The sequence below is a fragment of the Heloderma suspectum genome, chromosome 7, assembly GCF_057233095.1.
Source record: "Heloderma suspectum isolate Gila_16-S chromosome 7, 16-S_ref, whole genome shotgun sequence".
Taxonomy (NCBI): Eukaryota; Metazoa; Chordata; class Lepidosauria; order Squamata; family Helodermatidae; genus Heloderma; species Heloderma suspectum.
In genome coordinates, this window is record NC_139464.1 from 75,203,537 (window position 1) to 75,465,721 (window position 262,185).

At 42.8% G+C, this 262,185-nt stretch overlaps 2 protein-coding genes and 2 long non-coding RNA genes across 8 annotated transcripts; 3 read left to right on the plus strand and 1 right to left on the minus strand.

Moving 5' to 3' along the window:
- Window positions 1–19,731: 19,731 nt before the first annotated feature.
- Window positions 19,732–122,260, minus strand: LOC146339962 (uncharacterized). 2 transcript variants are annotated; one of them, XR_014784417.1, is made up of 5 exons: window positions 122,015–122,260; window positions 53,197–53,365; window positions 47,833–47,877; window positions 25,824–25,979; window positions 19,732–22,278 (listed from the first exon to the last, which is right to left on the minus strand). It is a non-coding gene; the product is annotated as an uncharacterized LOC146339962 (long non-coding RNA). The 2 variants fall into 2 exon arrangements; XR_014784418.1 differs by lacking the exon at window positions 122,015–122,260 and adding an exon at window positions 63,714–65,562.
- Window positions 34,513–44,012, plus strand: LOC146339963 (uncharacterized). Its single transcript, XR_014784419.1, has 4 exons — window positions 34,513–34,708; window positions 38,370–38,505; window positions 40,678–40,969; window positions 41,042–44,012. It is a non-coding gene; the product is annotated as an uncharacterized LOC146339963 (long non-coding RNA).
- SLC38A2 (solute carrier family 38 member 2) lies at window positions 107,843–141,794 on the plus strand. 3 transcript variants are annotated; one of them, XM_084810662.1, is made up of 16 exons: window positions 107,843–107,885; window positions 123,630–123,862; window positions 124,184–124,265; window positions 124,395–124,510; window positions 128,979–129,052; window positions 129,151–129,243; window positions 129,438–129,519; window positions 131,168–131,250; window positions 131,791–131,849; window positions 131,996–132,166; window positions 133,261–133,340; window positions 133,446–133,546; window positions 134,784–134,908; window positions 135,591–135,735; window positions 135,840–135,937; window positions 137,354–141,794. In XM_084810662.1, exons 1-16 carry the CDS (start codon window positions 107,862–107,864, stop codon window positions 137,450–137,452), a joined length of 1,665 nt encoding a protein of 554 aa, XP_084666788.1. In that variant the 5' UTR covers window positions 107,843–107,861; the 3' UTR covers window positions 137,453–141,794. The 3 variants fall into 3 exon arrangements, with proteins under 3 accessions (XP_084666788.1, XP_084666790.1, XP_084666789.1); XM_084810664.1 differs by lacking the exon at window positions 107,843–107,885 and adding an exon at window positions 110,371–111,459; XM_084810663.1 differs by lacking the exon at window positions 107,843–107,885 and adding an exon at window positions 122,328–122,692.
- Window positions 141,795–172,465: 30,671 nt separating this feature from the next.
- On the plus strand, window positions 172,466–231,426 carry SLC38A1 (solute carrier family 38 member 1). Of its 2 annotated transcripts, none has more exons than XM_084810640.1 (16): window positions 172,466–172,857; window positions 187,407–187,600; window positions 194,289–194,364; window positions 195,188–195,303; window positions 206,772–206,845; window positions 208,361–208,453; window positions 209,944–210,025; window positions 212,216–212,298; window positions 213,967–214,025; window positions 214,117–214,233; window positions 216,294–216,373; window positions 220,188–220,288; window positions 222,154–222,272; window positions 223,624–223,765; window positions 223,867–223,964; window positions 224,961–231,426. In XM_084810640.1, exons 2-16 carry the CDS (start codon window positions 187,482–187,484, stop codon window positions 225,060–225,062), a joined length of 1,461 nt encoding a protein of 486 aa, XP_084666766.1. In that variant the 5' UTR covers window positions 172,466–172,857; window positions 187,407–187,481; the 3' UTR covers window positions 225,063–231,426. The 2 variants fall into 2 exon arrangements, with proteins under 2 accessions (XP_084666766.1, XP_084666765.1); XM_084810639.1 differs by having other exon boundaries at window positions 172,468–172,857; window positions 194,289–194,382; window positions 224,961–227,429.
- The last annotated feature ends 30,759 nt before the right edge of the window (window positions 231,427–262,185 follow it).

Consider the following 262,185-nt stretch of genomic DNA (forward strand, 5'->3'; position numbering starts at 1 on the left):
TTGAGGGAGCGTGTTCCACAGCATAGGAGTGACACAAGAGAAAGCCTGTTCATGTGTACATGACAAGTGGGCCTCTGCGGGTAAGGGTGCCATCAAGAGGGCCTGTCCTGTAGATCTTGATAACCGGGCAGGTTCATAATAAGGCAAGTGGTCCCTTGGATACCAGGTCTTAATAATTTAAACAGTTCCTTAGACATAGTAACAGGCTGGTGCTTTACATCTACATTTGGAGAGGCTTGTTGTTGTTCGCTCGTTCAGTCATGTCCAACTCTTCGTGACCCCATGGACCATAGCACGCCAGGCCTTCCTGTCCTGCGCTCTCTCCCGGAGCATGCTCAAGTCCATATTCATTGCATCGGTGATGCTATCTAGCCATCTATCTAGCTATCTAGCCATTGGAGAGGCTACACCTATAGAAAGCCTTTCTGTGTTCTTTCAGTGCATTTCTGTATTGTAAGCCTCCTATTAATGCAACAATTGCCCTTTGTCCTGGTTCTAGCAGTGCAATACTATGCATATTTAGTTGGCAGTAACGCCCATCATGTTCAGTGGGATATACTCCCATGTAAGGATGCCTAAGATTTCACCATTAGGCATATAAGGTGTTATAAGGTGATATTATTATATGTATGCATTTCATAATTAATGTGCTTTAGGCAATCCTATGCATGTTTAGACAGAAAAAAAGGCCTACAACTCCCAGCATGTCCCAGCCAGCCATGCTGGATGGGGCATGCTGGGAATTGTAGGCCTTTTTTCCCATCTAAACGTGCATAGGATCGCGACCTTACTCTTGCATTAAAAACAATGAAGTTTGGATTTGCTGGTTATGGGGGTGAGGTGGGGGGTAATCAGGTATTGGGGATGCTTCCAGACACATAGCTCCAAGAACTACCACTTCGAAAGGCAATGTGCAGGTATTCAATCTTTCGCTCCTTAATGGATTTTCTGTGGTAAGAAAGAAGATACAAGAAGCAGTGGGAAAAGACAGGAGGGTTACAAATGTTAGACAATGTTACCTGGATCCCCCATATGGCTCAGGTAGAGTGCACAATAAAAACATCTTCTGGAAGCACCCTGGATTAGGAACAAGGAATGAACTGTGACACATCGCAAAATGGAAAATATTTTATCTCTTGAACCCATCCTCTTCCTACTTTCTAAGCTCTCTGAAACTACTGACACATTTTTCATGTTTACTGCATAATTGTGAAGGCATTTGAATGTGCGGGCACTAATAAGCATCTTTGCACCCTATCCTCAGTTCTGAGTTTTGCATCTTCAAATAGACAGGACAGAGTTTCCTGTGAACTTGTAATAGCAAGTGATATTCTTGCCAGTGCCTGAGAGATAATAATCTCATGGCTAGGGTTTCTTCAGGTAACTAGGCTATTGCAGTACATTTTCCCAAAAACTCTTTGAAAGCTGATCTCCCTATAAATTTTATGTTTTACACATGCTATCCTTTCATCAATAAATCCCTTTCCACACCAACAGTCTAGTTAGAGACTGAAATAACTGAATCACAAATTAGCGAGGGGTTTATATTGCCAAGAAATTAACGAAGAGTGTCTCTATCAGAACTAAATTAGTTTCGTCAATGGAACAATTTGTCACAAAGCTGTTGAAAATATGGGAAGATTTCCAGTTTTCTGTTGCACTCTCTAAATACTACACATACCATTTATACAATATGTGACAAGAGTTCCCAAAGAAAATTCATGTTTGTAATTTTAAGAACATATCTGGCATGAGTATTCCATTAATTGAGAAAGATCCCTTTGCTAACGAATATAATTCTTTTGGGGCTGCAAGAACCTTGCCACATTTGGCCAAGAGGAATGATTTGGCTGTTCAAAAAGGCATCTCATACTTTGCAGGGAATTGTGTGCATGAATATCCAAGGACAAGGTCTGGCCCAGACAAAATGTTGTCAGATGAAAACATTATCCTGTTATAAAGATTTCATAGGCCAGCTGAGGACAGTTAAATATCCCAAGTCTTTAACTGCTGCACATTGTTAATAAATTCATGAAGAGGAAAGGAATATTATGTCTGAGCTGTATGTAAAATAAGATATCCTTTCTAAGAGAGTTACACACTAGATTAGAAATATAACATGAAGGGGAACCTGCAACACAACGTTGCAATATATCCTCACTAGGAGAGCCATGGCCAAAAAACAGAAAATGTATCATCTCAAAAGAGGATAACAGACTTGCATAAAATTTGCATATGCTAATTTATATGTATAAGTGCAAATTTAGAAATAATACTTACTTCAGTAAGGTCCATTAGGTTGGCAGACTTAAGAGACACGGCCTTTTCTGTGGTGGCCCCATGAGAGAACTCTGGCTCCCTTGTTTATTACTTTTAAACAGGCTCCAAATACCTGCTTGTTTACAGTCCTTTTAACTGCTTTTATCTGAGGTTGTTCCATGCTTTTAAACTGTAACTTTAAGGGAGCAATCCTATCTGGATCGACGGTCACCTCTGACCCCAGGGGCCTATCCGGTACAGGGCGGGAGGAGTGGTGAGGAGCGGATCTCCTCCTCATTCCCCCCCCCTGCCCTGCTTTCGTGGCTAGACAGCCAGTTTCAGCTGTCTAGCCATGGGACCTCGGAGCGCAGGAAGCAGTGCCCAGACGACACATAGGATGTGTTGTACCAGCATTTCCGACCTCCCCACCCTGGCCTGCCCCCAGGAACGCCCCGTTTTCACCACTCCACACTACTCTTCCAAGTGCAGAGCACAGGGCCAATCCGCACTGCCTATGAGGCAGTGTGGGAGGGGGTAGGGGTTGGTTCCCAGAAACCATCCTATCCTTTGTCCGCCTAGCCACTGACTACTGGCCATAGAAATGCGCCCTAAGCTGTAGCTAATATTTTACCTGCTGGCCTTTTGATTGAATTATTTGATTTATTCTTATTTCTCACTTGTTTTATTATGACGTTTTATTTTGTGAACTGCATTGATAAGACTGTATAGCCATGAAAGGTGTTTGGCAAATAAATAAATAAAATACAGAACATCTCACTATAGAGGGGAAGACTGTGATCAGGTATCCTATGTATTTATTTATTTATTTATTAAATTTATTAATCGCCCATCTGGCTTGTCACCCAGCCACTCTGGGTGATGTACAACATATAACAAAACAGTTTAAAACAATAAAATTCTACAATAAAAACATTTTCTAAAATACCCTAACCCACCCCAAATGCCTGCCTGAACAACAACGTTTTTAATGCACGACGGAAGCTCATTAAAGAGGGGGCATGGCGGAGTTCCCTAGGGAGGGAGTTCCACAGAGTGGGGGACACCAGAGAAAAGGCCCTCTGCCTCGTCCCCACCAATCTAGCTGTCCTGGCTGATGGGACAGAGAGAAGGCCATCCGAGGCTGATCTTGTTGAGCAGCCTGTCTGGTGTTGCTGGAGGCCCTCCTTAAGATAGGCTGGGCCGGAACCATATAGGGTTTTAAAGGTCAAAACCAACACCTTGAATTTGGCCCGGAAAACAACTGGTAACCAGTGCAACTCCTTCAGCACTGGAGTGATGTGATTTCGCCGGCGGCTACCTTTAATCAGGTGAGCCGCCGCATTCTGTACCAGCTGCAGCTTCCGAACCGTCTTCAAGGGTAACCCTACGTAGAGCGCATTACAGTAGTCTAAACGAGAGGAGACCAGGGCACGTACTACCGATGGGAGCAGATGGTCGGGAAGGAAGGGGCGCAGCCGCCGTATCAGATGGAGTTGATACAGCGCTGTCCGGCTCACAGCTGACACCTGAGCCTCCATGGACAGCTGGGAGTCCAAAATGACCCCCAGGCTGCGGACCTGGTCTTTCCAGGGTAGCCGTACCCCATTCAACACCAGGTCAACATCCCCCAGCCTCCTCTTGTCTCCCACCAAAAGTACCTCGGTCTTGTCAGGGTTCAGCTTCAGCTTATTTCTCCCCATCCAGCCACTCACCGTCTCCACACATTTGGACAGGGATTCTACGGCCAACCTTGGTGAAGATTTGAATGAGAGGTAGAGCTGCATGTCATCCGCATACTGATGACACCGCACCGTAAACCTCCTGATGATAGCCCCCAGCGGCTTCACATAGATGTTAAATAGCATCGGGGAGAGGATGGAACCCTGTGGCACCCCACAAGTGAGTGGCCACGGGTCTGAAACCTCCTCTCCCAGTGCTACCCTCTGGTACCTGCCGGAGAGGAAAGACCGGAATCACCACAATACGGTGTCTCCAATGCCCAACCCCTCCAGGTGGTCCAGGAGGATACCGTGGTCAATGGTATCAAAAGCCACTGAGAGGTCAAGGAGAACAAGGAAGGAGAACATTCACCCCTCTCCAGAGCCCTCCTCATATCATCCACCAAGGCGACCAAGGCTGTTTCTGTCCCATGCCCAAGCCTGAAGCCCGACTGAAATGGGTTTAGATAATCGGTTTCTTCCAAGTGTGCCTTCAACTGCATCGCCACCACCTGCTCAATCACCTTGCCCAAAAATAGCAGATTTGAGACTGGGCGAAAGTTGTTCAGAACTTGGGGATCCATGGGGGGCTTCTTTAAGAGTGGTCTTATCACTGCCTCCTTGAGGGCTGATGGCATCACTCCCTCCTCAAGGGAGGCATTCACCACCGCCCTGATCCCCTCACCCAGTCTCTCTCTGCAGCCCCTAATGAGCCAAGATGGGCAAGGATCAAGTAAGCAGGTGGTCAGCCTTACAGATGAAAGCACCTTGTCCACTTCATCAGAAGGAAGAATCTGGAACCAATCCTACAAAACCGGTTGCACATGCTCAATCAGTCTGCTATGCATATGCTAATTGTTGTTGGACAGCTTCAAAGCCCTGGCTCTTCTTTTGAGCCCCCTGCTCCCATTTATCTTTTAAATAGATTTGGACTGAATGGTCGTTCAAATGGAGGATGCTTTCAAATAGAGGGCTGTCCTCTGATCCCATCAGGCTATACTTGACGTTGGGATTTTTTGCCCCAACATGCATCACTTTACACTTGGTTACATTGAACCGCATTTGCCATTTGGATGCCCATTCTCCCAGCTTGGAGCTCCTCACAATCCTTTTTTGTTTTGACTACCCTGAATAATTTGGTGTCATCTGCAGACTTGGCCAGTTCACTGCTCTCTCCTAATTCCAGATCATGTATGAACAGGTTGAAAAGCATTGGTCCTAGTACAGATCTCTGTGGGACCCCACTATTTACTTCCCTCCATTGGGAGAATTTACCATTTATTCCTACTCTCTGCTTTCTGTTCTTTAACCAGTTACTGATCCATAAGAGGACATGTCCTCTTATTCCATGACTGTTAAGTTTGCTCAGGAGTCTTTGGTGAGGGAGTTTATCAAAAGCCTTTTGGAAGTCCATGTAAACAATGTCTACCGGATCAACCCTGTCTACATGTTTATTGACACTCTCAAAGAACTCTAAAAGGTTAGTGAGACAGGACTTACCTCTGCGGAAGCCATGTTGCTTCTTTTTCAGCAAGGCTTGTCCTTCTAGATGCTTACTAATTTTCTCTTTAATAATGCCTTTAACCAATTTACCTGGATCAGACGTTAAGCTAAGTGGCCTGTAATTTCCCAGATCACCCTGGACCCCTTTTTGAAAATTGGTGTTACATTGGCCATCTTCCAGTCCTCTAGTATAGAGGCTAATCTTAGGGACATGTTGCATATTTTGGATAGAAGATCAGCAATTTCATATTTGAGTTCTTTGAGAACTCTAGGATGAATACCACGTGGGCCCGGTGATTTGTTTGTATTCAATTCATCTTTTGCCCCCACTATTTGCCTCAGTTCCTCAGACTCAGTTCCTGAAAACAACTGTTCAGGCACAGATATCTGCCCTATATCTTCTGCAGTGAAGACGGATGAGAAGAATTCATTCAGCTTCTCTGCAATCTCCTTGTTCTCCTTCAGTACTCCTTTAACTCCATTGTCATCCAATGGTCCAACTGCCTTCCTAGCTAGTTTCTGCTTCTGATATATTTAAAGAATTTTTTATTGTTGCCCTTGATATTATTAGCGATATGCTCTTCAAAATGCTTTTTTGCATCCCTTCTTGTGTGCTTGCATCGCCTTTGTGCAAGCTTGTGCTCCTTTTTGTTTTCCTCACTTGGGCAAGACTTCCCTTTTCTGAAGGAAGCTCTTTAATAGCACCCTTAACACTGCTCATTAGCCATGCCGGTGACCTCTTGGACTTGGTGCTGCCTTTCCTAACCTGTGGTATACATTTTAGCTGGGCTTATATTATTGTGGTTTTGAGTAATCTCCCAGCCTTCTGAAGGGATTTAATCCTCTTGACTCCCCCTTTTAGCTTCCTTTTCACCAGTTCCCTCATTTTAGAGAAGCTTCCTCTTTTGAAGTCAAATGTGACTGTGTTGGACTTGCTGGGCAATTTTCCACTGAAATATATATTAAATCTGACAGTACTGTGATCACTGTTTCCAGCTGGTTCAACAACATTTACATCTCATACTAGGTCCACTTAGGATTAAATCCAAGGTCACCTCCCCTCTGGTCGGTTCCATGACCAAGTGTTCTAGGGCACAATTGTTTAGAGTATTGAGAAATTTAACTTCTTTGTTGTGGCTGGAACATGCATTTATCCAATCAATGTGGGGGTAACTGAAGTCGCCCATTATTACAACACTTCCTTGTTTGGAGGCCTCCCTGATTTCATTTTCCATCTCAAGGTCACTCTGAGCATTTCGGAGTGACCTTAGCATGTTCCTAGCACTGAATTGTTTTGGAGCCTGGTATTGTCACCCACAGTGCTTCTGTGGAAGAGCCTACTCAGTTTAGGTGTTCTAGTCCACTCAACACTATGCCCTCTTTGACGTACAGGGCAACACCTCCCTCAGTACACCCTTCCCTGTCCTTCTGATAGACCGTATCCTTCTGATAGACTGACTGTATCCTTCTCATAGACTGTATCCTTCAGTCAGATAGACTGTATCCTATAGACCCTTCCCTGTCCTTCTGATAGACTGTATCCCACTGGTTCTCTCTGCTCCACCAGGTTTCTGTAATGCCCACTATATCCAGGTTTTCCTTTAAAATCAAGCACTCCAACTCTCTCATTTGGCTCTGAGGCTTCTAGCATTTGCATTCAAACACCTGTACACAGTGTCCCTCCACAGATGATGCCTCTGGCATGTGCATCTTTTGCTATGGGATGTTGGCCCCTTTGATTGGTTATTATGTTCTACCATGTACTCCTGGCCTATTTCCTGCCCTTCTACACTTGAGCAATCAAAAACATTCTCATCTTCACCCAAAGTGGATGCTTCCCAGCTCCTGTTGGCTTTCCCCCAGGATTTAGTTTAAAAGTTGCTCGGCAACACTTTTTTTGTTTAGCGCCAGCAGTTTGGTTCCATTTTGGTTCAAGTGGATTCTGTCCCTCCTGTACAGGCCCGGCTTGTCCCAAAATATTCCCCAGTGCCTAACAAATCTGAACCCCTCCTCCCAGCACCACTGTCTTGTCCATGCATTGAGACTCCTCAGGTTCACCTGTCTAGCTGGCCATGCACATGGAACAGGTAGCATTTCTGAGAAAGCCACCTTGGTGGTCCTGGATTTCAACCTCCTACCAAGCAACCTAAATTTGGCTTCCAGGACCTCATGACTACATTTCCCCACATAATTGGTACCAACATGGACCATGACCACTGACTCCACCCCAGCACTATCTACTAGGCTATCTAGATGGCACATGATATCTGCAACCTTCGCACCAAGCAGGCAGTTCACCAAGCAGTCTACACGCCCATCACAAACCCAGCAGTCTATGTGTCTAATGATCGAATATCCCACTGCCACAAGCCCCCCTCCCCTCAGAGGCACATCCTCAGTGCGAGAGGATATTTGCTTGTTTTCTGAGGAATAGCTCCCTTCTAAGAAATCATTTCCCTCTTCCTCAGAATGACACCCTTCTTCCCCGAGACCTGCATTCTCTGTGACAACAGAGGAGCTGTCCCGCCTGGGAGTGGGACACCACTAATAGGTCCCTGAAGGTCTTGTCCACCAACCTCTCTGCCTCTCTTAGCTTCTCCAGGTCAGCAACCTTGGCCTCCAGGGAACAAACTTGTTCCCTGAAAGCCAGGAGCTCATTACACCGAGAACACACCCAAGACTTCTGTCCAGCAGATAGACAGTTGAACATGTGGCACTCATTGTAATACAATGGATAGCCCCCACCCCCTGCTGAACCTCTATCTTCATAAATGGTTTTTTATTTAGGTGCATTTTCCCTGGAAAACTTAGTTGTTTACTCTGAGAAGGTAGGGAAATTCTTTATAGTTATTTATTTAGCATTACTTATTGTGAGTATGGAATAGGGAGAAAAGAGTTGACTGCCCCGGCTTCCTCGCTCTGTTGCTAAACTCACACAGTTGCTTAACTCGGTTGTTTGCTAATGCTGTTTCTGAGACTCCTCGAGCTCAGACAGCTGGCTCCCTCACAAGCATGCTTCCTTATATAGATAGGCCCAACTACTGCTGCAGTGAATCTGATTGGAGGGCCTCGTTTGAAAACTAAGGGAGGCTGTGTGTGAGCTCCTGATCAATACTGGCATTCAGTGGCTGGGAATGTTGGTCAGTTAGCCCCTCAGGGCATGGTGATTCCTATTTAGGAAGGAGAACTATTAACAGTAGTGAATGGGAGACCTATTGAGGAAAAATCCTCTATTCAATGGGTTGTTGGAGGGTGCATCAGACAAAGAATAGGTGATTTGGGAAGGCTGTGGTTTGCAAGGTCTGGATCCTTTTTCTGTGTCATTTTTAAAACTTAAATGATATGCTGAACCCTTAAATTTGCTCTTTTTGGTGAACTGCTCTTTAAGGCCTAAAGCCTGAGCCTAAACTGAGCCCAATCTAAAGCTAGCCTGTACTTTTTCCTGCTTTAAGCAGACTCTTATTTCCCCTTTCTAAGCTTGGGGTTAGTTTAAAATATGCATCTGAGGTTCTTTTTCAACCACTCAGTGGTCTTTGTTACTACAAGGCCTATAAGTTCTTGCTGGATTCCCCCCTTATATTTAGCTCTCTCTTGTAAGTTTGTATGGGGTTAACCCTCTGGGATTTAGCTGTGCCCTTGTTTTGGCTTCAGCTGCTATTTATCAATTTTAAATTGTTACCTGAGTACTTTAATAGATAATTACCTAATTTCACTTACCTTTCCCTTGCACAGTCGCTTAACTCACTTATTTGCTGACACTTTGTCACTGCAGCTGAGACGCTTCGTCACTGGGACTCCATTTGCTCAGAGAGCTCGGGTCCCCATTGGGAAGACCCACACCTGCTGTTTGCATGGGAGGAAAACTCTCATTAGCTGGCTTTTTTAAAAGCCTGCACATTATGGATAAGTGTAAATGTGATATCTAGGTTGGCCCACTGTCTCCTGACATCTGGTTCCTTAAGATCCTTCCCACCCACCCACCTGCTTCTCTCTCTCTCTCTCTCTCTCTCTCCCCTCAGGGCTTTTCTACATGAGGCATTTATCATGCACTTGTCATTCCCTATTCACGGTTGTTTACAGGTTCTTTCATGATGTCATGACCTTCCAATTGTGCTTCTGTGTCTAAAGAGCACTTTCAGCAAACATTTTAGAGCAGGCAAAATGTGGCATTTGATTATGAAAGGGAAAGAAAGCATGACTTCCTCTTTTGTATTTGCACTATTCCACTATACCATAGTGCCACCTAGAGGTTATGTAACAGAAAAGCAGGAAAGGAAACACTCCTCATGTAGTACTTGGATCTCAGTTCTGTTACAAAACTGAAAGAAGATACAGCAGATTAACAGCAGATTAACGGCTTTATGTAGAAAAGCTCTCAATTGCCACCAACATTCTGTAAGTCTATAAGGACACAGGTCCCATCAGGCCATTTGACTTTTTGTTTTAAATGTATTTTTCATATATATATATATATATATACACACACACACACACACACACACACACACACATACACACTTCTAAGGAGTTCCCAGGTATGTAGAAACCATTGCCTTTTTATTCTTTGGTCGTCTTTTTTCAGTTCCAAACAGATAGGCACTTGAATCCCTGAAGTTATCATTAGAGCAGGGGAGGGCCCTCAAGATGTTTTGGCCTGCAACTCCCATCAGCCCTAGCCAGCATAGCCAATGGTGAGGGATCATGGAAGTTGTAGGTCAAAACATCTGGAGATCCACAAGTTGCTGACCCCTGTATTATAGGGAATGATTCCCTCACAAGAGGCAGCAAAGGAATGTAGGAGTTTCATTAGACCAAGGCTGACATTTTCCATAAAAGAAAAAGCTTACTTTTACTGGGCATCAAAAAGGGTTATCAATGCAGTCCTGTCTAGTTTATAAATTCCACATTCTACGATATCCCATCCACTCACCCCTACCAGTGGGCCTCTTTTGATGGTTAAACTGGCATAAATCCAAACAGCACAGGTCAGGCTCTGTCATCTGGCAAATCCAGTGATCTGATGCTTGTTTCATGACATGCGAAAATACTGTAAAGTCTCACTCCTATCCAGTTTCATAACCTTGAGAGTTCACCTCTCGCCATGTGACTGTGTTGTTTCCTTAAGGAGTGTCATTATTAAAGGCTTTTTTGGAACAGTACTGTCACAAGACAAGAGTCCTGCCAGTCATTACTATCAGTGAATTCTATTTTCCCGGAAAACAGTTGGAAAAGCTTAAATGTCATTTTAATATCATTTATCTTAAGGCGTCTTATTTTTCTTTATTTTGGAATATGGAAAGCCGTGTGCTTGATATACACCAACCCAGTTTAAAACAACAGAGCTTTGTTTAAATGTCTTTTAAATTAATGTTTACACTCCAGATATATGAAGACATTCCTTTTGGTACATCCAATAGATATTTCATTTCATGATTCATCTCATGAATGTTTAAAATTACATCAAGTGAGAGGCAGAGCAAGGCACAAAAATATAAAGCTGGAACATTTTAGAAAATATCACATTCCAGGTGCTGAGCTTCCCCAATTGATGAAGTGGCTCCCCCCTGCTACCTTTAATTTCCTCTTTCTTTAACAGCAAATTTTATCTCCTAGAACCAGGCTAAAAAAAACCTTAAATTCCATTTGTATGCAGTATTTTTTTTTCCTGGCCTTGCATTTCTAGGCTAAATGAACTCTTTTCCCACCCACAAAACCTGGATTTTCCCTTAGACTCATGTGCCCTATCCCAGCAATTAGCTGCAGAGGCATTCATTGTTTATATCTGCCAGGAGGACCAAATGGTTCCCCTATGCTGATGAGGATTAGTATTACTGACAGCTCTTGGGTGAGGTGAGATTCCTTGTCTAAAGGTGGTGAGGGGGCTTAACTGTCACCTACATGCAGAGCCAGCCCAAAACATTCTGCTTCCTGAGGCAGGCAGCAAATGGTGTCCTTCACCCACAAGTCAAGGTTCATTGTGCCCAAGGACAGCCAAGTTATTTTAGCATCTGAGGAAGAGAATTCCACGTGCCCCCAACAACAACAACTGTTATCATTGTAACAATACAATAATAATAAATCAATAACAATTTGCTGCCCTTTCATGGGACCCCCAAATCAGTTGCCTGAGGTGGACACCTCACTCTGCCTATTGATAGGGTCAGTCCTGATCCATTGTGAGTCTCTTTACCTCATTGCCCTCAGGACTGAACACTTCTCAGAAGATGGAGAAACCCTAAAATATGGACCTACATTTATAGCAGTAGAGAGTGCCCGAGGGGAGGGTGTAACCTAATCGGACACTTTAGACACAAAATAGACATTTTCAAGATATGTTGTGCCTATGTTTTGTTTTTTATTCCCTAAAATGTAGTATTTTACTGACATTTCTCTTCCTATTATCCTTAATAGCAATATAGGCAGTCCTTATATTTAAGAAATAATATATTTTATCACAAATGCATAAAGTTACTTCATGTATTATTTTATCTGTTATGCTGGATAAGGTTAATACATTTAAGATGAACACTATACCTCGAATTATTTATGTTATACGTGAGACCCCCATACTTACACCTTTTCTTTTCACCGCCAGACACATCCACCACTGAGTGTCCTTTCGGCTTTGACCCAGCCGCTTCACTCTTTCTGGCGCTACTTGGAAATTCCCTCTACTCTTCCCCAGTAGTATATTGGACACCTTCCAACTTGAGGGGCTCATCTTCCGGTGTCATATCTTTTAGCTTTGTGATACGTTCCATGGGGTTTTCTTGGCAAGAATATTGGAGTGGGTTGCCATTTCCTTGTCCAGTGGACTACATTTTGTCAGAACTCTCCGCCATGATCTGTCCATCTGGGGTGGCCCTGCACAGCATAGCTTATGGCTTCACTGAGTTACGCAAGCCCCTTCGCCACAACAAGGCAGTGATCCATGAAGGGGACAAATTCTTATTATCAATGAATAAATATGATACATGTGATCTACAGCAGGAATGGAACAGGGAATTGGAATGTCCTATTTTGTCTAATCAATGGGACCACCATTTTGGCATCTGTATTGGATATCTCTATGGATCTTTGGTTATACCTTATTCAGCAAAAACTTTTGTTTCACACCTACTTAATGCCACAACGTCTCTTTAACAAAGGTTTGTCAAACTCAGCTAACTGTTGGAGGTGTAATGCAGTTAATGCTTGCTTTATTCATATGTTTTGGATATGCCCAATAGTTTCCTCCTTTTGGGAGGAAGTTATTATACGGATAAATTTTGTATTGGAAAGCTCTTTAATATTTACTGATGGAAATGTACTCTTAAATTACTTACCTGCTTTTTGGAATGTAACTTATGATCAGCGTAAATGGATTCTTCACATCCTTTCAGTTGCTAAAAGACTGATACTACAATACTGGAAGGATAAAATCTCACCGTCTATAATGCAGTCGACTGAAGACTTAACAATGTTAGCAACATTTCAAAGAGTGGTATATAGGTGTAACTTGCAAATGGACTTATACTTGGATATCTGGTCTGTTTTACTGAAGTTTACGTGTAACCTATTCTTTCTCTCTCTCTTTTCTCCCTAGAATATTGTAATATTTGGAACTGAGGATATTAGAATATGTTGTTATATTTTAAAGGGGGGTGTTTTGCTTTGTTTTGTTAAAACTTACAATTAAAATTGATTTAAAAAAAGATCTGTTACATACCTATTCCATATACATGCCATGGAAGCACATGGTTAACTGCATTATTTGTCTGAATATTTGTGCTGTTCAATAAAGACACAGTGATTAATTAACTGGTTGGCTTGGATAATTTTATTAGTAAAAGAACAGTGGATATTAATTATCAGATAACCTGTCTGACTTGAAGGAAGCCTGCACTGAAAAAGGATTTAGAGAGAAAGACACACTGTCTTCTCATTCACACCATTCTTTGTTAGGACTAGACAAGCGATGGTTGTGTTGCTATGTGTGTAACATTTGCCGATAGAAGTGAGTTTAAGAAGAATTTAGATATTAACTGTGCATGTCTACTCTGTGCATATCCACTCAAAAGTAAGCTCCACTGACTTCAGTGGGGAAGTGGTTACTCCAAAGTAACATATCAATTTGTGTGCGAAGTAATCAATGGCAACCTTTGGTCACAGAAACAGTCTTACCACCAAAGCTATTTGTTAATATTATACATGAATAGCCTACATCACAATAGTTATGACCATAGCTAAGAACTGTTGTAGTGATAGCTTATGTAAACAACTGGTTAGATATATTTTTAAAATATGGCAAACTGTATATACATAAATAAACAGGAATTAAGAACATTGATGTACCATGGGCTCACAAACATATAACAAAAACGGTTGAACGTAACATGACTTGAGTGAATGTTAACCACACGTTCTTCCATTCACCCCACCTAATTTCCCACCAGGTATGTTACATTACCTATAGATTCTCGGCCTAATAATATGTTGTTAGATGAGATACAACCCTCCAAACCAATATTTGGCCTAAGGTATTAAGTCTCTTGAGACTAAGGAAGTTCAAGACATAGGTCTCTGTCTCATTCAGGCATCTTCAACAATGATAATATTTCATGCTTGTTTAACTTTGGAATTCCTCAAAGCTCTATATTTAGTGCTTACCATGTAGTCATAGAATCATAGAATCATAGAACAGTAGGGTTAGAAGGGGCCTACAAGGCCATCGAGTCCAACCCCCTGCTCAATGCAGGAATCCAAGTCAGAGCATCCCTGACAGATGGCTGTCCAGCCTCGTCTTGAACGCCTCCAGTGTGGGAGAGCCCATCACCTCCCTAGGTAATTGGTTCCATTGCCGTATTGCTCTTATAGCAGGATGTTTTTCTTGATGTTCAGCCAGAATCTGGCTTCCTGTAACTTGAGCCCATTATTCCGTGTCCTGCACTCTGGGATGATCAAGAAGAGATCCTGGCCTTCCTCTATGTGGCAACCTTTCAAGTACTTGAAGAGCGCTATCATATCTCCCCTCAGTCTTCTCTTCTCAAGGCTCAACATGCCCAGTTCTTTCAGTCTCTTTTCATAGGGCTTTGTTTCCAGTCCCCTGATCATCTTTGTTGCCCTCCTCTGAACCCTCTCAAGTTTGTCTGCATCCTTCTTCAAATGTGGTGCCGAGAACTGGACACAGTACTCCAGATGAGGCCTAACCAGTGCTGAGTAGAGGGGAACTAGTACTTCCCGGGATTTGGAAGGTATGCTTCTATTAATACAGCCCAAAATAGCATTTGCCTTTTTTGCAGCCACATCACATTGTTGGCTCATATTCAGCTTGTGATCAACAACAAGTCCTAGTCTTGAAAAATCCATGGCTCCTGCGAGTCTCACTCCAGTTAAGCTAACTATTAAGACCTTCTTATCCTAGACCAACATAGTGCCAGCAATTGTGCAGTATGCGTTATACATAAAGGCTTCTGGAAATCTGGAATTGGCATTGTAATAAAATGAACAGATTTAGGTCCAAATGACTTTGCCTGTAAATGTTAAGCTGTTATTTTAAACCAAGCTGGTTGATTTGGCCAAAAGAAAGAAAAGAAATGAGAAAAAACTCCAGACATAATCTAGTGAGATTCACTGTGCAATATCCATTGAAATGAATGGGAGCTACACAAGCTCTCTTGCACAGGCCATTTCAATAGGGCTTTCAAAGAACATCTTTCCACTGAATTGTGCCTGATGTTTTAAGTTAAAATAGAAAGAAAAGAATCTTGACCTCAAAATGTCAAACTACAACAAACGTTTCAAATGTGAAGTTTTATTTATGAGAGAAAGCATTGGCTTTTATTTTAAATCTCCAATGAATACGCGAATGACCTATCTATAATTATTGGTCAGTTTCATTCTTGATCGTGTTCCAGTTTTTAGAAGCAATGTCAAAATGGATAGTTTCACAAGATTGCTGTTAAATGCTATCGCATGACATGTTGGCTTAAATGTGCATGATAAGAGGATTTCTTGAAGGAAAAAATAATAAATTAGTACAATGACCTGAATAACAACATGAGCCTTTATAAGACCTTAAAAGCTCTAAGGTAATAGCTTTTATAATCTAAAAAAACTGAACTATATGCAGGCAAAGATCCAGTAATAGTACTTAGATTTAGCTTCAGAATAGGATTAACTGTTATGCTGTCATATATTGGACTTTGTGCTATATGAAGCCCATATGTACACTGCATATGTGATGGAATGTGGGATATGTTCATGCTTACAGCTATTTGTGTGATTCACTGATTTATGCATTCCTTCTGATTTCCATTTTTTTTAATTGTATTGCAAATCAAGCTTATGCAGATATGAATAATACACATACACCCTGCATCACACATAACACTATACATGCAACGATATGGCATGATGGCAAAGATTATCTTGTTCTTTTGCTTGTGTTTTAACTAGGCAGCCTTGTCTTTTTTCAACCATGCACCTACGTCCATGAGTTACAAGACTCTGGGGAAAAAGATATACAGGAGCTATCGGAACAGTCAACAAAAAGATTAACTACCACTGACTTTCATTGTGTCGGCTACCAACTGCCACATACTATAGTATTAGTTTCTGTTCTTGTCTAAAAGGATATCTTCCAAAGAAGAGCACTGGTGGCTGCTATCATGAGAAAAGTAATCATGAGATGGGCTCTAGCAGACAACTAGAGGCGTAAAGACAGTGTGGATGATAATCAAGATAGGCAAATCAGACAAGAATAAGAAAGGACTCAGATGCTGAGTAAAAGCAGAAATATTTAATATAGTTCGATGCATTTCAAAGGAAAGACTCCTTGTTTAGGAGCTTACAAGGAAAATGCAGAAATTCCAAAAGTAAGAAGCCTGTCTGCCTTCCCTATATAACTTTAAAAATCCATTCAAGAAAACCAACCAAGCAAAGCTTTCTTTCTCTCTACACTTACAAAGAATCTCTGCAACCTTCCAGTGATGATAAGACCAGCCTTCCCCAACCTGGGTGCCTCCAGATACTACAATATGATGGGAGTTGTAGTCCAAAACATCTGGCGGGATCCAAGTTGAATCAGGCTGACACAGACCCACATAAGCCTTGTACTCCTTAACCTCCTCAGAACCTCACTGATTCAAGAAAACAATATTTGAAAGGGCCTCTTTTCCCTCAGTCACACTTTGCCCATATTTTCGCCCTCAGGTCTGAGCCAGGCACTTTGGCTTATATTGCACTCAGCTTTTAAGACAACTTTCCTCCAATTAAAGTTGAGATCTTAGTCCAAAAGTAGTGGCTCGTTGCCGAGGCAAGTCTGGATTTGGCAGCTAGGTTCTTCTAAAGTCTGAGAGTCCTGGGTAGATTTTCATGTTGAAGTGCAGTTCTTCTCTGAATTCTCCTCTGTGAGGTTTGAAGTAAACCATTCTCTTCTTTAAATATTTGATATTTAACAACAGAACTTTACAAGTGTTTATATTTTATTTTTTACTGTGACATGCAATAGCATTTCATTTTTGGCAATATAATCTTATTTAGAATGTTGACTGTATTTGATGGGTGACATGCCTTAGCGGTTTGTATCTAGAATTAAAGGATCATTGATAAGCAGTGATATTAATATTTGTCAATATTTGAAAGATGACATGTAACATGTATTTGTCACATGTATTAGCCATGTGACAGTATTTCAGTTTCAACATGGTCAACTTTTTTCAGTCTTATTTTATCTTTACTATGATTCAGGGATGAGGCAGCCTTCAGGGTCAAGAATTAGAGATGATAGCAGTCCATTCTAAAAGAGGATGTTCCTTCAGCTCTGTTTTTACACTGTTAGAAACATAAAGTCATATATTTTCCCCATTTAAATTCTGTTGCTGAAAAAGCAGAAGTAGATCAGTTCAATGAGGATCTGCAGCACCTACTGGATAGTACACCCCAAAAAATGTTATTTTCATTACAGGAGACTGGAATGCTAAGGTGGGTAGTCAAACGACACCTGAAATTACAGGCATGCATGGTCTGGGAGAACAAAATGAAGTGGGACATAGGCTGATAGAATTTTGCCAAGACAACTCACTGTGCATAACAAACACTCTCTTCCAACAACCTAAGAGACGACTTTATACATGGACTTCACCAGACGGTCGACACCGAAATCAGATTGACTACATCCTTTGTAGCCAGAGGTGGTGGACATCTGTGCAGTCGGTAAAAACAAGACCTGGAGCTGATTGTAGTTCAGATCACGAACTTCTTATTGCACAATTTAGAATCAGACTAAAGAGAATAGGGAAGACCCACAGATCAGTTAGATATGAGCTCACTGATATTCCTAATGCATATGCAGTGGAGGTGCAGAATAGATTTAAGGGACTACATTTAGTAGATAGGGTCCCAGAAGAACTATGGACAGAAGTTTGCAACATTGTTCAGGAGGCAGCAACAAAAAACATCCCAAAGAAAAAGAAAACCAAGAAGGCAAGATGGCTGTCTGCTGAGACACTGGAAGCAGCCCAAGAAAGGAAAGCAAAAGGCAACAGTGATAGGGGGAGATATGCCCAATTAAATGCAAAATTCCAGAGGTTAGCCAGAAGAGATAAGGAATTATTTTTCAACAAGCAATGCGCGGAAGTGGAAGAAGATAATAGAATAGGAAGGACAAGAGACCTCTTCCAGAAAATTAGAAACATCGGAGGTAAATTCCAGGCAAAAATGGGTATGATCAAAAACAAAGATGGCCAGGACCTAACAGAAGCAGAAGAGATCAAGAAAAGGTGGCAAGAATATATGGAAGATCTATATAGGAAGGATAATAATATCGGGGATAGATTTGACGGTGTGGTCAGTGAGCTAGAGCCAGACATCCTGAAGAGTGAGGTGGAATAGGCCTTAAGAAGCATTGCTAATAACAAGGCAGCAGGAGATGATGGTATCCCAGCTGAACTGTTTAAAATCTTGCAAGATGATGCTGTCAAGGTGATGCATGCCATATGCCAGCAAATTTGGAAAACACAAGAATGGCCAACAGATTGGAAAAAATCAACTTATATCCCCATACCAAAAAAGGGAAGCACCAAAGAATGTTCAAACTATCAAACAGTGGCACTTATTTCACATGCCAGTAAGGTAATGCTCAAGATCTTGCAAGGTAGACTCCAGCAATTCATGGAACGAGAATTGCCAGATGTACAAGCTGGGTTTAGAAAAGGCAGAGGAACTAGAGACCAAATTGCCAATATCCGCTGGATAATGGAGAAAGCCAGGGAGTTTCAGAAAAACATCTATTTCTGTTTTATTGACTATTCTAAAGCCTTTGACTGTGTGGATCATAACAAATTGTGGCAAGTTCTTGGTGGTATGGGGATACCAAGTCATCTTGTCTGCCTCCTGAGGAATTTGTATAACGACCAAGTAGCAACCGTAAGAACAAACCATGGAACAACGGACTGGTTTAAGATTGGGGAAGGAGTACAGCAGGGTTGTATACTCTCACCCTACCTATTCAACCTGTATGCAGAACACATCATGCGACGTGCTGGGCTTGATGAAGCCAAGGCTGGAGTTAAAATCGCTGGAAGAAACATTAACAATCTCAGATATGCAGATGATACCACTTTGATGGCTGAAAGCGAGGAGGAGCTGAGGAACCTCATGACAAGGGTGAAAGAAGAAAGTGCAAAAGCTGGGTTGCAGTTAAACCTCAAAAAAACCAAGATTATGGCAACCAGCTTGATTGATAACTGGCAAATAGAGGGAGAAAACATGGAGGCAGTGACAGACTTTGTCTTTCTACGCGCAAAGATTACTGCAGACGCTGACTGCAGCCAGGAAATCAGAAGACGTTTACTTCTTGGGAGGACAGCAATGACAAATCTTGATAAAATAGTGAAGAGCACAGACATCACACTGACAACAAAGGTCCGCATAGTTAAAGCAATGGTATTCCCCGTAGTAACCTATGGCTGCGAGAGCTGGACCATAAGGAAGGCTGAGCGAAGGAAGATAGATGCTTTTGAACTGTGGTGCTGGAGGAAAATTCTGAGAGTGCCTTGGACTGCAAGAAGATCAAACCAGTCCATACTCCAGGAAATAAAGCCAGACTGCTCACTTGAGGGAATGATATTAAAGGCAAAACTGAAGTACTTTGGCCACATAATGAGAAGACAGGATACCCTGGAGAAGGTGCTGATGCTAGGGAAAGTGGAAGGCAAAAGGAAGAGGGGCCGACCAAGGGCAAGATGGATGGATGATATTCTGGAGGTGACAGACTCAACCTTGGGGGAGCTGGGGGTGGCAACGGCCGACAGGAAGCTCTGGCGTGGGCTGGTCCATGAAGTCACGAAGAGTCGGAAGCGACTGAACGAATAAACAACAAATAAGACTCATATACATTCAGCAAAATTGTTCTTTTAATAACCCAGACACAATCCAGCTACATTTAAACTGGTGAACTTCCATTCAGCTGTCTTAGGTACAAGTACACTGAGAGATTTGCAGATAGCAGCATCAGAAAATGGCCTCCTTCATTACAATGATAAAAATTATATTTTAGCCTGTGGCTAAGTGCTATAAACAGGCTTCAGCATGCTGGAAATTAACAATTATGGTGCAATATAGTCAAGTGACATTTATAGGTTGCTCTGAGCTTTTTATTCCCTATCATATTTAAAATAAACAATCCAGGATTTAATTTCCACTCCTGGCACAAAGAAAGCAATATTCGGATAAAATGCAAATTCAGATAGCTATTTTCTTTTGTGTACTAAAAGTAAATCAAAATTAGTTAGATGATAGATAGATGATAGGAGACAGACAGAGAGAGAGACAGAGAGAGAGACAGAGAGAGAGATTTTAGGGAATAGTTCTCAAAAGCAAAGCAGGACAGCCATCCTCTTAGCTTTTACATTTATACAAAATGGGGTTACAGGAGAATAGGAGTTATGGAAGAGCACAATCACCCAGAGGGCTATGCTCCAGTCAGGAGCTTTGTTAAGAGGAGGATGCAAAAACTTTCTGAACCTTTCTACATGAAGCTTTTATTGTGCGCTCATGATTCCTCACTCATGGTCTTTTGCAGGTCCTTTACACAACATCCTCCTCCTCCAGAGCCTCTCCCGTCCTTTGCAACCATTATCAGGGAGGGTTTCTAAGGAGGACAGTCTGGTATTTTTCTGAATGGTGTTGTAGAAGCCTTATGTATTTGTGCAATTCCACTATACCATAGCACCACCTAGTGGTTGTGTAATGGAACATATAGAAAGGCAGAGAAAGAAAACCCCTGGGGGGAAAAACACATGTAAAGGAACCAATCTAAATCTCGCAAAGGATCTGGAAGCAGAAGCTGCAGTAAAAGTGTAGGTTAAGAACCTCATGTAAAAAAGGCCTCAGTGCTGGGTCAAAACTAATAGTCCATGTAGCTTAGCACTCTGCTTCTGGCATTGGCCAGTTAGATCCCCCCCCCCCCGCTCCAAAGATGGAGCTATTACTTGCCTGTTCTTTGTCCATAATGGCTGGACAAAGTTACGCTGCCTCTGAACACGGAGATTGCACAACTGGCTATCATGTTTAATGGCCACAGGTGACATTGATTCCCCACCCCTACCCCCAGGCCAGAAGTAGATTTACAGCAAACACAGGCAGATGGCAGTGGCGGCTGCTGCTAACTACAGTTCTGAGTCCCCTCTCCCCTGGAAATTACTAATCATACAAAATGCATGACATGATATCATCATGCCTTGGTGTTATTGCCACCAACAGCAGTCAGTGAAGTGGAATGAGGGTGAGGAAATGCAGTCACCTTGTTACATGACTTGTATGGCTAAGCAGACATTATGGGGAGAGAGAGGAGGAACAGGGGCCTTGAAGCGGTCTGTGCTAGTGGCCGTGACCACAGTCTGGAGCAATTAATTCCACATGTGGAGACGTATGTTCTTCTATTTGTCTTAAAGCAGCTACCAATCACCTTTTCAGGACAACTCTATGGTCTTGTATTTTATGAGAAAATAGCACTGCTTCCCCCTCCCCTTTCAATTTTCTTCACATCACACATGATTTTATAAACCATCACATCCCCCCACCCCATCACCTATCAAACCATTTTTGAGAACAAAAGCTCTTGCTGAAGACAGCAAATGTGTGAAGATTAAATACATTAATTTTCACATTGTATTCCAATACTGGCTACAAACAGAGGTGTAATCAGAGACAGGCACTCAAGGCCAGAAACTGTCTGTGGTATCCTTAGCTGCTGTACTTCACACTTTGTTCCCAATGCTGAGCTAAACATAAACCCGTCTGGTAGCAGCTGTACTACCGCTGGTGGAAGGAACTTCATATTTGCTAATAATCACTAAGACCAAGATAAAACATGCTTTTTTGGAAGACTGAATATCGGTCTGATCAGTACCAACAGCCAATCTCAGCTCCATGGCATCTCCCCCCAGCTGAGAGATACGAGCAACTGGAAACGTGCATTTTCCATGTATACACATTACAGTTTCATAGGCACTCATAAAATCCTGTGCATGTGCCCATAAAAATGTAATTGTGAACAAGGCCTCAATATTACTAACACTTTACAGTGTTATGTGGGCCCTGATGATATGCATACATACAGAGGCATTCACCTTTATTGTCCTGGCCAAAGAAACCATGGAAGTCAAACGCAGGCCCTTAAAACATAGCCTTCTTCCTTTCATTGTAGTTAGAATTGGCCAGATATGATTAGGCCAGTAGCAGCTCTTCTAGTTCAATGTCATTATAGTGATAATGCTCCAAACTCCTGCAGGGAGTGCAGTCTGTACATGTAGTGCTGAAACAAAGGAGAAAATATAAGGCAATGGGAAAGAAAGGCAATGTGCAGCTAGATAGTCCCTTCCAGAAATATAGGGAAGTTACATTGGGATGGATTATTTAGACAATTTTTCAGAGAACAAAGGCACAAGTGGAATCCTAAATTCCTAATAGATGCCACTGGAAATGTTATGTGGATATTATATTTTGACATTTTTTCCCATACTTTCCCCCCCTTCCTGTGTTCACAGACGCATTCATCTTCTCAGTCCTCATGCATGCAAATGATCTCAAAAACAACCATACGTCAGGGAAAAAAACAGGCATTACTTTAAATCCATAGCTAGCAGCTATACCCCCCCTTTTTTTAGACTAGGAGCATGGGGTCTTCTAAGATCCAGATTGGGGGCCCTGCACCTACCCTAGAGTAAAAAATAAAAAGGGCATAGCTGCTAGATATAGATTTAAACTAATTTCTGTTTTGGACCCCAGTGACTGTAGGATAAACAGACCATTTAGCCCTGGGGTGGCCAACTTGCGTGATGAGTGCCTGTTCTCCTGCCTGCCGCTCCTGTGTTAGGACAGAGGTGGGAACCTCAGGCCTTTGGTCCCAATACAGCCTTCCTGGGGTCCCAATCTGGCCCTTAAGGGTTCCCCAAATGGCCACCACTCCTCCCACTGGCCCCACCCCCTTTCCCTCCAGTACTGATCATTTGGTGACATCCTGGCCTTTGTGCAGTCCCCCCCCCCCCGCACCATTCTACAAGACTGAAGTGCTCTCCTAAGGCTTAGTTACTGGCAGTAAGAACTTTAAACTACAATATGCTGGCTTCTTCTTTTTCTTTTCTTTTTTGTATTTTTGGCCCCACCCCCTTTGCTTCCCCCCCCCCAATGCAGTTCCCATGAGCTTCATCAAAACTGAATTCATCCCTCAGGGTGAAAGAGTTTCCCCACCCCTGTGTTAGGATATCACCTTCATCTAGACACAGGGACTACATAGATACCATATGAGGCCCATACAACTGTGGCACTTTCTCATCCTTTGGACTTGACTTGTGGCATGCTTGCCAGAATAGTTGGCCATAACTGGTTATGCCCTTCTGATTTTGTGGTAATTGTGCTCACATTTACTAGCAAGCTATGAGTTATTCTTTTAGACATTTATTACAGGAGCACAGGAGAGCCCCTTTAGTTAAGGTGAGTCACCCAAAAAAGTTTCCACCATTATAAGCCTCACAATTCTACTGCTTATAAAGATGACACCTGTCGAGCGAATAACTTGAAACTTGGTAACCATGATCTACTTGATGAGCACTACTCAGCGGTTCACAATATTAAAATACAATATTAAAAACACAGCATTAAAACACAGCATTAAAAACACTTCCAACAATAGTAAAAAAAAAAAAATCAGGGAAAACAGTAAAATGGAGCAGTATAATTAATTTACTTACATCCCAGAGAAAGCTTGGGTGAACAAGTGTGTTTTCAGGAGGCTTTTGAAACATGTCACATTTTCTGCCTCTACATTATGGAAAAATCCCACAGCCTTACCAAGGCTTTCTGCTTTCCCCGGGGCAATTAGGATGGGGCTCCTTTAGACATCAAACATGATGTGGAATTGAGAATGCCCTTTCTCAGCAGCTTTACAGGGCTTTTTATATTTTCAATGAAACAGCGCCATCTAGTGGCTGAATTATATCCCGCTTTTTTAAAAATTCCAGCTTATCTCCAATCTTTTTGAAAGTAGGGTAAATGAGGAAAAGTGCAGAAGATGTCCTGGAGATTGACAACATCGTGCAAAGGACCCGCAAACTTCCATGAGTGGCCAATCACGAGTGTACAATAAATCGCTCATGTAGAGACACTTCCAGACTATACGTGGGAATGGTTTTCATATGGTGGGTGCCACTTCAGAGAAGGCCCGCTATCTGGGTATTTCACAGCAACATTCCATTAATTTTGGAATGACCAGCAAGGCCTCCTCTGCTTATCTTAAAGGTTGCCTGGGTATATATAAAGATATATTTGGTGGGAAAAGGACATGCAAGGATCTTACACTAGGGGTACATATATTCACACATTACACTGAGCATGTGTTCACTTTCTATGTATGCTCATTAAGATAGTTATGAGAATCTATGTAAATCTACATAGGGGATTTATTCTGGTTCTTCTGTGCCTCACACACCATCATGGCAGATGACATAACCCCCACTCTGCATCCACCGTGCATCTTTCTGCCCGAAAAGCCGCTTCTTTGCAAAGTTGTTTTGCGCCATATTTTCCTGTCGCGATGGCCTCAGTGACATTTGGGAGCCTGGGTGACCTCAACTGCCTTCAGCATGGGCTGGGAGGAGCAGTGCTGATAGGCGGAATTGAAACATGTATCTTGAAAGGCAGGACACGAGGAGAGGTGTTGGTTAAACATGTCTACTTGGAAGTAACTCATTCTCTTCCATTGTGCTCCATTGAGCATGGGAGTGAAGAGAGGGGTGGGGAGGAAGTCTCTGCTTATTCTCTGCCCCGCACCTACACGGTTGATGATGTTCAGTTCTACTTGTAGGACTCCGCCCACCCAGCCGCCAGCTAATGTGCTTTCAGGTTCTGTTTGCCTTGTGAAAGCGGGTTTTAAAATATATATATATATATATATATATATATATATATATATATACACACACACACACATACCGCGTTACTGGCTACGTTCGCTGTGGGAGGAGCAAACCTGATTTCATGAAAATCTAAATGGAATCACCCCAGAAAGTGTCTCTGTGTAGATGGGGCCTAGCTCTATTAAATCATTGTCATTGTGTGTAAGCTCTACATATGAGGAAGGGAAGTGGGGATGAGTTCACTAGCTCCTCCCTTGCCATTCTCATCTCTTTCTACATGTGGAGGGCAACTGTCTGCAGAGGACAGCCTATCTGTGGAAGTTCTCCCCTTCATGCACCCATACAGCAAAGATTCCCCATGTTGTCCTGGTCCTGTATTGCCTTACGAAGCATCTAGCCTTGCTTCTAGAAGAGAGCTCTCTCTCACTGTTTAACCCACCCTGCCAGCTACTGACATAAGCATAAGAAAAAAAGGGATGGGTCAATTCACTGGAGGATTCCCATAGCAAAACAGTAAGGCTCAGATGCTTCATAAGGCAATACAGGACCAGGACAACATGGGGCATCCATGTGGGTACATGGGGGCATATTGTAAACAAGCACAATTTGTGACATTGCACAGCATCATCACAGGTCACAGGGCAGTTAAGGTATCAACTTTAGCTTCCAGTGTCCTGGCTTTGCAGAGCTTGAGCCAGCACGAGATAGCCTTAACTCTTGTCTTAAATTTGCAGGGTTTTTTATTACTAGTAGTAAGTGGTGATTATGTCCAACTGTTACACGGCAAAGATCCATAAGTAAGCAGAAAGAGGTTTCCTGAGAAACATATTTATGTGGTCTGATCCAAGATTATCCACTTCATTAAAAAGGTTTTCCTCTACTGCATGGAAATGTTATTAAAGTCATCTCTGAACCACCTGTTCCTTTTAAAATGAAAATTACTCACCTCTATTTTTATCACCTGACTACAACACCACACTGCAGCTGACTGTACTCTGCTAAGCTTCCCAGTTCTTGCCAAAGATACAGATGGTGATGTTGTGATTCAAATGTCCTTTTAAATTCAGCAAGGTTGAGTTAGGACTATTAAATGATGGCAGCTCTGAGAAAACAGGAGGAAACATATTAAAGACTAAGATGTTAATAGGTATGTTAGAGGGATTATGACTTTAAATTCTTTACATCATTTTGTAATCGGTTTGATATGCAGAACATTGTATCTAATGCAAAACCACTACATTAACCTTCATTAATGTGTCAGTTACAACATACTAGGCATTATTTCTTATGCATAACAAAAGCTCATCCAAAATCTGTAGACTTGCTGTTATTCCGCTGCAGCCCATGGGATAGGTTGTATATTTAACAGTACAGGATTTCAGCCTAAATTTAAATTGCAAATCTAAGTTTAAAAGCAATGTTGCAATATGCCTTCACCTACACAGATTGGTCTTAAGGGCTGGGTTTCTGCTGTTGTTACATAAATGCATACAATCTCGCATTACTTTTTTTTTTTGGATACAAAATGACTCCCATGAATCACTCCCACAGTATAGATGAGTCATATACACAAGGGATTCCTGGATAGACCTTCAAGCAAATCAGAACCTGAGAAAGTCATATGATAGCCATAGGATGCTGTCTTGACAAGCAAGATGATTTTATGGTGTCTTTGATCTTGTGGGATAATTATGAGATGGAAATTTATAACCGTGCAACTAAAACTTTTGTTTCTCAGATGCCAGCCTCAACACAGTTACCAGGACTGGTAACAATTACCATCAAGAGTAGGCATTCTAAGCATCTGCTGAAGACCTTGCCCCATTTGGTGGCCTGCTGAAAATCCCTGGAGCCTCCTGTTCCTGCTGCCTGCTCACCTGCCCTCTCCAAGTGAGAAAGCACTGTAAGAGGAATGAGGAGGAGCTGTAACTTCCACGTTCTTTAGCAGATAGTGTTGGTTAGGCCCAAAGGAGAGGCAGGCAACAACAGTGCGGAGGCAGAGGAGGCGGCTCTACTCAGGGAGGAGGCCATCTTACTAAAGGAACCTACCAGGGCCAGCCCAAGGCATTTTGCTGCCTGAGGCAAATAGCACCCTCCCACCCATGCCAGTTAACATCATAATACCATGACCAGCGAAGTTATTTGGGCACCTGAGGCAGAAAATCCCACAAGTGCCTCCCCACCCCTTGTTGTTGTTGTTCAGTCGTTCAGTCGTGTCCGACTCTTCGTGACCCCATGGACCATAGCACACCAGGCCTTCCTGTCCTGCGCTCTCTCCCGGAGCGTGCTCAAGTTCATATTCATTGCATCGGTGATGCTATCTAGCCATCTCATCCTCTGCCGTCCCCTTCTCCTTTTGCCTTCAGTCTTTCCCAGCATCAGGGTCCTTTCCAGGGAGTTTTCTCTTCGCATTAGGTGGCCAAAATATTGGAGCTTCAGCTTCATTATCTGTCCTTCCAATGAGCACTCAGGGTTGATTTACTTTAGGATGGACTGATTTGACCTCCTTGCAGTCCAGGGGACTCGTAGGAGTCTTCTCCAGCACCACAGTTCGAAAGCATCAATTCTTCGGCGCTCAGCCTTCCTTATAGTCCAGCTCTCACATCCATACATTACTACTGGGAAAACCATAGCTTTGATTAGACGGACCTTTGTCGGCAAGGTGATGTCTCTGCTTCTTACTATGCTGTCTAGGTTGGCCATAGCTTTCCTCCCAAAGAGCAAGCGTCTTTTAATTTCATGGCTACAGTCACCGTCTGTGGTGATCTTGGAGCCCAAGAAAGTAAAATCTGTCACTGCTTCCATTTCTTCCCCTTCTATATGCCAGGAAGTGATGGGGCCAGATGCCATGATCTTAGTTTTTTTAATGTTGAGTTTCAAACCAGCTTTTGCACTCTCCTCTTTCACCCTCAACAAGAGGCTCTTTAGATCCTCTTCGCTTTCTGCCATTAGGGTGGTATCGTCTGCATATCGGAGGTTGTTGATAATTCTCCCAGCAATCTTAATTCCGACCTGTGATTCATCCAACCCGGCATTTCTCATGATGTACTCTGCATATAAATTAAATAAGCAGGGTGACAATATGCAGCCTTGTCATACTCCTTTCCCAATTTTGAACCACTCGGTTGTTCCATGTCTGGTTCTTACTGTTGCTTCTTGACCCTCGTACAGGTTTCTCAGGAGACAGGTAAGGTGGTCTGGTACTCCCATCACTTTAAGAATTTGCCACAGTTTGTTGTGATCCACACAATCAAAGGCTTTAGCGTAGTCAATGAAGCAGAAATAGACGTTTTTCTGGAATTCTCTTGCTTTCTCCATGATGCAGCGAATGTTGGCGATTTGATCTCTAGTTCCTCTGCCTCTTCTAAACCCAGCTTGTACTTCCGGTAGTTCTCGGTTCGCATACTGCTGAAGCCTAGCTTGTAGGATTTTGAGCATCACCTTGCTGGCATGTGAAATGAGCGCAATGGTGCGGTAGTTTGAACACTCTTTGGCGTTGCCCTTCTTTGGAATTGGAATGTAAACTGACCTTTTCCAGTCTTGTGGCCGCTGTTGAGTGTTCCAGATTTGTTGGCATATTGAATGCCGCACTTTAACAGCATCATCTTTTAGGATTTTAAATAGCTCGGCTGGAATACTATCATCTCCGCTAGCTTTATTGTTACTAATGCTTCCTAAGGCCCACTTGACTTCACTCTCTAGGATGTCCGGCTCAAGTTCAGTGACCGCACTATCATGGCTATCAGGGACATTCAGATCTTTCCTGTATAGTTCTTCTGTGTATTCTTGCCACCTCTTCTTAATCTCATCTGCTTCTGTTAGGTCCCTGCCTTCTTTGTCCTTTATCATGCCCATCTTTGCACAAAACGTTCCCTTGAGATCTCCGATTTTCTTGAAGAGATCTCTAGTCTTTCCCATTCTGTTGTTTTCCTCGATTTCTTTGCATTGTTCACTTAAGAAGGCCTTCTTGTCTCTCCTTGCTATTCTCTGGAACTCTGCATTCAGTTGGGTATATCTTCCCCTTTCTCCCTTGCTTTTCACTTCCCTTCTTTCATGAGCTGCTTGTAAAGCCTCATCAGACAGCCACTTGGCTTTCTTGCATTTCTTTTTCTTTGGGATGGATTTCGTTGCTGCCTCCTGAACAATGTTACGGACCTCCGTCCATAGTTCCTCAGGCACTCTGTCTATCAGGTCTAATCCCTGAAATCTATTCCTCACCTCCACTGTATATTCATCAGGGATATGATTTAGATCATACCTGACTGGTTTAGTGGTTTTCCCTACATTCTTCAATTTAAGCCGAAATTTTGCAAGAAGCAGCTCATGATCTGAGCCACAGTCAGCTCCAGGTCTTGTTTTTACTGACTGTATGGAGCTTCTCCATCTTTGGCTGCAAAGGACATAATCAATCTGATTTCGATATTGACCATCTGGTGATGTCCATGTGTAGAGTCGCCTCTTGTGCTGTTGGAAAAGAGTGTTTGCTATGATCAGCATGTTCTCTTGGCAAAACTCTATTAGCTTTTGTCCTGCTTCATTTTGTACACCAAGGCCATGCCTGCCTGTTATCCCGGTGATTTCTTGACTTCCTACTTTAGCATTCCAATCCCCTATGATGAAGAGGACGTCTTTTTTTGGTGTTAGTTCTAGAAGGTGTTGTAGGTCTTCATAGAACTGATCAACCTCAGCTTCTTCGGCCTCAGTGGTTGGGGCAAAGACTTGAATTACTGTGATGTTGAATGGTTTGCCTTGGATTCATACTGAGATCATTCTATCATTTTTAAGATTGTACCCCAGTACTGCTTTTCCCACCCTTTTGTTGACTATGAGTGCTACTCCATTTCTTCTAAGGGATTCTTGCCCACAATAGTAGATATGATGGTCACCTGAATTAAATTCGCCCATGCCTGTCCATTTTAGTTCGCTGATTCCCAAGATGTCGATGTTCAATCTTGCCATCTCATGTTTGACCACCTCCAGCTTACCTTGATTCATTGATCTGACATTCCAGATTCCTAAACAATATTGTTCTTTACAGCATCGGATTTTCTTTTCACCACCAGACACATCCACAGCTGAGTGTCCTTTCGGCTTTGGCCCAGCCGCTTCACTCTTTCTGGCGCTACTTGGAAATACCCTCTGCTCTTCCCCAGTAGCATATTGGACACCTTCCGACCTGAGGGGCTCATCTTCCGGCGTCATATCTTTTAGCCTTGTGATACGTTCCATGGGGTTTTCTTGGCAAGAATACCGGAGTGGGTTGCCATTTCCTTCTCCAGTGGACCACATTTTGTCAGAACTCTCTGCCATGACCTGTCCGTCTTGGGTGGCCCTGCACGGCATAGCTTATGGCTTCACTGAGTTACGCAAGCCCCTTCGCCACAACAAGGCAGTGATCCATGAAGGGGTCCCCACCCCTACCTGGTTGTAAAATACAGTGGGGTGGATCCAAACTTAATCATACTTAGAGAAGACCCATTGAAATCAATGGAACTTAAGTTAGGACTGGATCCAACCCAATAATAACACATTAATAACATATCATTAATCTTCTGCCTCTTCATGACACAAAAATTCTGCTGTCTGAGGTGGTCACTCTCCCTAATGGTAGGGCCAACTCGAGGTTCTACAAAACCTGAAACCAGCACTGACAATTGCCACATTTAATTGACATAATTTATTAGTGATTTGTGCCAGTGCTTGAAGAACTCACCCTGGACACAGTGAAAAGAAAAATTCAGTGAAAAGAATGGCAAATTAGCACATTTGTTCAGCTGAAGAAATTGGTCTTGTAGTAGCGGGAATGCATCCTAGAGCAAACACTGCACTATGAGGGAAATGTCTGTGCCCGTTGGCCACAATCTATCAGGATCATCTCATACCTATGCTTCACTGAAACAAAGGGGCATTGTGTGATTCATGGCTGTGTTGGCTGGAACTCCAGCACAACTTGGTCCTCTGCAATTGCCATTCATTTCAATGCATCTTGAAGAGAAAAATACATGGCAACAGTTGTGCCCATTCTCTGGGGTCAATTGGTACTTCATTGCCTAGTACTAAAAATACAGTTTGGTTCTTTTGGAAAGAAGAACTATGAATGGAGGGAAAAGGCATGGATATGTACAAATATCAATGGCTTGGATCCAGACTTAGTCATGCTTGGAGTAGACCCACTAAAATCAGTGGGACACAAGTTAGTAGGTCTATTCTAAGACTGGATTCAACCCAATTAATTTTGCCTCAAAATAGCCATAAGGAAGTAAACAGTTCCTATATCCTGCCCAGATTACTCTGTGAAACTACTAAGCAAGGCACACAGAGGTTAAATTCCTGACCGGCAACACAGGAAACCTACAACAGAACCAGGAATTGACTCATTTCCCTGATACTTTAGCACAACACTTGGTGTTTTTTCCCCCTCTGCCCTCTGTTGTTTCATTTCAGAAATCTACAACATCAACAGCCAGTAATGTAATGTCTAGGCATCTTAAACAATGCATGACCAAGGGATTTCCATAATTTCTGTAACATCTTCTGCCAGAAATGAACCTTCCCATATCTCATATCAGATGAGAAAAACAATGGCCTACTTTCAAGCAGTGAAAGTTCTTCATGGTACATCCCTTCATGGATCACTGCCTTGTTGTGGTGAAGGGGCTTGCGTAACTCAGTGAAGCCATAAGCTATGCCGTGCAGGGCCACCCAAGACGGACAGGTCATGGTGGAGAGTTCTGACAAAATGTGGTCCACTGGAGAAGGAAATGGCAACCCACTCCAGTATTCTTGCCAGGAAAACCCCATGGAACGTATCACAAGGCTAAAAGAGATGACGCCGGAAGATGAGCCCCTCAGGTCAGAGGGTGTCCAATATACTACTGGGGAAGAGCAGAGGGTATTTCCAAGTAGCGCCAGAAAGAGTGAAGTGGCTGGGCCAAAGCCAAAAGGACACTCAGCTGTGGATGTGTCTAGTGGTGAAAAGAAAGTCCGATGCTGTAAAGAACAATATCGTTTAGGAACCTGGAATGTCAGATCAATGAATCAAGGTAAGCTGGAGGTGGTCAAACATGAGATGGCAAGATTGAACATCGACATCTTGGGAATCAGCGAACTAAAATGGACAAGCATGGGCGAATTTAATTCAGGTGACCATTATATCTACTACTGTGGGCAAGAATCCCTTAGAAGAAATGGAGTAGCACTCATAGTCAACAAAAGGGTGGGAAAAGCAGTACTGGGGTACAATCTCAAAAACGATAGAATGATCTCAGTACGAATCCAAGGCAAACCATTCAACATCACAGTAATTCAAGTCTATGCCCCAACCACTGATGTCGAAGAAGCTGAGGTTGATCAGTTCTATGAAGACCTACAACACCTTCTAGAACTAACACCAAAAAAAGATGTCCTCTTCATCATAGGGGATTGGAATGCTAAAGTAGGAAGTCAAGAAATCACCGGGATAACAGGCAAGCATGGCCTTGGTGTACAAAATGAAGCAGGACAAAGGCTAATCGAGTTTTGCCAAGAGAACATGCTGATCATAGCAAACACTCTTTTCCAACAGCACAAGAGGCGACTCTACACATGGACATCACCAGATGGTCAATATCGAAATCAGATTGATTATGTCCTTTGCAGCCAAAGATGGAGAAGCTCTATACAGTCAGTAAAAACAAGACCTGGAGCTGACTGTGGCTCAGATCATGAGCTGCTTCTTGCAAAATTTTGGCTGAAATTGAAGAATGTAGGGAAAACCACTAAACCATTCAGGTATGACCTAAATCATAGCCCTTATGAATATACAGTGGAGGTGAGGAATAGATTTAAGGGATTAGACCTGATAGACAGAGTGCCTGAGGAACTATGGACAGAGGTCCGTAATACTGTTCAGGAGGCAGCAACTCAATCCATCCCAAAGAAAAAGAAATGCAAGAAAGCAAAGTGGCTGTCTGATGAGGCTTTACAAGTAGCTGAGGAAAGAAGGGAAGTGAAAAGCTAGGGAGAAAGGGGAAGATATATCCAACTGAATGCAGAGTTCCAGAGAATAGCAAGGAGAGACAAGAAGGCCTTCTTAAATGAACAATGCAAAGAAATGGAGGAAAACAATAGAATGGGAACGACTAGAGTTCTCTTCAAGAAAATCGGAGATCTCAAGGGAACGTTATGTGCAAAGACGGGCATGATAAAGGACAAAGAAGGCAGGGACCTAACAGAAGCAGATGAGATTAAGAAGAGGTGGAAAGAATACACAGAAGAACTATACAGGAAAGATCTGAATGTCCCTGATAGCCATGATAGTGTGGTCACTGAACTTGAGCCGGACATCCTCGAGAGTGGGCCTTAGGAAACATTACTAACAAAAAAGCTAGCGGAGATGACAGTATTCCAGCTGAGCTATTTAAAATCCTAAAAGATGATGCTGTTAAAGCGCTGCACTCAATATGCCAACAAATTTGGAACACTCAACAGTGGCCACAAGACTGGAAAAGGTCAGTTTACATCCCAATTCCAAAGAAGGGCAACGCCAAAGAGTGTTCAAACTACTGTACAATTGCACTCATTTCACATGCCAGCAAGGTGATGCTCAAAATCCTACAAGCTAGGCTTCAGCAGCATGTGAAACGAGAACTACCAGAAGTATAAGCTAGGTTTCGAAGAGGCAGAGGAACTAGAGATCAAATCGCCAACTTTCGCTGGATCATGGAGAAAGCAAGAGAATTCCAGAAAAACGTCTATTTCTGCTTCATTGACTACGCTAAAGCCTTTGATTGTGTGGATCACAACAAACTGTGGCAAATTGTTAAAGAGATGGGAGTACGAGACCACCTTACCTGTCTCCTGAGAAACCTGTACGAGGGTCAAGAAGCAACAGTAAGAACCGGACATGGAACAACCGATTGGTTCAAAATTGGGAAAAGAGTACGACAGGGCTGCATATTGTCGCCCTGCTTATTTAACTTATATGCAGAGTACATCATGAGAAACGCCGCGTTGGATGAATCACAGGTCGGAATTAAGATTGCCGGGAGAATTATCAACAACCTCAGATACGCACACGATACCACCCTAATGGCAGAAAGCGAAGAGGATCTAAAGAGCCTCTTGTTGAGGGTGAAAGTGGAGAGTGCAAAACCCGGTTTGAAACTCAACATTAAAAAAACTCAGATCATGGTATCTGGCCCCATCACTTCCTGGCATATAGAAGGGGAAGAAATGGAAGCAGTGACAGATTTTACTTTCTTGGGCTCCAAGATCACTGCAGACAGTGACTGTAGCCATGAAATTAAAAGATGCTTGCTCCTGGGGAGGAAAGTTATGGCAAACCTAGACAGCATAGTAAGAAGCAGAGACATCACCTTGCCGACAAAGGTTCGTATAATCAAAGCTATGGTTTTCCCAGTAGCAACGTATGGCTCTGAGAGCTGGACTATAAGGAAGGCTGAGCATCGAAGAATTGATGCTTTCAAACTGTGGTGCTGGACTGCAATCCCCTGGACTGCAAGGAGGTCAAATCAGTCCATCCTAAAGGAAATCAACCCTGACTGCTCATTGGAAGGACAGATACTGAAGCTGAAGTTCAAATATTTTGGCCACGTAATGCGAAGAGAAAACTCTCTGGAAAAGACCCTGATGCTGGGAAAGACTGACGGCAAAAGGAGAAGGGGATGGCAGAGGATGAGATGGCTAGATAGCATCACCGATGCAATGAATATGAACTTGACCACACTCCGGGAGAGAGCGGAGGACAGGAAGGCCTGGCGTGCTATGGTCCACGGGGTCACGAAGAGTCGGACACGACTTAATGACTGAACAACAACAACTTTCAAGCAGGTGAATAACTCCCAATCCTTCCCTAAAAGAAGCAAGTGAAGAACCATGTGGGCTTCATAGAATCAAGGAGATGCAAGGGGCATCTCTATCTCAGGATTGTCAGTAATTGGGACAGGAGAGGAGACAACAGCAACATACTGATGAAATGGGCAGGAAACCGCCATTTTGGAATTAGTCTCTGGTAAATGTTGTAATAAGAGTACAAGTACACCTGAGCAAGGCTAGTAAGAGTATCTGTTGGCTCCAGAATAAACAAGCCCCCCAAACTATGAAACTGACCACCAGGATGTCCATGAGTCCTACTTTCAGATGATAGCCCTCTAATTCAGGGTGGGCAGAAGGTAGATCTGGATCGCTGGGTGATTTGCAGTAAGTCAGAAGGGATTTCTGACTCCCAATTATTTATCAATGGCTGCAGCAAAATATCTTCCTCCCTACATCATAAATTATAGTGCTGAAATGAAGAAAACTTAGGGTAAGTAGGAGTACATTTTTGTGTGAAAGTACTGTGAGCTCCATTCAGTTCTGGTACTCAAAACAAGTTCCTGGCCTTAGAATTCCTTAATTCTAAGTGTATATCTTTTGCTTCAGTCTTTCAGTGGATCTCAGGGTTCTAACAAAAAACAAAGTAGATCCTACAAACTTCAGGTCTGTCCACCCCTGCTGTCAGTGGACAGTGCTCTATTTGAAGGTCTCCTCTATTAGAAGAGCCATTGGGTCCAAGCCCTGTTTAAAGATAAGGAACCATAAGAAGGGAGAGCTGGGCACTTGAAGTTGCCCATCAGCAGTTAGCAGCTGGACAGCAAATGAGAGGCACATAGGTCCCCAGGTCACAGTCCTCCCCATGATAGTGAGATGAATTGTATTTCTATATAAATTATAGTCATTATTTCAAAATTTGCATCTATACATATAAATTAGCATACACAAATTTAAATACAATGCAATACAATTTAAACAAGCATATGCAAATCTGATCCTTCCTTTATCCTCTTTTTGGGTGATGAGTAAGCGGCCAGCCTACTGACCCAACTTGCTCTCAGCATCTATCCTGAATCTGATCTGCTCCTTAGACCAAGGTACCTACCTATCCTTGATTCAGAGCTCCTGCTCCTGCCAAGCAGTTGGCCTGAAGATAGGTATCAAATATGCCTCCTTCCAGACTTCCAGGTTCTTATGCAAATACCTACACACAACCCCCTGGTCAAGAACCTGTTTGTACTGTCTGTTCCTAAAAGGTTCTGCACTGGACTATACATAATATATTGATACGTGTGTGTGTGTGTGTGTGTGTGTGTGTGTGTGGTTTTTCATTATTTTTTCCCTAACACCAAATACAGTCAAGAGATATCATTTTAAATTAAAACGCTTTGTCCTCAAGAACATTCACTGGGACTCAAAAATCCCCAGTTTCATTTCCTGGATCCTAAGGGGGATCTTTCTCTGTCCTTCTTACTGAGAAAAAACACTGATCTCTGCCTAATCAAATATACGCAATACTGCCAGGTAAAAGTCTTTTTTTCTTGTTTAGCATGGGCAAGCTTATGTCAGCTTTGATGTCATCATACTTTGGTGCTTGTGGCAACTCTGGAAAACTCTCATATCTATGTAGACTTTATTCATCCAGTAACCATTAACTCTGGATTGGCAATGTGCTGTTTACCTTGGCCAGGTAAATATCAGAGACAGGAAAGTAAATCAATTAAAACAAGATCTTCGACAAACAGATTACCAAATAGTGCAGTGAAGGTAAATGGAGCTATAAAACTCATAGAATTATCAGAATATGATGCCCCTGATCACCCAGTTCAATCTTTCTTCCTAATTACTCATCATTCATACATGTTATAGCATGCCATAAACTGAATGTAGGAGGTCTTGAGATGCATAAAATTGGAAGTGGTTATAGAACAAAGATTACAGTAAGCAGCTTGTATCCAGATGCCTCAAGCAGGTAAAGCCAGACCATTACAGTGGGAAAAAGTCTTGGCAGACTGTTCAAAGGATTGTCTGCAATAACATTGCCTAGATTTCTCCAGACGTTGTCCTGCTGTTTCACCAGAACTGCCCTAATATCATTCATATGAAAATGTAAAATCAAAATTCACACTAAAGTAACTCCATTCAGTGGGGAAAAGGCTGAGTTATGCTACCCATATGAATTTTGAAAATGGTGCATTTTGCATATGGCTGCTTATCACGTCCTCTCTTAATAAAGTGGGCGTCTCGTGTGCAAATGTGCTGAGTGCCAACCCTGAAAGATGGCCTGGAGTGAGTTCCTAAATATCAGGGGGACCAGACATTTAATGGAAATGCAACAATGCAGTTTAAGGACCATGAGGAGAATACTTGGTCATGGAGAATATGTACCTTTGGGCATGCATCCTCCTGGCCCAAGTCCTCCTCCCCACAGCAAACCTATTACAGCCCTCTACTCAAGCAGGACACTTCCCATCTCTAGGATAAGGGCTACAGCAACTGTTCCAGGAGCCAACCCCACTGAGCCAGGCACTCCAGTCCAAGTAAAGAAATCTAAACAAAGCTTCTATGCATGTATCACTTGCTAAATCAGGAACTGTGGAGTGAGATGACTGCACATTTGGAACTATGGGCATACATCAGATGTGCATTTATATGTGTCCATCTGTGCTGTGTTACTTTCAACAGAATGCACATTCAGATGCACATGGACCCCAATGAAAGCAATGCAGATTTATTTTTGTGCTTGTTTATTATTAGAAATATGTATATTCCGCCTTTCCAGCAAAATATTGCTCAAGGCAGCTATCAGTGAAAAGAAATATCATCAAAATGCAAACTAAAACAGCATCTATTCTGTACTTGGATGCACATCCAGTTTATATCCACAGTTCCTAATGCACTCAATTATGTCTGCAGAAGATTGCTTCTGTCCGCAGATCTCCTTAGTCAAAGAACATGTGGAAGCATAGATATGAGAGAGGGAGAGTAGAGAAAAATCTCCTCCTCTTCCATTTCCCCCACCCCGCCCGCCCTCCATTTTCATTTCAGTGTTGCTTTGAGGAATTGTGGGAAATTTAAATGGCAGCTAGCCCTTGACACCCAGCACAACTCTGAGCACCGGACCAGGAAAAACATTGGATGTGAGGTGCTGACAGTAGCCCTGGGCATTGCTCCTTGATGCCCAGATGGTGGACAGGAGCACCTTGTATCAGTTTAGTGCAAGGTGCTGGTGCAAGGGTGGCCATGTAGCCTAGAGGACAGTCCTCTTTTTGAAGGTGTCTTCTATCTGAAGGGCTGCCCAGTCCAAGTCTGGTTGAAAGACAAAGAACTCTAAGAAGGGGGAGCAGGTCCCTTGAAGTTGCCCTATCCCAGCAACTGATACATTTAGCCAGGCTGAGGGAGAGAGCTTCTCAGTGGTCACACTCAGATTGTAGAACTCCCTGTCTAGGGAATCCCACCCCCTCCTTGATGGTTTTTCACCCTTCCAGTGAAGACCCTTTTTTTTTTTATCCTGGCAAGCATTTAATTTTCCAAGCTGCTAATGCTTTCTTACATTGCTGTAAAACTGTATTTACTTTTTTAACCTACTCTGTCTGTTTCCACTTTAAAATCTATTTTAAACATGTTTATTGCTTTATTGTCTGATTTGTTTTATAATTATTGTTTCATTGTTCTTTAGTCTGATGTAAGCCACCTCAAGACATAAAGCCTGGGATATACATCACTTAAAGAAATGAATTTCTGTTCTTCCACACAATAACTCAAGGAGTCAGCTTCACCCTGTACTTCTATATCTTTTGTGTTGGTATACAAACGTAAGCACCTGGGTACTTTTCCACTACAGTTGTTTTACCAATTGTAACCAGAAACCCTGAGTTACTTGATAGCCACATTCCTTTGAGATGACTACGAAAGCACCACACTGGAGGAGCTGAAACCGTTCACACACCACACTGAGGGTATTGTTTCCTGGACTGTGTTAAAACAATGCAGCAAACACTGCAGTGTGGCCAGAGTCTTGAGAACAATGAATGTTTAAATTGCCCATCAACTCTAGCTCCCCACTGTTGCCTTATTTTTTGTTGCCTTTTCTCTCTTTTTTCAACATTGAGACCATTACATCTAGGTATGTGCAATTAAAAAAAACCTTTGGAAAGGCCAACAGTGTGATCTTATATAAATCTAGTTGGACTAAGTATGTATAAGATTGCAGACTAATTCATAGAAATGAGAACTTATCTCAGAAATGTTCTGTACTATTAGAAGTATTAGACAGATACATTTGCCCTTTCCACACACAAACGTACTATTAAATTCTAGCATTATTGATTATCATTACTACTTTCAAAGTCTTTTATAGCATGTCTCTTGACCATATTCCCAACCTGTCAATAACCATCAGCTGAGAGTAGCATACACAAACACCATTGGTAGTTTATTATGGATTTGAACTCAGCTCTTCTATCTGATGGATCAGTAAGTTTTAGCTTAATTCAAGAGAGAAAATAAATCAATCCTGAGAGTCAAAAATCAAATAATATTTTATTATTTATTAACATTTACATACCACTTCATTTGCTAAAAAGGCAACAAGGCAAAAATCACAGTGCAAAATTCAGCGGTCAGGTACAGAGGGACATAGCCATGTGGGGAAAGGTTAGCATGGACTGTACTGTACACTGAGTGAGCTGGTAGTCACCTTGGCTGATCATCTTGCTATCTTGGCTGCACTTTGCAGCTGCAGAAAATATTAAAATGAGGGCCCAGCATAGCATAATGGTTAGAGCAGCTTTCCCCAACCTCACACCCTACAACTCCCATCATCCCCAGCCATGCCTATCCTGGCAGGGGATTATGGGGCTGGCAGTCCAACCCATCTCAAGGAAGCCAGGTTGGGGAAGGCAGCATTAGAATGCTGAAGTAGGACTGGGTAGACCCAGCAAATTTTCACTCAGCCATGGATCTTGCTGCACGAACCTTCCTGGCCTAACTTACCCCAGAGGGTACCAAGGATAAAGGGGGTGGGTGGAGAACCATGTAACCTGATCTGAGCTCCTTGGAAGAAGGGTAGGATGTAAATGAAATAAATCATAATTTTAAAGACATGTCAGCATGTCAAATAGTAAAACTCTGGGTTTTGATTTTAGTTTAAAATTTGGTCCTGACTTTCAAAATTTGCTTAAATTAAAATCTGAAAGCTTAAGGCTATTTTCTCCCAAGACAGTAAAATAGACTAAGCCTCTCTTGTACTAGCTGAGTATTATTCCTGAGAGGCCAAATGCAGAAAAGAGTGTGAATGTTGTCTATTCACACCAGTGCATTTGAAAATGCCCTTAGACTTGTTGAGCAATTTCTTGGTTAGATTATTATTGTCAGCAGTTTAAACAAACTTTCCAGATTAGTTCTTTGACTTCCTGTTCCCCCTAGCCATATTTGGCCTGTCTAGACACCTTCAACAAAAGGAATTGAACTTAGATTTTTATTAGTTCTGAAAAAGTAACAACAGTGACACTGCCTATAATGCCTACTCTTTGCACTCTTTCCCTGAAGATATAGGGAAAGTGTATATGGCAATTTAAGAAGTAACTTGCCTCATATATGTAACTTCCTCATACATGGCACCTTCAACCTGAAAGTGCCCCAGCTCCCATGTCAAAATAGATGATTGAGTCCTCTCAGTTTCTGGAATGAGATTTGTGCCTTTCACTTGCAACAACCTCATGTTCATGACCACCAATGGAAATTGCAGAGGATTTGGGGTTAAAATTGTTTTGGGTCTGTAGTATCATCAGTTAGTGGCCCTGAGCAGAGGTCTGCCTTTCAGAGGGGCTCCCTGTTCCCAAAGTTGCCTTTTTTTCAAATTCCCTCCCAACTGTATTTCCGAAAAGATTTCGAAGTGGTTCAAAAAGAAAAGCGGGGGGCAGAAGTTCATGACCGAAGTGCATGAACCCTCCATCTCTTTCTCATTCCCCTCTTCTCTCTTGCAGGTCACTTTGGAAGGAGAAATCTTAGCCTGCCCAGACCCACTCAACCTTGCCCTCGAGCAAATCCTAACTGTTCTCTTACTGAAAGTGCTGGCACAGTCAGGGAGGAGAGGTATGAAAGAACCAGAGATAGGATGAGAAAGAGAGAGAGAGAGAGAGAGAGAGAAGGAGGGAGAAGAGAGAGGGAGAGATGGCACAAGAGAGAGAGGGTAGTGTTCACAAAAGAAAGAAAAAAGGGGACATGTATAAGAGAGAGCCGATGTAGCACAGTGGCTAAGGGCACGATCCTATGGATGTTTAGACAGAAAGAAGTCCTTCAACTCCCAGCATGCCCCAGCCAGCATGGCTGGCTGGGGCATGCTGGGAGTTGTAGGACTTTAAAAAAAAAAACACACAACTAAATATCCATAGGATTGTGCCCTAAGAAACTGAACTATGAGTCAGGAAGTCCTCAGTTCATATCTTGCCTCTGCCACTAGATGGCCTTAGGCAAGCCACTCTCTCTTAGCCTCAGGGCTCCCATCTGTAATATGGGGGATAATAACACTGATGTTGCAGGGTTGTTGCAATGATTGCAACTAGATAATGCATGTGAAGTACTTTAAGTACTTGAAAGCACTATGCAAATGTTAAGTATGATCACTACTATTACTACACTACTACTGCTGCTATTACTACTACTGGGCAGAGACAGGCAGGACAGAAAGTGGGGGCAAAGAAAGGAACAGATCGCATCACGAGCATGCATAGGCAGTGGGGAACAGCATGATTCTCCTGAGGTGCTGCTGCTCTTGTTGTTTCTTAAGTGCCTGAAACACAAGACACTGTACAATATGTAACATAAGATTAACATTTGACCAAGACAGACATTGAAATAAACACATGACATAGAGGAAGGAAAAGTGGGTGAGGAAAGAAAATGGAGGAAGGGCTACTAAGTTAAAAATCTCTTCAAATTACAGTAGGCCTAGGAAAACATGTGTCTTGAGAGATTTCTGGATCACCCAATACTTTCTTGCTGGTCATGGGTAAAGCCCCTGCCCATATGCATGTTCTATGCCTGCCCAGTAACACTTGCATTCACTCACTCTGCACGCTAGTACATTTGAATGCAACTTTCGCATGCCAGCATTGAACGCTTTCACGGGTAAGAGCTTTACCCACTGCCCACTTCCTGCACAAATCAGGCCCAAGCTGACGGCATGGTGTGTTTGTGAGTGTTGTGCGCAGAAGAAATGACTGGCCACAATGTTGACAACAGGCCTCTCTGTTCATGAGACTGAGACAAGGTTAAAAAGAAGGCGACATTCCCCTGAGCCAGCACCACGGGGAGAAAAGGATTGCGCTCCTTGGTTTGTCTGCTGCAGGAATTCTGCCAAGCAGCCGCCGCTGCCACCCATGGCTCCTTTCATTGGGCCAGAGGTAAAGGAGCACACTTTGTCACAGCTCTAAATAGCAGCACTGTCTGTGTGCCCCTAGATGGCACTTGGTGTGAGCCACAGCTTCTGTGTTTCTTGGCTCAGAAGCTGAGTGGATGTCATAAGGCAGCATGCCTTGTCCATGAAGGGCCCTCATGCACACCAGTCCCTCCCTCTTCCTTATTCCTCGGAGGGCCATGGCATGCTCTCGCTTCCCTTGTTTGTATTTATCCAGGGGAAAGGGCACACGTCCAGGCTCTGTCTTACAGGGAAATTGCTGCTGACACAGAAAAGGTGGTTTTAAAGGCAGCGGAAGTGGCTGATCTGAAAGTCAAATACATGTTTTAAAACAATGTATGCTCTCCAGACAGGGAGGGGGAATCTACTCAGAACTAGCTGGGCTGATCTTGTAGTCATCCTGTGATTTCACATCATGTGCACAGAATTAATTATACCCCTATGTTCTGCATTAAGTTATCTGGGGAAATGAACAGCTGCTAATGCAGATTCGTCGCCGCAATTGCTGAGGGCCTCTTCTTATGCTGCTGGATCGATGTGGTTGCCTCTACGTCCTGTGCTCTTCTAGGAACGGAAGTTCATTCAGATCACATAAGAGGAGCCAATGGCGTGATCGCTTCCCATGCTCACATTGTCCTACTTAGGAGTTGGATGATGTAATATGCTGTTGTCTCCTCTCACATTATCTCAATGTTTCTTATATTACTGGAGCAGTAACAGCCCTATCCTCTTTTACAGAGGGCCATCCTCTATTTGAGGATATCTCCTGTTTGAAAGGCTGTCCTGTCCAATTCCAGTTTAAAGATAAAGTACCTAAAAATTGTTGCCCATCTCAAGAGTTAGAAACTGGACAGTAGACTGAGCAGGCAGGCACACTGGTCTCCCTGTCACAGGCTTCTGCACCTATGATGAGATTTACTATATTTCTATTTCAATTATAACGCTCCTTTCTAAATGTCCATCTAGACATATAAATAATCATATGAAATGTTATGCAAATTGCATAAAGAGGGCTGTAACATCTGCCTGTTTTATTAAGCATTTTTTCCATTGTTAAATGTAACCCAGGTAAGATGGGGTTAATAATATGCCAGAGATAGAGTGAAAGGTGGGAAAGGCCTGAGTGTGTGTGAGGATTCTAAGGTCATATAGGGATCGTGGGGGCAACATCTAGTTAGTGGGGCTTGTGTATAGGATTTTAGAAGGGGTAGAGTAGGTAGGGAAGTTAGGACCAAGCATTAATGAATAATAATAACATACAACTTCCATGTTTTAAATAAATCTTTGTGTTTTAAAAATCCAAATTCCCACATGTTATTTGATTTTATGCTACTTTCATTATATCTGTATCCTTGTTACTTCTCCTGAGGTGGGTTGAGAGAACCAGTTGAGCGTACTGAGTTTCTCTGAAACCCAGAGAAGGTAAAACGGCTGAAGCTTGTGGGTCAGTGGGTACAGCTGTCCCAAAGTGAAAGCAGGCATTCCTGAAGGATTCTCAGTTTCAGAGGTGGAGGCTGGGGAAAAGGTGGAACCTCGGGCAGGAACATCACAACGACACCTTTTTGTGATGCATTTCCTCTCATTCGGTGATTCATAAGTGGCCACCCTAGTCCTGTGATCATTAATTGGATCTAACACAATTGATATGTTAGAACAATTGAACCACCATTTCATCTAGTTATGCGCTGAAGTCAGTGCAGCTTTAAGTCTTGTGGTAGGCAAGGTGGTCTCAGTGGCTCCTCCTGCCTTGGTGTGCCCTGCCGCTCCTCCTCACTGTTGTTGCTGCCCACTTCCCTGCCTCTCCCTCTGGGCCCATAGGGTACCACTTCTCAGAGGGAGAGGACAAGACGCATGCTGGTTACTGCTCCTTCTCCTCATTAAATTGGCCGCTTACGTATCGTCAAAAAAGAAAAGAGGAAATCCATCCGCCCAAAAAGTAGTCAAAAGTTATGGATTTGCATATGCTGATGTCTATGTACAGATGCACATGTAGAAAGAATGACTATAATTTAAACTGAAATACAGTACATCTCACCATCGTGGGGAAGATGGTGGCCAGGTGACCCATGTGCCTTGCTCAGTCTGCTGTCCAGGTGCTAACTGTGGATGGGCAATTTCAAGGCTCCTGCTTTCCCTTCTTATGGTTCTTCATACTTAAACTGGTCTTGGAGGACTGGACAGCCATTTAAATAGAGGACTGTCCTCTATGCCACCTTACTCCTAATTCCTTTCACTGCTTGCTTGCTTGGAGAGGGCAGGTGAAGAGGCAACAACAGCAAGTTCAAGACATGGGAGCAGCAGGAACAGGAGGTTCCACAGATTGCCAGTGGGGCCCCTACTAAGACATGGGCCTCAGCAGAAGCCCAGCAATCCTGGGCCCCAATGCCAGCCTTATTTAAAATGATGAGAACCACTTTCTGATCACTTTGACTGTAAGTACTGTAGAGTAGCTAAGGGTACAATCCTGCACAAATTTAGACAGAAAAAAAGTCCAATAACTCCCAGCATCCTGCAGCCATCATGGGGCATAGCTGGCTGGAGCATGCTGAGAATTATAGGACTTTTTTCTGTCCAAACATCTACTCTCAATTATATTAAGGGAAAACTAACCTCCACAATGTACCCTGAGTGCATGTATCCTGTGTCTGAATTTCTGCCCACTCTTCTGCCTGCCTACATAGTACACATAGTTTATATTTAATTCTTTTGACCCACTCATTATCTCCCGTGTGCTTCTAGAACAGCCATCTCAAAGGAATTAAGTAATGGTGAACTCAAGGGCCTGATAGCCATAGTTAAAAATAGTGGGCAATTGCTGTGGGTGTCAAAATGTGTTCTTTCAGCCCCATCATGTTCTTGTTAGTCTTCCCAGGAACTGAACCTTGCTGAACTATTTCAAGTTGTGGTGTGAAAACAATAACTTCAGAGGAATGCACGAACCTTGGAGTACAGCCATTGATCATGGGTATTTTCAAGAAGAACCAATTCATGCAATTGCAAATTAGGCTTGATTTTTTAATCCATGTGGGAGCTTTTAAAAATTGTCTGCCTGGACTGAATGTGCAATGTGGAAGGTGGATGTGCCTTACTCTCCTGAAAACAGCTAGGCTGTCTGCTTTACACTGTCATACAAATGTCTTTATTGTAAAGCATGAAGTGTAAAAAGCACTACAAACATAAATGCTATTTTTGAGAAGTGGGTTCACCTCCCCCCACCCCAATTAGGAATGTTGCTCATAAAAAGGATACATGGCTTCCTCCTTCAGTGGAGGAAAACCACTGGTCAAAATGTCCTCATCAATTCTGCATTGATTTTATGTACATGAAAACTTCCTCTACAAAAAAAGTATATATGAATTCAGTGCTTGAATTATAGGATGAAAGGTAGAGGGGCTTTGATGAAATTCCTCTCAGCTCTCCCCCACCTCTGCTCCCCAGTTTTAGCTAAATCATGCCCACTCTACAGATATGGAAAAACAGCAAGGGAAGCATCACAAAAGGTAAGGGAGCCAGGGCCCATATGCCCTCCTCCTGTAATTCAAGTACTGTATCAATATTGAGCCAGTCTTACTATTAGGCAGAATGAGGTGGCCTCCTCAGGCAGGAAATGCTGGGGGTGGGGGGAGCAGCAGTGAGGTATTGGTTTGGAGGAGAAAGCTGTTGAGTGCTACAGGGCCTACCCTGGATTCACACCTAAGCGAGCCCTGCTGCTCTCAAGTGCACCATTATGGAAGTAAAAGTCAACTACCAGTCTGATCAGCTTCCATACATGGAATGCAGGAGCAGGGTGCTGGACACCATCTTGTCCTTTGGCTCAAGCAGCGAAATGTTCTGGGCTGGCCTTGTGTTAGATTCTTTAAAAAATATATTGTTTTTTGCTCATTGTTTTTTTTTAAATGTTTGATACTTTGCAAAATCGAAACATTTGTATGCCAGAGAGGGAATGTAGGCTGCCTAACATCTTACAGGACACTACAAGTATCTCTATATGTTGATCTACATACAGGCAATACACTGGTCCCTACATGATCAGCATTTGGGTGAAGCAGCACCATTCCAAACAAGAACATCTCAAGGACACCATAAATGCTTCCATGTGGCAACATTGTGTACAGGAGGGCATAATGTTTTCATTATGGTTACTGCAAGTTTCTCAACACCAGCACCGCATGGCCCTGTCAAGATTTTTGCAAATTCCAGAAGTTAACCATGTTAGCCTGTTGCAGCAAAACGAACAAAGTCACGTGGCACCTTCAAACTGAATAGATTTATTGGAGCACAGAATGCATGAACTGTTTCTCCTGAGGATACTACTTCATGCATCTGATAAAGTAGGCTCCAGTGCACAAACATTTATGACACAATAAATCTGTTACAGCCCCATCCTATGCATGATGTAAGCCTCCCTTATTGTTTAATGGGGCTTGCTTCCTGGCAAACTAATGGGAATGTTTTCCAAATAAAAATGCATAAGGTTATGCTGTTAGTCCTTCGGGAGCAACAAAACATTTTGGGGGGTGGGGGGGAGGTATCAAATATGGAATTGCATAACCGTCAGTTATCAAATAATGTTAAATACTAAATACCAGTGCTGTGCCAAAAATTTATCCCATATATTTTTTGGCCATTCTCATTCAATTTGATAGAAGAGAAATTGCTTCTGAAAAGAAATTAAATGGTGAAGAAATTTTTGAGAATTTCTCATGGGTTGGGTTTGGGTTTCTTGGACTTATCTTACTTAGGTGGCTGAGGAGTGAGCACAAGTATCCTGTTTTTCATTGTACAATCATCTCTCTGGCCGCTTGTAGCCTCTTCATCTTCTTACACTTCAATGAAAGCCCAGGTTAAGGCACCATGAGATAATTCCTCCCAGAGGGCTTTTTCAGATCAGGATGTGCAGGCAGCCTGGGAGGCTAGCTGTGATTGGGTAAGCTCAAAAATACCACAAAAATACATGATAAAACATCTTGAATGAGGCAGAACAATGGAATCCTCTTTCATGGGGGAAGAAAACTTTCAGAAAATTGGAGGACAGATTTTGGAAGAGCACTAGCTCCACCTCATCCCTGGAGCTAGACACAACACTGCCCCCACCTGCATTGCACTGGATGCAAGCTGGGGGCCAGCCTGCCAAGACAGTTGCTGCTGCAGCACAAAACCCCCCAAAACGCTTACCAAAAAAGACAGAAGCTGTGCTACAAGCCCTGCCAATGGTGAACCCTACCTGGGAAGAATGGTTGAGAATTTCTCCTCCCACTGAAGAAATGCAGTGAAATTGTCTCCCAAATTTCTCTGCCCACAAGTAAGGTGGAGAATTTCAAGAGGCCATTTGCACACAGCTGTACTAAATACCAATGCTCACCAACTACCAAGTACGTTCAATTAAAACATATTATTGTATGCTAACTATTAAATAATATCAGGTATGGCATACCATTACTGATACCAAATACTGTCATAGATCAAATATTAAAATAAAGAACATCAAATATCTAATATCTAGCTGGGCTGGTGAACCTCAACTCATGGGCTGCACTTCGGCCTAATTTCATGCAGCCTTCAGCATTATCTGGCTCTCCAGAGGCTGTGGGCCCATTCTAGCTCTTCAGACCACTCCTCTGAGAATTGCTTCCTCTCCTACTTTGTGTGGATGTCTGTATGTGAGACAGAGCATGAGAGAAAGAGGAAGGTATTTATTTCTTTGTTATACATATTTACATACCGCTTTCCATGACGGTATCAAAGAGGTGAATCTACTTCATTGCCACTAAAATATAACAACAGAACACAACAATAAATAATTAGCAATTAGCAATAAAACCACACACTCTACTGTGTGTTAGAATTAGAGAAGGGATGGGGTGATCTGGCTCCACCCACCATTTTGGGATCTGGCTCCACCCACTATCAGCTGCAGCCCCCAATTGACTTTTCCCATAGTTCAATGGCCTTTCATCAGAAATAGACTCCACATCCTTACAACAGAGATATGGCACATATTCTGGTGAGTATTCAACATTCCAATCCACAAAGGAGAATTCTGAGGAGAATTGCTGGGAGCAAATTTGTTTCTCTTCACTTCCTAAGGTGTGTGGTCCCTAATCCTGGTTCTCAACTTTGCCTTGGTTCTCTGAATAGCTTCAGAGAGTCAGTGCAGACAGTGGGGCACTTGCATAATGTGCTCCCAATGCACATTCCTGTCAGGAAGCACATTTCAGCTGCTGCTTCCAAACCGTCACCAATGGAAGCATTATGCACAATTCAGTTTAATAGTCTAGCCTTGAGGCAGGAGTGTAAGAAGTAGGTCTCCATCTTAAAGGGCGTCCTACAAAAACCAGACAGAAATGAATGGTAGTGATACAGTCCTAGATATTACTGGATGGAACCCTCCTTAGCTAACAGTGAGAAAGAAAACGGTAGTTGAGGGGGGAAAGGTCAGCAACAACAACAAAAAAGAAATCCAAGGAAAATCTACAAGATTTACTTGCCATTAATCAAAATGACATTAGGCAGATAGATGTGTATATATTGAAAGCTCTTTTTTCCAGACAAAGATTGCAGATTATTATTACTTTTATCTTCAGTAGTTCAGTAATCTTTGTCTGCTGCAGAATGTGGATTACTAATTTATTAATTTAAAATGTAGCCATCCTATAACAAGCTACAGTTGTACTTTCCAACAATTATGTTTGTAATGTTCTCTCTTGTATACATTTTTATTTTTGCTTTGTTTTTTTTATAACTGACCTGCATGAAATAATGATACTGCTCTTTGAAACGGGCATTCTCTAAGAATATCCCACATTTTTGAAGCTATCCTCTCTTCCCCATTGCTTTCTCATAGTTTAATCTCTCATATCTCCCTTCTGCCTTGCTTCACAGACTCAACAGTTCAGCCTCATTTATTCAGGAAGTGGGACATGCAAAAACCTCTTAGAGAGCAATCCTATGGTCCCTGGAGAGCATCCCAGGGAACATAGGATTCTTCGGAGTCCCCCTCTGATGCCATAGACACTACTGTGACCTCGGAAGGGGGACTCTACAGTCCAATCCCTCGCCAGCCCCTTACAGATGCCACAGAAAGAAATGCACCTGCTGCGTTATGCGGTCACAAAAGCAGCATCAGAGGATCTTGGTCTAAAAGGGGGTGTTGCGGAGGATGGGGAGGGGAAAAGAGGGGGGAAGCCAGATTATTAAGAATCCTTTGGCCTCTCCAGCCCAGCCCTGCCCTTGCCAGCGCACCTCCACTAGACAGGCTCAGAGGTCCATCTAGAAGAAAAACACACACAAAGGAGGATGGGGAGGTGAAAACCGTTCCTGTTGCCCTGCTGTCCAACAAGGGTGCAACACATGGGATTGCACTCTTAGACTGCAATCCTATACACTCTTACCTGGGAGTAAGTCCCACTGAACTCAGTGGGACTTACTTCTGAGTAGAGATGTATAGGATTGCACTATTACCCATGAAAGCTTTCCACATGGATCTTATCACTAAATGCACTTACCATGTGTGCTGGCCCATGCAGGTGCAACGTTAATATGTCTGAATGGGCAATTAATAGCTGCGGTGCAAATGTTAACATGCAAACAGCGCAGCACCCCTGGCAAGTGCATTTTTAAAATGACCACACATATGTGAAAAGCTGACATGAGCATGGCCCACGACTTGAAGAAATCAGGCTTTTAGAGAGCAAACATGATTATAGTACAATATTAATTCAATTACAGTTCATTGAAAACATACCAAAATGTTAAATAAGCACAAGACATACCAATAGGTCAGTGAACTATATCCCTTAGCAACAATATAAACACTGTGCTGGCATTCAACAGCTGCTTACAACTACAGGCAGCATGCAAGCACCCTCCGCAGCCCCCACCTAAGCAGGCACTGCGCTCTTGTGCAGCTGAGGCAACCCCTGCCTCCACTTCTGCCTCTTGTGGATTTCGGGCAAGGATGGGAATTCCTTTGCTGTTCTGATTGCCCCCATGTTGGTGGCCCACAATTCCTACAACTGAACCACATCACTAGCCACTGCAGACAATGAGTGCAATCCACCTGATGCATTGTCTCCTTTCATTTCCACCCAGCCTTGTTTCTGCAAATCGACAGGCATAAAGGTACAAGAGAGAAAAGGCCTGGTCAGATATTACTATTCCAGAAAGAATGCAATAAATTAAAAAAAACAGGTTTAGTGTTTTAGACATGTGGAATCTTGCCTTAGTTGGATACACTGGATACCCTGTCTGTACTCTGTGTCCTGTACAGCCTGTCTGTACCCTGTAGCCTTATTTGGGTATTCAGAAAAATCACCTACCTGATCATGCAAGTGGAGAATGGGGCCACACACACATCTGATACTGTGTGCATTATGGAGCCCCTGCCCCCAGGCATTAACACGTATGGTGAAAACTCTCTAGAAAAGAGACCTACATGTGTATTGTCCGGGTGCCTGCCCGGACCTTAAGATCATCCTCAGCGGCCCTTCTCCGTGAGCCCCTGCCAAAGGAAGTGAGGCAGGTGGCTACTAGGAGGAGGGCTTTTTCTGCTGTGGCACCCCGGCTCTGGAATGAGCTCCCTAGTGAGGTTCGCCTGGTGCCTACATTGTATTCCTTTCGGCGCCAGGTGAAGACCTTTTTATTTTCCCAGGCATTTTACATTTTAGCTTTCTAAATTTTTATCTTTGTTGTTTTAAATCTGTATTTTAAACTCTTGCACTGCTGCTAGGTTTTATTGTGGTTGTTTTGTTATATTGTGGTTTTAATGTTCTATATATTTTAAATTGTTTTATTGTGTGTTGTTTGGTTTTAATTTTTGTGAACCGCCCAGAGAGCTTCGGCTATTGGGCGGTATAGAAATGAAATAAATAAATAATAAATAAATAAAATATTAGTCACTAACATTGCGTTGTCAGGAATTAGATCAGGCTATCCATCCACAAAGGGATAATGTACCCTTATGCTTAAGCTATGATGAAGTGGCAGAACAGAGATGCGAACAACAGCCTAGATCAGCCTTCCTCAAATGGTTGCCCTCCAGATATCTTAGGTTACAACTCCCATAATCCCCAGTCCATTCAACAAATGGCCATGCAGGCTGAGGATGCTGGGAAGTGTAGTCAAACACACCTGGAGAGCAACAGATTGGGAAAGTCTGGTCTAACTAAAGACCTTTGGCCTCTCCAGCCCAGCCCTGCCCTTGCCAGCGCACCTCCACTAGACAGGCTCAGAGGTCCATCTAGAAGAAAAACACACAAAGGAGGATAGAGAGGTGAAAACCGTTCCTGTTGCCCTGCTGTCCAACAAGGGTGCAACACATGGGATTGCACTCTTAGACTGCAATCCTATACACTCTTACCTGGTAGTAAATCCCACTGAACTCAGTGGGACTTACTTCTGAGTAAAGATGTATAGGATTGCACTATTACCCATGAAAGCTTTCCACATGGATCTTATCACTAAATGCACTTACCATGTGTGCTGGCCCATGCAGGTGCAACGTTAATATGTCTGAATGGGCAAATTTGGGAGTGTATCCACCCAGAGTAAGAGCAAGCAGAAGATCTGGAGTATGAAGCCAGAAGCAGGCCTGGAGGCAGCAGCTTCTGGGATTCCAGTGCCACAAAAGGGTTTACTGGCACCTGCTCCAGGTTCCTCACACTGGGCAGCTGGTTCTGTGAGCAAATTCAAAAGGGTGGCTTATAGCCACCCGCTGGTGTTACCAGTTAAGCTTGCAGTTGGGGTCCCACTGACACAGGAGGGGAGTTCACCAGACAGCACTTTACCGAGGGGCCCCGCAGACCTGGAGCCAGTCTTGGTCAGAAGCAATACCAGACTCCACAATCAGATATTACGAACAAGATAGCAAATAAAGGCCAAGCAGAGAGTGTGTGTGTGTGTCTTAAAGCATTAAAGCAGTCTTCCCCAACCTGGTGCCCTCCAGATGTGTTGAACTACAATTCCCATCATCCCTGGCCAGCATGGCCTAGAGGGCACCAGGCTGGGGAAGGCTGTCTTTCAGGCTGGGGAAGGCTGTCTTTCAGGCTGACCTCTTGATACATATTTTCTGTTGTAAACAATATTACCATTTTTAATATCTTGTTTACCACTTCCAAGTATGTTTTTGTTCTGGCCACTTCTCTCTACGAAGAGGCTGCAGTCCTAGGCAGAGTTCAATGCCCCTAAACCCACTGACCTGAATGGATTTAGGGCATTTCTACACCAGCTTAAAATCCTGCATTTAAAACGTGGCTTTCTGCTTCTGTTTTAAATGCAGGATCACAACTGACTCCCTTTACATGTGCTTCCTTTCACACCCCCACCCCTTCTCCCCATATCTGAGTTTTCCATTATCTTTCATTGATCTTGCTCCTCTCCTGGAGGAAACTGAAGCGGAACACGGGAGTAATTTGATAGTTCATTATCTAAGATCTATTTAAAAATGGAACAAAGGGCATTTAGTGCAGGAGGGTCATAGCAGGGTCACGGCATCATGTAAAGAGCCCGCAAACTTCCGTGAAGGAACAATCTCAATCACAGGATAAAAGCTCCATGTGATAAAGCCCTTAGAAAGACCAGTTGCAGATGGGAGAGACTCCACCTGTTCCTTGCTCACACAAAGGGTCATAAGATAATAGGCAAGAGCAGAGCTTCTTAAAGCAAATCATATGGCAAGACTTGAACTTCTCTGCAAGTCTATAGGGGTGGGCAAGTGGGCTGAATTGGACCGGGGCACAGGATTCTGTTGATGTTATAATGAAACATCAAAAACAGTATAATCTTTCCAAACTGGAGCAATTCTGAAAGCAGGATAAGTGAGGCAAACTTTGCCAAATGTCACATGCAAATAAGTCAAGATAAAAATTTTTCAAACAGCTCTGAACAATAAAGATGCAAACCTACTGTTCAGCCCAAAGGGATAGCGTCTGAAGGTCAGGGTTATCTAGCAGAAGCACATCATGGGCAGTAGCCATTGTCTCCACCAAGCTATGGCGCCAAACAAGCCTAAACGTGTTGTTTTCATTTGCATCTTATACAATGATCCAAAGAAGCAATGTGTAGGAAAGAACTACACACACAACAATACCTTCAGTTGGTGCTTCTGCTACAGCCATTCCAGCTTTGCAAGTAGGGAAGCCACAGTTCAGATGTCTCTTCGGCAATGAGAATATGAAATAACAAATGAAGCTCGAACTATGATGCTGGTCTCGCCCATATATGCTATTTGGGGAAATGCCAGTGGAAAGCCTTGCATTCTGGAGAGAAAAAAAGAAATCTAAAGATAAAAACAACAGCAGGGACTGTAGCTCAGTGGTAGAGCACATACTTTGTATGTGAAAGGTCCCAAATTTAGTCCACGACAACTCCAGTTAAAAGAATCTGGTAGTAGGCCACATTCACATGAACCCAGAGAACCATTGCCAGTCACAGGATACAATCATGGGTTAGAGGAACAAATATAAGGCATCTTCTTTTGTTAACATGTTGCAGCAGCCTTGCCCAACCTGGTGCTGGCTGGGGGATTCTGGGAGTTGTAGTCCAACCCACCTGGAGGGCACCAGGTTCGGGAAGGCTGTGATGGATGAATACGGCTCCATTTTCCCCTTACAGCTCTTTGCTTTATCATTTGTTACTATGCGTAACAAGTGAGTCATGCGCTGCTGTGTACACTTTCCATACTTGGCAGCGTAGTTGTTAAGTAAGTTTGGCATGCTATGTCATGCGGTGACGTTCTTATGCTGAGTGTATTTTAACTGTGCACTGTACCAGAGCAAAATGAGTGACAGCCTGAGGCCTCGTTCCATTCCCTATGACATTGTGTGACTGCTTAATCCTCTTTTTAAAAAAATATTACTACTACGTCTAATCCAGTAGGGAACTATTGTTTTCTGATGATTAAAAAAAACAAAACCTTCCTCCACCTACACGTGAGGAAATTAATCAAACATTTCCTAGCTGCCTCACTTTTCCTTGTACTAACTAAGGTAACATCTTGTTAAGGCAGTTTTAAAAACTCCAGCCTTGGAGATCAAACAATAATCCCCCTCACTCAACCTTACAATTGTCAAGGAGCATGGATAACATGTGAACACTGCAAACATGTGAACACCTGCTCAAATGCCCATCGAGTTCAGCTGCTTTCTACAAAATAGTAAAAATGGGTTGAATTCAGACTTAGGGCGCAATCCTATCTAGATAGGCGGCCACTTCCGAACTCGGAGGCAACTGCCTATCCAAAGCAGGGCAGAAGAAATATGGAGGAGATCGTTCCCTCTGTGCTTCTCCTGCCCTGCTTTTTCTGCTAGACAGCCGATTGTGGCTGTCTAGCTGAAGGAGCACTGAGCGGGGAAAAGAGGCTGCTGTACAACACAATGGATGTGTCCTACAGACAGCTACAATCTCCCCGCCCCAGAACGCCCCCAGCCACACCCCTTTCTGGCCCCTCCGCGCTCCTCTTGAGAGCATGGAGGACAGGGCTGTTCCGTGTTGCCTCCAAGGCAACGTGGAAGTGGGGGGAGGTCGGTTCCCGGAAAACAGCATATCCTATGGCCATTTAGCTGCTGTCTAGCAGCCATAAGATTGCTCCCTCCATCACACTTAGAGTACACCCACTGGAATCAATGGGATTTAAGTTAGTCTTGACTAATTTATGTCCTATTGATTTCAATGGGTCTGCTCGAACTAGGACTAAGTCTGGATTCAACCCAATATTTCCACAGTGGGAGAAAAATTCCTCTGGATTCTGATTCACAGAAACTAGGCAAGAGACTTTAAGACTAAAATTAAGCTTCAAGGAAAGCAGCAGTGGTTCCCCTCAACTCCCCATATATCCACTTTAGACTCTTGTGCTGCAATCCTGTGCACACTAATTTAGGATTAAGCCCCACTAAATGCATCGGGACTTGCTTCTGTGTAAACGTGCACAAGACAGCACTGTTAGAATCATAACGACGCTACTCCAATGGCTCAATATACAGAAAATGCTATGCAGTTTGAGGATATCTGATACACTTGATAAGGTGACTGTTTTCACCCTGTGTGTATAGTATACATGAGCATTGCAATCCAATGACCCAGTGCAGACTCAGAGAGCAAACACTGGCATCTGCATTCAGTGCAGTGGAGGGGAAAGGAATGCACACATAGAACTGCCACTTCCACTGAAATTAATGGAGAAGCCCATATGCGTAAGCGCTGTCTGAGGATAAAATGAAACATGGGACTCTAGATAATGGCTAACACCTTTTAAGCAGGGGCATCATTGATACGTGGCCTACCTGGGCACGGGGCATGGATCTTTTGAGCTGTGTCCCAGATCTTTTGAGCTGTCCTAATTGCCTTTTTTTTTTTTTTTACATTTTCCCATTGACTTGCATTAGAAAACAGAAACAGCAATAATTTTTTTAGTTTGGATTATTTATTTATTTATTAAATTTATTAATCGCCTATCTGGCTGGTCACCCAACCACTCTGGGCGATGTACAGCATATAATAAAACAGTTTAAACAATAAAATTCTACAACAAAAACGTTTTCTAAAATACCCTAACCTACCCCAAATGCCTGCCGTGCATTAAAAACAACCATGTTTTTAATGCACGGCAGAAGCTCATTAAGGAGGGGGCATGGCGGAGTTCCCTAGGGAGGGAGTTCCACAGAGTGGGGGCCACCACAGAAAAGGCCCTCTCCCTCGTCCCCACCAGTCTAGCTGTCCTGGCTGATGGGACAGAGAGAAGGCCATCCGAGGCTGATCTTGTTAAGCGGCCTGTCTGGTGTTGCTGGAGGCGCTCCTTAAGATAGGCTGGGCCGGAACCATAGATGGTTTTAAAGGTCAAAACCAACACCTTGAATTTGGCCCGGAAAACAACTGGTAACCAGTGCAACTCCTTCAGCACTGGAGTGATGTGATCTCGTCAGCGGCTGCCTTTAATCAGGCGAGCCGCCACGTTCTGTACCAGCTGCAGCTTCTGAACCGTCTTCAAGGGTAACCCCATGTAGAGCACATTACAGTAGTCTAAACGAGAGGAGACCAGGGCATGTACTACCGAGGGGAGCAGATGGTCGGGAAGGAAGGGGCGCAGCCGCCATATCAGATGGAGTTGATACAGCGCTGTCCGGCTCACAGCTGACACCTGAGCCTCCATGGACAGCTGGGAATCCAAAATGACCCCCAGGCTGTGGACCTGGTCTTTCAAGGGTAGCCGTACCCCATTCAACACCAGGTCAACATCTCCCAACCTCCTCTTGTCTCCCACCAAAAGTACCTCGGTCTTGTCAGGGTTCAGCTTCAGTTTATTCCTCCCCATCCAGCCACTCACCGTCTCCAGACATTTGGACAGGGATTCTACAGCCAACCTTGGTGAAGATTTGAACGAGAGGTAGAGCTGTGCGTCATCCGCATATTGATGACACCGCACCCCAAATCTTCTGATGATAGCCCCCAGCGGCTTCACATAGATGTTAAATAGCATCGGGGAGAGGATGGAACCCTGTGGCACCCCACAAGTGAGTGGCCACGGGTCCAAAACCTCCTCTCCCAGTGCTACCCTCTGGAGAGGAGGGACCAGAACCACCACAATACAGTGTCTCCAATGCCCAACCCCTCCAGGCAGTCGAGGAGGATACCATGGTCAATGGTATCAAAAGCCGCTGAAAGGTCGAGGAGAACAAGGAAGGAGCATTCACCCCTATCCAGAGCCCTCCTCATATCATCCACCAAGGGATGATAAATAAATGAAATTTGGAGACTGGATAGCCCCCATAGAGCTGATTGAACCTGCCCAATTTCAGGCAGTTAGGTCCAGTGGCTTTTGTGCTAGCCACATGTACAATTTGCTTTTTTCAAGAATATCTGTCAAAGTAGAAAGCTATAATTTTTTTGTGCTTCTATGTAAGTTCATGGAATTTGGGGACCTAGCAGCCCCTATGGAGCTGACTGAACCCACCAAATTTCAGACAGTTAGATCCAGTGGCTTTTGTGCTAGCCATGCATAAAGTTTCCTTTTCTCAAAGACTAAAACAAAAAGTAAAAACTGTCAAGCCACACAGGGGATTAGATATCCTAATCAGAAGGTGTTTAAAGTGACCATTAGGATATCACAATCCCTAATCTCTGGTGTAGATTTTTTGTTTTGTTTGTTTGTTTGGTTGGTTGGTTGGTTGGTTTGGGGGGGGTTGACATGCAAAAAACCTCTCTCCCCCTACTTTTCTGCTCTTACATGCCCAGTGTTGGGAGCCTGCTTGCAATGAAATTTTGAAGAGGGAGAAGAAAGGGAAGAAAGAGCTCCATGTGAAATACTGGTATTTCACACAGCATCTGATTTTACTACCCCAAACTGGAACCTTTGACTTCTGCAGAAGTTTAGTAGCTTCAGTACAGCAAAGGATCCAATCAGCCTCCACACACTTCTTTCTCCCCCTTCACTTTAATTTCTCCTAAATAGCTGTAGGACTCAAATTATTCCAAAAGGAGGGTTAGGACTATGTGGCGTCATGATTGAGAAACTGCTGGGGCTTTTAAATCGGTTCTACAGTTTTTAAAAAACTAGAAAAAGCCCTCAGCCACCTCATCTCATAAAGGTAATTTAAGTACATGCAATTATTACAAACCCTCCACAGCCTCCTAAATTCCTCTGAATACTACTCTGAAAGGAGCCACTTGGCTTAGAGAAGTCTCTCTACCCACCCCCTGTGAATTTCCAATTACCTTCTTCCCTCCCCTATCCTGTTCTTTCTTTCTCTTCTTTATTCCACCCAGAGCATAACTTGGGAAATTCTTAAAGAGAATTTTCTTCAGTGGCAAGAGAAGTTCTGGACTGTATTTGACTTTATATAAACAGATGAGAGGGTTGGTTTTTCTCCTCCTCACTCAAGCCTTTGAGAAAAGTGGGTTCACATGGTTGCAGAGAAACAAATCTGGGGCGATTTTGTTTGTCAGTTGCCATTATCCAGCAATAGGAAGGGCTGTAGCTCGGTGGTAGAGCACATGCTTGGTATGCAGAAGGTCCAAGGTTCGATCCCCAGCATCTCCAGGTAGGGCTAGGAAAGAAGTCTGCCTGAAACTTTGGAGAGCTGCTACTGCCAGTCAGTGTCAACAATACTGCGCTAGATGGACCCAGGGTCTGACTCAGTACAAGGCAGCTTCCTATATTCCTATGAACAGAAAGCTTTAATAAAAATAGGAGGTTTTGATTTGTTTTTTAAGTGAAGGGGAGAAAAATACTGCTCATTTATACAAGCCTATGTATGCCTACTTAGAAGCCCCATTATGTTTAATGGGGTTACCCTCAGGAATGTGTGCATAGGATTCTAGCACAAGTTACTTTTGCAGGGAGGTTGCACCTTGATGTTCTGCATGTTTACTCAGAAATAAGTCCTGAGTTGTGAGCATGGTACTGCAGGCTTAATACAGTGCCTACCCAATTAGATCTAATGAATTGACTACCCTTTCAGCTCAGTCCTATGCGCGCTTTGTCATTTGTGTGTGTGTTTTTTTCATTTTGCATGAACTCTAGCTTCAGCGGTGAGGGAAAGGCACTTAGTACATGCTCAGAGTTTCTCCATAACTTCGCCCTAGTTTTGAAAACAGACTCATTGGCTGAATCCTGGTGAAGTCTTGGTACAAATGAAGTTTTGGGGAGGAAGATACATTGAGAGTTTGTGCATAACAAGGAGGAGGTAGAGGAGAGTTGCACAAAACAAGGCATCTGTTTTTATGAAGAGTTGCTGGAGGATGGTAGGATGAGGAGGGATGGTTGCATGGAGAGGAATAGAATTGGTAGGGGGAGAATGTAAGTGCTTAGTGGAAAACCATTCTGCATATGCTCAGAGGCACTCTATATTTAAGAACATAAGAAGAGCCATGCTGCATCAGACCAAGGTCCATCTAGTCCAGCATTCTGTTCACATAGTGGCCAACCAGATGCCCATGGGAAACCCACAAGCAGAACATGAGTGCAATAGCACCTTGCCACCCATGTTCCCCTGCTGCTACTATTGGTGAAATGTAAATAAATTCTAGTAATTCTAAATTTGCATGCATGTATATCTTTCAGAAACTTTGCAGGTTTCTTGCCTGGGGGACACCTCTAATGACCTGTGCATTTTCATACAAATTTACCCAAAAACTATTGGGGAAGGGGTGAAGGGAAAGGAAAGCAAATCACTCCCCAAATGGGAGAACTTCCCTACCACATGAACTGCTACACCTATCCTTCTGAAACTTTGCTGGTTTCTTACTTGGGGACAACTCTAGGCTGTCTGTAATTTTCAGAACAATGGTCCACAAGGAAAATAAGGAGATAAGTATGTCCTCTTTTGGAGACCTCAAAATGTCAAGGTCACCCTTGCACAAAAACCCTTGTGGCTATCATTCTGAAATTTGGAGACATGATCTCCTCTGATGGGGCAATGAATCCTGAAATGTTTATCCAATCTTTCCAAGGAATAAAAATGTTATTGGCAGTTCCCTTTAAAAGAAAATCAAAATATAAACCCGCGCCTATTTTTCTGACATTGGGCAGGCGTAATCCCGTTCTTAGCGGGCTACTATGCCTGAAATTATCATCCAGTTCTGACCAAGAGAAAAAAGTTAGGTTTTTTTTTTTCCTAATTTCCCATGATAGTCAACAGGAAGCTTAGGGTTCAATCCTATCTGGATAGGCGGCCACCTCCAAACTCAGAGGTGACTGCCTATCCAAAGCGAGGCAGGAGAAGCACGGGGGGCAGGATCATTCCCTCTGCGCCTCTCCTGCCCTGCTTTTTCTGCTAGACAGCTGCTTTTTGCTGTCTAGCCGTGGGGAGGCCGAGTGGGAGAGGAGGCTGCTGTACATAGGATGTGTCATGCAGGCAGATCTGTTCTCCCCGCCCCGGAACGCCCCCAGCCCTGCCTCTTTTCGGCCCGTCTGCACTCCTTTTCCAAGCATGGAGGCCGGGGTTTCTCCACGCTGCCTCCAGAGCAGCACGGACATGGGGGAGGTTGGTTCCCGGAAAACAGCATATCCTATGGCCGTCTAGCCGCTGTCTAGAGGCCATAGGATTGCTCCCTCCAAGACTCATTTTTCCAAACCTTGACTCAGGTTTGGTGCTAAGCTGAAGTGGTCCAACTACAAATTGGCCCGAGCAGAAACTGGATGTTTTCCAAAACGCTGAATCAGAGTCTGAGTTGAAGCGGAGTGGGGGTCAGTGCACACTTCTTATGTATGTATGTATGTAATCTATACACACACACAAGCACACCACATGCGCACGCACACACACACACATATATATATGTTAGAGGTGCACCTAGACTCAGATATTTTATATATATATATATATATATATATATATATATATATGTGTGTGTGTGTGTGTGTATATATGTATGTATTTGTACTATGGGCCTGTGCCCCAGATCTTTTAAGAACCTAGCAACATCCCTGTTTTTAAGGATTCAGCTCTGCGTGTGGGTATGTGTGTATAAGGTCAAATCCTTTTGTGCACCATCACAAAAAGGACTGAATAGAACTAGAAAAATTATAGAGAAGGACAGGAAGCTATGGGTATGGGGTATAAGATAACTTCCATATCAAAAGTTACTAAAAGTGCAATCCTACACATGTTAGACAGAAAAAAGTCCTACAAGTGCCAGCATTCCCCAGCCAGCCATGCTGGGAATTGTCGGACTTCCTTCTGTCTAAAAAAAGCCATGCATAGGATTGTGTCCTAAATACATTTAATTCATTCAATGGGATTTGTGGGTAGATTGTCTCCTTAGGCTACAGTCCTAAACACACTTACTAGGCACACTGAACATGGAGGCACATATGTTCTGAGTAAACATATTGAGGATTGTGCTGGTACTTAGAGAATGAGCCTTAATTAGGAACATATTCATTCATGTTAGAAATAAGAAAACATCAGCATGCTTCTGTTTTCCCTTTAGCTGTCTGATGCTAAAAGGTTTTTGAGATGTTACAGTAATGACATGTGTAATGTAGCATTTCCAGTTGTCAGAGGTTTATGAGTTGTGTGTTATATCTGATCTATATTTTAAGCTCAATGGTCTTTGAATTATGTATTGTCAGGGTCTCAAATTTCTTTTGAAATGTTTGTAGTCAGCTTGAAAATATGAACTTGGGAGGAGCTGCAACAGTTTCCACACCATAAGCATATGTGATATTTTCATAGGCCTTCAAAAAGAAACACTGCAATATTTCATCAAGTTCATATCCTAGATTTGTTCTAAACCAGTAGAGGTGGGCAGCACAATCTTAAGTGGCATTGGCTGGGAGCAATGAGGTCTCATCCACAGCCCTGCTGGCTCACACTGGCTCAGACAGAATGTGGGGAGAGGTTTTCTTTCCTCCTTCCCCCTGCACAGTGGAGCCTAGTGGCTCCAATTATGGTGGGCCTGTGCCTCTATTCTGGGTTTTAGTCAAAACCACCCAACACTCTAAATGAGCTATCCAAGGTGCTGGACCTTATCCCCAAAAGGGATCACCACCTTGGATAGCTCCTTTAGAATTCTGACTGGTTCTGACTGAACCCCAAAATGGAATCACAGCCCCACCAAAATCGGAGCCACCAGCCTTCACACCTGCAGAATGGGATTATTCCCGCCTCCTGCTGGTTACAATGAGAAGGATTTTTTTCCCTGTGCCAGCTATAGGCTGACATAGGCGAGAGGTCCAGATCAGGATCAGAGCAGCTTTGGATCCAGAGGATCCCCTGGGGCACCTCGTTTGCTACCACCAGCAGAACCACCAGAGGTAGCTTCCCACCCACAGAGCTTTCTGCAGCCACAGCAGAAGCTTCTGCCAGAACAGAACCAGCAGCAGCAGCAGCACCAGGGGAACCTCTCTCTGCCATCTCCACCAGATCCTAGCCCCAATCAGCATCAGGAAGGGATAGGATTGCACACCTAGTAATCCTCAATAATCGTCAGGAAAAAAATGTTTCTGCCTTTTTTATTTCATTTTAAAAAAGCAGGGCAAATAGGAGATGCAAGTTTGTTTGTTTTTAAGAAGACTAAATTTGAATACATTAGATTATCCACTCATCAAGTCCTTTGGGGGCACTTAAAAAACTATTTTGGTCTGTCTATCTTCTTTATTTAGCCAAATGGAAACAGTATCTAATTTCAGCTTTTTAAAGGGGGGACATATTTCTGGCTATGCTAACACAAGGCAAATTACATGTCTTTTTTTAAAAGATGATAATAATGATAAAGGTCTTTACATTCTGATAGGAATGATGTAACTCTTAATTTATACAACAGGACTATCTTGTCTTGTATATATAAAGCCCAGTGAATTCCACTAAGATAATGTCATTAACCACCAGTATAAATAGTCTGGGTTGTATGTTGTAATATGATAATGTGAAAGCCCAAAGGAAATCATTCCCAGGCTACATCAGAAAAGCTACTAAATCAACAACTGAGACAGACAATAACAGAGTGAATTAAGTGAGCTGAGCTTTCAAATGTGTTACTTAAAACAGAGCAGCTTTAGGGTGTGACAGATAAAAAATAAATAACCATTCATGTTTAACTATCATGTGGATTAACCCAGGGTTATGGACTGGACCCAGAAGAGCGCATGCACTTACATAAAATTCTTCCATGTGCCCCTGTGGAGTGGCAATCCCTCACACCACATGGGCTGCAGCTTCAGGGAGTCTTTTTTGAATGGCTGCCTGAAGGGGAAGCTGAAAGGCCCCCACATGTGAGCAGAAAACACTTTGTACTTCTCTGAATCCAAGCCTATGACCTGGTTCAAACATGCATATTCCATTTTACTAAGCTTTCTAGGCATGCCACAATTCAACACTTCCTGCATTAATTAACTAGTTTCCCATTATGTCCAAACCAAGAAATTGGTTATCAGGATCAGAAGGAGCCAACATCTTAAACCATGGTTTGAAGTCAGTTTAAGGTCCTGGTAACCATGGTCCATGGGATCACGAAGAGTCGGACGCAACTAAAAGACTGAACAACAACAACAAACCATAGCTTCCCAATTTAATCATAATGAGAAATTATGCTTAATTTACCCAGGAAGTGTTGAATCATGGCACACTGAGGAGGGAAGAGGCAGCACAAGGACAAAGATATAATCCGAGATATATACATTCAAACTAGGCCTATGTCTCTTTCAGGTCTAAATTCATTCAGTAATTAAAGCTGTAATCCTACAAACACTTACCTGGGAGTCAGTCAATGGAACTTACTTTTGAGTAGACATACATAGGATTGCACTGTTAATTACTACTTCACTAGTTTACTGGTTGATAATAGTATACTTTATCATTCCAGTATTTAGAGTATTTGGTTATTTTTCCATTAGCAACTTTTGAGCAACAATGTGTTTTATCACATCTGCCCATTCGGCAAGAATCTCAAATAGTCATTATTGCTAATTTGTCAATAAGTTGATCATGGGACAGAGAATATCTCATCATATATCTTCCCAGGTAGCATTCTGTCTACCACTTCACATTAGCCGACTTCAACAGGATTTGATTTTCCTTATGATCTCCAAGGGGCTGGTCCTGGCTACTTGGATATCCTAAATATTCACAACATCCTCTCTGTGCTAACGTCGCTTCTCCTTCCCCTTACCTTGGTGTGCTGTTTCAGGGCTCCACATGTCCTCCCCCACTATAGCTAGCCATTTGGTCAATTCCTGTAGAGGAGGAAGATGGAATAATTATCCTCATCTACTTTGAGCTTCCTGGAACAGATGAAAGAATCCTGCTATAAGAATTACAGTGACTTGCTTACAGAGGGTCAAATGGTTGATCTCAAAATGAAACCAGACTATACTGAACACGGAAGCAGCAGGACTCTGAGACAACTGCTACCTAGCATAACAGCTGATTCTTGGGATATATATGTCACACATCACAGATGTTCTGTCTAGTCTTTTGGCATAGCACTGAGGCTTCAGCAAAAAACCCCACAGAGCTTACATGGGCAGCCTACCTTTTGGAACAACCATGAGTTTGTAGGAGGTGAAAGAATGCACTCAAGATTTAGCACCACTTGTGTACTGCTTCTCAAAAGCTCTTGAAACCAAATACACTTGCATCAAACAAACTTAAACTAATTTTTGCACAGGCAAGATATTCCAGTCATTATGTAAAAATGATAATGAGCATCTCTACACCAGCCTAAAATGCTGCATTTAAAATGGGGCATTCTGCTTCCGTTTTAAATGCAGGATCACAAGGGACTCCCTTTACATTTGCTTCCTTTTCACCCTCCTTCTCCCCCTTATCTGAATGTTCTATATGTTTCACTGATCTAGGTCCTCTTCTTGTGGCTTTTCCTTTTTCACTGAGGGAACTGAAGCTGACCACAAGTGCTGTAATTTGATACCCCATTATCTCTAATCTATTTAAAAATGGAATAAAAGTCATATAGTGCAGGAGATGCCCTGGAGGTAACAGACTCATCTAAAGGGCCTGCAAACTTCCATGAATGAGCAAGCTCAATAGCTGGATAAAAGCTCTGTGTGAAGAAGTCCCCTGTCTTTTTCTTAAAGAAATCATTTTTTTATTTCTTCACTATTAACACTATGATGTAGTACTAAAGGCATTAAAGGTCAAACAAATTTAATGAAACTTTATGGCTCAGAATTCCAATTTGATGTTGAAGCCAGGAATTCATCTATTTTGTTGTGTAGCAATTATAAATATATTTTTCCCCTTTACATACCACCATCTATTGTTATCTATGGCTTAAAAGTATATAGATTCAAATCCCAAAGGGAAGGGGCTGATTTTACTCACTCTACAACTTTTCCCCCCCAAATTAAGACCCCTACATAAATTAGCATATAACTTAGCATATTCCAATTTTATGCAAAAGGGGAGTCTCTGTCCTCTTTTGTCTTCCTTTTTGGTGATGCATTTCCTCTTCAATGACAATGTGTAAGTGGCCTCCTTAGAGTAGGGTGTCCAGATGCAAAAGAGACTAGAGCTCTTGTACCTTTAGTACTTGTGTAGAAGAGGGAATTTCAGCTTGTTGTGGAAGCTACACCTGAAATTCCCTCTTCTACATCAGAGGTGGGCAGGAGATAGATGAGGATCGGCTGTTAGTTCTCTTGAGTGATTTGCAATAGTATCTGCAAGGATTTCTGACTTCCTACAGTGTAACACCCCTTCATGGATCACTGCCTTGTTGTAGTGAAGGGGCTTGTGTAACTCAGTGAAGCCATAAGCTATGCCGTGCAGGGCCACCCAAGAGGAACAGGTCATGGCAGAGAGTTCTGACAAAATGTGGTCCACTGGAGAAGGAAATGGCAACCCACTCCAGTATTCTTGCCAAGAAAACCCCATGGAACATATCACAAGGCTAAATCCTAAAGGAAATCAATGCTGAGTGCTCATTGGAAGGACAGATACTGAAACTGAAGCTCAAATATTTTGGCCACCTAATGCGAAGAGAAAACTCACTGGAAAAGACCCTGATGCTGGGAAAGATTGCAGGCAAAAGGAGAAGGGGACGGCAGAGGATGAGATGGCTAGATAGCATCACCGATGCAATGTATATGAACTTGAGCACGCTCCGGGAGAGAGCGGAGGACAGGAAGGCCTGGCGTGCTATGGTCCATGGGGTCACGAAGAGTCGGACACAACTTAACGACTGAACAACAACAACAGTGTAACAAGAGCAACAATAAATGACTCCCCCTACCCCCATCTCCCAAAATTATACTGCTAAAATGAAGAAAGCTTGCAGAGCAAGGAGGGTAAGCAGGAGTGGATTTTTATATGGAAGGACTGTGAGCTCAACTCAGTTCTGGTACTCAGTACAAATTCCTCGGCTCAGAATTCTTCAGTTCTAAGTGTTTGTCTTCTGCACCTGGCTCTGGTTGGTGGATCTCAGGGTTCTAGTAGGAAAATAAAGTAGATCCCAGGAGCATGAAGTCTGCCCACTCCTCTTCTATGGAATGAATGAATGTGCAGAAGCCTGACAGATTTGTCAAATGTGCCCTAACAGATACAATCCTGTTTAGCTGAGTTTCCCACGAACGTAAAGGAGGAAGGCAGACTCCACATTTGCAGTATTATATTTCCATTAGTTCCCTGGAAAATCTGAGGAAGTACTTACACCAAACAAACCTCCCATACCTCGTGTTTTGCTTCCAAAACCTCCTCCCACTCTTTTTCCCCCATATTGTTGACACTCCTGTATTGGATTTTTGTTGAGCAGAGGCGTAATTGCCTGAACACAGGTGTACTATGATGTCGCAAACTTTTGTACTGAAATCTCTCTGCTTCCCAACTTGTTTTTCATGCCTTAATAATGTTTCAAGGTTGGGAGAGTTTTGAAATGTTCAAAACAAAGTAGCCATCTGAAAAGGATTTTCATGTTCTTGAAAATACATTCAAAGCCTTTCTTTCGACTCCACTTTAGAAGTGGCAATCGATCACTCTAAAAATTATGAACTAGATGTGGAATCGGTTGTGCAGCCCAAATAGAGCGCTACATTTGAGGATTTTTCTTGCTAAAAGCTAGTACTTCTTAAAGTTGCCAACCAACTCCAAACACTCTTGGATGAGACTCATTATCTGGATCCATTTCAGTTGGGGTTCAGGCTGGGTTTTCGCATGGAAACAGCCTCGGTCGCCCTGTATGATGACCTGATGGAGAGAGACAGAGGAAGTGTGACCTTGCTGATTTTCCTTGAACTCTTGAGGGCTTTCGATACCATCAACCACGGTATCCTTCTGGGGCAATTGTCTGAGCTGGGAGTGGGAGGCTATGCATTGCAATGGTTTTGCTCCTACTTGGATGGTTGGCTCCAAAAGGTGGTACTTGGGGAACACTGCTTGGCCCTGTGGACTCTCCAGTATAGCGTTCTGCAGGGGTTGGTTTTATCCCTCCATGTTTTTCAACATCTACATGAAACCATTGAGCGAGGTCATCCAGAGTTTTGGAGTGTGCTGTCATCAGTATGTTGATGACATACAACTCTATTTCTCCTTTTCATCTTCTTCAGGTGAGGCTGCAGATGTGCTAAATCAGTGCCTGGCTGTGACAATGGACTGGATGAGGGCTAATAAACTGAAACTTAATTCAGACAAGACTGAGATGCTGTTGGTGGGTGGTTCTGCTGACTGGATGGAAGGAACTCAACCTGTTCTGGATGGGGTTGCACTCCCTCTGAAGGAGCAGGTTATAACTTGGGGGTCCTCCTGGAGCCATCTTTGTCACTGGAGGCTCAAGTAACCTCAGTGGCATGGTTTGCCTTCTACCAACTTTGGTTGGTGGCTCAGCTATGCCCCTATCTGGACAGGGATAACCTGGCTTCAGTTGTCTATGGTCTGGTAACCTCCAAGTTAGATTACTGCAATGCGCTCTATGTGGGGCTGCTGTTGAAGAGAGTTCAGAAGCTGCAGTTTGTGCAAAATGCGGCAGCCAGACTGATAACGGGGACCAGAAGGACTGAACATATAAGACCGATTCTGGCCCGCTTGCACTGGCTGCCTATATGCTTCTGAGCCCAATTCTAAGTGCTGGTTTTGACCTATAAAGCCCTACAGAGCTTGGGACCACACTACCTGACAGAACACTTATCCTGGCATGAACTGACCCATACACTCCATCTAAGGCCCTCCTCTGACAGCCTCCCCTGAAGGAGGCTTGGAGGGTGGCAACAAGGGAGAGGGACTTTTTGGTGGTGGCTCCCCATTTATGGAATAATCTCCCTGATGAGGCCCACTTGGCACCAACATTGTCATCTTTTCTACGTCAGGTTAAAACTGCCTTCTTCTCTCAGGCATTTGGCAGCGTATAATGAGTCTCTTGATTGTCTCTGGCTGATTGTTTTAAATTGTTTTAGATATATGTTGTTGTTGTTGTGTGTGTTATTTGTTTTATGTCATTATGTGAATGGTTTTTATATTTTATATAATGTATTTTAATGGTTTTTAATTTTTGTGACCCATCCAGAGAGCTTCGGCTATGGGGCGGTATATTTATTTTATTTATTTATTTATTGCATTTATATCCCGCCTTTTTTCCTCTTGCAAGGAACCCAAGGCGGCTTACATTCTCCTCCTCTCCTTTTTATCCTCACAACAACAACCCTGTGAGGTAGGTTGGGCTGAGAGCCTGTGACTGGCCCAAAGTCACCCAGTGAGCTTCCATAGCCGAGTGGGGACTAGAACCCAGATCTCCCGGCTCCCAGTCCAGCACTCTCACCACTACACCACATTGGCTCTCAGGTATAGAAATACATATAATAAATGAAATGAACAGGTACTGAACTTTCAGATGAGAGGGAAAGAGAAAGATACCAATAACTGGGCTTAAACAGGCCACAGTGTTTATCAAAGGAGCATGGCATACCTGCATCAGCTAAAACCAGTGTGGGTATGGATAGTGAGGGCTGGCCCTAATGTTAGGTAGAGGGGCTGTCTCAGGCATTTTATTTTGGGTGTTATGAAAGGGTAGCAAATTGTTATTTAATTTGCTAATCATGTATTTTTGCTGCCAGGGATGAGGAGAGATGCTTGTGGGGTTTTCCACCTCATGTGCAAAAATAACTTGCCTGGCTTTGGATACTATGCACTTTCACTTGGGTGGGTGCGGGGATGCATTTCCACCTCAGACAACAAAATGTCTTGGGGCAGCCCTGCAGATAGTTCTCCCCTCTCAATGAGATGCTCAGGGAGGGTGACATGGATGGATAGCCAGCTGTGGTGTCCCCTGGCACAACTAACCTGGAGCCTGAGCTATACCTGATGGATAGGAACCTGTTTCCCATGTAGTGAGAAGTATATGTGAAGTAGGTCCCCTGAAAACACTTCTGGCAGTGCCAGCCCTATCATTAGGCAGAGTAAGGCAATTGCCTTAGGTAGCAGGTGCAGTCCCCCAGCCATTCCTCCTGAACCATCCAGCCACTCCACTCTCTTGGGGGACAATCTTGGCACACACAGCTAGTTTAGGGGCTGTCCTGCAGCTCCTAAACTAGCCTGCTGCCCTCAAGTGTGATGGTGGACCCTATCCTGTTGCCAGTGTTGAAGTAAGGTTTAAATGCCAGTCACGTAAATGGAATAGAAGGGAGCACCATCTTGTCCTTTGCCTCAGGCAGCAAAATGCCTTGGGCCAGCCCTCCTTGCTGGCTGAACTATATCTTCACAACCATGGATAGGAGACCTTCTCCATTTGCCATACCACTCTAATGAGTGTGTTACTAACCTCCACCTCAGCAGAGATGGACCTTCCAGGCACCTTCCCATTCTTGCCATACTAGTGCCACTTTCTAAATTCACACTGGTCCTTCTGCCAAAATTGTGATAAAAAATAAACAGTTCACAAAAGCCAAACTGAAGCTGTGATAACCCAGGAGAAGGAAGACCCCAGGGAATGCCACAAAAAAATCCACCGTACCAGCACTCCCGAATGAGACTAGCTTTTTTTTCTGCCCATCATGCCTCTCTGACCAAGTGGGCATGTGAGTGGGCCACATTGACTACCTTGCTCCAACTGACACTTCAGGCAGGAACAAAGGGCCCAGTTCTCTTGCTCGAAGTCTCATGAGACCACAGGACTAAATCCTGGGTCTTGTGAGACTTCAGATGAACAACCCAGGTCCAAAGGTTCACTGAGTGAAGCAAAAGCAGGGCACCTCTCTTCCTCAACCTCCTGTCCCCTCAGGCTTTCTCATGGAGGAGGGTGGGCTTACCACATTGTGTGTGGCTTCTTAGACAAATGTTTTAGAGGACAATTGCCAAGATGAACAGCATTTTATCAGGGATTTCTTATTTTGTACTTGTTTTCATGAAGTTGCCAACTATTATCCTAAATATCTTGATGAATTCTGGGGAAAGGCCCAGTTCTCACCTCTTCATCAGTTCTCAGTGGCAGAGCATCTGCTTTGCATACAAAAGGCCCCAGTTCAATGCCTGGCATCTTCAGGTAGGGCAGGAAAAACTCCTGTCTAAAATGCTTGAGAGACACTGTCAGTCCGTGAAGATGATACTGAGCTAGATGGGGTAAGAAGAAGGTGAGTCTCAGATGGCCACAAAATGGCTGCCATTACTGAGCAGAAAATCATTCTCACCTTTTTGTACAGTCCTGCAGCAGTGTGCATATATTTTGCCATTATTATTTTTAAGTGACCCTATCCCCTTCCCAATGTGATATACTATTATGCTGCTTGAAAGCCATGCTTCCCAATAAAAAAAAAAATCTCTATGCCCTTTCAAATTGAGAGACAGAGAAAAAACACATGAAACCACTGAAACAAGCACAAGGATTGAAGGGAAGCCAAAAGGATTCAGGTGTGGAAGACAATAGCAACTTCTCTTAATTGTGCAGGAGGAAAATTAACAAACAAAAAATACATGTAAAACTTTAAGCTACATTTTTCATTTTAAAAATATTTTATGGTGATTTGGCTTAAAATGCAGACACAAATAACAGGAAACTAAAGTCCACCTGTCGCCAAGATTTATCTCTTGCTTGAAATTAGTATTCATGTCATCTTACAAAGCACACATTCGTATCTCAATTTTCCAGCTGTACTGCATAACAATAACAAGCCCAGAGAAGGAGAGAATTGTTAAACAAATGCACGCCCACAACAGCAGACACCCTAACCAAACACTTTAAGCACACTGGAGAAATCTCTGTCTCTCTCTCTCCCTCTCTATATATACACGCACACACAGTAAACTATAGGAAAATTCCATCAATGACCTTTTGCTTGTATTGTTTAAAAGCATCATTGGTGACGATACTGGAGTGCGCTGGGCTTGTGGAGTATCCCCACAGCTAACGTTGGCAGGCAAGGAGGTTGAAGGTCAGAGCTCAAGATTTCATTTGAATGGAAGCTACATGCAAAACTTTATTCAAAGAGGTCCTACAGCAGCAGGGCTGAACTTTGGCAAGCAGCTCTAGCTCACATTAAGCCATGGATCATGTTACTGTGGAGGGAGGAATAGAAAATAGACAAGCTCCGAGAATCATAGTTTTATTCTGACTTAAGGAGTGTTGCGCATATAAACCAGTTGGTTTAGAACTGTCATTTACCAGCATGCACTATTGTAAGTAGTAAGATCACTTCAGTTTTCCTACCAGGGATTTCAGTACATGCCATTGCTTTCAACAAGCAAACATGGCACACCAACCAAAAGGACCATTATTGCTGCTTTTCATGAGCACAGGAGAGGCCAGTAGTTCCACATGCAGATCAACAGAATGGGAGTGACTTTTTTACTTCCTGTCTAAGGGTGGCATGGTGTGGAGATACTTCTGTTTGTAACTTTAAATACACAATCAGGAGATAGCAACCATGCTGCACTGTCTAACCCAGATTGAAAGGATATCATCTTGAGTTTTTGCTATCTTGAGTTTCATGAATTCTGGATCCCACCATCACCAACTTTTATGAAATGTAAATTATTATCTAGCAGTGTTTTAGTGGCAGTGGCAGAGAACTACAGCACTTAGTGCAACATTAGGCACAATACTGATACTGATACTAATAGATGGCAGCTACATTCAGCCAATAGAATAAGACAGGAATTTTTACAATGCAAAAATGGACTCCTCATAAAAACGGAAAAGCTTCTTGCCTAAACATCAGACTGCTTTAAGGGTGGAATGGGTAAACACTATCAGTATCCTTTGTCAACCGGGGCCCCTCCAGATGTTTTGGACTACAATTACTATCATCCCAACTATTGACACTACTGGATGGGGCTGATGGGTATTGTGGTCCACAACATTTGGAGGGACCCTGGTTGAGGTAGGTTGCAAGGAATCTGGTAGCAGGTTTTGCATAACTGGGAACATAGATCAAAATCCAGGGAATTTTAAATAATGTCCTTTGAACACTTACCTTAATTACTATATTCAGTTTCATGGACAGCAACTTTAAAAGGGGACAGAATACCCAGGCTGGAAATGCATTAAATTATGCATTTTGAAATGAAGGTTTGAAAATCAGCAGAGGATTGCAGAGACAATTTCTGCAAAGCAAGTAGAGGTGTTTTCTCACTCTTATTATTCAACACCACTTCCTTTTGAACTATTTCTTTTCAAAGATTGATCTTTCCTCTCCATTTTTTGTTAATCTTTAAGGTGCCACAAGACTCTTTTGTTGTTTTTACTTTTTGCTTGTCACTCACAATAATATTATTGAACAAATGTGCCAGTGCTTTTCCTATTATGTTTTGGTAAAATTTCACATCCTATAAGTGCATTTGAGGACAAAAAGTTCCTTTTATTTTCATTTGAAATACATCCTCAATTCAAAACATTGGTCTGTGAATTACTCTTTTGTTTTACCAGTATTATTATTAGGAGGTGCTGAAAGCTAACAAGACAGAATGAATAGGCTGCATTATGATCTCTTTTCTAGAGGGCAGATATTTCACCCATTATAGTCAAAAGGAAAGCATAGATGGCTTCAGAAAATGGGGAAATAATGCAGTGTACTAGCTTCACATTCCATACATATATTAACTAGAAACAATGGCTGATCCCACATGCGATGTGATATGGAGATTCACTAAGAACTATTTGGCAATTTTAGAGAATGTTAAACCAAACCAAACCAGTTCAAAGGATACTAGAAGCCTACGTGATGTTGAATATATATATATATATATATATATATACACACACACACACAAACCCTCACCTCTAGTCTATTGATTTGTACTAGCTAACTGATTTACTTAGTGATGCCTGTTTGCTTGTTCGAGGCTTACATTGGCTTTGGTTCCAGTTGATCCATAAAGTGACTGTAATGGTGGGGTTGTTCATTCAGCATTACCCCTGTGTTCTAACCTACAGTAACATCATTCACGAATGTCACAAACAGCTGGAGCAAGGCTCAAAGGGACATTTTAACTCACATATGAAAAAGTGTGGATTCTACTGCAATTCCCAATAACATAGGCTTATGTGCCCCTGACTTCACCTCAGTGGAAGAAATTCAGTCCAGTCTTTCCAACCCAGTAATGGTACAAGAAACCAAAATGCTAAATTCAGCAAGACCAAGGATAATTGTTCACTGGAGATCAAGGATGTCTTGTGTCAGATGTTGATTATACCAATTGACTAATCATCTGCACCAGGGCAATCCTAGGACTACACATTCTGTGAGAGGTTCATGATGAGATATTCCAACATTTTTACTTTAATGCAGCAACAGGTGGGGGAGGCTTCAAATATGATTGGCACAGTGGTATTGGGAAGGAGATAACTAACTCCTTTCCCTGTAGCTGTTTTCTTGATCTAAGCCAACTCTGTTATTCCCACAGACATAGGAAGAGGTCAGGCACTTACTCTGATCAAATTCAGAACCCCCAATGGTTGTGTTCAAGTTTTTAAAAGAACATGCAAAATTTCACCCTCAACCCAACCATTTCAGATGGGTAAGTTTATTTAATTTATTATTTACTTATTATTAATAAATATTATTTATTTATTTTGTATTCCATCTTTCTGTCCAAAAAATGGTGCTCAAAGTGGTAAAAATAGGCAGTAGTACAACAGCAATGTTTTCAGTCTATAGTTAGTTACACATTGATCCAGTTTGCATGATCAAACAACCCATGGGTTGTTTGTGAGCATGCAGAAGTGAGTTAGCATGTTGGCTTCCACCTGCTCGCCTATTTCTGCTTTGCTAAACAACCCAGGAATGCCCCACTTCTTGTTTTAATGACACATGAACCTGGCATTCTGAGTGGTTTAGGATTAAATAACCTAGAGTTTTAACCCATGGTTTGATGTTGGGTTAAAACTCTGGGTTGTTTAACTCTAAACAACCCAGAGTGCCAGATTTGCATATCACAACAACTCAGGAATGAGGCTGTGAAAGTTTGAGGCCTACAAAGTCAAGGAAAAGAAAAAGGCCAGGCCTAGAGGCCTGGCATTTTTGTTGGGAGGAGGTATCCCTGAGAGGAGTAGTTTCATTTCCCCAATTAAGTTTCAGTTTCATTTCCCCAGTTAAGTTTCATTTCTTCAGGGTTGAAATAATACTTTTGGTTTTGAGGGAGGTGGGTGTAAAAAAAGAGTGAGCGAGCCAGTAAGAGACAGAGTCAGGAGACCAGAGCCTGAGGGAGCAGGAAGAAGCATCCTGGAAAAGTCTAAGTACAGCTAGAGTAAAGAACTTGCATTTTGTAACTTTTATTTTCTCTTAATGCCTTTTGTATCACTCATCTTTATTGTGATTTGCTTGCTTTAATTTACCAGTAACCTATTGTGGTTAAACCCTGTGTCTAGAGTGTCATTCACCCCATATCTACAGCCTAAACCCCATGTTACTGGAAAGGGGAAGGTAAAAGAAGGAAGGTGGGACTCTTGAAGAGGCAAGACAGCCTTAAGGAGTTGCACAGGGGGTCCAAGTCATAAGGGGAACCCTTACAAGGGCATTCCTGGGTTGTTTGAAAAGTGGAAGCAGGAGAGCAGGTGGAAGGCAGCATGCTCATTCTGGCACAGCCATGCCTAACTATGAGTTGTTTAATCCATAGCCATTACATGCGAACCAGGTCATTCACTTTGCAAACTCATTGTGATATACTCAGAGTGCTTTTTTTGTTCAAACTCCCAGTGCTTTTCTGATTTTAAAACTGGGGGGAAATACATTAATAGAAATATATGATCTATGAGTCAACTGTGGCCATTTTTTTTTAGAGTACAATTTTGGCTATGTCCATACATTATACGTTATGAAGTAAATACAAGTGGGACTTGCAACAACAGGTTGCAGTGTGTCCTCTGCCCTAAAAGGAGCATTCGTCTTCAGGGTTGCTGCCAGCCATTCTCTCCAAGCAGGGCATTCCACTCTTCCCTGTTCCTGCAGTGCTCTGTTATTTCTCTTCCCATTGTTATTATACATTCCATGGCTACTGAGCTGTTTGTACTTCTTAGGGTCACTAATGGCTACCATGGCTGTTTGTACTTCTTAGGGTCACTATTAGAGGAGTGATTTTTGAAATAGTCCTTTAAAAATAGCCTGAACACTAGGAAGGTAGGAAGCTGCTTCATACAGGTCAAACGAATTATTGTCCATCTATCGCAGCATTAGGGTAGGATACCTGGTGCCCTCCAGATGTTTTGTACTACAACTTCCATAATCCCTGATCATTGGTTCCCTGGCCCCCAATCCCTGACCATTGTGCATTGTTTGGGGCACATGGGAGTTGTAATGGCTTCACTGGAGATACCAGGGACTGAAACTGGGAACATCCACCAGGCCAGTGCCATTACCTGGCATTGTGGGGTAAATGCTGTGGTCCTTGGCTACAAAAATGACAGAAGCTCCAAAACAGGAATGGGACAACCAGCAATTTTTGAGCTCACCGAAACTCTCTGAAAATCACTTTGAAGCTTGCTCCCATTTTCGACCTGAACCCCCTGAAAATGGGTTCAGCTCATTCAAACAGGACAAGTGTGCATTTCTGGGCGTATTTTTCAAATGTGTGCACTTATCCTCCATTGACTAAACCATGAAAATGCTTTTTTTTTTAATTTGCATTTCAAAGTGTGCTTTTTAAAAAAATGCATTTTTTGAACATGATTGCAAATTTGGGAATTTGTGGATGTTTCTCAAAAAAGGTGCTCCTGTTCATGTCCACATTCACGACTGCGAACAGGACATTTTCACATGACTTACAAACAGAAACAAAATTCTTGTACATCCCTACTCCAAAATTGTGGCTGAAATGTGCTGGATTCTAAGAAGATCCCAATCTATCCACCATGGTTTCACCTTATTTGTAATCGTAACTCTTGCTGCCTGCCAGTGAAGAATAAGATCTTGGTATATAGCCTACCTGAATAGTCCTCTAAAATTCAGATTTGCCATGTGGCACAGAGAATACTTATTAAAAATCAGCAGCAGCAGCCCAAGGCTACAATCCTCTACACAATTTCATGGAAGTAAGCTTCAGTGTAGTAGGGATGTTGGAGAAATCTACAACAGATTTAAATGAGTTCAGATTTCTATGAATCCAACCCACGGATTCCGTATGAACTGACTTTTTCCAAGTAACACAGTTTCTGTGGGCTTGAGGACCAGTTTTTTACTTCCTGGAATTGTATGCAAATTTAGTTGTACAAAAATATGGGTTGGGGGGGGACTACTGACCAAAAATTCACATTTTCCCCTATAGGCTAAAGTGTGAAAATGCAAATTTGGGTGGGATTTGTACATTTTTCACTTTTTTCACTTTTGCGGAGATTTGCTCAAATTCATATTAGCGCATACAAATTAGCATAAGTAGAATGAAATTCTCCTACCAAAAATCAATTTCTGTCAATGAGCAAACAATAGAACAAAAGACGCTTGACAATCCATGAAACACAGGTGGAACAGATATAACAAAATCCATACATCCCTACATTGTACACAGTGCAATGGGCTACTTCTTAGTAAACATACATAACATTGCACTGTAAAGCATGTAGTATTCTGAATTTCAGCCTGTTTTCCTTTTCAAATCATTGATATTTTCTGCCCTGGCTCCCACTGTTTCTATTTTCATTTGCTAGATTAACTATCTATACATTACTGTTGTTGGATGCTTTCGTAAAATGCCCTCAGTGAATAGAAGTATGTTTATAGTAGTGCAGACCAGTTTATTGAATCAAAAAGAGTGTGGGGGGTGGGGGCAACAGTATTAAAAGAAAGTCTGAGTATTCAGCAGCGTTGCTTGGGAATAATTAGGGCATTTGTCTTTATGAAAGCTTTCTAGCGATACCTTAAGGGCGAAATCCTATGCAGGTTTAGACAGAAAAAAGTCCTACAACTCAGGATTTTTTTTCTATCTGAACCTGCATAGGATTGCACCCTAAATGAGAGTGGTTTCACACAAATAAATGTGACTCGCTTCAAAGGAATCCTATGTAAGTCATCTATGGTATTTTCTTTTGCCTTTTTATCCTACCTCCATCTGTACACTTTTGCAAAAATAAAAGCAAAAATATAAAAAATGATTTGAATAGTAAGATATAAAATAAAAACTATTAGGATAAAGTAATCTAATAGAAATTTGCAAAGACTGGTTCAGATTATAAAATCAAAGGAAGATGGGTAGGAACAATAAATAAATAGTTCTACAATATACATATTTGAAGTGATGCCTTAAATACTTTTTACATATTAATTTTCATTACCTTTGCCAAATATTTCATTTATAGTGTCCTCCATATTATTAATACAATATAGATGAGGCCCTTTAAAAACAATGAACTCTCTTGGAGAGGATTTATCCTCTTTTGTTGAATATCTGTACGATACTGAACAGAATGTGACATTAATCCTATATGCCAACATCCTATATAAATAAATACCTCAGCCTCTCACAAGCCATTTACTGTGCAATCATATACATATCTACTCAAAAGTAATTGCTATTGAGTTCAATGGGACTTACTCCCAGGTAAGTGTCTATAGCAAAGGTGGGCAGAAGGCAAGTATCTAGATGGTTTGCAAGGGTTTGGCAAATGCTTATAACACACGCTTATGTCCCAGGGCATGGTCTGAAAGCATGTGAAGCAGACACCTTGCTGAAGCTAAGCAGGTCTGGGTCTGGTCAGTGCTTGAGTTCCATGATGGAAGAAAGGTGGGATATAAATATAATAAATAAATATATAATAAATACACTTATTTCACAATAGTGGCACCAGCAATAGCATCAGTGACTAACCCCACTGCCCCAAATTATACTACTGAAATGAAGAAAGTTTGGGGTACGTAGGAAAGAATTTTTGTGTGGAAAGACTGAACTCCATTCGGTTTGGATATTCTACTCAGAACAAATTTCTGGACTCAGAAGTCTTAATTCTGGCTCAGGTTGGTGGATCCCAGGATTCTAGTAAAAAGAAAAAGGGGAGAGGAGAGGAGAGGAGAGGAGAGGAGAGGAGAGGAGAGGAGAGGAGAGGAGAGGAGAGGAGAGGAGATGCTGCAAGCCTGATGTCAGGACACTGAGTAACTGATCCTACATATTAGAGCATCCTTTCCCAACCTAATGCCCCCCAGTTATGTGGGACTACATCTTCCATCACTCCCAGCCACTATGGTCCTCGGTCATGATGGCTGGGGATGATGGTATCTGTAGCATGACACATCTGGATGGCACCAGGTTGGGGAAGGCTGCATTAGAAGAAGGGAGGAATCTATGCAGGAATGCTATTTTCATCAATGACCTTGTTTTCTACTTCCTATGTAAAACTGTATTAAATTCTCTGATTCTTTTCCTCCCACCAAATCAATCCCTTGCAATAATCCAAAGCAATCCAGAAAATAATGTCTAACAGAAAATAAACAAAACAATAACCTTTTGATAGGTTTGGAAGAATTCTGTGTTCTGATGCAGAAAACCATGCACATGGACAGACATGTGTGCCTGTCCCTCGAACACTGCAGTATCAAAGGAGAGAAATAATCCAGCTTTGTTAGAAATTAGTCCACTAAATCCTTCTCCCAGTTGCATGATGAATCCTGTTCCCATGGAGCAGAACTTGGCTCCAACTGGTAGATGCAAATTAAAGCAGATCAAACAAACATTCTCATTGCCTATCAAAATTAAACTATCTATTTCCATGGCCTGTGAGTTATGGATACCTCAGAGGCATCCAACTGTTGTCATAGCACATGTCCTGCAGGCACAGAATGAGAGAGGAGGCCAAAGCCACCTTCCTCCAGGACTCTAGCTACATGGCAAGGGCCAATCATCACAGTCCTTCAAGGGTGTTGTTGTTCTTGAAGGACTGAAGCAAGCTAGCCAATACATTTTTTTTTAATCATGAAAGAGAATACAAAGAGGGCCAGCTCTTCCAAGATATGTGACTCTTGACCTATAAATGCATTTATGAAGCCCTTAATAATCTTATAACACATAGATCTCCTTACCAATCACATACACATCTAGGCTGAAGCACATACAAATGTTTGCAGGACAAGAGCCACATGCTGCCCACAGTCTACACCAAAAGAATGGCAGCATTTGGGATGTGTGCACTCAAGACATACACCTTACCATTTCCCTTCTCACTATATTTCATGTCCCCCACTCAGCAAAAAATGAATAAATTAGGTATTAACAAACTCAGCTAAATTTGTGGCTGCCACAGCCTCCATCCTTTCCTATAAAGATCCAGTATTCATTTATTCATCTATTTTCTATTCTTCTTTGAGAACTACTCTTAGCTAACGATTTTTTAAAAACATATAAAATATTGCAAGTCTAAAAACAAGCCATGCTTAAAGCAATCAACCCAAGCAATGCAGAGGGATGTAACATGGGATATTCAATTAACTGTGTGAAACTCTGTTTCCCTAGACAATTAGTGAGACAGCTTTGGCCCTCCAGTTATTTTTTTACTATAACTCCAATCATCCCTCAGTCATTGGCCATGCTGGCTAGGACTGAAGGGAGTTGGAGTCCAAGAACATTTGGACAGCCACAGATTCCCCACTTCTGCCCTAGACACTCACTGACTCACCACAGTCTAAGGCTGTATGTTTTTCATTAATATTGTAAGACATTGAGCTTACAGTGCTTTCAATGGCCGCAATTAAAGTGTGGGGCATTTTTAAACAATGCTGTTTTAGTATAGGCTAACATTGTACAGTATATATATATCCTATCCTATACTACATATATTAGCTTTCCCCAACCCGGTGCCCTCCAGATTAGTTGGACTACCACTCCCAGCGTACCCTAGCCAGCCCTTGGCATGGATTAGATTCTATTTTTTAAATAAATCAGTGGGGACTAGCGATGTGTGAATCAGCAACACTTGCGCTTGCAGAAGTTCTCCAAATCCCAACTCATTCCAACTCAAGTCCATATCAGAAAAACTTTGTTTTTGTCTTTGCGCATGAAAATCTGTGCGTATTTTTCCAAATGTACGCATTAATTCTGCACATCTTTGAAATGAACTGAAACGAATTTCTCATACATCCCTAGTGGGGACCAATGAGGAAAGCATGTAGCTGAAGGTGCAGGGAAATTGGTTGCAGAGGAAGTGCATTCCTCAAGGGCAATCTCCCCTCCACAGTCCTGTAAATTGCGAGGGGGCATTCCCCTAGCTTAAATGATCATAGGGAGGAGACATTGGGCTCAGAACATGTATGCCTAACAGTGTGGGCCTATGTTTTCTGGGGCCAGTTTCTCACACAACCTTTTAAATGCTGTGGGGCCATTCTTGTTTTATATGATTAAATTGCTTTACTTTTGATTGTAAGATGCCTTGAACATTTTATACAAAGTCAGGTTATAAATGTGATAAGTAAATAAATACACACAAACATCACAATAAAGAATGCAATGTTCTCAGACAGCGTGCACCTCTGGAGTGTTAAGAGAACAGGCATATTTTAAACGCTGCACTTGCATTGCACTGCAGATAAAGAAGAGGGTCTTCAAGCTCATCTGAGAGATGATAGGAGATGGGCTGAATCAAGAGAAAGAGGAGGGGTGCTGCAAGTATAGAGTGCAATCCACAAAACTGCAGTACTGTACTGTGACAGACACACTACCATGACTAATGGAACTAGGTGGACACACTCAGGATCTAACAAGGGAACAGGAAGTGCTGGGACAGGAAGTCAGTTTACTTACTGCAGCAGGCCTACATGGGCTGGTTGTGTGCACTTTCTTCTAATCTAAAGCCTGCCGGTGATTTATGCTAATGAAACACAACAGTACTGTCATACACTAGGCATATGTGGGAGCAAGGCCAGTATAGGGCCCCAGTTGGGCTTGAATGGACTCCAGCTGCAACAAATCAAAACAGCTTCCACACCTACAGCTTCAAAATCATGGCACCTTCTTCGTCCCACAGACAGGTGCAGGGGTGGGAGCCACTTCCATTAAGGTAACAGCCATAACTCAGTGCTTTGTATGAAAGAGCTGCCAGGTTCAAACTTTGCTATCTCCAACTATTGCTGAGAATGACTCTCTGAAAACGTGGACACAGCCATGGTCAGTCAGTATAGACAATACTGAGCAAGATGGAGCAATTGTCTGACTCGATAGAAGGCAACTTATGTATTCCACTTCATTGTTCTAGTCAGCTGCCCAGCTGTGGATACTGGAGGGCTACTGGGTCATGTGATATCCCAGCTCCCAGGTATGCCTGGGGTTTTCTGGGGTTTGGCTGTGTTTGCCTTAGAGGGAGTCTGTGTCAATGAACTACCGCAGGGTGGAGCAGCAGTGGAATTTTAATTCAAGTAGAAGGTGGTCCCCCACAATTGATATGAGATCACCACCAAGCTACCCTAATTCGGACTAGTACAATATGTCACAAAAATCTGAGGCATTCTGAAGCCTACTGTAGTCTATTGAATGGGTGTGTGTGTATTTTTCCATTGTTAACATGCTAAATGTATCTGTTGTTTCCTGTTAATGTAACACACGTAAAGAGTTAAATCGAGACCTCAAGATAATAACAGCTAGGTAGGCTGGGTCCACCCTTCAAAACAGCTAGATATGCTGGGCTCACCCTGAATCCCTCCCCTGGGGTTGGGGATTGAGCATATGGTGAGCATTGCAGTAGGCACAGACACAGGAGTGGGAAATGTAAGCAAATGAAGGTAACAGTAGATGAGTTTGTGTGGAATTAGGGAATGAACAAAGGAGTGTGAGAGGGAAACAAGGGCACTAAGAGGCTTTTTGGATCTAGGCCAATGTCAAGAAGTCCAGTTTAGAAAGACTAAACAAGTACCAATGTCTTCAAAACCAAGGCCATAATATACTTTGCCTTTCGGGTAATATAAAAGCTTACTCAGTCCTGATGAGAGTTATTGCTAAAATAGTTACCAGTGGATATTGGAGGATTAACCTCTGCTTTTTAAGAGATGCTTGTAAAAAGTCCTGTGTTCACACACTTCTCATTTCTGAATCAAGTTTACTATGGCAATACTAAAGCTGCCTGTAATCCCAATGTGTGCTAATATAACCCACTGGTATATTTTTCTTTAAGAATTTTGAATGGGAATATTCCTGCGCATCCCCAGTAAAAGAGTGAGACAAGGTGTGGCCACCATTTTAGGCAGTTACCAAAATGCCGTGTGGAAGAAGCTTGCTTTCTCCTCTTTGTAAGACCCTGAACCCTTGAGACAGGCTAGTAGGCAGGTTTCCTTTCGAAAAAGAATTTAAGAGCCTTTTGTTTTTTTTAACAAACACTATGAGTTCCTTGTTTATGTTCTTTTATATTATATAAGGGGCTGTTTACAAAGTTTGTTCCTGTGTTATTGGACTCATCCAACTTGAGAATATTGCTGTGGAGCTGGGCCCCATCTACATGGCACCGCTTTCACACCAATGCGTTTCGAAGCACAGCAATGCGGCTTCGAACTAGCATCCCCTGCGATACATTCGCGATTTACTGCGGGCTTCCCTAACAGACTCACAGTACCCTTTCCTTTTTGCCATTATACTTAAATGCTGTGCAGTCCTGCGAGCGTGGGGGCGCAACACTTCATTGGCTGTTTTATATTTTAGGGGTTCTGTTGTGCCTTTCCCTCCCTCTTAGTTAAAAATTTGTTGTTCTATGCTCCTTCATTTCCACGCCATCTGTCAGTTCCCCAGCCCGAGACTCTCGCGATGGTTCACACAACTGTGAGCGGTATGTCCCTACCCATTGCTCCAAAATGGTGGCCGGAGCAAAGATGGTCCTCCCCCAAGATTCCCCCCCCCCCGGCCCTTGGGCACTGAGTCCAAAAGCAACTGGTACGAAGATGCAAAAATGTGGGAAAGCGTGATTAAATAACTGAAAACGCCTCTCTGTGCCTCTGTAACTGTGCAGCTGCGAAGGGATGGGGGTAGTAAAGGGGTGTCACAGAGCGACACAAGCACTACACGTGCCTACAACACGCCCACCACAAAATGCGAAGTCAGTTCAGGGAAGGGATAGATGGCCCGCAACTTCAGGGAAACCAGCAGCAAACCCCCCAAATCACAGCAAAACACCACTTTGGAAATCTGCAGTTTCCAGGAGAAAACCACAAATGGCTGCCGAGTGGCAACTTTGTCATCTATCCCGAGGGACCTCGACTTTCAGCCGCCCTAGAGTAAAAGGCTCATGTAGATGGGGCCCTGGAGTGAACTGAGGGCATCTCTACACCAGCCTAAAATCCTGCATTTAAAACGGGACTTTCTGCTTCTGTTTTAAATGCAGGATCATGACGACTCCCTTTTTCACCCACTTCCTTTCCCCCCTCCCCTTTCCCCCCCTTCTCCCCATAACTGAGTCTTCCATTATCTTTCACTGATCTCGCTCCTCTTCTTGCCACTTTTCCTCCTTTCATGGAGGGAACTCAAGTGGAACACAATGGGGTAATTTGATAGCCCATTATCTGCGATCTATTTAAGAACGGAACCAAGGGTATTTGGTGCAGTAGACACCCTGGAGGGTCACGGCGTCATGTAAAGAGCTCGCAAACCTCTGTGAAGGAGCAATCTCAATCGCAGGAGAAAAGCTCTGTGTGAAGAAAGCCTGAGTAGAGACTGTTTTCTTTCTTCGGCTAGCAGAAAAATCAAGCTTCAGAGTGAAGTTTTATTTATATTTTTGTTCTGGACTCAACCTGAAAGACAGAACTTTTGGAGGGCTATGCTCTGTTTTATTGTTTTGGTGATAAGTGAATTGTTATGCACGTAAAATTACATGTGTATTATTGTTTTTAATTAAATAAATTGATGTATGTTAACTGTCTCTGTACAAGGCCTTTGCTGTGAGTCTCTTTAAAGAGTCTGGAGAAAAGTGTTAACACTTATTTGCGAGTAAGCAAGTGTCAAGTGAAGCACATTGAGGCAACAAAAATCCTAACTTCACATATACAGTGATGGGATCTGAGCTGGCGATGACTGATCAAGAAAGGGATCTCAGGGTTGTGGTGGGTCATTTAATGGGAAGATTGACCAAGTGTGTGCATGCTATGAAAAGGCACATTCAATGCTGGGGATCATTAGGAAAGGAAGCAAAAATAAAAACTGACAATATCATTAATGGAACGTCAGTAGAGATGTTTAGAGCACTCTCTGGTCCAGTTTTATTGGATGGGTTTCAGTTATTGGAGCCTAAGGATGTGAACATGGTGTTTGGTTGAGTCCAGATCACCACCTGAATACTTGACCCTTGCCTTCATGGCTTATTAAATCTACCAAGGACGGGATGTCTGTTTGGGTTCAAGAGATCCCTCCTGAGAGAGGGAGCACTTCCAGCTTCTTTATCAGCTGTCATAAGCCAACCACTCCTGAAGAAAAGGGTAGTCTGGATCCAAATGGCATTAACAACTACAGACCAGTGGGTAACATTACCTTCCTCAACAAGGTGATTGAGAGAGAGGTAGCTGGGCAACTCCAATAGCCTTGGAGATCTAATAGATCTATTATCTAGATCCATTTCAATCAGGTTTCAGGCCTAGTTTTGGGACAGAAACTGTCTTGGTCACCCTGTGCAATAATGTTTGTTTGTTTAATAGATGTATATACCACTCACCATATTTAAAAAAGATTTCTAAGCAGTTTACAAAGAAGATTGAAATACATTAAAAACATCATAATCAATACAAAAACATTTACATAAAACGTTTCTAAAAACATTAAAAGCAGTATTTACAACACCATGATGAACAAACACACCAGGCAGCACAATGAATCAAGGGAGGCCTGGGTTAAGAGATGGGTCTGCAAGGAGGTCAAATCAGTCAATCCTAAAGGAAATCAACCCTGAGTGCTCATTGGAAGGACAGATACTGAAGCTGAAGCTCAAATATTCTGGCCACCTAATGTGAAGAGAAAACTCACTGGAAAAGATGCTGGGAAAGACTGAAGGCACAAGGAGAAGGGGACGGCAGAGGATGAGATGGCTAGATAGCACCACCGATGCAATGAATATGGACTTGAGCACGCTCCAGGAGAGAGCGGAGAACAGGAAGGCCTGGTGTGCTATGGTCCATGAGGTCACAAACAGTCGGACATGACTTAACGACTGAACAACAGCTATGATTGGCACCTAAACCACACCACAGGTGGTGCCTCCCGAATACTGGGGGTGGGGGTGGAGGGCATTCCATGAGGTGGGTGCCACCACAGCGAAGGCCTGCTTCTGGGTTAAAATTCTGCATAAAATTCTGTACTGCCCCTGGACTATCAGAATGGACTGCTAGTGCAACAGGAGCTCGCAGTTTCTGAAACAACCAAAAATGTGTGGCAACACTCATTTCCGGAATGGGGCAGTTGGTGGAGCTCACAGAAGAGAGCTCTGCTGACCTGTCCCATTCTGGAAATTAGCGTATCCACTCATGTCATGGGTTATTTTAGAAACTATTCATTTCCATTGCACTAGCAGTCCATTCTCCTGGTGCAACAGATCAAGCCACAGCAGTAGCATAGGTTACTGCACAATGTTTTACTATGCTATTGTATTTTATAGTTTTTAAGTTTTGTTTCTGCCCAGAGGGCTTTGGCTATTGAGCACAACAGAAATGTAAATATTTATTTATTTATCATCATTATCCCTCTTTCATAATGCTGCAAACAGGGTAATCAAATGAAGCTGAATGGTAAGAGATTCAGCACAAAAGGAAGTACTTCCGAAGATAATTATCTGTGGAACTCATTATCACAAGCTGTAATGGATCAACCTGGATAGCTTTAATATTTAACATTTTTACCAAGACTTAGATAGAACCTTATAAAAAACTCCTGACTATGTTTGTTTAGCTGTGCCACTTATTGCTGAACCCTAAAGAGAAAATTATGAGAAAACATAATTGAAAACAACTAAGAGCACAATCCTATATGTATCTACTCAGAAGTAAGTTCCATTGAGTTCAATAGAACTTAATCCCAGGAAAGTTGGTATAGGATTGGATGATAAACTGAATAAACTGAGCCCAAGGTCACATGTGTTAATTCTAGGTCTGTGTCCTGTTGCCTGGTAAGTGCATTTTAGCATTAAAAAAACAAAGTCCCTATCCCTTACCACCAAGCAACCAACCAGCCTCAGCAATCTGCAATTAATTTCTGGACATGTTTTATTACAATTGAAACTTGAACCCCACATCTCTCATTTTATCAATGAAGTGCTAATTATGAATGACTAAATAAAATACACATTCCTTTCTAACTGTGGGCTGCAGCTTTATTGTAAATACACCCAAGGCAGCACAGTGTATGCTACATTTATAAATCATTAACTGAGCTGAGGTCTCCTTTACCAGGTTCATTTTTATCTATGTGGCATTGCATCACTCAGACTCTTGCAAAATACAATCCGGATGAATGTTCATACTCAGCACCCTTTCACCAACTCATTAAACAACTTTTGCTTCTCTTATGCAACTGAGCAATCGTACTCCAATGTTTCCTTTGGTATGCAACAATGAACAAAGAGCTGAGTGTTAAGAGCACAATGCAGTGAAGAGGGCACAACAGCATGCAATTGTTTCACAGTTAGTAGTAGGGAATCTGCTAATTCAAATAAGAAACTGGCCTCTGATTGCACTGATCGCTGTTGTAATTCACTCACCAGGCTAGGAAATGGCGCAATATTTTACAGTAAGGACAGAATTCATCTCAAACTGTGTATGTGCACAACAGATGCTAAAGGATGGTTCTGTAAACTTTCTAGCAATGGGAAATATCCAGTGCTGTCACAATGCTAGCACTAGCATAAACCAATTTTGCTAGGCAAAGAGAAAAAGCAGTGATTTACCACCAAATTTCAGCAGTGCAGTTTACTGCCAAACTTCGGCAATGCAAATTCGGTGGCAAATCACTACTTTTTCCAGCAAGTGCCAATGGTGTTGCCCTAGCGCTGGTTTACACTAGCATTGTGACTGCATGGCATACTGCCCAGTGTTACGTTGAGAATATAGGATGCTGCCTTAGACCAGCTCAGATTATTTGTCCATCTATCCAGTACTGTTTATGTTGCCTGGTCATAGCAGTCCAAGTCTCAGAGGTCTTGACTGGTCCTTTTCATGGGAGGTGCTAGGGACCTTCTGTGTGCAAAGTGTGCTTGACTACTGAGCTATGGTCCCTACTAAACATAAGTGATTGTTAAAGGATGTCATGGCCCCTCTGAAGAACTCTCCTTCGGAGGATGTCTTAGAGACCCTTCAAGCCAAACATCGTGGAGGAGCTGCCTGTGTTGAGGGACCATGAGGCAGATCAGGGGGATCTTGGGCCCTCAGGAGAGATGGCTGTCACACCTTCCCCTCAAGGCTTCTGCCTTGTATTTGTCTGGTAATCTAGCTCTTCTCTGGACCTCCCAGTGTTTGCACCTCAGATTGCCTTCTGACCTTGCCTTTGGTACTGACCCTGGCTAAATCCCTGGAGCTCTGTTCCTGTGCCACTGTAAGCAGAACAAAGAGTCTATGTCCTATTCCTGAACCATTTGCTCATGTGAACACTACCCAAGTAGTCCTAATCATAAAAACTAATCAGCCCAGACCTTGGAGTCCATCAAGTTCAGCGCATACCAGGCAGATGCTTCTGAGAGCTGATTTGTATGTTCTTGGAGCTATGTGGTTACTACTGGAAATGGTTTCCACATGGCCAGGGTTCCAATTCAATTGTTACTATAGCCCAGTGAGGCCCCAAACATGAAGTGATTTGCAGTGGAAACCATTCTTCTTTGATTACCAATTAGTTCAGGACCACATAAATCATAGCAACAGGAGTTTCTATAGCTCTAGTGAAATGTCATCTGTGTTATAACTCCAATGACTTTTAGAGCTTCCACAAATTCAGAGTGTGTGTGTGTGTGTTAATAAAATGACGTTGTGATTATAATCCCAGTCTACAAATATATACCAAGTGCATCTACTACAATTAGGAATTTTCCAGAGTAAGTCACCTGATCGTGGAGCGAAAGAGGAGGGAGTGGTTGGGAAAAGGCAAAGGACTGAGCTAGGCAGTGGTTGAAAAAATGAGGCACCGGAAATTCCATGTGTCTGTGAGAAGTAGGTAGTTGAAGATGTTTCTTGTTATCTTTTGTATAGCCCAATTTATATCACCTATGGAAAAAATACCTATTGCCACCTCTTATTGTTAAACTAACTGAAAAAGCTGACCTAGATAAACTCTGTCTCCTCCTAATATATTAGTGAGAAGTTTCAAGAATTAAGGTCATATACCCTATAACAAAAATGTATATTTATTTAATAGCCCCTGTTTTCAGGGGAGGGAACCATGGAAGGCATGGAAGAAAGATCCCAGAGATGTTGCGCAACTTTGGTGAAGTAAAGAATGTTATGGCTCTGGAACTCCTTGCTGGAGGCAAATACACATTGGGCAGCATAATTCAGAAGCATCTCTGTTCAGACAGGACTTACTTCCAAACCTGTCTGATTCCAAATTCTTGCCATTTCAAGAGTCAGCATGTAGCTCTGATTCAGAGGAAAGGGAGACAACACAATTCATCTAACAGAATTCCAGAGCCATGAGTCTGGGACAGGTGATGGTATCATCAGATTTTTATCACAAGTAGTTTTTAAAATGAAAAATGGTTAGAATGGAGTTTCTTTTTAAACAAAAGGGAGATGGGAGGAACCACAAGCACGATTTAATCCAATGCCTTGGATTGAGGCATTCTAAAAAACTAAATACAAACAAGGGCCAAACCTTTCAAGGTTAGAAGCTCAGGCAGGTAAATAAAAAGTTCAAATGCTTCTCTGAACTCTAGAAACTCACCCCTTGTGCCTCATTGTTTCATGATGTGGTGTTATCAAATGAAATTTCCTCCAACACCTTGCAGTTGATTGGTGACTGTCTTAAGGGCAAAGGGCTTGCTCTTTTTCTATAGGTCCCTACCAAAAACAAATGCTTGTCCTGTTCAATTATGAGTCTACACAAGTGTAGAGGACATCTACAGTCCAGTGTAATAGTTGCCCACACATTGGAACGTTCAGTGAACTCCACTTCAAAGTATACTATCCTCGCTAAGCAGTACCATTGAACTTCCTAGTGCTTCCAATCAAGAGACATTATGTAGCTATTCCAACTTTTCCTCTTTAACAGATATTTTGTGTAAAGGAATAGATGGAAGCAGTACTGGAAAACACGGGAGGGTTACAAGTGGAAGACTGTCATCTGAACTCCTCATAAAATCCATGAACGAGGCAGGGAAATTGCACAATAAAAGCTTCATCTGGAAGCACCCTTACTTACTGTAGTTCCTGGCTATCAATTTGAATGGCTAAACAGACTGCCATAGGATCCACAGAGCTGTGGACAGCCCTGTCACCTTTACAGGTGTGTTCCCCACTGGACAATGTGTGGACCAATAAGTAATGTGAAAAGATAGTTGGGATTCCCATGGGGGACACCTGGAAGGGTGGGGTGCCAAATTCCAGGCAGGAAGAGCATCCTAAATAGAGATTTCTGTTCCATCAGCTAAAAACTGTATAGGTTTAACAACCTGACACTGGATTTGTAGGGCATGACTGAATCCTACTACTTCATCATCACAAATCCAAACTTTTTCAGGAAGAAAGTTGCTCAGGAACAGCTGATACACTATTCAAATAATGTTTCCCCATAGATACTTGTTTTGTATGTGGCATGAAGGACACCAGAAGGTGGAGCAGATTTAGGAGGTTCCAGGTTCAAAAAGTTTGAGAAATAAGTGTAAGATGCAGCAGGTCTATGAAGAGGTTCCATTTTACCAGATCTCAGAGATCAATAGAGTCTAAGCAAGTCAAGATGGGCCTCACTAATAAAAGGAAGCTAATAAAATGCATGTTGGATCTATGAACCCACATTAAAGGTCACAATCCAAGGCAGGCTAAAGTTTGTTTATGTTCACTGAAACCAATTGGCTTAATTGTGCTTAATGCAGTGCAGGATTGTGGCCAAAGTGTTGAGGTAGATTTAAGGTCCTCAGCATAACCCAGCAGTGCCTGAAGTGTACTGAAAGTAAAGCCAATAAAACTAGGTCAATATAATAATGTAATATTTGGGTTGGCTCAGAATACATTCCCTTAAAAAGTGGTAGAATAAATCAAGACTCCTTCATGTTCAACTCTGGCAATATGAATGATGACATAATGTGTTTCATGGCTGGAACTCTCAACACCTTTTTCTTGTTCAAAAAGCTTGAGGAGGGGGTAATTTGGATCAGGATCATGGCATGGGGAGGGTGGGGGTCTTTTCCTTTGCACCTAGTTCTTTTCCTTGCACCTTAGTCCTGAACCAGATTCCACCACCCCACCCCCTACAAGCTACTATTCACTGCACAGACCAAGGGTAGGGAACTTTTTTCAGCCCAAGGGCTGCATTTAGTTTTGGAGAAGTTCTTGGGGGCTGCATTCCAGTGGTAGGCGGGACCACGGGGAAAAGGGGGTGGAACCAAAATGCAAATAATATCAGCATACTGTAGCTTAAAGCTCTGACTTTAGAACGGGGGGCTCACAAAAGCTGGAAAACCACCAAACAACTGGTGGTTGGGGAAGGGGCATGGCCATCTTGGGACCCCAGGATGGCTGGATTTGGCCCCTGGGCCTGAGGTTTCCCACCCCTGGTATAGAAACACATGGGTGGAATGTAATAGGAGCTTCAAGTGGACAATTTATTTCAGAGAACTGACATGGGAGCAAAGGCTTCACACACACACGCCCCATTAGGAACCACAGGACATTGCCTTATATGAAGTCAGACCCTTGGTCCATTCATTGCATCGGTGATGCTATCTAGCCATCTCATCCTCTGTCGTCCCCTTCTCCTTTTGCCTTCAGTCTTTCCCAGCATCAGGGTCTTTTCCAGAGAGTTTTCTCTTCGCATTAGGTGGCCAAAATATTTGAGCTTCAGCTTCAGTATCTGTCCTTCCAAGGAGCAGTCAGGGTTGATTTCCTTTAGGATTGACTGATTTGACAGAAAGAAAATGTTGCAAAATCTGTCAGAAATACATTAGCCCTAGCACACATACAGGCACATTTCCTACTGTGCAATGTAACTGAGGACATCTCATCAACAGCCTCAGCTGTGTTTTGGTGAGGGAATTGTAACTGGACATGCATCATTCCTATATGCAGTCAGGGCTGAAAGTTGTCTCACACACGCATAGGGAAAACACATTCAAGCTGTAGATTTGTAGATTCTCCTGTTTGCATTATTCAATAAGGCAAATGAGATGAATGAGCACAGTCAGAGAGAGGACAATACACTCTGGTGTTGCTGTTGCTTAGGCTAGGCTGGACCTATCATTAGGCAGAGTGAGGCAGCTGCCTCAGGCAGCAGATGCTGGGAGGCAGGGAGCAGTGGTGAGGAGTTGAAGGACAAAGCTGTCTGTGCCATGCAGCCTGCTCTGTATCCCTTAAGTGAGCCTCTGCCCTCAGATGCTCTGTCCCATTGCTGGTGTTGAAGTCAGCTTTAAATGCCAATATGGTGGCTTCTGTACATATCTTGGGAGGGACCCATCCTGCCCTTTGCCTTAGGCAGCAAATGCCTCAGACTGAAGTGGCAGCTAGTGTTATCTTGTTCTGCATACTCTGCTGCATGAATCACTGAAAACAATGTTTTGGTCCATGAGCAAAATGAATATACATCCCAGACTTTAAAACAGGGCAAATACAACAAGCACGGGAGGTCTAATGGTGTTGAGGCAAATATTGAAGTGCAGGTGCTCATCATGACAGTGAGTCCCAGTGGTGATGCCTCTAAAGAGCGTGCCAGAACGCAGGCAGCCTTGTTGATTGATATCAACCAGCCAGTTCTGGCAGTTTTCATTTCTGGAGCAGGTCATTTGTAAAGCTTTGTTGTTCAGTCATTAAGTCATGTCCAACTCTTCGTGACCCCATGGACCATAGCATGCCAGGCCTTCCTGTCCTCCGCTCTCTCCCGGAGCGCGCTCAAGTTCATATTCATTGCATCGGTGATGCTATCTAGCCATCTCATCCTCTGCCATCCCCTTCTCCTTTTGCCTTCAATCTTTCCCAGCATCAGGGTCTTTTCCAGGGAGTTTTCTCTTCGCATTAGGTGGCCAAAATATTGGAGCTTCAGTTTCAGTATCTGTCCTTCCAATGAGCAGTCAGGGTTGATTTCCTTTAGGATGGACTGATTTGACCTCCTTGCAGTCCAGGGGACTCGTAAGAGTCTTTTCCAGCACCACAGTTCGAACACATCAATTCTTCAGCACTCAGCCTTCCTTATAATCCAGCTCTCACAGCCATACGTTGCTACTGGGAAAACCATAGCTTTTATTATACAAACCTTTGTCAGCAAGGTGATGTCTCTGCTTCTTACTATGCTGTCTAGGTTTGCCATAGCTTTCCTTCCAAGGAGCAAGCATCTTTTAATTTCATGGCTACAGTCAGCGTCTGCGGTGATCTTGGGGCCCAAGAAAATAAAATCTGTCACTGCTTCCATTTGTTCCCTTTCTATATGCCAGGAAGTGATGGGGCCACATGCCATGATCTTAGTTTTTTTAATGTTGAGTTTCAAACCAGCTTTTGCACTCTCCTCTTTCACCCTCAACAAGAGGCTCTTTAGATCCTCTTCGCTTTCTGCCATTAGGGTGGTATCGTCTGCGTATCTGAGGTTGTTGATAATTCTCCCAGCAATCTTAATTCCAACCTGTGATTCATCCAACCTGGCGTTTCTCATGATGTACTCTACATATAAGTTAAATAAGCAGGGCGACAATATGCAGCCCTGTCGTACTCTTTTCCCAATTTTGAACCAATCGGTTGTTCCATGTCCGGTTCTTACTGTTGCTTCTTGACCCTCGTACAGGTTTCTCAGGAGACAGGTAAGGTGGTCTGGTACTCCCATCTCTTTAAGACTTTGCCAGTTTGTTGTGATCCACACAATCAAAGGCTTTAATTGCCCATTCAAGACCAAGCCAACCCCAAATATGCTGTGTTACAACAGAGACAGCCCATATGTTGTTTCTGGGAAAATCAATTTTCTCCCCAGCTACTATGAGGACTGCAGCGAAGTTCAGAGGGAACACAGAAGCCCAAGGGGAGTGGAGGAAGACATCACCATCCCTGCTAATCAGAAAGTCCTGGTACTCTGACCCTGTGACTCTGGCTCCATTACAACATTGAGGAGGTATATACCTGCCCCTCCATTTGTCAGAGCTTGCAAAATGCTAGCTAGTTTCAGATGTGTCGAAAGAATCACACTTAGCCAATGCCTTAACTTGATTTAAAGCCTGCCCACTTCTCAATCCTGCCCACCCAACCTGGCTCCTGAAAATGGGATTTACTTGCAAAACGGTCAAAAGCAATCTCTCTTTTTCAAGCTGCATTGTTAACTAGTTCATGTACAAATGCTTTCATTCTATACACAAAGGGTAGAAGTGTGTGCACTGCATGCATGCATATCAAAAGCCCACCGGCTCCTGCCACATCATAATAACCTAACTCTTTATAAAAGAGAATCAACCTATTACGAATCAATGCATTGCATATCAGAAATGTCTGGTTGCATCCCTCTTCCACAGTCATGCACTTGGCGCCAAGGGTATTAACTTTCAGACTTTGTTTCTTTTTACTGCATAGTCGATCACAACTCCGTGTACAAATGGGATGCTCTAAGTAAACAAGCCCAACTTCCTCTCCTGTTTTTCAATGTTTGGGGACTTACATTGTTGGGAGGGGGGGAGTGAAGTGTAAATGTAACTTTGCATATGATGTTCCAAGTTCTAAATGAAAGATGCTCATTTACATGCCTTCCAGGAAAATATGTTGTCCTTGTAAAGTTTGCCATTACTAGTGGAAGGTCTGTAGTGCTCTAGCAATACAAATAGTCAGCATTGTAAAAGCTCCCCTCCCCAAACAAATGCAAAGTTCTAAATGCTTTCAGTGTCAGAACAATGGAAACTGAAAGAGTACTTAGTGTTACAGTTAGTCCAGATTAAAACAAAGCCTCTGGTCCTTTGTGGGAATTCTTTTCTTTTGCATTTAGGTGCTGTTGTACATAACTGATAATGAATGTGTATGTGTGCATTAATTGTGATCACAGATTCCACAGTGCGTTTGCCATTCAAACAGCAGCCGTAATCCCAAGACCCAGGTGTACACCCCAACCATTTCCGTAGTCTTCTTTGGCGGCAGCTCCCTATATGGCCCATTTATGCTATCCCACCATATTTTTAAGAAGACATTGTGGAGAGATGTGGAGAGTTAATAAAACAGTTTGGTCGTTTGTTGGTGGAAGTGAGTAATGCAGGGTGCTACTTCCAGGGAAGACTGTAGAGGATGGGGGATGGAAACCTGTACACATGCATATCTCATATGCACAGGAACTCAGATCATAGATTTTCCAACCAAGGACATTTCCCTCCACGTTTCCTGCTATGCAAATGTGTTAACATGATTGGTGCAGTCTGGCATGGGAACTATGCACCATCTCATGGAAGCAAAAATCTGCAATACTAGGGCAGAAAAAAATGGCCCCACAGCAGTTTTTCATCTTAGGACATGTCTGTACACTTGTTAAATGGCCTCAACCTCCATCTTTTTCTTTCTTTCCTTTTTTTTTAAATACACGAACAGGTTCAACAGCATGGGATATCACATGCTTGTTGACATATCATTATCTCATCCTGGGAGAGAAAGGCACACATGGGTGTGCCTTTGGAAATGGACCTGTTGGCAGGCCCCCTCCCTTCTGCTTGCAGTTATCGGAATCCTCTTGCTCTAGATCACCAGCTATCCTTTTACCTTTGTTATACTAACACACTGGTTTTTATTTAAATTTTAGCAAAGACCTCCCTCTACACCAAATGTTCAGGGATTGTGTTCATGTAACAATAAACTGCTCACTGCTTGTATCCTCAGCTTTTGGGGGATTAGTAGACACATTTGGAAGTTTGAGTGTTGTGGGTGCTCTCACAGAATGGCTACCATGGAGGAGGGGCCTTGCCCAATGATAAAAAAGCTGCCATGGTGGGCATGGCTGTTCACAAAATACTCATTTCACAAAAGGCAAACTGGTGCGACTAAAAGAAAAGTAACTTCTTCAAGAACCTAAGTACAGGGCAGAGGCGGGGTCTAAGCTCCAAAACACAAAACCATTCTTTGGAACACAAATAAAGTTGGTGCTGGAAGGCAACACTTCACTTTGCAGCATGCTAGCTTCCCAGTTTAAAAAATAAGCAATTAAAAACCCTTAGGAAATAAAATAAAAATCAGCAGGAGCCTGTCAGGCACCAAGAGAGGTGTCCACAGGCACCATATTGGACACTTCAGTGCTATATATCCCTTCCACTATTCATACTCCGTTCCACCACCTCCCGTTCATTTTCCCCATCCCAACAGTCAGTCAGAATCCTATACCTACTGAGCATGCTCAGTCCACACTAATCTCTTTGGGGGCTTCTCCATGCTGCCACTAATTTATTTCTAAATATTTCTGTACCTCTGCAAAACATGGGGTTGTCTTGTGTGTGACACATCCCTCTTGCACATGGATGCATTTTGGCTACATAAAGATCCACACTCGGAGAATGACTTCACTATTAGTATATAGCAGAGGTGGGTAGAAGGTAGGCTGGCCACTTGTGAACTGACAAAAATAGGTGCCAATTTGCATAAAATTTGCATATGCTAATTTATATGTATAGATGCAAATTTAGAAATAATTATTATAATTGCAATAGAAATACCATACATCTCACTACAGTGTGGAAGACTCTGATCAGGTGATTGGTGTGTCTTGCTCAGTCTGCTGTCCATGTGCGGTTGATGGGCAACTTCAAGGCAACTTCTGATGGTTCTGTATCCTTACACCAGACTTGGAGCATCTCTACACCAGCATAAAATCCTGCATTTAAAATGTGGCTTTCTGCTTCCATTTTAAATGCAGGATCACAGTGGATTCCCTTTACATATGCTTCCTTTCCCCCCTCCCCCTTCCTCCGCCTCCTCCCCCTTATCTGAGTCTTCCATTTGTTTCATTGATCTAGATCCTCTTCTTGCTGCTTTTCCCCTTTTCACAGAAGGAACTCAAGTGGAACACAACTGGGGTAATTTGGTAGCTCATTATCTGCGATCTATTTAAAAACAGAATACAGGTCATTTAGTGCAGGAGACGCCCTGGAGGTTCACAATGTCATTTAAAGGGCCAGCAAACTTCCATGTGTAAGCAGTCTCAAACTTCCATGTGTAAGCACCTCAAACTTCCATGTGTAAGCAATCTCAATAGTAGGATAAAAGCTCCATATGAAGGAGCCATTGGACTGGACAGCCCTTCAAATAGAGGATAGCCCGCTGGAAGCCCTTCAAAAAGAGGATTGTCCTCTGTAAAAGAGGGCACATGGCCACCCTAGAGTGATTTGCAGTGGTGAGGGTTTCTGACTCCCAGTTGTCTAACAAGAGCAACAATGAAAAGCTTTTTTTTTCACCAAATTAGGTTGGTGAAAATTAATGCTTAGGGGAAAACCTTGAGTGGTTTTTTGTGTGAAAGAACATGTGAGTTTGGTTCTGGCGCTGATCACAAAGTCCTGGGCTGAGCATGTGCTTAGAGGAACCATCTACCTTGATTCTTAACGTATGTCCACCCACCTGAGCCACTGTTGCGCACCCAGCTCCAGTTAGTAGCTCTCAGGGTTCTAGTAAAAACCAAAGTAGATCCCACAAGTCTGAAGTCTGCTGATTCCTAGTATGTAGTATATAGCTGTCAGGGTGGACACTGAGCCCATAGAATCCCAGAGTAGTTCTGATTCTGAGGAAGAGCAGTCGCTCCTGGGAGAGGAGCGCACTCCTCTTTCCCAGGGCCAACAGCTGACGGAGATTCCTCCCACCAGCATTCCTAGCTTAGATAGCAGTCCAGGGAGTGACAGAGCGCGGGTAGCAGACTTGGTGGATGCGTGACGCCGACGCAGAGCGGCGCCAGATGGAGGGCGCAGAAAGGAGGCGTAGTACCCGGTTGGCGCGCAAACAACGGCTGCGCCCAGAGGATCCAAGGGAAAAGGGGAGGGACTCTCCCTAGTCCTTAAGTTCAGGGGTCTGCCAGTAATTCCCTTTCAAACGGGGACCAACTGTTCCAACTTAGGGCATAGGTATTCTGCTGCTCAGATCTAGTTGCTACCTGTAGAGTTGTTAAGTTGTAAAAGAAGAATAAAGCTTGGAAAGGAATCCCTTTGTCTGTGTCTGGACTTGGCTACTGGATTAGACTGAGAGAGGCCTCCAAGGAGCCCTTGACAATAGCTGTAGTTTCTCTTTACATTGTAAAATGTTGCAGTATTCACATCAACAAACTGAAATACCGATCCATTCCAATTCATATTTTTATTGCAATACCAGATAAAATTGCAGCTAAAACCATATCACAATCCCAGCTCAGTCTATTAGGGAGAGATTTTAAAGGTGCTGTGAAAAACAGGATATTGAAAACATTTGCTTATGAGTAATGTTACAGCGACTGGCCACAGTCCCAGAAACAAGCATGCTTAAATCCCACTGAAATCAACAGAAGTCAAAGGTAGGTAATTCACAACGCACTGTAGCATTTTGCTTGCATTCCTTCTTCATTTGTGCATCTTTAACCAGGCAGACTTAATGGGACTAAGAATGTGTAACTATACCTTGTGCTGTGACCTCCATCAAACTGAAGTTGATGGGCCAAAATCCTGTTGCTTTTTCAAATATATCTTTCAAAAAACACACTGAGAGACTGATCTTTAAAAAAAAATAATAATAAATGGGAAAGACTCCATTAATGTCAGGGTTGGATTGGATTAACCACAGGGTACAGAGTAGCAGCAGCCCAGAGCACCAATTCACTACTGTGTTACAGGAGCCCCCTTTTACAGTTTGCAAAATGAAATTATTTCCCTCACATCCCCACAAATATATTTGCATTCAGGTGCAATACCATCATATAAAGAACTGCCTAGACTGAAGTATCTTCCCTACAGCAGGCAGACTTCAGGCTTGCAGGATCTATTTTGTTTTGTAGTAGAAGGTCCACCACCCAGAGCCAAGGCACAAAAGAGTGGCACAGGTGGGCAGCCATATGCAAAGAATTAAGGAACGGGGCTCCTCTGAGCACATGCTCGGCCCAGGACTTCATGATGGATACCAGAACCAAGCTCATAAGTCCTTTCATGTAAAAACCCACTCCTGATTCCCTACCCCAGCTTTCTTTTTCAGTAACCTAATATAGGGGAAGACGTTTTTGCTATTGTTCGACAACTGAGATTGGAAACTCTTTAAGAATTACTGCAATCACTCAGAGATCTACCAATACATCCTGATCTACCTTCTGCCCACCCCTGCTCTACAGTGTATGTAATCTTACAATGAAATAAACATATTTGACACAATCCTGTGTTTTCTATCTAGTTAGGTCTAGCCTGGTCAGTCTTTGATCAACTAGAAAAAAAACCCCTGTGTGTTTGTCTGGTGAGAAATTACTTAATCAAATTCCTACATTACTACACTTCCTTTGTTTCCACTCAGTTATTAGAACTTTTTGTACTTGAAGTTTACCATACACAAATTCTCTACATGTGAATCATTTCCTCAAATTAATTTAAAAAGGTGTCATGGTGTTTACAACACTGCATGCTCTGCTTCTTACACAGACCTCACACTTTGTCCCCCCCTTTTTTTTAGAAATACACTTATTTTTGCTGTAAATCACTTATAAATATGGACAGTTTCCTGTTGAAAAGGATTTTTTTTTTAGAGTTTTGTTTCGAATCCACTCCACTGAACACTACAGTAGACTAAATCTATTCCATTTTTAAAATGTATGTTTGTCTACTACAAGAAAAGAAGAAAAAGCTTCAGCTCGGTTAAAAGGATACAACCTTCACTCCATTTCAAAAGACAGATCTGAGTTGCAGCTGGCCTTATGTTTTCAGGCCAGTGAGTTCTGCCGTTACTTCTTTGCCCCAGGTATTATCTGATACCTGCAACACCTACCAGTGACTCATTAGCCTGGTTGGTTCACACATCACAACAACGCAGGTTGTTGCTTTTGAAATTTGTTTTTGATACAAGAAATTTGTTTTTAATACAAGAGCTTTTAGCTCTTGTATCTATTATCCGTGTTCACATTTCCTTGGTATGACCAACTATCTTTGCCATGCCCCCTCTCTTTGCAAGCTGTATTTCTAAATGCTGAAGTTTTAAGTTACCGAAATATTAGGAATTTGAGGATCGAAAGAAAATTTCATTTGGGGAGGCACTGCCTCTATTTGCCTTCCCGGCCCTGTCTCTACGACAATGGAAGGAGAAGGGCGGAGTGGCTCACCCGCATTTTTGTAGGAGCTGCTTTTGGTCTAGGCAGGGCTCCATGATGGTGTACATCGCACCATTCCAAGTGGCTTCACATAACTTACTTCCAGGTTGGGAGAGGGGGGTTGGAGTGAACGTTATTCGAGTGGCAGGGGCTGCTCAACCAATAAGAGAGCCTTCCCCCCACCTCCAGGCTCCATAAGGAAGGTGTGAAGTAGTTACTTCCCCTTGTGTGCATTTGTAAGACAAGCCTCCCAATGAGCCCCAGGCCTCATTGAGCACAATGGGAGTGACTTCTGAGTAGACACTAATTGGTTTGTTCAGGGACAGGAAACACTCAGGAAACACCCCTTGACCTGGGTGGCAGTGAAAAGCACACCCCTGTGCAGGGTTAGCATACCCAAGCTAAATGCAGGGGTTGGGGCACACAACAGCTAAACCGCTGAGAACCCAACTTGAGGAAAAGAATCAGACTTCAAGCAGTCTCAGGAAATCCGTTTTTTCTGTGATAAGCTCCAGGGTGGCTGCTGGGCAGCCACGACGTCATGTATCCTAACGACCTCACCACGCAGCTGACTTGGAGTAAATCGCTGGTGGAGATCCCCCGCCCCCCCCCATAATTACAGTCCTGGAATAGAGAGTTTGGGTTGGACCTTGAAAGGGCTGTCTTCAAATCCTAGCTCACCTCTAGGTTCTGTGGATACTCTTGAGCAAGTTATTATGTACCAGGCAGGCTCACATTCTCATCTGTAAAATGGGAACTCTAAGCAGGGCTGTTTCTATGCTGCAATTGCACTATGCAAGCTCAGAAACTGGCATTTGGCACATCCATTTTTTCTTGTTAGACAATTTGAGCTATTTTGGTGTAGAATCGCAGTGTGCTTAACCCATAACTCAATGCAAGTATGCACAGGATACACCAATATAGAAAGCTGAAAGGAACATCTGAGCATTATAAAAGTACATAAGCAGTATGAACTGATACTACACCCATCAGAGACCTACCTGCAAAAAAGACATGGGCCAGCTTTATCATTAGAGTGCTGTCCATTGTAGAATGTGTAATGTATTAAATCCTCTTTTTTTGTACACATGATTTTTGTACACAACAGTCGTTTCAATAAACTGATAGCCAGTTTAACTTAATTTTATCACTTCCTTTTCATGACACAAGATCATAAAGAAAAATGATTACTTAAAAATAAATAAATATAGGTTTAGATTTTTTCTGCATCGCAAAGAAGGAGCAAAGGACAAAAAGCTCAAATATCTCCTCTTTCCCTTCTTTTCCTCTTATTAATGGTGATGCTTAAGTTTATATATTCAGATTATGTCATAAAATACCAAGTTGGTTGGCTGTTTGGTTATCTACTGACTTTAAAATACATTCTTCTGGAGTATTTTTCCATGTGCTGATGAGACAATCTGATGAAATCCAGCCCAAACCATAATTGGGCATTAAAGACTAATACCTAAAGAATGAACATTCATTTTCTGGCTGCAAAGCTGAATGCAGTAAAATCTCCCCTTCTACATGTAACTCACTAAAATACATATAGATTTTTTTTTTTAATCAAGTGTACCATCTAAAGAATTAGGTGGGTTGTTGTTGTTTTTTAAAAAGTATAATTGACTGAGAATCTGCAAGTAAATATGTGTGATAATATCCAGTCTTATAGGTACATTTTAATTAGGTGATCTGTATTCTTCTCACTAGTTAATTTCTGCTAGAAAAAGCTAACCGCTCCCAACTTCCTTCAGCAGCTTTTAACCAAAACAAAAGCAAGCAAACAAAACAGCCACATGTGCAGGCCAAGCAGAGGCTGAGCCAACAGACAGCCCACTAAGTGTCCATTTTGGAATCTAGTAGTACCCCAAAATGTTGCAGAATAGTCCAGCCCAGATATCTGGTGAGGCAGATTACTGTGCAGAATTCTCTAGGCTAAATTTAACAATTTCTAGTCTAAATGAAGGAGTGGCCATGGAAGCATAAACTGTAAGTATATAGGATGACCACTGTGTTGTACAGAACATGATGTTCTGGATTAAGGGCATATACAGCATATAATCAAATGAGTTTGCCTGTGCTCTAAATTTCCCCAAATTCCCAGGAGATCAAAGCATACAGAAAATGCCTAACTAATGATGTAACTGGTTAGATACATTTCTCTTAGCAAACCACCGAGTATGAACAGACTTTTAGGAACCTTTGTTTTCACATTCTAATTCCCCAACACTTCGCTGCTTGCATTCTACCAACCTTCCCCAACCTGGCACTCTCCAGATGTGTTGGACTACAAGTCCCAGCATCACCAGCTAGCACACCCATTTGGCTGTGCTGGCTGGGGATTCTGGGAGCTGTAGTCTCAAGAGTGCCAGATTGGGGAAGGCTGCATAATGCAGTTCTGTATGCTTTGAGGAGTCAAAGGGCTTTTCTACATGAGGCTTTTAATATGCCACTTTACTGAGGCTTCAGCTTCCGGGTTCTTTGTGGGATTAAGATCGGCTTCTTTACACATTTTTTCTGGGTGGTTTCTTTCTCTGCCTTTCTATATGTTCCATTACACAAACACTAGGTGGCGCTGTGGTATAGCAAAATTGTGCAATGACACTAGGGTTTCATTCCACCATGTCCAGATAATACCAGACTTTCCTTGCTAAAAAAAAAAAAAGCCACAGAAATGGTTGCAAATAATGGCAGAGGCCATGGAGGATGATGACATCATGTCAAAGTCCCTGCAAACAACCATGAGTGAAGAACCACAATTGCACAATAAATGCCTTGTGTGGGAAGGTTCCAAAAGTTTTCACTCATTGCTTTGGGGAGCTTCTGACATCTTACCTGACCTGAGCCATCCACCACTATTAACAGGCTTTGAGCTTATGATAAGTTTATTCCTCAAATAAATTGTTTCTACATTGTACTCTCCCTTCCCCCTGCCGTCATTCCTCTGGGGAGCCCAAACAATGAAAATTTGGGGTATATTTTCATGTTTGCTTTCCATATCAAAGTCCACAGTTTTTCCTAAGAATGCTATTCCCACTCCTCTTACATCATGGGCACATGTGAGAGAAGTCCTCTCTCTGGTAATACACCTAGAAATACCACACCACCAAAAGCAGTCTCATGGTCTGTCCTGCACACAGAAGTGCTGTGCATATAAGAAAAACATAATCATACAAGGCAACCCTAAGCCACCTACAGTATAAACGCAGTGGCTGAGTTCATACAACCCAGCAACCCATTGTCAGGGTGGACACTGAGCCCATAGAATCCCAGAGTAGTTCTGATTCGGAGGAAGAGCAGTCGCTCCTGGGAGAGGAGCGCGCCCCTTTTTCCCAGGGCCCGCAGCTGACAGAGATTCCTCCCACCCACATTCCTAGATTAGAAAGCAGTCCAGGGAGTGACCCAACACCGATAGCAGACTGGTTGGATGCGCGGTGCAGACGCAGAGAGCGGCGCCAAATGGAGAGCGCGGAAAGGAGGCGTAGCGCCCGGTTGGCGCTCAAAGAACGGTTGCGCCCAGAGGATCCAAGGGAAAAGGGGAGGGATTCTCCCTAGTCCTTATATTCAGGGGTCTGCCAGTAATTGCCTTTCAAACGGGGACCAACGTTTCCAACTTAGGGCATAGGGATGCTGCTGCTCAGATCTAGTTGCTACCTGTAGAGTTGTAAGTTGTAAAAGAAGAATAAAGCTTGGAAAGGAATCCCTTTGTCTGTGTCTGGACTTGGCTACTGGATTAGACTGAGAGAGCACTCCAAGGAGCCCTTGACACCCATACCCAGGGTTTGAGTATGGCTTGAATGTGGGTTGCCATTGAACTGTGAGATGTTGTTAAAACATGGGTGTTGTGTTGCGTGAGCCCAACCACGCTAACAAACAATGGTCTTTTAACCACAAACAACCCACAGTTCACAATCCAACAACAAACCACGAGTTCTCCTTGTGAAACCCACGTTTCGACAACAACCAATGAATCATAGGATCATACAATAGTAGGGTTGGAAGGAGCCTATCAGACTATCGAGTCCAACCCCCTGCTCAATGCAGGAATCCAAGTGAGAGCATCCCTGACAGATGGCTGTCCAGCCTCATCTTGAATGCCTCCAGTGTGGAGGAGCCCACTACCTCCCTAGGTAATTGGTTCCATTACCAGGCACTGCTCCTTCTGGATCTCGCAACACCCCACAAGGCTTCCAGTCCCCCTGTTTCCAGGTAGGGATGGGAGAATGGGCAATGCTCAAGCACATCGAGGTTTCCACCTCGATGCTTGTCTCACCTGGCTCTTGCTCTCAAATGCAAACTTTTTTTCCCCCTTTAACTGGAAAAGTGTGCATTTTTGAACAAAAAAAAACCCAAATTTTTGAACTTTTCCTCCATAGGCTAAAGTGTGAACATGCGGTTTTGTGGGGGAAATGCACATTTTTGGAAGGGCATACTTGCAGAAGTGCACACTGTCAAGCATGAACACAAGCTCGGAAAATTGTGAAAAATTCCTGAGAATTAAGCTACTGCTCTTGTTCACATTCAGGATTACGAATGGGTCATATTCACATGCTTTGCAAACAGGAATGAAATTCCCATACATCCCTATTTCCAACTAGACCTTATTAGGTCACTTGCCTCTATCTCCCTGATAACTTTTCTCCCTCCCTCCCCGTCCCCACCTGGCCATGGTTGGAGTCCCTGTGAGTTTGCCTGTTCCCCAGCGAGCCTCATTGCACCTCTGAGAATTTTACCACCTGTATTAAGAGCAGTGTTTCCCAATTTCTGATAGCTGAAGCACACTTTACACTTACACCCCAAAAGTTTTACTTTTAGAATGTGTAAGAATAAGCCATCTTCAGAGGAGCTCCCCCCAGCCGCCTTTTGTTTCTACATGTGTCACTGTTTGGAGTGCAACTCTTGATTGGGAGAAGGCAAGCCCAGAGTAATGACTTGTGCAGAGGGTGCTCACAGGAATTTCTGATGGCACTTCTGCCATTCTCTCGTGCCCTACAGTTTGAGCATGCATGATATAACGCTTGGCTGAAAGGGGTTAGCCCACTCCCGTCACACTTGAACCACGGACTTCCCTTTTTAATTTGTTGATGCTGTATGTTCCTCTTTCTGTAGCAATGTGGGGTGATCTCTGAACGCACCAAGATGTGTACACGGTGAGAACAGCCCTCCCTTCCACTTTCTTGAGCCCTGTAACCTCTTTCAGTTCCTCTGCCAATGCAACAGTTTCCAGGTCACAAGGAGAGTGAGAGGTATTCACAAGATCACCCTGCTTTGGGGTGACTGCGTGGGAATCCAGGTTGATTGTGATTGATCAGAAAGAACATTTCACTGCCATTGACTCAAAATAGAATTTACATTCAGTAAGTGCAGGTTGTAGAGGAGAAAAGTGTATTTCCAATAGGATGAACTCACAAAACGCCTGTCACCTGAGTGAGCCCCCATCATTGTTAACAGGAGTAAAGTTGCAGAAGGATGTTGAAGATGGAAGTGACGGGAGGTGGGATTCTTCCCCCAAAGCTTTAATCTAGCCTTGCAACTTTCTTTTGCTATTTTGCCTGTAACAATGTACCTTTTGTTAGTCAGTTATGACACATCAACATCTTGAAAGAGAATCAGCTGCCTATGAATTTTCAAAGTTTTCTCACCTATTCACTTGGAAGAGATTCTTAACTTTCCACAGGAGACCAAGCAAATGGCTGTTTGCAAACCTGCTTTAACCACTCTTTTGTGGCAGATTCAGACAGCTTGGAGCTGTGTACAAGCGGTTTAAATACTTTCTGCATGATTCCTATAACCAGTGAACTGAGCCGTGTTACCACTGCTCTGTTTCCCCAGATTTCTGTGTGGCTGTGGAAAAGCTCTAGCACTGGGCTTCACTGCTGAGGTCAAAAACTGTGGATAACTTCCTGTCTAGTCTGTGGGTGTCATAGATCATAGAATAATAGGGTTGGAAGGGGCCTACAAGGCCATCGAGTCCAACCCCCTGCTCAGTGCAGGAATCCAAGTCAGAGCATCCCTGGCAGATGTCTGTCCAGCCTCGTCTTGAATGCCTCCAGCGTGGGAGAGCCCACCACCTCCCTAGGGAATTGGTTCCATTGTCATATTGCTCTAACAGTCAGGAAGGTTTCCTGATGTTCAGCCGGAATCTGGCTTCCTGTAACTTGAGCCCATTATTTTGTGTCTTGCACTCTGGGATGATCGAGAAGAGATCCTGGCCTTCCTCTCTGTGACAACCTTTCATGTACTTGAAGAGCACTATCATATCTCCCCTCAGTCTTCTCTTCTTAAGGCTAAACATGCCCAGTTCTTTCAGTCTCTCTTCACAGGGCTTTGTTTCCAGTCCCCTGATTGCCCTCTCCAGTTTGTCTGCATCCTTCTTAAAATGTGGTGCCCAGAACTGGACACAGTACTCCAGATGAGACACAACCCTTGAGTATGGGTTGCCATGTTGTGCATTCAGTGCCTGAGTTCACAGTCTGCAGAGACTTTTCTGATGTAATATTCTCTTTTCCAGTCTACCCACATGTCGAGTAAAGGTCATTCTTTTGCATGCACATTATCATTTCTGCACACCACTGATAGTGACTGAAAGAAGCATAAACTCAATATCCCTAACACTCAGCATTTCCCTATCAGCCATGCTGCTGCTCTGCAGAATCACCACAAAGATCAAAGACCTGATCTACAGCTTAGGAAGGCCTTTTCAAACATCACACAAACTCACTGCTTTGTTCTGGCCAAATACTCTTTATACACAGGATAGGTTTTCTGCATTTGCAACACACTTTCCCTAATGCAGGGACATCAAGGGATTAATATTTCGACTGCTATTATTTCTGTGCAGTATAACAATGTTATAATTCAAATTTTTGAAACTTTTGGAGTGAAATCCAATTATTTTTCCAGCGATGGAAGTGTTTACGTTAGTGGAACTGGGATGGGTGATCCCCCCCCCCCCCGCGTGCTCTGAAAATCTGTTCCGGAGGGCTAGGGGTTCCTCTGAGGCAGATTGGGGTGGGGGCTACAAAGGGCAGAAGACCCACTGTGCAAGCAGACTTCCACTTGTGTGATGTTGGCCTCCACCTTTTAATGTTTTTGTTCTCATTTCATTTTATTGTACTACATGCAATACATTTTTTTGTAATTTCCCTACTGTAATTCATGTTTTTTTTTTATTTTTTGCCACCCTCAGACCCTTGAAATGTACAAATGTTTTTGAAAAAAAAGTCTTGCCACACTGTGACTTCATAGAGGAGTGGGGAAACTTATAATACTTAATAAAAACTTAGTAACAAGGTGAATCACAAGTAATTTAGAGTTTTAATACTGTTGTTTTGTTTATTTATGTCTTTGTTAGCCTTGATCAAGAAATCTATTCTTCTACATTATTCACCCCTCCTGTTTGTGAAGAGGAAAAGTTTATTTATGTAAATGGGGCTTATGTTCCGGATGTTGCACTGTACTCAGTATAAATTACAGGCTTGGCATCACAGAGATTATACAGACATATAACAACTGCACTGTTCATTCTGTATATCTACAGTTCTTTTTCAATGTGTTCGGATGGCAGTTTTGCAGGGGTATGATAGCTAATCTCCACTGCAAATGGGGGAGGGAGCACATCTTTTACATTTACCAGTGTGTACATTTTCCTGTTTTTATTAAGCAACTGTAGCCTTCAAGTCTGCAGTTGCAGCAGAAGAATGATGAAGGGCACAACACAGTAAGGATGCAATCCTACCAGGGTAGGCGGCGGCCTCCAAACTCGGAAGCGACCGCCTATCCAATGCAGGGCAGGAGAAGCAGGGAGGGGATCATCCCCTCCATGCTTCAGCTGCCCTGCATTTATGGCTAGACAGCCGGTTTCGGCTTTCTAGCTGTGGGACCTCAGAGTGCAGGAAGCGGCATCCAGACGACACATAGGATGTTTCACACTGGCATTTCCTACTTCCCCGCCTTGACACGCCCCCAGTCTTTGCTGCTCCACGCTCCTCTTCCAAGCACAGAGCACGGGCCATTCCACTGCCTAAGAGGCAGCGTGGGAGTGGGTGGACGTTGGTTCTCAGGGAACCAACCTATCCTCTGACCGTCTAGCCGCTGACTAGTGACCATAGGATTGTTCCCTTAACCACTTTCCTTCTAGTCATTTTTTTTCCCCCACACAAACTCCCCCCACCCCCTGCCCCTTTTTACCCCATAGGATAAAAAAGATATGGACACAGGTATCTTTTCCCCATGGGGTGAATAGCAGCCGAAGGTGGTATTAAGTTAAATAAATGTCTGGAAAGGGTTAGGCAGGCTCTCCCTTAACATTCTTTCCCTGAAATTCAGCACCCTTGGTAGATTAATTTGTTTAGTGTTCATAGGTATATATTGAACAACCATTACTTCTGAAAGTGTGTTATCATTAACATACTTTTGTGGCTTAATTTTTTCATTTTCATTTTTGTGCACTCTGTATCTAATGTTCAACCAAAGAACCATATCATGTTTTTGTTTTCCAAATAAGGAATGTTAAATTGCTTAGCTCGAGTTCGGTGCAGTTAATGTATTTATGCTGAGTAATGCTGGAGTGGAGCCAAGCATGATAAAGCAAATTGTAGGCACAGTGAGTATAAGTAATATTTATAAGGAGAGAGGTCAGTCTGGGTAATCAACTTATATTATATTACTACTAAAATGTAAAATGAACTCTTTGGGGGGGGGAGGTTTTGTGTCGTATCTGCAAAGTAAATAACTGACTGACAAAATGGAGATAGGCTTCCACCTTTATCACAGTAGCATTGCTGGATCTCATAATCGGCACTGGGAGCCAAGGTGAAAGTTCCAAGAATGCTGGGGATGGAGGGAAGTCTCAGTATCTGCTCTTTTAAGTGCAAGATAACTTTTTAAAAGAATTACGATAGTGTTAGGGGTGTTCAGTCTATATATCTAGAAACTCTCTCTTGCTTCTCATGTACTAGTTAGAACAGGGGTAGGCAACCTGGTGCCAGCAGGTATTTTGGAATATATCTCCCATAATCCTTGGCCATTGGTCAAGCTCGCTGGGGTTTATGAGAATTGTAATCTCATCTAGAGAGCACCAGGTTGCCTACCTCAGGGTTAGAGTGTCAGACTAGGGCCAAGGAGACCCAGGTTCAAATCCCCACTTGGCTATGAGACTCACTGGGTGACCTTGGCCAGTCATTATATCTCAGCCTAAATACCTTACAGGGTTATTATGAGGATAAAATGGAATAGGGAAAACCATGTTCGATGACTTGAGCTGCTTGGAGGAAAAATGGCACATATATCTAATAAGGCCCAAATTGTACATACTTACTGTGTAGCATGTAGCTACATATCTTTTTAAAATATTTATTACAGACTTGAGGGCAATTTTTAGGGGGGGGGGGACTGCAGCACAGGGGAAAGGGGAAGATTATCCCTCCTTTCCCCAGCCATGACTCTCCTCACTGAAACCATGCTTGGGGCCTATTTCTGAGTAAACATGTATAGGATTGCACTGTAAACAACTGTTAAAGCTGCAATCTTATTCTCACTAACCTGGAAGTAAGCCTCATTTAACTCAATGGGACTTACTTTTGAGTAGGATATCACTCAACTCACTGGTGTTTTTAAAATGTATTTTCTTGTTTAAAAATTGAATTGTGATATGGGATACAACTGGGAAAGGAGGTAGGATGCAGGAAGCCAGACCTAAACCATGCAACTGTACACAGCTGTGTCAAATTCAAACTGAACATTAAAAAAAATATCCTTAAGGCTGCAAAACAAACTTACATAGGTTTGTTTCTCAATAAATAAAACTCAATAGGGTTTATCTCTGAGTAGACATGTATAGGATGGTGCTTTAAAGATAATTTCTAATCGTATTGAGAAATAGAGATCAGCACAAAAGCTTCTCACAGAAAATTGTGTTTCCCCTTCGTTCCACAAAACAACAAGCTTAGTTTAATAAGGGACAAAAAATAGGACAAAAGGAAAAGCGTGAAAACGTAGAAAAGTACAGGGAGGAAGAAAAGGTGGTAGAAATAAAAGGAGGAAAATGGAGAACAGAAAGAGGAATAAAGCTGAAGTTCAAGGAGAAAGATAAATTAAAATAAGAAAATTTTGAGAGTTGAAAACCTGCTGAGAACAAAAGTTATGTTGGTGCTTTAAATCACACTGGGAAAACTGCTACAATTTAGAGAAGTATAAATATGTAAACAAAGCTAGAAAATTAAAAATTCCAGAACCTGTTTATACGTATACTGTTTCTGCAGGTAAAATACCTGAGTAAATATACTTCCTTATGCTGAACATATACAGGAGTTTAATGGCAAGAGAAAGATTTAAAATACTCAGACAAGTATTTTTCATTCAATCCTATGTATGTGTATTCAGAAGTAAGCTTCACTGAATTTCAACTGGACTTACTCTCTGGGTAGCAGCCCAAATAACAGAAAAGGTTTTGTTAGACCATTACTTTTTCACAAACATTGTCCCTAAAATATTTTCTATAACACAATTCACTGGCAATTAGCTCCCACAATGCCCAAATGACATTACGTGACCCACCCATTCAAATCACACAATGAGACCATGTAACTTTCATTAAGTAACTCATACTTGAATTCATGCATGTGCTTACATGACTGGCATTATTAAAAGGCTAATGGTGTAGAAAGCAGAATAATGCTTTTCCCAAGGCAGAACTGAACATTTGAAAGTGCAACAAATTCAAGTAAAGCTTACATCTTAATAATGCAATTATTGCAGTCACTTCAGTAATGACAGTTCATAGGTAGTTGGCAAGCCTAGACACTACTTTATGGGAAAGTTCATACTTTACATGGCACCATAGATATACCACTGTTAGCTGGCACTGGCAAACACAATGACCCAGTTCACACATACTGGCAATCATGGATTAATTAACCCATGAATTGCCAATATCTAGTAGGAACAAATGAGCATGCCGCCACCAATGCTTCTGTCACTTCCACTTTAAAATAACAACTTACAATCATTCCATTTGTAGGTTGTTAGCGTGTGACATCTGAACCTGGAGACGGAGTTGTTTAGGGGTTAAACAACCCAGAGTTAACCTACAATTTGTTGTTAGATTAACTCTGGGTTGTTTAACCTCTAAACAACCCAAAGTGACTGGGTTTGGATGTCACACTGACAACATACAAACAGGGCAATCTTAGGTTGAAAGAGGATGTGATGAGCAAACCAGAGCCAGCACACTCACTCCTCCTAGATTTCAAAAATTCATGGGTTAATTAACTCACAATTGTCATTACATGTGAACTGGGTCAGGGTGAAGGAGAAATACACATCTCCAAACACTCAGGGGCATGTGGCAGTTGGCTTCCACTCCCTGGCACATGGTGGAAAACAGTCCTACAAGTCCCAGAATGCTGGGAATTGAAGGATTTTTTTTTTCTGTCTAAGCATGCATACGTTTGTGGACCGAATGTGTTTACTACAGTTTACACCTCTCACCTTTACTTAAGCACTTAATCATTTGCAAAAGCACAATGGTTGTCCTGACAAGGCTGCATCACAGCATTTCCTCTCTAAAGCATTTATATTTATGCCCCAAATGCATCCTTCCAGGGTCCTAGAACTTTCTCTAAAAAGGCATTACGCTTCTTACAACTTCTGCCATTGTATTAATGCAAATCTAATCAAACGGGTCAGCCTGACCTGACTCACTTGAAATAAGAGTAATTTGTATAAAATCCCAAGATTGGGGGGGGGGGGGCCTTTGGGTCAGTTAACACCATGTTCCAAAAATAAGATTTGCACTCATTTCTTACTTATGCTTGTATTCTCCTGTAGCACAAATTATGAAAAGTGAATATATTTTGTGATTATATTTGTTTGGTTGACTTCATGAAACAGCTTTACTATTTTACTGATTTGTATTTATGCAAATCCTAAATATAAGAAACCATACGCAGCCTCTAGCTTCACCTCCTAATTGTGAAAATGATTTCATGATTGTTTGTGTTTGTTAAAAGCACCGGCTAATAACAAACTCTGCTGTATTGGCTACAGAAACAGGACAGAAGTAGATGCTGAACTCCAAACAACCTAGTGCCTCTTGATTCCCATATGGTAATTCCACCACTGTGAACATAATAGGTGCTGCCATTCTGAGATCGCTCCACCAAAGCCCTAACGAACAGGTACTCGGTCTCTTCAGCATCCCTTGATGTTCATATTTTTATCTGGCATCCCAAGGTGAGGGCATACCCATTCCTCTGAAGGCAGCCATGCAGCAAACATTTGCCATGAACTGTTGTTCAGTCGTTGTGTCCGACTCTTCGTGACCCCGTGGACCATAGCATGCCAGGCCCGCCCGTCCTCCGCTCTCTCCCGGAGCCATGAATTACCTCAAACAATTGCCCAAATTAGGCTTGTCAACTTAATAATGTGCATAACCTGTCCTCTCTCAAGACACTCAGGGAGCCAATTGTGTATATGGGGCCCTGCCTCATAAACCCCCCCCTCCAATTAAACACACAAGGTAGTCCCAGCCAGGACAAAAGGCGGGCAAGAAGGCAACAGAAATAAACACAGATCCTGAAAACGTTGGACTCGGTAATAAAACGTGTCTTGTGACGGCAGTGTTATGAACTTCAATTCCATCCCATCGCGCTTTAATTCTAATATCTTGATTTGGCATAAAACCTACCTACGCCACAGAGGATAAAGGTTAAGAGAAATCTAGCCCTGAGGGGGCGAGGCTATCAATTGATCGCATGGGCCGGTCGCTTCAAGGGCCGCCCGCCCCACGCTGAAAGGAACTCGCTTGTTTACACAGGAGCAGCCTGAGACGAGAGCTAGGGGCGGGAAGGGCAACTGTACGCGCCCTGAGAATAGCCATCTCCCACAAGCCCGAGCTCGCTCGCTGCCCGCCGCGGCACAGTATTCATTAATTGCATTGCGCTGCGCACTCTTTCTCCACGCTGGGCAAGAGCCGCGGAGGCTTTGAACCAGCCGTCCAGGCCCGGCCCGGCCCGGCCCGGCCCCGCCCTGGGTGACTAACGCCTCGCGCACCCCTATCCTTACGGCAGCGGCAGTGGAAAATTTTCAGTCTTCGGCGCTGCGCGCGCAGCTAGCAGTACACCGCTATCGCTTCGGCTATCTCTTCTAGAACATTCCGGCTGGGCTGGGCGGGGTGGGGCGACGCTTCCGGAGTGGGTCCTTCAGCCCGGCCGTGACGGTGGGGGAGGGCGCATTGGTGCCTTCGGAGGGCGGGGGCCGCGCCGCCATGCGCGCGTACTGAGCAGTAGGCGCCCTTGGGCTCTGCGGGACGCAACTGCCGGGCAAACGCGCCTAGAGCTGGGGTCGGCCCGCGCTTCCTAGCGCCCTTCCCTCGTCTCCCCAAGGAGGGGCCTCCTTAAGGGTTGCCGCGGGGTCCGTCGTGGCGAGGGATTGGCCCCTCGGGGCCGCTGTAATTACAAGGCGCGCGGCTCGAGCGGCTGCCGCTGCCCGGCCCCCGCGTTGATGCCGAGGGGGAAGCCCGTCGCTCAGCTTGGATGCCCCCGGCGGCTTCCTTCCTTACACGGCAAAGCTGCAGCCTCCCAAGCGCTGCCCATCCTTGCACGGAGGCGATGCATAGGCAGAATTCCCTGCGCACGAAAATAGCCCACAAGGAGCGGCGGGAGCAAGGGACTTAATAGCAAACGGGCAGGGCTGGCTTCCCAGCCAAAAGCCACGGGGGAGCCGTAATAATTATGAGCGTACTTGTTCGCGTGTGTTAAAGATGTATAAACCGCGGCTTCACCTGGAAGAGAATTACAGGGCGGTGGGCACACAAATCGAACATTCAGTAGAATAAAACGGCCTAAAATTTACGTCAATACAAACTGAGAGGCATAGAAACTATTTCAACCAGCTAAACAAAATACAAATTTTAATGGAGGCGGGGTCCAAAGTTGTAGGGCCAACGCAGAGGAAACCCTCTCTTATTCCCCCCCCCCTTCATTTCAGGGTGCCACAAGCAAATGTCCTCCCATAGATAGAAAAGAATGGTAGTATGGGGTGTAAAGAGTTGGCAAAAAACAAGGATGTAGGTTGATTTGTACACTGAAAAGGGCAGCAGCTGACAAAATGAATATGCAGGGAAACGTGAGGCAGGGAGTGCCATGGAGTGTAAAAATAGAAGGGGTAAAGGAATGGGGATGCAAATAGACCTGGTAGTCACTCAGTGTAGGGTAGTGTAGTGCAGTGGGTAGTGTGTCAGACTCGAACTAGGGGAACCCAGATTCAACCCAGGTTCAAATCTTCAGTCAGCCATGAAGCTCAGTGGGTGGCCTGGGCCAGTCACTCTCAGCCTAACCTACCATACAGGGTGGTTGTTAGGATAAAATAGAAGGGAGAGTGAAAGAACTTTGTATATTGCTTTGGGCTCCTTGGAGGAGAGGAAAGGTATAAATGTAATAAAAACCTGTAAGAGAGAGAAAAAGAAGGGGGCATTTGAGAGATGTGGAGTGAAAAAACAAAGACAAAAAGAGGAGAGGGTGTTAACTTGTTTAAAATCCTTATTTGTGAGATGGAGTTTTTTTAGTAGATTAAAATAAAACTTTTGTGGTAATGAAGGAACTTCCAGCAATGTATTCTGCCCATACATACTAGGTTTACATGTATGATTAACTGTAATAGAGCTAAAATGTTGACAAAATTTATTTTCAGGGATTAATGTACTTGAGTTAATATAAAATGTGAAAGTGGCCATGAAATGTGAAAGTGCTGCTAGGCTGGATGTGATACTAGGGCATCTCACAGAAGACACTGTCCTGGAAGCCTGGGTATATGCTTTGGGTTGACCCAAAGCTTGGTTTGGGGTGCACACCCTCAGTCCCTTGTTCATTAATATGTATATTGGCTATTTTTGACATGGGGGTGGTATGCTTGATAGTGTCTTGTGCCAAAGCAAAGCATTGTGCTGGTCACAGTTTTGGAATGTCTTGCAGAAGACGCTCTCTTGAAGGTGTGGGTGTATGATTTGTGTTGGCTTATTGTGGAGTGCACATCCCCACCACCTTATATGCAAGTGTTATCTGGGGCTATCAGACATTCAAGAGCATTACAGAAAAACAACAGTTTTTATTGGAGAGAATTCTTGTGAATCTTGAAGGAGATGTTTCTGCGCATATAGAGATATATGTAAGAAAGCAGCCCAAAACTTATTTTGGGGTTCAGGGGCCTATATATTTCAGCTTCTTATTGAGGCATTCTATTCTGTTTCTTACTTTTGAGAATAAGGATTATGAAACTGAAGCCAGTAATGCCTCATAAAGTGGTCCTCAGAGTGCTTTTGAGTTGTGCATCTCATGGTCTAAACTATACCAAGCTGTCAATTCTTCTGGACAGAGTATCTTATATCAGTTAACCTTACACAGTTCAGGACAGATTACTCATTGTATAGGAATCTACACATTATAGAAACATTGGCACGTTTGCAACTACCATTGTGTCAGCACTGCTGGGCATTGAAAGTTATGCATAGTACAAGGGGGACTGAAATATTTTTAGCCTAAATAGTTGAGTTTAGTTGTATCTATAACTAATAGTTTATTATAGTTGCATCTATAATACCACAGGTCACCCACCCCTTGTATTATAGATATGTTCCAAACTGCCACTTCCAAATTTGAAGATAGTTAGAAGTATATGATAAGGAAACTCACACATCTCTCCATACTGTTGCACTTGTAACTTGTTCAACTTTCATTACAAATCCTTTTTACTAATCCAAGGTTATGTTGAAAGGGTGAAAAATGAACCACCACACTGCTACATTTCATTGCATATGTGGCCTTGCTTTCTCTCTGCTGGAGTGCTGGTTGCTCTTATGAGGTAGACTATATCTTGAGTTTGAAGCAGGCATAAATGTCTCATTTTCAGATTGTCCTAGCGTTCAGGTTGTGTGGGACTGCGTGCATACAAAATTTCAATTTTATATCTGATGTGGAAGTTCTTCAGCCATTTTCATACAGCCTAAGTTAGGGAAGTCCAAGGGTCTTTATTACATTCTGGTCTGGGGTGTGTGTGTGTGGGGGGGGGGGGGATGAGAGAAATTAAGATTGATGGGTAGAGAAAAAAATATAGAAAAAAGTAAGAGAAGAAAAACTAATCCAGAAGAGGAATGATGGCAGGAAAAACGATGGGAGGAACATTTTACTACATAACTATAACAATATTTTTCAGAAAGAATTCATATTTTTTCCTGCTGATTCAACTCCTATGGCATCATCAGCATTAATGTTTTAAGTATCATCTGTGTTACTGAGATTTGACTCAGCAAAAACTAATCTGAGAAGGCTATGGAGAACTTAATATTTCATATCCACGTAAGAACATGAACGTGAAAGATGGTGCGTTTATAATGGACACTGTACACAACAAGTTTTGTTTGGGAAGTAACTATAGCTCCTGGAACCATTGATACTTTCCATTTCATAAATAGGCCCTGGCCCTCAAAAGCTTATGCCATAATAAATGTGCAGTCTTTAACACATCACAAGGCTTTTTGTTGTTTTGGCTACAACAAACTATCATGGTTATCCCTCTGGAAACTATGTCCTAGTAACCCTATGTATGTTTAATCAGAAGTAAGTCTCGCTTTGTTCAGTGGGACTTACTCCCACGTGAGTGAACATAGAATTGCAGCCTAAATATGATTTAACCCCAATTAGTAATGATAGAGAAAGAGAGAAATCAAACTGTTGAATATGATGCCTATTGGCTGTGGCAATAGTACCAGCCAGAAAGCAATAGGGATAAGAAAGTGCTAGCGTTAATACAATCTCAGCTTTTCCTCAGTTTTTTGCCAGAAAACGCATCATGCTCATCTCAAAATCTTTTGTTGTTTAAAATATGCTTTGATTATATTACATTCTTAGGTTGTTAATCATATGCTTGAATTATGTTATGAGTTCTATGATTTTGGGACAGCTATAAATCCAGATAAAAAATGCTCTGGGATAATTTATACTGCTCAAGAATAACACCAGCTTTCACACTGCCACCAAGTTCAGGACAGTTGACACTGCTATTTACAGCTAGGGAGAAACAAAGTGGGACCTGCAACTTAGTGTTATCGTCCACAGTGCCCTTTTCCAGAATATACCATTCCATTCCCCATGCCCCCTGGTTTTCTATCACCCTGCCCCCTCCAACAGTTGGTCATCATTCAGTGGCACTAAGCATGCTCAGTCTTCATTGGATTTTTCCCCCCTAATTTTTTGTTATATATATATACTTCTGGAAACCTTGGAGTTCCTCTAAGCCTGCTGATGCCTCCCCTCTTGTGTATAAATCGTGCTATATTTGCGTACATAACAATCCACACTCAGAATGAGTTGTTCACTATTACTATATAGGAAAGCATCATAGGAATCACAACAGAGAAATCAGGAAGAAAACTGATATAGTCTTCTATCTACCTCTTAGTTATACTAAATGGTTTTCCATGTATAAGAATAACATTACTGACAGGTGGGTGTCAAAACTTCTGAATAAGACAAGCAAAATAAAATAAACTTTATTCACTGAAAAAAATCTTACATATTCCCACATAGAAGAAAAAAATTCACAAGTAATCTCACTAATATACTGCCCTATATTAAGTTCGGGGGAAGCTCTGCCTTTTGTCACTATTTCCCAAACCTGCCCGTTTCCTGAAGCATCCATTCATAGGTGAGCTACCCCAGAGGGCAAGTAAGAAAAAACGACATCATTTTACTATTTAAAAGGCTGGGAGGGGGTAACAAAAAAAAAAAAAGAAAATTAGTGCATGCAGAATACAGTATGCATTTCCCTCTTTCCCAATGGGAGGAAAGTTGAAAGAAATTCCTTTTTTTGCTGGGCAGAAGAGGCAAAACACAAGAAAATTGAATGCCTCTGAATTAAAAGTGAATGTGAGACTTTGGTAAATTCTGTTATTTTGAAAATGTTTCAGTTTGGCGATTACTCTGAATCAGTGTCCATAATCTGTATCTATAAATGCACATCATTATGCCTTTAAAAAAATAAATGAGTAACTCACATTAAAGGCATAAGTCAGAGCCACTGGTATTCTTTTCCTCTTGAAGATTTTCTGTCATTATCATGTGATATTAACACTACCACAGGTTTAACTGGAAATTATGTCTAGGTGGTTAATAATCATGCAGAATGACCCTGAGTTCAGTTGATTCCTCAGTACTGAAAGCCAATATGCCACATGCAGAATAATCACTATTAGACCAAATAGTGATGATACAACAGGACAAGAGTTATAGAGCAAATAATGTTTGCAATGTTGAAAGTTACACAAAACTATTCTTTGGATATAGGTTTCCCACAGTGGAACTCTTCCCTTTGGCACCATGTTTACCCATATCTTTTGGTTTTATCAACCCGTCTTTCAAAATGTAATACATGTTATAAGATACTGTGGCAGATTAGTAGTTATCCATATATCTAAATCATATTACTGATTATGCTAATATGAAGCCAGTAGCTGATGGAGTTAGATCAGGGGGCATTGCATTATCTGTAAGACCTCTTGCTCTCCATCTTAGGGCAGTTACAAACTGCAGACTTGGAGGCTTTGCCATTAGTCCTTCCTTTCTCACCACATCCCCCGCCCTTTATTTAAAATTTAAAATTCAGGCTTTATTTAAAGCCTGAAGAACTGATAGAACTCAAAAGCTTGCTCATTGCTTGAGCACCTTTAGGTTGGTCCTAACAAAGATAGAACCCTATTGGAGGTTAATTCTATATTGAAATTATTCAGAAATTCTTATTTACTTTCCCCTTCACATTCTTTAGGGAACATATGGTTTGTAATAGTGGGTAAAATCCATTGTAAGCCCTACTTAGAGTAGATCCATTGAAATGAATGGGACTTAAGTCAGTCATGACTAACTTAAGTCCCATTCATGTCAATGGATCTACTCTAAGTAGGATTTATGTTGGGTTTTTATCCCATATTAGTATTGGTATGTTACCACTCCCCTTCATGGATCACTGCCTTGTTGCGACAAAGGGGCTTGCGTAACTCAGTGAAGCCATAAGCTATGCCGTGCAGGGCCACCCAAGACAGACAAGTCATTCTGACAAAATGTGGTCCACTGGAGAAGGAAATGGCAACCCACTCCAGTATTGCCAAGAAAGCCCCATGGAACGTATCACAAGGCTAAAAGAGATGACGCCGGAAGATGAGCCCCTCAGGTCGAAGGTGTCCAATATACTACTGGGGTAGAGCAGAGGGAATTTTCAAGTAGCGCCAGAAAGAGTGAAGCGGCTGGGCCAAAGCCGAAAGGACACTCAGCTGTGGATGTGTCTGGTGGTGAAAAGAAAGTCCGATGCTGTAAAGAACAATATTGTTTAGGAACCTGGAATGTAAGGTCAATGAATCAAGGTAAGCTGGAGGTGGTCAAACATGAGATGGCAAGATTGAACATCGACATCTTGGGAACCAGTGAAGTAAAATGGACAGGCATGGGCGAATTTAATTCAGGTGACCATTATATCTACTACTGTGGGCAAGAATCCCTTAGAAGAAATGGAGTAGCATTCATAGTCAACAAAAGGGTGGGAAAAGCAGTACTGGGGTACAATCTCAAAAACGATAGAATTGTCTCAGTACAAATCCAAGGCAAACCATTCAACATCAAGGTAATTCAAGTCTATGCCGCAACCACTGATGTCGAAGAAGCTGAGGTTGATCGGTTCTATGAAGACCTACAACACCTTCTAGAACTAACACCAAAAAAAGATGTCCTCTTCATCATAGGGGATTGGAATGCTAAAGTAGGAAGTCAAGAAATCACTGGGATAACAGGCAAGCATGGCCTTGGTGTACAAAATGAAGCAGGACAAAGGCTAATAGAGTTTTGCCAAGACAACACGCTGATCATAGCAAACACTCTTTTCCAACAGCACAAGAGGCGACTCTACACATGGACATCACCAGATAGTCAATATCGAAATCCGATTGATTATGTCCTTTGCAGCCAAAGATGGAGAAGCTCTATGCAGTCAGTAAAAACAAGACCTGGAGCTGACTGTGGCTCAGATCATGAGTTGCTTCTTGCAAAATTTCGGCTGAAATTGAAGAACGTAGGGAAAACCACTAAACCATTCAAGTATGACCTAAATCATAGCCCTTATGAATATACAGTGGAGGTGAGGAATAGATTTCAGGGATTAGACCTGAGTGCCTGAGGAACTATGGACGGAGGCCCGTAACATTGTTCAGGAGGCAGCAACTCAATCCATCCCAAAGAAAAAGAAATCCAAGAAAGCAAAGTGGCTGTCTGAGGAGGCTTTACAAGTAGCTGAGGAAAGAATGGAAGCGAAAAGCAAGGGAGAAAGGGGAAGATATACCCAACTGAATGCAGAGTTCCAGAGAATAGCAAAGAGAGACAAGAAGGCCTTCTTAAATGAACAATGCAAAGAAATGGAGGAAAACAATAGAATGGGAAAGACTAGAGTTCTCTTCAAGAAAATCGGAGATCTCAAGGGAACGTTTTGTGCAAAGACAGGCATGATAAAGAACAAAGAAGGCAGAGACCTAACAGAAGCAGATGAGATTAAGAAGAGGTGGAAAGAATACACAGAAGAACTATACAGGAAAGATCTGAATGTCCCTGATAGCCATGATAGTGCGGTCACTGAACTTGAGCCGGACATCCTAGAGAGTGAAGTCAAGTGGGCCTTAGGAAGCATTACTAACAACAAAGCTAGCGGAGATGACAGTATTCCAGCTGAGCTATTTAAGATCCTAAAAGATGATGCCATTAAAGTGCTGCACTCAATATGCCAACAAATTTGGAACACTCAACAATGGCCACAAGACTGGAAAAGGTCAATTTACATTCCAATTCCAAAGAAGGGCAATGCCAAAGAGTGTTCAAACTACCATACAATTCCGCTCATTTCACATGCCAGCAAGGTGATGCTCAAAATCCTACAAGCTAGGCTTCAGCAGCATGTGAAACGAGAACTACCGGAAGTACAACTTGGGTTTCGAAGAGGCAGAGGAACTAGAGATCAAATCGCCAACATTCGCTGGATCATGGAGAAAGCAAGAGAATTCCAGAAAAACGTCTATTTCTGCTTCATTGACTACGCTAAAGCCTTTGATTGTGTGGATCACAACAAACTGTGGCAAATTCTTAAAGAGATGGGAGTACCAGACCACCTTACCTGTCTCCTGAGAAACCTGTACGAGGGTCAAGAAGCAACAGTAAGAACCGGACATGGAACAACCGATTGGTTCAAAATTGGGAAAGGAGTACGACAAGGCTGTATATTGTCGCCCTGCTTATTTAATTTATATGCAGAGTACATCATGAGAAACACCGGGAATCACAGGTCGGAATTAAGATAGCCAGGAGAATTATCAACAACCTCAGATATGCAGACGATACCACCCTAATGGCAGAAAGCAAAGAGGATCTAAAGAGCCTCTTGTTGAGGGTGAAAGTGGAGAGTGCAAACGCTGGTTTGAAACTCAACATTAAAAAACTAAGATCATGGCATCTGGCCCCATCACTTCCTGGCATATAGAAGGGGAAGAAATGGAAGCAGTGACAGATTGTATTTTCTTGGGCTCCAAGATCATCACAGACGGTGACCGTAGCCATGAAATTAAAAGATGCCTGCTCTTTGGGAGGAAAGCTATGGCAAACCTAGACAGCATAGTAAGAAGCAGAGACATCACCTTGCCGACAAAGGTTCGTATAATGAAAGCTATGGTTTTCCCAGTAGCAACGTATGGCTGTGAGAGCTGGACTATAAGGAAGGCTGAGCGCTGAAGAATTGATGTGTTCGAACTGTGGTGCTGGAAAAGACTCTTACGAGTCCCCTGGACTGCAAGGAGGTCAAATCAGTCCATCCTAAAGGAAATCAACCCTGACTGCTCATTGGAAGGACAGATACTGAAACTGAAGCTCAAATATTTTGGCCACCTAATGCGAAGAGAAAACTCCCTGGAAAAGACCCTGATGCTGGGAAAGATTGAAGGCAAAAGGAGAAGGGGATGGCAGAGGATGAGATGGCTAGATAGCATCACCGATGAAATGAATACGGACTTGAGCACACTCCAGGAGAGAGCGCAGGACAGGAAGGCCTGGCGTGCTGTGGTCCATGGGGTCATGAAGAGTTAGACACGACTGAACAACTGAACAACAATGTTACCAGTACATATTTTACCACAAGCTTTACTTCAGCATAAAAATTAAACTACTCTAATGAGCTGGTATTCCACAAGCCAAATTATTATATGCAATATCCTAAGGATGTTCCTCATAATTCGATATACTGATTCATACATTTGTGGTGCACACACTGGCTCACATGCACAGTGGGATATTTCTATAAAATTCTGCTGAGTTAAAAGAGCTTTACCATTGATTCTGACATTTAAGTCCTACGTAGAGTAGATCCACTGAATGAATGAGACACGAACTAGTCACAACTAACTTAAGTCCCACTCATTTCAATGGGTCTACTCTGTGTAGGACTAACATTGGATACCACCCCTTGTATTATTCCTATTCTGATTTTACAGATGGGAAACTGAGGGTTGCCCAAGGCAGAAAGCCCGGAGACTCCCAGTGGCAGATGTACAACCTGAGCCGCAACTCGGTTGAAACGAGGGGTACTTGGATTTCAAAACGACAACAACTGCCCTGGTCTCCGTGGGATGTAATTTCAAACTTCCAGCATTTCGAAGACTACCTGAGTAAAGCCTGGCGCAATGTCGATTTTCGGCCCGGCTGCTAAGTAACGGCCTCGTGATCGCCTTTTGTGCGGAGAAGGGGAGGTCCCTCAGCACCATAGCAGCGCCCCTGCAGCGGTCCAGTACGGGCGGAGCCGTCGGGAGAGCGAGCGAGCGAGCCCAGGGCGGAGCGATGAAGCGCAGTGTTGGTATACAAAGAAAAGCCGCTACACGTTGCCGGGTGGAAGCCTCGCCCTTTCCCTTCCGCCGCTCCGGCCCCTCTGACGTCGCGCATTCCGCCCTCAAAAGCGGAGGCATCGGAAGACGTTCTCCAGACCTGGTCGCGGCGTTGCACGAGGGCAGCTTCCTCCCGCGGCTCGCGAGCGACGAACCCAGCCGCGCATCCGTCGCGTTGGTTTACCAGACCGCCCTTGTGTGTGTGTGTGTTATTTAATTTAATAAGAGAGCCGTAAATTATTATTTTGTACCGCCGTATTTTTCATTAAGAAAAACTGTTTTATTTTTCCCCCACTGGGCCTTTTCGTTTGTTCATATTTTAAGGATTTTAAGGGGGGGGGGGGTTCGTTGAGGGCGCAAATTTAATCTCGTCGAAAAAGCTCGCGGTCCTCCAGAAGAAGAAGAACGAAAGAAGCAGCAGCAGCTCCGGAACGTCCCGATTTTAAGCTTCATTGATTGAGGTAAAAAGCTCCGTTAGAACGTTTCTGGGGTTTTCGGGGAGTGGGTGGAGGTGGGGTTTATTCGGTTGAAGCAAAGGCCAAGTGATTTCTTGATGTAAGATTGTGGTCAGACGCATGTTTAAAATAACAGCTAGTGGTACAGCATCCTAGCAGTTTTTCAGGTTTAAAAGAAAAACACCACCACCAGAAAACAGGTACCGGTGGTGCAGTCTTGTGACTGATTTGCATTTTTTCCAGTTTCAAATGCAGGGATTGGGGGGGGGGGGGAGGCGGCGGCAAGAAAGAGAAGAAACAGGAGAAAACGGTATAGCAAGGACAGAGGAAGAAGCCGTGGCTGATGTAAAAGAAAGGGAATGTGACAATCTCTCAACTGGGTTGCATCATGTTCAGTTCCCGGCAAAGGAGGAAAAGGGGTGGAGTTGGGTCGCTTCCAAAACTGGCCACAGACGTGTGTGTGTGTGCGTGTGTGTGTGTGAATGAATGAATGAGAGATAGTTCTATGTAAGTCTGTTTTCATGAATCTCATGAGTCTTTACAACTTAATTTTCTCGTGTCGGATTAACCTCCACTTAAATGTCTGGATTCGATCTGAAAAAGCAGGTGATGGGTGGGGGCTTTGATGAGTAGTTCGAGAAATCCGTTGTTGGGCAGAGAATGTGCCTTTTGCGCACCCGGCCGTTCCCACGCAGATCTTCTCCCCCGGTGGCGTGGGCTCCCGTGCTGCAGCTGGAGATTAGCTTTGTTCTGCTCTCCTGTACTTTTCCTTCCCGATCCCTCTCCCCTTCTCCCTCCCTTCCCTTCTGGTACTTTTCCACTAGCCTGGCTGCCGATGAATCAGCCGCGGTGAGCAGAAGCGGCGGCAGCAACAGCAGCTGCTCACGTGACCCACTTCGGGAGACTACTGCAGTATTGACGTTTCCTTTTTTTACCTTCACAGACAAGGCAAGTCGAGCAGCCAAGGACAAAAGATCAAAAGGGACCCAGGCTGCTGCCGCTAACCCAAATAATTAATTTGCCCGCTGGTACCCAAGAAGGCATCCTGGATCCCATCATGACCAAAGCTGAAATGGGCAAGCTCAACACCACACCTGACGAAGATAGCAGCAGCTATAGTTCCAACAGCAATGACTTCAGCTACCCCTACACAACCAAACCACCGGCTATGAAGAGGTCAGAGAGGCTTCTTTGCATTGCTTTTGTTTTTAGAGCGTCACAAACTCTCAGTGATTATTTGATAGACGTGGATTCCAGACTTGTTTTCTAATTAAAAAAATGTTTAAGAGTGGACAATATCTTAATGTTGCATACATAACAAACAGGAAAGAAAACACATATTTTCACAACCTAAATTCTAAACACATATTCAGAAATAAGTGCAATTCAAATCAATGTGATCTATAATTGAAAACCGAGACTGTTTTCTACTGCTTCCTTTATGTGGGAAACTAATTATAATATTTAAAAGTTGCTGTTTTTCCCTTTCTCTCACAGCCATTATGCAGACATGGATCCAGAAAACCAAAACTTTTTACTTGAATCAAATCCTGGAAAGAAGAAATATGAAATTGAATATGTAAGCATGCCTCTGTAATCTCTTTAACATAAGCACACAAATGAAGACAAACTTTATGCAAATTAAAGCCATACTCAAATAATTGATCATGAACAAATTATTAACCAACCCCACACTTCTTATTTACAGCATCCAGGTACTACTTCCTTTGGAATGTCAGTATTTAATCTGAGCAATGCTATTGTAGGCAGTGGCATCCTTGGACTTTCTTATGCCATGGCAAACACTGGAATTGCCCTCTTTGTGTAAGTATTAGAATGCATTTCAATTACTGTGTTATGTTGTTACTTGTGCATGTTGATTCTGAAAATGTTAGCAGTTTGCTGTTTTAAAGTATCATCAGGCCTAAAATGTAGCAGTTGTTCTAATATAGAAAGAAAAACAGAGTGCAGTGGCTAGGAGTATACTGCTGTGCAACTTAAACTTCTGGAGTATTTGAACATGCAGCAGTTTAATCTCACTGAGGTGAATGGCGCTAGAGAGGCAATCTTATGCACACTTGTTTTAGAACAAGCCTAGCTGAAGTTGGTGGAGCTCTTTGTGGGATTGCATGGAATCAGGCTACATGAAAGAAAGAATCCAGTGAAAATAGAGCATTTCTGAGACCCATTGATTCAAAAAGGAGACATCAGCACACGTTTAAATTTATTGAAAGCAATAAACCTTTTGAAATCAGTGGGACTCAAAGATGCTTAATTTTGGCTGGATGATAACCTATCATATTCTATCTTGTCATGTTTCTGTGCAAAGTAGCTTAAGGCAGGGGAGAAATCATTTGTATTAACTAAGGAGGAAGTCACATGTGCATTAACTGAAGCCAGGGCAGATCCCCAAATGATAAATAAAAGCACTGCCAAATACACATTACCAAATCATCCTTTTCTCACATGTCACAGCATGTTTTCCAGCTAGTGTGGAAGAGGAAGCTTCCACCACCACCACCACTTACCTACCCTGGTTCCTCCCCTATAGTGAAGTGGAGGGCAGCAGGCAGGAGAGGAACACAAATGAGATTTCTAGGTGCCTGTTTGTTGGTATGGAAGACAAGGAGATGCCTTCTCTGTAATTACATATTCATTCCTTTAGGGGGCAGTGTGTATTGAGGAGGGATATCCTTGGAAATGGAAAGGCAAAGCCAGTGAGAGATGAGCGCGGTAGCTTCTCTTGCAGTGTGATCCTTTAGCAAAGAGTAAACAAATATGGTGCAAAATTCCAAATGTTAAAATATGATACCTTTTTAGTAGGGACCAAAGAACTACTTCCATTCAGGGAGTAAGTGTTATATGTTTTACAAAACCATACCCAAACTCTACAAAATTTTATGTAAAAACAAACAAAAAACCAGTGACTGCAGGACTAAAAGATATTCAGATAGAATATTACAGGATTTTTGTGATTGTGAATCCACTTTTCTGCATAATCAGAAATCTATTTTAAAAAACCAATGCAAGTGTATTTAAAACTGGATTTCTGTCTTTCACATATGCATACCAACAGTGGGAGAAACTTAAAGCACTTAGTTGGAGCAAATCCCATTAAAGTTTTAAGTGTCACATATGAAACAAGTGATCATACCCTAGGATGCACATTCTTTAATCAGAGGTGGTTGAAGTGTAATCTTTAAAATATTAATTTGTTAAGTGTGTGTGTGTGTGTGTGTGTGTATATATCCAAGGGTAAAATCCAACATAAATTCTACTTAGAGTAGACATATTAAAGTCATGATTAACTTAAGCCCCATTAATTTCAATGGTCTACTCTAAGTAGGATTTATGTTGGATTTTACTTGAGTTTTTTTTCCTTTTTTATGATGGCCCAATTTATATATTTTAAGAACAACTGTATATTTAGTGTCTTTAAACTTCCCCTTCTGTCTTCTCAGGTCCCTCAAAATGACTCACTGATGGTCACTCTGAGATGTCCCAACATGCAGTATGCTGGTAATGTTACTGTTGCCACCAAAACCAACTGAAGTGTGAAGCACATCAAGGTGTATGGCATTTATTCATTTTTTGCAAATTCTTTTAATATGGAAGTTTGCCTATATGTAAAAAAATATGAACTAAGCAAAAAATGTGCCATACAGTTTTTAAACGAGAGAGTGATAATAATTTGAACTTGTTATGTGCCAGCTCATGCTCCATGAAAGTTTTGCAGTGGTTACAATGTCATCAGCATAATGCATGCTACTGGTACTCTCTGGAGAGAAAGTTCTAATACAAAGTCCATTTAAGTCAATGGAGAAATCTTTATTGAAGCCAGTGGGCCGGTTCACATGATTGCCGCAGCCCACTGTGTTGTCCAAACTCAGGTGGCAGGGGTTGTTTGAGGGTTAAACAACTCTCAAATAACCCCAGAATAGACCATGGGCTATTTGAGGGTTGTTTAACCCTTAAACAACCCTTGCCACCCAGGTTTGAACAACACAACAAACCATGACAGCCTCCTGCTGGGGGCTGAATATTCAAAATGCACTGCAAACCATGGCATGCACCACAACCCACCATGGCTTAAATAAGCCACAGTGGACTGCAGTGATTGTGTGAACCCCATCAGTGTGTTTTGCATCAGACTCTTAGTGCTATTGGTTACCAAAGATAAATTGCCTTTATTTCCCATGGAAAACTTAATTTATCTTAAATGTACTTTACATTTTACATAAAATGTACTTTGAGGCAGAAATCCGTAAGTGTATATATTAGAGAAGAAGTTTCATGGGACCCAGTAGACCTTTGGAGTAAACATCCTTAGGATTGTGTTGGATGTCTTATGAATGGCTTACTGTGGGTAACTCTACTTGAACAAAGTGGACCTTACTTCTGAGTAAAGCTGCTTTAGTGTGCAGTGTTAAATGACTATATTTTCTTTCGAGAATACAATTTATTGAACAGTGGCTTCAGGGGATCTGAAGAGGGAAGAAGAAGTTCCTACTCTTAGTATAAAGCAATCACTTTATAGACTTAACATCTGCAGCTAGAAATTGAACCTAAGTTTCTGAATAAGGTACCAGTTTGTGGATGTGTTTCAGTGGTCTGGAAATACAGAAAATATACTCCCCAAAATAAGCATATTAACTTCCATTTGAATTGTTAAGCATATCATATCTTTTTTTTACTTTCTTTGGTGTATGTTGACAATAATGCTTTCTTGCATTTCATGTTTTATGTAAATGACTTCATAACAGTTGGTGTTCATGTTAATGTAGCCATGAGGCCAAGAACTAAATGGGGACTGTGATCTGTTTGTCTACTTAGAACACTGCAATAATACTGCTTAGATCAGTGGGATTTAAGCATGTGATGGATTCTGTCCATTATATGGAAAGAAGTCCGATTAAAACCCTAGGATTACTTGCCTTATATGTATTTAAGATGGTATATACCACTTCGAGTCAACCAAATTTCTATTTACACGTGTTTTGGACTGGGATGCCAGTATCTTATAGATTGTCACTATGCAGTAACTGTCCATCTCCTCATAAGAGAGACAACTCTATGCCAGTACTGAATTTCTCATTTTTAGAACTGTAGGCATGATTAAACTTATTTTACAAGTACTAAAACGAATAGAAATGAAAGAAGTAGAACTTTCCTTCCTCTTTCAATCTATTGATGTCTCAGATGTGTAGAAACATTTGGGTCGAAAGGGCATGTCAGATTAAAAGTACATGGATTTAATCCATTGGGAGTCTGAACTGGTTTAAATCCAGGTAATCCAGTTTAAATGGTGTGTCACTTGGGCTTTTCATAATCCTTGTTGGAATGTTTCTTGTAACCTGAGCCACAATAAAGATCATCACTATGTTCATTGCATTTATTTTTATATTCTGTGTGGTTGTTTACTTTGGGAATGATGCAACCACATTTACATCACTAAGGGCACAATCCTGTGGACACTAGACAGCAGCTAAATGGCCATAGGATTGGTCGGTTCCCGGAAACTGACCTCGGCGCTTGTGCTCTGAGGTCCGTTCCCAGAGAACCACCTCCCTCCCCCCTCCCCTGCCACCTCATAGGCAGCGCGGATCATCTCCGCGCTTGGAAGAGCAGCACAGAGCGGGGCAAAGGGGGTGCTTGAGGGCCAGGGAGTTCGTAAGTGCTGGTGTGACGCTTCCTATGTGTCGTCCGGCCTCCGCACCCTGCATTCCGATGACCTGCAGTACACAGCCAAAATCCGCCATCTAGCCATGAATGGAGGGTGACTGGAGTGCGGAGGAGACGATCCCTTCCATGCTTCTCCTGCTGTACATTGGATAAGTGGTTGCCTCCAAGTTCAGAGGCGGCCGCCTCTCCGCATAGGATTGCTTCCCAAGAGAACAATCCTGTGGCCGCTAGACAGATTCTAGGTGGCCATAGGATTTTTCAGTTTATGGGAACGAAGCTTGGAGCCATTGGATTGTCAGCCACCTCCACATTTGGAGGCAGCTGACTATCCCAATAGGATTGCGCCCTAACAGCACAATCCTATACATTTCTACTCAGAAGTCCCATCAAATTCAGTTAGACTTACCCCTTGGTAAGTGCATATAGGGTTGTAGCCTTATTTTGACACTTTTAAAATGCCATTGATTTCAGTGAAAAAGTTAAGTTGAAATACATAAGACAAACATGCATACCTTTGGTAGGCTCAAGGCCCATATGTTTTATTATATTTCTTGTTGCATCTTATTTATATATTCATTTCAGTCAGAGTGTTATTTGTGTTTGTTTTCAGAATTCTTCTAATCTTTGTGTCGATATTTTCTTTGTATTCCGTTCACCTCCTTTTGAAGACTGCCAATGAAGGAGGTATGATAACACCTATTTGTAAATTAGAGATTCACCTCTCCCCCACCGCTCCTTTGTAAGTTACACCCTTGCAATTGTTCTGTTTTCTGTTACTATAGGGTCTCTATTATATGAACAACTGGGAATGAAGGCATTTGGCATGGCAGGGAAACTTGCAGCATCCGGATCAATTACAATGCAGAACATTGGCGGTAAGGGCTTTCAAGCACATGCCCTTTTTTACACTGTACACTTTAAAACAGTTTTCTTCTATATTCTGATGACACAACTTTGTCACAAAACCTGTGTCCACCAGCGACCTCAAATAGTGTTATGAAACATGTTTTGTGACTCTTGTGTGCCATATTTTCTGCTTGTAATGACCTACAATATTATTCCCCTGCAGCTATGTCAAGCTACCTCTACATAGTGAAATACGAGTTACCGTTGGTCATCAAGGCATTTATGAACATAGAAGAGAATACTGGGTAGGTCTTACAACTGCTCAGCAGACAAGCTGTTAGTAGGAACAGAAATGGACATTGTACAAAGTGTATCTGGAGAGATCATTGTTAAAATCTAGTTATGCATGACTACATCTTCAGCGTACTATTTGATATATAATACAGTCTTTACTAGGACTGGGATTAGGAAAAAGCTTCAAGTTTGATTTTAAAAATCCAACAACTTCTAGTAAATTGTCTATAGCTTTGTTCTGGAAATGTAGTAGACCTGTAGTTTATGATATTTATATTGGCTCCTCGGTAACGTAGTTCTCCAGGCAGCTCGCAAAGTTTAAATTAAAAAATACAACATGAAAAAATAAAGTAAAACCAGTTCAGCATAAGCATCTCCAAAAGAGTTTTCTCTGACATGTTTTTGGAACCCAGTACATGTAAGGTAGCTTTTGGACATTACTTTTACACGAACTATTATTGTAAAAATGATTTTCCAATTTTAAGCATTGAAGGATATTACTCTTGTATTAGAAGTTGAAACACGAGTGTTTGGTGTAAGCATAAGTTGTGGTTCTTCTGAAATACTGATATTGTACTTGTGATATGAGACCCCCTGATTTTAGTGTAACTCCCACATAATGGTTGCAATCCAGAGGAATGCCTAAATCCCATTGTGTAGTCACGTTATTAGAATGTGACTACACAGTAAAAACCTATCAAATTCAGTGATATTTTGGTTCACAGAACTTTCTCAGGACTGTGCTTAGTGTGTTAAGAATAGCAATAATGATTGTTAGTTATTTTGTAGCAGAAGACCTCATGGGGCGGGCAGGGCAGGGGCATGATCTTTCCCATGTGATTCAGCATCCGCATGAAGAGAGACCTCCATAGGACATAATGGTGCCTCCTTTGTGTGTTTCCCACCCCCCTCCCTTGGTGTGCTTGCATGGGCACACATGCAGGCACCAAGTCAGTCCAGCACAGGGCACAGAAGGTCTGTACGATCACCCATGTCACTGTGCAAACCTCTGTCCTCCACTTGGCTAACGTGTGGCTTAAAATACAAATTTATTCATATGCTTTGTTAGAAGAACCACTTCCTCACCAGACCACCAGGATCAGGAGTTCAGTATTATACACAATTGCTTCAATGCAAATTCCATTGAAGGCGGTGGGATCTACTTTAAGGCAAATACAGGAGCAGGGGGTGGGGTAGGAGCAGTCTGGGAGACTACCACAGAGTACTGAGAGCCTTAGTCTCAGCTGAATACAAAAAGTTAATTTAGGCTCCAATCGTGAGCATAATTACTGGGCAGTAAGTCCCACTGACCTCCGACTTGCTTCTGAGTAAACATGTTTAGGATTAAGCTGCCTGCCTTCTAAAGCTGTCAGCTGGAACACAAACTCATTGATTTCTGTGGAAGCTAATTAAGTGTGATTGCTGGGAAACAGCAAAGCAAAACCACTTGCAAAAGATCCCTATTGAAAGCTACAAAGTTCTCCAAAGGATGGGCTTATAGTTCCTTAGCCATACATGTGTGCCAGGTACTTTAGAGTGTATTCACTGTACTTAATTTGTCGCTTCTCTCTTACACTGTGGTACCAGTATATCCTATTTGTAAATTATAGATATGATAACTGTGCAATGCTTTAACTGTGAATGTTCCTTTTCTTACAGAGAATGGTATATCAATGGTGATTATCTGGTTATATTGGTATCCTTCGTGCTCATTCTTCCTTTGTCACTGTTGAAAAATTTAGGTAAGCTATTGATTTTTATATAAAACTGGGGTAAAATAGTGCAAAGGAATGCCAACTCTGCATTTCTGTCCTGTTATCTTATGCATACAAAGCTAAATGGCTCAATCGGTTTGCTGAAGCCCTCCAATTGACAATCTGCATATACAATATGAACATTTTACTTAAAAGTGTTACATGAATAAATTGTGGTACCTGAAAGAACAGTAAGGCTGCAATTCTACACATCCTTCACTGGGCATTAAGTCCCACTGAACTCAAAGAGGCTTACTTCTGAGAAGGCATGTATATGATTACACAGTAAATTTAATTGTTAATTTGTCACATGAATCAATTTGGGCTAATAGAACAGTAATAAACCCATATACTTGATAACAAGATCTGAGTTGTATGCTAGTACTGAATTAATACATTACCAGTATAAATTCTGACAAATCTGTATTGACTTAGAAACACACTTTTGAGTTGTGCAGACCATAGTATTGGATATGTCATCTTTCAGATGAGTTGCAGGGTCCCAATTAAAACATTTCTTTATTACAGGTTATCTGGGTTATACCAGCGGATTTTCCTTATTGTGCATGGTATTCTTCCTTATAGTTGTAAGTATAGCCTTTTCTATGTATTTTAAATGCTTTGGATATTTAATTCAAGTGAGATTGCAGATGATGTCTAATTATGCCCAATCATTAGATCTAAAACAAATTTATCAAGTGAAAATAACAGGCTATCCTGTGGTCATTTTTAGGTCATTTGCAAGAAATTTCAGCTCCCTTGTGGAGGGGAACATCTTTTGGTTAATGCAACTCTGAATGCTACCCTAGAACATCTCTCAGCTGCTGCACCTCTTAATGGAACAGAAGTCAATATAACTAGTGATGACCTGTGCACCCCAAAATATTTCATCTTCAATTCACAGGTAAAGATCAATATAAGCAAACAGGAGGAGAGAATCTGTACATTCCTCTTAGAAATGTGACTGTGACTCTTTCAAAGCCTCATTAACTTTTGAGAATTCCTCTTACGAGAACACTGTATACCTGTAGAAAGGTTCAGTGCTTCTTTATCCTTAAGTTAAACAAAATATGTTTGTGGAATGGAGAGCATTTTGACTTGGGCACCAAGGCAGCCAATGAGTTGACCACATTGCTCACATTGTTAAAATCAGCCATCAGAGCTGATGTTTAGCAAAACAGTGTGTTCTAAAATTCCACTAGCGTGAAATACCTATATATTGCATATAGGATGCAACGCAGCCTCTGAAACTGTAGATACATCAGTCAGTAAGCTTCCCCAGAAGCTGTAATGAGGTTTAGATCAGTACTCATTTGGCCCAACATGCCTATATTCCCATATATTTCAGTGGAACTGAAATCCCCAGTGGAATGGAAAGGTGATCTGATGCATTTAATAGTGTGTGCAAGAATATGTCAATATTCTTGACATGGTGAATCTGAGGGTCATAAATGTACCCACTCTCTCATACTGCGCACATCACAGGATTTCACCAAAAAGAGTGAAGTGAGAATAAGGATCTTAGCAGGCATATTTCTGTCTTAATGGCCACAGCCTCCAATGGGAATGCCCATAATTACACATCACAAATAGGATTGAAGCCATAGGGTTCAGTCCAGCTTCCGCTGAATTTAATGGCAAAACTCTCATTGACTTGAATTGAATGAATGTTTCCTGATCTGTAACCAGAACAAAAACAGGTTTCTCTCTCCGATCCTATGTATGTTCCTTGGAAATAAACCCTACTGTTACTAGGACCATGAAGGGCTGGTTTCAAATACCCACTGAGCCGTGAAACTTGCTGGATAAACTTGGACCAATGCCTCACAGGGTTGCTGTGAGGATTATATGGGGGGACTGGGCCATGAACGCTGCCTTGAACTCCTGGATGATAGGTGGGATACAAATGCAATAACTTAGGGTTGCTGAAGAATTGACTGAGCTTCTTCTGTGTTAATGTTATAAAAATACTCATAAATCCATTTTTATGTTTTTCAGACTGTCTATGCTGTACCAATCCTAACATTTTCCTTTGTCTGTCATCCTGCTATTCTTCCTATTTATGAAGAATTAAAAGGGTAAGACTTATGTACATTTACATAGGTCACATATTTCATAGAGAATAACATAGGAATGGAAGCATGTACTTCAGAAATAATAACACATTTATTCCTTTGAAATAGCCGAAGCCGCAGAAGAATGATGAAGGTATCCAATGTTTCATTTTTTGCCATGTTCCTCATGTATCTTCTGGCTGCTCTCTTCGGCTACCTGACATTTTATGGTAAATAGCGTCCCTTCTGTTTTCAGTTTCTGTTTTTGTACTTAAACATTCTGTACACCATTTGGATACACAAGCCAACCAAAATAACACATACTTGCATTATTTTGATTTCAGTGGAGGAAATCAAAGCATATGTTGGAATTCCTCCAGTTGAAATCAGTGGGACTTAAAAGTGTATAAGGGCCAAAACAGACATTACCTTAAATCCATATCTAGTGGCTACATCTTTTCATTTTTACTGTAGAATAGGTGCATTGGTGTACTGTGTCTACTCTAGAGTAAAAATAAAAACGATGTAGCTGCTAGATATGGATTTAAGTTTTGAATTATAGTTTTAGCCCTAAATTCTTGTGTGCCCTTTGTATCTTACAGCTACGAATCTAATCTCAGGTGATAGCCATGTGGAGTTTGCTCTCTCTATTCCTAAAGGCACTGCATCAAAATAAGGCTCATAAATTTATGTGGAAGGTATTCTGAGTCACTGATTCTAGGGAGTTTTAACCCACAGTTTAAAATGTACCGGTAATAAGCAAGTTTCACTGGACTCAGTGGGACATACTTCTGAGTAGAGATGTTTTGGGTCATGTTGTAAGTGAAGTGAATGGTGTTAGAAACATGAGTGATAGAAGAATATAACTCTTGGGTTTTGTGTTAAACAAATACATAACTATGACATGTAAAGAAGATGTGGGAAACTTCTAGCACCTGTTTTTCTTACCCCTTTGCTTTTTGGCATCCTCCAGTAACTATCCCCTAATACAGGTCAGAGTAAAACTGCTGAGACCTGTTGTCCTAGTTTCATTTGATGGCTGAGAGGTATACACTGCAGCTTCCTCATGCTGTCATCACAGTGAGAATAACCATAATGACAGAGGTACTGGATTGCAACCAATGGGTTGTAGCCATTGTTAGTCTAACTTAAAGTCTCATTCATTTTAATGGGTCTAGTCTAAGTAGGACTAACATTGAATACAACCCATTGTAGGGATATTAGATAAAGACTGTAAAATCATTTTGTATGCTAAAGGCTGTTATTGATATGATTCAGAATCCATAATTTGTCATTTATAACACTGTTAAACAAAACTGAATAGGGCTGACCATAAATACATTCCTTTTCCTGACTCACAATGCCATATTGCACACAATTTTAAGCAGTGCATGAGGATTTTCCTATTGTATATATGTATATACTAAAGTTAATAAACTTTCCATTAAAATGCCATTTCCTTTGCAGGAAATGTTGAGCCAGAGTTGCTTCATACATATTCTGCAGTCCTGGGATCTGATATTCTTCTCCTTATTGTGCGCCTGGCTGTCCTGATGGCAGTAACACTTACTGTACCAGTTGTGATTTTTCCAGTAAGTACTTGAGGAAGGAGTAGAGTGGAGGGATAACATTACTATTTTTTCTTTTTTTAGTTTTGACAGTAATTTTTAAATGAAGCTAATTTAGGACTTGTATGCTAATTTCCAGTTGTCACTTTTTAGAACATGGTGTTATTTCACCTGTTTGTATGGTATGTTTTTCCTTTTCATTGAATGCTGCTGCTGCTGAGTATTTGAATTTTAGGCTAATATGTGACACTTCAAATAAAACTCAGCCTAAAAATATGGGGTTAGAGTCTGTGATATGTAAACCTAAAGAAGTTCATGGAAGGATGGTTTCCAGCCCCCTCCTGAAAAAACCTCTCCTGAACAAAATGGAATGGAGCTGCTGGACTGGGATGAGGAAGGGATGGGTAACTTTCCTTCTGTGAACTTCTTTATAACTTCCTTAGGATCCAAGCTAAAGCATTGGCTTACCTATGGCAGGCGGTACATTAGCAAAGGGAAAATAACTACCTAGTTAGATAAGAAAAATGGTTATTTTTAAAGGGTAGCAAATTTAAAAATATTTTCCCTGTATGCTGTTTTCTTTAACTTAAACACCTCTGAGTGTTTTTTAGGAACATTTCCAGAAGTTAAAAAAAATAAATTACTTTGTATGTGTCTTTAAGGACGTTTTGTGATTTAATAAACATTTGTTGTGTTGTTTTTACAGATCCGCACTTCCATCACACAGTTGTTGTGTGCAAGCAAAGAATTTAGTTGGTTGCGTCATACGGCTATTACAATCGCTGTTTTGGTCTTCACCAACATTCTCGTGATCTTTGTTCCCACAATTCGAGATATATTTGGATTCATTGGTAAGGCTTCTTCTGTTCTTGTCCTTGTTTGTTGTTTTTTTAAAGCTTAAAAAATATCTGAAGAGTAAAATAGAAAACTAATATTGGATTAATTTTTAATATAGGTGCCTCTGCTGCTGCCATGCTGATCTTTATACTTCCGTCTGCTTTCTACATCAAGCTAGTGAAGAAGGAATCCATGAAATCAGTACAGAAGATTGGGGTAAGTGCAGAGGAGGAAGACTCCTAATTATGCTTGTCAGCATAACTAATAGAAACGAAATGTTTTGGGATGTTGACCTAAGAGTTACTGGCTGCATTGGCATAGTAACTGATTGCCTATCAAACTCATAGCTCACTTGGAGCAGAATTGCCATGAATCTCTGTATCACGCCCTTGGGGCCTTCTCATTCTCTTTAGGGAGCCTCCTGCCCATGATCATTTTAGGAGGTGGGATTCCAGCAATAATTCCCACTATTAATTTGCTCTTTAAAGGATCAGGCATCTGAAATCATATTTTGCCAGGTTCTGAGATTGTTACATTAGCATTTTGAATTCTGGCAAGAGCACCTTTGGGAGGAATATGCCTGATTGCAATGAATTTAGTGATCCTTTATGTGTTCAGTATCTGTTCCGCATTTACATTCCTTTGTTTGGTTCAGTTCTCTTAAGTGCCTTTCCTCAAATCCTTCTGCTAGACTCGTGTAACATGGCTGCTCCTGCAGTATTGATCTCTGTTCTAGCATTTTGGACAGCTGAGCTTTACATTTCCATGGATCTGTCAGAATAGCCTCACTGTAGTCGGTCTTTGATCAGTTATGAGTCCATCCTTGGCATGATAGTGGTATTTCGCATGGAACTATATTAAACCCGCATAATTGCTTGGTAATAAGTTCCATTCATCAAAATAAAATTAAAGCAAGTACACATGAAATTAAAGCAAGTAAAGCAGGGCTATGTCCTGCCTCCAGTACCAGAGGCAGTGAGCCTGTGTACACCAGTTGCTGGGGAACGTGGGTGGGGGGGTGCTGTTGTGCTCATGTCCTGCTTGTGGGTTCCTGGTCAACAGCTGGTTGGCCACTGTGTGAACAGAATGCTGGACTAGATGGACCCTTGGTCTGATCCAGCAGGGCTCTTCTTATGTTCTAACACTTAGGATCTTAGGAGCCTAACATCCCGACCTTAAACATATAACATGGAAGCAAACACTGTTCAGAATCAGTGGGGTGTGTCTAAGCTATGTATTTAGAATTAGGTGCCATGGATTTTTAGCTTTAAATGGGCTTAAACCCAGATATAAAGAAACTGAAATTATATAACATTCAGGATTTGATAGCAGCCTTTAAACTTCTAACAGATACTTAACGATGGTCTCCATCCAAAGGAATAATCTACCCATGTGTAAAGGAACTGCACACTAACCTTGAGTTTTCTTCATAGTTTTCACAGCTACACCTCCCACAACAGACCAGGTAAGATGTGTTTAAAGTTTGTCTTGGCTATGGGAGCTGCAGCACTGAAAATGACTAAGAAAGCTGCATATGCAGTTCCTTTACACATCCATAATAGGTTCTTTGTATCAAGTCCTATTTGTTCTAGAAAAATAACTTTTCACTATTTTTGTGAACTTTCTTTGTAGGCTCTTCTTTTCCTGCTCAGTGGCATATTTGTGATGACTGGAAGTATGGCCTTGATAATTCTGGATTGGACCAGCAGTGCTGCTTCTGGTGGCCATTAACTATCTGCTTTGGACCCCAGTGTTTGTTCAACCATCTACTGACAGAAAGAACTTCTTACCCATGTTTGCAGTTCTGCTTCCTTTGAAATGCAGATTCTTTGATGCTGGTTCTTCTGATTGTAGAATAGGTGAACTTTTTTTTTTTACAAAAAGAAACTATTCTGCACAGTGGTAATGGATACTAACATCAAACCACCTGAATCTTTGGCTGAGGGAAGTGACTATTTATTCCATTCCAGAGAATGGACAGCTCTCTCTGTAAAATTTTATCAAGCCGTGTTTGGCTTTTGTCATTGTTACTTGGATATTTTTATTATTTACTTGAATGTGCCTAATGGAAACAATTGATGGGAGAAATAAGTTCGTTTACAATAGGGGGCTAAGCTAACCATTGAAAGTAAGAGAAAAACACTATTATTTTTGTACCAAAAATGTTATGGACCTCAAAAGCACTATTTTGACTTTAAGAAAATGTTTTGTAAGTTGATCCAAATAACGGTAGAAAGAAATCAGTAAACTCTTTAATCAGTGTTCTAAATTCACATGTTTTGCCTATCTGTAGAGGCACATCCTTAAAATTATATTTTTGGCCATGAGAAATTATTTTTTGAAACCTACTATGCTAAAGGTTGACTAATTGGAAGCTAGAACTGTAACTGAGTTCTGTATGCAACTTAGTTATGCTAAAACTAAGTAAGACCAAACAAATATTTGTGAAGAAGAGCCCAGGGTAATATATCTAATCCAACCAACACAAATCACCGCACTCAATTAGCTACTTGATCAAAAAGTCATGTTTTAAAAAAAGATTTCATACCATCAAAATGGATGATATATTCAACAATTTGTATGTAGTAAACCTAGGATCCAATTCAATTAGTGCTATGCTCAAGCAAGCCCCTTAACATTAATGAGGGATGTATAGAAGCAGCATTTAGCAAATTACTGATCTATTCCTGATAATGCAGTCTTCGCATTTTTCTTCTTGAGGTACTCAATAGTGCAATTAGATTTTTTTTTAAAAGAAATGTGTTCCCACCACCACCACCTTTGTTCAGTTGCTGTTGCCTACCAAATCACTTTGGGTCACTGATCATTAACATGGTGTTCCCTTACTGACAGCACATGATCTAGTGACAATTAATGTTACACATTTTGGCTTTGTTTTGTTTTTTTGAAACCAGTAAATGGAGGTCCTATTATGCTTTACTAGCAGTACAGTATTCACAAACTGTACAATATTTTTCAACATCAGGTTTTCATCCATTATTGGAGTTTTAAATTATATCATGTTCTGTTGTTCTTTGATCAAGACATATTCCTAATGACATAACAATGCACCATGTTTTGGTGTATAGGCAAAATTTCTCTTCATAAGGCAACTGGGATTCCTAATGCAACTGATATTCTACAGTAGTCTTTTAAAAAAACTTGATTGACTACATTGTCATCTCATGTGTATTTGTTTCTGAAATAGATGTGTGCTGTTTGAGCCTTAAGTTTGCTTTAAGGGGGAAAAAAAACCAGGTTGTATGCAGTGGTTATTAAGAGCATGACCCATCCCTGTATGCATAGGGATCACCATGGGGTATAAGGGAATCCTGTTTGCCCCTGGCCTTTCTCCCTTCAGTGTGCACAGTTGGCATACAAGGCATTACAGGAAATGGTAGATCTGGGTGCACGTCCCATGTGCAACCCTCCACTCCATCAGGGAACACAACAAGGGCTGAGTGGGGATACAGGAATGTTATAGAAACTTCCCATTCCCTGGATTGCCCTGCAAGGGCATCCCAGATTTATCCCATGTTAAATCTGTGTATGGATGCTGCACCTGCATGGGGATGGATCATGCCCCTGTTTTGTTACTATGTATGTTCACTGCATTATTTCAATCCCAGGCTGAAAAAATATGGTACTTGCGTCAGCGCACATTCAGCATTGCTTCATAGACACAGATGCTGCTGGAAAGGACATTCTATAAGAATCTAAACAGGAAGAGTTTAACCATTTAATCCTGTGGACTGCTTTCAGTGATGTCCATCTGGCATAATAGTTTAGAAAACCAATGTATCTAATTTCAAGAAGTAGTAGTTGAGTTGGAGGGATCAAACAATGGCATGTAATTAGCTAACCGAATAAGCATTTTTATTTTACTTTTATTTTTTTAAAGGTCTAGGCCCATTTTTAATATTTGGCAGATGTCTGCCATTGTGTCTAGGTTTTTTAATTGATAATGCAAATGTTTTTGTTTGTATACTGCATGGCACCTGCGGGCCACGAAGGCTGCAATCCCAATTCCATCAATAGAAACCTGCCTTACTGAAAAGTGACTGTAATCTCTTGCTTACCAGTTGTGAATGGCTTGACATTTTGAATCCAAGCCATTGTCCTGGGCAGGGCAATACGAACTGTACTTGAATAACTGCCCCAATAATCTCGCTCTCAGAGAATCCAGGTAACCCAACAACCACACCTGTACTTAAGAGCTTAGACGTTGTTTTGCTCTGAACGCCCAAAAGAGAACATCTTTGAATTTCAAAAGATCACATTTTTCTAAGCAATTGGTTGATGTTATGTAAGATGCCATTTTTATTTGTTTATATCTCAGAACTACCACTGGCTTCAATAGATAGGATTACATTATACATCTGTAGTAGATAGGTATAACATAATGAAAATTACATTGTTCCTCTTGCTACATAGTGTACTAGTCTAGTGGTACTCAGTTTCACACCTTAGATACTCCTGAAAGTATGTAGAACAAGTCTCAATTAAAGTGGCAGCTCTTCCCCTTTACCCATTAATGTGGTTTCTTGTAAACAAAGACTAGTATTGCCCAGTACCTTCAAGCCATCAGTATGGGATAGGGAACAGCAACAAAACTCTTTTCCAACACTGGAGAGAGTCTATAGCCTAAGAAGATAGCTTCATTGGTTCATCTCAACAGCTGGAAGAGGTGACAGGTGAAAAAAAGCTGTGACAGTACTTCTTGTTGTGCCTCAAGAAATGACCCTGAGTCATTGCTGGGCCAGTGATATCTGGACAGTACACTGTGAATCACACAGCTTTCTGCCATTTGGCAACTACAAAGTTCTCCAGCTGCTTCTGCTGCGTACCACTAGGCCAGCATTCCCTAACCGGATGATCTCCAGATGTGTTGGACTGCAACTCCCATCATTCCCAGCCAGCATGAGAATGAGTTGCAGCCTAGCCCATCTGGAGGGCATCAGGCTGGGGAAGGCTGCACCTCTTTCTCTGGAGATTTCTCTGTATCACCTGAGCTAGTAGCTTCAGTATTAATTGAACCACTGTTTGTCACCTCATTTAAAATTGCTGTCTTCCATGTTGTTTCATTCATAAAATATAACATGTTATTTATAGAACAGTAACCTATTGAAGTTAAAGCCTATTTTTCAGTATTTATGGGTAGCCTCTGTATGTAAATTATGTGTGTATATATTGTAAGTATATTGTATATAATGTAGGTTTGGGATTTTGTGTTTCTGTATATACGCTTTCATTATATGATTGATGGCTAATGCATTATGTCCATGATTCATTCATGTTGTATACCCAGGAAAGATATGTCAGATGGAAGTTTCCCGAGAAATAGTATGGTTGCCCAAACTGAAATTCTGTGTACTCAAATTGCATAAAGGCACACTAACCATTAAAAACTATGGTTGGCATCCACTACTCTAAGCGAGCCCAAGGTCATGTGCTAATCAACATCTTTTCTTCTATGAACCATACACCCCCACACTGTATCACAAACTGATAATAAAACTCTCAGTTTCAAAAGCAGTTTGGCATGTGTGGTGGAAGGGGCAGTTGTTTGAGGGAAATGATGTTTAAAGCTTTTGGTAGGTTCATAGAAATAGTTTTGTGATTCTTTGGAACTTGGCCTGTGACCATGAATGAGAGCTGTAATGAGTGCAAAAGTCCATGCATGCAAGGGCTTTGCTGTGTGAACACAGTTTGTTTCCTTCACATGAGGGCATGGGAAGCTCCTGTGTGCATGAAGCTTTTGACTGGGCCCCTTCCTACAAATGTGTATTTTGCAATAAACGTGAGTATCTTTTGGGTCCACAAAGTTCAGGTTTTTGGAGTACAATTTGCCATTGGTGTTTTCAGTGACTGATTTTGAAATCAATATATCGAGCCTTCATGTACAGGTATGATACTATTTGTATATATTGTATATGTATATATAGAGAGAGATACACACTGTATTGTTAGATCAACAGTTGAACTACAATTGTTGAAGAAAGAGTGCTACACAGTTTCAATGAAACATTGTATGTTTTAACTAACTAAAATAAAGATATAATCTTAGAGATTGTGCAAGTATGACATTTATTCTTGTATAAATAATACAGGAGTTTGTTTAAAAAAATGCATGTGCCACATCTTGGGGCAAAGCCCTCCCAAGATGGCTTACAAAACATAATTAAAGCTTTTTCTGGTGGAATAAGACTTGCTTCATCAGAAGAAAGTTGGAAGAAGACTTCCTTCAATAGAAGAAATTTCTGTTGGAGGAAGGAAACCTTCAGTCCAATGCAAACTTACGCATTTCTCAACCTAATGTATTTTCAGAATGATGGTTAATATGCAGAGTACATATTACTATTTGCGATAGTGGTTTTATGAAAATATCTACAGACATAACTTATGTTGGGTATTAAAACAGTCATGTGTTAAAATTACATGAAGCTGCTTATAGCACCATTCCTCCAACTCCCAGAACCACTGCATTACACTGGTTCTTATACAAATAAATGCCACAGAGTTATTCTCCGAAATAAATGAGAAACCCAAGTCTATTGGCTTTCCATGGGTTTTATACCCCTGGGAAATTGCAGTAAAATTACAGTGACAAATAAAAGATCATCTCATTCTCAAACATACAAAGATTTTTTAATGCAAGTGATGAGGCAGAAATGTTTCCCTTGCATACTCAAGAATTAGATTGGGAGAGGTGCAGCCCCACATAGGCACACACTCAATAGCAAAGCATGATTGTTTTCCAGGTTGTAGGTATGAAATAATACAGAAAAGCCACATCTCGGCGATCATAGTTCAGCTTAATAAGCTAAGAGATGAATGATCCGACTGCACTGACTGCTCCTCTCTTCGTACAAGTGGAGAAATGAGGCAGGAAGCTGCAGTTAATCATGGCTTCCCATTGATGTACAGACCAAGAAGTTATGGTTAGTCACTTCCAAACAAACCAGAAATGAAGCCATGGTTTAAAATTGGCTTCCATATTATGGCTTGTTAAGAAGCTGTTAGCCATAGTTCCTGATTTGGATGTAATAGGCAGCTAGCGATGGTCAACTGCTGCTTCTGGGATTTTCCTGTTCTTTGCAGGGTGGACCAAAGTCACTGCATGCAGATCTATAAACTTCATTTATATCCTCGCTTATTTATGAAATTTGATCATCCAAAGGTGACCACTTGCTCCTAACCAAGGCCAATGTGCAGTATCTCCTGGCCCTGTTTCTCCTGCTTCAGGGGTGTCAACCCTCTTTCTCAGGGGCCATATCCCAGTAGTGGGCAGAGCTGTAGGCAAAAGGGGGCAGGACCAATAGCAAAAGGCATAGGATGAAAATACCAAAAATACCAGCATATTTTAGCTTCAAGCTCTTCCTGCCAGTAACCAAGCCTTAGGAGAGGCATTTCGACCTTTTACAATGGGAACAAAACAGTGCAAAATCCAGGAAACACCAAGCAATTGGTCAGGGAAAAGGGGAGAGTGTGTGCCCCACACACTTCTGGGAATCCCAGAAGGCCATATTGGGAGCACAGACCTGAGGTTCAACACCCCCCTTCTACATGCTGTTGCTGCCTATTCATCTGCGCATTCACAGCATGCAAGCAGTGACGAGACTGGAGCCACATCATCCAATTGCCTAGCACTCTCCCTCTGAAACGCTGTGCAGATTGGGTCCACAGAGAAAAGGCAATTGAATGGGCAATGGTGGCAAGGATGAGGGCCCACTCAGAGATGGGGACCTACTGATGGCATCTTGCTCAAGGGGCCCTCAGTACCTGGAGCCCGCATTGATCATGAATACTTTTGTCTGTTCTCCGCAGGGTTGCCAGATACCAAACCTAAGAAGTCTCTTGTCCTAGGCCTTCAATCACAGCAGGTCAGGGACAGTTTAGTGGGTGCTGCAGCTTCCTCCATTCTAATGCTACAGTAACAGGAGAAGATGCATTTCCTGAACTTCTCTTGCCCCAGGTGCAATACCACCCTTCACAGCCAGGCACTGGCCACTCAATTTATACAAAGAGCTAGGGGATGGTGTGTGGGGAGACTGTTTCTCTGGAGTTGTCAGCTGTAGAATGGATGTCCTTTAAATAAGGACTGTGGAAGGCTCTTCCCAGTGAGGCCCACCTGACACCAACCTTGTCATCTTTTCAGTGCCAGGTTAAGATTTTCCACTACTCCCAGGTATTAGATAGCATATGATGTGGCTTTTTAATGTTAGTTTTTTATCTGGTCCTGACAGTTCTATTGTTAATTGCTTTTAACTGTTACAAACTGTTATAAATTTCTGTTAGAGGTTTAATATTATGTTTTATCACATTGCGAATTGCCCAGAGAGCTTTTTTTTATTTTTTGGGACAGAAATGTGATGAATGAATGAATAAATTAATTAATTAAATGAGATTTGTGGCATCCTTACTTTTGGAGGAAAACATGCCTCCGTGGTGCATTCTAGAAAACAACTTTGAGAAGTGAGCCATTTATTCTTTATAGCTGCTTAGTTCTGGACTGCTTAGCTGAGATGGTAAATCACTTACTTATGATACCAGATAATGATGAAGTGTTTGGCGTTTTAGACACTTCTCTGAATTGGAATGAGGCCACTAACCAGATGGAGCAGAGAGGCTTTTGTGTCACATGTCCTTGACTCAGTTCACATTTACGTCAGGAGGCTCCAGACTTTTCCATGCAGATCTGTAGATGTGTGCTGGGTAGACAGCTGCACTGGTATTAGTGAATTTGTTTAATTAACTGGGATTTCATCATATGATGCAACATAAATAACTTGACACTAGTTTGAATTCTAGGTGCACCTTCCTTTTTAAAAAATCCTGTTTAACCCAGTAGTTACTCAGACAGATTGCTAGAATGGAAAAGAAAACACAGGTTTAAAAGATCATCTTTCCCATCTTCATTAATTTCAAATTATCCCCCAGTAAATGTCCCTCTTCCAGCCCAAGAATAAGAAATGGTTTCATGAAAGGGTTAGGGTTATTCTAAATCCAAAGCAAAGTGTATCGTTAGACCACTTCTACAGGCAAAACTACCTGGACAAAAAGGCTTTTCCTGTACATTTGCCTGTAATTCATGGTCGTGGCATCTACTACTTCTCTGACCTCGTTTCTCTGTCTGTAAAACGAGGATCCTATTTATGCATTTTCAGACTTGCTATGAATATGATCTGCCAGAACTGGTTCAGCTAGTCAGAATCTAAAGACCATCTAATCCCTGTATCAAGAGAAATTTGTCTGCGCTTACTGGGTTTGGAGCCAAAGGGTTGTATCCGCTGTTAGCCCTACTTAGAGGAGACCCATTGACATGAATGAGACTTAAGTTAGATTAACATTAACAACCCAAACTCTCTCTTCTTCTGATGGAACAAGACTTCAGAGAAGGCCTCCTTCTACTGACAGAAGGATGCCCTCCGTCAGAGGATCCAAGCCATTCTTTTTATGTTTAGCCAAGAATTTCTCAGGCTCTTCTATGAGCCCTATTACAGCAGCTGCAATCTACAAAGTATTAAATCCCAAGTATTTATTTGTCAAGTGAGCCTCATGGATTGGTGCAGATTTGAAGCCAAGTTTTTATCTTCAGAGGCCAACACGCAACTCACTACCCCACAATGGATGCATTACTCATGACAGTAGAGGTCTGGAAGCAGAGCGAGTGGAAAGGTGGCAGCCCCTGTAGAGCAAAGTAGAGTGAGTGTAAGTGGAGTGAGTGGTGGTGGCCCCTGTGTTTTTCATATTCATACTATTTTTTAATGATTTATCAATTTATGAGTCACCTTTTGGCCCAAGTAGGGTCCCTAAGGCAATTTACCATTAAAACGTAAAACGATTTTAAAAACTTTTTAAAAATTTAAAACTTTAAAACAATTTTAAATTGTTAGAATGTCAATCAAATAATACTTCCTTATGCTAAGGCAACTTTATCTTAACAAAGATTCTGAGGTAGTATATCAATATGAAGTAACTCCTTCTCTCTCGTAGGGTGGCTAGGTGTCCTACTTCACAGAGGACAGTCCCTGTTTTGAAGAGGTCGCAAAGACAGTACCCAACTTGAAGGTGTCCTCTTTTTTCCAGTCCAGTTCTGGTTTAAAGATTAAGAACCATACAGAAGGAGAGCTGGGCCTTGAAGTTGCCCATCTGCAGTTGGCATCTGGGCAGCAAACTGAGCAGGCACACAGGTCATCGAGGCAGTCTTCTCCACTATGGTTAGATGTCTTGTATTTCTGTTTATACCATAGTTATTATTTCCAAATTTGCACATATATATATATATATATATATATATACACATTGTCCTCTTTCTTGGTGATGTGTTTTCTCTTTTTTGGTGATACATAAAGGGCCACTCTGTGGAGTGGTATGGTGGATTCCATAGTTAATGTGTGACCTAGACCATTTTCATTCCCCTGTTTGCATTATAACATTTGGCCCACTGATGTGATTTACTTAAAGCATCCCTGAGAGAGGGAGGATTTTGCTCCTAAGAAGGCCACGTTACCTCAGGTTTGGAAGCAAATCAAAGGCCTAGTTAGATTTCAAAGTGCAACTGAGCTTAAGAGGGCTGTTTGGAGCTTCTGTTTTTAGTTTTTAAAGATGTAGTTATTCCAGAGAGAACAAAGGTGTAGCTGTGTTTCAACACTAAAAAAAATTCTCCCTTCCCTGCTAATGGGACGCATGTACTTCTAATCAGATAAAGACCAGGGATTTAAAGAAATGCTATAAAATTATTCATGCCTGTATGTTTATAATTACGATGGCATGGTACATGTACTTAAAGAGGTTTTTAGAAAATGCTTTCTGAAATCACATCAATGGGCCAAACGTGATAAAAATGCAAGGAGGGAATGTAATGTTAGATCTGTCCCTCAGATGCACAGCAGAGTCTGACCAGAATTAAGTGGTCCAGTCCCCCTCACAACAGAAAGCATGTCCTACTGTGTTTGGATTGCTACATCAAAGGTCCAAGCACAAGATGAGAGCACCATGCCTCTGTTTTGTGCAGTTCAGTGGAGGTACATGTTCTGGGTAGGAAAAAGATGCACTCATTAAAACAGGGGGTTGTGATTTTTGGAATAAATGTTAGAAATTAATTGCTCAAACAGTGAGGATGGTGTAGGCTGATTGGGAAGATAGTGGATGGATTGTACTGTGTCTGAATTGTGTCTTTTTTGACCCCCCTCTAGTTCCATGATATTTAGCTGTTCGGAGCCAATCTATATGGCTGATTTAATGTGGAGGGAGAGCACATCAGGGTCATTTTTTATTTATTTTATTTATTATTGCATTTATACCCCGCCTTTTTTCCTCTTGCAAGGAACCCAAGGTGGCTTACATTATCCTCCTCCTCTCCATTTCATCCTCACAACAACAACCCTGTGAGATGGGTTGGGCTGAGAGTCTGTGACTGGCCCAAAGTCACCCAGTGAGCTTCCATGGCCGAGTGGGGACTAGAACCCAGATCTCCCAGCTCCCAGTCCAACACTCTTGCCACGACAGATGATGCTGTCACCAACCCACAGCCACTCTGCAGCTTCCCTCTAGAATAGGTGCATTTTTGGAAATTCGTTTTAGTTTTGGAAATTTGTTTTGTTTTTCTTAAACGCGGCTCTGGAGTAGTTCCACTGCAGTGTGCCCCACCCCCACATTAATTAATTAATTAATTAATTGCACTTATATCCCACCTTTTTTCCACTTGCAAAGAACCCAAGGCAGCTTACATTCTCCTCCTCCTCCTCTCCATTTTATCCTCACAACAACAACCCTGTGAGGTAGGTTGGGCTGAGAGTCTGTGACTGGCCCAAAGTCACCCAGTGAGCTTCGATGGCTGAGTGGCTGCCCCATCCCCGCTTCCCTCTTTTTGGGCACAAGCTTCTCCCACTGGCACTACTTCCCATTCACAAGCATTTACCCACTGATAATCTGTAGCATCTTTTTTCCATTGAGAAAATTGGAGCCGTGGTGTTTCAAGCCTCCAGAATAGCATACTTCCTCTTTTCCCCATTGGGAAAAGCACAGCCATGCTGTTTCAAGCCTTCACAGCAGAGCACAATCTAGCCTCTTTTTCCCATTCACAATAGGGCAGTTTCATTCACAGAGGAAAAGGAGAGGGGGCGGCCAGTAGAAGGAGCATGTAGCAGAGATATTTTGCAGTATCGTTACTGTGATGCACTGAAAACTAAAGAGTACACAGAGGGGAAGGAGAAGGGGTGGCCAGTAGCATGAGCATGGAGAGGACGGAGAACAAGCCTCTTTCATTTGCTGAGCAGCCTCTCTGTGGTTGATGACGTCCACTTCAACTGGCAGGACTCCACCCAACCCCAAAGTACGGCAATTTAAAGTGCTCTTGTATGACTTGTGAAAGTGGGTTTTTAGGTGGCATGCACTTCACTTTTTTTTGCTTTGTGTGCCCCTGATGGACCATAGCCGATTTCATGATAATCTGGATAAAAGCTGAAAATGCTTCTGCATGTGTTTCCGTGTAGATCTGGCCGCTCTGGGGAACTAGAATCCATGCAGTATCAATTAAAGCAGGGATGCTGAACCTCTTCCTCCTGAAGGCTGAATTCCAATCTGAAGAAGCTCTCGGGAGCCACATTCCAGCATTGTGCAGAGCTGAAGGCCAACATGCCCCAAATACCAGCATATTGCCAGTAACTAAGCATGCCAACCTTTTAGAATGGGAAGAAACTGCACAAAGCCTGGAAAGCCACCAAAGGACAGATGATCAGGGGAAAGGGCACGGGGCCATCTGATGAACCTTGGAGGGCTGGACTGGGACCCCAGGTGGGCTGGATTTGGCCAACTGGCCTGAAGTTCTAAAATCCTGAATTAAGGGCATCTCTACACCAGCCTAAAATCCTGCATTTAAAACAGGGCTTTCTGCTTCCATTTTAAATGCAGGATCACAACTGACTCCCTTTACATGCGCTTCCTTTTCCCCCTCCTTCACTCCATATCTGAGTCTTCCATTATCTTTCTTTGATCTCACTCCTCTTCTTGCCTCTTTAACTCTTTTCACGGAGGACACCGAAGCAGAACATGATGGGGTAATTTGATAGCTCATTATATGCAATCTATTTGCAGGAGATGCCTTGGAGGATCACGGCGTCACGTAGAGCCAGCAAACTTTCACGAAGGATAAAAGCTCTGTGTGAAGGATCCCTAAAGAGTTGCCACTTCTGCCTTCTGCTTGCCTGAGTAATGCTATTGAATGAGGAATTGTTTCTGCACTTCCAGATTTTACCACGAGTTGACCTGGGGTGGGAGGACAGGGGGGACAAAGTGGATTGGTGTTCTGAATGTTCTTACACAAATCCAGATTGCACCTCAAAACATCCTGGAAAGTTTTGATGGGTGGGTTCCAGCCAGGCAATTTGTAAACACAGAACTTCTTGGGGCTCCTACAACAGTTCCGCAACCCAAAACAAATCCCTTGGAAAAGTGACGTTCAGAGCCTATCAAAAGGTTATGTGAACTAAGTCAGAACTCCATCACTGCCAAGTTTTCCTGGTTTTACTGCAAATTTCATAGCCTTTAAAACTATGAACAACTCAGCCGTTTTCAGATGAACAGAGAGATTAAAAATACACCTGCGAAAATTGATTTATGCTTTTTTTCCCCAAGCAAAAGAAAAACATCTGCTTTACTGTGATACAGCAATGTGGGTGTGTTTTACAAAACAAAATGAAGTTAATAGAAAAAAAAATGTTGCCACTCGTGCCACACTATGTCAGGTTTGCAATGGTAAGAAAAAAATTTAAAATGGAAGTGCTGAAGGCTTTTCCTGCGTGGAAAACAGGGACCACACCGCTGCCTTCCCTACCACCGTTGTAGGTGAGGTGGATCTCCACATGTGGCAAATTCTGGGGTACCAATCCTATGCCACTGATCTGGGAGTAGGTTCCACTGAAAACAGTGGGGATTAAAAGTAAACATGTATGATTTCCACTCTTAACTGATCAAATTTGTATTTTTCATCAGTACTGGGCACACCATTTAGCTTTCTCGGGCACCAAAAGGTCTTGGCCCATCTCTGATGGAAACCTGTTTAAATGAATGGGAATCTACTGCTTTAGTATGATTACTGTCCAAGTTTTGAACTGGGAACAGTGAAGGCCATTGTGTCATGTGTATGGACTTGGTTGGCTTTCATTACACCAGCTTTCCTCAATCTGGTGCCCTCCGGATGTGTTGGCCTACAACTCCCATAATTTCCAGCAAGCAGGCCACTGGGTATGCTGGTTGGGGATGATGAGAGTTAGTAGTCCAACACATCTGGGGGGCACCAGGTTGGGGAAGGATGCATTGCACACAGCCTCTGTAAACAGGCTTATTTAAAAATATTTTTTAAAGACTTACCAGGTTGCTCAGCTGACAGCTCTGAATGCAGAAATTCAAAACCATAAATACAGCCCCTAGCACCTCATTCCCATAGCTGTACAAGGAAAAGTTGCTTGTGATTTTCAGGCCTCAGGGCCAAAACAGGTCTACTGCAGGAGATCTGTGATCAGATCTCTCAATATTTGTTTTTAATTGAAGTAGTGGGGAGGCTCTGATTTTTAATTAGAATGAGCTCCCTAGAGAATTTCGCCTGACACCTACATTGTACCCCTTCCAGCGCCAGGTGAAGACCTTTTTATTCTCCCAATATTTTAGCATTTTAGCTTTCTAGTCTTTTAGCTTTGGTGTTTTAAACCTGTATTTTAAATCTCTGCATTGCTCCTAGGTTTTATTCTGGTTGCACTGTTGTATTGTGGTTGTAAGCTTTCATATTTATATTGTTTTATGCTGTGCTTTGTGGTTTTGATTTTTGTGAACCACCCAGAGAGCTTTGGCCATTGGGTGGTATAGAAATGGAATGGAATGGAATGGAATGGAATGGAATGAATGAATGAATGGAACAATGGTGCAGGGGAAAGTGGCTGTTCCCCTTTTAGGGAAAAATGCAGGTTCAATAGGGACAGCAGTATTCCCCCACACCTTGCAGGGCTAAAATTGCAGCTTCCATGGGGAGGGGAAATTTAGATTGAAAAAAGGTGTGGATGGGAGGATTAAACACCTCCTCTCCCCCAGTACTGCTTTTCCAATCAAAATTAGAGCCCCCACAGCTTTAAAAAAAAGTGTTGGGGATGGGAGGGGCAGGTAAGTGGGATCTTGTAAAAGTTTCTTGGGGAGGTTATGTGGGATTTCTCATGTAAAAAATGTTTTGTCCCTTGGTTTTAAGAAGCTGGGTTCTGTTGGCTTGAGAACACAGGCTGAAGAGCATTTATAGATTAGTGCTTAAAATCCATCATCATTTTTACATATGCTTAATCATGTACATAAGCTTAGATGTTGCATGCTGTTGCTCCACAAATATTCAGTAACTGCACTATGCATGTATTTTCAGGTTGTGTAAAACAAGGAGCTGAATTCAGCTAGGGAGTAGTGAGATTAAAACATTCTCCTCCCCAAAATAAAAAGATAAAAATAATCATGGCTCATCCTGAATACTTTTGATGTTCACATTATCATCTTGTATCTTGAAAAAAGCAATCAAAGAGCTCCCATGCTAAATCAAATAATGTGTGTGTTTTATGAATCTCAGTTTAACATTTCTGTAAGCTGCCCAGCTTACATGGGGAAAGCCCATGGCATCAGACTGTGCATGGAAAAACATGCGAAATTGCTGCAATGAACTTAACAAGACTTGTGTAACCGAACATCTTTGAACAAGCTGCCTTTTCATTCAATTACTCTTATAAATGCTACCAGACGTTACACCAGATCTGCCTGTAGAAAACATTTTAAAAAACCAAATACAAGAACTTCTGCCATTGCTAACAACTAACAATTTACTGGTGATCTCATCAATATGATCATCCCTTAAAAAAAAAAAATCCCTCTTATATTTAACAGACTCCTGTACAGGTACTTCTATCATTGCAAATTGACCCAAAGGCAATGTATAAGTGCCTCGGAACAGAGGCACTTGTACCTTCCCTTTGGGCCAATTTGCAACAATGGGGGTTCCTCACTCCATTGTACCCCTGACATGGGGCAACTGGAAGGAATCTAATTGGCAAACCAGTGCCCTGTATGTATAAAAAAGGTAAAGCTGTCCCCAACCAGTCGTGTCCGACTCTAGGGTGCGGTGCTCATCCCCGTTTCTAAGCCGAAGAGCCAGCGCTGTCCGAAGACGCTTCCGTGGTCATGTGGCCGGCATGACTGAACACCGAGGTGCATGGAACGTTGTTACTTTTCCCGCCGAAGCGGTACCTATTTATCTACTTGCAATTTCTTGTTTTCGAACTGCTAGGTTGGCAGAAGCTGGGACTGAAGACAGGAGCTCACTCCGTCACGCAGCACTCGGGTCTCGAACTGCTGACCTGCTGACCTTCCAGTCTGCAGTTCAGCGTCTTAACCACTAAGCCACCGCGGCCCTGCCCTGTATGTATGGACTGGTGCAATTGTGCCCGTGCTGTTTGCATAGGAGAATAAACAGATTGGGCATGGGATCCTACTTTCATACACTGTTCCTCCTTTACAAACTATTGCCTATCTTGCAGGCCTTCCTCGCATTACTTGCCACATTAAAGCACCAGCCACAGGGGAGGGGGACATGCCCCTAGAAGTTTTCAGAACATAGCTGAGAATGTAAGAACATAAAAAGGCCATGCTGGATCAGAACAAATGCCTATCTAGCCCAGCATTCAGTTTCCACAGAAACCAAGCAGGTACCTATGGGAAGCCCCTACAAGTAGGACCTGTATGCAACAGCACCCTCCTGCTTGTGCTCCCCAGAAACTGGTATTGAGATTCGGGGCATGTCATTTGTGGTACAGTAGACACTGGTTGGTAAGAGGCAGAAATAATAGAGTTTTAGTGTCACAAGTGTTACCTGTGTCACAAAGGAAGTCAGAGAGGAACCTGGGCGTAGCCTTGCGTTGTGTCCAATGTCAGTCTAACATAAGGTCCATTCATTTCAATGGGTCAACTCTAAGTAGGGCAAACATTGGAGACAACACCTTGGGCACCATTTTTGACGGGAAAGCAGAATATACATTTAATAAATAATTAAATTTTAAAAATAAACAGTCAAAGCAAGCGCCCCTGCATCTTGCCTTCCTTTTGCCTCCCCCCGCCCAATTGATTTGAGCGAGGCTTGTGGCATAATAGATTTCCTTTAACAAGACCTTGAATGGTCAAGCAAATGGAGGAAAGGAACACAAAAACACTCTCCTCAGTCCAGCAAATTCCTTGCATAGGATATACAGATAAAGATAACAGATAATATAATATCTATTATCTCTCTATTATAATATCTATTATTGTTGTCAGATAGTAACTGTTATTATAGATAATAATATATTATATAATCTAATATCTATTTGAATATATAATGGTCAAAGATATACAGATAGACTTCTGCTACCCACAAGAGCTTTCCCATCGACTTCAATGGAGTGGACACCTTTGTGAATACAACATGATGATGGGCCCACTAAGCTTTCCCCTTTGCTGAAGGAAATGTGGAAGCCCACTCACCCTGGAACTACATGTGCACTTAGAACACATACAACTGCATTCATAGCCACGTGCTATGATGTCTTTTATCAATAAAAGCACTTGTGCTTATTCATCTTTAGACAGCCAGGTTTATTTCATCTTGCTCTGATCTAGATCCTGTCAACCTATTCCTTCATGAAAAAATGCATTATGTAACTGTTAAGTACATTTTACTATCATTTTGGTCTCTGATCTTTCTTTACTATAAATAGGAAGCAAATATCCTGAAAGGCAAAATTAATCCTTAAAGAGGATCAAACAAACAAGAATATTTTTTAAAGTCCACATTTTTCACTCTAATAAGGCACTACTTTAGGGCTATTTTCATGCTCATTTCCTGTCAGATTTCTCTGATGAATTTTGCAGATGCAAAGTCAAAACACAGGCATTCATCTTATTTTATATTTTGATTTATGACTTGGATTAGTGCTGGGATTTATGGCCAGAACAGGCTCATCAGAACTTCAGAGGTCTGTTCTTTTCACTTGATATTTTGAAGAAACAACTGGAAGGTACACATGGTTTAAAGTTGGGATCATTCTATTCCATGATGCATGTTTGGAAGAAAGGCTTGCTTTGCCCAAAAGATGAAACACACACACATACAAAACCTTGAAGGAAAGTTTTAAAAAGAACCCCCTTAAATCAGGGGTGGGGAGCCTCAAGTCCAAGTCTGGCCCTCCAGGGTTCCCCAGATGGCCATGCCCCCTTCCCCTGGCCCCACCCGATTTCTCCTGACCACTGTGGTTTTTTGCAGTTTTTTTTCCCCAGTCTAAAAGGCTGTCGTGCCTCTCTTAAGGGTCAAAGTGTTCTGTTAAATGTTCAGACTAAATGTTTTTTAACCCCATGAGAGATTTTTAAATGGTGTCCATTGAGTGGGTACTTTTTCCTGTTTTTAAACACACACATACCCCGGGCATGGAATTGGGGGGGGGGTGGAACAGGTGTGGGGAGGAAGTTTAACTCCCCCCACCCTGAGCACCATGGTGTTGATCCAAATTGGGGCCATGTGCACTTACACAACAGTAAGCAAAATGATCATGCATAGCTACACTATGCATGATTAGCAGACTGTATAGTTTGGCCCTAAGACTTGGTGACTGGAAGTAAGAGCTTTAAGCTAAAACATGCTGGTATTTTATATATTGCTCCCACTCATTTTACCATTGGTCCCACCCACCAATGGAATGCAGCCCCCATCACCACCCCACCCCCAAGATCTGGATCTCAATCTGCCCCCCCTCCTCAAATCGCTATGACTCCTCAATGATTTTTTTTAAAACCCTATACAGGTACAATAGAGGTACCTGTTGTTTTTTTCCTGATGGGGGCTGGTAGATGCCTTGGATAGGGAAGTAGCTCAGTGATAAAGAACATGCAGAAGATCCCTGGTGTAGGGATGGCGGAGAATTTCTCCCCGAAACTTCGGGGGGCTGAGTGCCAACGTGTTCGGCCCCCCGAACAAGTTTTGGGGAGAAATCCTCTGCCCCCCCGCCCCCCCCCCGGGACGGGACTTACCTTCCCTGAATGTCCCTCCCGGCGGCGGGTCCGGCTGGCGGTTCGTCCGGTGTTCGAGCGGGGCGGGAGCGGCAGCCGGTCTTTTGACCGGCTGCCGCCCCTGCCATTGCAATGAAAGAAAAAAAAAAAACGTCCCCTGATAGGCTACGTGACGATTCACGTAGCCTATCACGGCAAGATTTGCAAAGTCAGCCGTGATAGGCTACGTGAATCGTCACGTAGCCTATCACGGGTGACTTTAAAAAAAAAAAAAAAAGTGTGTACAGATAATGGCGGCCCCCATAGGGAGCCGCCATTCCCCTTCCTTATTTGGTCGCTGTAGTCTACGTCAATGTTTACATAGACTACAGCGAAAATAAGGGCAACGCTATTTGCGTTGCCCTTATTTTCGCCGTAGTCTACGTAAACATTGACGTAGACTACAGCAACTAAATAAGGAACGCGAATGGCGGCTCCCTATGGGGGCCGCCATTCGCGTACGCGCTTTTTTTTTTTAAAGTCACCCATGATAGGCTACGTGACGATTCACGTAGCCTATCACGGCTGACTTTCCAGATCTAGCCGTGATAGGCTACGTGAATCGTCACGTAGCCTATCAGGGGACTTTTTTTTTTTTACTTTCGTGTTCGCAGCCGGGCGAGGCGGGAAGCCTCCTCCCCGGCCTGAATTTTGGCCGGGCGAGGCGGGAAGCCTCCCCCCCCGGCCTGAATTTCGGCCGGGCGAGGCGGGAAGCCTCCCCCCCCGGCCTGAACTTCGCGGGGGGAGCAGCGAAGCGCTCCCCCCCACCGCGAAAAAGCTGCGAGAAAAGGTAAGTGACTTTCGTTCCCCCCTACGTAGTCTCCAGCATCTCTAGGTAGGACTGGAAAAACTGCCTGAAACCCTGGAAAGCCATCACTGCCAGTCAGTGTTGACAGTACTGGGCTAGAAGGACCAATGCTCTAACTCCGTATAAGAGCTTTTCTACACAAGGCATTTATTGTGTGCTCATGATTCCTCACTCACAGTAGTTTGCAGCTGCTTTAGATGACCTTATCCTCCAGGGCCTCTCCCGTGCTTTCTAAGCATTTTTGCAGGGGTGTTTTGATCGAGGAAAGACTGGTGTTTTGGGGAACAGCGGAATTAAATAAAATGCAGTTGTGCAATTCTGCTATACCACACCACCACCCACAGGTTATGTAGTGGAACATATAGAAAGGCAGAGAAGGGGGGGATAAGCAAAAAATATGTGCAGATGATCCAATCTTAATCCCACAAAGATTCAAAAGCACTACAAGAATGTCATTTATTTTAGCACCCACAAAACTCACCCTTTAAAATACTTTATTAATCAAACCTATTATCACTTATATCCTTGTTACAGAACCATGTTGTTCACTGAAATGTTTATACATGCTGAATGCCCTGAGATACAGCATTTAACAACCACCACCACCACCACCACCACATTATACAGGAAAGTGCATTCTTTTATCCTTCTCATTTTAATGGATGGTTTTAAATGTATATTCCTGATTAAGGCTTAGAATGCTCTATAACCCATAACACTCACAGAAAGTAAAATCACAATTCCAAAATATGTAATAACTCAGCGCACTTCTTTAAACTGATAAATGTGTCAGGGCTGTACTTGTTAATCCTTAGATTCACTCTTGATGTCAGGCAATTCTGTTACTAATCTGCTTGTCTAAAGCCCAGACTGGATGTGATGACAGAAATGTGTGATTATATCCTTGTTCTGCTTAAAGTAACTTCTGCATAAAGCAGCCTGGTGTAGTGATCAGGATTAGGACCATGGTGCAGGTAAAAAGGCATGAAACCTTTCCATCTGTGCCATTTTCCCAATTAGAATTACCCACGAAGCTGTCATTTGCCCCACTAGGAAAAACATACATGCATATGTTAGTTAGAACCAAAGAAGGATTAACAGATCGCCACCTTGGACTGGGAGCCCTGCAAGGATTTCAAACCATTTAAGGAGAATGGAGATGCATTCATGCACCTCTGTCATCATGTCTAGGTTGACTCAGTTACGATGATGATAATCTAGTCCTGATGATGATGAGGATAATCTAAATTTACAGTTTCCCCTGGTCAAATGAACACAAAAGAAGGCCATATTTTGACAAAGTTTATTGTCTTCTACGCCAGGCTTTTCCAGCCTGGTGCCCTCCAGATGATATGGGCTTCAACTTCCATCAGCCCCAGTAGTCCAATAGTCATGAATGCTAGAAATTGTAGCTCAGAACATCTGGAGGGCATCAAATTGGGGAAGGTTGTTCTACTCTGTACCACTTGCACTGGATCAATCAATCAACTTTTCCATAGCCTGTATTTTCCCATTCTTTAAGTTTTCTTCCTTCCTGAGGAATAAGGCAAGAGAAAGAATTTGCATGAAAGATATTGGGAGACTGTATGAACAGAAAACAGCATTTTATGAATGTGTGCATGTTGGTGATAAAGCACAATGATACAATTATGGAGAAGACAGTTGTGTGAATATATTGAAATCTGAGCTGAAAGTTGAAGTGTTAATATAAATATGCTGGAGTCTAACAACAATAAAACCTAATTATCTGATAAATAATCAATGTTGTAGCTGCTTCACTATGTGCAGGGACTAACATTTGCCTCCTTTTTTATCTATACACTGTAAGCAGTTCAAGGAGATGTGATATATTTATATCAAGACTTTTCCATCTAATCTTCACTGCAGCTGTTCAAATCTCATCTTCAAAGTGTGACACTTTCTGGTTGAAAACTGCACACATATAACTTTCTCTCCAGGCATTTGAACAGAGAGGCAATTGATAACAGCAATTTGGAATGGCTAACTGAATTGTTAGTAAACTTCCTCTAATAATTTTGATATTCCTCCTATTAGTCAGAACATGAAGAATTCCTTGAAATGGTAGAAATGAAGTGTGCCCCAAAATAATTATTTTCAAATTAGCTAGATAGAGCAAACTTCAAATTTTTACCTGATAAACAGAGAATTATTTAAAAGTTAAAATAAATGTTATTGTTTATTAAAAAATATTTACAGATTAGGATGTCCATTTAGAAGGTTAGCTGTTATCAACAGGTGGTAATGGTTACTTGATTTAAAGATACTGTTTTGTTATGGAAGCAGCTGTTTCCTTATTCTAGTTAACTTCCTGCTAAACCCTACTTTCCAATTACCTGTCATGTTCTTTGACCTCAGTCTCAGAGGAGAAGGCTTCATCCAGGGAGCCATCATCTGCTACTGCAGGACCTTCCAGGCCAGAGGACACGGCTTTGCCAGACTACTTGGACTCAGAGCGCAGCCCTCTGATACGGTCCTCACTGCTTCCATGCCATAGGAGCCAGTGGCTGCAGAATTGGCCAATGGCCCTTTAAGAAATACAGAAGCACCTCAGAGGGGGTAGGGTTAACAGCAGGTCCAGACCAGCCAACCTTCCGAAGGCCTCTGCATGTTGCTGAGACAACTGCTCTTTGTGGATGAGTTTCAGCCAGCACCTGTCAGTGATCTGTCTAGGGTCTGGCCTGGCCTTACCAGATGAGACCTTGCTTCACTGGATGTGACCTTACTTTTCCAAATGTAGTCCTGCCCTTCCAGACAGTACCACCACTGCAACCCAATTTCCCATGGGAGCCCATGCTGAGCTAGGACAGGACATTACCCTTGTGCTATCTCTACCCCAGGTAGCTCACCCAGAATGTCACATAGGACTAGACCTGAAGTTCTCCCTCAACTCACTGGAAGCATACAGTGTTTTAAAAAGTCTCTTAGCTGTCTATCCTGTTAGACTCACTGCTCACCAAGATAAATGATCTTCCAATGGCAGGCTTCATCAGTTTCCCTTGAAGGTTTATTTCTGGTCAGGAACTCAGTGAGAAGGTCACAGCAAATAAGTCAATCATAGAATCATAGAATAGTAGGGTTGGAAGGGGCCTACAAGGCCATCGAGTCCAACCCCTGCTCAATGCAGGAATCCAAGTCAGAGCATCCCTGACAAATGGCTGTCCAGCCTCATCTTGAAGGCCTCCAGTGTGGGAAAGCCCACCACCTCCCCAGGTAATTGGTTCCATTGTCGTATTGCTCTTACAGTCAGGAGGTTTTTCCCGATGATCAGCCAGAATCTGGCTTCCTGTAACTTGAGCCCATTATTCCGTGTCCTGCACTCTGGGATGATCAAGAAGAGATCCTGGCCTTCTTCTCTGTGACAACCTTTCAAGTACTTGAAGAGTGCTATCATATCTCCCCTCAGTCTTCTCTTCTCAAGGCTAAACATGCCCAGTTCTTTCAGTCTCTCCTCATAGAGCTTTATTTCCAGTCCCCTGATCATCTTTGTTGCCCTCCTCTGAACCCTCTCCAGTTTGTCTGCATCCTTCTTCAAGTGTGGTGCCCAGAACTGGACACAGTACTCCAGATGAGGCCTTACCAGTGCTGAGTAGAGGGGAACTAGTACTTCCCGGGATTTGGAAGCTATGCTTCTATTAATGCAGCCCAAAAGAGCATTTGCCTTGTTTGCAGCCACATCACATTGTTGGCTCATATTCACCTTGTGATTGACAACAATTCCAAGATCCTTCTCGCTTATAGTGTGGTTGAGCCACGTATCCCCCATCTTGTAACTGTGCATTTGGTTTCTTTTTCCTAGGTGCAGAACTTGGCATTTATCCCTATTAAATGTCATTCTGTTGTTTTCTGCCCAGCACTCCAGTCTATCCAGATCACTTTGAATTTTGTTTCTGTCTTCCAAAGTATTAACTATCCTGCCCAATTTTGTGTCATCTGCAAATTTGATCAGCATTCCCTGCACCTCCTCCTCCAAGTCATTAATAAAAATGTTGAAGAGCACTGGGCCCAGGACTGAGCCCTGCGGTACCCCACTCGTTGCCTCTCCCCAGTTTGAGAAGGTCCCATTGATAAGCACTCTTTGAGTCCGATTCTGTAGCCAACTGTGGATCCACTGGATCGTTGTTTCATCTAGCCCACTTTGAGCTAGTTTGCTCATCAGGATATCATGGGGCACTTTGTCAAAAGCTTTGCTGAAGTCGAGGTATATGATGTCTACAGCATTCCCACGGTCTACAAGGGAGGTGACTTGATCAAAAAATGAGATCAGATTTGTCTGGCAGGACTTGTTTTTGACAAATCCATGTTGGCTTCGAGTAATCACGACATTGGTGTCAAGGTGCTTCCAGATGGATTCCTTTATCATCTGCTCCAGAATTTTCCCAGGGATTGATGTCAGACCGACTGGTCTGTAGTTCCCAGGTTCCTCCTTTTTACCCTTTTTGAAGATAGGGACAACGTTAGCCCTCCTCCAGTCATCTGGCACTTCCCCTGTCCTCCATGATTTCTCAAAGAGAATAGACAGCGGTTCTGAGAGTTCTTCTGCCAGTTCCTTTATGACTCTAGGATGCAGTTCATCTGGCCCTGGAGATTTGAACTCATTCAAAGTAATTAGGTGTTCCTTGACCATATGCCTGTCGATCTCAAGCTGCAATCCTGCCCCTTCAGCCTGTACTTCGCCTTTGCCAGGGGGGTCATAGACCCTCTTTTGGGAGAAGACTGAGCCAAAGTAGGAATTGAGCACCTCTGCCTTTGTCATCTGTTATCATTTTGCCATCCTTATTTAATAGCTGAACCACCATTTCTTTCCTCTGCCTTTTACTATGCACGTAGCTGAAGAAAGCCTTTTTGTTGTTTTTAGCATCCCTTGCTAACCTCAGCTCATTCTCAGCTTTAGCCTTCCTGACGCCATCCCTGCAATTCTGTGCTATCTGCCTGTACTCTTCCTTTGTTACTTGGCCTTCTTTCCACTTCCTATATGTGTCCTTTTTTGTTTTCAGGTCATCCCTAAGCTTTTTGTGAAGCCACATTGGCTTCTTCTGTTGTCTTCCACCTTTTCTTCTTGTTGGAATTGTTTGTGATTGTGCCTTGAGAATTTCCTTTTTTAAAAGCTCCCACCTATCTTGGACTCCTTTTCTCATTAGCGTTGCTTGCCATGGGACCTTACCGATCATTGTTCTGAGTTTATTAAAATCAGCTTTCCTAAAATCCAGGGTACGCGTTTGACTACGCTCGGCTTTTGCTTCCCTTAGAACCAAGAACTCAAGTACGACATGGTCGCTTTCCCCCAGAGTTCCTGTAACTGCTACTTTATCCACTAAGTCATCTCTGTTGGTTAGGATCAAGTCAAGGATAGCCGATCCTCTAGTTCCTTCCTCTACTTTCTGTAGGAGGAAGTTATCTGCCACACAAGTCAGGAATTTCCTGGAGGGGCCATGTTTTGCAGAATTTGTCTCCCAACAAATATCGGGAAAATTGAAGTCCCCCATTACTACTACATCATGCTTCCTTAAAACATTGGCTATTTGCTTTTCAAAAGTTTCATCCTCGTCTTCTCCTTGATTGGGTGGCTGGTAGTAGACTCTGACCACCAGGTTCCTTTTATTCTTTGCTCCATTTATTTCAACCCAGATGCTCTCGATGGGGCTACCAAGCTCCTCCTCCTGTATTTCTGTGCAGAGATATGTATTTTTCACAAAAAGTGCAACCCCACCTCCCTTTCTGTTCCTCCTGTTCTTTTTGAACAAGTTATATCCTTCAATTGCTGTATTCCAGTCATGAGAGTCATCCCACCAAGTCTCAGTTATACCTATCAGGTCATAATTTCCCTCTTGTATTATGAGTTCAAGTTCGTTCTGTTTGTTTCCATACTCTGGGCATTAGTATATAGACATCGAAGACCATGTGCTTCATAGTCTGGCTTTCTTCCTACATGTGTCTGAAGACTATTATTGGGCGCTATCAGAGCTGTTCTCTCCATTGCAGTGCATGCGCCTACATCCATTGTTACCCCCAACATTACATCTCCCTTCCCCGTAGGATTCAGTTTAAAGCCCTCCTGATGAAGTTCTTCATGCTGTGGCCAAACACATTCTCCTCATCCTTTGTGAGGTGCAACCCGTCCCTAGCCAACAGCCCATCTTCCAGGAAGTATAGCCCGTGGTCCCAGAATCCAAATCTCTCTCGTTGGCACCACCTTCATAGCCAGTCATTCACCCGGAGTATTTTTCGTTCCCTTTCTATCCCTCTTCTAACTATTGGAAGGATGGATGAGAAAACTATCTGGGCCCCAAAGTTCTTGAGTTTCCTTCCCAAAGCTTCAAAGTCTGACGTGATCTCTTCGTAGCTCCGCTTGGCGGTATCATTTGTTCCCACATGGATGAGAAGAAAGGGATACCTGTCAGTGGGCTTTATGAGTGCAGGCAACCTTTCAGTCACGTCTCTAATCTGTCCTCCCGGGAGACAACATACCTGGCGAGTCCACGGGTCTTCACAACATACTTGGGTCTCGATCCCATGCAGCAAGGAGTCTCCCACTACTACCACTCTTCTCTTCTTCTTCTTGTAGGCCTGGGTTTCATCGCCTCTGTTTGACTGACCTTTAGCCTCTTGCTCACTCTCATGCAGGTTCCCCTGTGATTCTTCCTCTGCAGGCTGTCCTCCAGTCTCATCCGCAAGTACCTGGAATCAGTTCCACAGCTCCACTGCTTCCACTGGTGCAGAGTGGCGTCTAGTTCTTCTTCTCCTAACTGTCACCCTTTTCCAAGGAGTCTGCTCTACTCCATTTTTCTTCACCTCAGCATTTCCCACTGCCTCATCTTGCTGTTGCTCTTCAAGCTTCTGGTCTTCCCTTTGCTGCTGTAGTTCCCCCATTCTGTCCAAGAACTCTTCGTGTTCTCTTATTCCCCAGAGGGTTGACAGTCGCCACTCCAGTCCACTTACTTTTTCTTCCAGCAGCGTGATCAACTTACACTTGTTGCAGGTGTAGGCCATGTTGTTCTCAGGCAAGAAAACAAACATTGCACACACCTTGCAGGTCACCACCACTGGAGAGTCTTGTCCTTCCATAGCCTCTTTTCCCTTTTTGTGTCTAGCTTTGTGATTATTCTAGACTAGCCTGTGCCTGCTCCTCTACTCAGTAGAGGTTAAAAGCAGAGTCCCACTGGTGTGAAAGTGTGTGTTACAAGAAAAATAAATGGAAAAAAGTTAGTTAAAAAAAATAAAAATAAAAAAAAGTTAGCCCCCCCCCCTTGACCTCCCCTGCCAAACTCCCCTGGCCAACTCCTGTTTGCTCCCCCTGTTCGCTCACTCTGGTCGCTCGCTCTCTGGGAGCTTGCCTGCTTCTGTAGTCCCTGGACCAGCTGGAGCAGCTTGCTCTGCTCTGCTCTGTTCTGCTCAGCTGGGAGGTGGGGAACAGACTGAAGCTTCCCGCCCAGTCAGCTGCTGGGAGTACTCAGGCCACACACACCCAATTCAGTTGGAGCTCTCAGAAGCACGTGGTGAGCTCACAGCCAATCAGAAGGATAAAGGGCAGCCCCCTGGGCTTCCTGCAGCCCACTTACCTCTTAGCCTCTGTCTCCTTTGTCTCCTTTGTCTCTTCAACCACTGCAATTCCCCTGGCCAAGTCCTAATTGCCTCCTGTCCTAATCAACTGAAGTTTTGCTGCTTCTTGAGACCAATTGCCTTCCAATGACTGTCTGGCCAGAAGACTTTCTTCAGATCTTCTGAAGAAGATCTGAAGAATCTAGATTCTTCCCTAGATATCACCTTTACTGGTTATTGGCAGGCTGCCAATGGTAGGCCTCAGTTACAAAGTAACTACTAAGCTTCAGTTAGAGGTAACCTTTTCACATCTCACATTTCGTCATTTCTAATCACAACAATGCATAACAGACATTTGTAAATTTGATACAACATTTTAACCTCAAAATATATTATTTCTCCACAGGGACTTACTCACAGGTAAGTGTGCATAGACTGCTGCCTAAGTCTGCAAGAACACTTAGTTCTCAGTATACATGAATAGGACTGCATTGTAAAATGTTTTCCATGATTTTTTGTGAATGAACCATTACAAGAAGCTTTTTGTTAGGTGGTGAGTTAAAAACTCAGAACGAAAGAATAGAATTACAATGCTGCTCCAAGAAGAAATATACCAAATTCTGTAATTTGTATACACAGCTCTGCCTGTGACGTGACCTTACAGGGTATAAAGCTGCCTTATAGTAAGTTGGGCAACTGGTCCTTGTAGCTGAAGCTTGTCTGCTCAGGCTGCTGGTAATGCTCAAGTATGTCAGGCTGCAGTATGTCAGTCTGCCAGCCCTGCTCCTTCAGATCTTTTGAACTGTACATGCTGGGGACTGAACCCGGGACTGGCTATGTGCAAGGTGTGTACTTTACCATTGAGCTATGGCCTCCCTGTAAGGGCTACTTGGAACTTGTGCCTCTTTCCAGGCTCTCCTTGCTTCCCTATTTTATTATGTACTTTGTGCTTCCTTCGCCCTCTGTTGTTTCTTCCAGCACCAGGAAGTGAAAATCCCATCCCATCGGCTGCTGGAGCAACAGCGGCACCATTTTATGTATGTATGTATGTATTTTATTTACAGTATTTATATACCGCTCCACATCGGAAGATTTCAGAATGGTGAACAACACTGTAAAAGAATAAAACAGCAGGTTAAAAGAGTTAAAACATTTTTATATTTATAATGTGCTGTGTTAGGAATCTGTCCCCTCTTGCCCCCTTGTAAGGCCAGCTCTGGTTCTAAACCTTTACAGCACACAAAATCCGATTCAAGATATTCAGTATTTTATGGTGCAATCCTATACTTGAGTTATGCTCACTGTGGGGCAATAAAATATGACAGATCCCTACTAGGCTGGCACAACACCATCAAGCTAGGGCTCCTCCTGCAGCCCAGGTGGTCCTGGAATACGCCACCAGAAGATGCAGCAGCAATGACCAGGATGCTCCCGGCTGTTCCTCTGTGCAGTTGTCAACCTACTTGTGCCAAGCAAGCTCCATGTCAGATGATTACACAACCGGTGATGATGTTCCTAACATGGAGCTGGAGTCATGAAGGACCTGCTATCCTGCTGCCTCTTGAACCACTGTGTGAGGCTCATCAGCCTCACACAGAAGCCCTCATGGGGTGACTAGTTGGCAATCCCATAGACGTGCTTTTTCACACATCTTTCAGGATCTCCTCCATCCTGGATGCCTTCAGTAAAAGACAATTACTTTCCACATGTATTATTTCTTTGTTGCTAGGGGTTGATGGCTAGGAATCTGTTTACCTCACCCTAGTATGATCTGGCTTCAGCTGGCCTCAGGCCAGAACTCTGAGGGGGGGCAGACAGTGAACCACAAGCTACTGGGGCTCAAGGCCAGTGAGTGCTCCACTATCTGCTCACTCAGGTTGCATGTACTGTGAAGGGACAGGGGGCACTAGGGGGATTGGGTACTGTTGCCATGGTGTATGAGGCAGTCAGTTGGGGGTGGGAAGGCTCCAGAGGAGGCAGAGACAAGGATGGAGGCAAACAGTAGTGGAGAGGGAAATGGTTCATGTGGATTGCCAGGTGGAGGAGTGGGACAAAAGGGTCTATTGGAGATGGCTATTGGCCCGTGCAGCACTCCCATTTAGAGATGGTCCCTCCCCACCTTTTCTAGCATTCATTGTGTTCTAGATTTGAACCTGGGACCTCCTGCATGTGAGACCTGAACTGTTCCACCAAGCCAGGGCTTCTCCTGCAGCCCAGGCTGTCCTGGAATAGATTATTGGGTTCTGAGGCTGGGGGTGAGGCAAAGACAAATGCCCCGTGGTATTCTGATTAGTGACTACATAGTTAGGGAACTGGTCTGTGGTGTCTGTATTGTGGGTTTGAGCCCCAGGACCTCCCTCTCATTTGCGCCTTATGTGTCTTCTTTTTGGAGGGCATGCAAAAGTTGCGAGGGGGGGGGGGACTGTTTTCCTCTCTTCCCTCTAATGGGGCCTGAACTGATTGAGCAATTACATTTCAGTACCACCTGATAGCTGAAGCTCTCTGGATGGTTCACAACAATTAAAACCATAAAATACAACATGATTATACATAAAAGTTTAAAACTACAGTATAGACACAAAATGAAACAAAAACCTAGCAGCAGCACACAGATTTGAAATACAGTAACAGATTAAAAACAACTGAAAGACAAAAATGCCTGAGAAAATAAGGCTGTAACTTGGTGCCGATAAGACCGCAGCGTAGGTGCCAGGCAAGATGCTCAGCAGCTTCCCAATCCCAATATCTGCAGCTTCCCAGTCCCACACCCCATGCAGTGAGCCGCAGGGGTTTTGCTATTTTCCATTTGTTTCTGTGGCTCCCCTTATTGCCTGTCCTGGCCCCTCCAAGGGTGGGTCTTGACCCCCGTCCCAAAGAGGACTGTGTGCTGTCTGTGGGTCTGCCGCCAAAGGAGCTCTGTGGGTGCTCCGATCCTCCTTCCCTTTCTTTGTGTGACATACTCCAAAACAGCGCTTGTGAGTGGCATGTGGCATACGTTCATGCCACCTGTAGAGATGGCTGGGGGGGACTCGTTTGTGGCTGAGTGTGCAACAGGCGCTCATAATGTGGAGAGACTGTGGTGTCATTGTGCATGGTGTGGTGCAGGGAGGTGCTTTGCGGGGAGGGTGTCCCCATCAATGTGAATTCATCAGTTCCCTCTTGTAGCACCACAGCCCAATTGGTGGGCACTGGGAGCATTTCCGTGGAAGCTGAGGATGTGTCTGCTGATTTTGTGCCATTTTGTGATTTCTCAGTGCTGTGTTTTACCTTCCCCTTTTGGGCTGAGCAGATAACAGCAGCAAAGAGGTGGCATATCCCTCCCAGTATTATTGGTGTATAGCAGGGATAGGAAACGTGTGGTCCTCCAGATGTTGTTGGACTGCAACCCCCATCAGCCCTAGCCAGCATAGCCCACGATAAGGGATTATGGGAGCTGTAGTTCAACAACATCTGGAGGGCCACACATTCCCCATCTCTGGTGCATAGGTTTGCTCTGCCTGTATTTTTAAATATTGCCTGCTTTTCAGTAAAATTTTACATTCATAGCAGTCAAGTCAGTGGAGATTCACAAATCTAAGGGATGGATGGATGGATTTTTCATTTAGTTATTATTAAATTTATTAATCGCCCATCTGGTTGGTCACCCAGCCACTCTGGGCGATGTACAATATACAATAAAACAGTTTAAAACAATAAAATTCTACAAAAAAAGTTTTCTAAAATACCCTAACCCACCCCAAATGCCTGCCTGAACAACCATGTTTTTAATGCACGGCGGAAGCTCATTAAAGAGGGGGCATGGCGGAGTTCCCTAGGGAGGGAGTTCCACAGAGTGGGGGCCACCACAGAAAAGGCCCTCTCCCTCATCCCCACCAGTCTAGCTGTCCTGGCTGATGGGACAGAGAGAAGGCCATCCGAGGCTGATCTTGTTAAGTGGCCTGCCTGGTGCTGCTGGAGGTGCTCCTTAAGATAGGCTGGGCCGGAACCATATAGGGTTTTAAAGGTCAAAACCAACACCTTGAATTTGGCCCGGAAAACAACTGGTAACCAGTGCAACTCCTTCAGCACTGGAGTGATGAGATCTCGCCGGCGGCTGCCTTTAATCAGGCGAGCCGCCGTGTTCTGTACCAGTTGCAGCTTCCGAACCGTCTTCAAGGGTAACCCCACGTAGAGCGCATTACAGTAGTCTAAACGAGAGGAGACCAGGGCATGTACTACCGATGGGAGCAGATGGTCGGGAAGGAAGGGGCGCAACTGCCATATCAGATGGAGTTGATACAGCGCTATCCGGTTCACAGCTGACACCTGAGCCTCCATGGACAGCTAGGAGTCTAAAATGACCCCCAGGCTGCAGACCTGGTCTTTCAAGGGTAGCCGTACCCCATTCAACACCAGGTCAATATCCCCCAGCCTCCTCTTGTCTCCCACCAAAAGTACTTCGGTCTTGTCAGGGTTCAGCTTCAGCTTATTCCTCCCCATCCAGCCACTCACCGTCTCCACACATTTGGACAGGGATTCTACGGCCAACCTTGGTGAAGATTTGAATGAGAGGTAGAGCTGCGTGTCATCCGCATATTGATGACACCGCACCCCAAACCTCCTGATGATAGCCCCCAGCAGCTTCACATAGATATTAAATAGCATCGGGGAGAGGATGGAACCCTGTGGCACCCCACAAGTGAGTGGCCACAGGTCCAAAACCTCCTCTCCTCTCTGGTACCTGCTCGAGAGGAAGGACTAGAACCACAGCAGTACGGTGTCTCCAATGCCCAACCCCTCCAGGCGGTCCAAGAGGATACCGTGGTCAACGGTATCAAAAGCCGCTGAGAGGTCAAGGAGAACAAGGAAGGCGCATTCACCCCTATCCAGAGCCCTCCTCATATCATCTACCAAGGCGACCAAGGCCATTTCTGTCCCATGCCCAAGCCTGAAGCCCAACTGAAATGGGTCTAGATAATCAGTTTCTTCCAAGTGTGTCTTCAACTGTATTGCCACCACCCGCTCAATCACCTTGCCCAAAAATGGCAGATTTGAGACTGGGCGAAAGTTGTTCAGAACTTGAGGATCCAAGGAGGGCTTCTTTAAGAGCGGTCTTATCACTGCCTCCTTGAGGGCTGATGGCATCACTCCCTCCTCAAGGGAGGCATTCACCACTGCCCTGATTTACCCAGTCTCTCTCTGCAGCCCATAATGAGCCAAGATGGGCAAGGATCAAGTAAGCAGGTGGTCGGCCTTACAGATGAAAGCACCTATAGTGCTTTCATCTATAGATAGATAGATAGATAGATAGATGTGGAAACAGTACTGTTCTTACAGCATCTGATGCTGTATTTACATGTGCTCAGGAAACCTTTTCCTTTTAAACAGAAGAAATGCCAGTTCAGTCTTTGTTGATATGCCCTTAGGGAGGTAAACAACTTTCTTTAGTGTAGTGTGCTACCTTCTGATAAATTAAACTTTCCTCAGCATGAACTCTAATTGCTGGTTAGTTGTTTACCACAAGGGACTTAATTTGGAGCATTTCAACTTCTACCATTCACACATTAAAGATATAAAGATGAAAATTTGACTTTTTTCACAAACTTATTTGAATGAATTCATTTGCAGAACATGTGCTATTCACAGGACAATCCTGCTAAAAACCTACAAAAGAGTTAAAATATCAACTACAAGTTGGCAGAACATTGGCAGCAGTGTGTCCTTATTTGGACAGCTTAATAAGTGGTCTGATTTTGCAAGTGAATGAATCTTTAATGAATACTTAAGGGTGGATGTCCATTCTCAACAGATGCATCTTCACATGAAGGGTTGTTGTTTTGTTTTTGACATTTATACCTGTTTATTGAGAAAGGAAGGAAATGATCAATACATATATTAAAAACTAAACACAGCCTATTCAAAATTGCCTATGATCAAATTTTCCTTGTGTTTCAGATATGCTTATTCACAATATCTGACCTCAGCCATCCACATCTTTAACCCTCACCCCAGTCCATCTGTGCAATGCCAACTTCAGGACCAGCATAAGCTGCCTTGCCCATACAATCAAAAGTACTATGCCAGAATCAGAAGAAACTTTCCTCTAATAATATGTGATTAAAACAAATGGTTAGGCTATTTCAAAGTCTTATTTAAACATAATAGCCTATTTGCAAAGCTTGCACATAATTTATAGTCAGAATGAAAGTGCTATACAATAAAAATGCGACAGGACATTTTGGATAAAAATCCTATCTGAATGTGTATTTTGCATGTGTTTGTCCCTCCACCCTTTTAATGCAATTTGTGTGAAGATCAATAAAATGATTATTTGAACAGATTAAACTAAGGAAATGCCATGCCCCCTGTGTACCTGCTGCACCTCCAGCAGAGAAGGAACATAGGACAGAGCCTCTGCTGTGGATCAATGTTCAGGCAGGTTCATATGGAAGACGATGGCTCTTAAGGTAACCTGGTCTCAGGCCATTTGAGATGAGCACTTTGAATTGAACAGGATTCAGTACTCTTGGTTGAACGTGGAGTCTCTGACAACCCAAGGTGAGCCTGATGCAGATGCAAAGGGCCAGGCCAGTCTAAATAGTGCTGAAAGTCCTTCCTTCCCCCTTCTCTTCTTTTGATGGTGTGGCAGCAGTAGTAAGAACAAGGAGGAAGGGCTGGCCTTGATTAAGAAAGCCATTCTCTATTCATTTCCTTGCATTTCCTCCCTTGTATAATCTGCATTGTCCTTTTCCATCTCTTGCGTGTGTGGAGCACGCCCAAGAGATGCTATGTCCTTTTTCATATATGATCACCATCATTCACGTAGCATTTTTAAATACCCCTGGTGTTTTGTACTCTTCTTCTTATCTTTCCTTAAACATCCATGCATAGTAAGTCACTTTTTATTCTCATTTTACAAATGAGGAGCTGAAAGTGAGCACAAGCCATCGTATGAGTGAGTCCATGGCCAAGCAAAGATTCATCTGTGAACGGGGGTACAGCACTGATCTCTTTTACTGTTGTTGCTGTTCTTGATCTCACTGCATGTAAGCTCATGTTTGTTGTTTAACATGTATTATTTTCATGTTTTGGTGGATGATAAAAATGAGACTCCTGTGGCAAATGTTACATTATGAATTGGATTCAGGTAAATCTTTCAGCCCCGTGGTGGCACTGCAGCATTCTCACAGTTAACTGTCCTTTCATACCCTTCTACCAGAGGTACCTTTCCCTGACTGCTTTAAGGATTAATTGGAGCCACTTCTTACAAAGCTTCCTCAGTCACATGCTTCTGTCCCTCAGTCACATGACCCATTTGATGTCAGAGCATGTGATCCCTCTTGCTCCAAGTAAATTATTCTAATTCTTCTTAGGAAAGCCGGTATCCTGCATGTAGACCATCTTTTCAGATTCTGTGCTCAGCATGCTAGAATACCTCTATGCACTCCACATGAGAGCTGTTGGAACATGGAAGGAGTCACAAAGCCATATGTGACCCATAAATAATCCTTTGCTGAGCTTACTTCTAAAATAGTCATGAAAATACCTTAATAAGGCAGTCAACAAACATACCACAAAGAAAGGAGGTGATGCAAGGTTGAAAATTCACAGCACAGACTTTAGCACTGTAAACGTAAATCCACATAACATTTCATTCTGCTTTGTTTTATTCTTCTAACTGTTGTGATACCATCTAGATGAAACACCTTTCAGAAATCCCAGAAGTATGGTTTGAAAGAGATTCTCTCATCCCAATTTTTGTTACCATCTTCTTCACACATTTTCACATTGTCATGAAAATGTTGTGGTTTGCAGACTGATGTATTTTCTGACTGTGAAATGAAATGCATGTCCAATTACATATTACAAGTAGAGACAGCTGTGGCAGCCCGTGGCACACTTACTGAAAACCACTGAAAACCTTTCCTTCCAAGTTCATATGCTAGAGAATTGAATGCTGGAGAAACCAAGAATAAAGAATTGCTTCTTAACCTTGTTTGGCAAACACTACACAGGCATTATACAATAGCTTAACTGCAATGATCTTCTGCCTCTTTGTCTTAATCATTTGCCTGAATATTTAGACTTCACAAATATCTAATAACACACATGCCATTTCATTGCATCAAGTGCTTGAATTACAGGGGAGTGATGGGGCCTGGCCCCCTTCATTTTTTCTCATGCTCCCCTTAGCTACTGCAGGAGGCATGATTTGGTGAAAATCATGGAGGCAGTCAAGGGTTGGGGATTGTGGATATCATGTAGGACTTCCCATCTTTCCCCTCCATAACTAGACCACCAATTGCATCATTGCTTTATTACAGTGTCAACATGTAGAGACAATGGTTTCATCTGGACCTGCCATCCCTGACCTGGTGCCCTCCAGATGTACTGGACAACAACACCCCCCATCCTGCAACCATGGCTGGGGATGGTGGAGGTTGTAGTTCAACTCATCTGGAGGGCATCAGGTTGGGAAAGGCTGATCTAGACCTCTGGGCCATTCCTGATTCCTAGCAAACAGTGATTCCTAGCAATCAGCTCAATAAGCGGGGATGGTTACAGATGATGTGTGGATATCAGGCCCCCTCCTCCTCTTCGTTTTCTTTTCCTCTAAGAAAGGACAGCGCTGACGTTGGCCAGTTCTCAGAACGGAACTGGAGAAGATACGGAAGCATACATCGTAGCAGACCCGTGGAAAGCGAGGGAAGGGCACTGCACAGGACCAAAGGCAGCCCTTTGAATGCCTTCATAGAATAGTGGGGTTGGAAGGAGCCTATAAGACCATCGAGTCCAACCCCCTTCCTTTGCATAGAGGTTGCGGCAGCGAACTTCCTACAGGGCTGCTTGTGATCCCCCCCCCCCCGTAAGGGGGGCCTCTCGCTGTCCTCGCCTAGATTAGAAGCAGAGGTCGCAGCAGTGAGGAGCTGACACACGCGATCCGCGTCACTTCGGCGGCGGCAGCCCCCGCGTCGTGTTCCACACGAACACATCCCCCCCGGGAGCAGATGCTCTCCGGCACCAGCGCCCGCGGCAGCAGCACCTGCGATGGGGGAGGAAAAAGCCGAGCGAGCGCGCGAGCAAGCGAACGCGCTCGCCCCTTCTCGCTCTTTCAGCCCGCAAGGCCCGGGAGCCTGGGCCCCTCGCTTCGCTCGGAGGGGCCAGCCGGCGTACAGCCGCGCGACTCTGAGCGGCGCAGCGCGGGGCGACTCGGCCACTGCGGGTCCGGTCTGCGGGTCCGTCGGTCTGCCAAGGCAGCCAAGCCCACGTACGTACAGTCGCAGACGGAGGAAGAGGGGGAGGAGACGACGACGACGAGGAGGCGGGAGCCGCTAGCAGCCCGCCGCGTGAAGCTGAAGGTCGTTTTTGGCGTGGCGTTCCCATTCATTCCGTCTCGCGCTCCGCCGCGCCGGCCGAGGTCGCGTTTGTTTGCTTTGCGGTTGTCTTTTCATTGAAAGGGAAAGGAGAAAGAAAAACAAACACCTTCTGCTTCTCCGAGCTCAACGCCGCGAATCCGACGAGGCGCTCTTTCCTGCACGCGCGCGGATCTGCCCTGGAGAGCCCGAGAGAAATATCCAGATCGTCTAACAAAGGACACAAAGCCAGCAGCACCCCCCGCCAAGAGGCCCCGGGGGTTGGGATCCTTCTCGCGGAGACTCGAGCGGGGAAAAAGAGGAATCGGTCTGATTCACAGGTAGGCTGGGAGGGCGGGAAAAAGGCAGGCCTCTTCCTCATCATCTCGGCTATGGACCCTCAGAAGGACACGCTGGATGGCCGGCGGGAGCTTTTTCCAGCCCCGCGTTTGTTGGGCAGCCGCTTGGCCAAAGACTTCCCTTACAATACACTGTGGTGGCTGTTCTTTAAAAGGCTCGTGCCTTTTTCTCCCCCCGACCCCGCCCGCCGCGACATCGCAGTCCGCGTGGAGCGGGAACCACCGCAGGTCTCGTTGGAAGACGCTGCATGTAGTCCTGTTTTTGATCTGGGCGACCCTTGGCCGGGACTTGGCGAGGGGGCATTTCTCTCCGCTGTCCGAGGGGGCGCCTGCCTGCGTCTCCTGCGCTAAGGGGTCGGCTGCGGTTGAGGGCGTTGTTGGCGGGCAGCGATGATTCACAGCGCACGCCGCTTTCTCTTTTCCTCCTTCGTTCTCCGCTATTTTTTAAAAAAAGCGCGTAGGCAATGATGTGTGTGACTCAAGTTTCGTGCTCATTTCCGCTTTATAGATGTATTTATTTTAAAAAAACGATCCCTACGAGATAGAAAAGGGAAGAAAAAAAAGAGAGTAAGACCGGGATCCAAGCCACGTTGCTGTGGATAGCGGTAATAAAAAGGGCTGTTCCAAAATAAAGGGATTGTGATTTGCAGCCTATAGTACTTGAGGGGCTCGGGGTGGGGGGTGTTGGTTGGTTGGTGGGGGGGGAGGGAGGGAGAGAGAGCGGAGGATGACATTGTTTGTCCTCTCATTGCAAAAAAAGGGGTTCTACCTGAAATGTCCCTCTTTGCCCTTCCTTCAGTCCCCCCACCCTTTTGACTTGGGTTTTGGTTTCTCTGACACCCCTTTCAAGGATAAGAGACTTCGCCGGTGGGAGAAAATGTGGGAGAAAATGCGGGAAAGTGGGGGCATCGGTGGAACGAAATGAAACGAAAGGAGAACCACCTTTGAATGAAGTGGGGCATCTCTGTGTAGTATCCAATGTTAAACCTACATAGAGTAGACCCATTGAAATTGCCTTAAGGCCCACTCATTTCACTGGGTCTACTCTTTGTAAGACTAACATTAGATAGTACCCTCTGAGTGGAATATTCTGCTATTGGACTTTAACAAAAAAGCTGAGTGCTTTCATCTCCAGTTCAGGAATATTTAGTGTGGGGATGTATTTTATTCCTAGCTAGTAATAAATGATTTTTCTGTCTTTCTTCCTTCCTTTCCAAAGCCTTCTTTCCAACTTTGGTTGCAGCCCACTCAGATCTAAACAAGACATGTCCCAAATAAAGATGCGCCTGCTGCTTTAGCAATGAATTCAAATGTGTATTTTTGAGACCCAGCAGTTTCCTTTCCTCTCTCTGCTCCTATCTTTAAAATCCTATTTGGCAACTTTTTGTGTCATTAGTTTTGAAGCCATGTTTCATTTTTTAAAAAGAAAGAAAGGTAAAATGATGCCATTCATCTGCGCATAGAAATTAAAATGATGTTTTTCTGCTGATTGGATTCTGTAGGGCATCCCTGGGTGAAGGTATAAGTAAACATGGTACAATTGACTTTGGAATTAATTCTCAGTTTCTCATGTAATTCACTGCTGTGGTATGCCAGGAATGTATAGGCCTAGCCCCAGCATGCATGTCTACAGATGTATCTTTTCCAAGTCTTTGTTTCTATCCGAGAGAAGCCATTTCTTTTCTTCTTGTGGTTATCACACACCATTGGGTTCATTTATAACATAAGCTATTTTTTCTGTTTGTTTGCAAAGCAGACTTAGAATGCAACCTGTTGGTATCATTTATTGCCATCAAACTGGGGAAAAAAAGTAGACGTTGTACATGCTGAAACTATTATTATTGGCAGCTTTTCGCTTCATTCATAGCCTGCACCCCACTGTTCTGCTTATGCTCCTTTTAGGCATTTTCTTCAGGCCTCTTATTTTCCTTGAAAATGGTTACATTTTATTCTGGATTTCACTTTTTGTCTTTCAATTTACCTTTATTAGATTTCGATAAACATTTTACCTTTGAGGCCTTTGTTAGCTTGCTGAAACTAGCATTGTACTTTTAACACGCATGCCTACGCATGCACGCACACAATCAAGCATTGAATTGTTATAACCTGTCAAGGCAGTTTCAGCTGCCCAAGGAAATACAAATAAGGAATTAGTACAGTGGAGCATACTTCGACATGAGCTTGCTTTGTCACCGACTTCCCTGCAATGGGTGCTTATACTGAGACAAAATATCCTTAGTTCAGACTGTAATTCAGTTATGAACTTGCTGAATGATCTTTGGCAAATCAGCAGTCTCAAACTCCACCTCCAGCCTAACTGGGAAGATTGTGGCAATAATATCAGCCTGCCTTCTTTGGTTGTTGTAAAGATTGCAGCGTAAAGTGCTGTGACCACTTAGGAAGTACAATACATGAAGGCAAGATATTATTCTTAAAATGTCTACTTTTGGACTAGTGTCTGAGGGTAAAACTAGATACTGCAAGGGGAACACAAGGTTCCTACCCCCACCCCCACCTATTTTCCTTATAATGGTAATACAGGGATGGAGGGCACTTGCAAGGAAGAACTAATGGGTAGCAAAGGGAGCTTAACTTTTACCTACTCGCCAGTTCTCTGCTAGTGTCCACACAGCATTCTTTTGTTTGATTTAATTCCCAGCGAGGCTTCAAAGCTGGAAGTGATTCCAGTGGTTGCAGGGTAAACAGTCCAGGGGATATTTTGCAGGGGAGAATCAGTGAGACAGGGAAGGTTAATGCCCATCCTGCCAGTCCTCTCCTTCTAGAGCCCTGCCCTGCTTTCCCACTGTCCTGGCAAATGCAGGCATAGGACCATTCATTTGCTGATATAACATCAAAGAGCAATGGTTTGTCACATCTGAAGTTCATGGCTGAGGTGAGATTGGCTGGGGATTTTTCAGCCCGCAGCTGACACATTGAATCCTATGTATGTTTAGTCCAGGGCATAATACAAATACTGTAAATAAAATAAATAATCTGAAGGTATATGATGCAGAACTTTGGTAAAGCTAAGTATTTTGGGACTGGTCAATGCCTCTATAAAAGATTGCCAGGATATTGTCTGTATGATGCCTTGAGACCCATGATGGAAGAAAGGCAAGATAGTATCAGTCACATTGAGTTCAGTGGGATTTACCTCTTTAGGCTGGGAATTATGGGAGCGCCAGTTCCCCACATCTGGAGGGTACCAGGTTGGGAAAGGCTGGCTTAGCCAATAGCCACTAACTACATCAGCTTTCTAATACTGAAAACTGAATGTTGCTATGAAATAATAGATAGAAAAAGGTTCTTTGCTGGGAATTTATCACAAAGAAGTTATTTTTCTCAGAACTGTAGAATATTTATAATAAACTATGCTGCATCAAGCAGTGTTATCTAATCCATTAAAAAAAACAAAGACATTTGTGTAAGGACAAAGAAGAACATGCCAATCCACACTGTTGTTCCCAGACTCCTCCACTCCACAGCCTTGCCATTATATCTCTCTTTTTCATTACATTCTTATGATTAGAGATAAGAACGATGACTACACATAGGTTAAGTACATCATATTTAACGACATTTTAGTATCATCTTTTTGCTATCTTCTCCTCTCCTTTCAAATGTTTGTGCTTAGGCGTAAATAAATGTGACTTTTATAATACAGATTGACCAAGAAAGGGATATTTAAAGGAACAAGGCAATTTTCAGTTGACTCTATGCTGCATAAATGGAGCCTCAATTCAAATTATTTAATGTTATGAATTAAAAGAATTAAGGAAGTCTCTGTGTTAGAGAAGCATGTGATCTGCAGTCTTAACATCATGGAAGAATGTTAACAACCTAAATAATGATAATGGTAATAATAATAATTTTAAGTGATTTGAATACAAGGTTATTTCTTTGGGCATCTGATATTCTTTACAGTGGCTCTTTTCAAGCTGTTTAGTCCTGCATTAGCTCTATATTTTTGGGTGATGTGATGAGATTTTTATCTTTGTTGACAGTATATATTTTAATGTTATTTGTCAGCTGCCTGATGAGAACCATTGTTGTCTAGCTGGTAGCACTGGCATTTTAGAACACATACAAATGATAAAACATATTCATTTTGCAAATGTGAGAACTGAATAAGAGCAATATGAAATGGCAGACAACAGGAAAGATGATGAAATGGGCATAAATATCCCCAATATTTAGTATAGTTACAACAATCAATAGAGAATTAATTGCCTTTTTAGTATTTCTCTCTTCTGCCTCTGAAATCTTTTCCATACTTCCATGTTTCACTTTAAACATTAATGGTGCATTGATTTATGACAACAGCACTGTTACTGAGTACATTTGTTGTAGTTGTAGCTGCAAGCTGGGATCTATTCAGGCAGAGACAGTAACAGGAACTGTGGAGTCACAGTTTACTGTGGTTGTGTTGAGTTTTCTCCACAGGGCCAGATTTAGGGGCACTGGGCCCAGCGGACATCTGTCATGCGCTATCTGTTCTACTATCCGCTCTACAGCTGAAACAAAATGGTCTGAACAGTCTATCTTCACTTGTAAAAGTGCAACCACTGACTCTAGTGCCCAGTGTTGTGTTGATGTTTGTTGTTCAGTTGTTTTCAGTAGTGTAGTTGTACATTTTGAAGTGCAGGTGCTCATCATGAGAATCCCCTTAGCCATGCCTCTAAGGACAGTCCAAAAATTCAGGCAGCTGTGTTGATACATATCAATGAACAAACCAGTTTTCACCAGGAACAGGTCTTTTGTAAAGCGAATGGGTCTTAATTGCCCATTCAAGACCAGGCAACCAACCCCAAAATACTTTGCATTACAACAGGGAAAAATATATTGTTCCCTGGAAAATTAATTTTATCCCGGTACTGTGAAGATTGAAGCTAAGCTCACAGGAAGAAAGGAAGTCTGGGGAGGAGGTGGGGGCAGGGAGGTAGATGATGTCCATATCTCTGCTAATAAAAAAAGTTCTGGCACTGCATCCCTGCGAATCCTGTCTCTGTGTGTGTTTTAATTTGCAAGAATATCTAATAAGTGACTGTGATCAAACACATGCATGCAAATGTATACCCTTTTATGTCAGGCGTGAATTGTGCGTCCAAGTCATGAAATTGCTACAGACTGAATAAATAAGGTATTCAACAGTGACCAAGTAGATGGTCAAGCACTGAAGATGTTCCATGCCTAGAGTGTCATTTGGACTGGGGCTAACCCAGGGCATCTCTACACCAGCCTAAAATCCTGCATTTAAAATGGGACTTTCTGCTTCCATTTTAAATGCAGGATCACAACAACTCCCTTTTTCACCTGCTTCCTTTCCCCTGTCCCCTTTCCCCCTCCTTCTCCCTGTATCTGAGTCTTCCATATCTTTCGCTGATCTCGTTCCTCTTCTTGCCTCTTTTCCTCTTTTCATGGAGGGAACTCGAGCGGAACACAGCAGGGTAATTTGAAGTACTAGTTCCCCTCTACTCAGCAATGGTTAGGCCTCATCTTGAGTACTGTATCCAGTTCTGGGCGCCACACTTTAAGAAGGATGCAGACAAACTGGAGAGGGTTCAGAGGAGGGCAACAAAGATGATCAGGGGACTGGAAATAAAGCCCTGTGAGGAGAAACTGAAAGAACTGGGCATGTTAGCCTTGAGAAGAGAAGACTGAGGGGAGATATGATAGCGCTCTTCAAGTACTTGAAAGGTTGTCACAGAGAGGAAAGCCAGGACCTCTTCTCGATCATCCCAGAGTACAGGACACGGAATAATAGGCTCAAGTTACAGGAAGCCAGATTCCAGCTGAACATCAGGAAAAACTTCCTGAATGTGAGAGCAATACGACAATGGAACCAATTATCTAGGGAGGTGGTGGGCTCTCCCACACTGGAGGCCTTCAAGACGAGGCTGGACAGCCATCTGTCAGGGATGCTCTGACTTGGATTCCTGCATTGAGCAGGGGTTGGACTCGATGGGCTAATAGGCCCCTTCCACCCCTATGATTCTATGATTTTATGATAGCTCATTATCTGCAATCTATTTAAAAATTGAACAAAGGGCATTAGTGCCCGAGTCACCTTGGATGATCACGACAAACTTCCATGAAGGAGCAATCTCAATCACAGGATGAAAGCTCCATGTGAAGGAGCCCCAGTCTCTCCATGGTTGTTTAGTACATTGTAGACTGTCCCACCAGCAGGCAAGAAGTAAGATTACTGAATTACTGCAAAGCCTTTCCTTCCTGATCTTTCCTGGAGTTGCAGATTGATGTTGGAGACCAGACAAATGGAGACCAAAAGAAAGGTGCTCGGTGCTCTGTTCCCTTCAGTTCTCAGGAGCAAGACTTCAAGCACCAGTGTAGGACCTAGCATGGTGTTAGTATACCCTACATAACTTAGCACCCCAGAGTCATCTGTGGTGTTTGACTAACTCAGAAGGGGTTTTCAGAAGAAAGAAAAATTAGGAACAATTTCATTAGTATTTTTGTTCAGTCTACATCCTTTCCCCAGGGTGAAGTTAGAGAAGTTAAAAAGAACTGTGAGCTTAAATTTTCCCCTTGATGATTCATGTGATTTTCCCAAAGCTAAATTGTGAATCAGTGAGAAAGGTCAGATGAGAATTTAATGATTCCTGATCTATTTATCAAGTTTATACCAGCAAACCAGAGTTTCCAGACATGTGCAATGTGATGGTTCTCGCTCAGATCGCAACCAGACTTGTGCCCCACTCTTTTTTTACAGCTTAATAGTGAAAACAGATAACATCTTGTACATGTGGCCAAACAGCATATAGAGAACAGGTGCAGTGGAGAAGCAGGATTGCAATGCTAGGCCTACCCCCTGCATGTCCACCGGGCATAGGAAACCTGGGGCCCTCCAGATGTTCCAGACTGCCATTCCCATTAGTCTCACTCAGCATAGCCAAAGGCCAGGGATTATGCACACTGTAGTCCTGGAGGACACCAGGGTGCCTACCCCTCATGAATATGCCTATAATGAAAGCTGACAACCCTGTACTGGATAATTTCTTAGGATGCTGGGAGTTGTAGGATGTACGTCTATGTAAACATGCATAGGATTGCAGTCCAAACTTCTTTAATTTTGGCAAAAAAATGGCAATGTTATCTCCTCCGAGACCAGAAATGCATAGCTTGCCAAATATTACTTGTGATTTAGATTAGCATTATGTGGTCATATACCCCAGGCTTTTTCTAAAAAACAAACAAAACCCCCTCACCGCATGTAGATATTTCACTTATTCTGTATAAAGCCTATGTCTATTGCACTGAATTTGGAACAAATAGTTTCTTCAAAAAAATCTTTTCCTGTTTGTCATTAGAAAAGATCCTGAGCCCTACACTGTATAAAAACCTACACTATCTAGGAATTGTGCCACCTCTGATAACTTCTTTTCTTTCTAGCTTTTGACATTGGTTTGAAGGGGCCAGTTTTTAAGAGCTGCCACTGAAAGTAATATTTTGTACTCACTGTTTTATTATTTATGTCTTTGGTCTCTTCCCGGGCATAGTGTTCTTTTCAAAAAGGTGAGGCTGTGGAGATGAGGGTGGGGTGCATAGGAGATACATATCACATCTCAGTCTTTACATAAAGGAAGCAGTTTTATGTGAAACTCAAGCTCTGGGTTTGAAGGCTTCACCAAGGTATATAAAGGAGTCTCTAGCAAGATCAGCCAATCTGTGACCATAAAACTGAATCCAATTTCAGCCTGCTAGCAAATGATTCTATGGCAGAAATGAGCATCCTCTAAAGTACGGCTTTAAAATGTACCTGAAGCCAGGTGGGAACACATCCTATGGAAAGGAGGAAGAAAGTTTTCAAGATATGCAACACCCAATAACTGCTCCAAAATTTCTGCCCTATATTTTTAATAGTTCTACTCAATGAGGGTTTTTTTTTTCTGACCACATAACTCTGTAGCCACACTTAAATAAAATCAACACTTAATAATATATGGTACTTAGTATTATTATCAATCAGTGCTGTGGCATATTTTAACATACAAAATTCCATACAGGAATGATTATAACTTCATAAGACAGCCTTTCCCAACCATGGGACCCCAGCCATTGGACTACAACTCCCATAATTCCAAACCAGCATGGCCAGTTGTCAGTGCTGATGGGAGTTGTAGTGCAACGTTATCTAGGGACCCACAGTTGGGACCCAGGTTCTTGTCCCCACCCATGGTACAGATGAGTATCTGGGACTGAGAAAGAAAGGAGCTGCCTCAAAGCCATTTAGAACATACACTCCTGAGCAAAGATGTTGAACCCAGATGCCCCATTCCAAGTCCAACATTATTCATCTACTGTACCACACTTAATTAATATATTATTTACTAGCTAACGGGATTCAGATTCTCACAGGTTGGAATAGCCCTTAGTTTGACGCAGTGAAGCCTTCTAGCACACAGCTGCCAGAGTCGGACACATTATGCTTGCTCCATCAGTGAAGCCAAGCCTGCTGGCATGCTAAGCATGGCCCCTGCCATGGTGCACCCCATAGCCCCCTAAGGGAGGGGTCTGTCTCCTTTTGCTTCAAACAATGGACTGCAAAGCTATGTACTGGTTAGGGAAATCTCCCCCTAGTGGCTGAAGATGTTACTTCAACAATATGGACACATTTAAATACATTAATGCTTTTAAAAAGCAAAATAATCCTGAGATGCACAGTGCTATGGTACCTTTAATATTTATGCCAGTGTTCACATGTCTAGGTTTCACAGTCTTGGCACTATGGACAGATACTTTTATTATTATAGATTTATCCTTTGATTGGGACACTTGTACCTGAAGAAGAACCTAGAAGCTTGCAACATTAAAGCTACAATATTTACATTTATCGGGGAATAAAGTGCACTGAACACAGTGGGGCTTCCTTCCAACTAATGCACCCATAGGATTGCAACCAACTGGGAAGCAGTGTTACTGTCAGCGCGGCATCATCAAGCAATCCCCATTCACGTCACAGTGATTACAGAATGTGAGAAATGCCATTTTCAGAATGACATCTTATTTCACAAAATAACATAATTTAGAAGTTCCATCTGTTCGAGCTCATGATAACAGTGGCGAGTGTGTAGGAAAGCATGGCTCTAGTTGCTGCACATGACCATCTCTAATGCACAATATTTGCACTATATACAGTGCTTTCCACTTGCTATCTCTATGCTCTTCCATGATCCTCTGGGTTCCCTTCCAATACTATGAGACTGGGAGATGCTAGGAGTTGTAGTCGAACTCATTTGGGGAAGGCAAGGGCTCTTAGTGCTACCATTTAAAGGGCATTTTGCAGCCATTTCATCTTTTTCTCCTTAATGGGTTTTCCTTGATAAAAACAACAACTCTGTGCTCACTTACCTGGAAGTAAGCCCCATTTGTTTACTTCTGAGTAGACAATGTAAGCAATGTATCAGCTTACATTGTTACCTTGTTTCTTTGGGGGCATTGTCTGGTGCTCATCCATCCCCTTCTGATTCTGCGTTTGTAGGTATCTTTCCTTTGCTGTGCTTGTGTGGGCTTTCTTGAACTCTCATGCACTCCCTCCTTGCCCTGGCTGTATCCTTGCCTGGTCACTTCTGTGTACTGACATGCACCTACTTATGCTGCTTTCAGCAATGGCATTCTCTCTTCGTAGGATGTAGTAAGGGGTAAGGAAAAACTGATGCACTGAGAGCAAACACTGCAAACTGTTCAAAGCCAAGAGAGACTGTCAGAGAGACTGTGAGGGGGTACAGGTTATATGGTCATTAGGCCATCTGCTTTTCTACTTAAGTCCCATCCACATCCCTGAGCTCTCATTGTGCAAAATGGATGCTACAGAAGTGATGCTACAGTTCTGACCTCCCAACTGATCACATGCTGCTGTGCCATCAGTGAGCTTTGTTAAAAAGCTGCCAGGCTATCTATGGTGAGTAAGCCTTTGAAAAGTTTGTCTTCTTTTTTCTAGACCACGTATGACTAATGTAGTATGTTATTTATTTTATTTCTTAAATTTCTTAATCACCCATCTGGCCGGTCACCCGGCCGCTCTGGGCAATGTATAACAATGCAACAGTTTTAAGACAATAAAATTCTACATTAAAACATATTTCTAAAAATACCCTAACCCACCCCAAATGCCTACCTGAACAACCACGTTTTTAACGCATGGTGGAAGCTCATTAAAGAGGGGGCATGGCGGAGTTCCCTAGGGAGGGAGTTCCACAGAGTTGAGTCCAAAATGACCCCCAGGCTGCAGACCTGGTCTTTCAAGGGTAGCCGTACTCCATTCAACACCAGGTCAACATCCCCTAGTCTCCTCTTGTCTCCCACCAAAAGTACCTCGGTCTTGTCAGGGTTCAGCTTCAGCTTGTTCCTCCCCATCCAGCCACTCACCGTCTCCACACATTTGGACAGGGATTCTATGGCCAACCCTGGTGAAGATTTGAATGAGAGGTTGAGCTGCGTGTCATCTACAAATTGATGACACTGCAGCCCAAACCTCCTGATGATAGCCCCCAGCAGCTTCACATAGATGTTAAATAGCGCTGGGGAGAGGATGGAACCCTGTGGCATGCCACAAGTGAGCAGCCACGGGTCCAAAACCTCCTTCCCCAGAGCTACCCTCTGGTACCTGCCAGAGAGGAAGGACCGGAACCACCATAATACGGTGCCTCCAATGCCCAATGTGGCAGCAGGCAAGCTAATAAAATTCTCCCCTCCCCTCCCCTGCCCCATAAACTGGTTCATTTCCTGGACTTATTTGCAAGTCCATTTTTCAGTTCTTCAACGGTGAGAGGAATCCATTGAATTTCTTGTCTCTTGCTGTGAGGGCAGAGCAGTCAGGAAGCCTGTCTGCCCAGAGGCCTAGGCCCAAGGCCTAACCAGCAGAAGGGGAAGGGCAGAAACATGTAGTGCAGTCCCCCAGCAGCCCTACATAATGGGAAAGGTGGGCAGTGATAAAACCAGCATAACATGGCTCATTCCTAAGCAACTCTAAGCTGGATGAGGCCAGGGGCTTCTGGGACATGTGAAGTGGCTCAGGAGAAAGTTTTCAAAGAATGCTGTATGTGTGCACAACCACCCTATTTATAGCCACTCTTCTAATCTTCTTGGGGGTGGGGGTGACTCTTTAGTCGGTGGATAAGCTGTTGTCGTCGTGGTGTCGTGTCCAGACCAAACTCCGCTCTGCCAAAATGTAGCCACCGCCACACCGCCGAGCTGCGGTTCGATCCGGTGGTAGAAGGATTAGCTGGCGCAATGCACAGTTACCAGGGTACACCCGATTGTACAACAATCTTCGAGGAGGCTCCTTCCGTGTACCCAGTGGATAAGCTGTGAAGTGTTCCTACTGCTCCTTCTTTTAAAAGATGCCTCTTTTTTATTACGGCTTTATAATGATTTATTGCTTTATAATTTCATAACGTTTTTATGTTCTGGGTGGGTTTTTTGGGAGGGAGGGTTGCTATAAAAAGTGGGAAAGTAGCATATACATTTTAGACATAAACAAAAATAAAATACAAAAAGATGGCTAGGACACAGTTTTTCTATCAGCAGGAGGAGTGTATGGTAATTTAGTACAGTGATTTCTGGGTGACATTTTGGGGAAGGACAAGAACCTGACTTCTGAGTAATGATTTGAAACCTCCTGCAGTTGGTCTGTGCAATATATCACGTGGTTTGCCTGTTGCAAATATTGCTCACAGGAGCACAGAAACTCACTTCCCTGTTCAAAAAAGGTTCATGCCTGCAGACATGCTTGCAAACAAGGACACATGCAGGTGTCAATTCTACTTCCCTCCACCTTTGTGCTTTAAAGGCCGAATGTTGGAGAATGTTGCCTATTTCCCCTCCCCTGATCCCACTTCAGGTGATCCACGAGGGTTTTTTCCCCTCAAACATCTTGCATGTCAAATATTTGTTTGGTAGTTTATTCGCTTGCTTTTTAAACCCTTTGACACACTGTTTTCTTTACTCTTGGAAAACCAATGGGGTGGGGAGTAGAGGTAGTTTCATGACTGATACACAGACTGCCCTGAGAAAGGGGGATGGGAAGTGTTTCGTGATAGACACGAGGGCCAGCCAACTGATGCTGTGTAAAAATCGCTTCATTTGGAAACTTGGAAAATGGGTTTACCCTCAGCATGATCTGGGGGAGAAGGTTGCATGCATGCCCAAAAGGCTAATCTCTAAAATCATATGTTGGTACACACTGTTCGATGTGTACAGTTGGTGCCACATACCAGTTTTTGCTCAGCTGTGAAGGGAATTACATCACGTGGACAGCTGGTGTAGCATAGTGGCCAAGAGACCAAGCTGTGAAGCAGGAAGTCCCCACTCTTATCTCGTCTCTGCCATGAATTTGGGCTCCTTCACACCGGGCTTTTATCCCACTATGGCGATTGCTTTCTCACAGATGTTTGCGGGTCTGTACACAACGCAGCCCTCATCCAGGGAACTTCCTGCTCTTTGTGGGCTCTATTCCATTGTTTTCCATGAGGAGGAAAGTCCAGCATTTTCTCTTCTCGTCATGGACTTGACAAAAATGAGGGTGTACAGTTTAAAGTCGCTTTTACTACCAATACAACGTAGTGGCTTTCTAATGAAACACATAGATCTCATTGAGAAGTTTAGGGTTTTTTTTAAAGGCACATGGAAAGGACCTGATCTGATCCCACAAAGATTCCGGAAGCAGAAGCCCTGGTAAATTGCAGGATTTTTAGCTTTGTGTGATGAAGCCCTTTGTCTCTGCCATGAACTTGCTTAGGCAAGCCACTCTCTCGGTCTCTCTCCCCTGCCCCCCAACTGCAATATGGGGAATAATAACTTATCTTACATGGTCGTTATATGGATGACAACTAGGTAATGCATGTGATACACTTAGCACATCTGAAAAAGCACTATGCAAATTATTTTATTCATTTATTATTGCATTTATCTCCTGCCTTTTTTCCTGTTTCAAGGAATCCAAGCCGACTTACATAGTCCATCTCTTCTCCATTTTATCCTCACAACAACCCTGTGAGAGGCTGAGAGTCAGTGACTGGCCCAAAATCGCCCAGTGAGCTTCATGACCAAATAGGGACTAGAATCTGGATCTCCTGAGTCCCAATCCAACACTCTAACCACTACACCACACTGGCTACACCACTACATTGTAAAGTATGATGCAAATATATGACAGAAACTGAGTTCAAAGCCATAGTCTTCTGGTCAGCAACTCTGGAGAAACAGTTTACCAGTCTGAGCCAGAACTGAAGGGAACACACCACAGGGGAGGGCCATCAGCTTCATGTCCTGCTTGTGAATGTCCAGGGGTACCTGGCTGCCCACTGTTGGAGACACAGCACTCAACTAAATGAGTCTTTGGTCTGATGCAGCAAGGCTGTTCTAACGTTCTTAAAGGGACAACTCAGGGCCATGTATAGTCTGCACTGAAAATATTTTTTAAAAATCATGAGCCCATGGAACTCTTAATTCCATACTAAAAAGCTTGATTTTGTTTTCCATATAAGCGAAGCAAATATGCATATATGTGCCTGTGTTGCAGAATTTATTCAGAACCCTTCAGTGTTATGAAAAAGGAACACCAGGTATACCCTTGTACAGAAGGGGAGCAGTTCTATATACATCTGTCTCTTCTAATGCCTTGTGCTTGGAAGTGGGAGATGTCAAGGGATAGGCAGAGATTGTGCCCTGATGCAATGGGCGTGGAAGGGACCAGATGTGGGGAAACACAGAAGGAAGCAGTTAACATCTTCTTTCAGAGGAAGTAGAGAAGAGAGCTGAGGGTCCTGTGCCTTTATGAGTTGCACAGGATGCAGAATTTTGCAATGTCACTCTCCCATTGCAGGGCTGTGGTGATGGGAGCAATGGCACCTGATGGAATATCCCATTTTTTGCAGCTCTTCACAGTGCATGAGCTGGTAGCAGGAGGTGACAACTTTATTGAAGTACATATTGTACATATTGGGATGCATAACCATATGTGCAACTGCCTCCACAGATCTCCTTTGCTGAATTAGGGCAACTTGAAAGCAGCATGGAAAAGAAATATAAGTGTCCATTCAAGATCCCATGTGATGTCCTAGAGAGTCTACCAGGACTGGGGTGACCAAGGTTCAAACCCCCACTCAGCCATAGAACTCAATGGTGGCCTGGGCCAATTACTCTCTCTCACCCTGACCTATATGAGAGATTTGCTGTGAGGATAAAATGTGGAGAACTATGCTGGCTGCCATGAGCTCCAGTAAGAATAATAATTTTGAGAATTCCCATCCTTTTTCAGGGTATAAAACTACAGATATCTCAGAGAAAAGAAGCAATCTTCCATCTTAATTTATTACTCAAGTTGTTCTGTGCAAGTCTTTTAACACCTCTATACCGATAGTAGAACTGTATGCATTTTCAGACCATTAATCCAACAGAGGGTCCTAGTTCAAAAATACTGAAAAGTATCTTGGGAGAAAATTGTCTTATTATTCTCTATTCTTGATACACTCCAATTTTCTTCTGACTTTAATTTTTCTCTTTTTTTCCAGTTCTTTTTTTGTGACTGTTGCTGATCTCCAGAAATCAAACAAACTTCAGGATAAGTTAAGTTCCCTTAAATCAAGATGCCTTTCAGAACAGGACTAGAATTAACTGAGATGCAAAATATGAGGGTGCCAGAGGATGACAACATCAGCAATGATTCCAATGATTTCACAGAAGTAGAAAATGGCCAGATGAATAGGTGAGTAGTTTTCCACTGCCCCAGCTTTACCATGTGAAAACACGCTGCTTAAAAACAGCATTTCTGACTTGAAATATAGCACATGAATGATTCATTCCTGAGTCATATTCCATTTGAAGATGTAATTTGAATTTCATACCCAACCTCTATTGGACATTGGCATTAATAGCCAAAAAACCAAAAAAGAACATAGGGTATTAATTTATTCAAGTCAGTATGCTTAATACAAATCTATGGAATAGCATATAACCAAAAAGCCAGCATTTAAAAATGCCTGTTCATTCAAAACACAATTTCAGGTAATAAAATTAGACATCTGGGAAATATTTGGACAGGTGCTATGTTCACATGTAATGCTGCTAGTGCAGTGGTGGGCAGACATCAGGCTTATGGGATCTACTTTCTTTTTAACTAGAATTCTAAAATCCGCAACTGGAGCCATGTATGAAGGGACACATTTAGAGCTAAAGATTTCTGAGTCCAGGACTTTGTTCTGAATACCAGAACCGAATTGGGCTTCCAGTCTTCCCACATCAAAACCTAGTTAGTCCAAACTTTCTTAATTTCAGCAGTATTGGGGAGAGGGGGTCATTTTATTGTTACTATTGTTAAACAGTTGAGAGCCTGAAATGATTGCAGATCTATTGATAATCTCCCAGAGATCTACCAGTAGATCCCAGTCTGTGTTCTGCCCATGCCAACATAGTGTTATGAGCCATAACAAGACTCTGCCTTGCACATTCTCCCCCCTCTTCCTGCACAGCTGTGAGGAGGTAAGGCAGATTTAACCCCATTTTAGGTTAACCACAGTTTAGTATTGCATCCAAAGCCTAAACTTTGGTTAATCTTAATGATGGTTTGTAGAAACGAGCCAGCTTCATAAACTGGATTTGAAGTTGGCTTGTTTCAGCAAACTATGGTTAAGATTAACCACAAGTTGTCCAGGACTGGACATGATAACAAGCTGCAATTAATAAAAAATGGAAGTGGAAGCTTCTGAACTCCTCCTCGTGGCTGTGCTGAAAACGGAGAGGAAATGTGCAACCCCAATACTCACTGTGGCTCATCCTTGTAATACTAAACCATGGGTTAGCACTGCATGCAAATGCAGGCATTGTCACAGTTTGTGATCCTAGAGATCTCTGAGACTTTCAGTACATTGCAAGTTATCAGAATGGTGGCTATATTGGCTGCAAACTAAAATAGATCAGATGATACCATTTTTCTTAGGCCTGGTATATACACAGAAGAGCCAGTTTTCATGTTCTGCAGAATTCTTCTTCAGATTGATTTAGACTTCGATTTTGGTACCTTCAGGCAAGTTTGTTTAAGGTTGCCTGTTGCACAAAGCTCCATTTGTCCATAGCAGAACAGCTACTTTCAGGCACATTTTTTTGAGGCTGCATGTTGCAGAGAATTCTTCAGGCAGGTCTGTGCTACATCAAGGTTGGCCCATCTGCTTTTGACAGCTCATTGCATCATCTCTTGTTCTAAAGAAGGAGCCCATCTACAAGTTAAGGAAGGGCATATGATACAACACTTCTAGGACTGTGTCTCTTCAGAATGCAAGTGAGGGTTACATGATTGAACACTCTGCCATGCCAAAATATTCCCAGCTCATACAAAATAAGTATATCAGGAATAATGGTTGTAATCTAACCATCTCCTAGATATGCTAGTTGTCTAGGTTCAGGGAGTATTTTTAGAGAGAGAAAGAGATGACCACTCAACATGTATTCCTCCACCTGCATTCTGAAATGATTCAGTCCCAGGAGGTCTGGTGCTATTTATTGCATTTGAGATAAGCAAACTAAATGTTAAATAGGTCAAATCTTTCTTTGGTTCATTTTTGAGTCAGAATAAAAGCTCTCTTTTCAATAAATACATATTTTTCCTCCTCTGTCCTGGGTTTTAATGACTTTATTAATTGTTATGAAAGTTATTGTTAAAACGTGTTATTTTTTATGTGCTAGAGTCTGATTATTGTAACCTCAGATCAATGATTTTATGAAATGTCATGATTTTAGTAATGTGAAGAGTTCAGTATTTAAAACTATACTGGCTTGGATCCCAAAGTGTCTTGAGCAGGCAAAAAAACACTTCCACAAGACATAAATTTGGATATCACCATCCTGTAGTGGCTTTGCATTCCCCATCCCATGCCATCCCAGGGGGCTCCTTGACCCTAAGGAGCAGATTTGGAGGGTGCAGTGTTCTGTAATAGGAAAGCCCCATTATGCAAGTGGAGTTCTGCTTGTTCTTCCCTGGATCTAACCCACTATCTAAATTATTTTGTGTTGCCTTTCTTATATTTTCTGACCTCAATTCAGCTAAAGGTATGTATAACTAAGACCTCAATCCTGCAGTCCTGTGTACCTGGGAGTAAGTATACATGATGAGGCTTGCTCCTGAGTAAACATGCATAGAATTGCAGTTTTCAACTGTGCAATCCTAAACAACGTGACTAAGGAGCAGTCCCCACTAAACTTGCTTCTGAGAAAAAATGCACAGGATCATGCTGTAACTCTCACTGAAACCAATGGAACAAAGTAGTGGTAACTTATTTAAGCTCCATTACTTTCCATGTTACCTGGATTGAGGCCACTGTGTTTACTATGGGCCAGTGAAACTTATAGTGCAATCCTATGCGTGTCTACTCAAAGGTAACTCCCATGGAGTTCTTACCTGTGTTCAGTGGGATTTACTGTATACACAGTTAAGTATGTATGAGGGGTATTGAACACCAGGCCCATGGGCCAAATCCAGCCCATCTGGGGTCGTAATCCAGTCTTCTGGGTTTTGTCAGATGGCCATACCCCTTTCCCCCTGACCACAGATTGGTGGTTTCCCAGGTTTTGCACATTTTCCCCCCATTCCATTCCCCATTCTTACTGGCTGTAAGAGCTGTAAGCTAAAATATGCTAGTATTTTTGGCCCCATCCCTTTCAGCACCCTCTGGTGTATATAGTTTTGCAGCCTAAAAGTGCTTTGTGTTTGGATAGATTGTACCCAAATATGTATTACTATGTTTGCATGATGATTACTATGTTTGCATCATAATGAATAGTGGCAGGTACCCTGATGTTAGGGACCGCGGTGGCTTAGTGGTTAAGACGCTGAACTGCAGACTGGAAGGTCGGCAGGTCAGCAGTTTGAGACCTGAGTGCTGCGTGACGGAGTGGGCTCCCGTCTGCAGTCCCAGCTTCTGCCAACCTAGCAGTTCAAAAGCAAGAAATTGCAAGTAGATAAATAGGCACCGCCTCGGCGGGAAAGGTAACAGCACTCCATGCACCTCGGTGTTCAGTCATGCCGGCCACATGACCACGGAAGCGTCTTCGGACAGCGCTGGCTCTTCGGCTTAGAAACGGGGATGAGCACCGCACCCTAGAGTCGGACGCGACTGGTTGGGGACACCTTTACCTTTTTTTTTTACCCTGATGTTAAGGTCATTTGCAGTGCCGTCCTCAAATAGTACATATATGGCAGTGCCACTAGAGCAGGGGTGGGCAGGAAGTAGAACCAGATCTACTGTTAGATCTCTGATTGATTTGCAATAGATCTGCAAGGATTCCTGTCTCCCAATGGTTTTAACAATAAGCAGCAACAAAATAATTCTCTCCTCCTCATCCTAAATTACACTGCTAAAATGAAGAAAGCTTGGGGTAACCAGACATGGATTTTTGAATGGAAGGACAATGAACTCTGTTCAGTTCCGGTACTGAGAACAAATTACTAGGCTCAGCGTTCAATTCTAAGTGTATGGGTTTTTTTTTAACCAGGCTCCAGCTGGAGGATCTTGGGATTCTAGTAAAAACCAAAGTAGATCCTGCAAACCTGAAGTCTGCCCACCCATGCACAGCTGGGTCACACCAAAGGTTTGTCTAGCCCAGCATTCTGTTTCCAGCTGTGATAAGCCTCACTCCCGAGCCTGGTGAACTGCATTTGCAAAGAGGTGGGTGTGGAGTTGATGGCTTACCCCTCTTCGCTGCACCACCTCCTTGTGAGCATCCCAGAAGCACCCAGCTGGCCCCTGTAGGAAAGAGGATGCCCAACTAAATAGACCTTTGATCTGATCCAGCAGGGCTTTTGTTACAGTCTTGCAGTCTACATATTGCCTCTGAAAATAGAATTCCTATTTCGCTGTAGTGTTTAGTGGACTTTGATAAAACTATCTTCCTTGAATTTGTCTAATAAGTTGTTTTTGTTTAGGGGGGGAACCAAAACTAAGCTAGCGGCTCTAAGCCTGTCTTGTGGCAATGCGCTGCACCTGCATGCTATCTGCTCAGTGTTGCATTGGCACCATTATTCAGACTGGAGTCCCGCTGAACACCGAGGAAGTGCTCCTTTTTATCCCATCCGGTGTGGCTAAGAGACTGCAATACTGTGTAGTGTTATTTCACCTCCCCCTCCCAAAGAACGGTATACCAGGCCTGTGCTTCCTTTTGCATTAAAAAACAATCTGGTGCAATCTTGCATCACTCCTCCCAATCTGCAAGCCCCATCTACTGCTGTTTCACTATTAAATGTCTGGATGATTCAACACAACTTCCTGAAGTGCCTCCTGAACAGGGGTAAAAGTGCTGGAGTGCTGAGCATATATAAGGCTCAGTGTTTAATCCTCAGCACATATAGGGCTCAGTGTTTAATCCTCAGCACCTCTAGTTAAAGACTGGGAGATGCTTCTTCTGTGAGCTGTAGATTAGAGCCACTGCTAGATACAGTTGAGATTACTGGTCTAGGTCAACCATCAGTCTGACTCTCTGGTTCACATGTAATGACAACCCCAAATATGGATTGAATATGGGTTCTCATTGAATTGTGGATTGTTGTTGAATCAAGGGTTGTCGTTACATATGGACCCTGCACTATGGTTCAGCTATGGGTTGTTCAACACGAACAACCCAGGAAGAGAACCCATGGTTTGTTGTAGGGTTGTGAACTCTGGTGTTGTTTGTGGTTAGCAACCCATAGTTAAACTATGGTGCAGTGTTCACATGTAATGACAACCCATGTTTCAACAACAACACATGCTCAAGCCATACTATGGGTTGTCATTACATATGAAACAGGTCTTTCTGAGACACTTTCTATACCCCATAATTCTGCTCATGCTGGGAGGCTTGGATCAGCCAGATGGTGCTGCATCTCATTTTTGTGGAACTTCCCCTTCCTTTTGTTGTTGTTGTTGCTTTCCTTTTCCCCCTTTCTTCTTGTCTCATTAGATTGTAAGCAAATGATGCCTGTCTTATGCCTTTGCTTGTTATACAGTGCCTAGATTTTGAAGCACTTTATGAATAGTGATGATGTGCAAACTTCAATAAAATCACAAATGTGCTGGGTTAGGCACATTTTGGTGTTTTAGGCATTTTTAACTGTGAAAATCTATTGTTGTAGCCTTCTGGCTAAATAGTGAACTGAATTCATTTTCATTGACTTATATAACTTAAAGCAACTAATTACCATTGAGCCTGTGCTATTCCTACTGGGTAATGGTTGCTGTTTTAATAATTTGGAAAATTAAGTCATCGTTCTTTTGGTGTACCAAAATAAGAAGGACTAATTTCTCAACATTCCTAGACTGTATGCATTGAAATTTCTAACTGCTGAAGACCTAAATTGGAATTGTCAAGTCTTGTTTTGTCTAATACACAGGAACCTTTAAATACCAGACAGTACCAATAAGCATTTAAGAACTAAAATATGCATCTTGGTACCATTGTAGTTCTCCTGATTATACTGTTGGTTCAGTTGTGCTTTCTACGTCACACTTTAACAGTAACAGAGTTTGAATAAACTATTCCTAAAAAACCTATTGTGGGAAGGGTGAGTTTAACATAACTAAGGGCACAATCCTATGTATATTTAGACAGAAAAAAAGTCCTACAGCTCCCAGCATTCCCCAGCCAGTATGTAGGACAATCGGTGAAAACATGGAAGGAGGAGCAGCCATGTCCTTAATGTTGGCATATTCACAGGCCTGGTGGCAGTGTGTTCAGGTGTATGTGTGTACAAGCTTTCATATGATCCAGAACCCTGTGCAATCCAGCTTCCCAGTTGTGTGGCAGCTCCTATGTGTGTGTATGTGCATAAGGGCCCTTGTCACAATTAGCTGAATGCATGGAGATGGGGGCATGGCCAGTGGGTGCAGTTTCACTCTCACCTGTAAGTGTTTGCTGAATGCATGAGGGAAATGAAAAGGATGGTATGTTTTGTAAAATGGTTCTTTGTTTTGTCCATGAGGATGCCACTGCTGCAGATCACTTTCACTGGGTGACCCTTATTGCATGAGTTCAAATATATGAGCTCTTATGTGTTGAGTTCATGTAAGAGGGTGGGGAAATCATTTAAATTTTCAGACACAAGTCAGAAATTACTTGGGGAAAACTTATCCTGTTGTAAAATAGCCACGTGGGAACACACACACACATATTTCCAGACTTAAATTGTTCTTGTTGGTCCCTTTCTGTGTATCCTTTCTTGTGTACCAGGTCACGCTGCATCTGTATTAACTTGCTTATGCCCCACTTTGTCATGCAATAACGTTCAAAGCAGCTTCATTAAAACAATACAAACCAATACTAGAATGGCATAAAACTCAATAAGAATTACAGATCATACACTGATGCATTATTGCTGCTGTGTGGTGTTATCATGCTAAAGAAAATCCTGTTACGTTGTTTCTTTTCAGCAAATTTATTGCAGACCGTGAGAGCAGAAGAAGCCTAACCAACAGTCACTTGGAAAAGAAGAAATGTGATGAATATGTAGGTTGCCCTTCAGAGGTATTCACCCTAACCTAGTGTGCACATAGGAGATCCGTATGTTTCTCAACAGCTCTTATGCAAGCGGGAGTTATTCAGATGTGGGGACAGCTCACCCATATTTTTTTTATTTATTTATTACATTTATATCCCCACTTTCCTTCCAAGGAGCCAAAGGCAGTGTTCATGATTCTCCTCCACCCCACCAATTCTATTCTGACAACTCTGTGAGGTAGATTAGGCAAAGAGGTAATGACTGACCCAAGGTCCCCAGTCATCAGGAGTAAGCTCCTGCTTGTAGAAGAACTCTGTGTAAGCATAGAGCTTTGACCTGTGCTGTGTGTGTCTGCATAAATGGTATAAACCTGATTTTCAATAGTTGAGACCAGCTCCAGTTGAAATTAAGGTGAAGAAGAGACTGAAATTCAGTTGGAAAGGTGAATGAGTCTCGGAGCCAGTCCATATTTTATTCAAGTCTGCTGATGTGTACAAATAACTACTCATGATAGTGGTCTACTTGTGAGGACACTTTTTAAAAAACATTAACAAGTATTTGGAGGTAATGTGTGTGGAGGGGATTTTTAGTGATCCTCATGGACCTCAGATACCATCACTGCCTTTCACTTACCCATAATCCTCTCCTGCCACCAAACTCCAGTAGACAAATAACCAAATATCAGGCTCAAGATGAAGGATGCAGTTGGAGCAACTTTATGCAAAATGAGCTTATCCAGATTAGCACTGATTTAAAACTTGCAATTTAAAAATTTACAACAAGCTATTTGAACAATTTTTATTCTTTTTCTTTTAAATGAAATCTTTACAGATTCCAGGCACAACATCATTGGGAATGTCTGTCTTCAATCTCAGCAATGCCATCATGGGCAGTGGAATATTAGGCCTTGCCTTTGCATTGGCCAACACTGGAATCCTGCTCTTTTCGTAAGTCACATGGGCACTTTCACTTTGAAACAGACATGATTAATTTGGCATGGGTACAAATGTACATTCACATGTTGTTTTAATAAATGATGTAGGCCAGGGGTGGGAATTTGTGGCCCTCCTGATGTTGGGCCACATGTTCCTGCCTCTGGCTTACCCCCATCAGCCCTAGTTAGCATGGCCAATGAGTAAGGAAGATGGGCAGTGTTGGCAAACAACATCTGGAGGGCCACACAGGTTCCCCACCCCTGAAAGAGGTTATGTTTTAACTTTGTGTGAAATTCACCTGCAACTTATAGCAACTGTTTAACATGCACACAAATATTGCGATCTATTTTTTTCTTTTTTTCTTCCTTCTAACATACTTCTGTAGAACTTTTAATTTGTTCTCATGAGCCATTATGCATGACGGAAAGATGCACAGGATCCCAAGCGATGTGACATGTTCTTCTCTGGTACATCTTCTTGGTCTTTTGATTGTGCATCCTCTGTACCTACATCTCAGTTCTGGAGGTTGCATCTTTTCATTTGCTTCAGATGTTGGATTGTTATCATAAATAGCATGATATGAAGGGTGACTAGCACAGATGCTTGATAACTGTTAATGGTTAAAGTTAACATTACTTTACCTTCCAAAGAACTTTCAAAGAATAAAAGTAGTATTAAATGTCATTGTTCTGATCCCCTTGCCACCCACTTCTAGAAACCCACTTCTAGAAAATGAAATTTACATGATCACAGCCCCAGTTGCTGAAGAACATGACTGGGAGGGTGCTATTGCACTCATGTCCTACTTGTGGGTTTTCTACAGGCAGCTGGTTGGCCACTCTCTGAACAGAATGCTGGACTAGATGGACCCTTGGTCTGATCCAGCAGGGCTCTTCTTATGCTGTTAGAAACTATGGGACTTCAGAGAGACAAGTCTATAAAACAGGCCATTTGATTCTCTACCAATGTATGTTTGGTATGATATGTTTTAAGACAAATAAGTGCATTTATTTTTCTTGTGTGTTCCAAAATAATCGACTCCATAATGTTATTCTGAATCGCAGGAACACAAGAAGCTGTTTTATACGGAGTCAGACCATTCGTCCACTGTCAATACTGATTAGCAGTGACTCTCCAGGGTTTCAGGATGGAGTTTTTATAGCCCTACCTGGAGATGCCAGGGATTGAACTTAGGCTCTTCTGTGTGGAAAACAGGTGTTCTAAAACTGAGCTATGTCCTCCCCCCCATCCTAATCAAGACGCATGTAGTAGGATACAGCTACATACTTCAGTGCTATAAACAATAGAAGCTTCCATTCTTAGCCATTGGCCAGGCTGCCTGGGGTTGATGTGAATTGTAATCCAACACATCTGAAGGGCACTAGGCTGGGAAAGGCTGACCCAACACATACCTTAATGTTTGTTATCACCAATACCCATTCCTGGTTTTTTGGTAACCCACTCACAAGGTTTCCATAGGGCACTGGTGGGTCCCACCTCCTCCTTCTGGAGTCACTGTCTAAACCAAAATATGTTTCTTCGTCAGTCACCCTATCTTAGTGGCAATTGAAATAGAAAACCTGAGAACTTTTAATTGCTCAGAGAACATTTAAGATTGAATTGCTTGAGGTGATAAAAACATATTATTTCAACCTTGCAGAAGTGCCAAAGAGTGAAAAGGAACATAACAGTGACTTCAGTGTCTAAAAAAATCTATGAGGCAAAGTTCTTTGGCTTCCCTGAAAAAGAGGTCTCTCATAAACTTGACAGATTTTATAGATTAAAATGGACTGGTGCCCCTCACTCTACCCTGAAATGCCTAAAAATAGTTTGAACTTCACACAGAAGCATTTCATATTTTTTAAGTAAATGAGATTTTTAAAAATAGTTTAGAACATAATATTAATATGAATATGCAGGGAGAAATAGATTATGGCTGCAACCGTATGCATACTTCTTCAGAATAAATCCTGTTAAAATCAGTGGGACTTAACTTCTGTGCAAACAGGCATAAGATTGTATTGCATGGGCCAGTTCAGGCAAAAATTACCCTGTACAAGCCCACTGAAATTAATAGTAGTTTCACAAGAGTACAATAATGTTCTTGCACAGCTCCCATCCATTTCAGTGGAACTTGAGCAGGAGAACCTCTCCCGGGGTTGGGCACTTAGCTGCTACATTTTGTACAAGTTAAACCACAATACTAAACTGGAGAAATTCAAGAATGGCCTTCAACTGTTCTGTTCAATACCCAGAGTTGTTGTTTTAGTTGTTAAGTATCGAATAGGAGCTCTGGGTGTTATGAAGGAACAACAAACTGCTTTATAATCAAGGATGAATCCTAAAGCTTATGTGTACATTTGGGAGTGTGTTTTTTAACACTGTTGCTAAAAATATTTGTTTCTGAGGCAAGCTGTGGTTACACTGTTTTGATATTGCTCTGTGTATCAAGAGAAGGGTCTTTCATTACTAGGGCTACAGCTGGTGAAATGACGCTTCTGTTGTTGTTTTTGTAAGCCTCCTTAATCTGAGCTGAGAACCAGGATAGTCAAGGTTTTCTACCATCTATCAAATCACTTCAGAGGCTAAAGAAGAATTTGGAAGGAATTCTGAAGTTAATCACTCAATGGGATTGCTGTCAGAACTGGCTTCCTCCAGCCTGGTGCCCTCCAGATGTTTTGCAGTACAACTCCTATGATCCTACAGCCAGGATTATAGGAGTCATAGTCTTAACACATCTAGAAGGCAGCAAGTTGGGGGAAGGCTGCTCTGAGACAACATATTAATTGTGGGGGCCTGTTCTAAATAAACAGCAACTCTTCTCTCCCTCCTGCACCCTCCCCCAAGTTCTTGGGTGGAATCAAGGTGTTATCAAAGGTGTTTTTGCTAGTGAAACAATATTCTTATTTTTGTGTTAAATGGCTGTGTGTGTGTGCATGCACTTGTGCTGCCAATATCTAGTGTGAAATTGTATTTGGTGGTCAGCCAAATGAGTGGTAGAGAGAGTGGTAGGGTGAGCGAGGTCCACATACACACAAAATACAAGTCAGCAAAATCCAGCTTCCCACTGCCCTTCCACCTGTTTACTTATCTGCCTACCTTTCTGTATGTCTGTCTACCTCTCCTTATCACCACACTGCCTTAACACTGGAAAAGAATGGTGAGTGAGTGACCTGGTTCAGATGTCATGACAGCCCACTGTGAGTTAATTAACCCTAAGGGCACCATGACACATGCCGTCTTGCATTATGAATACGCAAGCCCTGATTGGGTGTTGTTGTGACTTGTTGTGAACCTGGGCTGTGGGGATTATTGAAGGTTAAACAACCCTTACATAACCCGTGGTCTGTTTTAGGGACATGCAAGGGCAGTTTGACCCTCAAATAACTCCTGCTGCCTGAGTTCAGACAACACTTCAAGCCACAGCAACCCCCGCTCAGGGGTTTGCGTATTCATAATGGCAGCTGGCAGGTGCTGCAGCTTCTCATAAGTAAATTAACCCATGATGGGCTGTTGTGTCATGCAAACTGGCCAGTGCGTAAGTGAGTTGAAGAGAGTGGGCTCCCTACATTATTTTATTCATATACTCTTGTTTTTTCATCCTTGCATCCTTGATTCATTTCTGTCTGAAACTATTTGGATGAGGGGAAAGGGGAGACTGGAAGAGAGAGAATAACAGGAAGACATGGCTTTTCTTTGTCTTGTGCTTTCCATCTCTTGATCCACAAGCTTACAGATTAGTAGGAGGGAGAAGGGATGACAGTTCATGAGCTATTCAGCACTGCTCAGGTCATCCTACATAATCAGTGACAAGTGTGGTGCAAGCAAAGAGCAGTTGAACTGCAAGAATTATTCCTGTGGAACAAATAGCTCCAAGTGTCCTCCTCCAGGTGGTTCAGGCACTGTGTTAGGCAAATAAACTAACCACTCTGGCTTTCTTGTGTACCTTTTCTATAGGTTGATCTGCAGAAGTCTGCAGGTAACACTGTACGTGGCATGTTGATAAGTATTACGACCTGCTGATGACTAAACATCGAGCAGCTTTTAAAGTTACAGCTACCATGGCTGGTTAAAATATTGGTAACCCTAGTGTGCATTCCAGCACAAGAGAGGAAGACTGTGCAGCTTCAAAGGAATTTGTAAAAAGTAAAAATTATATGAAAGGTTCACAAAATAGCTTTGAACCAGATATTTATTTATTTGTTTATTAAATTTCTTAATCGCCCATCTGGCCACTCTGGGCGATGTACAACAATACAGACAGTTTTAAAACAATAAAATTCTACATTAAAATATCATATTTCTCCCCTAACCCAACCCAAATGCCCTCCTGAACAACCATGTTTTTAATGTGTGGCGGAAGCTCATTTCCCCCCCTGTTCTCCTCAAGTTACCTCAGTAGTTCATGAATGCAGACTTAAAGCTTCTGCCAACCCTACAGCTTCTTCTTAACTATTCTGTCTCATTAATACGTGTGATGCCATTGAACGCTTTAACACTCCGCAGGATAGAAGCAGCACCTTTGCACTTCTAGCAGAAAGTGAGATTCACTTCTTTGTAAACACCCCTCAGAAGCAAGTGAAGAGCAACTTTTCTATCTTCAGTGCACTGGTGTTGAAAATGCTAGAAGATCAGGATACTGTTTGAGGGAAACTTTGCATCAATTAAATGGCAATATCATTTGCATACTGTTTTCCTTTCCATTTACGGAGTACACGATACTAAACCAAGGAGAATATGCCATATTCCCATATGTATTCACAGCAGAATTAGTTTTCCAGATTTTTTTTTAAAAATAGTGGACTTTGACAAGCATGCTTTTGTTAGCCTGGTTTAGTATATGAAACACGAGAAGTATTTGGGCACTGCAGAATTTTCTTGGCTTCATGGTGTATGTTTTGAATTTGTAGAAAGCCAGTGTTCATGTTTTCATACCACTCCATGGGATGGTACTGGCAGTAGTCTGTCTGTCTCAACCACAACCTATATAACAAACAGTCTTTTCATGCTGCTTCATTGGAAGCCATGGAAAAAAGTGAGTTTACACACACAGCAACCTGTAAGAGCTTGTAAGGGCAGGAAAGGACAGCAGATTAGATTATAACTTTTTACTCCTGCAAGATCATCCTGTATGGTGATTGGGGCTTTAACACTAGAAGCTTTTTTTATCATTTTTTTAGAAAGGATTGTCTGGGGCTCTTTAATAAGCATTTGTGGTGAAGCACTAGCCACTGGACTTTTCTTCCTACTCAAGTCATCATGGGCCAAAATCACTGATGGGTTGAGTAGAAGCATGATTAATAGCAGTTCTTAATATCTTATTTACAGAACGGGTTCACCATTTGGTAGTGTAGGGCAAACTGTTCTGGGATATACAGTACCACAGCCTGTTTTTTTTCCTAAGTAAAACTGATTGTAACTCAGGAACCTGCTATTCACTGAACCGGTTCATATGTTTTGCCTAAACTATGGATGAGCATTACATGCACAAACTTCAGGCGCACACACTTCCCATTTTCCTCTCCTGTTCTGGTGTAGCCACAAAGGAGATCACAAGCATTTGCATACATTTTCAACTAACCGCTCCTACTCTTTATTTCCAAACCCAGACAAACTGCTTAGTTAACTACAGTTTGGGGAAATAAGCTGACTTCAAACCATGACTTATGACCCTGCCTTGTTTTCCTAAATTGTTTTTAACACTAACCATGGTTCTTGGTTTGGAACAAATGGGTAACTGTGGTTAGTTGAAAATGGAAGAGAAAGTTTCCAATATCCTCCTTGGAGCTGAACTGGAGGAGAAGGGAAGAAGGAGTTCATGGACCTGAGGCTCACCCAGGCTTCCTCCTGTTGTGATAAACTTACATTCAAGTGCTGCCATTATCTATCTGCTACTGGAATCACTTTTTTTTCCATGGGAGAGGATGTTTTCTTTCTCAGAGAAATCCCACAGGAATTGTGCTTATCCAAAGTGCCCTTACAACATCTGACAGATGTATTCGTTTCCTTGCTGAATACAAAGGACAATGGATTGACTAGAGATCATTACAAGAACATGCATTACAAGAGCTGGCTGTGTCTTATATATTTAAAGTGCTAAAGATTTTTCTTACTAGGACTATTAGGTATTCAGATTAACAAAATATAGGCCTGGTTCGCACAGTCACCACAGCTTAAATAAGCCACAGTGGCTTGTTTAAGCCGCAGCATGTGGTGGTGCAGGCCAGGTGCCATTTACCTAATTACCTTGTCATGTCATCTGAACCTGGGCAGCATGGCTTGCTTGAGGGGAAAACAACTCTCAAACTCCCATGGCCTACTGTTGGGTTATCTGAGGTTTCATTCCCCCTCAACTAAGCCATGCCACCTAGGTTTGGATGACATGACAAGCCACACCGGGGTGGGTAATTAGGCAAATGGCACCTGGCATGCATTTAAAGACACCCCATAATATTTAAACCACAGTGATCATGCAAACTGGGCCATAGCTGCATTTGTAACCAACTGCCATGCCATATATATACCATATTTGGTTTGAAGAGTTTTCACACTATTTGTTCCAATTTATGGAACTAATTTATCAAGTAAACATGTTTGGGGAGTCCAGTTTTGGGCATTTGACATAGCTTTACCCAATACATGAGCAATGTATTTTGTGCACAAGTCTTAATAAAAGGAAGTCCAACTTTGGTTCATGTAGTATTTCAGCAGACATACTCCTTGGGAAACACAAAAGAGCTCTTATAATTTATACTGTATACCTTCAGTTTATTCATGTCCCCAGAATTCAGCTTCATAGAAAGTATGATTGATTACTTTCCTTATGCAGATTGTCTGGGACACCCAACAGCTTTGGCATGTTCAACTTTTAGAACTGCATGAATGATTTTGGAGGTGGTGAGTCTGAGTGCAGCTTGTGCCCATTCCAGGAAGCATGCTCATTAAGCAGAACCCACAGTTTTTAGTATTATACCACATCCCTACACAATTTGTGGTGGAAAGGCAGGATAGAAATTTAATAAATATATAAAATGATGGTAGAGTTCCATTTGTGTCTGGTTGGTCTCTTGCTAAAACCTACAAACCTAGCTGTAATAAAGTTTTAGTCTTTCTAATAAAGAATTCCAAACTCTGTAAATGAATGTCTTAGCCTTGCCTGAATAACTGGCTATGACTCCAGCATGTAATAACATTGGAATCATAGCACCTGAAATGGATTGGGGAGATGGGAATCTAGAACTTTTCTGCTGTTCAGCAGTGCTGTTTACATAAAAATTAAAAAGTAATTGCACCAAAAGACATCCTTGATTACCTCTCCTGGTAGTTGGAATTTTGTTGGAGGACCAAGCCACACACACATGAATTTTCAAGTATGTACATTAATGTATCCATTTCAACCAGTAACAAGTCTACAATAATTTGACCCACAACTGGTCCCGATCCACTGGATCAGAGGCTGCCATTAAGTCCACAAAAGCCACATAAGTTTGCTGATTCAGATTTCCTATATACGTTGTTATTAAATAACATAAAGCATCAATCATATTCTCACCCTTTTTAGAACCCAGATTGTTCTTCCATAATAAATGTGATGTTACTTGGGCCAATCTTCCAAACCTACCAAGTACAAGCCTGCTATGTTTTTTGATACCATGTTGAGGAAGATAATTGATGAATAATTATTTGGATTGGCTTTGCTATCTTTACCACAGTTAAAGAGTGGATTTCAGCTATTTAGGGAATATGCTGTATTAATCATATGGTGAGACAGTTAAGCCAAAACAGGAGCCCATAAGTGAAAATTAAGTTTTAAAAGTTCAGCTGTCAGCATACCCTCCCCTGTAGCTTAGCTATTGACTTCAATTAGCATACGGATATCCTGTGCTGGGGACTAAACTTAGACACTTGCTAAATCAGGAAATCTCATAATAATAATATGAACTAATTTTGGCTTTAAAATTACCCATCAACATATTATGGGGCTCAGAACTGAACAAAAATAGACTCTTTATAACATTTTCTAATCCATCCCAGATTTAGGCACAAACTGTTTTGCTCCCCAGAGGGAATATAAACATCCATATAAGACACTGTCTTCCATTTGGACATTCTGGCCAAACACTTTGTAAGACTGGACTCTCACTAACTTTTGATATTTTGGGTGTTGCAGCAATTTCTGGGCACAAAGACAGTTTATAAGCCCCTGCCTTGTGGTTAAGGCAGGGGCTTATAAATTGCATTCAGTGCTAGAAGCATGTATATGCTGCTGCCATGCTGTGTTTGAATGCTACATGTTATATCACAATTTCTTGTGGAATTATTAAAGGCAAACAAAAAAAGAAGAAATGACTCAGGAGTGATAAGATGAACCTAAACAGTGGAATTATTAAAGGCAAAAAAAAAAGAAAAAGAAATGACACAGGAGTGGTAAGATGAACCTAAACAGATCATTTCTGTGCCACTTTAGGGTTTTTAAAAAAACAATAAAAATATTATTCAGATCCTTCACAATATTCAAATGTTGAGATACATTTTTCTTACATTTTTCTTTTAGTCCCAGTTTAATTAAAAGATGTCAGAATAATTTTCCTTCGGAATTTTTCAAACGTTGTTGGACCAGAACCATAAAATAAAAGTCTTTATATGTTATATCACCACAGAAGTCACACTAATAATGTGGTCAGAGAAAATGGGGACACATCTGCACCCTGTGCATTTGCGGGATCAAGTGCACTATCAAGATGCATGTTGTCTCATTGTGATGGAAGCTTTAGCCTGGGCTAGTATCTTGCCTGTCCATATACATATTCAAGGGACTTGGTGTCAAGTACCATTGAAGGCTCTGCTCCCAATCAAGGCACAGCTTTGGAAAGGCTAAATAGGAGGTCCTAACACTCCTGTTCTAACACTTCAGAAGCTGCTCTTTTGTGCTGTATGCATCATATTACTGCAGGTTTGTACAATCAGAGCTCTTTTCAGATATTAAGTTCAGTATAAATGAATGTGTGGAGTGAGGTGATTTGGGTCATGCCCACCTCCATGAATTCAAAGGTTTCATTGACATGCAGCCATCCACCACCGCCACAACTGTGCTCCTTCCCACCTGCTTTTTTGTAGATACTAGAGAGGTATCTTTTGTAGATACTAGAGATACATCTTCATATATTTTTTTTTTTACTTTATTCATGAAGCCAGATTTTCTGGAGAAAATAATCTAAAAGTGTCAGAGATGCTTGGTAAAATGTTTGTCAGCTAATCAGTTTAACCACTTAGCAATATTCTAAGCACTTTAATTGGCTTTAGATTACTATCACCTCTTAGACTATCAAGTCACTAACTCTCCCTTCCCTGATAGTTTGCTGGTGTAGATACTAATTTAACAGGGCATAGTTCTATAAATGATCCCTGCTCTGGTTTATGTTCTTCTGTTTAACTGAGGATCTTGCAGGAATTGGGATAGTATTGGAAAGGTAAAATAATTTCGTACCTGTTAACTAATCTAATTTTAAAGAACAGATGCCTTTGTCTTGCTTATAAGGCAAGAGTGTGTAATGCCCCACAAGGAAAAGAATGGACAATGATTCAGTGTTCCAAGTTTTAAACTATCTCTTTAACAGAAGAAATCCTTTCAAAGTATGAGTAACTCCCACCCTTAACTTTAACCATCTCTGATACAAAGATTATAGGAAATTATGGAATTCTATTTTTGTCAGGTTACAAATATCCTATTTTGATTGGAATTTGACCATTGGGTTTTTTTGCCTCGTCCTTAAAAGATTCCCTCCTGATACAAACAGCAGTGACAGCCCCAGTCTGGATCAGGAATGTGGCAAGGCCAAATGTTAAGTCCCCTCTCTCCCTTCACCATGGTTCCCATCTATATCAGGCACTCACATAGCTGCTATGTATTAATTTAAAAAAAAATCACATAACTGCATGTTATGCAATTATCATCACATCTAGTTTGGTCCTTGTCCTGTCTAAAATGGTCTGCTGGGTATTAACTTTGGTCCTCCCATGCAAGCGACCTGCATGGAGGACCACAAAGATGGCTTCTGTTCCCCAGACAAACAAATGTCTGAGCCCTTGAGAAAAGCTCTTTCTCATTGGCAAATGATTTACAAAGTTTCCCTTGTTGAATCTCAAGTGAATGTCACAATCCCAACTTTATTGTGTACCACCAAGCTGTTTCGTGCTATCTACAAATGGGCAGAACTGTCAAGCTGGTTTCTACAACTTCTTTTTCCCATTTCCCAAGTCCATTCCATGCCAGATTTATCTAGTTTTGTGTGAAAAAAATCTGTATGTATTTTTGTACACATTTTTCAAGTGGATGCATTAATAGATGCACACCCACTCACCAAAGCGTGTTTATCTGCATTCTAGAAACGTACACAGTGTTTTTTGCACATTTTTCAAATATGTGCATGTTCTCGAATGCATTTTTTCCTTTCGCAGAACGCATCGCAAGCCTGGAAATGTATGGATTTCCAACCACAAATTACATCCGTTTCCTCGTTCGGTTCCGGGAGGTGCGGATCGGGTAAAGCCGTAAAAAAATCTTGACAGAGCAAATTTCTTATGCATCCCTAACATTATCTATAACAATATTGGCAAGCTGGATCTTCAAATCAGCATTATTTTGTGGTTAATTACAAGCATTATTAAAAATCATAATAGTTGAAACTATCTCTGAGATCACAATTTTATGCATACCTGGAGTAAGCCCCATTGAACTCAGTGGAACTTAATTTTGAGTAAACCTGCATAGAACTGCACTGTAACTCAATTTTACTTCCTGTTAAAATATTTTATTTTACTTCTTTCATATAGCACAAATAGTAACATTGGATTAAACTTTAGAAGTAGTTGTTTAGAGTGATAGATTTCATCAAACAGTTTCTTCACTGACTTCTTAAGAAAGATTGTTTTTCCAAAAATTACAATGAAAACATTTCAACCAAACTTCTAGAGTTGATAGGGCTTGAGTTGCCTATTGATAACTGCTAAATTTAAATATGAGAATGAGCTGTCTCTCACTTAGGATGTGAGAGATTTAGGATGCAATCCTATATCCACTTACCTGGGAGTAAGCCTCATTGGAGCCAATAGGATTTACTTCTGAGCAGACATGCATAAGATTGCAGTATTAATACTAGGACCTAATGACCACTTTCAATGAGAAGAATTAGCCAGAGAATTTATCTGGTCCTTTTTACAACCTTTATTTGTTTGAACAAATGCTAAATGTTGAGTTGGTTACTTGTGAACATGCAAGTTTGTGGTTTTAAAGTTTTGTCCTGTTTGATTTCTCACTGCGGTTTCTCAAAAGACACATAATATTTGATGCTCCCAAAAAGAAGCTACTTATGATTTTAAAGCAAACTAATATTTCTGTCAATGCTCCAGATTTAATGTCATACAAACACTGGGTTTATTGTAATAAAAAGAGCTCTTTCTTTCTTATTTCCTTTTTATAGGTTACTTTTGATTTCAGTGACACTGCTCTCTATTTATTCAATAAATCTTCTATTAATATGTGCAAAGGAAACAGGTAATTCTTAAGAATGTTGTATTAATTCAGTAGCAATGAAGAGGACAAACATGGAAGATAAAAATCTTCTGAGTTTTCAACCTCCCAATGTCAGTGATAAGAGAAAAACCAATTAAAAGTGTTCTCTCCTCTTTCCAAGTCTGCTGGCCAGTTAGAATAGTCAGAGGACCAGAGTAGATAATGTGGGGGGAAATGAAGAGAAACTGGGACTCAGCACCCATTATAAGTGTAACATTTTGTATTTTAATGTATTGTACACCAGTATCTCTCGATGCGGAGCAGTTTGTAAATTTTATAATATATAAATAAAATAAGTTAGAACCAGCAGTGAGGGGAGCAGAGAGCTGGGTACCACCCTGGTTTGCACTTTGTGGGTGCATTGGTGCTCGTGAGCACTACATTAGGAACCCTAGCAAGACAGATATATTTTTTTCAATGTTTGTGTTAAGTTTGGCACTGAATACAGATTCTGGGATTCAACAACAAGAGAGGGCTATTACCTTAAAGCCTATTTGTGGGCTTCCCAGAAGCATCTGATTGGTCACGATGAAAAATGGAATGCTGCACTAAATGGTATTATTATTATTATTATTATTATTATATTTATTAATCGCCCATCTGGCTGCTCATCCAGCAGGGCTTTTCTTATGTCCTGTGGTTCTACTGTGAGAGGTTATGGAACCCTTGTGCTCAGCCTCTTTATTTACATGACTTGCAAAAACAACAACATGTAAATAAATGTTTATGAACAGGCATTACTGTGCTTGATGTTCCGCTAGCATTAGAATATCTGTTCATGGACATGAGCTCTGAATGCATAGTTTCTTGCTCTTTTAATTATCTCAAATCTCAAATCTTAATCCCTATTAAAGAAGCTGAGATGTTCAAGTGTGAGCATTATAAATGCCCAGGGATGGGAGCAAGGATGTTCTTAAGTTGCAAAGACTTCATTTTGTTTGGAACACTACCTTTCTGAAGCCTGATTTGGACCTTCTCATCCCCTATACAATTTGAAACACATGAAGAGAAAGAGATGAGTTTGCTAGCTCTACCCCCTCTGTCGCTGTTTTTGTTGCCCTCCACAAGTTGGAGGGCAAATGTCTGCAGCAGGGAACCTGCCCTACTCATGTAGACTCCCCATGGGATTTTGAGTAATGGCTAAAGTAGACTTCCCGACGTAGATGCTCCCCCATGGAGGGCAACAGAGGGGGTGGAGCTAGTGCACTTATCCCTACTTTCCTCATGCAATTCTAATTCTGTGGAGGATTAGAAAGCCCAAGCAGGGCTTACATGTACCTGACAATTCCTGACATTTTGAAAATGCATGAAGGCCATTTATGAATAAGCTAGCTCGATTATGTCTTGTTACAGTATATGTGTGATTTGTCACTTACAAGGTGGAAACATGATTTTGAATGGGGGAATTAGACGAATGTACAAGAAATGTAAATGGCGTGACTTTATTGTTTGTTGTCATGATTGATGTCCAACTCCTCTTCAAATTGCTTTAACCAGGCTGCATGGTTTATGAAAAGCTTGGTGAGCAAGTCTTTGGCACACCAGGAAAGGTGATTGTTTTTGGATCTACGTCTCTTCAGAACACTGGAGGTAAATAAAGTGGGATAAAGGTAGAGAAAATAAATGATTTATTTAGAGCTTTTGGGATATCCAGTCTCTGTAGCACCTCAGTTGAACTAAAATCTCCCTGCACTTTAATAAATATGTGTTGGGGTGTACTTCTAGTGAAGCAGCTCTTCTTAGTTGCCTTGTCTGTTCGGACTAACCTGCCTCACTCGATATGTATTTGCTCCCAATAAAGTGACTGCAGTGTGTTGCAGGGACTGGTGAGGCCTGCCAATTGCTTTTAGGAACAGTCTCCTAGTATGGCTCAAGTTAATGACATCATGGGAGTGTGTTGGCCCAATTATATGCTTACTGTAGGACTATCTTGGGGTTAGGTTTACTGCAAAGACTATAGTCTGAAAGCCATTTCAAATGACACCTTTTTTACATAGATATGATTCTTGAGTACAAAATACACATGCTATATGACTTAATTTGAAATACACACATGTATTTTTCTTGTCTCTTTAAAATACATGCAAGTGGCAGGTGTTAAAGGATCAGGCCCTTGTTCATGTGTATTTTAAAGTGATGAGCGGGTCATAGTACATACATGTGAGATTCAAACTGACATATACAGAAGCCAGGTCCAGACATAATGTTTCAGGTCCAACAGCAACAAACAGTGAGCTTGAGCACTCTCTCCTCCTCTCTCCTGTTTGTTTCCAGTGACATCTAAACCAGGAAGGTCTGGTTTAAGTGCTCCCTCCCTGCAAACCAGGATTACAAAGCATAGCTTGAATCTTGCTTGCAATCCTGGCTTTGTAGGGAATACTTAAACCACAGTTTCCTGGTTTGGACATCATAGCACTACTGTAATTTAACAAACTAGGACGTCTTTTCTGCAGCAAGGTCCTGAAAATGAGGAGGAGGACATGCTCAAGCTCATTGCTCATTCCCACTCCAACAAACCAGACTTTATTGGATCAAGAATGTTACGTTTGAACCTGTGAGTGTATATTTTGCATTTGGGGATCATATCTGAATATACATTGACTGTGTTTGGATGATCATATGTTGATTTAATAAAATGTGATATGAATGATCCTTTTGTCCATACACACAGTTGCTTTGCACCTCCCTTCACATGAACCAGCAAATAAACCAGGAAATCTTGAATTGACTATAGTTTGCCATTTCTCCCAATCCAATAAATTATTGTTAAATACTTTGGAACAAGCCAGGATGTTAAACCATGGTTTGAAAGTGGTTTAATATTCTGACTTATTCCAAAGCTGTTATCCATAGTTTTCCAGTTTGAATGAAATTATAAACTATGCTTAAATAGAAGCTTCGTCATTTCTTTGCTGCAAAGGGGCTGCATGTACAGGCAAAATGCTTATTCACCTGAACTCTTCCCAAAAGTCCTATTTGAATGACCCTGAGGATAGTATGGAGAAAAACCAAGTACATCACTGTGTGTAGCCATCATGATTTATTATGTTTCTTTCTAACAAGACCCTGTTTTTTCCCAGCAATGCTGAGCTATCTCTTCATAGTTAAAAATGAACTGCCTGCTGCCATAAAGTTCCTTATGGGAGAAAAGGATACATTTTCGTAAGTTTAATTTGTGGTTTTGCTGACAACTAATTTCTTGTGGTTAAGGCAGGGGCTTATAAATTGCATTCAGTGCTAGAAGCATTTATAAGCTGCTGCCATGCTGTGTTTCAATGCTACATGTTACATCGGGATTTATTGTGGAATTATTAAAGGCAAACAAAGAAAAAGAAATGAAACAGTAGCGACCAAGATGAACCTGAACAGATCATTTCTGTGACACTTAGGGTGCAATCCTATGGGGTAGGTGGCTGCCTCTGAACTTGGAAGCGACCGCCTATCCAGTGCAGGGCAGAAGAAACACAGAGGGGATCGTCCCCTCCGCGCTTCAGCCCCCCTGCATTTGCAGGTAGATAGCCAATAGATAGCAGGAAGGCGGAGTGGGGGAAGTGGCTGCCGGGCGACACATAGGATGTGTCATACCAGTATTTCCGCCTTGCCCACCCCCAGAACACCCTGTTTTTGCTACTCCGTGCTCCTCTTCCAAGTGCGAAGTGTGGGGCCATTCCGAGCTCTCTGCGAGGCAGCGTGGGAAGGGGGGAAGGGTGGTTCTCCGGGAACCGACCTTGGAGCGCGGGCTCCAAGGTCGATTCCTGGAAACCAACATATCCTATGGCTGTCTAGCCACTAACTAGTGGCCATAGGATTGCTCCCTCAGGGGTTTAAAAAAAAACCCTGAAACAATAAAAAATATTATTATTCAGATCCTTCACAATATTCAAATGTTGAGATACATTTTTCTTTTAGTCCCAGTTTAATTAAAAGATGTCAGAATAATTTTCCTTCGGAATTTTTCAAATGTTATTGGACCAGAACCATAAAATAAGCCGTCATATGTTATAACACCACAGAAGTCACACTAATAATGTGGTCAGAGAAAATGGGGACACATCTGCACCCTGTGCATTTGGGGGATCAAGTGCACTATCAAGATGCATGTTGTCTCATTGTGATGGAAGCTTTAGCCTGGGCTGGTATCTTGCCTGTCCATATACATATTCAAGGGACTTGGTGTCAAGTACCATTGAAGGCTCTGCTCCCAATCAAGGCACAGCTTTGGAAAGGCTAAGTAGGAGGTCCTAACACTCCTGTCCTAACACTTCAGAAGCTGCTCTTTTATGCTGTATGTATTGTATTACTGCAGGTTTGTACAGTCAGAGCTCTTTTCAGATATTAAGTTCAGTATAAATGAATGTGTGGAATGAGGTGATTTGTGTCATGCCCACCTCCATGAATTCAAAGGTTTCATTGACAAGCAGCCTACTTACACACATTCACCTGAATGCACATAAGTTGGTGGGAAATGGAAGGTCCCAGATCACATGTATGCATGAATGCATGTAGGCTCTATATGAAGAGTAAAAGCCAACGTGTAGAGGCCACAAGCAGGGCTGGTGGGTTTCCTTTTGCTTTCTATTCTGCATGAACAACATTCACGCATGGGCACAAACAGGGTTAGAGGGACTCAACATACATTTTTTAATCATACATGAAAATGGCCAGGCTCCTTGCTGCATGGCCTTGCTGAAAGAAACTTTGGATCTGCCTACATGTTGCTGAGTAGCTGTTTACATTCAAGGAGTCAGCACCAATTCCCAATAGCTGGATGACTTGGTCTCTAGAGAAGGAGAGGTTAGGAAGCAGTGCTGCAGACAGTAAATTTTCACTCTTACTCTTATCACTAAATAGGTTTTGAGATAAATGAGTTTATATATCTCTAGCCATATGGATTTCCATTTAGTGTATGTGGTGTTGCTGTCAGCTGTCTAAGTTTGAAAAATCACACTCCACAGCCTGTGTTGTACCGCAATAACTGTTTGCCTAGTTGAGCAAACTTTTCCTTTGTTGACAACCTGCGTCTTGTCTAATGCCAACTGGCATGGGTTTGCCCTCCACCCCTGGCATTGCTCTTACCACTTGGGCAATGCTTGTCTTAGGAACCTAGTGAAAATACAATGTTTGCAGACTCCAGCAGCTACAATTCAACAAGGAACAATGTTAAAATAATAGCTGATTACTTATACCGACTAGGACAACCAGAGATTGTTTAGTCACTCATGAATATATAGTCACATAAGATTTTTTTTAAAATGTATTAAAACCATATAAAATGTATTTAAAACCATATAAAATGTGATAATTCAGGTGTGGAAGTGATGTTATCCCTGCACTTTTGATAATGTTTTACAGAGCCTGGTATGTGGATGGACGACTTCTTGTTGTAGGTGTGACGTTCTGTATCATCCTTCCCTTATGTCTTCTTAAGAATTTAGGTAAGGATAAGTTACCTCCTTTAGAATGAAGTATGATTTTTAGATTTAAAATTCAAGGTGTATTCCAAGCCTACTACTTAGCCACAGAATAAACTGTGTTCAGGGAACTGTATAATAAAGAAGCCTAAGTTACAATTTGGTACAGTCTGAATACATTTGGCTGTCTGAACCTGAGACAAAATAATGCATTCATTTGGCTTTTCTATTTTTAAGCATTGATTATGTCCAAAAAAGATTTCTGCTCACCAAGACAGTGTAAACAGTGTAGGCAAGTTTAAAAAAAAAAAACCACAGTACTGATACATATATTTTGTTCTCAAAATACGGAAAGTAAGGTAAGTATTTGTTAAAATAAGGAAAGTATTTGTTAAAAATCAGTTTTAAAAAGTGAGCAAAAAGCCTCAGACTAGCACACCCCCTAATTTTAAAAATTGGCTTAGACATTCCCCGTCATCCTTTCTGCCATCTTTTCACTGTTTGTTCCCTATGAGCTCTCAGCATTTGGCTCTTTAGCATTTATCTGCCTGTTGCTGTCAAGTCTCCAGACAACCTTTCTTCCTGAAAAGCCAAGCTAGTTAATTGAACAAGTGCCCTTTACTTTTTTAAAATTGTTATTTAACAGACTTCCTCCATCCAGTGAAATCTCTCTGTTATCACTGTTCATTTGAATATAGGATAAGATGGTAACAAGAAAATTGTCTTTTGCCATCCATAACTCTCCGCAATTCCATTTTAAGTTTTTCCTGTCAATGAATAATTTTGGTAATCTCTCATCCTCCAAAGCTTGAATTCTGAGCCAAGATTTTAAAATATATAAATATGCTTTCATAGCTGTTGGTGGTACTCCTGTTCCAACATGAAGAAGGACAGAAGGGTCCTTCAGGTATCCCAAACAGTTGCCTGAGGGAAAAATATCCAAGTAACAACGCCATGGGGATAAAAAATAATTATGTAAATAAATTTGCTGCCTATCTATATTACCCCACACACATACACACACACTAAAAGAAATTAGATAAAAACATGTCTGCTTTGTCTCCAATGACTCTGCAAAGTATTTTTGAAAAAAAGTGATATATGTAGCTGATTACCAGCCAAGGGTGGAAAAGCTCCAGATTGTTTGAAGATCACCTAGGCCCGTGTGAACCTGCCCAGCCTTTAAGATAGCCTCTGAGTCTTTGCTCGTGGCCTGGCTAGTAAAGTCCATCAAGCTGGTGGGCACAAGAGACAGGGCCATCTTAGCAGTGGCCCTATCACTGTAGAATTTCTTCCCATGGGTAACTTAGCCATTTTGATTTGTGTTTTTCAATGGGTTAAAAGACCTGGTTCACACATATTTTTACCTGATTAATTTGAAGTTGGCACAGGCTTTTAAATGAAATGTTTTTGAGTGTTGCTGCTTTTTTATTATTGGTTTTAGATGGTATTGCTGAAATGTGGATATTGTTATTAGTTTTGTGTTTTTGCTTATTTTGTTTTATTATGTTTTTAGTGTGTAACTTCCTTGAGAGGACTGCATGACCCTTAAAGGTGGCATATAAATATTTAAAATAATAATAAGGTGCCAGAACTTAAACCATAGCAGTAAACGTTAATCCATTAAAGTAAGTAAATAAATGTGATGACAGAATGAGTAACTGAATATGTTGTTCTTTGAATTTCTCTCAGGGTATCTTGGCTACACTAGTGGATTTTCTTTGACTTGCATGGTATTTTTTCTCATAGTGGTAAGTTTTGTTTGGTGTGTCTATTAGAGCCATTACTTTCTAATGTAAAGCTAGGGGTTGAAACATTTTCAATTGTGTCCCTTTATTCCAGGTTATCTACAAGAAATTTCAACTTTCCTGCCCTCTGCAGGAGACAAATGCAACAGTTTCTGCCCTTTCAAACTCTAGTGATACATGCCATGCAAAGTATGTTACCTTTAATTCCAAGGTATGTTTCTTTCCACAATATTTGTTATTTTGCCCCACTTAGAAGCATTTCCAGAGTCTGAAGGAAAACTATAAGTTTTCAGTAATAATGAATTACTTTCTGCCTGTGTTTTGTTTCTAAGATGGAAAATCCTTCCAAGAGAATTTGGAAAATTTTGACAAGTATTCATGTAGCAGCGTGCAAAAAGAGAGGAAAATAGGGAGTTTACATATAAATGTGTTATAAGGACAGAGAACAGTTAAGAAAAGTCTTTGGGAAAAGAGTGGCAGTACTAGAGATTTTATTTTAACTTAGTTTTAGGTTTACATTAAACATTGGGGACATACAAGTAGCCTAGTGATAGAATTTGCTGCCTTTTGAGTTTGTGGTACTTCTGTCTTCGGAGGTTTTTAAGAAAATGGTAGTAAGAAATCTTCTGAGGCTCATTTAGATATAGTACTTCTTGTCTTTGAAATGGAGGTTAGAACTAGATGGCCCATAGGAACTCTGCCAGCTGCAGTATTCTATAGACAAACATGGTAGTGCAAATCCCCTGAGTTTTATCTTCTGTGCCATCATCAATTTTGCCTTTTTTTTTCCTTACTAGAATTTTCCTCATTGTGGCATTTGAAGACCCTTGAACACATATACAATAAAGAACATACAGTAACATGGAGGGCGCAATCCTATGGGGATAGTTCACCACCTCTGAACTTGGAGGCAACTGACTATCCAATGCAGGGTGGCTGGAGAGCAGAGGGGATCTTCTCCAGCCACCCTGCATTTGCGGCTAGACAGCTGATTTAGGCTGTCTAACTGGAGCTCTTCGGAGCAAGACGGGGGAGGCTGGACAGCGCATAGAAAGCGTCGTACTGGCACTTCCGCCCTTCCCTCCCTGCTCTCAGGAACGCCCCCTTGTCCCTGTCCCCCTGCTCTGCTCTTATGAGCGTGGAGCTGGGGACAAACAACGCCACCTACAAGGCGGCGGGGGCAGGGAGGCAGTTTTCTGGGAACCAATTTCATAGTGCTGGGCAGGAGAAAAATAAAAGTGTAGTATGTGGAAATGGTAGCCATCTTGATACTTAGCTGCTTTGAATACTTTTGTAGAAAGTTATCTTCTGTGCTGTAGTGGTTACTAGTGTTGCATTGGGAGTTGGGAGATCCAGGTTCTGGACCCCACTTGGCCATGAAGCTCACTGGGTGGCGTTGGGCCAGTCACTGACTCTCAGCCCAACCTACCTCACAGGGTTGTTGCAATGATAAAATGGAGAGGAGGAGGACCGTGAAGGAGGAAAAAGGGCAGGATATAAATGTAACAACAACAGTGTTTTATCATATATAAAGTGCCTAAAATTTGCTAAACACTGTAGAAAGATGACAGAAAACAAGAGAGTCCATCCCTGCAGGCTTTCAGCCTAAAAGGGATGGCAAAGGAAAAGGAAAGCAAGCAAACTTAGGCCCCATTAAGAAATGTTTCATAGTCCATGGCGGGGAGAGGCCAAATGGCAATTGGTCTCTCAGCAAGGATGAGAGAGCCCTGCTGTCCCATCTCTCCTTCTGCTGCACCAGTGAAAAAGTCAAATCTAACAACAGCTACATAATCTATACACAAAATAGATATCCTTGTATTGAAAAAGGTGTACTTGAAACTACATTGTATGCATATTATTTAACCGATTTTCACAATTCAGTGAAGCCAACTTTTTTTTCTGGGAGGACTCCTGTGGTTTAAAAATCTTTGGGGTAGGCAAAACCTCAGTGGGTTAGATCTGACGGTTCCATTCCTCTGATGGAAGGAGTCCTCCTTCAGTGGAAGGAGTCCTTTAGTCAGAGTAAGAGAATTTCTGGTTTCAACCCATTATGGGGTGCTATCCCTCACATTATATTGTCATGCTGGGCACTGCTACACATAGCATGCAGCTGTTAAATGCACAGGAGTTCTGCCAGAGCAAAAAGGTGGTAACTGTAGTTGAAGAATAGAGAACATTCCGACTCAGATATCTGAAACAATGAAGATTTCTTAATGACACTGGGGAAAATATTGTCTCTCCTGACTCTGTTTTGTTTTTTATTTTAAACAGACTGTGTATGCTTTACCCACCATTGCATTTGCATTTGTGTGCCATCCGTCGGTCCTGCCAATCTACAGTGAACTGAAAGAGTAAGAGCATATTCATTGTTACAGTATTAAAGAAAATCATTTTGTTAGTACTGAGTTCCACTCTGCACCCGTGGAAAGGAAAGGTTCCTCCTGTGCAAGCACCGAGTCATTACTGACCCCTAGAGGGACGCTGCTTTCGCTGGCGTTTTCATGGCAGACTATAGCGGGGTGGTTTGCCATTGCCTTCCCCAGTCGTGACTACCTTTCCCCCAGCAAGCTGGGTACTCATTTTACCTTGGCCTCGGAAGGATGGAAGGCTGAGTCGACCTGAGCCGGCTACCTGGGACCCAGCTTCCACTAGGATCGAACTCAGGTCATGGGGAGAGTTTCGGTTACGTTAATTTGAGAAAACAGCAGGATGGACACACACCGTTGTCTTAAATTGTCTATAATCCACCCAGAGAACAATTGTTATTGGTAGGATTAGAAATGTAACAAACAAACAAAAGAGAGAGAGAGAGAGAGATAGGCTTGGCTCACTTAGGGTGTAGTTTGAGGGGGCAGTGTAAAAACTGTGGGGCTTTCTTTAGATCTGCACAGCTATTAACAGCAACAATGCTAGCAATTATTTTGCATAAGAGGATGTTAGACTGCAGCTAATTGCTGTCTGGCTCAAAGGCAGCTAAATCTGATAGTCACAAACAGTGGCCTCTTTTTTTGAGCTTTCAGCATTATGTGCTTTATATTAGGTACCATATTTTTAAACTTTTAAAAACCTATTGTAAACCTTCTACTATTAATCTGAAATGCAAAGTTAGCTAAACTCTGAGGTAGGCTGAGGCCTCTTTTGCTTTGTGTATGTGTTGTCCATATAAAAGCACTTTTCAGTGCAATCCTAAACATGTCTACTCAGAAGTAAGTCCTACTGAAATTTAGTGGAACTTAGGGCACAATCCTATGGCCGCTAGTCAGCGGCTAGACGGCCATAGGATAGGTCGGTTCCCAGGAATCGACCTTGGAGCCCATGCTCCGAGGTTGGTTCCCAGAGAACCGACGCCCACCCCTCCCACGCCACCTTGTAGGCAGCACGGCTCAGCGCGCACTCTGTGCTTGTAAGAGCAGCGTGGAGTGGTGAAAACGGGGTGTTCCCAGGGGTGTGGCGGGGAGGTCAGAAATGCTGGTACTACACACCCTATGTGTTGTCCGGCTGCTGCTTCCCACACTCCGTGGTCAGCTGTCTAGCCGCGAAAGCAGAGTAGTGGGAGCAGGGAAGAGATCCGCTCCTCACCACTCCTTCCACCCTGCACTGGATAGGCAGTCACCCCCGGGGTCGGAGACGACTGTTGATCCACATAGGATTGCTCCTGCCATCCTAGGTAAGGGTGTATAGTTGGGGTCTCCAACATGATGCCTGTAGGCACTAGTACGCCCACGGACACCTCTTGACACCCGCCACACTCCCTAGCCCTCCTGATTTTTTTTTTAAATCATTTTATTTCTTAGGATTTTTTAATTAAAAAAAAATAACTGGGAGGTTAGCATGCTGCAAAGCAATGCAATGGCCTCCAGTCCCATCTCTATTTGGGTTCAAATGTGTGGTTTTGTATTTTAGCATTCAGGCTTCACCTTTGCCTAGACTTCGGTTCTTGGGCAAGTTTATTTTCCTACAGTCTCATGAGTTTGCCTTCTGGGAAATAAGTGTTTTGTAAATGTAAAATGGCAGCCATTTTACAAACAGGCAAGCCCCTGCCATGACAGCCATTTTGTAAGAGCAACTACAACACTCAAAATTCCAAATGTTCCCACTGACCCAAAAAGATTGGGGACTCCTGATGTATAGGATAGCAGCCTTAGGCTGTATAGGATTGCACTGTTAATCTTCCATAGAATTTAGCAACATTGAAAAATGTCTAATATCCTTACTATTTAGGGCCTCAGCAAGTGCCCTAGAGCTGTCCCTGTGCCTCTATAATTACATGTAGTTCATATAATTTGTACATTTACACAAAGATGTACGCAACTGCTTAACTGAGTCACATTAATGCTCCGTCTAGCTCAGGGGTGTTGAACCTCTTTCAGCCCAAGGGTCTCATTCCATTTCAGAGAAGCTTTTCGGGGCCACATTCCAGTGGTGGGCTGGGCCAAAATACCCCAAAGACCAGCATGTTTTAGCTTAAAGCTCCTACTGCCAGCAACTCAGCATTGGGAGAGGCATTTCAACCTTTTAGAATGGGAACAAAACTACACAAAAGCCAGGAATCCACCAAATGATTGTTGGACAGGGAAAAGGGGTGGGACCAAAAGAAGGGGGTGTGCCCATCTGAGGAACCCTGGGGGGCCAGATTGGGACCCCAGGGGGGCCAGATTGAGACCCTGGGCCTGAGGTTCTGCACCCCTGATCTAGCTGAGTGCGTTTTCAAAGACTGGCAGTCCCCTCCAGCACTCTTGTTTCTAGGACGAATGGAGGAATTCGATCTTTGTGAATTCTTTGTGATGAGACAGTGACCGGATCCACACCTCTTGGACTAATGTGCAGATTGGAATATAAATATACTTCGGATTCTGCACTCCTTTGAATTTTGTGGTGCAGTACTCAGCTCAAATAACTTACTAAATATGTTTTTAAAATGGGTATTTTTGGATAAAACACATGTAGGGAGCAATCCTATTGGGATAGGTGTCCGCTTCCAAACTCGAGACACCTGCCTATCCAATGCACGGTTGGAGAAGCACAGAGGGACTCCTCTCCTCCATGCTCCAGCCACCCTGCATTTATGGCTAAATGGCCGATTTTGTCTGTCTAGCCACGGGGACAAGGGTGGGGAGACCAGACGGCACATAGGAGGCATCATACTGGCACTTCCACACTCCCTGCCCCCAGGAACACCTCCTTTTGCCCCACTCTGCACTGCTCTTATGAGCACAGCACCAGGGGACAATCCGTGCCGCCTACAAGGTGGTGGGAGGGGACAGGGAGATGGTTCTCTGGGAACCAACCTCAGAGCATGGACTCCGAGGTTGGTTCCCAGAAACTGACCAATCCTATGGCCATCTAGCTGCTGTCTAGCGGCCATAGGATTGTGCCCTTAATGTGTTTTTAAAATGTGTGTTTTAGGATAAAACACATTTAGAAATGCACATTGTGTGAGAAAAGGTTTCAAAAATATGTCTTTAAATATGCATGTTCATGTGGATTTTTTTAAAAAAAATCTGCAAATTAATGCAAAAACAAGATCGAACAGAGTTTTGAATGAAAATATGTGAAACTGACACAAACCAGAAATAGAGACCTTGCTATCTGAGGCCCTTCAACTAGAGGTGCAAGTTATTAAAACCTACCACCTTATGAAAACAATGCACATGATGTATCTTTGAGCCACTGCCTCCCTCCTTACTAGTTGTAGTCAGTTATAACATATTATGGTTACTGTTGATTACCTGATGCTTCATTAGAGCCAATGTGACAGGAGTGGGGGGAGTCATCACTTAGGGTGCAATCCTATGCATGTTTAGGCAGAAACAAGTCCTACAACTCCCAGCATGCCCCAGCCATAGACTTCAAACTTTGAAATCAAAGGATTTCAAACCCTCCATTAATTGGAGCACCATTTTGTTTTCTGTAACCTCTCTAAACCTTAGAAACCATGCTGCCATTGTTCTTTCAGTCTTGTCCATTTGGAGAAGACAGACTGAGAAGAGGACAATTGTTTCGCCCAAGACATTCTCCTTCGTCTCTGCTCTTGGGGATCCCAGCATTCTTTACTTTTACCAGTGAATATGGTTGTGCCAAAGTATATAGTCTGCAGTGTGTATTGAAGTACAAATTATTCATTCACCTCCCTCCCTCCCTCCCTCCCTGCTTTATTTTTTGCAGTCGTTCCCCGAAAAGAATGCAGATGGTTTCAAAAATCTCTTTCTTTGCCATGTTTGTCATGTACTTCTTGACTGCTATTTTTGGCTATTTGACGTTTTATGGTACGTAACCATTTTTTGCTAATGTGTATGAAAGTCGAGATAGTTTCTTTTTCCTTACTGTACCTTTGCAACAAGATGTTGAAAACTATACGTGTAAAGCCCTTTTCAGGCATTCGGTATCAGAGTTTTGACATGGGTTTCGATCGCTCTGTGCACATGGAGGCTGGCTTTCAGAATAGGAGACCCCCCTCTGTCTGTGATTTGGAACTCTGGTTTTCCCAGGTTCCAGCCTCCACGGATAGAAGAAGGCCTCCTATTCAGAAAGTTGCACTTCCCATGTAGAGAATAGGGATGGTGGAGGAATCTGTCCAGGGGGTCAAATCCATCAAGCTTTGGCAGCTCGGCCCCCAGACTCCAGTTCGCAGACTTCCACTGCTGCCATTGCCAGCCGTGGTGTATTCCCTCCAGGGCTGGGAGGGAGAAGGAGGGACTTGTGCACACTGACCCCGCCACTGGCTACTGTACACAAGTCTCTCCTTCTCCCAGGGCCTAGGAGGGAGGAAAGACTTGCACACAGCAACCCACTGCGGCTGGAAGTCTGTGAGTTCTGGCGCTGAGCCAGGGGTTCCAGGGAAATCCATTGAGCCCCAAGAGGGCTGGACATTCCTGGACTGGACATCCCTAGCAGAGAGTGACTGAAATGTATGATGCAGGGCTAGCACACCCTCCTCGCATGTTTACTCAGCTTGGATTTTTAATGCCTGAATAGAGCTTGTGTATTTTTAAAATATATGCACTACTGCCTGCTTTCTGTTTGGTTTTTTTTAAAAAAAAAACCCACACACACACATTGTGAGGTGGTTCTTCCTTTCTCCCTCACCATGCACAGAAGGTAGCATCCAAATCAGGGTATCCAAGGTCCTCTGAAGATGGCCTTTCTCCTTCCCTTGAGATTGTACCTGTATTCTCTAGTGCTGTGAAGAACAGGGTGGGGAGGAAGTGCACAAACTGGAGCGCTGTGCACAAACTGGAGCACTTCACCCAGTGACCTCATGCTTAGGGGGGTACAGGTAACAGCTGCGCAGGCTTACAGGTGATGGTATGAATGGAGCAGGAGAGGCCTTATCAAATTGTTAGCTTCGTATTGTACACAACAAACCACAGTGGGCAAAGTTTTGATTGCTAGCAGAGATCTTTGGCTCAACAATAATACTTAGTATTTGTTCATGCATTCATTTATCTACCTCTGGCTCCAAACAAAACAGCATACCAAGGTCTCCCTGAGAAGAACTCCCATTCCAATGTTGTTGGGTTTGCCAGTTTTTTGTATACTTCTTGTTAAAGAGGGGAAAGTAGCCTGAACATAGCTTTTTAGTTCAAGAACACATCACTCCCACCTCTTACCATTGGAATGTCATTGTGTAGAATAATCTCAAAGACTTTAGTAATTTGAACATGATTAATGAAAATAGTTTTTATGATGTTTTAAATGTGTCATAATATCCCAAATTATAATGATTTCATGAATTTACTTGTAAAATGTCAGTATCTTTGCAGTGTTCAATAGCAACTGGGAAACGCTGTGAGTTAAGCCCTTGTTTGGAGGCTTCCTTTCCCCATTTGGGGCCAGAGCAGTTGGCAATCCACACCTATGCATGAAGTAAGTTCTGCATGGAAGGAAGCTTCCGCTGAGTTCAGTGGGACTTACTCCCAAGAACGTGTGTATCAGGTTGCACCCTGACTTTGGATTTCAAGGATCACTGGTGCGTGGTTTAAAATGCTGTTCTCGATCCAGCTTGCTTCCTCAGCAGCCCTGCTGCCTGCGCATTAATCACTTGTTGTTTGCGATGGCTCTTGCTAAGTGGCAGCTTCTATGAATTAATTGCCTAACTGCTGGAACAGCCCTCTCGTTGTCTTCCCTGCAGAAACTGTGCAGTCAAATCTGCTTCACAAGTACCAGAGTAAAGATGACATCCTCGTCTTAACAGTGCGCGTTGCCGTCATTGTTGCAGTCATCCTCACAGTCCCGGTGTTGTTTTTCACTGTAAGTCAGTCTCTCCTGTTCCTTTGGGAATATATTTCCATTTCCTAGGAGCAAGCATCTAATTCTGACTTGCTTGCTCATTTAGATCTTATCTTGCTAAAGGTGGACTGCAGTTTAGCGTCAACCCCCACCAATCTCTCAAGTAAACGAAAGCAGTATGTAAAATATTTTTGCTCAAGCCCCACAAAATAACAATAAGGTTAAGAACTCCAACAGCAACTCCTAATTTCTACCTTCATTAAATGCATTCACATCTAATTCTTGACTTTCTCCCAGAAGAATAGTTCCCTGCTCCAGGCTCAGGCAGTTTTCTTTGACCCAAGAAAGCCATCTCTTCCTCTCAAATCAGCCTGACCCCCAGGATGTGTCCTCCCCACACACATACATCGAGGGCCTACAGCTTACTCCTTGTCCATCTCTTTCCTCCTCAACTCCCTGTTACACTGATCTGCCCTGTCATTCCCACAAAGTAGCTGTGTTTATAAGATCCTCCTGAGTCGCTCAGCTTTATCAACCCATGCACACTATCTGATATGCATCTGATCCCCACTTTCATATTCTACCTGCTTGCACATTGCACCTGACCACACTTCAGATAGTGGATATTGCTCAGCAGGAGTAGAACTATCAAAGTTGTTTGCAATTTTCCCCTGCGACATTTATTGTCCTTGCTTCTAGAGGGGCAGCTTTCTGTGCTCTTTCTTGATGCTAAAGTACTGAAACAGGAGCACTGGGGGGGAAAACCCAGCTGGAAGAAACAGGAGGCCCATATGGGCATGTTGAGGGTTGGTGGTCACCAATAGTGTAGTGCAAAAGGTCAATTTAAGAAGAGAAGCTGAGTACTTGGCATCTCCAGATGAAATGCAGAACGTAGTTCCTGTGGATTCCTAGGCAATTACCCCACTAGTTGGCACCATTGAGCACCATGCCATGGTATGGGCTCAAAAAGCCACCACAAAGCAAAACTCTTACATATTTTGGTGCAGGATTATTATTTTTTTATCCTTCCCCATTTGATTCATCATAGCAAGTCTGATTTGTGTGAGATAAAGGATGAATTTCAACCCTGGCATAAGAGTAATTAATTTTGACACTAGAACAAACAATGTTAACATGAAAAGCCTGCAGCTGAAAGAAATAGCATCTGTTGGAAATGCAGACAATCTCTCTCTCTCTCTCTCTCTCTCTCTCTCTCTCTCACACACACACACACACACACACTCCTCCAGAATGACTTTGGAACCAAGCAAATTAAAGTGCAATATACAAAACCAAGGAGGAAATTACTAAGAAGGATGGCTGCCCCATGCAAATTTGCCTGACAGATGTCTTCTTTGTTCCCCCCTTACAGGTGCGCTCGTCTATATTTGAGCTTGCTAGAAAAACCAAATTCCACTTATGTCGTCACATTGTGGTTACTTTGATCCTTTTGGTGATCATAAACCTATTAGTTATTTTCATACCTTCCATGAAGGATATTTTTGGAGTTGTAGGTACAGTATTCTAATTATATTTGAATAAGAAATGCGTTATTTTGTTCTGGCATGCTTAAACTTGTCAATTATAACAAGATTCATTTATTTGTCTATGATAGGGGTAACGTCTGCCAATATGCTGATTTTTATTCTTCCATCATCAGTGTATTTAAAAATCACCCACCAAGATGGATCAAAACTGATGCAGAGGATTTGGGTAAGTTTTATGGATTGGTTTTGTTGTAGTAATCTTCTCTAAACCAGTTCTAAAACTGCATGCCTCCCCACGTATAACAAAGGTAAAATAAAGATTTACACCGTAAGTCAGGAGCATGATGTGTGCTCCAGTACACTAATCGAACTACTACATGAACAGGCTTCCCAATTCATTTCAGTGGAGGCAGGGGACAGACTGATACTTAGAAAAGATACATTGGCATTTTAGAGTCTACAGCAAGATTTCTTTGGATCAGGGTATTTGTAATACTGATGAGCTAGGTTTGCAGGAGATGCCTTGCCACCCAGTCATAGGAGCCCATTTCTCAGCTAACAAGATCGGGCCAATAAACCATAGGAAAACACAGCCAAAGTTTCTGCTGCTGTTCACGCTAGGTGGGAGAGGCAGTTAAAAGAGCCCTTTTCCTGTACTGTAGCTCCTGCAGAAGTCAATCAGTGTGTGGAATCAGTAGCCCTCCTCAAACATTCCAAATCACATGATTAGCATTGCGTGGAATAGGAGAGTGTGGGGCTGTGCCACCTAGCCCCACCATTACATCCCTGATGGCTCTTTCCCTTCCCATCCACACTTGCGGGGGCAGCAGGGAGGTCTGAATAGGGGAGCCTACTCTGTCCATGGGAATCCTGATCATGCAGGAAGTGGGGCCACTGGGAATATGGGTTCAAGGCCAGTAGGCATCCTCCCACTCCACACACTGTTAATTGCCTGATATAGACCTCCCAAATAGAGCTAAGTTTGCCTGGCCTTCCAACTGTTGCTTAATACAAGATATGGTTTATGTTGAAAATTAGTTGCCATCTAAAGCTTTAAAATATAGTGTGAAATGCAACTTTCCATGAATAGCTGGAAAAAATAGTGGTTCAATCACACATGTTGTTTGCTTTACCTTTAAGATATGTCCGCTTAACTTTAAAGCCTAATCTCTTTATGGAAATAAGTTCTGCTCACTGAAGTACTTTTCCATTTTGGTTCCAGGCATCACTCTTTCTGGCATTAGGAATATTGTTTTCCCTGGTAAGCATTCCTCTTGTCATCTATGACTGGGTGCATTCAGGAGATACCACTGAACGCCGCTGAGACATTGAGAAGAACACATTTCCATTTTGCTACTCACCAAAATCACCATTAGCCCATTTTGTCAATATATCCCATTTTTCATGAGTTTCCTACATTAAATCAAAAGAATGAAATACTAGTAGGATGTATTTTCCTGAGGGAGACGGTTGTTTCACTGTAATTTGTAATGCTTTTTTCATGTTCCCACAAACTACTGGATCAGTATTAAGTATTTTAGGATAGTCAGTACAGTTTTACATACGCATAGATTTGTCCATTGGCCATAGGTATTCTGTGCATAGTAACTGACACTAAAATGACAGGGGATACTCTCTATTTAGGTCATATACATGCAAAATATATCAATTTATTTTCAGCTAAGATCAGTTATCCAGCCTTGATCAAATACATCTCTCACTCTTGGAGATAATTTTGCATCTGCCTAAGTGTGCTGGTGTAGGAATGGATAGATAACTTCGTGTTTGGTCACAGATGGAATCTAAAGGGTGTTTAGTATCAGTAAGCAAAGTCTGTGCACAATTTAGCCTTAGGAGTTCACCGCTGTGGGAATTGTCTTTTACACTCAGTTTTGTTATAACCCATGACAGTTTCATGTGTATATAAGAAATGGTTATGTTCAAATAGATGTTCCTCTAGGGACAGGGTAGACTGCTGGCAATTTCAGAATTGTTGGCATCAGTTTGGAACTGCAGAGTTGATGACTTCTTAATGAACACTCAGTCTGGTAAATTGCTGGAAGGTTATACTGGAAAAGAGAAGATTTGCTTAGACTTTGGCAGTTTCAAAGTGGGATCCCTCTCTGAATCACAAATGGTTATGAAACTGAGCGAGCACAGAGGCAAAAACAGGTGCTTGTCTCCATTCAGAAGGTGGGCTGACCATCGTTCTGAAGACTATACCTGCATCTATCGCAAAACCCTGGCTGCTTTTACTAGATAAATAAAACCTCTGGAAATCAGCCTCAGTGACTGGATCTCACTGAAACTGAACATTTAAAGCAGGGGTGCAGGACCTCAGGCCCAGGGGCCACATCTGGCCTTCTGGGGTTCTCTAGAAGGCCCTACCCTTTCTCCTGGTCCCATCCCTTTCCTCCCAGCCACCAATCATTTTGTGGTTTCCTGGCTTTTGTACACTTTTTCTCTCATTCTGAAATGTCAAAATGCCTCTCCTAAGGTTTAGTTACTGGCATTAAGTGGAGATATGCTGTGAATTGAGTATCTGTATCCACCCACTGTCATCCTCCATCTTGATGATAGACTCACTGTAATGCGCTCTACAAGAGACTGCCCTTGAAAGATGGTTGAGAAACTTCAACTGGAATAGAAAGTTGCTGCTCCTGACAGGCACTAGATAGCATGATAATATTATGCTGGTCTTAAGATATCTGTACTGATTACTAGTTTGTTTCTGAGCCCATATAAAACTCCTTCTCCCAGTTCTTGCTCCAGGTTCCATTCATTATGGTCATTCGGGTTTTATTCTTTTACTATGGTAGGCCAGAACTCTGGAGTGTCATTCCCCACAAAGTTTGCCTCTCCGTCCTCTTACTAGAATCACTCTGCCCCCTCTCGCTCCACAGCAATTAAGAGAGAATAAAAAATCTCTCATTGGCACCAATGTTTTTTTTTTTAATACTTTTAACTGCCACATTGCGGGGGGAGAAGGTTGGAGGGAGTCACAGGTGGGGAGAGAAGAACTAAACCTCAACTCCCCATGTGCTACAGTCCTAATCCAGATTAAGGGGCCCCACACGTACTTCTGAGTAAAGAAAAAACACATTGGAAGCTGCACACTAGGTATTTAACATAACATGTAGTTTGACCCTAAGACAAACAAGATTCTGTTGCAGGTGGTGAGAAACGCTATCAGGAGCAGGAGCAAATATAGTTGAACCTATTTCTAAAGCCGGTCAACACTGCAGTTCTGTGGGCTTTGTTTTTGGTTCTTTCCTTCGTTATTTCTATTTTATACCTGGCTTGGGGAGTAGGAGTAATAGGTCGGTTTAGAAAAAGAGTTTTGTTGAACTCTTTGCTTTTATTTTCCATGGTGTGTGCTCTTAGTCACCTCTTTGAAATTCTTTTCATTCTGCTGGTTTCATTTCCATTGCAGTGCCCACAGTTTTATACATGAGGCCTAAATTCATAGATAAATTCCCCCAGGCAACCGTACCTCCTTCCCCCCATGCACTGAGACAGTATTCCTGGGATGGGGCCCTCCAGGCACCAAAATATAAGAAACTGGCCCAGAGGTGATGTGTGAAATAGCGTCCTCAGTGCCAAAGTGACATTTGTAAATACACATTGTTAGTTGTATGAATTGATGAGTTGCTGGTTAGGAGGATTTCTACTCCTTTTTCATCACAATAGCAAAAAACTAAAAAAAACAAACGGGGGGCAGGGAAGAGGCTTAGCTGGTGCCAACAAGGATATATACTGATCAGCCAGTAAAAAGACCCGTCCAGGTTGGTCATAAGTTCCATCTCAGTGCCATGCAGGAAAACACATTTCAAAAACTGACTTGGACAAATGTCTGTAATAAGATAAGGAAGCGTCCATGCAGCAGACCTGTTTTGGAACCAATGACACACAGTGCAATCCTGTACATGTTTACTCAGAAGGAAGTCCTATTGAGCTAAAAGGGTCTTACTCACAGATAAGTGTGTATAGGATTGCAGGGAGAGGGAGCAATCCTATTGGGATAGGCAGCTGCCTCCAAACTCGGAAGGCAACCGCATATCCAATGCATGGCGGGTGGAGGGGATCTTCTCCTCTGCGCTCCAGCCACCCTGCCTTTGCGGCTAGACGGCCAATTTTGGCTGTCTAACCACAGGACCTCAGAGCTGGTGGGGCGGTGGGAAGCCGGACAACACATAGGAAATGTCATATTGGCACTTCTGCACTCCCCACCCCAGCAACGCCCTCTTTTGGCCCACTCCGCGATGCTCTTGCAAGCATGGAGCCCGGGGACGTTCCGTGCCACCTATGAGGTAGGGGGTAGGGAGGCGGTTCTCCGGGAACCAACCAATCCTATGGCTGTCTAGCCACTGTCTAGTGGCCATAGGATTGCACTCTAAGGATACAGTCTGAAGGGTGACATGGTGTTCTTTGCTGGACAGACCTGAGGCCCTCATGCCAACTGACAAGGTGCTCTCAAAATTCGAAGAGAATAGACTCCAATATAGTGAAAAGATCTGTGGTCAATTTAAACAAAGGAGGAAACAGGGCACTCTGGTGTTTGTACAAAGCACTCGCACGTGCTTTCTGAGTGGTAGCCTGAGTCATTTCAGTGCCTACTGTCAAGTATAGATGCCTATATTTTTATTATGATTATGATTATTGTCCTCCTTGTATTTTTTCATAATGAGAATTTCTGGATTATTATTATTCATCCTTTGGATCAACCAGTATTTGTGCTATCCAGTTCTGGAGCCTACTCTGTAGAATAATTATTATCCTGACATTCACCGTAGCTGTACATTTTTAACCAAAGCCCAAATGATAAACTGTACATATTTAATCAGTACTATTCCATACCTGCTATTATAAATCTTTTGCCTCATTTTGCAATGTGCTACTTTAGACGGTTTTATTTATCACCCCTGCAAAGCGCTTTATGGTTATTATCTTGCTCCTCTTCACAAGCACATTGTGAAGTAGTTCAGTAATAGTGTCATTTTACAGACCCAGAACTGAGGCCAAGCGAGGGAATGAATTGTTCATGGCTGAGCAAGGATTTGAACGTAGGTCTCCAGTCAAAGTCCAGCGTTTTGGCTGTTGGGTCATTTTGAAGGAAATGCAAGTTGTTTCTGAGTTTGGACTAACTTATGAAGTTTTATAGTAGATTATTTTTGTCTTAAAAACAAAGAAAAGATCGTAATATAATATATTGTGGCATCCTTGCAGATAAATTACCAAACCGTTAGCAATGGAGAGGAATAGCATACAAGGTGCTGGCAGGGGACCACTTTAGGGTTATGAAATGGGACTAATTGGAGTATTGTCAGTTAAATGATAGTTGGTTCCCCCTATTTTAGGCATCACTGCTTTCTACAGTGATACATTACACTACCAGGCAAAGCCACTACCATCCAAGAAATACATTCATTACCTGGGCTAATTTTAAAGTGTAATTCAAGCTACAGAGAGATTTTAAAGGAAATAAGTTAGAATTCCAGCTTTCAGCCTTCCTACATCATTTCAGATGTCACAACTACTCAGGGTTGTTGGTTTTTAAACCCTGGGTTATTGTGAAAGAGCAGGAGTGAGTAAGTGTGCTGGTTTCCACTGCCTGATTGCTCTCACTTGGATTTAACAACCTAGGGATTGTTCATGGGTTGTTTAAACCTCCCACTTGCAGCAGGTGGCAGGATGAGGTGGCAGGAACCAGCATGCTTCATTCACAACAACCCAGGATTTAAAAACAACAACAACTCTGGGTTGTTGTGATGTCTGAACTGGGCCTCAGTCTCCACCTTCCCTGTCCTTCTTTTGTGTCTTTTGATAATGACCAGGAGCAATAATGGCCTGGTTAGCACAGAACTCTAAGCCATGGTGTGGTTTGTTGAATTCTTGTTTGTTGTTGTGTCCAAACCCATCTTCATAAACAAACTGTGGTTTCTTAACCAGCTACATCACACAAATAGAAGCCACGGTTTGTTGTTGGTTTACGAAGTCTGGCTTGGTTAAACTATGGTTCATCATGACGTCTGAAACCAGAACTGTGGCTTGTCCCTGGCTTGTTTCTGCTGCTGTCTGCCCTGAAACAGAGGTACCCAGTGAGAGGTGCCTGAAATTGAAACTGCTCTGAAGGTTGGCTAAATGGACAGGAAAGAAACAAACCAGAAATGGGGGTAATAACCCATGGTTTCTTTGCTCATCTGCAAGACCACTCATGGCTAAAGCAATAAACCATGGCTTAGCGTTACATGCAGCCATAAGTGAAGATGGCTTTGAAAGGTGATTAGAAAAATTCAGGGAGAATAGGTCTATCAACAGCTGTTGGCTATGATAACTAAATAGAAGCGCTATGTTCAGAGACAGTGTTTCCATGAGTACCATCTCATGAATACCAATCAGGAAAGGGCAAATAGCAAGGGAGGCTGCTGCCTTCATTACCTGCTGTGGGCTTCTCAGAGGCCTCTGGTTGCCCCTTGTGGCAAACTGGTTGTTGGACTAGATGGACTCTGGGATTGATTCAGCAGGGCTCATGCATTCTAAGAGCTGATTATAAAGGCCTTTTTCAGTCATTCGCTTATAAAACAAAATGTGCAATTGCTGTAGAGCAGGGGTGGGCAACCCGCAGGGTACATCCCCCCCCCCAATTTGCCAAATATCTCCTCTCACCACCACCCCATTAGCATATCTGCTGAAGGAAAATCACATTTTCCCAGCACACAAATCATAATACTTTGTCCATGGGGAAAAAAGAAGGGAAGTGGAAAGGTAAAGGATAGCAAAGCTACTCCCCATTACATTACATACAATATTGCAGTATTGCTTGAACACCAAAATACAGTCTGGATGAAATGAAGGCAAGAATTGTTCCTATTTCTTTCCTTGGTCCCAGTTCCACAACCTTATTTCTGATGTAGTTTTTACAAAATCACAATAGAATGTAGTGGCTCAGATCTCCTGTGAACAGGGATCTTTCCTTATTCAGAAATTAGCATTTCTGGTAGCGCTGCTTGGCATCAGGAAAGTACTTCCTTGTGTTGTTTTTTAACTGAACGTGTCTATTGTTTCCAAGTATAAGGCCTTCCATTATCAAATGTGAAGATGTTAACACCGAATGACTTTGTTAAATACAGGGCTGATGGGATCTTGAGGCTCACATACTGTACATTTGCCCAAATTTTGTTTTTGTTTTTAACAGCAACAAAAAGAATCTATGCAGTTGTGTTGTATTGTAGGAAATGTTTCATTTGTGTATGTATATATATATATTGTAAATAAATAGGATGCTTCTATTTTTGCAGTTGTGTACTCCATAAAATGAAAGTGTTGAGGCAGTCTGACCATAAGAATAATAAAAAGTGTTTGTAGCCAAATCTGAATAGTAGCATCAACGCCTTAGCTTTTGACTATATTTGCCCTTTCTCTCTCTGTCCTGCTCCATTATACCCTGTAACAAAGTTTCCTAAAACAAGCCTTCAGCACATATAATTGTATTGTTTACTGTAGCACATTTCTAAGAGCACAACCTAATGAACTGCCAGAGTTTATTCTTAACTGATATATATTTCTCTGTGTTTTCTGGAAGTAAAATATACTCCTTTTGCAGTGCCCTTTACTGTTCTATGCTGTGATTCAGAGTCTTGCATGTATTCAGATGCTCCCATGAACAATAAAACTGCCTTATACCATATCAGACCATTGGACTAGTACTGTCTACTCTAAACTGGCGGTAGTTCTCCAAACTCCCGGGCACAAGGAAGGGCCGTAGTTTAGTGGTAGAGCAGATGCTTTGCATGCACAAGGTCCTAGCCTCAACCCCAGGTAGAGCTGGAAAAACAAACTCCTGCCTGAAATCCTGGAGAGCTGCTGCAGTCAGTGTTGACAATACTGGGCTAGATGGACCAACAGTCTGACTGTTAGTATAAGGCAGCTTACTCTGTTCCTATGGTTTACCCCTGCTACTTCAAATCCTTGAACTGAAGATGCCTGGGACTGAACCTGAAACCTTATGTATATGCTCCACCAGTGAGCTGTGGCCCTCACGTGCAACACCTCCACTCCCCATTGGATAGTGTAGCTATGTATGGGGAGGGTAGTTTGGCCCATAGCAGATCTCCAGATCAGGATGGTTGAGTATAATCCTCTCCATTTCAAAAAGGCTGGCACAGGAACCCTGAAATGGAGGTTATTCAACAACATGGCATGAGGGGTTGTATATCTGTGACAATGAGAATGGAAAACAGAAACAAATGAAAATGTTCCATGTACGTAAGAACAACACCTTTGTCTTTATTGCATTGCCATTTGTGGCCAGTAGTGCAACCACAGCAGACAATTTTGAGTGTGTGTGTATCACAACATTGGTTATTAATCTTCTGAGGCTATTTTCAGTACACTGGCGGGCAATGAAAAATAAGCTGAGGAAAAGGAATAACAAGTGGTATTTCTCTCTTGTTGCTTGTTCCAGCTTTCACAGAAATATTATTTTTCTTCTACAGGCAGGGTGTAGTAGCTTTTCTTTAGTTACAGGAGTTTTGTGCTCCTTTATTGTGAGCGTCAAGAAATGTTGCTCTTGTCCCCAAGATAAAAAGGGGGGCAGCCCTCACAGCAGAGACCTCTGTGTGTGCATTCCAGAAGCATCTTGAGCTTTGAATCACAGCCTAAACGTGGTGTAATTACTGCCAAAAATATTCTTGTATATAGGTCCCAAGGAATTTAAGCACCATGTGATTTTACTATGAGCACTGATTGTTTGGTCTGTTTGGGACATGATCCAGGCCTTAAGTAGAACTGGACTGTATTATTTTATTAAATGATAAACATCCTGTTATGCCCTCAGCACAAAGATGAATCATACCCGCTGAATTGGTTCTTTGTTTTTTTTAATGTTGCAAATATGTTGTGCAACGTATTTTAATAACTTTGGAGTATGTTGTTATTCATTATTTGAATCATGTCCTTCTGATTTCAAATATACATTACCCAGGCTTATTTTTTGAAAGAAATTGAAAGAAAATTGGTTTTAGGCAAGAGTACAAATGTCAGTAGAAAATGTCTTAAGCTGTTGCTTTTCAAATTGCTATATTATTTCCTTTATCTAGTGCTGCAGATACCCACACAGAATCTATTAAAAAAGAATATTTTTTTCCTTTAAGAAATGAATTTATATTGTTTATACTAAAGCAGATTTCTGACATCCTAAACTATGTTTATGTTTGAGTTATATCCACTCGTGTGATTAAGAGCTATTACTATCTTCTTCTTCTTCTTCTCTCTCTCTGGCTTATGTGTCAACATTATCTGTGCTATTCATATTTAATAATATATATGTAAATGATGCGCTGTGTAAATAAAAACAATGTGATACATTCTGCAATCTCTGTACTCAATATAGTTTTTAAACATGAAAAGTATGATCTAAAACAGGGGTGAATAGAAGGTGGATTGGGATCTGGGGAGGGGCCATAGCTCAGTGTGATAGAGCACCTGCTTTGCATGCAGAAGGCACCAGTTCAATCCCCGGCTTCTCCAGGTAAGGCGAGGAAAGAATCCTGCCTGGAACCCTGGAGAGCCGCTGCTGGTCAGTGTCGACAATATTGGGCTAGATGGGCCAATGGTCTGACTCAGTATAAGGCAGCATCCTATGTTCCTATCCTTGGGTGATTTGAAGTAGATTAAGGATTTCTGACTCCTAATTGTTTAACAATGGCAGCTACAAAATGATTTACTGCTGAAAGAAAGAGAGCTGGGGGTGGGAGTTGTAAATTCGGTCCCATTTAACCTCAGAACCATTTGGTGCAGGTTCTGAGGTTAAACGGGACCGAATTTACAGGAGTGACTAGGAGCACATTTGAGTGTGGAAAGACTGTGAGCTCAGTTCAGTTTCGTAACTCAAAACAAATTCCTGGACTCAGGAATTCTATGTGTATTCCTTTTGTATTAGGCTCTGTGGGTCTCAGGGTTCTAGTAAAAAAAACAAAATAGATCCCACAAGTTGGTAAATCTCAGGGTTCAAGTAAAAAATAGCTGATGGAATTTGGCATTCTAGTACAAAAACAAAGTAGATCCCACAAGCCTGAAGTCTTCCCACCTCTGATAAAAAAGAATGAGAGAGATGTATTCCTTTTGGGAAATATTAGACATTAAGGCAGGAGTCCCCAGTGTGATGCCCGCAGACATCCGCAAGCTTTTTTTAAAAAAATCCTTTAAAAAATATATATGCACATAAATTTGTATATATTCCTAACAATAAATACATATGAAATGCCTATACAGGAAAATAAAACTTTCTAGCAATTATACACAGCCTTGCCATTTCTCTCCACCCAATACCCAATCCCTTTCCTTGCTGTTTCTCTCCCTTCCCCATCCCTAGCCATCTTTCTCTCTTCCTAGCCCCTAGCCTTGCTCTTTCTCTCCCATCACCTATGTCTTTCTCTCCCATTATCATGCGTTTCTCTCATCTCCAGTCTATAGCCTTGCTATTTCTCTGCCCCACATCTTCACCTTGCTGTTTATTCCCCCCACCCCTCTAGCTTCTATACTCACTCTCATCCCTCTACCCCTTTGCCATGCTCTTTCGCCCTCGCAGCCTCTAGCCTTGCTATTTCTCCCCACCACCACCACTTTGAATTAACCAGCTCCCATGGCAGTCATTATGTGACTAGCCACATCCTTCATGGGAGCCATTTTGTAGTGGTGCCCACAGCAGTTTCTGAAATTCCCAAATGTGCCCACAAGTCCAAAACGGTTGGAGACTCCTTCATTAAGTTGTGCTTATCACACTTCCTTCGCCCAAGTGAGGTAGCAATATGACTGACAGCCTCTGCTGGGGTGTGGACTCTCAGTAGGTGTCCAACCATGCCTACCCTTGACATCAGCCCTGCTTGGTTCAGTTCACTGATCTGAAATTTCAGTCTTAGTTTCAGCAGACCTAGGATCGTCAGCATCCAATATATGTGGGCAGCTACTGAGACCTGCACTCTAAAGCAAGACCTCCCTCTCTTCCCTCCAGCTGCACTACCACCAATTCCCCCCCACCCCGTAGCACTGCCAATTAGTGGCAGCACCACCATCAATCAACCTCCCCCCTCCACAAATCCAGCTGAGACTGAGGATAGAATAATAAGTGAAAATAGATACGCAGGCTCTTCTTTGACATCTCAATTTTTGTTCACAAATTATATAGATTTTCAAGGGTGCCAGGGCTCCCAAGTTGCATATGCTAACTAAGAAGAAGCAGTAATTGCACTATAGAAGGAAAGACAGGTAATTAAAGGAGAAATCCTCTCTTTGCCAGGAGACTGGCTGAGGGACTGTAGGAAGTGGCATAAGTCCTGCGCTGCCAACAAGACGACACTTGCACTGCCAGAGGTCCTCTGGTCCACGAGCGGAAAGCTCTGCCAGCATAGATCTCCTGCCAGCAGTGTTCCAGCAGCAGTGGTGGGGGAACCTGGGCATGTCTGGGGTGGGATGCAAAGCCCTCTCATTCCCCAAATATGCCTGGGGAATGCTATTCGGGGGAGTGCTATATGAGCCCTGGAGTTGGTGTAGTAAATTCCTCCCCATTGCAGTCAATGGTAGGGAATAAGGTACAGCCAGCCCCTATTTTTTGCCCTGGCCACAGTGAAATGGCGCAGTTGCTCCACTAGCAAATCTCTCTCCTTGTAAGGGGGGATTGCACCCCACAGACTCCCAACGTTTTTAGTCAAACCATGTTTCTTCCCCATAGCCTAAAAACTGTTGCTAAGTGTACAGAGTTCACTGGTTTTCAAAAAAGCTGTAAGGAACTTGGATCTTCCGCCACTTCACAAAAACTTTTATCCCATTGGCAATTATGACCCTGTCATTTTCAGAGAATATATAGCCTTAGAAAGCTTAGTAGTTTTATCAAGACTTTTCAAAGTGTAAGGTTTAAAACCAAAAGATCCCCTATAATGTACCCCTTCCTTTTGTTTGTTTGTTTTTTATTGGGTGGAGCCCTGATTACCTCATCTGTTATAATTAGCACAATGGACAACTTAGAGCAGAGTCAATGGAGCAATGCCCTATTTTTCATGGTCTTTTAGTTTCATTATGACCCAGTTGTATGGCCCTTAACAGACATACTGATTCCACATGATCCATGACTTTGGTCTTCTTGTTTCCCTCCAAATGTACCGAAAGCTAAATTAAAGCTTGGCATCCATCTAATGCCAAGCTTTAATTAGAAAACTCAGACTTTATTTTCTTCACTTAGGGCACAATCCTATGCATGTTTAGAGAGAGAAAAGTCCTACAACTCCCAGCATTCCCCAACAAGCATAGGATTGCACCTTTACTTAGTATGTCACATTCCCCTATGCCATCTCTAAGCTCATCCAATCACAACACTGTAAAGACCTAATTTTCTTCATCATTGCTTGTTTTTCCTGCATCTTGAGGCTGGAAATGTATCCTTTTAAAACATCGAAACACGTATTTCTTTAAGGTTAGCTGTCTGCATTTATTTGGCTGCGATGCCATTGTGACTGCAGTATCAACTATTCTATGTCTGGGGTTTTTCTTTCTTTTCTTTTTTTTTAAAGAATCCTTGTTTCCATGGTAGCAAATCTCTCCTGTTGATGGTTAGCTAGACAGGGCCATACATTATGCTACCAAAGCCTGTTGCTGAAAAAGTTTGCCAGTACATTATTACTATACAGACAGATACAGCATTACATATACATCAAGGAGACCTGTGACCTTATTGATTACCTCCATTGACAGCTCTAGCCAAAGGCATCATGGAACGGTCGCTAACTCAGTTCCTCATTTAGTAGCCCAGCAATTTCCGCATGTGTGACTAATGCTACTTAAACAGCAAGAGGGAGTTTAATAATGATATCTGAATTCTGGCACTGTGTTATACTCATTTGTCCCATGGATCATTTGTTTGTTCCTGCTGGTTGTTATTTGTAAAAAGAAAAGAAAAAGGGGGCAGTTGCAATAGCTTTTTTAGTTGTTGTAGTAGACAAAGAGCTTGAGTACTGTTTGTTCTTTTTCTGGAGACAAATTCTGTCCTTGTGTATATTGATATCACTGGAGTAACAGACGTCATTACATACGTCAGTCCAGATCCTTTAAGTTCCATGAATAAATAAATGGCAGCACAAACACCAGGTAGGAAATGTCTACTTCTCTATAAGAACGAGCTTCCTCTCTGCCAAACACCGGGAAGGACTTTGTCAAAGGACTCTAATACTTGTTCTCCAAAGTTCCTTAAAACCATTCTGGCTACATACTGTACCATACAAATGTGTTAGACAGAACTTCATTATGCCTTATTAAAGAACCAAGCCAGAACATCCAGACACGATAAATATTGCAGAATAGCTTCTTCATCAATGCTGCCTTTGTCACTGTGGAGGGGAGGATACAGGGATGTTTATGACTTGGCATCCCACTTAATGAGCTATAACAAGAGTTGGAGCACGTTTCTTGAAACTGCAAATTATAGTCCATAGTTTATTATGATGGAAGAAAATTACATGTAAACTGTCAGAACTCATTCTTGGGATGCAGGCAAGGACTGGTTCCAAGTGCGAAATGTGTTGTTCTTGTTTTGAAGGAATAGGTTTACAGGAACGTTGCACACCAAATTAATTCCAAACATATGAATCAGGTAATGTGATTTCAGGGTCACAGAAACCCACCAAGGGTCTGGAAAATGCCTCAGCCACTTTACAGTTATTTGGATAACTGCATTTATTTTTTAGCACTGCAGGGCAATTAGGGAATCCTTCACATTTGCCATTTATTCTACACTGGTACTGCAACTGCAGATGTAAATTGATGCTACTGTTTATATTGTTTTTTTAAAAAAAATAATTTTATATAATTATAATATTATTGATGATTTAGGGAGCAATCCTTTGGCCACTAGTCAGCGGCTAGACGGCCATAGGATATGTAGCTTTCTGGCAACCAACCTTCCCCATTCTGCGCTGCCTCACAGGCAGCATGGAACAGCCCCATATTTCATGCTCAGAAGAGGACTGCGGAGCTGCCAAAACGGGGCGTTCCAGGGCAGGGAAGGTGGAAATGCTGATATGACACATCTACCTCCACAAAATTGGCTGTCTAGGTGCAAATGCAGGGCAGGAGAAGCACAGAGGGAACGATCCCCTCGGTCCTTCTCCTGCCCTGCATTGGATGGGTGGTCACCTCCAAGTCCCCATAGGATTGCACCCTTAATTATATTTTAACTTGTGTATATTCCTATGTTTTAACTGTACAGGTTTTTAATGTTGTAAAGCTGCCCTGAGTCCCAGTATTGGGAAAAGGCAGGATATAAATATAAATTATTATTATTGTTGTTGTTATTAATAATAATAATAATAATAATAATAATAATAGAGCAAAGGGCTGGATGTGCCTGATCTTGTCTGAAGGGTCAGCCCTGGTTAGTACTTGGATGGGAGACTGCCTGAGAATCAGGCTTCCTGCATTGAGCAGGGCATTGGACTCAATGGTCTCATGGGCTCCTTCCAACCCCATGATTCTATGATATTACTACAAGACTGAATCATGCATTTTTTTCCTCCCTGTCTTATAATACTAGACCTTACCCTCACTCTGTGAAATTAATTTATTCTACATTCAGGAAAGACAAAAGTAAATAATTCTTCACAAAATGCGTAATTAACTTATGGACTTCACTACCAGAAGGTGTGATGATGGCCACTAGCTTAGATGGCACTGAGTGATACCTTTTGTTGAAGCACTCATTGGTGCTTAAGAAAGTGGTCAGATCTCACATGGCTTTTGTTCAGAACCAAATGGCCTTCAGACAAATATGAAGGTTTCAGTCTTGCTCTTTTTGTCTCTGTTATGTTTTGGGAGAAAAAGTGGCAAATTGAAATCATCTGAATACATGATGCTTAGAAAATGGTCTCAGACAGGATGAGCATGCACATCTGTTGATTAGATTTGGAGGGCAAACCTCTGACTTATGGAATCTATTTCATTTTTTGCTAGAATGCCAGGGTCCACCAGTTGAAGCCACATGCAAAAGGGTAGCTCAGAGCTGCAGAACACATTTAGAATTAGTTAACAGGATGCCTCTGAGCACATCCTCAGGCAAGGAATTAATTTTCACTATCAGAAATGAGCTCACAGTCCTTTCACACAAAAATCCACTCCTGGTTTTCACCCCAAGCTTTCTTTATTTCAGTACCTTAACTTATGAAAGGGGGGAGCCTTTTTATTGTTAAGCAATTGGGAGTTAGAAACCCTTGCTTGATTTATAGCAAGTCACCTCAAACTCTACCAGAAAATCCTGATCGACCTTCTTCCCACTCCTGGATTAAATCATCTCAATTTAAAAGGGTACCAAAGCATCTGCCTCTTATTCTGTTTTCATAATTAACTGTGAGTCTTAAAATCTTTTTATACATAGCAGCAGAACAGCTATTACCACTTCCACACCCCCATCTAGGCCGCATCTATATGGCACCGCTTTGACCCCCCACCCTATCGCAACTATGCAGCAATGCGGCTTCGAGTCAGCATGCCCTGTGATACACTCGCGATGTACAGCACGCTTCCCTAAGAGGCTTGCTGTGCCCCTTTTTTTTTGTTGCAATTATACTAAAATGCGCAGCTGTGCTGTCCCATGAGTGTGGGGTGTGAAACTTCAGTGGCTGTTTTATATTTGAAGGGCTCTGCTGTGTCTTTCTGACCTTGTTTTAGGTAAAAATTGCTCCTTCATTTCCGCAGCATCCGTTTGTCAGTTCCCCAGCCTGAGACTCTCACGAGGGTTCACACTCACAAGCGTGAGCACTATGTGCCTAGCCATCGCTCCGAAATGGTGGCCGGACCAATGTTGGTCCTTCCCCAAGACCACGCCCCTGGCCCTTGGGTACTGAGTCCAAAAGCAACCATTGCGAAGATATGAAGCTGCAAAACTGTGCGAAAGTGTGATTAAATAGATGAAAATGCCCCTCTGTGCCTCTGTAATTGCGCAGCTGCGAAGGGATGGGGGGAGTAAAGGGGTGTCAAAGAGTGACGCAGGCACTACGCATGCCTACAATACACCCACTGTAAAATACGAAGTCGGTTCAGGGAAGGAACAGATGGCCTGCAACTGCAGGAAAACCTGCAGCAAACCCAAAAAATCGCAGCAAAACGACTCCTTGGAACTCCGCAATTTCCGGGCAAAAACCACGGATGGCTGCAAAGTCGCAACCATGTCATCTATCACAAGGGACCTCAACTCACACCCGCCCCAGTGTAAAAGCCTGGTGTAGATGGGCCCCTAGTGGCACCATTAGGACCTATTTGTTCCATTTCCTCCTCCCGGTAAAAGAGAGCCATTCATTTCTGCCACATACGCACACTGTTCACCAAGCAGTGGGAATGGAATAAATGTTTTCTTTCTTTCTCCCCATTTCCCTCCTTTTTTTCTTTTCTTTTTAGGTGGTGGTAGTGAGCAACCTAACTGAGGGGGTGGATGGCCTTTTGCCCAGTGGCTGTTTAAACCTGACAGCACTATAGGATTCGAAAAAGCAAGCCTTACCCCCTTGCTTTTTGGCATCCTTTGCGGGGTTTTCCATTTTGTTGAGTACTATAGGGAGGACAACTTGAGCACGCTCCGGGAGAGAGCGCAGGACAGGAAGGCCTGGCGTGCTATGGTCCATGGGGTCACGAAGAGTCGGACACGACTGAACAACAACAACACTTGTGAATCAAACAAGAGGGCATGCACCACCAAAGAAAAAAGAAAAAAAAGGATGCCAATTTGCATAAATTTTTCATAGGCTAATTTATATGTATAGTTGGAAATTTAGAAATAATATTTATAATTTAAATAGGAATACAGTACATGTCACCATAGTGTGGAAGACTGTCACCAGGTGAGCTGTGTGCCTTGATTAGTCTGCTGTCCGGGTGCTGTTGATGAGTGACTTCAAGGCCCAGCTCGTCCTTCTGATGGCTCTTTATCTTTAAACCAGACTTGGACAGGACCTGTCTTCAGACTTGCATATGCTTACCCCTCTCGCACACCTTGAGAGAAAGAACAGAATAAAAAGGATGGAGGGGTTGGGGGTGGTGAGAGAGATGAACCAATTCTCATTTTTGTATTCTATGTTTTTTAGACCATGGTTTGTATGGAGACAGTTGCGCTCATTGAAATCAACGTGAAAAGTTAGTCATGACTTAAGTCCCACTGATTTAAATGGGAACTGACTGCAATTAACTGAGGGAACAATCCACCAAAGGTTAAGGATAGGGTCAGAGTGCCATTCCATCAGTGGAGTGGGGCTCCACAAAGGGGTGGCACATCCGCAAGGGAGGCCCCCAGTACACCTGCAGAGCTTTCCAAAATCTACTTCCAGTGGTATTTCTGCTGGTGGTATGTCCCCAAAGGGGCAATCTGGGAGGTGGGGCAGCCATGGATTGGCCAGCTGCAAAAACCCCTTGCCCACCCAGCATGCCCCCAGATTGGGCTCCAAGCCTGTGCCAGCCTTGAGCTAGTGCAGGGGTGGGGAACCTCTTTCAGCCTGAGGGCTGAATTCAGCTTTGGAGAAGTTCTTGGGGGACACATTCCAGTGGTGGGTGTGACCAAAGGCAAAAGGTGTTATCTTCGAAGAATCATGGCTTCTTCTTCAGGCATGATTATCTTTGAAAATCATGCCTGAATTAGAAAACAAAAAAAAAATCGTGGAAAAGCCACAATTCTTTGAAGATACTGCCTTAATTTTAAAAAAAGCCGAAGCGGGGGATAGAAGGGTGTAAAACGTAGTCTCATTTGAAGGGATAGAACAACCCCCTGCTCAATGCAGGAAGCCTTATTCCCGGGCGGTCAGCCATCTAACTACTGACCGGGGCCGACCCTGCTTAGCTTCCAAGATCAAACAAGTGCGTGCACATCCAGCCCTTTGCTTGTTGCTGAGGAAACACTGAGTGCTGAGGAAACTATGTGATCAGTAGCCGGAAGACGACATGGGGCCATCAAGAGCTGTGATTGGACAGGAGGGAAATACAAACACCGCCATATACGGACAGGCAGGGGAGGGGACTATGACCAGAGAAGGTAGCGAAGGCAGAAAATCAAAGCACATTAAGGGGAAATACCGGGATATCAGGGTATCTAAAGTGGGAGCATGGAAGCGGGAAATTCCAGTTCCAGTTTGAGGCGGGTACTGTGTAGTGTGAAAGACAGGTGGTGAAATCTCATTGGAAGCTAAAAAACCCGTAAGTGTAGATTGGCCTTACGAGAGGCATTTCAACCTTTTAGAATGGGGAAAAAACTGCACAAAAGCCAGGAGCATCTCTACACCAGCCTAAAACCCCACATTTAAAAGGGGGCTTTCTGCTTCCATTTTAATTGCAGGATCACAACGGACACCCTTCACATGTGCTTCCTTTCCCCCCTCCCCTTTCCCCACCTTCTCCCCCTTATCTGAGTCTTCCGTATGTTGATCTCGCTCCTCTTCTTGCCATTTTTCCTTTTTCACTGAGGGAACTCAAGCGGGACACAAGAGCTGTAATTTGATACCTCATTAATTCTGATCTAATTAAAAACAGAATACAAGTCATTTAGGGTGCAATCCTATCTGGATAGGCGGCCGCCTGTGAACTTGGAGGCAACTGCCTATCCAAAGCAAGACATGAGAAGCACGGGAGGGATCGTTCCCTCCATGCCTCTCCTGCCCTGCTTTTTCTGCTAGACAACCATTTTTGGCTATCTAACCACAGGGGGACCGAGCGGGAGAGGAGGCTGCTGTATGACACATAGGATGTGTCATACAGGCAGATCCACTCTCCCCACCCTGGAACACCCCCAGCCCCGCCTCTTTTCAGTCCCTCCACACTCCTGTTCCGAGCGTGGAGGACGGGGCTTCTCCATGCTGCCTCAGAGGCAGTGCGAGTATTGGGGGAGGTCGGTTCCTGGAAAACAGCATATCCTATGGCCCTCTAGCTGCTGTCTAGTGGCCATAGGATTACTCCCTCTGTGTGGGAGACGCCTTGCAAGTTCACGGTGTCATCTAAACAGCCCGCAAACTTCTTTGAGTGATCATTCTCAATAGCAGGATGTGTGAAGAAGCCCCAGGAAACCACCAAACAATTGGTGGTTGGGAGGGAGTGGTGGGACCAGGGGAAGGGTGTGTGGCCATCTTGGGAACTCTAGAGGCTGGATTTGGCCCCCGGGCCTGAAGTTCCCCACCCCTGACCTGGAATAAGTAATTTCCCTCCCCTTGGCTTCAATGGGAGGGACTTTAAAAAGGGGGAAAGAACTTCCAAACAAGAAGGCAAAAAAAGCCACCACCAGCCCACCTCCTGCCCTGGCCATTGTGAGCCAGAAGGGTCTGGATGCAGTGGTGGTCCACAGAAGATCTCCCCATCCCAGGGCCATAGAATTGCTCTGCCCATGTGCTATCCCATACACACTTACCTGGAAGTAAGTCCCATTGAACTAGTGGAAGCAGTTTATTTTCTTCTGCTCCTGATGACCTTCCAGTAGTCTTTTAACGAGGAAGTCAGGGGTCCTCCCATTTAAGTGAATAAACAGTATTATCAAGAACCACCATAAGCGATGTTTATGCCTACAGGATTTTTGTTGGACTTTGACTGCAGTGAGCAATTAATTGGCATTATTCTGCCATTGACACCACAAAGTCCTGTTCTTCATAAGGGAAGATAATACAGAATTGTCCTAGCTGGTGCAATACAATCCAGGAATATTGACATAAGAGAAAAGTATCATTTGCTTTGTTACAGCATTCTGGTTTTCAAAAATCCCAGTCAAGATAATCAGCTACACAGTCATTTTATGCCCATCTCGTGGGTAGGGTGGGTCTTCCTGAACTTCCCCTTTTTTCCTGGCTGATCTGAATGCCACATCCTTGTTTACATCCACTGTAAAACACCCAGGCTTGTTTTACAATGAACACAAGAACAGCCCCACAGGAAGAAATGTGTCAACCTGACATTGCTACTATATATAAGTGATGTGGTATAATGGGCAGCTATGCTTTGCCTGTGTGGAGTGAAGTCCCTAGTTCAAATTTCACCTTCAGCATGAACACACCTTGCAGTCTCAGGCACAAGCTACACATGATGTTAAATGTGTCTTCCTATCTAATGTGGGGAATCCTTGTCTATGCGGAACCTTGTCATAGGAATGCCCTGAGGTAGAATTCACCCTCCCCACCCGATCACTTTGTGGTTGGGTGGAAAGCCTCTATGTATGAATCGACCCTAATCAGCACTCTTGTCATTATTATTATTATTATTATTATTATTATTAAATTTATTAATCGCCCATCTGGCTGGTCACCCAGCCACTCTGGGCGATGTACAACATACAATAAAACAGTTTAAAACAATAAAATTCTACAATAAAAACATTTTCTAAAATACCCTAACCCACCCCAAATGCCTGCCTGAACAACCACGTTTTTAATGCACGACGGAAGCTCATTAAAGAGGGGGCATGGCGGAGTTCCCTAGGGAGGGAGTTCCACAGAGTGGGGGCCACCACAGAAAAGGCCCTCTCCCTCGTCCCCACCAGTCTAGCTGTCCTGGCTGATGGGACAGAGAGAAGGCCATCCGAGGCTGATCTTGTTAAGTGGCCTGTCTGGTGCTGCTGGAGGCGCTCCTTAAGATAGGCTGGGCCAGAACCATATAGGTTTTTAAAGGTCAAAACCAACACCTTGAATTTGGCCCGGAAAACAACTGATAACCAGTGCAACTCCTTCAGCACTGGAGTGATGTGATCTCGCCGGCGGCTGCCTTTAATCAGGCAAGCCGCCGCCTTCTGTACCAGCTGCAGCTCCCGAACCTTCTTCAAGGGTAACCCCATGCAGAGTGCATTACAGTAGTCTAAATGAGAGGAGACCAGGGCATGTACTACGGATGGGAGCAGATGGTTGTAAAGGAAGGGGCGCAGCCGCCGTATCAGATGGAGTTGATACAGTGCTGTCCAGCTCACAGCTGACACCTGAGCCTCCATGGACAGCTAGGAGTCCAAAATGACCCCCAGGCTGCAGACCTGGTCTTTCAAGGGTAGCCGTACTCCATTCAACACCAGGTCAACATCCCCTAGTCTCCTCTTGTCTCCCACCAAAAGTACCTCAGTCTTGTCAGGGTTCAGCTTCAGCTTATTCCTCCCCATCCAGCCACTCACCGTCTCCAGACATTTGGATAGGGATTCTACGGCCAACCTTGGTGAAGATTTGAATGAGAGGTAGAGCTGTGTGTCATCCGCATATTGATGACACTGCAGCCCAAACTTCCTGATGATAGCCCCCAGCGGCTTCACATAGATGTTAAATAGCATTGGGGAGAGGATGGAACCCTGTGGCACCCCACAAGTGAGTGGCCACGGGTCCAAAACCTCCTCTCCCAGTGCTACCCTCTGGTACCTGCCGGAGAGGAAGGACCGGAACCATCGCAATACGGTGTCTCCAATGCCCAACCCCTCCAGGCGGTCCAGGAAGATACCATGGTCAACGGTATCAAAAGCTGCTGAGAGGTCGAGGAGAACAAGGAAGGAGCATTCACCCCTATCCAGAGCCCTCCTCATATCATCTACCAAGGCGACCAAGGCCGTTTCTGTCCCATGCCCAAGCCTGAAGCACGACTGAAATGGGTCTAGATAATCAGTTTCTTCCAAGTGTGCCTTCAACTGCACCGCCACCACCCACTCAATCACCTTGCCCAAAAATGGCAGATTTGAGACTGGGCGAAAGTTGTTCAGAACTTGAGGATCCAAGGAGGGCTTCTTTAAGAGCGGTCTTATCACTGCCTCCTTGAGGGCTGATGGCATCACTCCCTCCTCAAGGGAGGCGTTCACCACCGCCCTGATCCCCTCACCCAGTCTCTCTCTGCAGCCCATAATGAGCCAAGATGGGCAAGGATCAAGTAAGCAGGTGGTCGGCCGTACAGATGAAAGCACCTTGTCCACTTCATCAGGAGGAAGAAGCTGGAACCGATCCCACAAAACCAGTTTGCCACAGGCCGCCTCTTGCTCACTAACTGTATCCACAGCGGGCAGAGTAACACTCCTTATCCGATCAATTATATCTGCAAAGTGCCTTGCCAAGGCCTCACAGGAGGCCTTAGAATGCTCCAGTGGTTCCGGAGCCACAGGACCGACCAGGCTCCGGACCACTTGGAACAGCCTCCTGGGACAGCACTCTGCAGACGCGATGGAGGCAGCATAATATTCCTTTTTTGCTGCCTTCACCGCCACGTGATAGGCTGAAGATACAGCTCTAGCCCGTGTCTGATCATCTTTGGAGCAAGACTTCCGCCACCGGCGCTCTAGCTGTCTCACCTCCTGTTTCAGAGCTCGTAACCGCGGATTGAACCATGGTGCAGTCCGAGCCCTGTTCAGGGGGAGAGGGCGTTTCGGAGCCACCTGATCTAATGCCCCAGTGATTGCAGCATTCCAGCCACCCACCAGGGTCTCGACCAAGTGGCCGTTGGCGTGCTCCAGAGAATCCCCAAGCGCGTTCAGGAATCCATTTGGATCCATAAGATGCCTGGGGTGGACCATTTTAATGGGTCCTCCACCCCTGCAGAGGGGTTGTGGAACCAAGAAGTCCAACGTCACCAGATAGTGATCTGACCATGACAAGGGGGTGGTGGATATACCCCCGACTTCCAGATCACTCCCCGCTTCTCCAGAAACAAACACAAGGTCTAGCGCATGACCGGCTACATGGCTGGGCCCAGTTAGAATATGGTGCAGCTCCCAGGAAGCCATGGTCTCCATGAAGTCCCGAGGTGCTCCTGTGAGGATGGCCTCGGAATGTACGTTGAAGTCCCCCAACACCAATAAGTTAGGGGCCTGTACATGCACATCAGAGACCACCTCAAGCACCTCGGCCAGGGAGTCAGTCATGCAGTGGGGTGGACGGTACATGAGCAGAATCCCCAGACTGCCCTTCGGGCCCAACCTCCAGTACATGCACTCAGCAACCTTGGTCTCCCGGAGAGGGGGTCTGGTGAAGACCAAGGACTCTCGGTAGATAACAGCCACTCCCCCTCCCCGATCCCCAGCCCTCGGCTGCTGTGCATACAAAAATCCAGCTGGACACATGGCTGCAAGGGTTGGAGCAGCAGCCTCAGCCAGCCAGGTCTCCGTAATACATGCCAGGTCTGCACCCTCATCCAGGATCATGTCATGGATGAGGGAGGTTTTCTGGGTAACAGACCTGGCATTGCAGAGCAGCAAACGAAGGCCAGAAGATGGGGTCACGCCTCCCCCAGCCATCCTTTAGCTCTGGACAGGCCCGGAGCAGGGGACAGATACTACACATCTCTCCCTTGTTCCCCTTACCTGGCATGGCCTGCCCCTAGCGCTCCGCCAGCACCTGCCGCCCAGCCTCGGTATGTTCTGGCCCCCAACACTCCCCCACTGCCTCCATCAGGTGGACACATGCCCCCTCACTCCCGCCTATCTGGCAGGCTACCCACCCCTAAAAACACAACAAAATCCCCCAGAAAAAAACAAAACAAAACAATTAAAAATCCCCTTAAAAATAATGCCAGGCAGGAGTCCACAGGGAAGGTGGTGGTGGTGGCGGCAGGCCCAGCAGCAGCAGGCACGCCTCTTCCCCGGTGGTGGTGGCTTCTCCTGCAGGCCCTGGCTCTCCCAGGCCACCTCAGCCAGCCAGCTTATCTAGCCCCTCCAGGGAGGGGCAGGTGGAGCAGCACAGCTGGCTTGGTACCTGGGGGCCTGGTCCTGCAGGGACTGGCGGTCTGCCAGGCAGAAGACTACAGGGAAGGCCTGGTGGTGGTGGCGGCGGCGGCAGCAGCAGCAGCAGGCACGCCTCTTCCCCGGTGGTGGTGGTGGCTTCTCCTGCAGGCCCTGGCTCTCTAGTAACTTGTCTTGTTCCAGTAACGCTACTGTTAGAGAATGAAAGCATGTTAAGGATTAGTTTCTTTGTTCACCTTCGGCAGTTTTATTTTCAGCTCCTGCGCATGACGTTTCATTCAGAATGCAGCCATATGGCCTTGTGTGACATAGTTCAGTAGGCTTTATATTTGCAATGAAACACACACACCTGAAAGGAAGCAGCTAAAATTAGCAGAATATGACAGAATTTAAAGAGACTATCCTGTTATAACACAGGATATAATATAATATAATATAATAATATAATCCTGCTTTATAAATAATGATCAATGTAATCTGTGGCCTTCCTGAGTGTGATCATTTTGGAAAGGCACAAAGTCTCTCTCTGCAGTTATGATAAACTTAGATAATAAGAAACAAAGGCAACCATGTTGGCCATAAGAAAAATTCCAGAATCCTTCTAGTGTAATACTTCTATTAGGCCAACTCAAAAATCACAAAAAATGTGCATGTTTCTGAAAGCACTTTTAATATGTTAATAATAGGACTAAACCCCACTATCTACCTTGCCATGTAGATTTGGGGACTGGTCTGGATGATCCATCGTGATCCCTTCCAATTCTGTGATTCTTGAGACTTCTGGAAATGGAAGGACTCCTGAATGTTCTTGGGGATTTTCCAGGCAACACAGTTGGTATTCCTCTTAAGGCCCTGATCTCACTGTGGAATGGTGAGATGAGAAGGGTCACTGATGACTCCTAAGTGTCCTCTGGCCATGAGGAGCAAGGAGAGCTCCCTGGTTTGCTGAGGAGCTCCAAGTGATGAAGCGAGTTGTTAGATGGCTAGAGCACAGGTGGTGCACATCTCATCGCAAAGGCGACTGAACACAGGCTGGAGCGCATAATTGTGCCTATAATGTGGTTGTGGTGGCAGCAAAGAAAGCTTACTTTTACATCAGCAGACCTTTTTTGAGTGGTGGGTGGGCTGCTTGGGGATAGTCCAGGAGTAAGCTTAGCTGACTGATTGGTAGCCTCCAGGCCTAGTGTAAGCTCTTCTGCCGCCTGAGGTGTGAGAGCACATGCACTGCTGGCCACCACATCGCACACCCAACCCCTTCCCTTTACCTTATCATATGCGCTCCCCCACCCCTTCCCCTTACCCCATCATGTATTCCCTCCACTCTTTCCTTTGTCACACACCCCCTCCTCTCCCGTTACCATGGGATGCCACACCCCTTTCCCTTCCCTTCACCATGCTGAGATCCTTTCAGAATGGGGGCAGGCGGCTACTCCAGGGAGTCCTGCTAGCCACTCTCCCCCACTCCTGCATTTGCCACAGTGGGAGAATAGGACTAACGGGGCTCTCCGGAGCACCCATTGGAGGCTTGGGGGTGGTGGTGGAAATAGCACAATTCACCACTCCTCCTGCTCTGCCACCTGAGGCAGATTCACTCTGCCTCAAGGGAGGGCTGGTCCTGTTAGCCTTCTGCAATAGATTTGCACTTAGAGGGAAATGTCATGCACATCCATGCCAAACTCAATGCCACAGTTAGGGCAGGACCTGTAGAGATGATTGCAGTGCCATCTCATCAGTGTTTGTGGGATCAGTTTCAATTATTGTGGTCTAAGGAAGTGGACAGAACAATTACACGGGTGAGGCCAACCACTTGTTCTCTTACCTATTGCCCGCCATGGCTGGTAAGATCTGGCAAAGAAAGGTTGACTGGGTGGGTCCAGGGAGTGGTTAATACCTCATTACATGAGGGGATTATGCCCACTGCTTTGAAAGAGGCAGTAAGGATCCCTCCTTAAGAGGTCCTCCCTGGACCTGAGGTATTGCACAACTATTGCCCAGTCACAAATATCTCTTTCCTGGATATAGTGATTTTCAGGAGAGAGACAGGGGGAGTGCTACCTTGCTGATTCTCCTGGATCACTCAGTAGCATTTGACACTACTGACCATGGTGTTCTACTGGAGCAACTCTGCGGGTTGGAGGCACTGTGTTACAGTGGTTCTGCTCCTACCTGCAGGGTTGCTATCAGTGAGTAGTTCTGGGAGATTCCTGCTTGGCTCCATGACACTTGTACTGTGGAGTCCCTCAGGACTGCATTCTATCCCCACAGTCAGGAAGGCCATATATTATATCACTCATTGTTTATCACCTATAGGAAACTGCTGGGAACTGTTATCTGGGGGTTGGGGGTATGGTGTCATCAATCTCCTGCCATCAATCAAATATCCTAATAACACTCAGCTCTGTCTCATCATTCCATCTCAATCAGGAGGGTTGTGCAGGGCTGTTGTTTTTTTTACAAAAATTGAAGCTGAATCCTGACAAGATGACGGTATTGTGAACAGGGATGTTAGAGAAATTCTAGATGGACTAAAATGAGTTCGGATTTCTAAGAATTCGACCTGTGGAATCCACCATGGACTGGCCACCTCAGGCCATATGGAGTTCACGGACTTTTGGATTCTTTTTTTTTTTTTTTACTTTCGTGAAATTTATCAAAATTTATTCGTAGGAAAATGTGCATGTTTCTGCTGAGACATATGTCATTCTCAAAAATATACGCAGGGAAAAGTTGAATGGAATGGTATACAATATGCTACATGTTGCGTACGAACATAAATTACGTAAATTGTTGTGAGCCCTCTTATGGAATTATTTGCGTATTTTTCCGCATAACAGGAAACAATCAAATCCATCTGTGAATAGACACTGGAATGAATGACACTGCACAATCCATGAAACACACATGGGACAGATTTCACAAAATCTGGACATCCCTAGCTGTGGATATGTGGTTCTCTGGCCCAGGAGTTAGGGAGATGGTTTGTTCTGAATGGGGCTGCATTCCCCCTGAAGGAACAGTTGGTAGGCTGAGGGTCCTCCGTGAGTCAAATCGCTAGAGGCACAAGTGGCCACAGCTCTGGCTGGTATGCCAGCTATGTCCATTCCTTGACCAAGATAGCCTGACGTCATTGATCCATGTTCTAATAACTTACAGTTGGATTACTGCAATGCATTCTGTGTGGCTACTCTTAAAGATGGTCCAGAAATTGCAGCTGGTGCAGAATACAGCTGCCAGAGTGCTAAGTGGAGCAGCGAAATGGGATCACATGACACTAATTCTTGAAGCATGGCACCAGCTATTAGCTACCAGGCCTAATTCAAGGTGTTGGGACTTGCGTACAAAGCCCTAAATGACTTAGGATGTTGCAGAACCCAGAGTCAGAGAGACCACGGAGTGAAGGAAAAAGAGTTTCTTTATTTAACGCACGGGCTTAAGGCTGGAATCATTTCCAAAGAGCCAGAAGCCCCGATTTACATCAGCACATTGTTTTTATAGATATTGTGACACATAGGAAACGGCTCCTCCTTTCCCTCCCATATGGGGTTGCAGTCCTCAACATTTCCTCTCTTAGCACCCTTGTCTATATCCCAGGAACTGGGTTATAGGCCATGATAAACAAAGAACATAATATGCAAGAACATGATATCCACTATTCTGACCTTAGCCTTGCTAACTAGATAAGACATTCCTGCATCTTGTCAGCTTACAAACATATATTTTAGAGAGCAAGAGCTCAGCAAGAACATGAAGCATGAGACTGCATGAGGCTACTTAGTCTGACCCCCGATATGGCTGCTAGAAGGACCCAAGTGCTTAAATAAAGGCCCTCCCCCAATACAAACTGATCCATGCATTAAATCAGCCAGGGAGGTCTTGCTCATGTTTCTGCCGGTGGGTATGGCCTAGGGTGAGCTGACTCAAGACAAGTCCTTCACAGCGGTGGCATTGCAATTATGGAGTTCCCTCCCCAGGGAACGTTGCTGAGTTTTCAACGACAATTAAGAATGTATATGCTCGCTCAAATTTTGTGGATATAATCTGGCCCTGAGATCTGATGGTTCGAGACTATGCATTGTTATATTGCTGTTTTAGATACATGGTTGGAGATTTAAATTAATTATTTGTATACTGATGTATTTTATTGTGTTGTCATGCTGCCCTGGGCTTCCTTTGGAGAAAGGGGTATATATTAAAATAATATTAAAATAAATAAATAACAGTAGTAGTAGTAGTAGTAGTATCATCATCATCGTCGTCGTCATCATTATTTCTGGGTGTAGACCTATGGATGTGGGTTGCCCTGGGAAACTAAGATGGCCCAAGAAGGTATAGGTATAGGTAATGGGTGGAGATGACTCATGCTTATTTTCCCACTAGACCAGGGGGTGGGGTGGGGTGGCAAGCCAGGTCTCTGTGTAAGCAGGAAACAAAAGGATCACCCTGCTGGGGTGAGACTGAAAGAGACACAGGGTGCTTCCAGACAGAGGGATCCTAGAGCTAACAGTCCAGAAGCTATTCCATCTTCTCTTCCTTAACAGATTTTTTTCTGGTAAGAAAAAAGACAGAAGAAGAGGTTTGCCACTTTTGCACGAGCCCCTGGCAAACCACCATCAGTCAGAGTACACAACACTGAGGTAGATGGACCAAATGTCTGACTCATTATAAGGCATTATATGTTCACATGAATGTAAATGGTTCCTTTTCTGCAAATTCATTGAAATCATGTGAACAGGAGCAAAAACACTGAAAAGTAAATTAATGGTGCAATCATACACATGCCTTCTCAGAAGTAAGTCCATTTAGTTCAATGGGGCTCATTCCCAGTTAAGTATGTACAGGACTGCAGCCTAAACAGTCAAACTGCTGCTTCCACGTTCAGCACAACAGTCATCCATCTGCTCATCATCACCGGTTTAACATTATTGTTTCCGAGGCTGAGATTGAACTGGCACCACGGTATGTACACTTGCCTCAGGCATTTCTTTGCTGAGTAGCAAATCTTAGGCTAGAAAAAACAACAACACTGAATTTTAAACACAAATAATCCAGCTCCTCTATAGGATGAGGATAATCCAATACAATTTTGCTGGCTTTAATAAAGCATTGACCATGTGAGTCAGCCCCATTCTTGTCTAGAGTTAGCATACCAATGGCACACCAGCCTGGGCCACCAGTCACACACATCCTAATTCACTATGCAAAGGACTCAACGTAGGTGGCATTCAGGTTTATACATGATGCATTGGGCATTTACATGGGCAAGCACTTTATTTGTGGCCACCACCTTATCCGTTTCAGCTCTTAATAATTTCCATTTCTGCAACAGCAAAATGTCCTGTTCAACACAGCAATCTAGCCCTTTCTTCAAAAGTCTCAAAGTTGCTGCCATCCCCAGTAGTATACAAGTATACATGCCATTGTTGAAGTGTATCCGGTTCTTATCTTTTATTTTTATTTAGACAATTGGTCACAAGCCATTCTTATTATGATGATTCTTCTGTCATGGAGGGTGTGACATTGTAACAGGCTGTTTATTAGTCATGAGGTAGGAATGCAATTATTGTACAATAACAGGAAAGTAGGCACATCCTAACTGACAATTGTTTTTTCATGAGGAATACCATGGCCAAATACAAAAGATTAATGTTACCATCAATTAATGTTATCATCAATTAATGTTATCATCTATTGCAAAATTCTTGCTGAAAATCTAGTTAATAAATTTTGGCTGAGATCCTAATGACAGGACACCCACATGGAAATGAGTTAAACTGAAATCCATGGAATTTATTTGTAAGCAGCATATATATTCAAAATTAAGGTGTAATATCTTTCCCCTGACAATAGTACACCATGGTTAAAATTTGGGGGTGCTCAAGTATTTTAAAAAAAATCTTTGCTTGTTTGTTTGTCTTATAATTTAACAGTCAAGCTTTGATTATTACTTCCATTATCTAATTATAACCTGTGTAAACAAAGAAGGCTGTTTTCAGACGAATATGACATCTGAGCAGAGTGCAAGAATAATTTTTGGGCCCAGTACAAGCTTACAAGACAGGCCCCCTCTCAGATACATATCATGATTCCATCCCATACATACAGTCTCGTGAGTCATGACATAAAAGCTTCTATTTTAATCCTGAAATTACATTTTTTTACATTTCTTAAATTACACCATGTCTATAATGAGCTTTTTCTACCATGCCCCAAAACACCCCACCCATTTTGCTACTTTTGTTCTTCACCTGCCTTGAAGAAGTGTTTTACAACACTTGCTATCTTGTATTTTTTAAAGTAAAAGTATTATCTGTTTGGATTTTTGTTTATTCTAATGGACTACACACATCTTGTAAACAGAACAATTCACTTTAAAGGTTTATTTTTCTCCTTTTTCATTGCAAAATGATGAACTATCTCATGAAAGTCAATTTGTCTTTCGAGTTCACACATGGAAAACAAAATAGCTAGGTGGCCTAACCATTCTTGCCTCGTAGTAGGATGCATAGATGTTTTCGGGTATTCTTTATATCCAAAGTCCAGCCTTCCCCTAAAAGTCCAGTGGTTCATGATTTGGGGTGGATGAACTGCTGGTATTTAGCAAGGCCAAAGTGTGGGCAGCTTTTCAAATGCAGATGCTCCTGACTATGACAAACTTGAGCGTTATGGGCATGATCCAGCCAAACGTAAGTGCTATTAAGTCTCACTGATAGCAGTAGGATAATTAAGCACATGCTTACCAACATCAATGGGATTTAAAGGTGTTTCACTTTGGCTCTGTTTCCCCTGTTCTTAAATACAGCAATTGGCTAAAGACTTTAATTTACTGGCTTCTTTTTTTTTTTTTTACACCCCAGTTGTAAACACTTATGCCAGCATATCTGACTACAAACCAGAATAACAACCGTATAGCACTGGAGTAACCTCGTGATTTGTGACATTTGTTAGCAGCCCAGCTGGTCTATCCCATCTCAAGCTCTGTTTTGCTGGGGGGCTCATTCTGGAATGGGTCATAAAGCTACGATCCATAAACTTCCCCACTGGCTAAATTGTAAAGACTTTTCTGATTCACCTCGTACACATTTGTAAGCATGCAAATTATCTCATTAACGCATGGTGTACTGCCATCTTGTGGCAGTATTGCTGCGACAGCACTTCAATATTCTGCAGCGTGAAAAATCACGTCATGGATTTGACTGAGCAAGTACCACAAGAAAATAAGGGTATTTATTCTGATAGCGAAGCTCTGAATCTATCCATAGTAATAGCAAACATCTCGTTGATTGCAGTGGACCCAGAATATTCCCCAGTGTGTAGCACGTGCTGGCACTTTTAAAAATATTTAAAGTGAAAAGCATACAGTTTTCTTTTCCCTGCCCCAACTTTATCTAGGATTGGTATATTAACTGTGACACTTTTAGGTTATGTTGTGATGAGGCTGGTTAATATTCTTTTAAGAATTAGAACATTTCATCACTAGAAAAAATGATTGTTGTGACACAGTTTCTCTTCCTCTTGTCTTTTGTGTTTTTTGTAGTTCCATTGTGTTATAGGGTGCTTCTCTTTCCTTTCTCAGTTCCATTGTGTAATAGGGTGCTTCTCTTTCCACAGTTCTAATTCCATGATGAGATTCCCGCCAAAACTCAAAATTAGTCGATTCGTAAGTCAAATCTGGCACATTCAAAATTTCTGAACATATAACAAGCCCTTGCTTACATTCAGCAGACATTACATTTTTTTTCGTAATTTAGCCCAAGTTAAATTTATAGTTTCTGTGCCTGCCCTGCATAGCCAGGGGTCTTAGCAAACTTAGTAATATGAGGTGATCCAAATGCGTTTTAACCATTTTCCTCTTTCTTTCTTTATTTAAAAAAAAATATCTTTAAAGTGAAAAACCTCTCTGAGAGACTAGGAAGCTAATCTCCTGCCAGGGCTGGCATTGTCCCTGTAAATGGCACTACATGATCATGTAACATTGTTTCCACGGGCTGTACAGAAAGAAAAGAAATGATGCCTGGCCCCATGATGTTTCAGTTTTGGATGGGCAATAGCAATTTTATCCAAATAAGTGAAGGACGAGGATCTCTCCCCTGAAGGAGGCAGTTCAATTAATACATTTATCATGGCACCTACTAGTTCCTGAATGGCAAAGTAGTTTCTTGATTCCTGTTGCAGTAAGTGGAAAATGGGGTTAACGCACATCTCATTTCTTCAAAGCGAGGCCACACATTTGTATACATACATAAATCATAGATAATTATTTCACAGCCTGTTTCCTCCTCCTCTTAAACACAGGAAAGCTTTTCTTCACAGCAATTATTCATACTTGTTAATACTAAGAGTGTGCTTGGTCCCCATGGACTCACAGTTATATATGTCCAGCGTTAGTAAGCAGCAGTTATTAACAACCATGAAAAGGAATATACAAGTTATCCAGTGACACCACAGAAACTTCAGAAGTGAGCAGAGCCAATAGTCGTGTCCGTGGCTCAGTGGTAGAGCACTTGATTTGCATGCATGCAAGGTCCCAGGTTCAATTCCAGTAGGGTTGGAAAAATTCCTGTGTGAAACCCTGCAGAGCCACTGCCAGTCAGTGCTGACAATACTGAGCTAGATGGGCCGATGGTCTGACTCAGTATAAGGCAGCTTCTTACGATCCTATGTTCATCCTACTGTCCGTTCAGCCCTTGTTCAATTCACAACATGAGCCCTGTTAAAAATTAGCTGACAAGAAGGGATTTAAAAGATATTATGGAAGGCAGCTATTATGATAGGACCAGTGATTTATGAGTTCCATTTATAAGTTCATCAGTCAATTTGAAAGGTGTAACACACACACACACCCTGCCATGCAATATCTACCTAGGCTGTTGAGACATTAGAATGGAAGTTGTTGTGCATATTCAGGACACGATGACTAAACCCCATGTCTAAGCCCAAGGTTGAACCATACACCAATTTTCAAAAGGGGTAGGAGTGGGTGGAGCCTCTTTAACACTTGCTCTTGCTAATTTATAAAAGGAAAGGTACCAGGAATTAAAGCTGCTTGAAAGGCTGACCTGAAAGCTGATTGGTTGATATCAGTGAGGCCTTTGATTGTTTAACTCAGGGGATCCCCAACTTCTTTGGGTGAGTGGGCACATTTGGAATTTTGGGAGAGTTTTGTGGGCACTCTCACAAAATGGCTGCCAGGGGCTTGCCCATTCATAAAATGGCTGCCATGGTGGGTATGGCCAAGAACAAAACTGTCATTTCCCAGAAGGCAACTGGTAAGCCTAAAAGAAAAGTAACTTTCTTAAGAACCTAAGTACAAGGGGAGAGATGGGGCCTGAGCCCCCAAATACAAAACCATTCTCTTGAACTCAAATAAAGATGGTGCTAAAGGGCAGCACTTTGCATTGCAGCATGCCAGTCTTCCCATTTAAAAAAATAATTAAAACACCTTAAGAAATAAAGTTAAAATCAGGAGGGGCAAGGAGCCTGGCATAGCAATACCGGGCTCCACAGGCACCATGCTGGAGACCCCAAGTTTAACAAGTACCCCATTTGGCACTCTGTTTGTTTATAAGCTGCTTTTGCTTGTAATGCAATAACTCCTTCGAACACTGAAATATGGTGATAAATGCATTCAGGGCACAAGTTCTATTTAGTACACACAGTTATGACACAACACCAGCACACCCACCCTACCTGTTGGAGAGCCAGTGTGTGGTGTAGTGGTTGGAGTGCTGGACTCAGACAGAGGAGTTCTGGAATCAAATCCCCACTCAGCTGTGATGCTCACTGGGTGACCTGCACCAGCCACCATCTCCAGCATAACCCACTTCACAGGGTTGTTGTTGTTGTTGTTGTTGTTTTAATTAAAATTATATGACAGACCTTCAGCAGAAAGTGCTCCCATAAAGGTTACAATAAAAAGAAAGGAAAAAAAATCAAACAGTAAAACAGTAAAACAACAACCACTTTATAAAATCAGTAAACCAAGAGAATGATAAGAATAATACATGCAGCAGGTAAATAAAAACATCCATCTAAGGTGACTTAAACAGTCTACAAATTTCTTAAATGCTTAGGATTTTACAGGGTCTACAAATCCCTTAAATGCTTAAGAGAATAAGAACTTTTCTACATGACGTATTTAATGTATGCTCATCCTTCCTTACTCGTGCTTGTTTATGGGTTCTTTAGATGACATTGCGACCCCCCAGTTTTGCTTCTTTTTTTTAAGAGCACTTTCTGGGGGGGGGAGGGGGGAAAATGGAGTATTAGGCTTTTCTACATGAGGCTGTTAATTCCCTGTATCTACTTTTGGTTTCATTGCAGAATTGAGATCAGATCACTATGTGAAGAGCATTTCCTTTCCTGATTTTCTACTGCATAACCTCTAGGTGGCACTGTGGTATAGCAGAAGAGTGCAAATATACAAGTGGAAAAAGGTTTTCTTTCACTTTCACAAATAATACATTTGCTCTGCTCTAAAAAAACTCGCTGAAAGGGCTCTTTAAAAACAGAAGCAAAACTGGAGGGTCATATCATTGTTTATCATTGTCTAACAAACCCATAAACAGTGAGTAGGGAATGATGAGTGTACAATAAATGCCTGGTGTAGAAAAGCTCATGATTTCTGAAAGTGAAAGCAAATGTATTTTCCTACTTGTCTGTTGAAGCCACCATATGTGGATATTTTTATTTACCTGCTGCTGTTATTATTATCGGGGGGGGGGGGGTTCATTCTCTTGGTTTACTGCCTGGGTTATTCCACTATAGCACATCACTACATAGAGGTTATATAGTGGAAAAGCAGGAAAGGAAAAGCTCTTTGCATAGAGCTTGAATCTCAATTCTACAATGAAACCGAAAGTAGATACAGCAGATTAACAGCCTCATGTACAAAGCTCTAAAAGATCTCCACATGGCACCAAAATGACATCAAGATTAGGCACTATTCAAGCCTCCTTAGAGACAACATTCCAGAGATGATGATGATGCTGGGTTATATACTTAGATTGTCACCACATAATAGGCTCTTTTCTTTTGCCAGAGGAGAGCTTCAAATGATGGTCTCACTGCCTGGGTGGTCTGGTACAGAGGAAGACAGTCCAACAAGTACTGGGTTCTAAGCTAGTTACATATGGCTTTAAAGGTCTGCACCGGCACTTTGAACTGAGCTTGGAAATAGACTGGGAACTAGGAACACAGGTGAGATATAGTCCCAAAGCCCAGTCTCAGGTTATCTGCCTAGCTGCTAAGCCCTAGGAGCTGTATTCCTAACTAACTACTATTCCAGAATATGTGGGGCTACCTTCAAAGGCAGGCTCACATACATTAAACTGCAATGGTCCAACCTGAGGTTATCAGAACATGGATAATCGGGGCCAGGGTATCTCTTTTGAGAAGTGGCAACCATCAGTGCACTATATTCAGCTGATAAACAGTGTAGTGTGAACTCCTGAGAATACTTGGGTCTCCACTGTCAAAGATGGATCTATGGGCACTTCCAAATGGTGAACTTGATTCTTTATTTTCAGGATAAAATTGGAGTTGGGGGAGGGAGATGAAACCACGTAGACATCCTGGAGCTCCTTAGAGGAACAGCAGGCTATAAATGTAATAAATATTTTCAAATGTGGGAGGAAAATGAAAAAAATGTTGTAATGTTATATCTGCCTTGATAAGGGAATCAGTGTGACATTCAGGACAATATTCTATGCTTCATGTTCATATCCTAGCTTGACTCCCACAGCCATTTTCTAAGGTTGCTTGGGTGGACGTAAAACATACCATAATGCAATATCTGCTGGCCAGACTGAGATATTGGAATGAAAGCTGGTGCACACATTCAGAACACCATTCTACAGTTCAGACTAAAACCCCACCATGAAACCTACATCCATTTTCAAGGCATGGAGAAATATGAAAAATAAATTGGTAATCAAAACAATTTATTTCAGCAGCACTGAAACAGCGGAATGAAAAATGGTGCATGCATTCAAGAAACTATTCTACTTTTCAGGTTTGAAGCCCAGCCTGTCTCCATAGCTTTCAAGGAGGCAAGGAAAAATGCAAAACAAACCATACCTCTTGTGGAGATGATGATGACAGGGCGAAAACTGCGTACATTTTATGTTTCAGCTTTGAATTTCAGCTTTATCCAAGAAATAGCTTGTGATTCAGCATCTAAAGCAAGGCCTCACAACTGTCATGCTTTACCAGTCTTGTGTATTGGCTGAAGCAGGTGTGGGGAATGTATTTTCTCCCACAGTCTGCATTCCCTCTGGGGTCAGTAGTAGGTGGGATCAGAGCCAAAAATGTGTGGTACCAGAGCCAAATCCCATTCACTTTCTTTCATACAGACATCCCCCCCATTCATATTCATTCATTCATTCACACACGCACTCACCCCATCCATCCATTCCACTCCCTATTCTCTCTCTCTCTCTCTCTCACACACACACACTCTTTCTCCCCTTTCTCTTTCTCTAGCCACTAGAGCAGTCTTGCCCAACCTGGTGTCCTCCAGAGGTGCTGAACTACAACTCCCATAATCACCAGCCTGCACAGCCAATTACAATGTTGGCTGAGGTGATGGAAGTTGCAGCCTAACACATCTTGAGGACACCAGGTTAGGGAAGACTGCACTGGAGTGTTGGGGTTTGGTGTGGTAAATGCCCATTCAGATCATTGAGGTTTTAATGTTTTTATATTTTATATTGTTTTATTGCATGCTTTTTGATTTTAATATTTGTGAACCTCCCAGAGAGCTTTGGCTATTGGGTGGTATAGAAATGAAATGAATGAATGAATGAATGAATAAATAAATAAATAAATTTAGCTTAGCTGTGAAGTTTCCTGTGCAATCTTGTGCTAATCAATGTCTTACAGTGTACCTCAGAGTTGTCGTGAGGCTACAATGCAAATCTGACCTTCCTGAATAGAAGTTCAAGAACAAAGTCCTGCTTAATCCCATATACTGTATATGTGGTAGATTCTGGTTACTTGGTGGAAATTCACTTTCGATGTTCTCAGAGGTATTTTTCTTTATTATAACAACATGTTTCAGAATGGGATTCTGCCATTGAAAAAAGCTTCCGAAATCAAGCCCTGTCTCAAATTAAGCTCTAAACCCAAAAGTGGGGAATTGAGAGTAAAATACTAGCCATCTCCCAAGATCACGATTCAGAAATACCTGTTCAATCAGTGTAAAAATTTCATACACAAAAACATGTCAGTATATTGCACAGTATCCAATGTGACGCTACTGCTAATGTAAATTACATTGCGCTGGTGTAAATGACCTCTAGCACAAGACCAATTGCGTCTGCTGATGCAACAGGTTTTCCAGGGAATCCTGTCATGCCAGTAAGCACATTTGATGTTGTGCTACAGGTCATTTATTTCTGAGTAGATATCTGTAAGACTGGACTGCTCAGCATTAATTTGTTTTGACCACAGTTCAGTAAAATTATTTATTTATATATATATTGCATGTATATCCCACCTTTTTTCCACTTGCGAGGAACCCAAGGCAGCATACATTATCCTCCTCCTCTCAAATTTTATCCTAACAACAACCCTGTGAGGTAGGCTGGGCTGAGAGTCTGTGACAGGCCCAAGTCATCCAGTGAGCTTCCATGGCTGGGTGGAGACTAGAACCTGGATCTCTGAGCTCCCAGTCCAACACTCTCATGACACCACACCGGCTCCCGAAATGCCAAGAGTTCATAAAGTCAGACTGGCTCAGTCTGTTCTCCATAAAGACATAATCTCATTCATGAACCTCATACCAAGTCAGCCATCTGTTGAAGTTCTGGGAACATTGTCCCCGTCTATTCTGACTGGCAGCAGCTCTTCGCCACTTCAGGCAGATGTCATTCATCTCCTCAGCCTTCCCCAACCTGGTGCCCTGCAGATGTTTTGGAACTCCCAGCAGCCTCAGCTGGCATGGATAATGGTCAGGAATGCTGGCAGTTGTCATCCAAAACATCTGGAGGGCACCAGGTTGGGGAAGGCTGAGCATTTTAACTAGAGATGCCACCTACCAGTGGAGGCTGGTGGCTCTGATTTCGGTGGGCTGTGAATCCATTCTGGGTTTCAGTGAGAACCAGCCAGAATGCTAAAGGAGCTATCCAATTTGGGGGAGCTATCCAGTTTGAGGGGCCGCAGTGGCTTAGTGGTTAAGACGCTGAACTGCAAACTGGAAGGTCGGCAGGTCAGCAGTTCGAGACCCGAGTGCTGCGTGATAGAGTGAGCTCCCGTCTTCAGTCCCAGCTCCTGCCAACCTAGCAGTTCGAAAGCAAGAAATTGCAAGTAGATAAATAGGTATCGCCTCGGCGGGAAAGGTAACAGCGTTCCGTGCACCTCGGTGTTCAGTCATGCCGGCCACATGACCACGGAAGCGTCTTCGGACAGTGCTGGCTCTTCGGCTTAGAAACGGGGATGAGCACTGCACCGTAGAGTCGAACACGACTGGTTGGGGACACCTTTACCTTTATCCAGTTTGAGGATATCTGGGGGGATAGGGTTCAGCACCTTGGATAGCTCCTTTAGCGTTCTGGCTGGTTCTGGCTGAAACCCAGAATGGCTGCACAGCCCCACCGGAAACGGAGCCACCAGCGTCCGCTCCACTGCCAGCTACTGAACCCCGGGTGTTCTCCATGCAAAACAGGTGCTCTCTCAGGCTGCTCTTTGCACCACCCTGGCTAGAAGGCCAAACATTTTGCTACACAGACATCCTGCTTACTCGGAATTACTCGAATATCTCTTG

Bases quoted from the DNA above. Each gene is read 5' to 3' on its own strand.
- SLC38A2 (XM_084810662.1), top strand. From the start codon at position 107,862: ATGATAAAGCAAATTGTAGGCACA. The intron at 124,266-124,394 runs GTAAGCATGCCT...TCTTATTTACAG, and splicing joins AGAAATATGAAATTGAATAT to CATCCAGGTACTACTTCCTT. The intron at 132,167-133,260 runs GTAAAGATCAAT...TATGTTTTTCAG, and splicing joins ATTTCATCTTCAATTCACAG to ACTGTCTATGCTGTACCAAT.
- SLC38A1 (XM_084810639.1), top strand. From the start codon at position 187,482: ATGCCTTTCAGAACAGGACTAGAATTAACTGAGATGCAAAATATGAGG. The intron at 210,026-212,215 runs GTAAGTTTAATT...AATGTTTTACAG, and splicing joins GGAGAAAAGGATACATTTTC to AGCCTGGTATGTGGATGGAC. The intron at 223,965-224,960 runs GTAAGTTTTATG...TTTTGGTTCCAG, and splicing joins AACTGATGCAGAGGATTTGG to GCATCACTCTTTCTGGCATT.